The 288358-nt window shown below is 43.7% G+C and overlaps 3 protein-coding genes and 1 pseudogene across 4 annotated transcripts; 1 reads left to right on the top strand and 3 right to left on the bottom strand.

The window, feature by feature from the left end:
• Positions 1–4000: 4000 nt before the first annotated feature.
• Lmnb1 (lamin B1) lies at positions 4001–46494 on the top strand. Its single transcript, XM_032885666.1, has 11 exons — positions 4001–4697; positions 24832–24988; positions 25429–25554; positions 27006–27176; positions 28914–29039; positions 33918–34138; positions 34770–34995; positions 37068–37172; positions 41767–41886; positions 43356–43466; positions 45676–46494. The coding sequence occupies exons 1-11, from the start codon at positions 4339–4341 to the stop codon at positions 45715–45717; spliced, it is 1764 nt and encodes a 587-aa protein (XP_032741557.1). The 5' UTR covers positions 4001–4338; the 3' UTR covers positions 45718–46494.
• Positions 46495–67307: 20813 nt separating this feature from the next.
• Marchf3 (membrane associated ring-CH-type finger 3) lies at positions 67308–256206 on the bottom strand. 2 transcript variants are annotated; one of them, XM_032885970.1, is made up of 6 exons: positions 256127–256206; positions 230861–231021; positions 103631–103874; positions 99116–99320; positions 74844–75053; positions 67308–68248 (listed from the first exon to the last, which is right to left on the bottom strand). In XM_032885970.1, the coding sequence occupies exons 3-6, from the start codon at positions 103816–103818 to the stop codon at positions 68090–68092; spliced, it is 762 nt and encodes a 253-aa protein (XP_032741861.1). In that variant the 5' UTR covers positions 103819–103874; positions 230861–231021; positions 256127–256206; the 3' UTR covers positions 67308–68089. The 2 variants fall into 2 exon arrangements, with proteins under 2 accessions (XP_032741861.1, XP_032741862.1); XM_032885971.1 differs by lacking the exon at positions 256127–256206 and adding an exon at positions 241804–241955.
• LOC116884419 lies at positions 207267–208633 on the bottom strand (annotated as a pseudogene).
• C15H5orf63 (chromosome 15 C5orf63 homolog) lies at positions 245081–268073 on the bottom strand. The gene is made up of 5 exons (XM_032885973.1): positions 267965–268073; positions 267535–267635; positions 256127–256244; positions 246486–246542; positions 245081–245900 (listed from the first exon to the last, which is right to left on the bottom strand). The coding sequence occupies exons 3-5, from the start codon at positions 256235–256237 to the stop codon at positions 245721–245723; spliced, it is 348 nt and encodes a 115-aa protein (XP_032741864.1). The 5' UTR covers positions 256238–256244; positions 267535–267635; positions 267965–268073; the 3' UTR covers positions 245081–245720.
• Positions 268074–288358: the final 20285 nt, after the last annotated feature.

Raw genomic sequence — 288358 nt, 5'->3', positions numbered from 1 at the left:
ACCCCTTCATCTCAGCCCACAAGTGTGATTGAAGATCTTGAGTCTTGCAGGGTACCTGGCTTCCAACTGTCCGTTACACAGTTGGGAATTTTATTAGGTGTGGGAAGATTATAGTGGAGGAGGGAACTTGGTTCAATCAGACTCTTTCTTGAAACCTTACTTGGCCCAGTCTGGCAATCTCAGGAAGAATGATAACCTGAAGATGGGACCAGAAGACTCATGGCTACCTGACTGAAACGTCATTGTTTTATATCACCATGCCAACAATACAGGTTCTGTGCGTCCCCTCTTTAGTTTGCTTTCCTGAATTCAGTTGCAGGGACCACAAAGGATGCCACCTATCTTTTTTTCATATTGATCTGGAGCAGGAAGTCTTCAGGAGACATGAGGAGCCAAAGAGGGAAGATGTAGTAGGAAGTCTTTACATCATTCCTGTCAAATTTCATTGATATGAGAGAGAGAGAGAGAGAGAATGAATGAATGAATGAATGAATATAGGTGCTTGCATGAAGAGAGTCTGTTCTCTCCTTCCATCACCTGAGTGTTAGCAATTGGCAGTTGAAATCAGGGAACAAATGCTTTCCCTACCGAGTCATTCCACTGGCCCATCCTTGACACTGTCATACATGTACATAGTTTGGCTATTTTAATCCACATCACCCTGTCTAATCACCTCCCGCTCTTTTTTTTTCTGAACGGTTTCTTTTTCTTCTAATGAGTCTCCACCTTTTTTATTTTTGTAGCCCTGACTGTCCTGGCACGCCCTCTGTAGATCAGGCTGGCCTCACAGAGTTCTATCTGCCTGCCTCTTTCCACACCCAACCTCCCTCTTATTTTCATCTTTCTTTTCCTCTTTTTGTTTTTGTGACCCACTGAGTTTAATCAGAGTTAAACTCATGAGTATGTGTGGGTGCGGGGTGTTACTTAAGAGAGCAACTTATCAGTGCCTACATCATTGACAAAAATGACTCATTTTTCTCCAGTAACCATTAACTACCCATAGTGCTTCAGGGAGAAGAGTCTCATTTTTGTAGTGGAGGAATTAAGCTAAAAACTTGGCTACTAGTCAGCCATAGCGCAAGATAAAAAGAGTGACCTACCTAGGGTTGCTCATGAGGACGGAAAACTCTTGACTCTTTGAGCTGGGCCAGTTCCAATCAGATTAGAAGCAGCCTAATTATCTGCAAATCTTACACTTCGACAGCAATAAAAAATTATTGACACTTCCAAATCATACTCAAGGGTAGAGGTGCAGGGTGAAGAGGCAGCCCTTTTTAAGATTAAACAAAAACCTTAAAAATCGGATACATAAACATTGATTTAGAATAGTTTACAGTGATTTGAAACTATTGTATTATGATCACATTTTGTCAGGTGACTCCTCTGGGTCAGAGTGCAAATCACTTTAAAGAAAAACCCAATCAGTATGCCAGTAGTAAAATGAAACTAAATCAGACAGTGGCGGTGTACTCCTTCAATCCCAGCACTTGGGAGGCAGAGGCAGTCGATTTCTGAGTTCGAGGCCAGCTACACAGGGAAACTCAGTCTTGAAGAAAACCAAAGCAAACCAACACAAAGATGAAACTGCAGAGTCGAAGGGAAAGAGCCCACCACTCCTGTTACCACATGCGCAGGTTTCCACAAGTGGACTTGGGAAGCAATTCTGAGTAGTATATGAACTTGCAGAGGCTGTGCTGCGAGGACCGTCCTGGCCAAAGATGCTGTGTGTACTGTGCTTTTTATTCCCTAGGCTCTTTTAACACACAGCCGTCAGAATCGGAGTTGTAAGAGATCCCGGATGGTCGCTCAATCGCCCGAAACACGACTTACTCTTATCCCTTTGCAACTGGAAAAAGTCCATTCGGCAAAGTAGAGATGAAGCAACTGGCCTCCGTAGAAGATCATGTTTTCCAATTACTTTTGCTTTCATGCACTCTAACGTATGGCTTTTAGTACTTCTCAGTTGTGCCTGTGTCCTAGCTATCCTGCTTGCACACCTGCACGCCCAGCTATCTGCTAGCTGTCACTATCCTCTCCTGGGATGCAAGTAGCTTCCTCCCATTTAGTATTCCCCTCTCCCCACGACCCCTACCTCCTGGCTATCCTCATCCACTCTGGGCCCCTTCTTCCTAGATCTCTTGGGTATCCTAGATTTTCCATCCCAAATCCAAATGATAAACAGGAAGTAGGGCAAGTGCCATGTAAGTTAGGGAACTTACATATATGTAGTAGGGTGGCTGTCATTACAGCAAGACTATAGAAGAGGAAAACAAAGGCATGCATGTTGGAGCCTGGTGGGGTCTATATAAACTAACCAATAATTAAGATACATGCCCTGACGTGTGGAGTTTTATAGGAAAACCAGGAAAGTATATTTGAAACCATGGTTGTACTAGTCCATAGAAAAGTATTCTCACCACACTTAAAAACAATTTCTAGTTATGGGAAACCCTGGAGGTGAAGGGATTTCAGAAATTATTTTCATTAGGACAGGGAAGAAGGGAACACAGAGGCTGCACATCGGGTAGTTAGGTGTCGGGTAATGGAGGATGAAGCTACTTCCATCTCAGGAGAGATTGATAGCAGACAGAGCACACATTTAGCAAAACATGTGGCCAAAAATGGGGAAGGGGGCAGCTACCTAAACCCAACTAAAAAATCTTTTTCATTGCTTTTGATCGGGGTAGTTGATTACAGTTAGCAAGAGTTACTATATATCCATGATACAGTGACTTAATACATTTTATATACTTAATCACTGTACATCTTTCCCTGGAAACTAGGAATCATTCCATTTTCCCAAGAGGAAATCCTGGTATAATGTCCTCAAAATGGTAGAGCTTTCTGGGGTGGGCGGGACGCATCAGCACATAAAGGGACTTGGCATGCCTGAGTTCCAGTGGATGCCAGGACTCCACTGTGGATGGGGACTCGGAGTAGTCCTCAGGCCTCCTTTGACCTCTGAGAGCTCTCACACAAAATACAATGTATCAACCGCAAACACAAAATCTGAGTTTGAGAAACTCTATCCACAGAAAGGCACTCGCTGTTGAGAGCAGGCAGTGTACCGCTGGCTTGACTCCACCGAGGTCTGAGAACTTCAAAAAAACCAAAACCCAAAACAAACCCGAGGGGTGATATCTTTCTTACACCTGTAATCCCAATACTGTGGAGGCTGAGGGCAGATTGCCCCAAATTAAATATTAGCCGAGGTGACATATCGAAAAACCTTGTCTTAGGACCAAAATATCAAAATCAATCTAGGGGCCAATTCCTGGGGGTAACTTTTTAAAACAAGACAAAGGTTATTTCAATTTTCTCAAGTCAAGACTCTTATTATTCTAACCAACCACGACAGCTTACCCCATTATTCAAGTCAGATTAATAAGACTATTGGTGGGCTGTTTTGATTTTACAGAACTGCACACCAGCAAACAGACAAGGGACCGCCCATCAGCATTGGAAGCCAATGATTTAAAAATCAATGCTGCTTTTGAAGTCAGTTGGCTTCAACACAACTAGATGCTCCCGCGGACAGTTTTCCATCCTAGAGAAAAATAGCGGCACGATCTTGGGACCAGCAAGCAGAGCTGGGAGCTGGGAACGCAGCACCCATTTAGGTCAGGCCTCTGCATGAGGTTACACAGCCCGCGGACGCCGGTGGCCGGTCCAGTTTACTTTTGAATTTCCCTGAACCGCGGGCAGCGGGAGGCGGCGCGGACCCGCCCCGGAAGCCTGCGGTTCTTTCCCGCCATTCGCAGGCCCGGCCCTTCCAGGGGTCCCCACGGGGCTCCACGAGACCCGGCAGGCGCTGGGTTCCGGGCTAAGGAACGAGCAGTTCGGTGCACCCCTCCCCGCCACGCCCAGCTCGGAGCGCGAGGCCGACGGTTGCCCGAGGGTCAGATTTTGAATTTCTAGGCCGGGCCCCCGAGCCGCAGGGGCGCGCCGGCCGCTCGCCATTGGCCAGCGGCGGTCACGTGGGGCTCCGCCATGTTGCGGAGCGCGGCCCGTGCCACCTCCGCCCCCCGCGCCTCGCCTCCTACCCGCCTCTCGCCGCCCTCCTCCCCGGCCCGCCTGCCGCTCTGAGCAGCCCGAGAGGAAACAAAGTGCTACGAGCGGGAGACTCGCGTCCGCGACGCGCACCGGTTTCGGTCTCCAGGCTGTCCTGGCCTCTTCCCGCGCGCGTTTGCGAGTGAGCGTGTACACTCACAAAGGGCGTCTGGCGGGCGATCGCGGCCCTCCCGCTTCGCTCTTTGTGCGGTAGCCCCGCCGCCGCCATCCCAGGTACACTCGGTCCTCGCCGGCCTGTGGTTTGTACCTTAGATCCCGCCGCCCGCCATGGCGACCGCGACCCCCGTGCAGCAGCGGGCGGGCAGCCGCGCCAGCGCCCCCGCCACGCCGCTCAGCCCCACGCGCCTGTCGCGGCTGCAGGAGAAAGAGGAGCTGCGCGAGCTCAACGACCGTCTGGCGGTGTATATTGACAAGGTGCGCAGCTTGGAGACGGAGAACAGCGCGCTGCAGCTGCAGGTGACGGAGCGCGAGGAGGTGCGCGGCCGCGAGCTCACCGGGCTCAAGGCTCTCTACGAGACCGAGCTGGCCGACGCACGCCGCGCTCTAGACGACACGGCCCGCGAGCGCGCCAAGCTACAGATCGAGCTGGGCAAGTTCAAGGCCGAGCACGACCAGCTGCTGCTCAAGTGAGTACGAGTTGGACCGTCACGCCATGCTCCGGGGAGGGACCGCACAGGCCAGGTGCCTCGGCCTTCCGAACCGGACTGGGCCCCTATCTCTTGAAAGCAGAATGGAGAATCTAGTGATTTAAAACTGAACAGGGGTGCCTTGAAGAATGGTTGAGTTGTAGAGACGGTGGGGTCTTGGCGATCATTTCTAGGTGGCTGGGTCTGGGACTTGACCTCGGACCCCAGATTCCCCCGTCTTTAGGCCCCGGGTACGGGGAGCTGATGCCATTGCGCGCGCTCGAGTGCGCGCCCGTGTTTCCGGCTGGTGGGAGACAAAGCATCTGGTGGGCTTGCTGGGCCTGGGCGGCTGGGCTGGGTGGACTCATCAACCGCCAGAAGAATGAATGAGTTCTAGGCGGGCGGAGGAAGGGGAGGGACCGGCCGGGAGCGTCCGCGGCTCCCGTGGGTGGGCCTTGCTTTGGCGCGCTCAGTCTTGGCCCTGTGACATTTTGCTTGTGAACTGCGCCAGTCTTCCCCGCGCGGGAAGGGCGGGGACTGAGCTGCACGCCTCTGGCCCAGGGCTAGTTGGGTTTCCCTCTCTGGAGAGTTTCCTTTGCACTAGGATGTCCTCTGGTGGCGTCCAGGTCCTTAGATGTTCTGAGCACCAGATTCCTTAACCTGGGCTCTCATAGACCACGACTGTGGTCCTTTGAGTCGCCGATCGCCCACCCTGCAGGCAGTAGCACTTTCTTGCTCGATTTAGTCCTCCTATAAAGTAGTCCTTTAACTAGAAACCGTTCTGGAGACCCCGTACCCCTCGGCCATGGAAGGTCAAAGGGTTCTGTGTTTGAGATGTGTTGACTTGGGGAGAGCTGAGTTTTCAGACCAGGGAACAGCTTTGCTGTCCTTTTCCTTGATTTCCTGATGGGTAAAGTGTGTAACTGTTACTTGTGTGCAACAAGTATTGGTGGCAAACTTTAGAGAGTTGCTAAATTCTAGTTTGGAATCCATGGTCTTTTCCCACTGCTAGTAGATTCGGGGGGAGCTATCTGATTCAGACTGTTTGCCTCGGGTATTTTTCTGTACATCCGAACCTTCTTGTTTCCCTCTCTTCCTTTCTCTAGGGTTGTGTATACTACCATGTCAGATAATTTAAAGATCGGCAAGAATGTATGTAGTAACAATAAAACAGTATGTAGGCTGGTTTAGAATGAACATTTACTTGCCACTTGTTTTAGAGACAAGAAATCTCATTCTCTTCCCCAAGCTGTCTGCACCTTGACCTAAAGTGATGATCCTTCGGCAACCAGGATTCACTGGCTTGCCCACCCATCTTTTAAGTGTATGGGTGTTTTACCTTCATCAATGTCTGCACCACGTGCATTCCTGGTGCCCACAGCGGCCAGAAGAGGGCGTAGGCTCCTCTGGAACTAGAATTATAGACGTGAGCCACCACGTGGGTGCTGGGAATGGAACCTGGGTGCACTGGGATAGAGAGCATTCAATGCTGGGGTATTTCACTCCAGCGCTGTTTGCTTTTTGAGACAGTCTCACTGTGTAGCACTAGCTTGGCGATCTCTGTAGACCATTGCTGGTCTACACAGACCCCAAATTAGAGATCCACCTGCCTCTGCTGCCCAACTGGAATTAAGGCACGTGCTACCGTATCTCTCCTTTTCCCTGCCTTGTCCCTCTCCCTCGTCTTTGAGATGAACTGAAGCTAGTCCTTTACCCCGGTGTTGGAACTAAGGCCCAGTGTCTGTCGGTGCGTGTATAACCTTCCATTTCTGTTCTTGGATTCAGTAACACTTGGGATCATTTTTAGAAGTGATAACATCTTTATCTTCCTCTTTTTATTTTTAAAGACAGGACCTAAACTATGTAGTCCTGGATGGCCTGGGACTCCCAGATATCTGCCTGCCTTTTATCTCTTTAGTGCTGGGATTAAAGGTGCACCTTACCCTCAGGTGGTGGTGGCCGCAGAGGTGCTGGCCTTTAATTTCTGCATTTGAGAGGCAAAGGTAGGCAGATTTCTGAGTTCCAGGATAGCCTGGTCTACAGAGTGAGTTCCAGACAGCCAGAGCTACACAGAGAAGCCCTGTTAAAGTTATGCCTCACCTTTTTTTTTCCTCTTATTGCATTTCTTTAAATCTTAGGTGCCATTGCTTGTAAAACTTGGTCATTATTATGTGTATTAGTAAAAGAAAAACAAAATTTGGGCCAGCTCTTGACTTGGACCCATTGGCCACTTTAGAGATGTTAAAATGTTCCATAGGTCAAACATTGGTTGGTATGCACCAGTTACTGTTTCATTTTGAGTTCACAGATTAAATAAGTAAATAAACCAATGTCCTAGTTTTAGGGTGCAGTAGGGGAGACCATATAGCAAGCAAACAAAAACTGTCTTTTGTGTGGTCTGAGGCATTTCGATGCTGGGACTCGATAATCTTTGCAGAAGATAAACCATTGATGGTGTCTACACAGCAGCAATACTGCCACCTGGCTGACGGTAGTTGTAAATGGTATGGCTCAACCACCTCTTGGTTTAAGTAGGATTAAAAACTGAAAAAGATCATATGGGATTATTGATGTATTGTAGAGCATATGGTGACAAAACAATGAAAGGAAAGTAAAGGTGAGCAGGAAAGGAAGAGCAGTTAAGAAGTGTATCTGAAACGTGACAGTTCTAGTTTTAAGATACCAAGTATCAAACATATTTCTAGATTTGTGTTAAACAGTATATGCTTGAAGTGTCAGGATCAGGTGTTTTCCCATTTTGTTTTTGGAGACAAGGTTTCTCTGTGTAACAGTCAATGGTTGTTCTGGAACTTCATTTGTAGATCAGGCACAAGAGATCCACCTGCCTCTGCCTCCCGACGTCTGGGAGTAAAGGCATACACCACCACAATTTTCTCAAAACATGCTAATATTAATTTTTTTATTTGGATCCTGTCATGTCTTGTACAGTTTTCCTAAATTGTTCGTTTTTCTTGCTGACTAAAGAAACAATTATCTTTATATCTGCAAATCTTTCAAAGATAAATAATCATCACATCTGTTATACAACTCTGTTTTTTTTTTTTTTTTTTTTAAATACAAGATCTTACTATCTCTGCCTGCCTCCTCAGGGCTGGAATTAGAGATTACCACATCTGTTTTTAAGATGCCATGTATGCTGATATATTGGGATTTGTGTTCCAGTTTTGTCTGAATCATACATCCTCCTTTGGTTTTGTTGAGAACACTGTTGGATGACGTCTTTTAAGTAACTTAAGGTGGAGAGGACAGCAGGAAACTGTCTGGAGAGCTGAGAGTAACTGTCTCCTATTGGAGTGATAGATGGGCAAGGTTGTTTTAACAGCAGAGCGTGCCTTCTCATTCCTGTGTCTTCCAGCATTCACTGCTGTTGCGTTTTGATGCATCTTCCACAGCTTTGTTCTTAGTTTGCTTTCTGTTGCTGTGATAGGACACTGACCACAAACAGCTTGGGGAGCAGAGGGTTTATTTCACCTCCAGGTTAAACTCCGTCCTGGGGGAAGCTAGAAGGAACTCAAGCAGGAGCATGGGGGAACACTGCCAGGCGGGCGGGAATCCCTCTTCCCTGTATGTCTTTTTTTTTTTTTTTTTTCTTTTTTTTTTTGAGCTGGGGATCAACCCAGGGCCTTGGCTTCCTAGGCAAGGGCTCTACCACTGAGCTAAATCCCCAACCCCTTCCCTGTATGTCTTAAGTCTGTGTCAAGCTGACAAAGCCAGCTGGCACAGTTCTTATGGGGTTAGATACAGGTTGGTGAGCCCTTGCCCTTCAATCTCAAGTCCTTTCCACTCTAGGCTTGGTTTCCTAATGATGTAGTTGCTTTGGGAAATGTCATTATGCCTTTCCTCCACTCCATTTTTTCTGTTGTCTTTTGCTGGGCTATCATCCCCCCCCCCCCCTTTGGGGATTGGCTGCACACATCAGGTACTAAAGTTATACAGCCTTTTAGTTTTTACTTGAAAATTACCTCAAATCCTTTCCAGTTCAATAATAATCTTTTTTTTTTTTTTTTTTTTTTGAGATAGGACCTCATTATATAGCCTTGGCTGGTTTGGAATTCACTGTGCAGAACAGGCCGACTGGCCCTGAATTTATAGAGCTCTGCCTGCCTCTGCCTCTCAAATGCTAGGATCAATGGTTTTCACTGATCCTGTTTACTACTTTTGAGTTTGTGGGTAGGGATTGTGGGCGTGCATTCTCTGGCTAGTACGTGAAGGTCAGAGGACAGATCTGGGCTCAGTGTTTGCTACCTACCTTTCCACAGGTTCTGAAGATCCCCTTGGGTTGCCAGGCCTGCTAACAAGCTCCTTCATCAGAACAGCCATCTTGACAGCCCAGCAATCACTTTCCTATTTGAAATAGGTTACTACTATGTCATTGTCTGGCCTCAGACTCAGATCTTCTGGCCTGGGCCTCCCAAACACAGGAGTTAAAGGCTTGTCCCTCCCCGCCTGGTGTATACCATCTTTGTTAGTGTCTGGTGAGAGGGCTAGGAGTAGCCCATCATTTTTAAATAAGTTATTTTGAACAATGAAAGAAGTATAATTTGGAAAATGAAAAGGAAGGATTGTTTTATTGTTGGTTTGAGTCCATGTGGCTCTTGAACTTATTTAAAAACCTGTACGATTTTACTTTGAGCTGGTGTTTATGGAGTAATTACTATTTAGACAGACTTATATTAAGGAGACAGTTGTGGTATAGTTTTTTTTTTTTTTTTTTTTTTTTTAAGTCACCTTTTTTAGAGCCAGGCAGTGGTGGTTCATACTTTTTTTTTTTTTTTTTTTTTTTTTTGGTTCTTTTTTTCGGGGCTGGGGACCGAACCCAGGGCCTTGCCCTCCCTAGGCAAGCGCTCTACCGCTGAGCTAAATCCCCAACCCCTGGTGGTTCATACTTTTTAATCCTGGTACTCCACAGGCAAAGGCAGGTGAATCTCTGAGTTCGAGACCAGCCTGGTTTACAGAAAGAGTTACAGGACAGCCAGAGCTTCACAGAGAACTGTCTTTTGGTTCCCTGGTATACCTAGCCAAGGACAGAGTCCTGGTGCTGGAGGCACCTGTACTGGTTGCACTGGGGAAGCTGAGACTGAAGTGTTCAGTTTGAGGTCAGCCTGAGTTAGAGACAGGCTCAGGGTTTCTGTAAAGAAACACCGTGACCACAGCAACTCTTAAAAAGGAAGTACTTAGTGGGGCTGGCTTACAGTTTAAAGGTTTAGTCACCGTCATCTCTGTACAGGCTGCCGTCTGCTGAAGGAGCAGAGAGTCAACAGGAAGAGAGTGACACTGGGCCTGGTTGGGTTTCTGGAAGCCCAACCCCAGTGACACACTTCCTCCAACAAAGCCATCCCTACTCTATCTAAAAACACCTTCCCATTCAAACCACCACAAAGACCTTATGTCAAAAAATCTTCCAAATCAGCAAACAAGCAAGCAAGCAAACAACACCTTCTCACCAAACCAAATTCCAGAACCATTCATGGAAATCTCTTGGTCCTGCTGGAATCTGCTAACTGCTTACATGCTGTTGATGCTGGCGACCTCAGACGGGCTTCTTTTGAATTCAGTACAACTCGGACAAGTCTTTAACACATAGGCCTTTGGCTGAACCTTTCAAGACCCTTCCTTGCAATGTTTGCAAAGGAAGATAGGAAGGAAGATCCTGTAGGGATGGATGGTTTGTGTAGATGCAGCTTAATGAAAGTATGTGTCTTTCCTCTCTGAAGTCCCTGGCTTGGTGTGTTCTTTGATTTGTTTAGCTGTTACCTCTGATAAGCCTACATTAAAGGTTTGTGTCATGCACACATGATCTGAGCCTCAGCTGTTGGCCGGTGACAGAGAATAGAGGGTAGATAACTTCATTGTTTCTAGGATTCAAAGATGGCTACCTACTACTAGTTTTCTTCTTGTGTACTTGCATGACAAAGATATTTGGGGACTTAGATATTTTTAGGGTTGATGAAGGCCTCAGCAAGTAAAAGGACTTGCTGCTCAAGTCTGGTCACCCTAGTTCAGCTCTGGAACCTATGGTAGGAGAGGACCAACTCCTTGACCTGTCTTCTGGCTTCCACACAAAGGCTGGCCCATGAGCATCTGCGAGCACATTCACAATGATAAAAATAGAAATTATACAAAAACGGAAATGAGAAACAGACACTAAGTAGAAGATAAAAATCACCCACCTGCCCCCTAGAATTAAGGACTGTGAGAACCTGGTACGGTGGCCCACACACATGTTAGTGATCCTGTGCTTCAGCAGAGAGGCAGGAGGGTCACTTAAGTTCAGGGATGGCCGGCCTGGTTGCAGAGTGAGCACTTGTCCCAGGAAGACAAAACCCAGCCTGTGAGATGGCTCAGCAGGTGAAGGGGGTCATTACTCAGTCTGATTCCCCAGGGCCATGGCAGGAGAGGCCAGACTCCAGCTGTCCTCTGACTTTACCTCACTCTTCCCTCCGCCCATAAAACATGCTAAAATGGGGAAAATGTTAGTTCTGAAGAATTGTGTTTGTCATTAATAAAAAAGGAGTTTATTATATAGGCAGGTAATTTTTTGTTATATACATTTTTATTGACATTTTTAATGGTAGTAAATGTGTTCAGTGCCATGAGTTAACACATTTTACAGCAATGACAGGAACTTGTATTGGCCCTGTCAAGTGCTAGGACCCAAAGAAGAAACTTTACTGACAGAGAAGAGAGTGCCAGTTTCTCAGGCCAGAGAGTGCCATGAACATCCAGGAGCCTTCTGGCAAACAGTATCCGGTTACTAGTAAATGTTGCGTAATTTGCTAGTTAAGCATTAGCCACTGGGTAAAGGCATGGCAGTTTCTGAATGTTTGGTCCTCGCAGTGGCTAAGTTTTGGAAGCTGACTGTAGTTCTTGGGATTCTTATGCTGTTTTTGATGGTGCGAACGGGGGCAGAAGCTTCCTGTCTACACTGGAATCAAAGTCTAATCATGTCGATTGTGCTTGAGCCTCAGGCACGGGGCTTTCAGCTAACCTGCTTGCTCAGTCTTTTAAAAACGTCCTGATTGTGTTGCTTTCGCTTCATTTGGATCTGTTGATAGAGAGAGAGCCAGGGGGCTTGTGCAGTTAGATGGACCTCTGCCCTAACAGCTCGTTCTGTGGATAAAGGGCAGTCTGGAGGGCCCGAGTCTCCTGTAATGCTGACGGTCACTTCCCCTCTTTTCTGTTCTGGTTGTCAGACACTGAACTGGAAGCTTTACCGATACCATCATGTAAGCGCTGTGATAACCTGCTGACGGATGACCCAGTGAGGCTCTGGGGTCACTCAGTGAATGAATGGTGGAGATGGAGCGGTGATTGCTCTAGTCTGCTCTGCTTTCTACAGACTGTCCAGTCAGAGCAGTGCTGATGTGTATGGCTTTTCGGGTGTTCTGATAGACAGGAAGCAGTCTCACAGAGCACTGACATTGATGTTTGGACTGGAAGTCTCCACAGGACTGGTGACTTAGGGTGGTAGGTGCTGCTCTTGGCAGTGGGACCAGCTGTCGTGGTGATAGTGTTCAAGGAGGTAATTTTGGATTTTGTCAGGAGGGTGCAGTAGTTTAGAGGGTGTTTGAAATGCTGAGGGTGTCACTTGCTAATAAGTAGGTGAAGATGGGGCCGGAGAGATGGCTCAGTGGTTGTTAGGAGGGAGTTTTTGCTCTTCCAGAGGACTCAGCTCTCCTCCTAGTGCCCACTCGGTGGCTTTCAAACCTGGTAACTCATGCTACGGGGAAATCCCACACCTAGCCTTCATAGGCACCCTCACTTTCTCTCTCTCTCTCTCTCTCTCTCTCTCTCACACACACACACACACACACACACACACACATACACACACACACACACGCTTTTAAGAACAAAATAAATCTTTTAAATATCTTAAAAATTTTTATGTGCATGGGTGTTTTGCCTGCATGGCTATGTCTGCACCACATACCAGAAGAGGATGTTGGAGCCCCAGGACCTAGAGGTATAGACTATAGGAGCTGCCATGTGGGTGCTGGGGACTGAAACAGGGTCCTTTGGAAGAGCAGCCAGTGCTCTTAACCACTGAGCCATTGCTCCATTCCCAAATAAAATATATATATTTTTTCTTAAGAAATGAGTGAGAGCTGCCTTCCCACGCAGTGAGTTAATAATTTAGAAGGAATTAATACCTCCCTGAATCTTTAATACCCATGACTGAGATGTGCTTCCATTCTGTATTCAGCACACACTGGGACAGACTATGTGTTAAGTCTTTGCAGCAGGTGGTGGGGACAGAGTAGGACACTGGCCCCATTATCGTGTTGCTCCCAGTCTGGAATGGGAGCAGAAAGCCAGTGTCTAAGTATTGTGATGTCAAGGAGTGAGTGCTGGGACAGCCGCTGCTTGGTGCTCTAAAGGAGTTCACTGTCACCAAGGCTCTTTAGGAGTAAATTGGACAGACGCCCTCAGGGAGGCACTGATGTCTAAGCTAGGTATTGGCTCCCAAGGAAGAGTTTCATTTCTCAATGGAAAAAATTAATGTGCAGCTTCCCTGAGCAGCAGGAATTCATGTAACTAGGTGTGTTAGTTACTAGGGGAAGGTTGGGGTGCCCCTTAGTCTGAGGGACCTCAGGAATCTTAAAGGAGTGACACAGATCTGGCTGGGGCACAGACATAAACAGACAAGGACGGCAGCGTAGTGCATAGGCAGGTGCTCACGGGCCGAGGATTTCAGGACGGAGAAGGGAGTGGTGTGAGACCCTGAGTGAGCGTGGGCTGGGAAGGAGCCTGGGTGGCCACTCTCATGTGTAGGCCATGCCAGCCGGAGCTGACTGGTGGCCAGGAGGCTCTTTTGAAGGATCCTGCTCTGGGTAGTCATGCGTTCCTGCTGTCTGGACTTCGGGGTGGAAATGTCAGCTTGCAGTGTAGAACTCTGAGATACTGGAGACGACGCTGAAGGTGGGAAAGACTCGGTGCATATGATCTGTAGTCAGAGAAAAGGAGTTGGTTAGGTTAATAGCCTAAAAAGTATCTGTTGTCCTTAGTGCCTGAGAGATGGTTTTTAGAGTAGGGAGAGCCTGGTGTGAGGTACAGTGGAGTGAAAGGCACCAGCTGCACTGAGGCTGTGAGGAGAGGTCGAGTTTGCTGTGCTGGGCTTGAGGCAGCACTTTGCATGCAGTGGGGCGGCTGGCCAAGTGTTGTGTAGGAGTGCGTGTGTCCGTGTGTACTCATGTCTGCATGACCAAAGAAAGACTTGGGGTGGTTTGAGACACTGGCTAGGCGGTGGCTAACAAGCTGTGTGCCCCACCTCCACGGCACTGTTAGAGGTGTGTGCTGTAATCTGAACTGCACACCAGCACTCTGACCTCGCCTGTGAGCCATGTCCGGCTCTCAGGAGGCTTGCATGTGTGTTTGTGCACGGTGCTTTCAGAGGCCAGAAGACGGGATCTTCAGCTTGTAGATGGTTGTTTTAGATGGTGTTTGTGGCTGCCATGCGGTTGCTGGCACTGAGCCTGAGGCCTCTGGAGAGGCAGCAAGCACACTTGGAGTGAGTGGTCTTGAGCAAGTGTTGCCTTCTAAGAAAGGCTCTTTCTCTGGACCGACCTCCTGCAGTGTGTCTCTCCCCCAGAGTTTGAGACTTGTCTTCTCAGACACATGCCTGCCCTGATGGCTTCTAAGGTGAAAGGCTTGCTCATTTTGGGTTTCCTTTGGATTTCTTTCACCTTTGTTAGTTTCCACTCAGCTCAGTTCAATGTTGATTGACTTGGGGACCCCTTCCCTGACTTCTGTCTCAGACTTTTGTGATGTGTGCCTTGTAAACAGGCCACCTGTGACCGTCCTGGTGTGCTGAGTGCAGTTCAAGGGCTTGTGACACCTTCGTTTCCCTTCTGGGCTTTATATCCTGAGCGAATTGCATTATTGACTGGCCGCTGTGCAGTGGTGTTGAGATTTCCCAGCATCCCTTCTACAGTTTTTAGATGTTGGTAGGTCCACTTAGATCATCAGATTTAGGTATTTAAAATATTCCTTGTGCTCTGTTGCTTGCCCAAGTGACTAGTAGATAGAGAAATGATTTTATTATATATTAGTGTATAGTTGGCTCTCTACACCCATAGGATTCAACTAAAAATACACAAAATTGCATTTATACTAAACATGTAAGGACTCCTACTCTAATTCACCAAATATAGCAGAACAACTGTTTCATGGGATTTGCATTGTCTTAAGTGTTACAGCTAATCTAGAGGTGATTGAAAGTGTAGCAGAGGGTATCGGTTATATGACATGTTTATATATCACCTACATAGTATAACTTTTTAAAAAATACTTATTTTATTTATATGAGTACACTGTAGCTGTCTTCAAACACACCAGAAGAGGGCATCAGATCCCATTACAGATGGTTGTGAGCCACCATGTGGTTGCTGGGAATTGAACTCAGGACCTCTGGAAGAGCAGTTGGGGCTCTTAACCACTGAGCCATCTCACTAGCCCATAGTATAACATTTTAAATTGTATCTATAACCTAGTATTTTGTAGAAGGAAGTTGCTGGTTTTGGTTATCTGTGTAAGAGGGGTCCCAGAACCAATTCTTTATTAATACCGAGGAGAGAAATATTCTGTGGTTCACTTTCAGTCTTAGTATTTTCCTTTGATTTTTTGGGATTGGCTTGTTTCCTGCTGGACTCTGCATGTGTCGGTGGACAAGTCACTCTACCTTAGTGACCTTGCAGCTCTGAGCGCCAGCACGCTGTGCTCTCTGCGTTGTCAGTGGAGACCCTACTCCTGGGGATTGTGTTCAGAAGATTGAGATTCTTCTGGGAATTTGGTGTATTGTATGTTTTATTTGGTATATTGTGTGTTCACTAGTTTTCCTCATGAGGAACACCATGGCTGATGTCCTTTTCCCGTCACAGTATTGAAAATGGTCAGTAACACCAGAGTAAACTCATGTTATCGTGAAACTTGAGCCTATTATGAAATCAGATTATTTGGTTTTAGGAAAGCAGATGTGTTTTTTTGGGAACCTGGTTGAGTCTCCAGAGTGCAGGATTATCGATTGGCCTGAAGGTTATTTTTTAGGCACTTTAAAGTCTTAAATCCAAGTTTATTTTTTCTGCGAGTGTGGACCATGTGTAGATAATCATGGGAAGTGGATTCTGAGCTCTGATTGTGAGCGAGCCCCCAGAACTCGCTCTGCGATGTAGTGTAGTGAATAGGGCAGTGTTGTGGAGGGCAGCTGTCTCCCTGCAGCTGTTCCCAGCCTCCCTCCCGGGGATCAGGACAGGAACAGGCTGCCAGGGCAGCTTGGTTTGCTTGCTTCTCTAGGCAGGATGGCCCTGTTTCCAGCAGTTTTGTGCTGCTGGGCCTAGTGGTGCACAGCTTTAATCTCAGCATTTAGGGGCAGGAGGCGATTTCTGAGTTCAAGGCCAGCCAGGGCTATGCAGAGAAACCCTGCAAAACAACAATGAAAAGTACTTGTTTTGTGGTGACTAGGAATAATGGTTTTCTATAGAATGATTTGTATTATGGCTACCAAGTGAAAAATTAAGTGATTACCTTTTATCCCTCAGAATTGTTCTGAGTAAGAATGGTCTTATAATAATCTTATTTCTCACTTAGTTGGCGAACTTGGCCATGTTACTGAATACACAGTTTTTGACCCTGGCCACATTGATGCATGTACAGCATTTTAAAGCTTAGGCAGATTCGTGTACATTTAGTTTGTAGAAAATGCCTGCTCTTGCAAAGGTCCTGAGTTCAATTCCCAGCAACCACAAGAGCGAGTGGCTCACGACCATCAGACAGTGGAGTCTGATACCCTCTTCTGGCATGCAGATGCACATGCAGACAGAGCACTCATACATTAATTATAGTAAATCTTAAAAAAAATTAGCACTATACTTTTTTCTTAGGTGTAGCTGTTCTGCCAACCCAGGCACCTATGACTTATAGTTCTTTCATTGCTTATTCTTTTGTAGTTGTTTTTGAGATGTGGTTTATATGCAGCTGTAGCAGTACCTGGACTTGCTTTGTACAATAGGCAGACCTTTTTAACCTGTGGCAGTCTGGAGGCAGCCTGAATCCCCCCTCCCCCGGCCCCCCAACTTAAGGTCTTAAGCTGCTCTTGAACTTGCCACCCTCCTGCCTCATTCTTTTGAATATTATTAATGGTGTGTGTGTGTGTGTGTGTGTGTGTGTGTGCGCGCGTGCGCGCGCGCGCCCGCCCGCCCGCCCACCCACCCGCGCGCGCTAATTTGCATGCACGTGGAAACCAGAGGTTTCCAACATCCTAACTCAGAAGTTGTCCCTGACTGAGACAGAGTTTCACCGGGTTCTGAGGCTAGTTGATGTGTGAGCCCCAAGGATCTTGTTCCCAGTACAAGTTAGAAGTAACTAACTAGCTCCTTAATGTAATTTTTTACACATTACCTTTTCATACATAAAAAAATCAAATAACACAAAAAGTGCTTAGGAAAAGAAAAATCAAGACACTTGTAAAAGAATGATGGGCCCCAACCCAAGCCTTTTCCAGATCCTCACTAAAGGTGAGTGTCGATTCTTTGTCTACAGCTGCACTTCGTGATTAGAAATTGTTTGTTCTTTGAGGTGCTACTGGTCAAACTAGAAATTTCTCTTGGATGATCATTTCTGTCAGGTGTTCTACAGCACGAGAAAGAGTTAATAGAGAGGTAATCATTTCTAACACCCAACTAAAACTGTTCTGTAATGAGCTTCTAATTAGGTTCATTTAAGTGGGGCAGGAAGGAATTCACTACACACACACACACACACACACACACACACACACACACTCACTCACACACTCACACCTATGAATGCCACTCATTCCCCGTGCTTATTATGATTTAAGTATTTGTTCCTAGAGTTTGGCCTACTGTTTTTGTTTCATACAAACTCTTAGTTCTCCTTTTAATTGGTCTAATTTTTTCGTGTGTTTATTGTTAAGGTTGGGTATGGCTAAGTATGCTTGTGATCCCAGATTTTAGGAGACAGAGGCAGGAGAATGAATTAAAAGCCAGACACACACACACACACACACACACACACACACACACACACACACCAGCACTTATGAGGAAGGGGCAGGTGAATCTCTGGAGTTCAAGGCTAGCATGGTCTACAGAGCGAGTTCCAGGACAAACAGGGATATACAGAAAAACCCTCTCTCAAAAACAAAACAAGACATACATGCATGCATACATACATACATACATACATACAGTCAGTCAGTCAGTCAGTCAGTCAGTCAGTCAGTCAGTCAGTCAAGAAACCAAAGAGGAACATGTTTACTGACAGGATAGGCTTACTAGTTCATTTTCAGATGCTATGATTGTCTTGGATGGTTTTCTGAAGAGCTTCATGGAGATTTTCTTCCTTTTTTTTTTTTTTTTTAAATTTATTTTATTAATATGAGTACACTGTAGCTGTCTTCAGATACACCAGAAGAGGGCATCGGATTCCATTACAGATGGTTGTGAGCCACCATGTGGTTGCTGGGAATTGAACTCAGGACCTCTGGAAGAGCAGTCAGTGCTCTTAACCGCTGAGTCATTTCTTCAGCCCTATTTTCTTCTTTTTTGTGGGTGGGCACAGTTTGTTGTTCTGGCCAGCCTGGGATTCATTTGCTACTTGAATGGCTTCTGTCTCCTGGTGCTAGGATTAAAGATGTGTGCCACCATGCCCAGCTCCACTGAGCATTTATTTTGAGTAGTGCTGTAATTTTGTTTTAATAAACTGGTCTAGAGTAGACTATACCTAGGGAATGGAGGGTGTGGAGACGGTGGTGATGCACCCTGTTTCATACGCCCTGTTTCAGAGCCCAGTGCATCTGGTGCTAAATGGTGATCTGAAACCAACTTAAGGCTAAACTGCTCGTCACACGCCCTGGCACACCCACAAGTACAGAGGTCAATGTGCCTTGCTGTAGAGGTAGCATCTGTAGAGTGGCAGTTGGCTGCTCCCTTTAGAGTGGCCCTATGGTAGCATCCATGTTTTCAGTGTTAACGTTGTGGACCGGGAAGGAGGAGAGGAGCCATGAGTGAACACACAGAGCAGGGGGTTTGAAAGTACTGAGTAACTACTTGTACTTAGTTTTTAGTCTTTCAGTCCCTGGGGAGTGGGTGTGTCCCCAGGCGGTGCTAGTTGTGTTAGGAAAGGACAACTACACCCTGCCACTGTGGAATATGATGGACAATCGCCAGCTGATTATTTTTTTTATAATCATGTTAGATGTGTTTAATTGCTTAATGTTTATGGTAAAATTCAAGCTTTCTTGGAAGGATAGCTAACTTGGGGGTAGAAATTCTTTATCAGGATAGAGGGCCAACTACATTTTATAAACTGCCTACCTCTTGGATGCAGTTGGAGTTTTGGTTCTTGTGTGTAGTGTCTGAAGGGATATTTTATGACTTGTTTTCAGTAGTGTGCATATTTGTAGCATTAGATTCATGTGCTGAATTTAATTGAAAACTTGGAGTTAGAAGTAGTTGAGTTAGGCCTTTCAATAGCAAGTCTGCAGTGGAGGAAGAGTCCACGAGAAATGTTGTGTAGCGCCTTGATTGCTGCTTTTAGTAAGTAACGTTGGATTCCTGTCTCTTCTTTGACAGTATCAGATGCCACATTGCTTAAGTGATACAATGTGTTCAGAATTCCAGCCTGCACCTTCTGTACTTTGACTGCGTGCTGATAAATAACACTTGGACTGTCCTTGCCATGTTTTGTGAAAAATAAGAAAACAATTAGAAACCTGTGACAAGATTATGCTCAGATTGTTAACTTACTGACAGAGTGGCCTCCTATGCCCCTGGCATTGGCCACCAGTGTGACGTAAAACTCACTGGGTAACATTATCTGGAAATGCGTGTAATCTTAAGAATGTTTTCGTGATTCATCAACATTGGCAGGATGAGAGGGAGGAGATTTGAGAACGTGAATCTCAGAGGTGATAAAATTATTACAGCCTTTTCCTTAAGCCATTTTCTGCAGGGTGAAGGGCCAGGGCGAGGCTTTGGGGAGGTGTTGTTTTGATACTCTACTTGCACTCTGGGCTCTGCGTGACAGGCACGCACTCTTACTGAATGCCCCACAGCCAGACCATTGCCATCTTCAGGTTCGCTGTATAGAAAATTCGGGAATAATAAAAGAGGTCTTGCCCTTCTTTGGGTCTTGAATCTTTTGAGGGAGCCAAGCATCCCACATAGGGATCTGTGTCGTCAGTGTAACATCCGTGCGCTTCATGTCTGGAGGTGGCTGTGGGCTCTCCTCTCTTTCTCAGCGGCTGGCTGGAGGCATCCACATCTGTCCTGTTAATGTTGGGACTGAAGGGAGAGAGGCGAAAGATGCTTGAGTACAGAACGCTTGCTTGGAGTTGGAAGGTACTTGGGATAAAGGACAGCTCGGGAATGTGTGCCACTAGCTCCCCGTGAAGGCACCCCACAAATCCATTTCATTCTCTTGCTGACACCAGGCAGCTGCATTCGTAAGCAACGCCCACTCCACAGCATCCTCGCCTAACTTGCTGCTCACCCTTGACAACGCTCAGTTACGTTGGACATTGGCTCTAATGCTTTGATTCAGTCTGGAATCTGTGTGTCCAAATGCTAAAGGTCCTTGTCCCCAGTTGGTTTTTGGTCGATCAATAAAGATGCCAGCAGCCAATGACTGGGGCAAAGGGAGACCCTTAGAGTTACACAGGAGGGAGGAGGAGACAGGATCTCCATGGATGGATGTAGGAACTGCAGGAGCTAAAGCCAGTCAGGCGAGTGAGATTTTGGGTAAGTGCCCACTGGCCACTTCCCTGATTGGTTTAGGGTAGAAGGGGAAGGTTTAGGAGTGCCTAGCCTTTGAACCAGCCAAGGCATTTTACAAATAAGCTAATGTGTGTTTTGTGTCTCATTCATGGGTCCAACGATTTTGTGGACGGGTAGCTGGAAGTGCAACACACAGGGAGCACAAAGCAGTGTAGCAAAACCTCACTGCTACACAGTTAAATGACTGTCACCAATTTTAGGGACTGACTGAGGGAGGCCCTTTCTGTGTATAAGTCATGTAGCTATGGATATCTAAGTTAGGTGACTGCTGCAGGAGCCAGGAGCCCTCCTGAGGTGCAGTACAGTGCCTGTTGTCGTACTTTAGAGAAGGCCATGCTGGCTTGTAAGGCAGATCTTGACTGATTCTCAGAGTAAGTTTGGTCTTGTGTCTGGGCAGGGGCTGGGGAGGGTCCAACACTTCACTTTTTTTCTTAATTTTATTATATGTATATGGTGTTTGCCTGCTTGTGTGTCAGTATACCATTTTGTGCAGTGCCCTCGGAGGCCAGAAAATGGTGTTAGATCCCCTGGAACTGGAGTTACTTAATATGAGCTACCCTGTGGGCATTGGGAATAGAACCTAGGCCCTCTGGAGAAGCAGCCAGAGAGAGCTCTTAACCTGAGTCACATGAAGACAGTAAAGGGCCTTTTGGTGAGGCCTTGTACTTCTGGAATGATAAAATCGTAAGCCTCAGTTCCTGTGGAGTCACTTGGGTTTCATAGGTCTATCTGGATGTTGGGTTTTACTAATCATATTAAGCCTTCTCATAACGTATTAGCTCCAGTTCATGGTGTGTGTGTGTGTGTGTGTGTGTGTGTGTGTGTGTGTGTGTGTGTGTGTGTGTTTTGTGTGTGTGTGTACTATAGTAGTTGTGAACGGGAATAGGTTTTCAAAGTACATACTGAGGCATGCATGCATGCACACATACATACATACATACATACATACATACATACATACAATATCCAAGAAAAAAAAGAAATACTGTCTGTGTAGTCACATGTCAATGCATTGATGTGTGCATTTTTCCCTCCTAGAGTGGAGCCTGTGAAATGACTACTATTACTTTCTTTGGGGAGTTAACTTCTCCAAAGAAATAATTTTCTTTTTCTTTCTTTGTCATATAACTTTTTATTGTATTTTTTTATTTACATTTCAAATGTTATCCTCTTTCCCGGTTTCCTGTTCATAAACCCCCATCCCATCCCCCCTCCTTCTTCTATGGGGTGTTTCCCCACACAACTGCCCACCCCTCATAATTTTCTAATGTACAAATTACAAAAGTCTGTCAGTTGAGTTTCTCTGGAAAGGGCTATTTATAGGTCTTTTATACACTCTTAGTAAAAGGGCCAAGTGTTTAAAATAAGAGCTCACCGCCCCCCCCCCCCACTTGGGTGCAAACTTACAAACTTAACTTTTTGTGCAAATGTAAGCATGTTTCTAGCCGGGCAGTGTGGTGCACACCTTTAACCCCAGGACTCAAGAGGCAGAGGGAGGTGGATCTTTAATCTGAAGTCAGCCTGATGTACAGTGAGTTCCAGACAGCGGGGGAAACCCTGGCTTGTCAAACCCTCTCTTGAACCCCCATTCTCATCTGCCCAAGAAGAGCATGTTTCTAGTTTCTGATTTGCTTGCCTAGTTTGTAGATCCTGTGATTCATCCTTTCAGCCCTTGTTAGAGCACTTCTGGACAGACTATTCTTGATAGGTTACCGTGCTTTAAGAACTTGACCTTAAGAGACAGACACCATCAGCATCTCCTTCATTCTCTTTCTTTTTTTTTTTTTAAGTATTTTTTTTTTTAAGATTTATTTATTTTATGTATATGAGCACACTGTAGCTGTCTTCAGACACACCAGAAGAGGGCATCAGATCTCATTACAGATGGTTGTGAGCCACCATGTGGTTGCTGGGAATTGAACTCAGGACCTCTGGAAGAGCAGTCAGTGCTCTTAACCACTGAGCCACCTCTCCAGCCCCTTCATTCTCTTTCATGTATGTCTTGGTTTTGGTTTTGGTGAAGGAAATGACTAAGTCGTGTAAACTGCTGCACAGTGTTTCCTGTATTCCACAGTGTTTCCTGTATTCCACAGTGTTGCCTGTATTCCACAGTGTTTCCTGAATTCCACAGTGTTGCCTGTATTCCACAGTGTTGCCTGTATTCCACAGTGTTGCCTCTTACACTTAGTGTGACAAGGAGTTCTGAGCTCTGCATGTATCACTCTTGCATCAACACAATGGGTGCTGCATACATGATACCATGTAGAAAGAAAGAACATGGTCATTTTATAGCCTGCTCATGGCCCCCACAGAATCCCCACGGTGTGCTCTAATGTATACACTAGTCAATGCTGTAGTAGTTTTTGTAATGAATTTGTGTCATTAGCTTTTGTAAGTTCTGTGTATATAAAATGTATATAGATTTTTTTAAGATTTGTTTTCTATGAATGAGCATTTTGCTTACATGTATGACAGTTTACCAGTTTTATGTTTGGTGCCCCGCAGAGGTCAGAAGAGGGATTTACTGAACTGCAGTTAACAGAGTTAGGGAATTACTCTGTGGGTGTGTGGGATGCTAGGAATAAAATCTGGATCCTCTGCAAAAGCAACAAATGTTCCATTCCTGAGCCATCTCCAACTTCTAAATATGATTTTTTTTTTTTAAGTTTACGGGCTGGAAACATATCTTAGCTGGTAGAGTGCTTGGCTTGCATGTGTAAAACCTTAGGTCTGGTTCTCAGAACACAGTAAAGCTGGGTGTCCCTATGTGCCTGTAATTCTAGCACTTGGAGATGAAGGTGGGCAGATCTGACTTCAAGGTTGTCCTTGGCTACATAGCTGATTCCAGGCTGTACGAGTTACATGGAGCTTTTCTCAAAAAGAGTCATTTTTCTTTGACTCTAGGTGTGTGTGATATGTATTCAGCTTGGCCATTTTATGGTGGGATAAGATTGTGGCTCTTTCACAAGTTTCTGCATGGGATTTCTGTAGAGTCCCAGGGCTCGAAAGTTTGTTTGGCTGTGATTGACCAGGATTGGATTCTTTTTTTAAAGGAAAGGTGTGTGTCTGTGTGTGTTTATGTGAGTGTGTGCATTCCTGCCTGTTTGCCTGTCTGTCTGTGTCTGAGACTGTATGGACATGTGCACGTGTGAGTTTGTGTGTATCCGTCTGAGGATGTGTATGAGTGTGTGCATATGTGATGTAGGTGTCCACAGGGTTCAGAAGAGGGAGTCAGATCTTGGAGCAGGAGCCACGTGTGTCTGGGATTCTGATTCTAGACCTCGTAATGGAGTAGAAAATGAACTGAACCATCTTTCCAGCCCACATAGAAGACTTTTGTTTTAAGTCAGAATTTAAAACAGCAGTTTTGTCCCTTCTAGACTAGTTTTCAGCTAAAGCCTGCCATCTTGTGGCCCTAAAAATACAGGACTCAGGACAAAAGATTCTGTTGAGATTATGTCTGCTATACCACAGAGAGTAAGGAGTCCTCTCCTTAAATTACTAAATTACCATTGGGTCAATGTCCCTAACATTAGCAATACTCTAGTTTTAATTAAGAGCAAGTATTCAGAATCTTGATATTGTGAAGGCTGTCCTGTAGAGTTAATGATAAAGTTTTATTTAAATTACAGACATATCTTTTAAAATGTAATTGTCTACATATTATTCCCTGAGTTTGGTGGCACATACTTTTTATTCTCCTAGTACCTGGAGGAGTCCTAGAATCTCTGAGTTTGACACCAGCCCGATTCACAGAGAGAGTTCCAATTAGTTAGGGCTACATAGTGCTATTCCTCCACCTCTTTAAATGGATTAATTCTATATAGTAATGAATATTACTTTTCCAACATAGAAGCCCCATGTAATTAGGGAAATTTCAGCTCGCCTCATATGGTAGAAATAGGTGCTGGCAAGCTTCTTGGCACTGGTTAGCGGATGCTGATATCAAGCGATCTTATGTGAGTCAGTGCTATGCTGACATCTGTGTCTGCACCCTGCGTTTGTGTCTAGGGCTTATGGGGGCTGGGAGAAGGTGTCTGATCTCATGGAACTGAAGTCAACAGATGACCACCATGTGGGTCCTCAGTAAGAGCAGCCAGTGCTTTTAACCCTGAGCCATCTCTCTAGTCCCCAGAGCCTGGGCCTTAGCAGTTTCTTTGTCCCACAGTCATTAGTTAACCCCATGATATGGGGAAATTTCATCTGCCCAGACCCTTGATCTGATGCTCTTGGGCTCTCCTGAGGTTCAGTGTTGAAGCTGCTTGGTTTCTCCCCTAAGCGGGCAGGGTTGTGATTGTGTTCTTCTGATGTTACAGTTATGCTAAGAAGGAATCTGATCTCAGTGGAGCCCAGATCAAGCTTCGAGAGTATGAGGCCGCGCTAAACTCTAAGGATGCAGCACTGGCTACTGCCCTTGGGGACAAAAAGAGTTTAGAGGGAGACTTGGAGGATCTGAAAGACCAGATTGCCCAGGTAAGATTCTACCCTGATCTCTCTGTTTGACTAGTTGGCAGTTGTAAGTCATGAACTGTGGATTTTTTTCTTTTTTAAATTGACTAATTAACTACCCCTCACCATCTTGTCTGGGCTTTGTAGATCTCCCTGCTTTCCTGGGCACACCCTCCTGCTTTCAAAGCCTGTTTCTTTCTTACACCAGACACAAAGTGGGAGAGAGGTCATCGCACACTGGAAACATGCAAGTGGTTAGCTCAGGTGTGGTTTGGATTTTGAGACATTAAGGATTGACTTTGTCATTCACTATGTTTATTGGTGATATGTGATGCCCTGGGGTAGAACCAGCAAGTGACCAGGAAGTTAAAATGAGATAATCCTGTTAATGCAGAGGAACCCTAATGTCTTACATTATTACTAAAGCATTGCCATGTAATCTTTACCGTTCTTTTTCTTCATAGCTGGAAGCATCCCTATCTGCTGCCAAAAAGCAGTTGGCAGATGAGACTTTGCTTAAAGTGGATCTGGAGAACCGTTGTCAGAGCCTTACTGAGGACTTGGAGTTCCGTAAAAATATGTATGAAGAGGTAACTGCAGAAATAGTTTGTTTGTTGTTTTGTTTTTTGTTTTTGTTTTTCCCTCAGACAGGATTTCTCTGTGTAAGCCTGGCCGTCCTGGAACTCCCTCTGTTGACCAGGCTGGCCTCAAACTCAGATTTGCTTGCCCCTAAAGGTGTGTGCTGTGCCATCACTGCGTGGCAGAGGAAACACAGACTGGGCATGACGGCCGTATCTGGAATCCTAGCGTAGGGAAATTAGGATTTCAGGGTCATCCTTCCATGCAGTTAGTTACCTCAAAAAACCATGGGCTGCTGAGATGTCTTATCAGATAAAGGCATGTAGTGTTGAGCCCAACAATCTGAGTTTGACCCTAAGCCCACACTGTGGAAGGAAAATCTACCCCTGCAGATTGGCCTCTGACCTCTGTGGGTGTGGGTCATTTGTGTGTGACAAAGTCTCCTACACAGAAGACAAAAACAAACATAAGTATTAACTTTTTGCCATTAGGAAAGGTAGCTACATATAGAGATAGTAGGGTTTGGGGATAGAAGATGCCTTACAGATAACTGTACAAGGTAGGTTTTCCCTTTTAATGGCTAAGAGAACAATGAAGAAATATGCAGGAGAAATACAGTTAGTACTAGGCATTAGGTAGGGATACAGTATCCACCTAACCGGTGAGGTCTTGGGGTCAATCCCGGCACTGCACAGATACACAAACTCTGAGCTATAGCGCCCCCTTGTGGCTTCCTTAATTATTCACTCTCAAGAAAATAAGTTCATAGTGACAGCTAAAATGAACAATTTTTATTAGTGGCCTTATGTACCTAGCCACAAATTGTCCCAGGTTTTGTGTGTGTGTGAGCGCGCACGCATACTTGGTATTTTGAGACAGGGTTTGTCTGGGTAATAGACCTAGACTCACTGTTTACCAGGCTGTCCTTGAATTCAGCGATCCACCTGCTGCCGCTTCCCAAGTGCTGGGATTAAGGGCATGTATCACCACTGCCTGGCAGGACATTTCTTAAACAGTGAAGGATCACAAGGGTTACTGGTGTTCATTCGTCGAGAGACATTGCTATGGATAAGATCAAGGTGTCTGTAGGGATTGCCAGTGAAGCAATTTAGAGACACAGACTGTTTGGTGTTTGGTGTTTAGTGTGGGGTATTGTTTAAGCATCCACAGCTGCATGGAGCTTTAGAAAATTGTCAGGCCCTTTCTTGGTGTCAGAGAATGAAATAGCTGTACCCCTGAGAAGAGCTGGGGGTTCCTGGGACTTGAGGTCCTGTCACTATGCCATCAGTCACACTCCACATCTTCTGCTTGAAAACTAAAAGGCAGTGTAATCATGGATCTGTTCTTCGTCAGGATGGGCACAGAGGATGGCGTAGGAGCCATGAGGTGGCCCTGAGTTACTCAGGCTGCTGCTAGTGCGGCCTGTGTAAGCACCTTGGCTCACTGTTTTTCCTCCCTGCAGGAGATCAATGAGACAAGAAGGAAGCATGAGACGCGCCTGGTGGAGGTGGACTCCGGGCGTCAGATTGAGTATGAGTACAAGCTGGCTCAAGCCCTGCACGAGATGAGAGAGCAGCACGACGCGCAGGTGAGGCTGTACAAGGAAGAGCTGGAGCAGACCTACCACGCCAAGGTGAGCTTGCCATGGGCTTGTGTGCACACTCACTCAGTACCTCAGCTATACCAGACCTGAGCGCCTGTTCGTTTTGTTCTAGATTTTTCTTCTCAGCTTTACTTTAGGTGTTTTGTCTGCATGTGCATTTGCATTCCAGAAGAGGGCATGGGATTCCATGAAACTACAGTTACAGATGGTTGTGAGGGGCTGTGGGTGCTGCACAGTGAACCTGGGTCCTGGAAGAATGGCCAGTACTTTGTCATTGCTGGGCTATCTCTCCAGCCCCGGCTTCATTTTAAAAAACCAGAACAAGGGGCTAGAGAGATGATGGCTTAGCAGTTAAGAGCACTGGCTGCTCTTCTAGCTAGGGGTTATGAATTTAATTCCCAGCACCCATAACTCCCTAATTGTAGTCATGTGGGATCTAGTGGATCCCCCACCCCCGCATCCATGTGGTACACAGATATATTTGCAAGCAAAATATCCATACACATAAAATAGTGAATGAAAAAATTTTTAAAAAACTTTAGAAAGTTAAAAAAATAATTTTCTTTAGGAATAAAATAAAATGAATATTTTTATTTATTTTTTTGGTTCTTTTTTTCGGAGCTGGGGACCGAACCCAGGGCCTTGTGCTTCCTAGGCACTGAGCTAAAACCCAACCCCATGAATATTTTAAATGTAGCATTTTTAAATGCTCCTAGGAGGAGCTGAAAACAAGGTCACTCAAATGTTATCAGCCGTAAGGTTTATGCCTGTGTCAGTGGTCTCCCATGTCATAGCTGACACACGTTCCTCTCCAGGTACGTTGGGCAGCTCTCCACACACTGCTGCTGTTTTTGACTTCCCTACAGCTGGGTCGGTAGAATGTCACTCCCTGTGGGTGGCTTTTGCTTTATAGCGGGGCCAAGTGGAAAATCTAACAGTGTTCTCTTCAGAGGTGTGGAATCGTTCCACTTACATGAACAGATCTCACAGTACATCTTGGTTTTGTTTGCAGATGACTTTTCCTTACATGTTAAATGTTATCTGACTGAATAAGTTACTAGTTGGAGGCAGTGCTAGAAAACTGAAGTTATTGAAAATAGTTTCCATTGCTTGGACTTACGCTGTTCATGTGGGGTGTTAGTCATGTAATGAGGTGGCTATGGGCATTGCATACAAGAGGCCAGACCAAGAGTTCCTGCAGCCACCCACACTTGCTGGGTGCTGCCATTAAACTGTGACTGGGAAGAACTGAAATAACTCTCTCTTGTTTCTGTTTCATTTGCTCGCTCTCTGTCTGTCTGTCTGTCTGTCTGTCTGTCTCACAGACCACACACCCCATTGAGAGATGAGATGTGGGTCTTGTCTTATGAGGCCTGCTTTTGCTTCTGAAAGGGAGCATCTCTGCTTACAGAGCTGGTTTGGAATATTGAAGGCTTCCTTTGCAGATAGATCTGCAGTCAAGTTTCTATATACAGCATCTTTGTGAGTGCCACCCCAGACAGTAAATGCTTAGTGGATGAAATACTGAAAAACGAACTGAGTTAATGACCTAGATATACAGGAGTTGTTTAAGCTCCTAGTTTCAGAAGTGAGTCTGAAGAGACGGTGTGCGGTGATGCACGTCAGCAAAGCAGCCGTGCTTTCCTGTTTCGTCAGCCCTTACCAGAAGGAAGGGCTTGGGCTTGAAAGGTCTTGGGGAGTCCTGCTTCCTCATTTCTTGGTTCCAGCTGACTAGGTAAGACTGACTGTGGCTTGCTGTCCTCACAGCTTGAGAATGCCAGGCTGTCATCGGAGATGAACACTTCCACTGTCAACAGTGCCAGGGAGGAATTGATGGAGAGCCGGATGAGGATCGAGAGCCTTTCCTCTCAGCTTTCTAACCTGCAGAAAGAGGTAAGTAGGCAGGCATCTTCCTCAGAGCAGAATTGGGGTGTCACTGGAAGGCTGGCCACCTGTGTCAGTGCAGTCTAGTCTCCTTTGTCCCCCATGAGATGTATTCCCTCCTGGTTTCTCTTTTATATAGTCCTTTTCTAGATTATTTTCATCGCATAAATACCGTGTGGCTTTGTGGTGGTACACACCAGTAATCCCAGCATCTGAGAGGCAGAGATACAAAGATTGCTGCAAAGTCAGGGCCGCCAGGGCTACATAGTGAGGTGCTGCTTTAGACTCTCCCCTCCCCAAAACACCTGTGTACGTTTGTACGTCAGCAAACCAGCCATGTTTTTCCTGTTTCCCAACAGTAAGTTAGGGTTTGAGGAAGAGCCCATCAGCCTAGTCGGCTATCCCTGGTGCTGACTCTGTCCCGGTCTGTCTCGTGTCTGCAGTACAGCTCCTGCTCATTTTTTTTTTTTTTTTCCCTTTTCTTTTTTTCGGAGCTGGGGACCGAACCCAGGGCCTTGTGCTTGCTAGGCAAGCGCTCTACCACTGAGCTAAATCCCCAACCCCTCCTGCTCATTTTTTTTTGATCATACTTGGAAACCAAGAATATACTCAAATTGTGAGTGGCGAAGTGCTTTCTTCCAAATTCTCCTTGTAATTGAAATACTTAATGGTTATGCATTTCTATATTCACTAATAGTCACTGGCCTCGTTGACTTCCTGCTGTATCTCAGTGACCGTGTACCGACTGCTGCCTGCTGTGGTGGCGTGTGGAGTCGGCCTGGAGTCAAGTCGGTTCCTTCTGGATAGAGTGACGCGTGTGTGCATGGGTCCAGCATTGCCCCTGTCTTTAGTTACGCAGGAGCCTATGTTCTCCCGAGGGGAGAAAATCCTGTTCAAACTTTATTATATCATTTTATTAAGCAGGTTTTTTTCCCCGTTTCTTTTTTGTTATTTTATTTTTAGTAAGATCTTTTTAGGGACAATATCACTTATTATGGGGTTTAGAAATCAAAGCAGAAAATGAGTCACATAAACTAGTGTGATAAATCAGTTAATAGAGATTTTACATTGTTGCCTTGGGTGTTTATTACTTGTGTGATAAAACTTTAAATTATTTTAGAATTAGTTTGTTCTGCTAGTATTCTGAAGTTTCATGTAACAATAGACTATCCACTTTATTTAGACCACAGACCAAGGTGAGTTTAATTACTTGCCTAGAGGCTTCAGAGTGACAAAGGGCTTCTATCTTCCTTCCCGACACTACCTTTATATATAATCACTGAGAATCTTATATCTAATCACTGAAAATCATCTTTGGGAATTTGTTCTCTGGTGCACCATCTGTCCTAGTCCTCTTGGGCTGCTATAACAAAACGTTACAAACTACTTCCCCCAAACCTCCTCCCGCACCCCTCTCCCCTCAGCTTAGCCCATGGTTGCTCACCAAGCGCTTCACTGACTGAGCTAGAGACTGAATGGTGAGCCCCCATCTTCACATCCGTGGATGGTGCTCTTTTCTCGTCCTTGGATGGCGCTCTCTGTCTTCCTGTGGTAGGAGAGGAAATGCAGTCAACTACCCAGGGCCTGTTTCATGAAAGTACTAATTGTGATTCGGAGGGCTCAGCTGAAGGACCCTCTCTGCTGTGTTGGGGTGGGATTTTTAGCATGTGGAGCTGGAGGAACATGAACTGGTGTGCTCGCTCCTACAAACGGGCCTTTCTGTTCCTGCACTGAGTTGATGCCATCCATGCTCTCTGTGAGACAGAGCTCACTTTCCCCTGTCTTGTTTGTGTGACTGTTGCTTCTTTTGAGGCTGATCTTTGTTTTACTGCCAAGGAGGCCGAGACTTAACAGCAGTGTGGGCTGGGACTTAGAGGTCAGGTCTGGGCCCTCTGACCTCAGACACCCAGTCTTTTGTTTTTCTGCTGTTCTTTTTCTGTTCCCTTCAGATGTTTTCATCAGACTGTTGTCCTTGGGCTTTCTAGGAGACAAACACCTGCTTCTGTTAGCGTGGTCTTAATTTATTAGGGCAGAGGGAATCTTCCTCTACTCATGCCTGATAGGTTGAATGTTGAAGAATAGATAAGCACACATACGTACTTGCTTCACCCCGTTTTAGTGTAGTCCTTAAACTTGCTGGATAACCTCGGCAGGCTTAAGACTTTCCCAATCCTCCTGCCTCACACTCTCAAGTCCTGCAAGGGGTTACAGGTGTGTGCCGCTGTGTCCAACCTGACAAAAGGCCTTGGTGAATGTTTCCAGTCTTAGAGAAGAGAAGAGAAAGAGAGCGTGTGTGTACTCTTTCCCTGCTGTGTGACTGAGGGTGGTTGAGTCACAGTAGCGTCATCATGTTGGTGTTGGGCCACAAGAGCTTCCTTCTGCCAGTGTGACCTGTGCTTCTGACAGTCTTACAGAAAGACCGAAGCAGCCTTTCAAGAAATATTTTAGGAAGAGAAGTACAGAGATGCTGGAAGGATTGCTTGGGCACTAGGGATGTCTTGCCGTACTTGGGATGTGTTTGGCCCAAGTCTGCGTGCCATGCCAACAGCACCAGAGAGTCTGTGTCTAGCACCGTGTGGAGCTGTTACTGCGTCTGCATCATAATGACTCAGTATCACTGCATGAGTTAGAAGTAAAGCCCGGGGCTGGTGGGATGGCTCCACGGGGTTAAGAACACTTAGTTCTCTCTTAGAACTCACGGATGAGTCAAAAACCATCTATGACCTCAACTCCAGCGAATCTGACACTCTTCCTCTAACCTGTGAGGCTGTTAGGCACTCATGTCACTTGGTACACATACATACGTGCAGGCAAAACTCTCAGATCCATACAAATAAATAGGTCTTAAGAAATAAAGCGATCAGATGATGTTAGGCATAGAGCTGTAGTGCTGAGGCAGGACCTCGGAGGTAGCACAGTTCCATCCTTCCTTTGTGCTGGGTACTGGCTTAGGCTCTCTGGCTGTTGGGAGTGAATGCACGGCAGGTCTGGAAAGCCCATGGGTCTGACCTCATAGTCTTTACATTTCTACACAGGTACAACTGGATTCTTATGTAAAACGAACATTTTCATCTAAAATAATGAAACAACTCATAATAGCTTAAGAAGGTTTTCATTCCTGGGTTGATCTTTGTTCTTAATTCTGTATTATCAAAAGCTGTATACAATAGAGACATTTCTGGGCTGGAGAGATGGCTCAGTGGTTAAGAGACTAAATGCTCTTCCAGAGGTCCTGAGTTCAATTCCCAGCAACCACACAGTGGCTCACAACCATCTGTAATGGGATCTGATGCCCTCTTCTGGTGTGGCTGAGGATGGCTATAGTGTGCTCATATAAAAATAAATAAATAATTTTTTTAAAAAAATGGAAACATTTCCATATGTTGCCTCAGTGCTTACCTCTAAGTCTTGAGTAGTTTATGGCTTGTTGATGTATGCACACTTGTGTGTGCACATATGTGGGCATGTGTACCGAGGCACACGTTGGGGGGAGAGGATGACTTGTGTCAGGTCACTGTCTCCTCCTTCCTTGTGGCTTCTGCTGACTGCTTCGGTTGTCAGGTTTGCAGCAAGCACCATCTACCCCTGAGCCACCTCTTCAGCCAGCTCTGACTTCCCGCTTGTTCGTGGCTCATTCTGTCCTCTGCCCCCCACTGGAAGATAAGTGAAGACAGGTGTCTTAGAAAGGACATAGAAGTAAGCAGAGTGTGTCTGCAGAGTCCCGGGTGTGTGCGGCTTAGGTTTCTGAGGCTGTAGCATAGTTCTCACTATTTTATTGTGTCTGCACCAGCTGGGGTGTGAGAGGTCAGAGGACTACGTTCCCTCCTTTCACCATGTGGGTTCCAGGGATGGAACTCTGGTTGTCAGGCTTGGTGGCAAGTGGCCATCACTGAAGGAGCTAGTCACTGGCCCTGTACTGGTCTAATTTTAATTCATAGTAAAATAGGAACAAGACAGTTCTCTGCCTCACCTGGTTTGCCTGTTGGTAACTTTTTGTATTACCATGGGACATTGTTCAGACTCAGAAACAGGCAGTAGCATACTGCTGTTAACTAGACCGTAGTCTGTCTGGGATATACCCTAACCTAACCCAGTGAGCTACAAGGTTTTGAAGTGAACTTCGTGATGTGATTTTTCTCTTTGTATTCCAAATACAGCTTCTTTATTTCTGGTAATATTTTTATACATCTCTCTGTAGCACATGTGCTCTGTGTGCTAACCAAACAGGAGATGATGGGGCCATCCTAATGAGACTGGTGTATCCAACATGGCAGCCAGAAACCCCTTTCTTCTGTTTTTAGAAAGTGCCCTAGCAGCTTTTTAGAGAGCATTCTCACACACACTTTTATGCTCCCCTCGCGGAGGGATATGCTGGCATTCTGTAGTTAATTGCTACTTTTGAGAGAGAACCTTGTAGGAAAGCCAGACTTGAGGTTTCCAGAGCCGTAGAGTAAACATTTATTTGGCTAATACTGAAAACTTACGTGTACATTTTAAAGCTTTGGTGTGAGGAATATTGCTTTGTAGGCTTTTGGTACCTAAAACTTTTATTGGGGTGGGGAGGCAGTGTTTCTGTGTGTGCCAGCTCTGGCTGTCCTGTAGCTCACTTTGTAGACCAGGCTAGCCTCTAACTTACAGAGATCCGTCCGTCTCTGCCTCTTGAGTGCTGGGATCAAAAGCATACACCATTGTACCTGGCCTACCCAAAACGTTAAGAGACGCTTAATATTTTAAGGATTTTGGAATTAGTTGTTCACAGTCATGATCTTTTGGGTCAGGAGTTAGAGCTCCTGTGGGGCTTTCTAGTTTAGTAAGTGGTTTCAAATTCTGCCTTGTGCTCATGGTGAAGTAGCCCTAGAGTGTCAATGTGTTCCTCTGACTCTGAAGTCTAGAGCATGCTTGGAAAGGATTCAAGAATTGGAGGACATGCTTGCTAAAGAGAGAGACAACTCACGCCGCATGCTGTCTGACAAAGAGAGAGAGATGGCGGAAATAAGGGACCAGATGCAGCAGCAGCTGAATGATTATGAACAGCTGCTTGACGTGAAGCTGGCCCTGGACATGGAGATCAGCGCCTACAGGAAACTCTTGGAAGGGGAAGAAGAGCGGTAAGGGTCTCGGGTGTCCCCAGGCTGGACAGGCTGGCTTTTGTTTTCATGTTACCCCCTCCCCCATCTCCCCCTGTTTTATATCCAGTATTTTAGGACTGCTCTAAGTTAACCTTTCCTTGTGTCTCAGAGGTATTCGCCTCAGAATAGGACATTTATAAATGGTTCACGGTAAAGAACAACCCAGGTAGGATTTGTCTGTACAAGGAGCTCAAGCATTTGCAAGTGTGTCTGAGAAACCCTGTGCATTCTCCAACATGGAGAACTATTCCTTCAGTGCACATTTTCAAATGTTTTAAATGGAAGGAAATTACATATTAAACGCTCATCTCTATGGAAAACGAAACATTCCTTTTAAAAAGGAGGAAAGCAACTTCGAAATTTTCCTGTCATTAGTTTTAACGTCAGGTGGTAAGTAGAAATAGATCTTAATGTGTCATTACTTTAAATATCAGGTTGGCCCATTCTTGTGTTTTAGAAATGCAATGTGAATCCAAATGCTGCTTTGGATTAGGCCTTTACTGGCGTTGTGTGACAAGGTGAGGGACTCCTGGTCCCAATGGCCTGAGTGGACAAAGCCTAGGTGAGTCAGGGGTTTGTACTCCATCCTCACAGTCTTCTTTCCCCGTAGGTTAAAGCTCTCTCCAAGTCCTTCTTCCCGAGTGACCGTGTCCAGAGCCTCGTCCAGCCGCAGTGTGCGCACCACCAGAGGAAAGCGGAAGAGAGTTGATGTGGAAGAATCAGAGGCGAGCAGTAGTGTTAGCATTTCCCACTCTGCTTCAGCCACGGGGAATGTGTGCATTGAAGAGATAGATGTTGATGGGAAGTTTATTCGCTTGAAGAACACTTCTGAACAGGTAAATGAGTCGACCCATCTCCTCAGGCCTGGCTTTGCAGACTGCCTGGCTACTGTGGGTAGTAAGAGCTGTCCATCTTCTGTGTGCTTCAGTATGTCTAAAGCCTTTAGTGGCTTGAAGATTCTCTTTGTTCTTCTTTCCTGTGTTTGTTTATAGTGGTGGTAGGGATGGTGTCCACGTACTACGGATGGGTGTGGCAGCCAGAGAATCATCTTTCCTTCGACCATGTTGGAGTCAGGAATTGAGTTATCAGCCTTGGAAGCACTGTTACCCATGAACTGTCCTACCAGCCTGAGATTTCCTTTGTTAATCTTGCTTTATAAAGCTGTATATTTACCCCAGATTTGCCAGGCCATTTCATGATGGCCTTATTTGTTTCTAAAAAGGTTTTATGTGAGTACATCATTGCTGTCTTCAGGCACACCAGAAGAGGGCATTGGATCCCATTACAGATGGTTGTGAGCCACCATGTGGTTGCTGGGAATTGAACTCAGGACCTCTGGAAGATCAGGCAGGACTCTTAACCACTGAGCCATCTCTCCAGCCCTCATGATGGTTTTCTCAAAGATGAATTAAACGTTTTCCTTAGCTGGTGAAGGTGAAGTTGCAGCATCAAAAGCTTTTTGGAAAGATGGTTTCAGGCTTAGATATGTTGAACCAAAGTTCATGAATGAGCAGATGCTCATGGTCTGATTTATATAGAAATATTGACAACATGAGTCTCCATCTTGAAAGTTTGTGTGAATAGGAAGATTCACCTCAGGGATTTCTGAGGCTTAGAACTTGGACTTTGAAGAGCTCTGCAGTTCTGATGGGACTCAGGATGTAGGACGGTACTGAGAAGGCAGAGGACTGAGGCGCAGGGGAGGGAATGCCACTTCTAAGTATAAAAATGTTCCGGGTCTGGTAAGGATTGAGAGACTCCTCCTGGTGCAGTTGCCAATGAATCTCTACTCAAATCAACTCCAGTGGCGGCTTTCTCATCCCTACCCGCCCCAGTGTTCTGGGTTCCCAAATGAAAGACGCCCACACATGCAGCCTTTGTATTTTAATATGCCTTAACGGCTGGGCCACTCCAACACCTCCACGTGGCTAACACGTTCCCACCAATATTCCTGAGTTAATGCTTACTAAAAAGTCTGTGTTCCGTCTTTGTTGACCTAGACCCAGTTTGCCCTCTTGTCTGTCTGTCTGCTGATCACTTGCCCAGGAATCCTAAAAGTCCCACCTCTGTCTGCCTGTCCAGCCATTGGCCGCTGGCACCTTCATTTACCAATCAAAACCAACTGGGGGCAGGGGCCCTCAGTGTCTCCCATGTGGACATGTGGATTCTCATGTAATTTTGGGGACCAGATTAACATAAGTCAGCGTTAGGCCAAATCCACGACAACTCCCTTTCTCACCAGACTGTTAGAACTACTGTGTGTGTATATGCCTTTAAATAAGTCAGATAGCACAGGCAGTTCCAGGAGGGTCTGGGCTCTAGGGCAGGTTGGCCACAGCTTGGAAACAGAGAGGCTATTGCCCTATCCTGATGTCTCCAGATTCCAGAGGCACAACCACCAGGAGTGTGCGGCTGGCGTCTGCCTGGTGTGAAGCCCTGCTCTACTGTCTGCATGGCTCCTCACTGGGCAGGCGGGGCTGGGCCGATAGTGGTCAGCTAGGTCTGGCGAACAGCTTCTTTGGGTTTGTTTTACTCCCTCAGTAACAGCTTATTCTGGGCAAAGCTGGCACAAATGCAAGAAACAAAAATCAAATTTCTTCCTTGTCTTTGTTAGTCATGAGTGTCTATGATTTACAAACAGAAAGCCGTCAGGTCCTAGGCGTTTTGTTTGTTTTTCCATGTCTGACTTGTGTTGCAAGTCTTAAGGACCCATCTGATTGAGCAGGGAACACCCTTGGTTGTAATTTTCCTCCCTCCTTCATCTCTCTCCAGACCCTTCCTGGTGGGCGCAGACTTCATGACGTTGCGTTTTGCTGAGAGTGCATTGTGTATCCTGTGTGGGTTCAGGGATTGGATTACTTCATGTTCTGTATGTGTGAAGTAACCTTTTCTGTTGTTTTGTGACTAGGATCAACCAATGGGAGGCTGGGAGATGATCAGAAAAATTGGAGACACATCAGTCAGTTACAAATATACCTCAAGATATGTGCTGAAGGCCGGCCAGACCGTTACAGTAAGTGAACTCAGTCGTCATTTAATTTTATTTATCTTATTCACAGATAAAGCCATTGGAACAAATACCAAAACAACAGTTGAGTTGAAAGAGAAGCATTTTAGAAGTGGACTTTAAAATGCCTTTATGTTAGCAGTGCTGTTAAAGATTAAAAATTCTGCCTTAGGGCAGTGAAAAGATTCGAAGCTTGGATTATTTTGTCTGTTTCACTGGGTATAAAATAGTTTCCTGTTGACTGACACTTTCAGCTTAGTGCAGTCCAGGATTCTGCATGGCATAGAGACCTGTGGGAAGGAAGCATCTACCTAGAGCAACAGCTGCTTGAGTTACCTCAGAGAAAGAAGCTTTAATGTTTTGCTTTCTTAGCTGTTTGTACCCTTAGCTGTTTTCAGGGTTGGAGTTGCAGGCTTGGATTTCTAAAAAAGGTCGTCCTTCAGTAGTCAGATGTAGTTGGTTGTAGCCTCATGCAATGCTATACCACTTGGGAAGCTGAGGTAGAACACTGCATGTTCAAAGCTATCCTGACTTGCATTAGCTGGCGAGACATTGTCGTCTCGGGCTGAGGAGATGGGTCAGTTAAGAGCACTTGCTGCAGCTCCAGCCAGGTGAAGTCCCCACAGAGAAGGGAAGGCACTAGCTAAGGAACCTTGGCATTTGATAGCCAAGGGGAAGGAGACTCAGTTTCCTTTAATGATGTGACTCCTGATAGTCTGACCCCATTGCAGGGATGGGCTTCAGTGTCAAAAGAGGCTGGGCAACACAAGCCAGACTCGATGGGGAAAGAAGAGAAATATAATCTCCAAGTCAGATGGGAAGGGCTGGGGGGATGGCGAGGGTGGAAAGGGGAGGAGTAGGGTAGGGCGTGAATGTGTTCAGTGCATTATATGAAAATCTCAATTAATACAAATAATTGGAAGAAAACAAAAAGCCAGAAAAAAGCACATGCCTTTAACCCTAGGACTTGGGAGGCAAAGGCTGGTAGATTTCTGAGTTTATGGCCAGCCGTGTCTACAGAGCAAGTTATATATAGCCAGGACTATATATAGAAAAGCCTAGTTTTGAAAAACCAAACAAAATATCCACTTGCTGCCCTTGCAGAGGAACAGTTTTAAGTTCCAGCACCCACATTGGGTGGCTCAAAATCACCTGTGGATTCAACTCTAGGAACCTGACACCCGCTTCTGGACTCTAAGGCACCTGTAGAAATGTACAAGGAAGTCCTCTTTGGGGATAGGACCCTGTACTGTCCAGAGTAACATGCTTTCGGTGCAACGTCATGAATTTATAGGTGTCAGGTGTCGAGAGATGGTTAAATGGCATTCTTAACTCTCACTCTGACTTAGCAGTAAAAGCCTGTGTTGTCGTGCTCTAGAAGGCCACATTTTACACTGTAGTGGACTGAGTCTAGAGAAGCCTGCATCGCAGAGCAAACAGGAGCTTCCTTTGTTTTTACTTCACAAGCTAATGTGCTCACTTTGGATCTTAAAGAAGGCGTCTTCGTCCTTGGAGGAGTAGATGTGATTGCTCACTGTTTTATGGTTTCTTAAATGAAAAGCAAGTGCTGCTGGGTGTGGGGGACCCACACTTGTGTCTAGCACTTGGGAGCCTAAAGGTCATTCACAGCCACAGCCACACAGCGAGTTTGAGGCCAGCCTGGAAAACATGAGACCCTGTATCGAGAAAACATGAGACCCTGTATTGGGAAAACATGAAACTCTGTATCAGGAAAACAAAAGGTGCCCACCTATACATCACCACCCGCGGTTTGGGTTTTTTTGTTTTTTTAGATGAGGTCTCTGTGACTGGGTCTGTCCTAGAACTTACTTGCTCTCTACATAGACCAGGCTGGCTTGGAGCTCATGGAGCTCATAGAGATCTGTTTGCCTCTGCTTCCTGAATGCTGGGATTAAAGGCTGTTGCTTCCACACCGAGCTTCCTTCTCCCCTCCTCAGGTCTCCCTCCTCAGCCCAGGCTGACTTTGAAGTGATCACAACCGTGTCTTAGTCTCCCACACATTTATAATTTTGATTAGTACAAACCTTAATTTTGAAGATCAAAGGCTCAAAATGCAGGTTAGAACTTCTGTAAAGTATACAGAGCTTTGACATCTCTGAAAACAGCAGGTGTTAATTTTGTAATAATGAGTGAAAATGAGAACAAATATCCGAGTGACTCTATTCTTTAGTAATTATAGTGAGAGAAGACTGCTTAGTTCTATTATAATCTTAGGGAAGCTGCATGATGTGTTTAAAAGTTTGGTATTGGGGTTGGAGATTTAGCTCAGAGGTAGAGCGCTTGCCTAGCAAGCGCAAGGCCCTGGGTTCGGTCCCCAGCTCCGAAAAAAAGAAAAAAGAAAAAGAAAAAGTTTGATATTTTACTTCAGAGGTTCAGACTTGAATCCTCTGTCTCATGAAGTGGGGGCATTGCACCAGTCATCTGCTTTCCCTCTGGATGTGCTGCCCCAGAGATGGAGATGATCGCTCCTGTGGGTGCTTTACAGAAGAACGGGTCCCAGGAGATAACGTAGTACATTTTTTCTTTAGTAGCTTGTATTAAATGTGATCAGATTTGGAACATTGTAGTGAAGGAGATTTCCCTAGGACATTGTATAAGACTACTTCCAAGGATCAGTCTGAAGATTCAGAACAGAGATGCAAGCCCTATGTATGCCTTTAAAAATTAATTCCTATGTTTAAAAACTTACAAAGCTGTAAAGTAAACTATGCGATTGCATTTAGTCTGTTTTGTTCAAAATACTGTGTCAAAGCAGAGCATAGCGGCAGTGCCCTTTAGTCAACACTAGGGAGGCAGAGGCAGGAGGGGCTCTGAGTTTGAGGCCAGCCTCGTTCATCTACAGAGTTCCAGGGCAGCCAGGGCTATCCAGAGAAACCCTGGCTTAAGGAACAAGCAAAACCAAACGAACATCTAGATTATAAAATGATTTATTAATTTATTAATTAATATAAAAATGATTATTGGGTATGTTAATCCTTTCCTAAGTGTTTGAAGTCTGGGGTGCACAGCACATCTGTTACCTGAGAGAGAGAGCTTTCAGGCACTTCGGCCTTGCCCTGACGTTCTCTCTCACACTAACCCATCTATGTGATTCCATGTAACTAGTGAAAAGGACGGCCAGGACCTGAAGCATGCTGCTGCTCTGTGTCTGGAAGCTGCTCAGGTCCCGTTCCATTTTTCAGTCTTATCCTAGTAAATCCCACTTTCTGTCTGTAATGCTCATGGACAATCTGGAAACTTCCGTGGACCTTTCTGTCCAGAGCTAGAGAAGTAACTCAGTTTCTCTGAGGTACGCAGGTCCAGTCACCCCCCTGTGGGCTTTAGGTATTAGAACTCCTGCTGCAAGAGTGGAACCTCACAGACAGGAAAGTGACTTAAAGGGATCACGGGGACTCATAGACTTCCCCCACAAACTTTGGTTTGTCCTTGGCATTTTTGATATCAACCGAAAATTCTACAACCAGTTACACCATTGATTCTGCAACATGGCTTCTGTGCTTATTCCTACATCAGTTCCTTACTCAGCTGCTCGTTTCCTTGCTTGTAGGTTTCGGGTTGGATGTGTCTGTCTCTGAGGACAGTGAGACTACAAAAGCATAATGATTTGTTTGTCTAGGATCGATACCTCTAGGAATGAATGATGTATGTCTCTGTCCTATAAGGTGATGTGTACCTCATGCATGCACATGCCCAGAGGGGCCAACTCTAGATCCCCGAAACTGAAGTCAGGGTTGGTCAGTAAGCAACCTGATCCAGGCTCTGAGCATTGAACCTGGGTTCTCTATAAGAGCGCTGCACACTTAACCACCGAGCTCTTTCTCTCCAGCCCTCTACCTGGGTTTTCTGATTGCCAGTACTTTTTTATTCTACCTGATTCCCTCTGCCAAAAAATACATAAAAATATGGCAGAATTTCCATGCTGATCATGGAATGTATTTTTTCGTTGGCTTATTTCAATAGCAATCATATTTTACCTGGAACGTTTCCTGTATTCTTTGTGGAGCATAATGTGAGACGGGCTGGGGCACTGTGACACTATCTCTGATTGGGGATGAGCCACTCTTCCTGAATATTTCAGATAGACTATTAGTTGTTAGAAGGTTAACTTCTGTTGTTGAAATTAGAGTTCTGTGGTCTCTGTGTGTGTGCATGCATGTGCATGTGTGTGCTGGCATGTGCGCGTGTGTGCTGGCAGGGTGGCCCGTGAAGCCCATAGAACAGCTGATTCCACAGTGAGCCAGCTCCTCTGTTGGTCATCACTCCCACCTATTGTAGGCACCATCGTTGCCATATTTTTGTGGCTGAAGAGAATAAGGACATTTGTTCTGGGTCAGCTGCTTTGTGGACTAGCTAGGCCAGAGTGTGGCAGCTTTATTTCAGGGGCTCATGTGTCCATATGCCTGTCATGTGAGGAAGGTGAGTGACGACACAGTCTCTGAGACGAAACAGCCAGCTAACAGCGAAACAGCTGGGCAGGGTTCCAGGGCCCCCGATAGGAGAATTAAGTCTCATTCTGTTGCTGACCTTGAAATATGTGAGCCCTGGCTTCTGGGTGGACTGATGTCCTTTTCTCTTTCAGGTATGGGCTGCAAATGCCGGAGTCACAGCCAGTCCTCCAACTGACCTCATCTGGAAGAACCAGAACTCTTGGGGCACTGGTGAGGATGTGAAGGTTGTGTTGAAGAATTCTCAGGGAGAGGTATGACCACAGTTCACGGATGATTTCTCATCAGAAGTCCCATTGAAGTGTGAAGTCACTGACTTTAGTCAGACTAAGGCTGCCAAGTACTAGACACTGAGTGAATGGAAACACCACACGTCTGAAAAGTGTCGTCTTGTAGGGCTTTGATTTAGTCACACGGGGTCCAGTTTCCTGGGCAGGTTCTGTCTCCACTGCACTTTGGCTTTGGGACCCTGAAGGATTTCACCTCTGAATGTTCATATCAAGCAGCACCCAGTGCAGTCTGTTTACCTGGTGAATGCTTATGCTGTCAACCTAGTAAATGTTTGTCAACCTTCCTCGTTCTCTGTACTCCGGAAGCTGAGTGTACGATTGTGTGTGGCACGTGTATTTTTGCCGTGTTCACCATGCTAGTTGTAGGACTCTTGTCAAAGAATAATGGCTGTGTTGCTGTTTGCTGTAAGGAGTCAGCGTCTGTCTATAATGCTGTTGTTGGACTGTAGCAGCAAGACTTTTAATCCCCACAGTCAGGAGGCAGGATCTCTCAAGTTTGAGGCCAGCCAGGGTTAAACAGAGACGCCCCTTGATAATCAACGACAAAATCATGAATCACAGTGCTGTTGCTTTGGTCGGAACAGTTATGCTTGTGTACTGAGTGTCTGTGAAGACTGACTCAGGTCACACACAGCCATCTTAGCACCTAGGTTTGTTTACAGATTGTGTACTTGGATGTGTTTCACATTGATGGATGTGTGCATTGAGGCATTATTGTGACATTATCTTTGTGGTTTTTTGGACTTTGGTTTTAAACCAGGGACTCTGTTAAATTTCATATCACTCCTACTGAAGTAGTTCCACTGTGGAGTGACCTTTGAACCCAACAGTACTTATATCCTAGCTGCAGGTTAGCTCATGCTTAAATTTGACAGCTTTTGCCCACCTCAGCATTCTCTCCTGAAAGCTGTGGTACTTGGATGTTTTAGTAGAAATGGTGTTGCACTTTAAGAAGGACCAGACCTCTGCTTCCGTACAGTATGTCTGATTGAACTCAATGGTCTGTTCTAGGAGTTAGTGCCAGTCGATGCAGGTTCTGTTCCCTGATGGAGTGAACGGTGCTGTCTTGGCCTTGACTACCAGGTGGTCCTGCTGCTACCTGGGGCTGCAGCACCTGGGCTCCGCCTCGGTTTTATTCAGCATTTATTTAGCACCTTTTCTTTGCCAGGAGCCAAGATGTTTAAGCAGAATTCATGTTGAGTTTTATAAAAGAATTTAGTATGCCAAGTCACTTGCACAGAATTTGTGTAAGGGCACAGGGTAGAAAGCTCAGCAGGTATTTTCAGATTGGAACCAGTAGCTCCCCTGCAGGGGAAATTGAAGGTCTGCTAACTGCTGCTAATTATGCAGAACTCACTAGCTAGAGCTGCTGATGAAATGGCTTTGACAAGCCTCCTTAGCCTTCTGGTTGAAGTCTACTGTGTCGCTTTTAGGAGGTTGCTCAGAGAAGCACAGTCTTCAAAACCACCATACCTGAGGAGGAGGAGGAGGAGGAGGAGGAGCCCATTGGATTGGCCGCCGAGGAGGAACGTTTCCACCAGCAGGTATGATTGTAACTTAGAAGAACTTCCCGACAGCCTGGTGTGGGTTTCCTTCCTGTATTCAAACCCAGGCAGTGGCCATCCCCCTGCTGTGGTGCATAGCCGACTGTGCACAGGGCTGCAGACCTGGATGCAGTGGAGAATGGTAGACCCTTTACTTTTTTTCTGTCAACTTTTAGCTTTTGTCTTTTGTTCTCTGGTGTAGATAATGTGTCTACAAATGCATAGAGTAGATTGACTGCCGGAGCCTTATTGGACTCTGCAAAGTTTGCTACTAAACGAGAGCAGTAACCAAGCCACACTAAGCTTCAATACAGAACCAGATTCATTGCTGTTGCAGTAAGCTGCCATCCATTAAATAATTGCAAGAGTTTAGCTCATACCTGGGCTTTGCAACCCCAATTAAACTCCAGTTAAACCCCAAATTCTGTTTTAGCTAATTCATTTTGGAAAAAAAATATTAATTTAACTAATGAGCCCTTGGTTTATATCCTGCTATAGGACAGTGTATAAGCTGGCGTGTGAGCATTAGTCTGCCTCTTGTCTCCAAGACTCTGTATTTGTAATTTAGGTCGGGCTTGTGTCTTAGTCACTGCCATTGCTGTGCAGAGACACCATGACCAAAGCGACTCTCAGGAAAGCACGAGTAGTGCTGGAGCAGTGGCTGAGAGCCACATCCTGATCATAGGCAGAGACTGGGCCTGGCGAGGCTCTTGAAATCTCAGGACCTACTCCCAGTGATACACTTCCTCCAACAAGGACACACCTCGAGCCTTCTAATCTTTACAAATGGTGCCATTCCCTGGTGACTCTGCTCACGAGTGTATGAGGAGCATTCTTATTCAAACCACATCTTGCCCTCAGCAGACTTCATGTGTATAACCCCACTTAAGTAATCACTTGAGGTGGAATTTATTTCATCTGATACCTTGCTATTTTGCTGACATAGTTTAACAAGTATGTTATAGTCCTAACCTCATATCAATGGCTAGAAGATGACATTTAAGACAAGTGATCTGCATGAGTCCTGTCTGCTCAGACACTGGGGAAGGCTTTCTCGGCCTCTGGTGTCATTGTAAACAGCTGTGGAAAAGGCGTGTGGACAGTGGGGTGGAGGGATAGGGTATTTGGCTATTACAGAAAGAACAAATGTTTGAACTGTCAGTAGAATACACTGAAGAGTTATTTCTTAGTCTTGAGGATTCTTTGGTTTGACTGGGCTTGGCCAGGGCTGAAAGTACTCTCTTCAGTGTGGCTCTGGGGATTAGTTCAGTCCAAGCTTTACAAAGTAGCATCCAGCAAAGATGGTTAAAATGGCAGGTCCCGGGCCTCCTGAAAGCGGGCCCAGACCCCCTTCTGCTGCCTTCTCTAAAAGTAGGCCTCAGGCACTGAAGGAGAAACAGTCTCATTGGTGGAATGAGGGACTGAGTTGTGGGATGTTTTGTCAGTGTTGTGGTTCTATGGATCAGATCCTCCTGCACGCTAAGAAAGTCCCCTGCCATTGTCACGATGAAGAGCCATCAAGTACAGTGGCCGTGATCCAGTGTCCTTGGGACTGCCAATCTTCAGTTTATGTAGTTAGCAGGGAGTCACAAGTCACACAGGAGTGAGTTTTTTAGGCACTAGACACTGAGCAATGGCCCAGCTCTTTAAAGGTTTAAACCCTTTTATCTTACGTGCGCGAGTGTTTTGCCTGCACTAGAGTGCAGTACCAACCATGCAGTACCTGAGGAGGCCAGGAGGGGGTATAGGATCCCCTGGAACTACACTATAGGGAGTCAAACCCAGGTCCTCTGAGAGAGCAGCTGGTGCTCTTAGCCACGGAGCTATCTAATTTACCTCTCTAACCCCTGCTGCAGCTCTTTAAAAAACACTTGTTATAGAATTGTTGTTATTAAGATCAGATCTTGCCATGTTTGTAACTTTAGCTAGCTCGGGCCTCTATTTTAAGTGAGAAATTCTTAACTGCTTACAGGCCTAGATCAGCTTTTGCTTGTTTGTTTGTTTTCTGGGAAAAACTGTTATAGTCAGAGTAGAAACTCAGTTGTGGGGTTTGTTGAAGTGAGCCCTTAGAGAATGCTAGAAAGAAAGGCGTAAGCAGGCTCGTTTTAAGAAGGGAATGCAGCGTTTTAGTGCCTCTGTGGGGAAGGTTTGTGTTTAGAACATTGTAATTTTGTGGGTACTGACGTTTTCTTCTATTTTCCCCTCCCAGGGAACCCCAAGAGCATCCAATAAAAGCTGTGCCATTATGTGAACTTGTCACGTCACGGTCTTCCTGGAGCTAGAAGCACGGAGTCCTGTATACAGTGCAGAGCCTTCTCAGAAGCACATGATATTTTTGTATTTCCTTTATGTGAATTTTTAAGCTGCGAATCTGATGGCCTTAATTTCCTTTTTGACACTGAAAGTTTTGTAAAAGAGATCCTACCCATACATACATGTTGCAGATGTGAATTATTGACACTGAGCTAACGTACTGTTTGGAAAGGGGCCCTCAAGTTTTTGGCATTTTTTTTTTTTTCTTTTTGTATGTGTGTATGTAATTTTTTTTTTTTTTTTTAAGTTCTTTTAAGAGGGAACAGGGAGGGTAAGAAAACCACTGCGTGTCCGGGCATAATTGAAGATCGCTCTCCCTAGATGGGCGATCTGCTCTTGATCCTTCTCTGCTATATATAAAATGGTGCTGTGCGGGAGGGGGGAAAGGTGTTTTTCAATATATGAACTTTTGTATGGAATTTTTTTGTAATAAGTGATCAAGGTTACCTTTTTTTTAAATAGAAAAGAGAAGAAACGTTTTGTAGGAAGGCAGTATTGCGCCAGCCATCATGTAAGCACTCTGGATGGACGTTTCGCAGAGCCGTCGTTCGGTCAACTCCTTCTCTTAGAGTCTTGATTCCTGAGGGGAACGGGGCAGGCGGGCTAGGGTGGGGGAGACTTTCTCTTCACGTGCGCTAGTTGAGGTTTTTAAGATAGTGTAACATGCTTAAATTTCTTATCAACATTAACAAATAAAAGGCTGTTTTACTATTAATCTACTGTCCTTCTTAACCCTTTAGACTAGTAGGTCTCAGCCTGTGCGGCGTGACCCCTTGGGGGTTGATTCACCCTTTCACAGGGGTCACCTAAGACCAGAAGAAAACACAGATATTTATAGTATGATTCATAACAGTAGCAAAATAATAATTTTGAACTAGCGATAAAATGATTTATGGTTGGTGTCACCACAGCGTGAGGAACTCTATTAAAGGGCGCAGCCTTAGGAAGGTTGAGAACCGCTGCTGTAGGCAGATGTTGACAGGGCAGCTTTGATTGGCTCATGTGAGCTGTAAAACAGTGATGTTTTACAATTGGGGGGGGGGGTGGATGCCCGTTCCGATCCCCGCTGCTCTGTTGACGGTGGTAACAGAGCTCAGTACTCACTGTGTTCGGCTTATCAGGAGCGGCTTGGAAGCTGTCTTCAGGAACACAGCAGAGAAGCAGCGGTGTGGACCCGGAGTGGATTGCCTTTATACTGAAGGAGGAAATGGAGATACTTGAGAGTCGCTGAATGCTGTGATGAAGGCGCTGTGGCACGCATGTTACCCATGCCGAGCTGGTCGCTGGGGCTTCGCTGGTTGCGGATTTGAGGAGTTTCTTTCCTGCGATTGCTTTAGCAGAGTCAGTTCATCTTGTAGGAGCAGGACATTGGGAGCCTCCCCAGAATACACAGAAGACATTTCAGAGGCGAACCCACAGCCAGTGTTCGTCTCCTCTTAAGATATTCCTGCAGTAAGCCATGCACAGACTAGCAGTTTTCACTTGAAAATAACTCACAAAGCCCCAGATTACTGTGCTGCACAGATTTACAACGTGCACTGGTGCTGTCGCAGACACAAGATAAATGCCGGGTCAGATCCTGTCTACTGGGGCAGATAAAATGATAACTTCTCAACACAGATTTATCCAACAAATGCCAACAGGAAGGCGGCTGTGTGTGTCACAAGAGGGGGTTTGGGTCCTCGAAGTAAACCCGAGGTTCTTTACCACCAGATTAATTATGCTATAAAATCCAACACTTCAGGCATCAAGGGGGAATCTGGTAAGATTTACAGTAAAAATCCAGGATTCAATTAACCAAAGTAGTTCGGAGCTTCTGGCCATTTCCAGGGATTGGCTGCTGTGAGCCTGTCCTGAGGACTTCGGGCCTGAGGCCGCCCTGCTTACACCTCCCATCGGTGGAGGCCAGGCAAGGACGCACACGGACACACTTTAAAATGACCCTTGTGGTAACACGCGAGATTCATCTGCTCCCTGCCTCGTCTGCTGTCTGTTTTGACCTGCATTTTTAGCCTGACTTGGGTCTCATCTCATTTCGTGTAAGATAACTCTGCATGTTCTTGTTGGAAACCCTGTCACCTTTGTCACTGTCCTCCAGTCGAGCGTTTCCAGATGACACTGAGCCTCTCCTTTCGCGTATTTAGATTTCTCCGTGCTGGTGCTGGATTCTTAGTGAGTCCTTCACGCTTACCTCACTGGTTCTGTTCTTCCTCCCACCTTGGCATTTATCCAAGCCATCGCATTCCTGATTCATTGGCTTCATCTCTGAAGTTGCCTTTGGTTCTCTTGGAGAGGGAGGAGTGGAAGGGGGAAGGAGAGGGTGTGTAAGAAAGAGAACAACCTTGGGCATCCTTCCTCTGGAGCTTATTTTGAGACAGGATCTCTCCTTGGGACCTGACTTGACCTGGCCCGAGATTCCCCGGTATCCTCCTGCCTCCGCACCAGCACTGGGGGTCTAAGCATGCATCATCATGTCCAGTTTTGTGTGTAGGTGCTGGGGGTCGAACTTGGGTTCTTGTGCAAGGCAGGGCCTTAGTCCCCTCCTTTTTAAAAGCATTTCTCACATTATACATTTAATTCTTTCAGTCATCGATTTTATGGTTTTAGTAATTCTGCTATATTGAGTTTTGGGGTACTTATTTTTAAGTTATAGGTACATTAGTTGACTTCCTAATAGTAGATGGTTTGCCTCTTGGGTTAGGGTTGTAAACACCTCTTGGGCAGTAATGGCTGTTTTGTTAGAAATCCTAGTTTTCTCTTGATGATATTAGACCTGCACCATATTCCTGACTACACCCTAGCTGCTTCTGTTTAATCTTAGAGTGGGAGGAGGGCTTGTCCACGACAGTTTGTCATACGTCTCTGTGCATAGATACACATAAGCCTATTTTCGAGGTGTGAATATCCTAAGTCTTGTGCCCATTGACTTAGGCACCACTCTCAGGTTGAAGTCTGTTTGGACGTCTCAATGTGCGTTTTAAAGCTTAGCACCTCGCATGTGGGAACTTGTGCTTCAGAAGGCTCCGTGTGAGGGGAGTCAGTGGTCCAGTGTTAGGAGTCCCTGAAGCAAGGGTTTGATATTTTTGCAGAAAAGCCTAGAATTCTGACTGGCACTGTCCTGAAGCAACGGTATTAATGGAGGTGTGATTTATTAGAATTCTTTTGTTTGGCTGCCTTCTGAAAGGATGATCAGCCAAATTGAACGAGATAGGAAACTTTTTAGGGAAAATAGGAAAATTTAGAGAAGCCACATTCAAGTTGTCGGAGGATCAGAGTTCCACTTTAAAGTGTGTGGAAGGGACAGCAAATTGACGGGGAGTGGTTCTGGGAAGAGAAGCTGGGCTGGCTGGGAGGATCAGAGAACCGAACACAGAGGAACACAGAGGAGTCAGCGCTGCCAGTTTGCCCTGGAGACCTGCTCAGGCCCAGGGTGTGAAGTCCGCCCACTTCCGACCTCCTCACTGCCACAATGATGCTTTCTCTTTCACTTTTAGCCGCTCAGTAAATCTCGTCCTTGGCTGACTTTCCTCCAGAGACAAAGTGCACCTCCATTTCAGGAGACAGCCTGCCCAGTAGCTTAATGACTTTATACAATAAAGCACAGATTCACCCAGATTTATATGCGAGGGTTTCCTCCACCAGTCTGGCTGCTCGGCCTCCCTGCCAGCCAGCCACATTGTAGCATTCTGCTGGCTTCTCAGGCCTGCGTTGGTGAGTCCTCTGTGAGCTCAGGTTGGATCTTAAAGAGGCCCCCTCATTTGCATGCTACTTTAAACAAATCGGTTTTGCTTTCAGAGGGAGGTGCTGAGCTCCCACCCACGTGGCAGAAAGGAAAACTCATTCCCCAAAGCTGTCTGTGACTTGCACACACTTGCCTGGTGTGTGAGGGCACAAACAAACGTGATTACAGTAAGCACGCAACTTTGGAGGCACACTGGACGACTCAACTTCTTCAGCTCCTGTGGTCTCCCTGGTCCCCGGCCATCCTGCATGAGTCAGCCTTTGGGGAGCTCACTGCCCTGACAGGACAGAGGTACCCGTAACTGGTTTTTTCTCAGTCTGACTCAACCTCGACAAGTATTCCCAAAAGGTCTGGGGTTGGTTGGTTTTGTGTTTCGGGAGTTCAGGTTTCACTATGTAACCCAGGCCACTGGAAACTTATTTCCTGTCTCCCTTTCCCGGTGTGGGGGGTCACGCCATGCACTCCACACACCTCCCCCCCATCAGCTTGACTGGTGTGATTTGGCCTGAGAAATACACATGCGTCTCCACTCAGCCCCCATGCAGTCCTGTGACCCAAGTCTGGTCACAGTGTGTGGTGTACACACGACCACGCCGTTGACTTTCTAGCTTAGTGGCTGGCACTGCTCTCCAGATAACTGATTATCCAGTTCCCAAACTGGAGGCCAGCTCTGACTTCCCTCCACCTGAGCCAGGGAGCCTCCTGGCTCGCCCTGCCAGTACCAGCACCAGGTTTGTTGGTTTAGAACCTGCCCCGCCCCAGCCCCACCAGTTTCCCATTCCCTTTTTCTAGAAGCTGGGGCCAAAAATTTTCTGCCAGCTATTTTTTCATAGGACAAGTTAGACCGTTTCTCCTTAAGCTTTTGTCCTGGGGGTGGAGGGGGAGAATTGGATTTGAGCCTGGGGTTGGGGTGGAGTGATGGTCAGATAGCCACACTCCAGAACATTCATTTCTCATCCTAAAAGGAACAGGGGCCTGGGCTCCACCCTGAGAAGCTGCCATGGAGTCGACAGGAAAGGTGCCAGTGGCAGTCCTGGAAGGGGCTTTTCTGTGGAGAAGGTGGCCAAGGGCGTCAGGATGACCCTACCCCAGAAGTCCTGAGAACCCTGAGGCAGGGCTTGGGTTTGTCTTGCAGCTGGAGGTCCACTTGCAGCACAGGGTCCTGAAGCCTGGTTCTCACAAGGGGTTGGGGGGACAGAAAAGCAAGCCGGGATGCTTTTAAGGGGAAAGATTGGAGAGGGGGCACATTTGAATGCTGTCATTGTCTTACCACATGCACCTGCGCAGATGCTGTCCCTACCTCATTAGCTAGCGGGATTCCTGTTTTGTACTGCATGGACCCAAAAGGTGTCATTGTTACCTCAGCACTCACAGAGAGGATTTGGCTTGGGAACTACCAGAGAAAGCTCCGTCTTTCTGACTGGCGGGTTCTGTCCTTGACAGCTCTGCCCCTCTTGCTGCCCCAGGCTGCTGTCAGCAGACACTTTTACCCAGTTAGAGTTAACTTACTGATGAACCGTGTACCCCTCGGCAAATAGGAATTGGACTGCTTTCAATTGTCACCGAACCTCCCGGTCCGTTTTATCCAAACTTCCTCAACCCAGTGGTGAAACAATGAATGAATGCCGTGCTGTGCCATTGAGGGGCGATTTAAAGGAAGCCCTGGCAGATGGGCTGGAGAGCAGGAGAGAGGTGGATCTGTTCCTCCAGGGCTCTTGCTCAGGGCTGCCTTTGAAAAGACTTAGGTGTAAGAGTGTTTAGCCTGTACGGATGTATGTGCACGATGTGCGCCCGGTGCCTGTGGAGGTTATAACTCCTGGAACTGGAGTTAAAAAGGTGAACCTTCATGTGGGTGCTAGGAGCTGAACCTGGGTGCTCTTAACCTCTGGCAATCTCTGGAGACCCTCTGCCTTGCCTTCCACTAGTCTCTCGAGGTTGAACCTCGGCCCTGGAGGGCTGACTTTGGACAAGCTGGCTGTGTTTCAGGACACGCAGCCTTTGTTCAGGGAGGTAATTAAATGTTCTGTTAAAGTGTCCTGTGGGAGGGTGGTCAGTGTTCATAAGCTACACAGAGTTGTTGGAGCGCGCAGAAAGCAGTTGAAAGTACTCGGCCCTAATGAAGCAACGTGTCCACGGAATTGGTGAATTGTTGACAACGACCCAGAATGTGTCCTGGTTACCCATGTGGGCTGGGGGCGACAGAATAATGGGGATTATTGGAATTGGTGATTCAGCTGTGATTGGAATAGAGGTAAAAAGAGTTTTAACAACCGGATGGACCATTGTTTAGGACATGCCAAGTGTAGTCATGGTTATGTTCCAAATTTGTACTTTCCCAGACGGGCTTCCATAGACAGGATTCAGACAGAATAACACTGATGACCTTTGACCTCGCTCTCCGAATGGAAAACCCCGTATAAGAATAGCAGTTATTGACACCAGTTGGTGTAAGTCAGTAGCAAGGCATGGTCCTGAGAAACCATACATTCTTAGATCTGTTTTGTCAGGTATCTGTTTAGAGTGAAAAGTCCAGTCTAGTGTTGGTGGGAGAATTCAGTTAGATTGCGTGGAACGGCCATGGTAATATAGGAGGTCGTTAAGCGCATAGGAATTTAAAACAGAGCTTAAAATTAATTAACCAAGAGAACTGAGGTCAGGGTAAGGAGACTCGGTATAGAATGTGGTGGGATTTCTGAGTTGTAAGTGCACCTGGTGTTTCTCAGAATCAATACTTGAATTAGTCAGTGGTTCACAAGGAAAGCCATCGAGAATACCAGAAGCACCACCGGTAATAATTGAACAAGCGCTGTCAGTCATTAACCGCCATGCCCAGCCTGAGCCACCTCGCCTCATGGTGCAGGAAAAGAAACCTTTCCCTGCCCCTGACGTGTGAATACTCCAGCTTGGTTAAAGCTGCCACCCAGGCTGCAGGGGGTGCTGATCTCTCGGCAAATGGCCTTCGGGAAGGATTTGTCTAGTGCTGCTTTCATAAGTCCCCAACTCTGAGGTTAGGACTATCATGGCCTCACAGCTCAGCCCTGGGCTGGTTTTCTCTGGACTCCCCAGGTGGTCCTAGGGGTGAGATAGATTAACAACCAAACTCTCAGAGCAGTGGTTCTCGACCTGTGGGTCAAGGCCCCTTTGAGGGTTGGACGACTTTCACAGGGCTCCCCAAGACGGTTGGAAAGCAGACATTTACATTATGATTCACAACAGTAAAATTACAGTTACGAAGTAGCCATGAAAATAAAGGGTCGCACGCAGCGTTAGTGAGGTTGAGAACCACTGCTCTAGGGTTAAGATCAGACTTACAGACTAGAGAGCTTTCTTGGCAGTGGGGCCCACAGAGGTTGCAGCCTGGCATGGGGGTGAAGATTCTCTGGGGCATGGCTCCTGCTCAGTGGATGATGTGTGGACTGGAGTGTGGAGTTGCTGGGCAGCATGGAGTCTGGGGACGTAAAAGTTGGGCCGTGGGGCTGGAGAGATGGCTCAGCGGTTAGGAGCACCCGACTGCTCTTCCAGAGGTCATGAGTTCAATTCCCAGCAACCACATGGTGGCTCACAACCATCTGTAAAGAGATCCTATGCCCTCTTCTGGTGTGTCTGAAGACAGCTACAGTGTACTCATATATAATAAATAAATAAATAAATAAATAAATAAATAAATCTTTAAAAAAAAAAAAGTTGGGCTGTGTGCTTTGCCTTCAAAGAGAGACCCATGTAGGAACCTACTACAGCAACGGCCAGGTAGTATCTGCCTCTTCCTCGAATGGTTGAATATTCCAGGACGGCCAGTGACTGTCCCCTTTAGAAGCGTTGGGAAGTGCAAATGTCAGCTCCTTGTAGAGTAGCCCCTCCCCGCTCTTGTTCTTAATTATTCAGAGCGTCCTTGGTGCTGAAAAACTATTCCTTTGTTTCAAACTCCCTAGGAGAACTTGAGCGGCCCTGTTGGAATCCTCTGCCTTTCTGGTAGGAAGGGTGCATTGTGAATACTGCCAGTCTTTGCTACAGGCTGGTCACATGGGTACCCTTGCCATTGTTTTACAACTGAAGATGACAGTGACCCTGGAGGTACCCTGTGTGCTCAAGCCTCCAACAGGAAATGGAGAATTCTGGACTGCCTTTGGCTGTCATTTCTGAATTTCCCACTGAGACCCTAAGCACTAAGAATCTTTTTGCTCCTGCCAGTTGGCCAGCGTCTGAGCACTTTATGAGTGTGTGACTGCACAGTGCTAGGCGGGGGCTGTCCCCGGCCGAATGCTCAGACCTTGAACAAAGCTGGGTACCTCTCTGCTTGATCTACAGAAGTGAGCTGACGGCAGTACGCTCGTCCCGGATGAAAGCTGTGGTCTTACATCAGACTGTCACTTAAACAGATAACGCAAGGCTTTGGCTAGGAGAGAGGACTGATGTGCCGACAGACAGCTTCAGGCATGTTGGAGTCACAGCTGCCCCATGGAGGGCTCTCAGCTCACCCGGGCTGCTGAGAAGTGATGAGGTATCTTTGGCAACTGTTTTCCAAAAAAGAATGTGTTGGGAGGTTGGGAAACACTGAATTATGAAATAAAGGGAAGGAGAGCCTTTTGTCATCCTTGGCACCCAGATGATCATGAGATACAGGAATGGGATGGGCCTCCGAGGCCGGTACTGCGGGCCTCCTGCTCTGGGGCCGTTTGTTTTTCTATGTGTGTCCCCACAGGCCCCTGAGGAAAGAGCTGGCCTGGCTGAGGGACAGAATGATATCGATGACAGTGGGGAACAAGCTAAACTTGCAGGAGATTGTTGTTAGGAGATGGGACAGGCAGGGGTTGAACAAGTGTGCTGTCACATGATGACTTTCATCATATTGTCTCTGTTTTGATGAGCTACCCAGGGGCCCCAAGGTAGATGGTCCTCAGCTCTGGTCCCCAGTGTAGAGCGGGGCATGGGCTGCTTCATCTCTGACTTCTTGCTGAATGGTCTGTTCTCTGTCCTGTAGCAGGCGTGCTTCTGGTACTTTCTCTCTTGGACTGGTGTTAATGTGGCACAAAGGAGCAGTCTTTAGGGATGAGATGGGAGTGGCAGAGGAAATAAGGGGGCCTCTGCGAGGTTCACTTTGGGATCGGCCTGCCCTGGGATTCTTTCACTGTTCTGAATCTTCCCAAGGTTTCTGTTTGTCCTTGTGCATGCGTGTGTGAGAGTATATGCGTACATTCGAGTGTGGCTGAGGTATTTTCCCAGTCAGAGTAGTTTGAGTTTCCTAGGTTTTCATTCTCTGATTAATTGATTAATTAATTAATTAAATAACCTTTATGAGTCGGGGTCTCACTATGTAGCCCTGGCTATCCTAGGACTCACTATGTAGAATAGGCTGGCCTCAGACTTACAGAGACCTCCCGCCTCTGTCTCCTGAGTGCTGGGGTTAAAGGCTTGCACCACCATACCTGGATCTATTCACTTGGGCCACTGAGGGCTCTGAATAACAAAACATTGCCCTCTTTCTCTGGATGGTAGAAGTTTTTGCAACGTCCAGTGGCCTACATTGTGATGGACTCTAGATGACCCTGTTCGTGGTCTGTCTGCCGGTGGACAGGGTGAGATGGGGCTGCTGACTAGTCCAAAGGCTGTGGATGATCATAGTTGGGGACGGATTTGAGCACAATGCCTGCCCCTCCCCTACTTCCACACCGCATGCTAGTACGATAGACAGGGGATTTCTCTTTCCATGTAGCCTCAGACCACCACCTCCAACCTGAGCTGGCATGTGCCTGTGCCACTTGCTTGACGAAGGCAGTGCCAGGGCTTCTGGTGCCTTGTGTAGTCTATTTTTGGAGAGGGAGGGATGTCCCGCTTCACTACCTCTGCCTAGCAGTGGCAGCCGCATCAGATCAGGACTCTCTAAATTGAAGAAGACACAGGTTTGCCGTTTTAGCCAGATGCTCTGAGAACTGTTGGCCTTCTGCCCACAACAGAAGAAAGAGCATTGTTCCGGGGAGCAGACTCAGACTCAGGCCTCTTCTGACATCCATGCGTCTCAACGGCGACTGATTGCAGCCAGTCAGCACAGGCTGCACTTCCGCTCCACTGACACTGAAGTGTGCATAGTGCCTCGGTACAAAGGACCAGCTTTGAACCTACAGCCCACGGTTCACGCTACCATTGGTTCTTTAGCTCCCCAGCGGAAGTAGCCTATTGCCCCCGAGCCCTCCCCAACATGCCCACCACTGAGAGGCCCAGGCTGTGCTGCCAGTGCCAGGACACTGCTTGCCTCTGCGGATCTTAGGCAGCAGAGGCCCTGACTGCTAGTTTGTTTGCTTGGTTTTGTTTTTTCGAGACAAAGGTTTCTCAGTGTAGCCTTGGCTGTCCTAGAATTCACTCTGTAGACCAGGCTGGTCTTTTAACTCACAGAGATCTGCCTGCCTCTGCTTCCTAAATACCGGGATTAAAGGTGCCACCACCATCTGGCTTGCTCGTTTCATTGTTAAGATGCTGCCTGCTGCACTGAGTCCTGGGCCCTCACACCCTGCAGATGTGTCAGAAGACAAGAACCTCAAGCTGCCTTCCACAGCCTCTGTCCATCTCTCTGATCGGTGTGGGCTTTTCAGGCCTCTAGCTGCTTTTGGGCCCTGAATGAACAGTGTCTTACCTTGGGGTATCTTATGGTCCAGGCTGGGCCACCCAGCTCCTTGCAGTTGCTAGACAGGGACAGTGGAAGGAAGGTCGGCGATAGAGGAAGCCCAGTGACATTTTATATTTTAGCAGAGTTAATTGTGACATGTCATAAAGCTTGTCTGTGCCTTCTGCTTAAAGCCTATGGGGAAACGTTACACTGTGAAAACACTGCAGCTGGCCTGCCCTTGGTGGCCTCTGTGGCACCGGCAACTTGAGTCCTGCAGAGTCACCCTCACAGAAGCCTCAAATTATAAGCTGAAAACCACCACGCACAATCATCCTAAGAGCAGCAGCCTTTGAGTTCCACCAGAGTGAACACTGAATGGTTGTGGGATGCTACTGGGACCTGTCACAGCTGTCTCCTTCCTTGGGCTGTGCTGGGAGAGAGCTGTGTGGTTATTTTTTGTATGGGACAGACACACTGTTGGGCTGTCCTACCAAGTACACTTAATTACCCTTTGTACTGAATAGAATCACTCCCAAGAGCCAGGGAGCCGTGGACTCCATCCAGAATGTTAAAGACTTCACATTCCTACATTGATATGCACCAGCTGGGCGTTTGCTGTGAACTCGAGCCCAGATGTCCACTCTGAAGCTGCAGAGTGGTTGAATTGGGCCAGGATGCTAATTCCAGGGTGACTGTTCTCTTTCTCATGCCATGTCCCCCAGTTTGGCTCTAAGATGGGCCCTGTGCTGTTGTGGAAGGTATGCTAGGGCCACCCCTGGGAACCACTCTGGAAGGTCGAGAGCGTGCATGATCCTGGATCCAAGGGAAAATAAAACAAGCACCAAGGGAGACTCGAGCAGATGGGTGGATGGGGCTGAGCTAGAGGTGGTCTGGCTTGAGCTCCCCTTCCAGGGCAGTGCTTCACAAAACACAGCACCACAGAAGTCAGTGACGAGCCAGGGCTGCCTGGCAGGGGTGAGGCTGGGCTTGCTAGGTGCCTGCTGGGTGGCTGCGTACAGTGAGTGCAGGCGCATAGGCAGGGCACAGGGAATTCCTCTTTACAGGCCTTCACTCTAAAGGGAAGCTGATTACAGTCGAGGGGGTTGGGACCCATTTTGTAACGGACAGTAGATGGTCACATCTTACGTGGCCATTGAAAACTGTCTGTCTTCTGATGTGTCCCCTACTCCCTGTCACCCCCAAGAGATACAACTCCTCTTACTACCAATCCACATTGCTAGCCTGGTAGTCAAATCACCAGGGGAACTTAAGACCACAGGGAAACATGAGGCATGAAGATGGGAGAGCAGTAGGATACATGTGTGCAGACGGACATCAGAGTCTTAGATTATACATACATCATGCATACATACATACATACATACATCATTCATACATACATATACCATATATACTCAATGTATATATTTGTTTTTTGAGGCAGGGTCTCACTATGTAGCTCCTGCTGGCCTTGAACTCACTATGTAGACCAGGCTGGCCTTGAACTCATACAGATCTACCTGCCTCTGTCTCCCCAGTGCTGGGATTAAAGGCATGCACTGGCTCTTAGATTATATATATATATGTATATGTATATGTATATGTATATATATTTACTTTTTCTGTTTTTTTCTTTTTAAGACTTATTTATTTATTTATTATATATAAATACACTGTAGCTGTCAGACACACCAGAAGGGGGCATCAGATCTCATTACAGATGGCTGTGAGCCACCATGTGGTTGCTGGGAATTGAACTCAGGACCTCTGAAAGAGCAGTCAGTGCTCTTAACCACTGAGCCATCTCTCCAGCCTCTAGATTATATTTTTAAAAAGTATCTGCCAGTGTGTTGCCTACAGGAGACTAAGAAGGTTGGAAAACATCCAAGTGGACAAGCAGGATATTAATATGTTTTGGTAGGAGGAAGAATGTTTCCTGGAATCCAATCCAGGACCTCTGGAAGAACAGCCATTGCTACTTAACTGCCGAGGCTTCTCTCCAGCCCCATCAATAGACTCTTAAATACACAAAACAGCTACCAGCAAGATAAAGGAGAAATAGACAACTGTAGTTAGAAATTTATGCCCTTTTCAGAAGTAGGTCAAGCTCAAATAAGCTATAACCTACACAACAAGCTGTAATTTACGCATACATGTTACAGCTGTTTTGTGTGTGTGTATGTGTGTGTGTGTCTGTGTGTGTGTGTGTGTGTGTGTGTGTGTACAAATGCACATGCAGTAATAGATGTAGGCATGTTTGCAACAACCAACCATGTGTTAACCCAGAAAAATGTCATGGTTTTCGCTGGGTGGTGGTGGCACACACATTTGATCCCAGGACTCTCAAGGCAGAGGCAGGTGGATCTTTGTGTTTGAGGCTAGCCTGGTCTACAGAGCGAGTTCCAGGACAAAGTGGCCAGAGTGGTGCTAACTCCACACAGAGGGAGAGACTTAATAAGCAAACGGCAAGGTTGATAGTCCTGGTCTCCTCACGATACAGGGAACTATAAATAGGGAAATGGAAACAGACAGACGGACAAGGTTCAGTTTTCTGATGCTGTACGGGAATGGCAGTGTTAGTGTGAACTTTTGTGTTTTTAACAAAACTAGATATTAAAAAATTCTGTTAGGAATGGTACACATTACTGTATCTTATTAGAATGGGTTAAATAGAAAATTATACATATCTCTCAATGTTATTATATTTAATTATTTTTAATAGCTTTAAGACTATTAGAAGTAGAAAAATTCAATGAGATTACATGAGGGCTATTTATAGCAACAATAGTGGAGACCCGAGATGCATTGTGCCTCAGAGACTAGCAGATATTTTGCTGCCACAGAAATGTGGGGGCAGGACCCACCAGTATTAACCTGGGTAGGCACAGGCTAAGCAGTGGTAGTGCCTAGGATCCCCCAGGCAGGAGAACAAGCACAGGAGGGTGGTCTCTGCTAGCACTCACAGACTAGGGAGTAGGCTAACAAATTAGGACTGGAATTTTATGCAAATTCTGCTACAGAACACACACACACACACACACGAACAAGTGGGATCACTACAAAGTGTTAGGTTGTTGGTTTTCGTGAAATTTATGTATAAATTCACTCTAATTCCAGAATCTTTCATGCCAGCAAGACTGCCCTATGCCTTAGTGTCTACACTAAAGGAACTGACTTGATAATAAATGGGCCAATTTTGGGGTGGGGGTGGAGTTGAAAGGCGGCAGGGAGTGGCTGTTCCCTGTGGATATTGGGACACTGGGAAATTCCCTGAGATTGGATAGACTGCAGCCGGAAATGGTTCCCCACAGCAGACGGAATTCACACGGAACTAGATGGAATGACGTAGTTGACAGACTAGGGAATGAGCAAGGGAGAGACCGTCTAGTGGAAAGTGATAGAAAAATTAACCTCCTGTAAGGAGATCACATGGAACCCTTAAACCACAGACAGGTGGACTCTGGGGTTTTTTTTTTTTTTTTTCTTTTTTTTTTTTCTTTTTTTTTTTTTTTTCTGGAGCTGGGGACCGAACCCAGGGCCTTGCGCTTGCTAGGCAAGCGCTCTACCACTGAGCTAAATCCCCAACCGGACTCTGGGTTTTTAAAGCCTGAAGGGCGGAAGACAAATCCAAAAAGTGGGAGAAGGGAGCTTAGGAAAACACCTTTGTATTTGGAACAAGAGGACACTTTTGAAATAAGGCAACTTGTAGTTAAACACAACCGGATTTGACTGTGAAGATTAATTAAGCATTTCTGTTCCGCATGTCGCATGTCGACATTAAGAGGAGAGTAAATCAGACAGCACATCAAACAGACCGGGGGAGGGCTGTAGAGGAGAGAGTCTGCAGCAAACAATGGAGAAATGTAAATTTGACCCCAAACAAGAGGACACGTTTAGAAGATTGGTTAAAATGGATACGTAAGACATAAGTAATAGCATTGCTGTTGGAGGAATGACTCAATAGTTCAGAGAACTGGCTACTTTTCCAGAGGACCCTAGTTCAATTCCCGGCTGGCTCACTGGCCGTTCTAACTCCAGTTCCAGAAGATATGGTGCCCTCTTCTGGCCTCTGTAGGGACTGCACTCATACACAGGCAAAACTGGCAAACCCAAGCTACTTACTAGGAACTATATGTACATGTGGGAACACACATACTAAATGAGAGAAATATTTACGCTTTTAACGTAAGTCAAGGTATACATGCAAAACACTTTTCAAGGTTGACATGGACCTAAATGTATGATTAGCTTCTTTGTGCTTGATATCTAAAAAGATCTTTGCCAGACAAAAACGCCCACGCACTTTTGTGACGGAGAATATGGTGCCGGGAAAAGAGTGTCTTGGCTGACAGGACGGTTGAGTGGACAAAGGCTCTTGTACCGAGCCAGCTACTTGAGTTTGATCCCAGGGACCCCCGTGGCAGAAGAAGAGAATTGACCTCCACACATATGGTGTGGCATGTGTGTGCCCACACACATCCATCCACTCACAAAATAAATACGTGTAAGTCTTTTTAAAAACATGTAAAGGAATATCTCAGAGCAAAGCAGGACTGTCCGATCCCCGCTGTCCCGGCGACGTTGGTACAGGATTCAGCCTGCAGAGTAGCTCTAGTTGTTTGATACACTCAGTCCTTCACTTCTGGGAACGCAGACGTGGATGGACTATTTGTTTTCTTCTGAAACATAGACATAGGAATATCTAGGTTTTTTTTTTTTTCTCTATTGAATTCTCAGGGTCTATGATCAAGAATCGAAATAGTGAAAATCTGCACACAATCCACCGTCAGTGGTTTCAGCACCCAGGAGGGTCCTTTCACACATAATAGTCAATGCACATGTGTGGGTTGCTTTAAATGGGTCCCTCTGACTTAAAAAAAAATTCAAAGAAATTTACTCATAGCCTTCCGAATAGATTATCAACATTGTTCATCGACATCCAGGCTAGGTGAGTGTGGTAGCGAACACCTTTAATCTCAGTACTCGAGAGTTCAAAGCTGGCCTGGTCTACAGCTTGAGCTCCATGTCAGCCAAGGCTACAGAGTGAGACCTGTGTCTGCCTATATTAAAAAAAAAAAAAAAATCCAGTTAGGAAAACGGCTCAGGGGGCTAGCGGCTGTGAGAGTTAGGAGACAACGGGAAAGCAAAGCATCATTTACACTCCTGAAAGTCGAACCTTAGGTCTCACAAGGGCTGTAAGACAGTTTCCATGTTACAGAAAGAAAGGGTGAGGCTTAGCGAGGAGGTCCGTTCTGTTGCTTTCTGGGGAGGGGATAAAACACTGACCAAAAACAACTGGAGAAGGAAAGGGTTGATTTCATCCTATAGCTTAGAGGTAACGGTTTATTCCTGTGGGAAGTTAGAGCAGGAACTCAAGTCAGGGACCTGGAGGCGGAGACCATGGAAGCTGCGACCATGGAGGCTGCTTTTCGCTTACTTGCTTGTTCTCCATGGCTTCATGATTTGTGATTTTTATAAAACCAGGATCTTGTGCCCAGGGGTGGTATGGTGGTTTGAATAAATTTGGCCCCCATAGATTTATGTGTTTGAAATCTTGGCCCGTCGAGGGGTTACATTATTAGGAGGTGTGGCCTTGTTGAAGGAAGTGCATCACTATTGGGGCGGGCTTTGAAGAAGCTCAAGCTCCACCCAGTGTGGAACCAGACGCCCCTCCTGGCTTCCTTTGGGACAAGATGTAGCTCCTCCAGCCCCAGGTCTGCCTGTAAGCTGCCATGCTTCCTTCCCGCTGTGGTGATAATGGACGAAACCCTGAACCTTTAAGTCAGCCCCAATGAAATATTTGCCTTTATAAGACTTGCCTTGGTCATGGTGTCTCCAAAGTAAGACAGGTGGCATCCCCTATAGTGGTCCGAGACCTCCCTCATCAACCATTAGTTGAGAACACACCACAGATGTGCCGACATAATCTGATGGAGGCAATCCCTCATTTGAGGCTCCCTCTTCGCAGGTGACTCAAGTCATGTCAAGTTGACAGAAACTGAAGAGCCCGAGATCCCTTCCCCACAATGTCAGCTGCGGAACTGCACGGTCAGGATCCAACTCAGGTCATTTGATGTTAACAGCTAGCTGGTTCTTGTTCACTCTTGCTCCGTTGGGAAATGGCTTTAATCACCAGGATGACCCATAAGAGAAATCGAAAGGCAGGATGTCCCCAGGCCGACCTCTAGACATTGAGGTTGTTGCCTAGGTAATAAAAAGCTGGCGAGGAGCACACATGTCCTTGCTGAATTGTCTCAGTTTTGAGTGTTCCCCAATTTCCCATGACTCCACCATCAAAGCATCAGACTTTGAACAGCCCCATCTTCTGTTGAGTGATCCCCCGTTCTCAGCTGAGAGCAAGGTCAAGCCAGCTCCATCATGGTCCCAACTTTCACTTCCTTAAACAATCCCACACTCTCCCCAACATGGGCCCAGGTCCTGCCCTACACTGAGCTTCAGGACCACTCTAATTTCCTCATTATTAGGAACTACAGACCACGTGCTTGGTCTTCAGGTAGCTTCTAGAACTCTGGATTGAAGAGGAAAGGAAACACTGGCTGATTAATTTCTTGGCTGTTTTTCAACCTTGGATTCTTTTGGTCTCTGCCTTTCTTTAAGTGTGAGAAGCTGGGGAAGTTGTGTGGGGGCACCATGAAAAGCTGATGGGCTTCAAATCTGGACAGGGAAGTGCAATGGGTACAGAGCCGTAGCTGGTTGGAGGACGCAGTACAGAAAGGGCAAGGAGCACCTGGGAAGAAATGCGCTTCTCTTCCGTCTTTCTCTGGCGCTGCCATGCTCCCGATGACTGTCCTTGGAAATGAAGTGGTGATGTGTGCTGGAGATTGGTTCTAATGTTTTGATTCAATTAGGAATCTGCGTGTCCAAACGCTAAAGGTCCTTGTCCCCAATTGCTTTTTTTTTTTTTTAATTTATTTACATACACTGTCGCTGTCTTTGGACAGACCAGAGGGGGCCATTGGATCCCATTACAGATGGTTGTGAGCCACTATGTGGTTGCTGGAATTGAACCCAGGACCTCAGGAAGAGCAGTCTGTGCTCTTAACCTCTGAGCCATCTCTCTAGTTCCCCAATTGGTTTTTGATTGATCAATAAAGATGCCAACGGCTAATGGCTGGGCATGGGGCAGAACCCTTAAAGAGTTTCATGGACTAGGACATAGAGAGGAACAGAGGAGAACTGCTATGACTCAGGGAAGGATGGGGAGCAGGGGCTGCAGGAGAGGAAGCCAACCAGCCACGTGAGAATTCGGGTCGGCAACCATTGGCCACTTCTCTGATTGGGCCTGGGGTAGCAGAGGATGGTTTAGGAGTGCCCAGTCATTGAGTTAGTCAAGGCATTTCAAAAATAAGCTAATGCGGGTGTGCCTTTCATTCGAGAGTCCAAAGAGGTCCTGGGCAGGAGGCTGGAAGCGTGCGACCCACTGGGAGCATAAAGCAGTGTAGCAAAAACTTGCCGCTACATGGCTGTAGCTCAGATGAAGTGATAATCTTTGGCAGTGTCCTAGTAACTGGGACAAGGGGCCAGGAAAGCTGAAGATAAAAAAAAAAAAATCCAAATCATTCCTTTTAACGTTTACTGTTGGATCTTACTGTTCATCTGTCATATGCTGTAGAATTCACGTGAATGCCCCTGTACTCTCTGTTCCTTCCCAAGATGAGGACACTGGGAAACACACGCATGCACACGGGACAGGCAAGAGCATCCTGGGCTTGTTTGCTAAGTTATCTTCCGGGTATCATCAACACATGTTTATTTCTCCATGACATTCTCAAGATAAATGGCTAGGAAGAAAACACTGCCAGTCGGCTGGCTGGGATCCTTTGCTGTGCTTGGACAGAAATCGTGGGTAAGCAAATCTGACTGTTCATCTTTGACAGCTTCCCTTTGCCTCGATATCTGGCCGCAGAGTGTGATGGCAGCAGGCTGGAGGGAGCAGCAGTGAGTGGTACCTTCTAGCCTCCCAGTACTCCTGTAGATGGTGGGTTTCTAGCCTCAAAGCACTCCTGTAGACGGTGGGTTTCTAGCCTCACAGTACTCCTGTATATGGTGAGTTTCTAGCCTCACAGTACTCCTGTAGATGGTGGGTTTCTAGCCTCACAGTACTCCTGTAGACCGTGGGTGTCTCGTTCTTAGTCCTACAATGTTACTGTCTCCATGTGGGCCCAGGTAATTGGGATACACCATCCCTTGACTGTAGCTGGCAGTGAGGCTTCAAGGCAGGTCTAGGTATCAGGATCCCTCTTGGCCTGAGGTCTGAGATTCTTTGTCTTAAAGACCGAGGCAGCTTTGTGCAACCCAGGGCAACTCCAGCCTGCAGCGTCTTCTCTGATTCATTACTACTCTGTATCCTTTGTTATCTCTGCTCTCTGACCCCTCTTCCCCGCTCTCACAGGCTTCCTTCCCTATCCAGCGGGGGCTGCTTCAGCTGTCAATCAACCAGCAGCCTTGCTGCTTTCACAGCTCAACACACTGACTGCTCAGCTTGCACACGGCTAGGCTGCCTCTTGGTTACCAGCTCACCCTGCCCCATAAGAGGTAGACAAGAAAAGATCTCTTGAGAGGAGTCTTTCATTAGATTCCATGTTGCTGGATCAGGGGAGGCAGCACAGGTCTATCACCCAGACGACTGATTTAAGTGAGCCGGATGATGCTTTCACCCAATCATGGACTTTTTTTTTGACCAGTCATAGCCTGGACTCTTTAGCATCAGTTGAGGCCATGGAGATTCATGTTTGGAGCAATCACAGCTGTATCTTTAAGCACTATTCACTGTAATGCTGTCCTCTGGCCCACTTGGAAATAGTTGCAGGGTCATCTAGGGTAGCAGCTGTGATAACAGACTGGGACGGCTCTGGATGAAGCTACTCTTTTAAGGTAGAGCGATCACTTGTGACATTTGTGAAGTTGTCTCACGGTGTCTGTGCAGTGTTCAGGGCAGCTAATGATGGAATAATGGTAGTCTGACTTGATGTTCGATGGACACTCCTTTTGCTCTAGGTGACCAGGGAGAGTCTAATAGGTAATTATTGAATCGCATTGCCCTAGCCCATGCCGTCTTTGCTCATGCAGGACACCAACACAAGAAGGAACGTTGGAAACAAGAGTTTAGAGAACTTACCGTGGACACTAATGGTGATTTTTAACAAACTTCAACAATGCTAAACACTTTCCCTGCAGGTAGGGTCCCTTCATCTGTCTTCGGATGGTAGCAAGGAATGTGGAGGGACACAGGTGGTATATGTCACCGAGCCACCTTTACTCTCCCTGTCCCTGTACCTTCCTCTGCTTCATTCTTGATAGTTCAAAAAGGAGCAAAGGAAGGCTAGCAAGGCTGCTGCTGCTCCTCATGGTGGTGGCTTTGCACCAACCGGAAAGTAGCCCTCTCTTCCAGGTAGACCCTTGCTGACAGCCTCTCTACCTTGTACAGCCTCGGGCTTAAATGATTAAGAGGGAGTGGACTATTTTCCAGAAGTTTAAGAATTGGAGCGAGGTGCTGTTGCTGATGGAGGCTTAGGGGCCTCTCACTAGGACAGTGGTTCTCAACCTGTGGGTTGTGACCCATTTGGTGTTGTCAAATGACCCTTTTACATGGGTCACCTAAGGTCACTGGAAAATGCAGATATTTATATTATGATTCATAACGGCAGTAACATTACAGTTCTGAAGTAGCCACGAAAGTAATTTTGTGGTTGGGGCTCACCAGATATGAGGAAGTGTATTAAAGGGTCACAGCGTTGGGGAGGTTGAGAGCCGCTGCCCTAGGAGGTGCAGGCACTGATGCTATTCTTGGTTCTCAGATGCATCCTTCTCAACACCGACATTCAGCCTTCCAGTGGGGCCTCTGCTTTCCTTAGGGGATTCAGATTTGGAGGAAAGGGTCATGGTACAATCATGGTAGCAATGCACTGCCTCCCCGGTACAGATGCCCCAGGGAGGATCTAGGAACCGCCCTATTTTTAATAGTATTTTCATCTCGTGACACAAGGCAGCAGGAATCCTCAATAACCAATCACAGCAGAACCCTCGAAGCCACCACCTCCTTAATTCACAGAGGAGGCAGGGAAGCAGGGAACAAACCTTTCGCGAAGGTTGCAGTGCTCACTTGAGAGGTGTCACTGGATTCTCTGACAGCTCAGGGCCCAAGGCTGGTTGGGCGTCATTTATCAAGGATATTGCGGGGAAGCAATTCACAGGCTACCAGGCTGGACTCTGCTGAGGACATTTAAATGTGCAGCAGCTGCGTGCAGCCAGCGGTGTCCAGCATTTTAAAAAGGTCAATTAAGAAACAGTTGATGGTGGTGGGCTAATGACAGCCCAGAGGGGTGGGCAGGACCGTGTAAACAGTAGGGCTGAGACCTGTATTACTGGGATAGAAGTGTCGGAGAAGCGTGGTTGGGAGGAAACCTATTGTCATAAGCCATAAAGCACGCATAAGTTTAGCAGTGAAGATACAGCTGTTTCCCTTCCTGGGCAGCATGGAGAGCAGCCAGGGAGAGGAGGGTTTGGCCCACAAAGGGGACAGACAGCTGCAGCAGCTTCCACAATTTGCAGATAAAACCGTTACCCTCGTCACCTCTGCACTCCTGCTATCCCGCTCTGGAGAGATACTCAGAATGTGGGTCATGTTCCGGAGATCCATATTTTAAGCGGGGCCAGGCTTCTCACCCGGTGCACGGAGGAGTGGGTGGACAGGTGAGAGCCTGGGAGCCGCCCCAGCCTGTGCGTGTCTCAAAGACATCCGCTTCTGGCTTCACTGGACACAATGCGGGCTAGGGGTCAGACGTCTGTGCTGTGTCAGATGAAAGGGAGACTTGAAGCCCATAGACAAAGTCTATTTTGGCCTGTGACAAAACTGGCTCGTGGCCGGGAAAAGGGACTGTGTGGCACACTTTTTTTTTTTAAATCTGACAAAAGGGTCTTCTTCTACTGAGCGCTAGGCTGTGAGGACTGGCTCTATTGTCTCACCTACCTCTCAGTAGAGCAATGGAATGCTAATTGATATGCAGAACAGCTTTAGGGGTCCTAGAAGCCGGATGCTCGGTCCCTGCAGACGCGGAAAGCAGGCGTGAGCTGAGGCGAGGCAGGAGCCAAAACAGCCTTGCCTTGCCCGTTTGTAAACCCAGTTGGGAAACTATACAGGGTTTAAGAATTGAAAACGAGTATTGCATCAGTAAGGCTTGTCTTTCACACACCGGATATTTATTATTAGAAAATAGCTTCTATCAGCTGTCAGTACCAAACGAGTTCAAAGGAGGGGGCCTCTCGCCATGTCTTCCTCCTTGATATTTAAATAAACAGCTCACCGTGTGGTGTGCTGAGTTGCCACACCTTTTTTTCCCTTTTAAAAACTGAATAACTGAATGAGGTTTAGTACAAAACACCCTTCAAATGTGACTTGTTCTGCAGTAATTATGCTGTCTCCTTGAATAAGGGACATAAAAGATGAAAAAGACCACTCGGGCCCTCAAGTTAGCCACCAAAGATCCACAGTAGAAACGGGGAAATGAATAAACTAACCCAAATAAAACCCACCCAAACCAAGAAACCAGTTTGTACATTGGCTTTTCAATTTTGATTATCATCTAAATTATATATTTATATATATATATATATATTTGCGATAGTAATAAAAAAGGAAGAATTGCGTTGCATCCTCAGCAGGACAACCTTCCTCGTATGTTAAAGAGGTGTTCAGAAAGTCCTTACAGTATCTGCTAGATAGACATGTTTGGCAGCTTAGCGAGTGTCATCTGAGTGCAGCATCCATGATTTTGAAGTCAAACAGCATTGTTTCCTTCTGGCTGAGTTCCTTACTCAGGCGATGCGATGCGGTAAGATGTTCTTAGACCCAAAGACGGAGGGAAGGGCTTTGGGGTGGCTCAGCGCATGGCCCCAGTGCAGAGACTTCTAAACCCCCAACAACGAGTCCAGCATCTGACCACACAGACATCAAACAATTGTCTCCTTTGAGTTCCTCTTGACTGAGTGGAGCCCCAGCAGGGACTGCTGGTTAGAAGGGATGTTGACAGACTTTGGAATGAGGAGAATCACCCTCTGATTGGTCCGACGCCATTCATTGTACAATCGACAGTGGTACCTAAATGACACCTGTGGTGGGAGAGAAGGAGGAGAGACTCAAAGGTGGCAGAAGTAGACAGTCAATTCAAGAAACTAACTTGTCATTTAAAACAGTACTGGGGTGGGGGCACGGGGCAGGGGTCTCCAGCAAGCAACTGAGTGCTGGGTATTGGGTCCCCACTAAGACCCCAGTAGGGCTGGCATAGCGGCTTCCTGTTCTCCATTACATACTGGGAGAGCATGGCAGTAGGAAAATGGAGTTCTCTCTGAGTTGGGGTTTGGTTCCTTGAGGTGCCGGGCACCCAAAGCCTCAGTTATGAGGAAGCCTGATATGACAGTCAGGCGCAGGCCCTGTCCAGCTGTGGACCATAATGCACCTGCTCAGTTAGAGGGGAGGATGCTGGGATTTCTTCAGGCTCCACACTGAGCAGTGTAAAGGACCCCATTCACACTCAGAAATAAAGGACACCTTTGGTCCCGTGCTCTGACAGTCTGCAAAGTTGTACTCTGGCCTGATCGGTATTGAGTCCTGAGGTCAATAGTGTATTTTCTTGTCTCTGCCCATGGACTCCGAGTGACTTGGGAGCAGAGCTCATGTTGTGTTTGTCTTTGCAGGTCTAGCACTTCTCACGGTGTTAGACCCTTGGGGAACTGTTGGAATATTCCGAGTGAATGAGTGAGAAGACCTGTGCTTTCTGACCAGAGTACTGCTCAAGCCTCAGGGCCTAACTGTACCTTAGAGCGCTTGTGTTTTATCTAAGTGTCCTAGAATGAGACACGAGAACTGTTTGTTTTAGAAAAGGCTGGCAGAAACCGATGGCCTGCCCAGAAAATTCACATGGTATTTTTGAAGGTGTCTTTTTTCTTTTTTTAAACAGAGAAAAGATAAGATCTCACTATGTCACCCTGGCTGTCTAGGAACTGGCTATGTAGACCAGGCTATCCTCAAATCCAGAGATCTGCCTGCCTGTGCTCCCAAGTGCTGGCATTAAAGGTGTATGCCACCAAGTTCAGCTGAAAACATACTTGTAGAATGGGGGTGAAGGCTGGGATATGGCACAAGAAGGCAAGGCTCTTACCAGTGAAAGAAGAGAACAGAGTTCCCTAAGCTCTCCTCAGAATCCCCCCTCCTCCCAATAAATAAATGAAAAACAAAAAACAAAACAAAATTCCAAACTGGGGCAGCTTACAGTTTGGGTGCATGCAGACTCCACATTTGTGCCATTAGGAAGGTGCCCACATGCTCAGAGTGGCACATCCTGAGTCTAGGCTATTTAACAGGCTTGGCATAGGGTTTGGAGACCCAAGGAAGGGTCCAAGGATTGGGGTGATATGATTTAGGCTTAGTGTCTCTGGAAATACAGGAAAGCTTTGATAAGGAAGGCTTGTTGGCCTCTATGGCAGGACCATGGAGCCCAAGGCCACTGTTGAATTTCAGGTGAGAATGCCCAGGCTGAGGGCCAGGAGATTTGGGTATGAAAATATAAGCTTTCAACTTTCACAGGTGTACTCTCTCCAAAATGCTCTGACCATGCCGGAGTGGACCCATCTTTTTTAAAAGCTCTTGTCCATCGTGTTGCTGTTGGTGCTTCCCTGGAACCCCAGAGGCAGGTGGGAACACAAGTGGAAGATGTGGGGCACAGGCAAGCATTAAAGAAGGTCTGAGGTGGGGTTGGGGATTTAGCTCAGCGGTAGAGCGCTTGCCTAGCAAGCGCAAGGCCCTGGGTTCGGTCCCCAGCTCTGAAAAAAAGAAAAAAAAAAAAAAAAAGAAGGTCCGAGGTGTCCAGGGCCCAGCGTCTGTGCTGACAGCTGGATTGCACATCAGCCATGCGTCCTCATCGATGTGCTCGTTCAGCCACAGACGGGAGCTGGCAGTTGAGAAGCGGCTGAGGGCACAGTCAGGCAGCAGACAGGCACACAGGACTGGAGTGTTCCTCCTGAACCTGGTAGCTGGCTAAGTGTGTGAGGCCGTCATCTACAAGCTTTGGTTTCCTCGTGTGTAACCTGGGAACCCCAGGTGCTCCTAAAGCGCTTAGCTCCGTCTTGCATGTACTCAGGGCTCGGGACCTGGAATTTCCTTACAGATTGTAACTAGGAAAAGGATGATACTAGCGTTGTGACGACTTCCTAAGATGCTGGAAAAGTGAGGAAAGTGAGCTGTCTCCTTCAAGCTGGCTCTCAGTGTGACAGTGGGCAGCTCCTGGGAGCTTGTTAGAATATGAAATTCTGGCCCCAACTCAGACTTAACGAGATCCCTAGGTGATTAAGGCACGCCCAGCCTAAGCAATACTGCTCCAAGGGACACCCAGAGTCAAGGACTCAGCAGGCTTTCCTGTTCTGTGATCAGGAAATTAAAAGGGGGAAAAAAAAAAGCTCACTTGTGTAGACAAACAGATAAACAGATGAGACCATATTAATCTATTTAATTACTGTTAACTACCAAAGTCTGCAGGCAAATTCAATCAATGAGAACATCTTGAAGATCCTTCTCAGGGAAAATAAAGGAAGTTAAGCACAAGGCGGAGGAGACCACAGGCCTGCCGTGGCCCCAGGCTAATGTTTGCTCCTGTTTCCACATGTTCTCAGACACCCTCTTCCTTACAGTGCAGTATCACGGTGGAGAAAAAGCAAAGTTTAATTTAGAGAGGTGAGAAGCTAACTAGAGAGACGCTGGGATGAAAAGCAAAACACCTCACTTAGACCTTAATCTCGGGCTTTAAGGAGAGGGTAGGAAAAATGCATAGAATTATTACTTTAAAATTACTATTGCTTATGGGCTGATTTTCAAAGTTTATCTGTTTATTCGCCTAAAGGACATTAAACTCCTATGCTGGATGGGCTCTGATCAAATGAAGGCTGGAAGAAGGGGGCTTTAGCATCTCTCTCTCCTCCGGGAAGGTAGCAGAGACGTTCCAGGCCTGTGTTGATTGCACAGCTGGCTCTGGGAAATCTGCCAAAGCTCCTCTTGGGACAGTTTGGGGCGATTAAAGCACATAGACGGGAGCAGGGTTCTGGGGTGCCACTGTCCCCACAGGGAGACCAGGGTTCTGGGGTGCCACTGTCCCCACAGGGAGACCAGCTCACTTGTCAAGACTGTACAGGAAAGGATTCACTTGGAAGGGATCCTGCTTAGGTTGGAGACGCTGCCGAAAGCCTGATCAGAGCTGGGTGCTTTGGCTCACGCCCGTCATCACAGTACTCCACAGAGGCTGAGGGACGAGGAGCACCGAGAATCAAGACCAGCCCAGGTCAGGGCACATCAACAAAACCCGTCAACAAAAGACCTAGCCACGCATCTGCTAAAGAACAAAGAAAACGCAGTTGTGAGCCAGTCCCACAGTAGCATGGGCTGGCAGGATGTAGAACTGGAGGCTTCCTGTTCACATCCAGAACTTGATCTAATCATGGAACAAGTCTAACTGGGGACTTAGTTCTTCATTCAATGCGTTGGGCCTTGCAACATCAGTACTGTGGCACACGCAGAGATGTCCCATGCCACAGCACTGGACTCTTCAGCCTACACAAAGCTGCCCTCCAGATACTTAGTGTCTTCATGATATGGTGGACCTAGGTCTCAGCTGACTTCTCAGCCCCTTTGCCAGTGGCTTTCAATGCTTCCTAATGCTGTGACCCTTTAATACAGTTCCTCATGTTGTGGTGACCTCCAACCATAAAGTTATTTTCATTGTTATTGTTATGAATCATAGTGTAAATATCTGAAATGCAGGATATGTGACCCTTTTGAGGGGTCATTCAGGCCCCAAAGGGCCGAGACCCTCAGGTTGAGAACTTCTGTCCTGTATCACGAGGAGTAGAGACTGTGGAAGGCTTGGCCTTTTGGGTTCAAGAACACAGCAGACCGCCTGGTGCAGGCCTCTGAGTTCCCACTATGACAGGGCCCTTGTGGTCATGAGTTATCAAAGGCACTTTGAGGTTTGTAGTGCGAATGCTTGTCCCTTGTCACAGCACCTGGCAGAGAGGCTCTTCCAGGAACGGCCCCTCTGAGGAGCAGGCCTGGACTGATGCCGTGTTTGTTTATCGAGACATTTTCACAGCATACTCTCCTTAAACTTGACAGCCTGTTTACAATGGGCTGCTGCCGGAGGGCACTTTCCAAGTGCTGTCAGCTCCTGAATTACGGCTTTTGCCAGGCCCGCTCAGTACAGCATTTATCTGGGAAGGAATTATTCTATATGCAGTAACCTATTGCTGAGCCGACTCCACAGTGTGCTTTTTTTCACACCAGTCAAGACAGAGGAGAGTCATTCCTTCCTCTTGCTACTCTGCATTTTTCTGGAGGGCTTCGAGAAGGTGGAATTTGGAGGAACAGGGAGGACCTAGGAAGATGACCCTGGCCCTGCCCCGTGGTGGGTGCTTAGACATGTCACCAGATCTTGTGGTACTTAATCTTCATGACAACCACAACCCAGGATTAGCAATTATTTCCTCCGTTTCTCTGGGTAAGAAGGCTGAATGGGAAAGGTCAGGTGTCCTCTTTAAAGGTGGCTAGCTGTTAGGAAGCTGAATTTTATTCTAATGCAGGGGCCGCACAGTAGCCTTGTAGAAGCATTCTGAGATGCTCTACGGCATTCTAGCCAAGCCTGGTATGAGGCCTGCTTCCCGCCAGAGCCTTCCTTCCATCTGGTTGGAGGAAGAGACAAGGCCACATGCCTTTTGCTCTAAGCAGTTGTCATCATCCTCTCTGCCCAGTGCTACGCTCCCCAGCCCCTATCTTATCTGGCAAGGTCTTATATTTACAAGACCTCAGCTAGGTCTGGAGGCCTGACATGTGGGGCCCACCTTCTTCACTTTTCACCATAGATACGGTTCTATGAGAAAAAATCCCAGACCCCAAATGGTCTAGCTATGGTGTAAAACAAAATCAACCAAACCAAACCAAACCAAAACCCCCCCAAAAACCCAAACCCTCCCTGTGCTTAATTACTACTCTCCAGAGCAGTTTACTGTGTATCCTCTAATTCAGTGTCATGACACCAGGGTCATGATAGGGCTAAAGAGGGCTCAGAGAAGTGACTGACAAGGGGTGCAGACGCCAGCGTAAGATGTAGCGTGCTTAATCTGTTGTGTATGTGCAGGAGGCCAGAGGGCGGCACAGGGACTTTTAAGCTATCATAAGCATCGTTGCTTTGAGAAAGGGTCTCTTGCTGAACCAGAGGCTCATCTGCAGGCCGATGGGTCAGCGCTTTTGTGCTCTGTCACCCTGGGGTCACAGGCATGCAGAACCATGCCTCCCATCTGATATGGATGCTGGGGATTTGAATTCAGCTCCATTGTAATATATTCTCTTACACACCGAGCCGTCTCCTTAGCCCATTCCCCTGCTTCCTGTCTTATTTCTAACCATTCTCTCATCACAGTGGAAGCTTGAATCAGTTTCCTTGTTTGATTGATATTGAAGCAGGACACACTTTAAAAGTGTGGGCCATTAAAAGAGGGGACAAATAGTTTGATGTGGGGTTTCCTTAGCTGGGAATAGAGTTTCCTAATCAACCAGAAATCTCATTGAGTTCTTGGCATCAGAACACACCCAGCTTCCTGCTGCTCAACTTACATCCCTCTTCTGGAGACTGAAATGTGTCCCCTGACTGTGTGAACATCACTATGGGAGAGGAGGCCAGAGCCGGAAGAGCTTACCATGAGTAAGAGGGAAATGAACAGAGGGTCTGATGGGCTGTGGAAGGAAGAGGGGGGGAGGGGGAGCCGGGAACACTGCGAGGTGCTGACACTGTGCTAGGGGATGTGGGAAGGGTGCATTTTTGACAGGAAATACTACTGAATAACAATGGGATGTGATCAGATTATAACTGTGCCCACACTGGAGCGTCACACCAGGATGCAGGAGGCTGGGATCTGAGGAGTCTCGAAGCAGCCTCCTCTTCAGTCCTTCAGCTCCCACTGGACAGCACAAAGAGGGAGCAAATGGTGCCCTTGGGGGTTTTCCCTACGGTGCCTCACCAATCAACTTACTGCCCGAAGTCAGATGTATGAGAAAGGGGGTGCTTAACTATTCTCCCTTCTACACAGCGGGGACACTGATTGGGAAATGGCTTTTCTTCAGTGGCAGCGGAAATCTTCTCAACTAGATAAATTAGTGCTTTTATGGGCAGCAGAGTCAATATCCCAACACACGGAATAATGATCAGGCCGAGTGCAGCGCCATGTCCAGCAAAGACTTAGGCCGTGTCAGGGTGCAGGAAGGAAATAGGCAGCAGGCAGGATTCATGCAGAAGGCTGCATTGAAAGTCATTCATAACCTACCATAAGGGAGCCCAGCAAAAGCAAGAAGCAACAGGAGAGCAAGCCCCATGCCTTACACCAGTTTGAATCCCAGTCCACTGGAGAGGAACGGACAGGGCATGTGTGGTGAGGGCTGGGGACCTGGCTTTCTTCTATCTGATGTATCTTCCTTGCGGTATGTTTGTGTGGGCATTCTCCTTCATGTTCTCACCCCCGCCCCCACACCTCCAAACCACATGTGTGCCCTGCCAGCATTGGGAGGTCTGTCGCCACTTGGGCAGGTGAGAGGTGCTGCAGATGTGGGGGAGCCAGTGGTGACAGTGCTGCCAGCCTGAGCCCCCACACCACAGCCACGGGCCATACTCACTAGTGTCCAGAAGAGGTAAATCGTGAAGAGTGCCACGGTGAGAGCAATCAGTCCCACGGCTTCCAGCCGACTACTAAAGTGCAGGTGGTCCACGGCGCCCCGAAGGCACAGCCAGCCGGAGATGGTAGCCAGGGGCGTTATAAATAAGAAGCACACCATGTCTCCAAACAGAGTCCGCTTCTCATGCTGGGGGCCAGGGTTCCTAAGCCACTGCCAGAAAACAGACAGACAAACAAGTCAGGAGAGGGATGGCAGTGACGGGTGGGGACACACTATTCTCCAGCCGCCTTTGTTTCAGGATCTGGGCAAAGGTGCTTTTGACCCACCTAAGACGATAAGGAGGCACTGAAGGCTCACTCTCACGCTTCTGCCCCTTAAACAATAATGACTACACCAGTTTGCCAAGTCCTTGCTGAGGATGACCTGCTTTTTGTGAGAGGAGTTCTATGGTGGCTGTTAGGAATTGCAGTGACTCTGCGAGAGTAGATGAGCATTCCTCTGCTAGGTTCTGTAGTGAGTGGTCCGCAGATTTTCATACGTGAAGGCTTGGTCCCAGGGTGGTGAGATTAGGTACTGTGGCACTCTGGGAGGTGGTGCGGAAAAGGGAGGCAGCCACAGAGGTTACCAGAATGAGGGCCTCAAAGGGCATCGTGGAGATGTGGGTTTAGTTCCTTCGCTTAGGCTGACACATACCACTTGCTCTGACACGCTCTGACCCTACGCTGCCCTCATCAGAGGACCAAGCCATCATGGCTGCCATCCTTGGACTTGCACCTTGAGAAACATGAGCATAAATAAAACTCTTCTCTTTATCATTAACTGCTTCAGGTGGTTCCTTGGAGGGATAGGAAGCTGAGCAGTACAGAGGTGACAGCTGAGGCCTGCGACCTGTTGAGCCCCACTTCTCAGACTGACTCTGAGAATGTGTGCAGGGTGGGGTTAGCTCAGCAGGCCTGGGTGCTGAAATCCTGAAAACCCCTAAGAAAAGTGTTTGCAGGACAGGCTTTGGATTGGCTCTTAAGAAGTCTAAATACTTATAATAGTCTGATAAGCATTTTGTATGCCTAAGGCTTTAGGGCACGTAATCCGATAGTTTATACCAATAATGTGATACATATTAGTGCCTTGTTCCGAGGGTCTGTAATCTAAGTGGCCGAGGTCAGTTACACAGGTAGCCTATACCTGTGTGACTGAGCCCAGTGATTCTAAGGCTCAGGTGAGCTTCCTTGAGAGACAATAGTTTACAGATATTTACACAAATTACTGCTAAAATTAAAGCATAACTACCTGGGTAAGTTGGCTTATGTCCATTGTTCTAGTACCTGGGAAGATGAGGCAGGAGGATTATGAGCTCAAGGCTATCTTCTGCTATATATGAGACTGTAAAAAAAATTTTAGGTACATCCATATGACATCACTGGGAAAGGACATCTGGTAGTGGGGACTGTGTCCTAGGTACCTTGTCCTGTCCTGTTTTTCCTTTTAATCTGGATTCCTTTGATGTAACCTCACACCTCAAATGGACATTTTCTCAATCCTGTGAGTCCCAGTGAATCACTGAATCCAAGGACAGTCTTGGTGACAGAATGACACTGGTCCAACTCTATAAACTTAGGAATGTCCCTGGGTTGGCTTTTCAGACCTCTAATGTCCTCACTCAGGATCACCTCTGACCTGCAGAAAGCCCGGGGATGAGACTCTCTTGTTGAAAGGAGTTTGGGTTGCTGCTGTTGCACTCGGTAACTGCCTTAGATGTGCATGCCCCAGCACAGCCTGCAGTCTGCAGTGGGTTACAGTGCAATTCTGCATTTACATACAGGTGTCAGCAAACACCAGTACTGAAGCCCGGTGGCTTTTCTACAGATTAGCATGAAGCACCACCCACCAAATGAACGTTTCTAGCTCCTGTGTCTAGTACCTGTCCCGTGTAGTGACAGAAGAGGCCAACAAGCCCTGAGAGCGAGGTTCTATAGGATAGTGATGGGGTAGCTGGACTGACACTGTGGGCTCTGTCTTCCATCCTGTTCCCACCAACAAACAAGTCTCTGTCTGTCTGTCTGTCTGTCAGCACATGCCCAGTGCTGGCATTTGATGGCACCAGACAGAAGCCCCGCAGGAAGCTGAGGAGAGGCCCCAAATGGCCAGTGCAGCACTTCTTGTAACACTGTAATAGGCTGACGAACGAGGGAGCATGGGAATGACCCAAGAAGGAAGACAGGGTCATGTGAGGACAGAAGCAAACACAGGGGCCACACAGGCAGCAGGTAAGCTGGGGCTTGACTGGCAGAAACCTCCAGAATAAGTAGAAGGGGCAGAGGGGTAAGGTCCAGAGCAGTGTCTGTGGGAGGGGTCCTTCCCCATGTCTGCCTGGATCCCAGCACATCGGCTTCTAGTGATAACCCTGTGAACACTGGGCTGAGATGTGGAAAGAGTCAATCTCAGCTCAGAAGTGGGCATGAATTAATATGAGGACACAGATAAGGGGGGTCTACTTGCTTTTCGATATGAATCCCACAGCACATTATGAATATTTAACACAGACACCCAAAGGATCAAGTGCAAATCCATTAACCCTGCCATGGGCTGGCATGCCCTCTCCCCCACTTCAGAAGCTTCGGAGGGCTCTCATTAACTGACATTTTCTTGCCTAAATACTGACACAACCCCCAAGAAGTGGAGGATAGAAATAGGTCATTATTATCCCAGTTTTACAGACTCTGAAAGGTTAAACGATTTCACCATGTGACACAGAGGCCAAAGTGAGGAGACAGCGGGTCAGGCTTTCTCCACTGCTGTCCAGATATTGCTACAGTAAAATATCCGAACATTTAAATGCAAGACATTGCTCAGCTTCCTAAAACCCCGGTACTCAAGGATTAGCAGAGCAGTCCCATTAGAGTTGGGTTTTCCCTGGAAGTGGACAGGAAGTTCGTGCACTCACCCCTGCACCCGCATTTACAGGAATAGGGTCCCCAGTAAACATGCTTCACGTGTGCAGAGGTTGCTTCCTTGACCACAACTTCCCTTTCCTTCCCTAGGGAATTCTGGACATGGTTTTATTTATTTAGAGACAGGGTCTATGCATCTCTGGCTGTCTGAGAACTTGCTGTGTAGATCAGGCTGGCCTAGAACTTGCTGTGTAGATCAGGCTGGCCTCTGCCTCACAAATGCCAGGAATAAAGGGGTGAACCACTACACCTGCTGGACATATTTTATCAACACTAACATTTTATTATTTTACTTCTCTAAGTGGCCTCTGGCAATGCCTTGAGCAATGGATGCTCTAGCTGTGAAAGGAAGTAATTGTGAATCAGCATTCACTTGATACAAAGATATAAGATTTCTATTTATTTATCTAATGTATCTTTGCATGTATGACTGTAGGTGTGTATTACCATGGTGCATGAGAGGACAGCCGTGGGTTTTGGGCCTCTCTTTCACCTTGTTTGAGACAGGTTTTACACGGGTGGGTACACAGGGCTAGCTAGTCCACCAGCTTCTGGCATTTTTCTGTCTGACTCCCATCTTCCGGGAGTGCAACAGGACTGGGGGTGGGATTACAGACAGGTACAACTGTATCTGGCTTTATGAGGTTCTGGGATCCAAACTCTGGTCCTCACTTGTACACACGGCATGTGCTGTAACCATGGAACTGTCTTCCCAGTCCCATATTTATTCAGCAAAACAAACCCATGGGGGCTTGGGAAGCAGCTCCATGGCACAGTGAATGCACAACATGCACAAGGCCTGGGTTCAAGCCTCACTACCCCCTCCCTCCATAAAAGTGATAACCATGGCATCTGTGACAGCCTGTTCTCCGTGTCTCGCAGTCTAATTGTTCTCTGATCTTGTATCCCAGAGAAATGTCCAGTCCATTTTGTGTGTCTCCAATTCTACTTTATTAGCACCATTTTGGGAAGGCCCTGCTTACTGTTTGATTATAGTTTAATGAAGTATCCTTAGTTATGGGAAGTATGTGTTTTTTTTGAACCCCATGTGCCACTCGCTTCTCTGGGCAGGAAGAGTGGCAACAATCTGCTGTTGAGGAGAACATGGACAAATACCTATATAAACCATTCCAGCAGAGTTTGTAACAGAATATTTGATTGGCCTAAATTTCTAACAATATGAAATAAATTACAGAATTTACTTAAAATAGTAATATCAAGTGATGATGTAATCTTTTGTTTATGAACATGGTATACTGCTGGGTAGAAAAACTTCTGGTTACAATGTATACTCTGATCCTATGAATGTAGATACATTTATGCACACATAGAAACTCACATTTACTAACACATGGACTAGAGGGATACTTGACAAAGCAATGGTTGTTTTTGGCATAGAATTATGAGATTATGAGTGGTTTTAAGATTTTATGAAATATATTGTTTTTCTGAAATGAACACGGACCATAGAGCTATATCTACACATGCTTTGTATAGAACATTTATACATACAAACTCATATTTAAGGAGGGAGGGAAGAAAGGGAGAGGAGAGGAAAAGGGAGAGAGAGAGAGAGAGAGAGAGAGAGAGAGAGAGAGACAGAGAGAGTAAGACAGAGACAGAGAAACACAGAGACAGAGAGAGAGAGACAGACAAAGAGAGAGACAGACAGAGAAACAGAGACAGAGAAACACAGAGAGAGACACACACACACAGAGACAGACAGAGAGAGACAGAGAGAGAGAAACATAGAGAGAGACAGAGAAACAGAGACAGAAACACAGAGAGACACAGAGAGAGAAAGACAGACAGAGAGAGCGAGAGAGAGACACACACAGAGAGAGAAACAGAGAGAGACAGAGAGAGAGAGACAGAGAGAGAGAAAGAGAGAAACATAGAGAGAGAGAGAAACATAGAGAGAGACAGAGAAACAGAGGTGGAGAGGGAGTGAGACAGAGGGAAGATTGAAGTGTAGCAGACAGGGGGACGTGGGCGTCTAGCTGGTACACAGCACCACAGTAAAAGCACTTACCTTAGTAAGTGAACTAGAGCCTGTGGTATTCCCCACTTCTCAGAGACAGACATAGGGAGCAGGGAGTCTCGTAACCTACCCAAGGAGAGCTAGCAAGCAAGCGGCAGAGGTGGGATTCAAACCAGCTTCCACTTTTTGTTCCTTGTTTTCTCTACCAACACTTGTATTTTACACCACGTGGTAACTGGGTGGTGAGCACAAGTGTATGCTAGGTTGTTTTAAAACTTAGGCAAGACATGGTAAGTCATGCCAACTCTGTGGATGTGCAAAGCAGGGGTTTGGGGAGTATATTTCAAGTCGCTGAATGGTTGCCCGGGATGTTATCATGGTAATTCTACAAAATTTCCTGGGCTGCTGCTTTGATGGATGTTAATTCTTTTATCTAACCAGAATAAGGTCCAGTTTCTGGGCATTTAATCTCCACAACATTATCATGCTCATCGGCCTAATTCACAACGGGCAAAGGTTGACCTCAGTTGCAATGCCTTCGCTTTTCCAGTTCCTGTATGCCCTCTGCTTCAGTTACATTCACCCTGCACCCAGCGAGGCACTCATTCTGCAGTGGTGCCTCATCGCCTAAGTATGCAGCAAACACCAGGGAGGTGTAAGCGGCCTTGATTTTCCTGCTGGGCCTCATCTACACAAGCAGTGCCCAACAGTGTTTGCTGCACAAGGGCACACACGGTTCACATGCTGAAGCAAGGATGACGCTTGTTTCTTTAGCCCTCACTGTATGTGCCCGGCATTATCTTCTATGTGACCTAATAATCCACACAATAATTTCTGTAGAAGGTAAGCCATCCAAGAGCGGCCCTGGCTTCTGTCTCGGGTGGTCTAATGAGTGTGCTCACAACCATTCTGCCCTATCTTCATCCTTAGCAAACACTGAGGGGGGAGAACAGAAGAGGGGCTCACACTTACCAGTTCTTATCAGCATAAACAGTATCTGTTCATGGTGCTTGGCCTGGTGTGAGACACCACCATGCCACTGTGGATAGTGTTTGCAGCTAAATGGCCAGTTTAATCTTACTCTTCGGCTAACACTTGGTTGGAGGTTGGTTGCCTTTGAAGGCCAAGGTCAGTGCTGGAGGATACTAATCTGTATGGCATCTTTCAGCTGGCTGGCCCACCCCCAGGGCTGGGGCATTCATCCTGCTTTGTTTTCTCTGGTGCCATAAGAAATGAGGCACGCAGCTGGGAAGGCTCACGTCCAATCCCTGCACTGGAGAGGCAGCAGTCAGCAGGGCCTACCAGGGGAGATCCTGTCTCAAAAGGCCCAAACAAGCAAACAAGTGGACAAACCAACCCAGGAAGCAGACTAAAATCTTTGTGTCGAAATAGCCAGCAGTGAGCTGCGCTGCCTACTTTTCTGTGGGGATCTCATTTTAATCACTAACTTGTCCCTGAGTCATGATGCTGATCTATTTTTGGAATTAAGTTCAACCGACAAACAAACCGAGGAGAAACCCAACTGTGATGAGCAGAGCAGGGCCTGAGACACTGGGGAGTTAGTGCGGCATGCAACTACCAGAGAATGGTCTCACTGGCTGACTGGGATGAACCGCCGAGGTGGGTGAGCTGTGGGTTCAACCTGATTACAGTGTCACTAGTCAGGGCTGCAGCGAAACCCCATGACCAAAAGCAAGGTGGGGAGGAAAGGGTTTATCTGGCTTACATTACCACATTGCTGTTCATCACTGAAGGAAGTCAGGACAGGAACTCAGAGCAGGAACCTGGAGGCAGGAGCTGATGTGGAAGGGTACCACTCACTGGCTTGCTCAGCCCGCTTTCTTACAGAATCCAGGACCACCAGCCAGGAGCAGCATTACCCACAATGGGCTGGGCCCTCATCACTAAGTAAAGCCTTACAGCCGGGTTTTATGGAGGTATTGTCTCAATTGAGGTTCCCTTTCAGATAACTCTAGTCTGTGTGTCAAGCTGACACAAGCCCGGCCAGCACAGTCCTTCACTGGAGGGTTGGTATGAGGGGACAGTAGACTCTGCCTTGAGAGGCCAAGGTTAAGTCCCCAAGCTAGGAAGGATACTTTGTAGGTGACTTTGTACCAGAACCAGATTTTGGTGGCAAATAGTTTCCATCAATTACATTCCTCCCACAAATCTCCTTAATTGGAAGCCATCATGAGAATGAAAGAAACTTGGAGAAGGACACACACACACGTTTCAGAGCTGGAATTGAGGCAGAGAAGGCAAGGTTTCAGTGTGCACTCATTCCGGGTTCTTGTCTGAATGTGCCCAGCTCGCTTGGCCCTTAGGAGAATTACTAACTCAATTTGACCTTCTTGGGAGAGTTCTTACTTTAGAAGTGCACACGTTCTAGGCTGAACTGCCTTAATTTGTCTGTGGAACTGGAACATGGAGGGGGCAGTGTGACGAAAGGAGGTGTCAAACCCTTTGCATGTTTAAAAACTGGAGATAAGACCTGAATACCATGCTTTTCCCTTGCCCGAAGCAAAGCAGACAACACACTGCTACCAGTGTTTGAGTCCCTGAATCCCCGAGCTGTCCCTGCATGCACTTCCTGGTCAGCTGGAGCTGGGCAGAGGGAAAGTCTGACTCCAGGGAAGCTAAGGATGCTCACTGCGGATGCCCATGCAACCAGGCTGGAAGTCAGAACTTATCAGACGATTGCTCAAGCCTGGGCCTCCTTCCATAGCTCTAGCCGTACACATCCAACGGCCCACTCCACATCACCACTGAGATGACTAACAGACAACTCAAATGTCATCCGTCTAACAGAAGCAGCCCAAGCCTTTATTTCCAAATCTCTTTATCAGTAAATGACAGCTCTGCTATCGTACTCACGAACGAGCCTGTCTCCTTTCCGTGTCTTACCCTGCTCTTGGGCTCCTCCGTGCCAGCACTATCTCAAACTGACAGCTTCGGTCTGTGCACTTCATCCCACCCTCACTGCTGCCAGGTCAGCCGGGTCCCTATTATGTCTGGAGATGATACCTCCCGGTCCCTCTCTGCCACCTCACAGCCCAGTCAGAAACAGCAGTCATCGTCATCTGGAAATACCAAACACACTCTTATTCTCAACTCCCCAGCAGTTCTAATAAAATCCACCCTGCTGGGAAATACAGGGTCAGACCTCACCCCATCCCACTGTTCTGTGTCTCTCACTAGCTTCCCCTTCAGAGAACGGACTTCACCCGTGACTGAATGGTTAACTCCTCGTCACTTAACTCCTAGCTCAAAGGCCTCTGCTCGCTGAAATGCTTACAGGTCGGGGAGAGCGCTCAGTAGCAAAGCACCTGCTATGCAAGCAGGAAGACTTGATTTGGGATCCCCAGTGCCCCTGTAAAAGCTGGGCATGGTATGTGCTCCTGTCACCCTCAAGCTTGATAGGGAAGGGAAGGACAGGAGGATTCCAGGGACTTACTGGGCAGACCGTCAATCCAATCAGTGAGCTCCAGGGTGAGTGAAGAGACCCTTCTGTACAAACACAGTGGGGACAGCGGTAGGGGAAGGCACCTGGTGTTTGGTTCTGTTCCTCCCCACCCCATACATGATCACACGCACACACATCCATACCACAAACATACATCTGTGAACAGCTGGCGTATTTTCTACAGGGCACAGAATGACTGTCAGAAAGAAGCATCATTTCTTTGTTACTGATTCATTTGTTGCTATCCATTGCAGCAAAACCTCCTTGAAGACATTTATATTGTTACATAGCACAACAACATAGCACACACACACACACACACACACACACACACACACACACACACACACACACACAAAAGCCAACTGCTGACTACATTTGGTATGGCTTGGGCAGATGTGATTACTTTGTGCTGGATAACCAATTGGGGCTCATCTCTAGAAGAGGCTAATTCTCCTTCTCTTTATTTAGTTACAGTGTTATCCTAGCAATACCCTAGTAATTTTCCCTGTTTTTAAAAATTGAAAATAGATTTTCTTCATACCATATATTCTGATTAAAGTTTTATCTCCTTCAACTCCTCCCAGATCTTCTCTATCTCCCCTTCCACCCAAATCCACACCCTTTCTTTTTCTCATTAGAAAACAAACCGGCATCTAAAAACTAAACTAAAATAAAGAACAAACAAACCAGAACAGGATAAAACAAACAAATAGAAAAAAAAGAGCCAAAGAAAAACCACAGGAAATATACACACACACATACGGAAATCCCATAAAAACACAAAACTAGAAATTGTAATATATACGCAAAAGGCCTATAAGTAATATGAGGCAAAAAAAAGAGACTCAAAGTGATGAGAAAAAAAACCTTCTAAAAATACCAGAGTTTGTTTCTTCTCCCCCTCCTTCTTTTTCCTCTTTCTCCCCCTCCTCCTCCCTCTTCTTCTGCCCTCCCTTTCCCCCTCGTCCTCTTTATTTTAAGGCTGGCATGGTGGTACATGCCTTTTATCCTAGGTCTCGGAAGGCAGAAGCAGTCAGATCTCTGAGTTGGAGCCCAGCTCCTGGAGAGCGAGTGCCAGGACAGTCAAGGCTATAGGGAAAAATGCTGTTTTAGAAGCCCCTCGCCCCAAGCCAAAACGGAAAAGCTCCTTTTTAGTTTACGTGTGCGAGTCTTTGCCTGAGTGCGTGTATACAGATCATGAGCGTGCCTGGTGCGCACAGAGCCAGAGGGTGGATCCCCTGGAACTGGAGTTATGGATGGTTGTAAGCCATTGTGTGGATGCTGCAAACTGAACCCTGGGTCCTCTGAAAGAGCAGCAGGTGTCTGAACCACCGAGCCTTCTCCTGGCCCCAGGGACTTCGTTCTTGTTTATCATACATGGCTTGACCTGGAAGCAGCACTGAGACATCTTAGACAGTGAAAATGAACCAGTAAAGAGGCCGTCGGCAGCCCTGACCAGGAATGATCCTATGGTATTAGACTAATTAGACTGACTGGAAAGAAAGTATTTTGTTGTGTGCAAACACCAAATCATCAAGTTCATTGCTTTTAGTCTAGATTAAAGACAACAATATATCGAATATCTCACTTGATTTCTGAAACAGCTACTTTTGTTGCTGTTATTGTAAGATGAAAAACCTGTAGTTTCTATTTAAGCCTTTTCTAAGATGAAAATGACCATGGGATGCGCTCTTCTCGACAGGTAATGAAATAGCGCAAGAAACCCAGCAAAATTATTCAAGGTTCTTTGTACTCATTGAGTTACAATTACTCTGTCTCTCAATCTCTCTTTTGAGGAGACTACCTTGAAATAATTAAGAAGTCCACAATAGCAAATATCCATTTAAAAATGAAACAGCTCTAGTTTAACCAGAAATATGCATTGAGTGTTTCTCACGTGCCTGTGTGAGCATTTTCCTGAATGTAATGATGTTAGTTGGTGTCATTATTCCCATTCCAGATAGAAAGCTAAGCCTTGCCTGTTCAGGGTCAGATGGTGGAGGAGCCAATATGCAAAGCCTCTGGCCTCCACTCTCTTAGCACTTCTTTCTCCTTGCTTTTGCTCTCCTTGGAATCTTAATCCCTGTTTTTCACTCTTTCCTACATGGATAGCATTGAGAAAGCAGTGGAGAAGACACAGGCCTGGCAGAGGGCGGTGGGGCAGTGTTCATTTGTCTCCATGTGGGTTTCCTTGATAGCATGACCTTTATCAAGTTCCTTCACCTCTTCTGGAGCAAAACGTGGGAATCTCCCTTAGTAGGGAGTAGAAGGTTCAGCTTTTTCAGGGGTGATAAAGGAACCTCCCTACTTGACACAGAGACAATGTAGAACTTGCAGGTTCCCACTTGAACTGAAAATATCAGGCTCAACTAAAGAGCACACACATCACCCCTCAGGCTGCCCCTCTATGAGCTCTGAACTTGTGTGCATGGGAACTTACTGTACACCTTTCCATGTGTGGAATAAGCAGTTCAAATCTCACAAGGCAGAGAGTTCGAATCTCACAGTGGAATAAAGGACATCCGTCACTCCAGTGAACCCATGCTCCTCCCAGATTTGGCCACACCAGCATGTAGCAGCACAGTGTCAATGGCCCTAGTGTCACCTCCCATTTCTTCCTCTCTTCCCAGCCCCATAGCCAATCTTTGGGCAAGTCCTATCTCCTGGATTGTTCAAGTCTCTCTAATGCCAGCACTTCTTCCCCTGACCCCAGTAGGGTCTCACTGCTGACTCGAGCTGGCCTCAGCCGTGGGATTGGTTGGCCTTAGCCTCCTAAGTGCAGAGACTGATGGCATGGCGTGCCATTACGCCTGGCCTCTAATGCCAACTATTACCTTTCCCCCAGCTCCCTTTTTATTTTCTGAGCCACTCAGCAATCTTCCTTTATACTTTTCTATTCCTGTTGTCCTGGAAGCAAGTTTACACAGAGTAGTGAGACGGCACCACTTTTCTTTTCTTTTCTTTTCTTTTTTTTTTTTATTAACTTGAGTATTTCTTATATACATTTTTTTAAATTTTATTTTATTTTATTATTATTATTTTTTTTTTACCACTTTTCTTTCTAAAACTCCACACTCTTTGAAGAGTCTTGCATGACTTGGGTATTTATATGCATAGACCCAAGGGGCCAACAGTAGGTTCACAGGATCTATGGTTTTGGATCAGGGGAAAAAACTTCACCTTTGGTTTTAGAAACTTAACTGCAATTGAACCTCTTAGTGAGTCATGCAGAGAATCTCAATGTCATTAGCAGCACTTGTCACCCCCAGAGCCATGGATATTTCATATCACTTCACAATTGTTGCAGGTAGTCTGAAATATTGCTTCTTCAAAGATAATTACTTGGTCTGCCACACAATGTATTAATAAAGAAGAATTTGCCTTTCACTGCATCACTGCCTTTTAAATATTTTGATAACTCCATTTTAATGTAATCTATTTCCTTCACGTTCTTATGTAATTATTGCTATGCAGTGAAAAATGCAAGGCTCTAACAGACAGCCGAAGGGTCCACGGAGAAGTTTAAGCATCTGTAATCTAGCTCTTTGCTTCCCATTCCTGTCTTGGGTCCTCTGAGTGGTTGTTCCTTCTGCCTGGGGCTCCTTCCCCACTGCTCTCTCACGGCTGGACTGTCACTCATGGCACCTTCTTCACAGGTTACCCCAGATCTACACACACACTCCCACCTTCTGTACCATGGGCACTTGTTTTGATCCCTTGATGAATTTTCTCACCTTCAGAAATGATATTTGCGTGCTTTTACAAAAGCCTTTTTTCCTAGCCTGTAAGCCTTCTTAGAATATTGCATGTGCCTGGCCTGTCCACGTCTCTATTCCTATTTTCTAAGATTCTTAAGTTGCACTTGATAATTGTTGGCTGAAGAAATAACACAAATTCTTGCAAACCAGAGAATATCTCTGGGTAGAATTAAGATGAACAGAACTGGCGTGCGCGCGCACACACACACACAGAGGATATAGATTGGCTAACCTTGCTGAAGGTAGGTATACCCTAGCACACGGAGGGCTGGAATCTTCTCAAGGCTCTACTTGAGACAGTGCTTAAACCCACGAGCTGTGCCAATACTGATGGCTCCTAATGTTGCTTGGTAACTCTGCGTCACTTTCAAAGGCAGCCCTTCCTGCAAGAGTAGTTTGGTCGAAGTTGTACATCTCCATTTGCATCATGTGAGTGGCTCATGCTTTCAAGAGTTCAGACATGCTCTGTGTTAGGCACCTCACGGAAGAGTCTCTCACTTGCTGCCCAGCCACCCATTCTTACTGCCTCCTGGACTTTCTGCTCATCTCCCATGGGGTTTGGTGTAGATGACCAGAGCAGGTGAATATGTGGCACTCCATCACAGAGGGGAAGGCAGTATTGATTATTTTGGTGACATTACCTTATGTTCAATGACTATAGATTGCTTTGCTAATTAATGGTGCCCCAGGGAAGAGATTCGTTTTTAAGATCGGATGGTGAGCTGTGGTATGGTGTGTGTGTGTGTGTGTGTGTGTGTGTGTGTGTGTGTGTGTGTGTTTGTGTGTGTGTTATGTCATGTGTATATGGGTGACTGCAGAGGCCAGAAGAGGGTATTGGATCCATGGAACCAGAGTTATAGGTTACTCTGCAGTGTCCCACATAGGTACTGGGGACTGAACTCAGGACCTCTGTTAAGAACATCGAGTACTTTTAACCCCAGTGCCCTGAGAAGATTTTCTTAAGGGGTAAGGGTGAGAGCTCAACTATATCCTGAGTCATGACTTCGGGAACTAGTATGTGTGGGAGGGCATGGAGGGCCCTGGCTGGATGGGTAAGCTTCCCCTGGCTGTGGGAAGCATCTACTCCAGCTGGGAGACACACACATTTTGGGCTTCAGTGGTCGTGAGATATGTACCCAGAGGAGTCCTATGGCAGAGCCAAGTCAAGCATAGAAGAAACCAAATTAATCACTAACCCAGGCCCTGTGTATAGGCACAACTGCATGCTGTACTCACCAAGGCAGCAATCCACTAACTGGTGTGCTTCACATGACATACCATGGCCTGCTTGTGCGAAAGGAAACTGCTATGAAGGATTGAGAACTTCAGATATTTTCAGACTTCAGGTATTTTATTATAAGTGCTGGATTCACTTTTAGAAAAATATGTCTCTGTTCCCTTTCAGTTTTCACAACTTTCTAGATGGGGGCACTTTGACTTACGGTGAAGAGCTTGAGAAACCCATCATCCTTTTGAACTTGTATTTGAATATACACTTTTTACCAGATTCTCAAAGTATCCCAGAGACACAGGAGAGGGTGAGAAGCAGTGTTGGAGATTCTCTGCCCACATTTTCTAAGGTAGCCCCTGGTCTAGCATGATTCTAGATGATGAGTTGGAGATAGGCAGTAGGGTTTGGTTACCTGAAAAGAAGATTTCTCTTTAGCCCTTGAGCACTGCCCACCCTGTAAAAAGCTCAAAGAGCAAAGAAAGGCATAAAATGTGAGATTTTAAGAAATGATCTCTATAGGACATAAGGCAGTAGAATGAGAGAGCGAGTACACTGAGTGGATAAATGAACTTAAGGAAAGAGCTTGCTGAGGAAGGAGCTCGCTAGGATTCTAATAATATTTAAAAAGTCAATCTATAAATGACTTCCATGAAATGAGAGAAAATGAGAGCAAGGTTTCATCATCTCACCATGATAGGGAGAGTCAGACTTCATCATCTCACCATGATAGGGAGAGGGTCAGACTTCATCATCTCACCATGATAGGGTCAGACTTCAAAAGGGAAAACCACGGCCAACCGTGTACCTGTTTCCAACTGCTAAAGTAGAGGTGGCTGTACCTAGGAATAGGAGAGCTTTAAATGCTCAGAGAAGGGGCCCAGGCAACAGCACAGGAGGTAAGTGGGAGGACAACATGAACACAGCAATTAAGAAGTGAGCATTGCCCACAGCTAAGAGGTCCACAATCCTGTTCCTGTGAATTCACAGCTGGATCTTGCAAATCCTGTGCCAAGTCAAGGAGGCCAGTCTCAAAGGGCCAGTGCCATGGCCAGAGGTGCGGGAGGATGAGCTGTGTGGTGTCTCTCTGGGGAGCGGTAGCAACATTCTAATGTTGACTGTGATGGTTACTCGGCTCTGTGAAAAACACTGAATGCCACAGAGTTGGTAAGATTTAAATGTGGGATTTCATGACGTGTGAATTCTACTTCAATGTGTAAAGCTGTTAAAAAATAGAGACGGGAAAAATGCTGTGTTTAAAAACACCCGAAGCATCCTCCTACAGATTCCCTCATAGAAACCTCCATCTTGCAAGATGAGCCTCGCCGGTGTGCCCTGTTACCTTGCTGCCTTCACCTGATTGGGCCTGGGTTCAGATCAATACCAGGTATATCTTACGGCAGCTGGAAATGGCCTATGACGAACGAGTGACCTCTGGAGTTGGATGGTAAAGCCACATATTTGGGAACGCAGTGGAGCCCTCTTTACTACTGTCTCTTGGGGCATTTCTCACACCACCTCTGTGCAGACAGCAAGCCTCTGGGGGAAGTGGGCTGATTAGGAAGTGTCTGTACATCCAGTCTTACACCTTTCATGACAACCTCACTGCCAGTGTGTCCTATGAACTATTCAGCCATTTCCCTTCTGGGTCCTGCAAGATTTTGAATCTCAACACTGGTTCCACCTTCCAGTTGCTAGTACCGTCACTGAAGATAAAGCACTGACACAACACTGAGTGGAAACCATTGTTTCTCTCTCAATCTGATCTCCGTCTTCACAGGGTCTTTATAGCTTTATACGTCCTCCCAAGTGGCATAGCATAAAAGCAAGCTTAATCTTTCAGAGTTCAAAAGGGATGGGAAAAACTTAAAAACATTTCCCTGCCTTTTGTGTTGTTTGTGTTACCCACACACATCTTGCCTTGTGCTTCTTCTCACATGCTAGCCAGCAGTGCACATCTGTCCCTCTCATCAGTGATGACGGACTTGAAAAGCAAGGGTTATCCCAGAAGCTCCCAAGCTCCCCATGTTTTTATACTGAGGGGCAACTGTGCAGCAGAGAAGGCCAGTGTAGGAACGCACGCATGATGACTAACAGAAGGACGGCAAGGCCAAGGACCCAGAGACCTGGCCAGGGTCTGTTCTTATCTTTCCCCAGACCAGCTGTGTCTGTCAAGAACAGGAAGCAGAGAACTGAAGCAATTACACAAGTAATTCCAGGGGAAATTCAGTGTTGTTTTTCACAGGTTGCGAAACGAAGTTTGACAGAGTGAGTTATTCCAATGAGCATCTTTGGAGAACCTAACCTCAGCTACCATCACGGATAGGAGGGGCGAGGCTCTGTACATTGTTGAGTTTCCTGGCTTTCAAATGCCTCTCTCCTTTGGAAGTTCTCTCAGAGGAAACCAGTGACTAATGATTCAGTGAAACGGAGACTCAAATGTGGAGAAAGAGTAACCGGGTGAGAGGAGAGAGGAAGGGACAGGCAAAGCCCTTTGGAAATGAAGAATGGTTTTTCTACCTTTGCATGAGTTAGTAGAGCTAACGTCTATTTCTCTTATATATTTGGTTGTGAGCCTCGCCTTTAACGGCTGAGCCCTCTCTCCAGCCCTAACATCTATTTCAATGAGACTAGAGTGTGAGAGACAGGGTGAACTGCCACTCAGTTATCCCAGCACTCAATCTGGTACATTTGGGGATTAAACATTATTATCATTATTATTTGTGAGTTTGTGCATGTATGCCACAACAGGATGGGGAGAGAAGACAACTTTGTGGAGACAGTTCCTTCCACCTTTATGTGGGTCCTGGGATTGAATGCAGGCTCTCAGGCTTTTGTGCCATGCTGCTGGCCTAGGGATTTTCAAAAACAGACTTAGAGCACTTCTTGGTTCATGGAAAAGCAGAATAAGAAGTGAATCCCCATATACCACTGTTCCTACTCCCACTACCCACTGCACCACGGCCCCTTCATGTGTTTGAACACTTGGTGCCTGGCCAGTAGCACTGTTTTGGGAGTTTGTGGAGGGGAGGCAGGCCTTGTAGGTTATAGCCTGACCCCAGTTCCAGCTTGTGTGTTCTGATTCTTGGTCAGCCATGAGGAGAGCAAACAGTCTTACGCTCTGCCACCATGGGCAGGAGCTAGCCCTGCTAGCAGGCCTTCTCTGTCCCAGTGAACTGTGTACCTTAAGTTGTTTCTGTCACAGAAATTAGAAAAGAAACCAATGCCTGCCATCATCAACAGAATGGCACATGTGTCTATCAATCAGCCTACACTGGCATGCAACTGTTCCTCTAAGTCCATGGATGACCCCAGAGTTTGCTCTTGGTGTTTTCATTCTACACATTTGGCACATGTGTAATAACATGTTCACCATGATATTCTCATACTGAATTAGCTCTACTTCCCTAAGAAGTTTTGGAGTTCCATCTATATATTCTTCCCTCTTGACAACAAGCTCTGGATTTAATAGACAAACTCAGTATCAATAGGAAACCAGGGCTTCATTAACAATGCTCTTCATCTCTCTCTCCCTTTCCCTGCTTCCCTCCCTCCTCTTTGTCCTACCTCTGTTCCCTGTATGAGGGATGAACCTAGGGCCTCACACGCTAGGCAAGTGCTCTACCAATGACTGTATCTTCAACCCTCATTTCTGTGGAAAACCTGGTGACTGGTCAGGAAGCCGTGGACTCTGCATGTGTACATGCATGTGCTCATGAGCAAAGCAAGAATGGCCAGGCTGCTGGTATTTAGAGGTGGGGCCTTTGGGAGGTGATTGGGTCATGAGGATAGAACTCTCATCGTTGGCATAAGTGCCCTTGGAGAAGAGACCACCGAGAGTTAGACCTTTCCTGCCATTTGAAGATGTCATAAGAAGTCAACAATTTACAACATTGGAAGAGGGCCCTTGCCAGACGTGACAATCCTGGCACTCTGATCATGGATCTAACAGACTCCATAAGGGTAGGGAATAAACACCTATTGTTCATAAGTCACCTTATTTATAATATTTTGTTACAGTAGACCCAATTGGTTCAAGACACCAGATATGTAGAAACCATATGGACTTTGGTGAGGGCCAATTCTTCTGCCTCTCTAGCCCTGAGGTTAAAAGTATTTAAGATCTTGGAAGAGGATCTTCATACCTCTGAGTTGCAACTTCCTTATTTACAAAGTAGGACAAAGGTTTTGTTACTTTAGGAATATAGAAGACATTGAGGTAGGATAGCATACTATTTTCTCTTTGCCTGGGTCAATATGAGAGAAAAACTGGGGTATGAACACCTTAGAGCTAAAATGTAGGTGGATTCAAAGTAAATTAATTCAGGCCTACTCTGGAAAGTAAGGCTCTCAGCACAGTACCGCAGAGCAGAGGATTACCAGGGACTAAGTACTGAGCTCCCATCACAGATGGAACACTCTTCCCCTTTTGATGGCAAAGAGAAGTTACAGTATCTGTGTTGGCGATGCCCAGTGCTAGTAACGGCTGTCCCACAGGCAGGCCCTATCTTACTCCCAGTATTTCTCAAGGGGTTTCTTAAAGCTATGAGTTCTTTCTTCAGAATTAAAAAGCTCGTTATTGACTTAAGAGGCACCCGGGGGGATGGCAGGCGCCTCAGCAGGGCCTGCTATGCATATTCTATAACTGTTTCAGAAATCTGTGCCTCCTACAATTTATGCCTCTCCTTGGTTCTGTTCTGCCAGGTACCTTGCACAGGCAATTCCTGAGAGTTAACTGTGCCCTGTTATTTCGGCAGGATTCAGGAGGAAGATGGCTATCAGCTGCAGCGTTTGGTGACATTTTGCTGGACTTCCCTTTACAAAGCTCTCTGCCAGCAGTCCAGGGGGGCAACTTTACCTCCACCTCCCCAGTTCTCATGTATTTAATTGTCAACCCCCTAACAGCCAGTGTTTGCTGGTCATACAGGCATATTGGAAGTCAGCCATGGGAGTCCAGTCTCGTGTTGACTTCCTCGTTCTCTCTGTCCAGATGTGTTTAAAGAAAACCTGGCTGGATTTTCTGACCATGTGGGATTATGTAGGGATGGATTGGAGAATAGCACAGACCTTTTCTCTGCCGCTAAGAAGCTGCTCTGGGGAGGACGCTGCTATGTGGGCAGCGGACGCACACCTGTTTGCCAGCTCCACGTTGCCCCCATTCTGCTTTTGAAACACAGAATAGTGGAGATAAAGTCACAAGCAACAATCCTTGGTGTTTTCTGCCTCTGTAAATCTCATCCCATTGAAGTTTCCAGGTGGGATGAAGAAGGGGGAGGAACCAGGTCTTAATAAAAATGTGGATTACAAGGTTATCTTAACCCGAGTTCACTGCAAGTGTCAGAACAATTTAAAATAACAGAATCCTCTCATGTAACTCCTTTTATGCAGGGAATTGGATTTTCCCCCAAATTAATCCTTTGCCATCAGCGAAGGCGGAAAGCACGGCGCCGAGCACTTAGCTTCCCTCCATCTGGCATGGCCATGCGAGCACTTCGGCTGGCTTGCTTCTTTAATGAAGTGATTTTTAATGAAGCAAGCTGTGAATTTAATAGATACCTTAAAACAGCTTCTTTGTAGCTAAGCATTAAGTAACGAAACAACTGCCAAATTAGCCACCCAAGCCAAGAGGAAATCACAAGGCCGACTGACTGCAGGATTCAGGGCTGCTGCGGCGTGTGGCCATCTGACCTGTCGTCTGAATGGCTGGCAGAGTCGGGATGGGGCCACATGGAAGCAGAGAGTTTGATGGAAGGTCTGTTTGATGTCAAAGGTCAAGGTAATGTGTGGCTATCAACAATTATACTCAAGGACAAGCCATAGAGCTAATGCTATCCTCAAGGTCCATCTACCTTGTGGTTGTACAGCAGACTCTCCAGCCTGATTGGGAACAAGAGGGAGGAGATCACTAGGCTCATCTAAAAGCCCCACCAAAGACCAAAGCCTGTAGGAAGACATATAGACTGGTGGAAGAAATCACCCCGCTTAGTGAACAGTAGGCAGGCCAGGTGAGCCAGTGAGAGGGCTGAGCGGGTGTGAGGTAATGTGGGCTCCTTCTGAAGGCATTCAAACTCCTCAGTGAAAGATGACGCTATCAATCCACTAACGCTCAAGCAGCCCATGGCTGACTGTGCTCTACGTACCTCACTCCCTGGGCTGCACTCACAGACTAATGCAGAGAGAAGCTTGTTGGTGCTCCAAACACAAGATCCACCTCAGAATTTCCTCAAAGCAGCTTAAAACCCCTATGGTATTATTGTCAAATTACCTCCTGCCATAAGGGGTTGCTGATGGATATGCTAAAGCAAAACTCTGTTTTTAATTGGATGAATGTTCCAGACAAAAACCAGAACACTGAGTATAGTATTGCTCTACTCAAGTCTGACATATATGAATCAATGTATATAGCCACATATCTGTAAAAATTAATACAGTAATATATAAGAAATGAGCACTTATACAAGTATTAAATATTTCCCAGGGATTTATATTATTTATGCACATGGGTATTTTGCCTGCAAGTATGTCTATGTGTCACGTGAGCAGTGGCATGGAAGCCAGAAGACTTACATAATCTGAAATGAGTTAGACAGTTGTAACCGGGCACCTGAGCGCTGAGAATCGAGCCCTGGTCTTCTGGAAGAGGGCTGCTCTTAACTATTCTCCAGTCTCAGGAGTAAATCTTGAAACAGAAAGTGGCAAGGTGTAAAGCGGTTTCTCCATGAGGAGCTCTCAGCTCTCCCTGTTCTATGGGGAGCTCTCCCTGATCAGTGGGGAGCTTCCCCTACACCCTGAGTAGTTTCTTCTCCCTGCTCTGTGGGCAGCTTTTCCTGCCTTATATGTAGTTTCTCCCTGCTCCATGAGTACTTTCTCTCTTTGGGTTCCTGAAGAGTACAACTGAATCCAGGGCACATTTTAAAGCCTTATTCCTACAGTGTCTTTTTTTTTTTTTCTTATTTTTCAGAGCTGGGGACCGAACCCAGGGCCTTGCGCTTGCTAGGCAAGCGCTCTACCTCTGAGCTAAATCCCCAACCCCCCTACAGAGTCTTAAAAGAAAAAAAATCACAATTTTTTTGATAAAAATCCTTAGTCCTCATTTTCCTAGCTTCATGTAGACAGCTGATATGTGTGGAAACACTTCTCATTTTCAATTTAAGTAGACCTTTGACTCGCAGCAATAGCTTTTTACATTGTTCATACAATTCTTATCAGTTAGCCAGGTCTGTGTAAAGGAAATAGGAACATGGAAACCTAACTGTGCCCTCTCTGAGAAAAAAAAATCACATCTCTCTGATCAAGAAGGACCAGATTCAGAAAAGTCTTTTTTTTTTTTTTTTTTTTTTTAACCACATTTCCACCACTTCTTGGTATTTTACCTCAATTACTGCATTGCTGAGCTGATCTCCAGCTTCCTGAGTTTTCTGGGCAAAGGTGACTATTACACACGTATGTCCCAAGGGAGCCTGTGGCAGAATCTCCACTCTTAGGAACTGATGTTCCCGGCAGTCTGTCTGCACATAGTGATGTGGGCTTCCGTGGCAACCTGCTCAATCAGAACCACTGTCCTAACAGTGGAAGAGGAAGGAGACCGTAACCATAACTGGGACTATGGTTATATGTAGTGGGTCTTCTCACAGTTAGTGTTTATTCCCTTCATTCTAGTGTTCTTTCTAGTGGGCCATTATTCGTGGGGTGCCTCTGAGTACATTGTCATTGTCAACAGACAACGGCTTGCTGAGGGCCTGCTGGCTCTGAGCGTGTGGAGTGCATGTGTATTAGGACGGCCCCTTCTCTATGCTTCTTACAGCTTTAACGTTTTCCTTCCTTTCAAGCCACGCACAATTGGACACAGACCTCATGAGGCTGTATTAGCTGGACCACAACAGGAATTCATCCACACCGGGCTAAATGAGATGGCTGCTCTGTAGCTCTCACGGGTTGGAACTAACTCGTTTTACTGGCTTGCTTTGTAGCAGGAAAATATTTAGGACTGAACATGAGACCTGGGTAGGCAGACAACTTGGGTAAGAAGGTGAGAGATACCATGCTCCTTTGAGGTATGGTTTGTTTGCTGCGTTGGGGATCAAACCCAGGGCCTCTTGCATGGTAAGGGAGTGCTCTCTCACCGGACATTGTCTAATCCCAGATGCATTTTTAAATCACATGAGCATTTAGCTTTTAGAGACCAAAAGATGTCATGGAGAGTCCTTGCCGACCGAGAAACTGACCAAGCCACACAGATGGCCACACAGATGGTCGGTGTCAATCTTAGAGGTAGTGTCCAGTCTGGCGGTTCTAATAAAAACTCGCTATGGGTTTGGCCATTATGAGCTGCAGCTCAGCCTCTGAGAAAGCAAGCACCACAGCCTGTGTCTACACAACAGTCCCGGGCTCTGGACCTAACTCGAATGACTAATGGCTGGCTGTGGGGTACAGAAAAGGAGGTGAAAGAGGAGCTCAGGGACAGGAGTAAAGGGCATTGAAGGGCTGCAGTGAGTGGAAGATCAAAAGGGCACCCCAAAAGTGCAAATCTGAGGTGTTACAGTAATTGCAGCTAGTGTTAGCATCTCGGGGCTGACAAATAAAATTTATAAATGACTTCTAAAACTGCTTCCTCCAGCAACAAGAGCTGTTATTGTCACATTGATTTTAAAATTAAATGCTATAGAATTTTCTTGCTTTAATGAGAAGGCAGATCCAAGTGATAAACAGAGTAATGATTAAAGCAATTACGAGAATAAGAATGAGAACTAGTGCATCAGTACTCTTAATCCTTTACCCGCACAGGCAGCTTCGGCCACCATATTTAGAAGATGCATGCTCATCTCCAGATGAAATTGCAGAGTCCCATTGGCTGCCATGAATACACTGCCCTTTGGTAAGACTGGGAAAAGTCAATTAGCGATGTCACTTGTTAAAAAAAAAAAAAAATCTGCCTGCACCTGGTTCTCATTTGTTCTCCAGCTGAGAAACCAAAGACAACTTTTTATGGCTGTGGTCAAACAGCAAGTTCATTTCAGCTGGGGATGATCAAACGGTCAGCCTCCCCCAGGCCGACGAGGTTTGCCTTTCACTTTCAACTTGTTCAATCATCATTAACTCTGAAAATGGTCGCATTCCATTTGTGCAATGAGAATTTCCCCGTTGGTGACCGTCTGGGTGAGGTTTTTGTAGGTGAGGCCCTAAATCTTGTAGAGCACCTCACACATTCTCAAGGTCATTTGCCTTGTTGCCTTGTTTAATGACAGCAGTGACCATCCTGCCAGTCAGGCTGGGACTTGACACTGGCAACTTTGAAGAGCCTTCTGTAGGTGTTAGACTGAGATGGGAAAGGATCATGGCGCTTTTAAAACACTATAGTGTGAGCACATGAACACCTATCAACAGCCCTTTCTCTCCGGGATTTTTGCCAGTCTGAAGATCTCAGTAAAGACCTCTGGGAGGGATCCATTTAAAAGCCTGATTTCCTCACCCTGGGAAGCCAGCTTCCCTGGAGAGGCTGCAATGGCAAATTGGGGAGATTCCAAGACTTTCTGGAAAGGAGAAATAGACCTCTTTTTCCCTTTGTTTTTGGGCTTGGAAAATCTTCATGTTGTCTGTTTATTATTTCACTGTATCTGTCCCTCTGCAGAGGGGCTATGACATGATAGGGTCCTGAGAACCTGGTACAGGGCCAGATCCTGACAGGCAATCTACAAATAAGAACTTCTGAAAGTGACTGTCAAGTAGCAAAATGGCTACACAAAGAGGTCACTTGATGAGGCCTTCACAAATGCAGAGCCTGCTGGGGCAAGGCAAACATTGCACTGTACTGCTTGGGAATTAAGTCACAGATCAGACTAGTTCTAGTTCTAAGTTCCAGTTAACGTTTCAAGGTCAAAACTCCGAGAACATATGCACAGAGCTTTCAGTGTCTCGGCGTCGGCATCCACTACACGGCTCCCAGGAATGGCTTTTTATTTCAGGTTCGAGGTCTGCTTGCTGTTTCCCCTAGGATAGCCTTGGCTCAGTCACCTGATTCTCAGCATATCTGTAGTACAGGCTGTACTTTGGCCCCTCTCAGCACTCTCTGCCTTTAACATTGTTAAAATATTTATTGTTGCCAACAACGGTGCTTTAATTGGCTAGCAGGGTTTGGAGGTAGGAGAGGGGGCAGAAATACCCTAAATAACTATCTTCCTTCAATTACTCTAAAACCAGCCAGTCCCTGGGTTTCAGGGAAAATCCTGTGCATCTAAAAACAAAGGAGAACACCCCACTACTTGGGCAACTGAACTGAAACATCACCTTTTACAGAAAGAAATCCCAATGCAAGGCAATTCACTAAAAGGCGGCAGAAAGACCTTTGCTCATTTAAACATGTTTTCATGTTTCTTGACTCTAAGTGTTTTATACCCAGTAATTGGGTTAATCCTTACAGTCGTTTCAAGAGGTGAGATGGCTTATTGTAGTGACAGAACTTAGGAAATCTGGTGTAGTCCACTGTGCTATGCAGCTATCCTTCCTCAAGAAGACTTCTGGGATGGACAGCCCTGTACCCTTATGTGTTGTTTCAAGGTGGGTGGCTGTTATGTGGAGAGGGGCTTGATATGTATGCTCTGTCTCATAGGAATTAACGAACCGAGATCATGTCTCTAAACTTCCCCTTTCTCCTGACACTGAATTCTTCTTTCTTGTTGCCACCCTTGTGGAGGTCCTCTTCTGCTGTTGGGTCCAGAATGAGAGAGTAAGCTGTCCCTCTCGGTGTCTGCCTGCTCCCCCCATCCCCATTTCCTTCTCGTTCAAAGCTACTGCTGCGCTCCAGTGAGGCTCTACAGGATTTGGGCCTGGGCATAAAAGCAGACATCATTTGCTCATTGCATCTGAGTTTTCAAGATGTGCTCCACGTACTGACCTCCACTAACGGCCTGGGTTTGCGCTCCACTGCAAACCTGAAGTGGCAGAGTTCACAGTAGCTGGTATTTGAGGATGACAGCCAGTGCTCCAGGCAGCTCCGATGGATTGTCCCCAAGGTCCCAGTACATTCACATGGAGAGAGTAAGTCCTCTTGGCTGCTGCCCTCATGGCAGATCCTGCACATTGGCCGGTCATTGAAGGGGCTGCAAGAGAAGGAGGGGTACCTGCTGGTCACTGGTGGAAACCCACTGCCCTGAGGAAGGCCCTTGATCTGCATCATTTGGGCCCTCCGCAGTGGCAGCTGCTCAGAATACAAACTGCTTTAAGTTCTTCCCTTGACAGTTGTATGTGTGCTTGAATATATTCCTCCGGACACTGCTGGCTCATGGTGTCTTTTGGTGTGTGATATCAGAAACCAGAGTCTTTTTTTTTTTTTTTTTTTTTTTTTTTTTTTTTGTTCTTTTTTTTAAAGCTGGGGACCGAACCCAGGGCCTTGCGCTTCCTAGGCAAGCACTCTACTACTGAGCTAAATCCCCAACCCCCAGAAACCAGAGTCTTAATGACCTGACTTTTTTTTTAAATTTGCTGAATATAGGCAAATAATCCTACCATTCTTCCCCCCTCTATTTGTTGAAATACTTCTAGGTATAAACATCACCTTTTACATGGTTACCTAGTCCTTCTAGGTATAAACATCACCTTTTACATGGTTACCTAGTCCTTCTAGGTATAAACATCACCTTTTACATGGTTACCTAGTCCTTCTAGGTATAAACATCACCTTTTACATGGTTACCTAATGATGTGGTTTGAATAGGTTGGTTAGGATTTGTAATTGTTTTATTATTGCTTGTTTTGAAAAATATAATGTGTAACTTCAAAGTGATGAAAGACTTGGTATCACTGTGAGTTGATAGGTTTAAATATATGTAGATATCTTAATAATTTACAGTTTTTTTTGATGTGTATCTCTGTGTATATTTACATGCGTGTAGGCATATATATACACGCATATATGGGCACACAATTCACATGTGTGTATGCTAGGGCCCACAAGTTGAGGCTGGGTGTCATCCTAGATATTGCTTTTCATTTTACTCAGATCCAGCAAATAGATAACTGGTCTAGTCAGCCACTTTGCTCTGGAGATTCCCCTCTTCCCACCTCACAAGTACCGAGATTACAAATAAGCAGCCACATCTGCTTGGCTTTGATGTAGGTGAAGGCCCAAACGCTGGTCCTCATGCTTGTGTGAAAAGTACTTCATCTACCAAACCATCTTCATTCTTTTCTATACTCCCCAGCCCATATTTTTGTCTCGACACAGGAACAGTTCAGGCAAATTACCAATCAAACTGAATTGTGATCTGGAGAGACGGCTCCACACAGTTAATTGCACCTCTTCTTCCAGAAGATGGGGCTCATTTTCCAGAGTCCACATGGTGGCTCACAACACCGGCAACTCCAGTTCTAGGGGACCCAACATCTTTTGACCTCTACAGGCACCAGCCAGACATGTGGTGCACATACACAAACACACATGCAGACAAAACACTCACGCGCACAAAGTTAATCTACAAAAGTCAGTCATCACCATTAAGAACATATTCTTTGGACAGCCGTTTAGATTTTATTATTTAATTCTACATGTGTGAGTGTTCTGCCTGCACGTATGTCTGTGTGCCACATGCATACCTGCTGCCCACTGAAGTCAGAAGAGGGCACTGGATCCATGGAACTGGAGTTGTGGATGGTTCTAAGCCACCATGAGGTTGCTGGAAACTGAAACTGGGTTCTCTGTGAGAGCAATGAGTGTTTTCAACATTTGAGTCATCATTTCAGTCCCCAAAAGAAACTCTTTTGAAATGACATCAATTGTAGTATCTAGATAAACTGCATATTTTGAGTCAGATGAAGGTGTAGGCAAGGTCCCTGTCATTTCTCTTCAGTTCTGCAGGAGAGTGAGAACAGGGGAATAAAATGGTCACAGTCTGTGAGGCAGAGCAGACTGGGGCACAATGCTGAGGTGTGGCTGGTCCTTGGAGCTTGAGGAGGATACTCTCTGGGACGCTGAAGACACTATACTGAAGGCAAGTGGTAAAGTTGTCTAGTGAGGTGGCCTCTGTCTAGAGTTCTGCATTCAAGTGTGGAAAAGCCACTCCCTCACATTTCTTGAAGAGGACTTGGCATGGTGAGTGGCCCCCAGCTCTGCAATCTGGCTGCCTGGGCTCAAACCCAAGCTCTGGGGTTTGTGTGTAAGCTTTGAAGAAGTAACTTCATCTCCCCATACTTTAGTCTCCTGATCTCTAAAATGGGCTCAGAAGTGGAGCCTTCTGTATTGTGATTGCGAGGGTGTAAAAAAGTTGGTCTAGAGCAGAGACTTACATATAGAGGACTGGCAGACAGCCAAGCCTTGTTAATGCTAGCTACTGTCACTTGCAGAATGACTCGGGCCAAGGAAAACCAAGTAGCATAGCCCTCACCATGTACGCTTAAAGGAAACATCAAATTGAGATAGCCTCCTTTTTCAACGAGAGGGGCCAGCTCCCTCTATGAATGACATTTTAAAAGACTGTTGTCATTCTTCTGACAACCTAGTCTCTTTTCACACTCTCTGCTCTCTTTCTCCCACGTTCTCCAGAGATGATGCTAACCTGCGTCCATGCCCCATTACTTTTTAATGCTATCTTTGATCCAAATGGAGCCAACCACAGAAACACAGGCTTCTCTTGGAATGTCCCTGAGAGTAAATGAAAGCCAGAGACAGGCAGGATTGTCCTTTCTCTAGCCCAGGAGACCCTACATGCTCTGGGGAGAGGAAGGTGAGAAAAAAGGTGGCAGCTGGCTTTGTCCTTTGGCCTCCTTTGTTCATCTGGAGTCATAGGCAGGAAAAACTGTAGCCTTTGGTGTGCAGTGCTGTGTGGTCTAGGAGTAGGTGAAAGAGAGGCACACACCTCACACACACAGTCACACACAGTCAGTCACACACACACAGACACAGACACACAGTCACAGTCAGTCACTTACACACACACACACACAGTCACACACAGTCACACACACAGTCACACACACAGTCACAGTCAGTCACAGTCAGTCACTTACACACACACACACACAGTCACACAGTCACACACAGTCACACACACAGTCACAGTCAGTCACTTACACACACACACACACAGAGAGAGAGAGAGAGAGAGAGAGAGAGAGAGAGAGAGAGAGAACTCTCAGTTACATCAAATAGCCTTCCATTCTTGATCAAATAAGGTGACTGATTGAGCCTCCTAGGATGGCTGGTGTGCACAGAGGGCCAATGACATTCACCTCCTCTTTATGTTCTGAGCCCTAACCAATTGCTAGAAATTCTCCAAGAAGTGGGAAATATACATTACATACTTTCCTTGCTTTCTATGACAGGCACACATTTTAAAGATCGATTTTTATTATTTTTAACAGTGTGTGTGTGTGTGTGTGTGTGTGTGTGTGTGTGTGTGTACACGAGTACTTGCCTAAGGAGGTCAGAGGTGTCAGCCTCCCTGGAACTGGAATTATAGGAGGCTGTGAACTGCCTGGTATGGGTACCAGGAAAATATAAGATTTTTTTTCTTTCTGAAAGAAAATTGGAGACTACGTGGTACCTCCATTATCTTGGCAGCCTATAACTCCTAATATGCCACGGACAACAGCAGCATAAGAGGAGATGCCAGGGTCAAGGGGCTGGCCTGAATCAGTGGCCTCCAGGCTGTCCAGAGCCCTCCCTCTTTTCCACATAGGGAAACCAGTTGAAAGAGCAGTAGTTCCCAGGCTGGAGTGCGCATGAAGAGGCAGGGACGGGGTTGCAGAGTGTGAAGGAGGGGCTGCAGAACAGCAAAAGGAGACTCACTCAGAGATCAGCCCAGACAGCATAGCCACTGGGTAACGCTAACCGGCATGCACACTGCGATGTTACTTCACAAGGTTTAGCCACAGAACCAGGCATGGTGGCACATGCCTCTAATCCCAGTATGCAAGGGCCGGACGCAGGATCCGGCTTTCAAAGCCATTCTTTGCTGCACAGTGGGTTTGGGGCTAGCCTGGGCTACTCAAGGCCTTAGCTCTATCCCACAAATTGCTTTGACTCCGTCACCTGAAATCAGGCGACGACGTCTTCATTTTGTCCTAACAAAGGGCTAGCATTGTGAGCTGCTGGAGACCAGAGGACAAAACAAGCCACAACAGTGTCAAAATGACGAATGCAAAGCAAGCCCATGTCTTGTGGCTCTCCCCTGCCTGCTCTCTATAGTGGCTTCAGGAGGAACGTGACAACATGAATTTTAGCTTTATGCTCCTGCTGCTGTGGACACAGCAGCAACAGAACTTGGGTAGTCTTTTTAAAATTATTTTTTCCCCAACACCTCTCTTTCCTGACACAAAGACCTGAGCACTAATTACACTCCCATTAGCATTCTCCACCTGACAAACAGCTCTTTGGATCAATTGTAGATTCATTCGTTTTTAACGGTGGCACTACCTCTGGGTGGCAAGAGTCCGCACTACTGTTGACAGCAGCTGCCCGTCCTTGGCTGAAACTTGCATGACATACTGTGGCTGCCCATTCACTAGGCTGCCACAGTCCTCCACCGTCTTCACCACAGGCGCAGCTGAGCTGGTGCAGTCTGGCAAGACTTCGGGCAGGTGACTGCAGCGACTGGTTGTCATGGCAACAGACAGCAATTACTCTGTTAATGGCTTCCACACTCATAGAGGACTTCCATCTAAGAGAGATCAGAAAACAGTTAACTTGGCGGGATGGTTAATGGAAAATGGAGAATTATGGGCTACCGACATCAGCATGTCATTATTTAATATAAATATGAGGGTAGCTTAGATGTAGCATTATCATCTTGTTACTATTTAATACGAGCGTACTCACATACATTTGCACACACCCACTCACAGACACATAGGCCACGAGAGTTATGAACACCTGCTTATGAACAAGACAGCAAGTGTATGTGTATATATACACACATTCCGGAGCCCAGCTTTCTGGGAGGGAACAGAGTGATCACTCCGAAGCCCAGATCTGAAGAGGAGATAAGCAATCCTCCCGCTCTGCCCCAGAGATGCAATAAGTCTTTGTTGACATTCTCTAAAAGTTACTAGAATCGTTATTAAAACTGCTCGTAACTATTTTTTTCTTGTAAGCAATTTTTTCTCTATGCAGTTTTATTCAGAGATATTGAGATTAAAAACCAGGGAGGAAAAAGGGAAGGAAAAGCAAAGATTTTGGCTAACTTGTACATTCTGGGGCATCATTTGCCAAGTGTGGTCATTCAATCACTTTTCAAGCTCTGCCACATCTGTGTCCTGTAATAGAACACTCTACCTTGCAAGCCACAGGCTAGCTTCTCGCTAAGAAGCTCTCCCAGCTGAGCCAGTGTCCATCAGTTGTTCAGGAAGGATTAGGTGGATGGACTGTTTTCTTTTTCAAGTGGACACTGAAATACATACCACTGGCTTTTTGTTCGTGTATCACTCAACAGCCACAGGCACGTGTGTGCATCCTGAGAAAACATGCAGGGTTCCTTGCACCCGGAGGTGAGGTGACCACACCCACTGTGCCCTCTCCATCATCCCGTTCACCTCATACTCCATGTGGCCTGAGCTTAGTAGTCAGGACTGGCTCAGACCGAGCTCTTGTCCACAAGCAGCCAAGGTTATCAGAGCTCAAGTCCAGCTAATGCAAACCTTGTCTTTCCCCTCCAACTCCAAACAAGATACTTGGGATTCCTCCAGGGGTGGTTTCTTCCTGGAGATGTGTCCCTACTCATTGCATTTTACCTGATCCCTACAGGACTGGAAAACGGGATCTGTCCACTTTCAGAATGATGTGTGCATCAGGACAAGTGTTCGCAGATGTACTTGAGTGGACAGGTTCCCTCCTGACAAGCCCAGGTCTGACTCTTTGAGATAAATGGCCATGATCTCTATCCTTGCTATGGAGGTGTGTGGCTAGTTTCCTTTTTCCTTATTGCCAGAATCTTCTCAGGGTATTTGTATTTATGTGTTCCTGTCTAGCAGCCCTCTGCATTCTATAATGGGGAAATGGCCATGGATACCAATCCTTGGTCAGGGGGTGATGCAGGAACACAGGCAATGGCTGTCTATTTATGTCATCTCACAGACTTAATATTGAAAAATTTAAAAAAAATAGAGAGTTGGTATAGAACATAGTTTTATTTTTCAAAAAATAGGATTAGTTGGGTCCTGGGGGGATAGCTATGTGGATAAAGTGCTTGCTGTGGAAGAATGAAGACCAGAGTCCAGGCCCCCAGAACCCACATGCAGGCAGTCGATATGGCTACTGCCTGTAACCTAGCACTCAGAAGACAGAATCAGGGGATTACAGGAGAAAGCTAGCTAGTCAGGATGATGGGAATTGGTGAGCTCCAGGCAGAGAGAGGGAGAGAGAGGGAGAGGGAGAGGGAGAGAGAGAGAGAGAGAGAGAGAGAGAGAGAGAGAGAGAGAGAGAGAGAGAGAGACAGAGACAGAGAGACAGAGAGAGACAGAGAGAGACAGAGAGAGACAGAGAGAGACTGAGGCATCTGAGGCATCAAGTCAACTTTGGACTTGTGTGACACAATCATATGCACAATCATGTTAACATGAATACACATGTAAAAATAGGATATATTGCATATGTGGTATGTTCTAGAAAGCACAGGCAACCCCACTTCTGATCCCCCCACTCAGAACCATGAAACTCCTTTTGGGCAGATACCTTTTTGGTTTTCTTGGCAGACATAGCAGGGTGGAGATTGATTGTTGCTGAACCAGAGACTTTTTTCCTTTTAAATGGAGTTACAGTAGCTCTCAGGCCAACAAACAAAAGGATGTTAAAAGATGGTCTTCCTCTAAAACTGTGTGTAACCCCTCCTCTAGCCTACCCTCACAAAAACTCTTTGACATGATTTTAAATTCTCATAATGCCTCGCAGCCACAGAGTGCAGCTTCCTGGCACAGCTCTCTTGCTTCACAAAGCAGCCATAGATGAAGAGGCAGGGGTGTGTTGGCAGGAAAAGCAGACACAGTGACCTTCTGCCGCATGGAATCACTATGTCTGGATGCACTCTGAGAGTCTATTTTTGGCTTTTGCATAACTGCGGCCCAGAGAGTCAAGCGCTTTCTCCCTTTGCTTGCTGAACAGAAGGGGGCAGGGAAGGGTGCACAGCGGCTGGTGGGGGCCGGGGCTTTCCCTAGTTAGGTTACCCAATTCAGGCATGGTCGGTCATTCACTAGCACAAGAATGAAGTAACGACCTACATCCAGAACAAAATATTCTAGAAGCTGTTTCTCTTGGACTTATTTTTTCATCTACTATTTAGCTTTAAAGTGATATACTTCATTTCAATTCTCATAAGCAAAGGGATAACATCAGCCACTTGATTAGTGGGCTGTGAGCATTTGTGTTCAACATGAAGGGACATGCCCATCTCTGCTTTGCTTCTCCTTCAAACAAACCACCTGCTCCCTTTACCGTATCATGTCTGTAGAGCCATGTACTTCAGAAAATCTAAGCCAGTGCTTCTCAACCTTCCTAATGCTGTGACCCTTTAGCAGAGTTCCTGACATTGTGGTGATCCCAATCATCTAATTATTTTCATTGCTTCCCCATAGCTGTGATTTTGCTACTGTTATAAATCATAACGTAAATAACTACATTTTCCCAGGATTTTAGGTAACCAGAGTGACAGGATCATTCAATCCCCAAAGGAGTTGCAACCCACAGGTTGAGAACGGCTACCCTAAGCCATCAAGTGGCTTAGGAGTAAACTGAGCAGCTATTCCAATCTAGCTATCCTGGAAGAACAAACCAGCATGCCTATTCTATACTGCTGAATACCTCTGAGATTCAAAGACTGACATGCTGGCAGAGAACCCCACTAGTCCTAAAAAGACTATTCTTTGAATTGAAACTGGGGTGGGAGGGATCACTCAGAGGATGAATGTGCTTGATCACAGCGGAGATGGTTGAGTTGGTTCCAGCCCCGGATGAATGGATCCAATCAGTTACTCATGCAGAGGAGGAGAGAAGGGAGCACACTGTGCCCTGATCTTATGGAGGAAGAAGTTCAGGGGTTGTGGTGAGGCATGGGTGGGCAGAAGCAGGCCTGCAGGCTCTATGCACCAATTGGCATGCATATGTTGCACCTGGGGCAGTGACAAATGGCCCCGCACATTTCCCTGTCTGGGTTGGAACCTCTTGGGAAAACAGCAGGCGGTTGCCTTGGATGCTCTAAAGGGCTGAACTGTGGGTTTACAGTCACACTGGTCTTCCCCTGATCTTTTTGTAGCATTTCAAGTACCATTCAACTGCCTTCTCAATGGGAAAAGAAGCAGCTTCCAAGCCCATCTAGGAATTTCGCACTGCCAGGAGGAAGTTATGGATGTGCAAACTCGAAATCCCAAGCTGCGCTGGTAGGACAGTCCTTTGTCGGCTGGGGTTGACACCACGTACAATTTCACTCTCAGGTTGAGAATAAAGGATGATTTGGTACTAGGCGAACTCAGCCGCACACAGAGGGAAGAGTAGGCGTAGGTGAACAGGAGGGGGACAGTGAACACGGATCAGGAGGCTAAACAAATGAAAGCCTGATTAGAGAATTGTTAGAATAAAAAGCTCGCCTGTTAAAACTATGACCCTTGCAAAGGACAGAGTACAGGTTTTACAAAAGCAGGAGCCCCAACCAGGCTGCAGCTAATCATTGCCGGGTTTCTGGAACAGTGTGCCACTGGTAAGTGATTTCCATGGGAACATGGCTGGCACTACAAAGATGCAGACTCTGGGGTGGGGGGAGGGAGGGAAGGAAGGGAAGCACTCAAAAAGCACTTCAGGCCACCTTTACCGTCCAGCGCCTCAGCAACCGGATAGCTCCATGAGGAGCACAAAGTACAACACCCCCCTCCCCCAAACAAAAATAATCCCACCTCTGTTCTTAGAGGTACACCATTTATTGGGGTGTCCAATGTGGCATGATGTCACCTACAATGTGGTGGGCTGCACCCATGGCTTTGTGGGAAACACAGTCTGGGTAGCAGGTTGCACATACAGGAGATGTGTCATTCAACAGATAAATGATGAGGACAAGACAGTCTTTCAGACATCCCTGAGCACTTCTGATTATATGAACCTTGGGTATTTTTATTTCACGAGTTACCTTACATGGCAGTTTGTCAGTAATTGCTAAGTTTTCATTTGCTATAATATAATACTTGAGGCTGGGTTGCTTGTAAGGAAAAGAAACTTATTTAGCTCAAAGTTTCAAAGCTAAAACTCAAACAGCACGGTGCTAATGAGAAGAAGGGTCTCCCAGAATGCGTGCCATGGAGGTGGACAGGATCACAGTAGAGCTTTTCTAAGGGGAGAGAACACAGCAGGAGAGAGCAAACTTCAGATCTTTCAGATCCGTAAACACATGGGGACATGGCTCAGAAGGTCAAAGTGCTCGCTGAGCCCTCCTGGGGACCTGGTCTCAGAACCCACATAAAACCTTGATGCAGTGGTCTGCATCTATAGTCCCACTGCCCCTCTGGCAAGTGGGAGGCAGGAAGGAGACTTGCCCAGGAGCTCCAAAGCCAGTTAGCCTTGGTGTGTGTGTGTGTGTGTGTGTGTGTGTGTGTGTGTGTGTGTGTGTGTGTGTGTGTGTAGGAACACAAATAATGAGAGATTTCAAACACGGTGGAAGGAGAAATCAACTCTTCTGAAGTTGTCTGTGACTTCCATGTGCATGTTGTGGCATATATGTTCCTACACACACACACACATGCACACACACACACACATGCACAGATACACGCAGATATACACAAACACATACACACTCATATACACACATACATACACATACATACATACATACATATACATGTGCACATATACAACATAAACATGCTCACATACATATACCTAAACACATATACACACACTCACACACATGCACACACACACAGACACACACATGTACACACATACATATACACATACATAACATAAACACACATACACATACTCACGCCCCCTAGAATATAGTTCCTCATGCTTTGGTGACCCCCCGCCACAAAATTGTTTCCTTGCTACTTCATAATTGTGATTTTACTACTGCTATAAATTATAATGTAAATATCTGATGTGCAGGATATCTGATATGTGACCCCTGTGAAAGGGTTATTTGAGTCCCTTTGGAGTTCTGATCCACAGGCTGAGAACCACTGTTCTAATCCAGCTCTAGGTTCCATTTCTTAAATGTTCAACTACTCCACCATCATTGTGACACTGAGGACCAAGTTCCTAACACATGACCTTTTGGGGTACAAACTATATTCTGATAACAGCCCAAGATAAGGAGATGATTTTAGAGTTGGGATCTGGGTACTGGCTGTTCTTTCAGAGGACCCACGTTCATTTCCAAGCATCCACGTGGCAGCCTACAACCATCTATAACTCTTGTTCCAGGGGATCTGCTACCCTTGCCTGGCCTCCTTGGGAACCAGGCACCCATGTGGTACATAAACATACATGCAGGAAAAAACATCAACACACACACACACACACACACACACACACACACACACACACACACACACCTAAGTATAAAGTTAAAATATGTTAACAAAGTTGGGACATTTATGTACACATAATTTATGTTTTAAACTATGTTCATCTTAATTCCTAATTTTTTCTAGCCTGGGCTATATCTGATTTCTGTTTTTTAAAATCACCTCCCCCATGGTCTTTAACCTATTTTGTACTGTAGTTTTGCACTATACTTGAACACTGACATTGTGTTACTCCACATGTTGGACAGGGAATCTTGTCCATGTTCACAGACTTCATGTAGAGATGAAAATGTTCAATTACGTTGATGCTGTGACATTGGAGATGCCTGGGTCTATGTGTTACAGCAGCCACCTACTTTTACCTCAGCTAATCTAGCACCGGAGAACATACTAGAAAACAAAGCCTTCCTCCAGCATTCCTTTCCCGGCCCAATTGTACTAGAACTGCATTTTCAGTACAAAGTCTACTTTCGTCTCTTAGGTGCAGGCTAAGAGGCAGAAATTTGTTAGGTTAACATCTCTGAGTTTCTAATTTATACACAAGGTTTAAAAGTCTAAGAGTGTGAGTGCTGGCTAGTATTAAGTTGTGTGTGTGAACTGCCCTGGTGGTCTGCAGCAAAGGTGAGGCTTCAGTCAACCTTAATGTCTAACTGTGGAGGTCTTAAGAATTAGTAACTAAAAATAGCAGTGATCCTTGTGCAGAGTAGCTAGCAGTCAACGAGCATCAAGTCAAGTGAGATGAGCGCACCTCAAAGATCTGCTCTGTGGTCTTGTAGTCACAGTTAGCAGTAATATATTGAACACTTAAACATTTATTAGGAGACTAGAGCTCATGTAATGTTATTCAGTGAACTACCAAGATAAGAGAGGTGGGAGCTATAGGTGCCAACTTGTTCTGGAAGGGTCTTGGGTTACTTTCATAACCAGAGCTAGTCAACAGAGCAAATCCAAGAAAAAAATCACTTATTAATTCTTCTATCTAAATATACCTTTGAAAAAAAATTTGAGGGTGTGTTAGCTAGTTAGTCATAGAAGTTTCTAGTAGTATAGGGTGCAGCTATCTTGACTCTTACTTGACATTTCTCAAGGAGAAGTGTGGGGAACCGAACAGTCTGGAGCCCCAGGCCTCTTCCGGGCTACAGAGACCAGCAACTTCTCATTGTCATCCATGTCTTTGATAGTTCAGGGGGGAAAGACATCACAGAACTATGGCTATCCTCTTGCTTGCCATTCCATGTCATTAACACTGGTCCAGAACTCAGAAGCCTAATTTCAACTTCCCTTCATGATCTGCACCATAAAGGAGCTGTAAAAGATTCTCTAGTTTTCTTCAAGGGCTACCTGCCCAAGGAACATGGCCTCTCTCAATGGGTGGGCAATGCAGGGCAGTGGTTGAAATGGGCAAAGTGGCAAAACTGGTCTGTCTGCAAACTTCCATTCTGAGGTAACTTGGCTGACTGGATTCTCAGAGTAGTTCCTGAAAATAGAAAAGCTCTTTGATGGAACAGTCCCTTGGCTTCTCAGGCATGTTAAAAGCAGACAGTGCCTCGCATGGCTGATGGGCAGAGTATCTTGAATGTTCAGAGCAAATAAGAGGAGGTAGAAAATCACACAGTGACCTTCCTTTCCAATGAAAATGGAGCAAATGACTAATTTCAGAACTATTAATGAGTAAAAGCCACATATTTCTTCTGAGAACAGGACACAAAGGCTCTCCAAGGGGATTTCTGGGACACAATTACCAGCAACATTGACGTTTTTAAAAACACGCCAAGGAGGCCATTCGCTGCACACGCGGAGCCACAGAGTAACTGCTTCATTACTTAGATGGCCATGGCCAGGCTGTGCTTACAGACTCAGGCTTCCAAACTTCCTCTGGATGCTTCACCAACCTCATTAATGTAGAACACAGTATGTCATTCCATGTTTTAATAAACATGCCCATCAGGCACTGGATGAGTCTGTAGAGGGAGGCACTGGCTTACGCAATAACTGAAAGCACAAACCAAACCAAACCAAAACTAAACTAAACTAAACTAAACAAATCCCCCGCCCTTTTCTGTTGCCTCCTTAGTTCTGTCTCGTGGTCGTTGTCACTCATACAGTGCACAGTAAACAGTGCATTGCTTGTTTCGAAGCCTGATGAAGGTTTTGACTGTGGGATAATGGCACTTTCTTGAGGAATGTGTAAATATCAATGATGAGCTACAGGGAGGTAAAGCTACAGCCCAGCATAAGGGAAGCCCGCCACACTCCGAGTTCTGATAACACGTTCCTAGTGCACTGTGTTAAAGTTATATTCAGAGTTATTTATCATTTCTCGTTCATGTAATTAATTCTGATTTGTAACCACAAGAAGTATCAGAAGCATCAGACAAGCCTTATTTTTCTCATTAAAAATGACTATATTTTCTCTTCACTCAGGTAAAAACCTTCTCATTCTGCTGAAGGCAAATAAAGTACCAATTATCATATTTATACATATTTTCCCCCTGAAGAAGTACTCATGAAATTAATTCAGATTTTGGAGGCTATCCATTTTTTCCATTTAATTTTAATTAGAGAGATGAAAATGGCAATTAAAAAATCCCATAACAACTCTGTGTGTTCAAAGATACATCGGCAGCTGAATTACACTTGTAAATAACAACTGGCTCATGCACACAGAGCCCCCGCTAGGCTGAGGAGGAGGCAGGGCTCCATAGAGGAGTTCTGAGGGCAGGTCAAGAAGTTTAGAAACACCATGTTAGAAAGTAGTAAGGGGGAGGGGTGGGCAGGCAAACAGAGGGAGATGTTTATATGATGCCTCTTGGAAAGGAAATACGTAAGTATAGTATAGTCTTCAAATGACTCTCGGAGCGCCCTGTGCCAACCAAACACACTCCCTGTCCAGCATGCATGAGGACATGAAGGCAGGGGAAAGTGTGTTGGCAAGAAAAGAAACTCCCTAGTTACAAGGAGGCTAACACAATTTAAACTAGAAGTTCCTAATTTGTTGTTAGAATCATATCTGTGCGCTATCAGCATGCAAATGAATGCCTGGCATTGAGGAAGTTGATCTGGGATTGGTCCCTTTACTTGCCTTTTTATCCTCAAACCACCCAGCATTAGCTGTACAGATATGCCAGTTCTTCACTTGAGCCTCCCGTGTTCCCAGGTAGGGCCAGCTACTATAAGCCAGGGTTGTTCGTGGACTTTCCTCAAAACACCAAGTCTTTCAAATGTGGTCAATAGACATGAATCAGACTTGGTCTCCAACTCCTTCTGTATTTAGTTGTGTGTGTGTGTGTGTGTGTGTGTGTGTGTGTGTGTGTGTGTGTGTGTGTGTGTGTACACTAGTATCTGCTTTGATGGCTTTTATAAAGGTAAGTAAAAATCACAGAAATGCCTCAGGGAATTGCTTTTCTTGGCCATAGACCGTGCTCTCTGGCTCTCCTCTTCTGATTCCAAAATTCACCTGTACTCTTTTGAGGGTCTTGTTATGTTTCTTAGCCTGGTCTCAAACTCATGATCCTCCTGCCTTACTCTATCCATGTTGGGATTGTGGGCGTGTGCCATCATATCAGTTGGACTCCTCACAGCTCTTTTCTATTGGTTCCTTAAAACGGCTCCATTGGGGGTTTTTTTGTTTTTTGTTTTTTCCTTTGGTTGTTGTTTAAATAAGCTTAAGAGAAAGAAAGGAAGGAAGGAAGAAAGGAAGGAAGGAAGGAAGGCAAGCACATAATAAAGTAGCATACAGTCAAAGAAGCAGCAACCTGAGATTACCTCATGGCTTAGCCATTTCTGTTTGTATCCTGGATTCTTGTGAACCATGAAATTGGCCGATAGAGTCTTCCTTGGTTCTGGAACTTATTTCTGCCTACCTCAATGCAAAGCATTTACAAACCTGTTCACAGAACCCCAGCACTCCTCATTTTCAGTGAGCTTTTCGTTTCTCTACCCTGTACACGCACCTTTGCTGGGGCCTGCCTACCTCTCCTGGCATGCTGTGTCTCGACTTCAAAACTTACGACAGTTCCTGTGCCACAGTGCGGAGGAGCCTCTCTTATTCCCAGCCTCTGAGGTGCTGGCTAACCTGGCCCTTTCCCTGGGTGGGTCTGCATTCTCCCTGGTCCTCCTGGGAAGCCACCCACTGAGGCCTGGTAAAAGTGTTCCAGTGTTCCAGTCACCTTACAAAGAGGGCTGACACCCACAAGAAGATCCCCTAAAGTCCTTCAGTTCCACAGAGCAAAGGTCATGAGGCAAACATCAGGTCTGGCCCTTTCTCTGTATAATCAGCCCTATCAAAATCACTGACTAAGGCTTCTTAACTCAATTCAGCCTGTTTGACGGAAAGAGAAGTAACTTTATATTAATATTGAATTGCATAATTATCCCAAACAAAGCAACTTAGTAATGCACAGAGGTTCACATTTTCAAATTTGCATCCCGTTTCCTTTCAAAACAGACAGAAAAATCACATTATTGATGGCAACAGTGTGAGTGTATTTTTCTATATTCATAGCACTATTCATTTCCCTTCCTATAAGTGCTTAATAAATACTGCAGGTCTTTACTGCCTTCTAGGGAGAAAATAACAGCCAGGCCCCCACAGAGCTCATTCATTTGCTTTATGGGCAGGAAAAAAAAAATCTCTGGTGAGTCACAAATTAACACAATGTTCCTGAGGACAGTGTTTTATTCTTGAATCTCCAGTTTCACTAATAAATGTGAAAACCACATGTAGTTAGATAAGTCCCCAGAGACCGACCACTGCAGATGCTGAAGAATGCAAGTTATTCCAGCTAAGATCAGCACTAACACTGGGGACAGGTTCCCGAACTCTGCTCCAATTGCCTGGTGCAAAAAAGGAAGTGCTTGGTAGCGACTATTTCAAAAATGAAGTTTATTTACATTTATTTTTTAATAAAGGTAATTAAAAACAATAAGGACATAACTTCTCCTGATCATTAGATAATGACCTTTATCAAAGTCTTAGGTCCTAATTTGTCTATAGGCAATTATGTCCCTATTGTGTCCCCTATTGTGTCCCTCTGAAATATTTCAAGGTTTTTTTCTTTCATGAAAAACACCTAACAAATGAACATTGCAGTGAACCCACATCATTTCAATGTAAAAAATAATCAGGACTTGGGCACTCCTATTTAACCCTTTCCTCCCTCCTTCTTCCCTTTCTCGCTCCCGCCCTATTTCCTTCCCTCCCTTCCTTAAGACTTCATAGCATAGCCCAGAAGTCATGTCATCTCACTTTTATGTCTTTCATATGTTTCTAAAAATATGAGCATTTCTTTTTTTTTAAATGATTTTTCCTTTTTTTATTGGATATTTGTAAAGTTACATTTCAAATGTTATCTCCTTTCCCTGACCCACCCACCCCTCCCTGCCTCCCTGCCCTGACATTCCCATACACTAGGAGGTCCAGCCTTGGCAGGACCAAGAGCTTATCCTCCCATTGGTGCCCAACAAGGCCATCCTCTGCTACATATGCAGTTGGAGCCATGGGTCAGTCCATGTATAAAGTCTTTGAATGGTGGTTTAGTCCCTGGAAGCTCTGGTTGGTTGGCATTGCTGTTCTCATGGGGTTGGAAACCCCTTCAGCTCCTTCAATCCTTTCTCTAACTTTTCCAGTGGGGATCCCATTCTCAGTTCAATGGGTGGCTGCAATATTCGCCTCTGTATTTGTCATGCTCTGGCAGAGCCTCTCAGGAGGCAGCTATATCAGGCTTCTGTCAGCATGCACTTCTTGGCATCAGCAATGTTGCCTAGATTTTGCTGGCTGTATGTAAATGGGCTAGATTCCCAGGTTGGGCAGTCCCTGGATGGCCTTTCCTTCAGTTTCTGCTCCAAACCTTGTCTCCATATCTCCTCCTATGATTAATTTTTCCCTCCATCTTTATTAAATTGGGTATTTCTTATTTACATCTCAATTGTTATTCCCTTTCCTGGCCTCCAGGCCCACATCCCCCTAGTCCCTGACCCTCCCCCTCTATATGGGTGTTCCCCTCCCCATCCTCCCTCCATTACCACCCTCCTCCCAACAATCACGTTCACTGAGGGTTCAGTCTTGGCAGGACCAAGGGCTTCCCCTTCCACTGGTGCTCTTACTAGGCTATTCATTGCTACCTATGAGGTTGGAGCCCAGGGTCAGTCCATGTATAGTCTTTGGGTAGTGGCTTAGTCTCTGGAAGCTCTGGTTGGTTGGCACTGTTGTTCATATGGGGTCTCAAGCCCCTTCAAGCTCTTTCAGTCCTTTCTCTGAATCCTTCAACGGGGGTCCCATTCTCAGTTCAGTGGTTTGCTGCTGGCATTCGCCTATGTATTTGCTGTATTCTGGCTGTGTCTCTCAGGAGAGATCTACATCCGGTTCCTGTCAGCCTGTACTTCTTTGCTTCATCTGTCTTATCTAGTTTGGTGGCCGTATATGTATGGGCCACATGTGGGGCAGGCTCTCAGCCCAAATTAATTATACCTTAAAAACTTTATAATAAATTTGTTGTTATGAGCTGGGCAGTGATGGTACAGACCTTTAATCCTAGTACTTGGGAGGCAGAGGCAGGGGGATGTCTAAGTTTGATACCAGCCTGGTCTATGGAGTGAATTCCAAGACAGTCAGGGCTACATAGAGAAACTCTATTAAAATACAAAACCAACCAACCATCCAGCCAGCCAACCAACCAACCAACCATCCAGCCAACCCAAACCAAATAAATAAACAAACAAATAAATAAATGCACTTGCTATTATGTAACATCTTATACATTATTACATAACACATGTTATATAATAGTATCTATATCATACATGTCTCTATCTGCCATGAAGAAAAATTTCTTTAAGACAGGTTTTTGAAAATTATTCAAACAAGTTGTACAAATCACATTTGTATTTATATATGAGTCCTTCATTATGCATAGCCTGACCTTCTCTCCATGCCTTCTTCCGTCATCTTTACTTTTACAATAACACTTATTTATTTATTTGTGTGTATATGTGCATGTGTGTGTATATTTATTTGGCATGGCAAGACTGTGGAGGTCAGAGGACAACTTGGGAAAGACCGTTCTCTCTTTTCACCATGTGGGTTCTCAGGATTGAACTCATGTTGTGAAGCTTGGCAGCAAGCCCCTTCCTCCCTCGAGTCATCTCACTGGCCCTTCTTCCTTTCCTGAAGGTTTATGCGTGTCATCTTTAAAGCCCTAGCTCAGTTAACACCTTTTTTATTTCTGCTTTGTCAGGTGCTATCTAACTCGTTCCAGACCTTTTTGTTTTTCTGGAACCACGGCTCAGTGTAGTTCCAAGTTCAACTCTCAGTTGGTGAGAGCTCATGGACGGTATTGTATAGCGTGTGGTGCATCACACCAGGAAGTCAACTTTTAGTGGGTTGCAGAAAGTCCCCGGGTTTGACATTTTTAAAGATGTAATGACGCATCCACTAGTGACATGTACCTGAATTATCTCCCTTGTGGAAGACAGAAGTACTTCGTTTTCCAGTTGTACTTCCCCTTCCATTCAGGAGTTGGAATTCTTTTGCTTCATCAACCAATACAGCAGAATCATCCTGAATTCCAATTTATACAAAATAGGAAGGATTCTTGTTCAATTCTTTCCTATGTCTGTCAATCTTCAGAGTGAGAATTGGTGTCTTCCTATAGGAATTGGTGACATCCTATAATGGCTGGAGCGTTTTGTTTTGTTTATATTGTTCTTAAAGGGCTCATTTGTCTCTGGTGAAGAAAAGAATCTGATCATTATATAATAACGAGCTCTTCTGTTAGAAGATAGAAAACGTTCCTGGCTGCTGAGGCCGTGGAGAGCTCATAGGCAACACCCCGAGAGCAAACTTGAGCCTGGGGACCACAGGTAAGACAAACTTTTCTGCTACAAACAACTTGCCTGGTGATCTCGGGTCACACAGAGGCGGAGTTCCTCTGGGGCCGGACACTTCCGGTGTTTGGCCAGAGTCCCGGACCAGCGGAGGATCCCTGCCTTCAGCAGCTCTCTGCTCCCAGGCCCCCTGGAGGGGAGTTCTGGCCGCCTGGTCGGGCGGGTACTCCTGAGGCAGCAGAGCAGAGGAGACCACCAACGCTGCCCACCCCTGCCCACATCCCTGGCCCAGGAGGAAACTGTATACGGCCTCTGGGTACCCGTAGAGGAGGGCCCAGGAGCAGCAGGTCCACTGCGTCTGAGACACCGCACCTGAAGGGACCGACCGGATAAACAGTTCTCTGCACCCAAAACCCGTGGGAGGGAGAGCTAAACCTTCAGAGAGGCAGACACGCCTGCGAAACCAGAAGAGACTGCTCTCTGCACACATTACTGATTCCAGAGGAAAACACCGGAGGCCATCTGGAACCCTGGTGCACGGAGGCTCCCGGAAGGGGCGGCGCAGATCTTCCTGGCTGCTGAGGCCGTGGAGAGCTCATAGGCAACACCCCGCTGAGCAAACTTGAGCCTGGGGACCACAGGTAAGACAAACTTTTCTGCTACAAATGACTTGCCTGGTGAACTCAAGACACAGGCTCACAGGAACAGCTGAAGACCTGTAGAGAGGAAAAACTACTCGCCCGAAAGCAGAACACTCTGTCCCCATAACTGGCTGAAAGAAAACAGGAAAACAGGTCTACAGCACTCCTGAAACACAGGCTTATAAGACAGTCTAGCCACTGTCAGAAATAGCAGAACAAAGTAACACTAGAGATGATCTGATGGCGAGAGGCAAGCGCAGGAACCCAAGCAACAGAAACCAAGACTACATGGCATCATCGGAGCCCAATTCTCCCACCAAAGAAAACACGGAATATCCAAACACACCAGAAAAGCAAGATCTAGTTTCAAAATCAGATTTGATCATGATATTGGAGGACTTCAAGAAAGACATGAAGAACTCCCTTAGAGAAACACAGGAAAACATAAACAAACAAGTAGAAGCCTACAGAGAGGAATCGCAAAAATTCCTAAAAGAATTCCAGGAAAACATAAATAAACAAGTAGAAGCCCATAGAGAGGAGACGCAAAAATCCCTGAAAGAATATGAGGAAATCATAAATAAACAAGTAGAAGCCCATAGAGAGGAGTCACAAAAATCCCTGAAAGAATTCCAGGAAAACACAATCAAACAGTTGAAGGAATTAAAAATGGAAATAGAAGCAATCAAGAAAGAACACATGGAAACAACCCTGGATATAGAAAACCAAAAGAAGAGACAAGGAGCTGTAGATACAAGCATCACCAACAGAATACAAGAGATGGAAGATGACTCAACTGTCAAAGATAATGTAAAGCGGAAAAAGCTACTGGTCCAAAACATACAGGAAATCCAGGACTCAATGAGAAGATCAAACCTAAGGATAATAGGTATAGAAGAGAGGAAGACTCCCAGCTCAAAGGACCAGTAAATATCTTCAACAAAATCATAGAAGAAAACTTCCTAACCTAAAAAAGAGATACCCATAGGCATACAAGAAGCCTACAGAACTCCAAATAGATTGGACCAGAAAAGAAACACCTCCGTCACATAATAGTCAAAACACCAAACGCACAAAATAAAGAAAAGAATATTAAAAGCAGTAAGGGAAAAGGTCAAGTAACATATAAAGGCAGACCTATCAGAATCACACCAGACTTTTCGCCAGAAACTATGAAGGCCAGAAGATCCTGGACTGATGTCATACAGACCCTAAGAGAACACAAATGCCAGCCCAGGTTACTGTATCCTGCAAACTCTCAATCAACATAGATGGAGAAACCAAGATATTCCATGACAAAACCAAATTTACACAATATCTTTCTACAAATCCAGCACTACAAAGGATAATAAATGGTAAAGCCCAACATAAGGAGGCAAGCTATACCCTAGAAGAAGCAAGAAACTAATCGTCTTGGCAACAAAAAACAAAGAGAAGAAAAGCACACAAACATAACCTCACATCCAAATATGAATACAACAGAAAGCAATAATCACTATTCCTTAATATCTCTCAACATCAATGGCCTCAACTCCCCAATAAAAAGACATAGATTAACAAACTGGATACGCAACGAGGACCCTGCATTCTGCTGCCTACAGGAAACACACCTCAGAGACAAAGACAGACACTACCTCAGAGTGAAAGGCTGGAAAACAACTTTCCAAGCAAATGGTCGGAAGAAGCAAGCTGGAGTAGCCATTCTAATATCAGATAAAATCAATTTTCAACTAAAAGTCATCAAAAAAGATAAGGAAGGACACTTCATATTCATCAAAGGAAAAATCCACCAAGATGAACTCTCAATCCTAAATATCTATGCCCCAAATACAAGGGCACCTACATACGTAAAAGAAACCTTACTAAAGCTCAAAACACACATTACACCTCACACAATAATAGTAGGAGATTTCAACACCCCACTCTCATCAATGGACAGATCATGGAAACAGAAATTAAACAGAGACGTAGACAGACTAAGAGAAGTCATGAGCAAAATGGACTTAACGGATATTTATAGAACATTCTATCCTAAAGCAAAAGGATATACCTTCTTCTCAGCTCCTCATGGTACTTTCTCCAAAATTGACCATATAATTGGTCAAAAAATGGGCCTCAACAGGTACAGAAAGATAGAAATAATCCCATGCGTGCTATCAGACCACCACGGCCTAAAACTGGTCTTCAATAACAATAAGGGAAGAATGCCCACATATACGTGGAAATTGAACAATGCTCTACTCAATGATAACCTGGTCAAGGAAGAAATAAAGAAAGAAATTAAAAACTTTTTAGAATTTAATGAAAATGAAGATACAACATACCCAAACTTATGGGACACAATGAAAGCTGTGCTAAGAGGAAAACTCATAGCGCTGAGTGCCTGCAGAAAGAAACAGGAAAGAGCATAAGTCAGCAGCTTGACAGCACACCTAAAAGCTCTAGAACAAAAAGAAACAAATACACCCAGGAGGAGTAGAAGGCAGGAAATAATCAAACTCAGAGCTGAAATCAACCAAGTAGAAACAAAAGGACCATAGAAAGAATCAACAGAACCAAAAGTTGGTTCTTTGAGAAAATCAACAAGATAGATAAACCCTTAGCCAGATTAACGAGAGGACACAGAGAGTGTGTCCAAATTAACAAAATCAGAAATGAAAAGGGAGACATAACTACAGATTCGGAGGAAATTCAAAAAATCAACAGATCTTACTATAAAAGCCTATATTCAACAAAACTTGAAAATCTGCAGGAAATGGACAATTTCCTAGACAGATACCAGGTACCGAAGTTAAATCAGGAACAGATAAACCAGTTAAACAACCCCATAACTCCTAAGGAAATAGAAGAAGTCATTAAAGGTCTCCCAACCAAAAAGAGCACAGGTCCACACAGGCTTAGTGCAGAATTCTATCAGACCTTCATAGAAGACCTCATACCAATATTATCCAAACTATTCCACAAAATTGAAACAGATGGAGCACTAATAAATTCCTTCTATGAAGCCACAATTATTCTTATACCTAAACCACACAAAGACCCAACAAAGAAAGAGAACTTCAGACCAATTTCCTTATGAATATCGATGCAAAAATACTCAATAAAATTCTGGCAAACCCGAATCCAAGAGCACATCAAAACAATCATCCACCATGATCAAGTAGGCTTCATCCCAGGCATGCAGGGATGGTTTAATATATACGGAAAACCATCAACGTGATCCATTATATAAACAAACTGAAAGAACAAAACCACATGATCATTTCATTAGATGCTGAGAAAGCATTTGACAAAATTCAACACCCCTTCATGATAAAAGTCCTGGAAAGAATAGGAATTCAAGGCCCATACCTAAACATAGTAAAAGCCATATACAGCAAACCAGTGGCTAACATTAAACTAAATGGAGAGAAACTTGAAGCAATCCCACTAAAATCAGGGACTAGACAAGGCTGCCCACTCTCTCCCTACTTATTCAATATAGTTCTTGAAGTTCTAGCCAGAGCAATCAGACAACAAAAGGAGGTCAAGGGGATACAGGTCGGAAAAGAAGAAGTCAAAATATCACTATTTGCAGATGATATGATAGTATATTTAAGTGATCCCTAAAGTTCCACCAGAGAACTACTAAAGCTGATAAACAACTTCAGCAAAGTGGCTGGGTATAAAATTAACTCAAATAAATCAGTAGCCTTCCTCTACACAAAAGAGAAACAGGCCGAGAAAGAAATTAGGGAAATGACACCCTTCATAATAGATCCAAATAATATAAAGTACCTCGGTGTGACTTTAACCAAGCAAGGGAAAGATCTGTACAATAAGAACTTCAAGACTCTGAAGAAAGAAATTGAAGAAGATCTCAGAAGATGGAAAGATCTCCCATGCTCATGGATTGGCAGGATTAATATAGTAAAATGGCCATTCTACCAAAAAGCGATCTACAGATTCAATGCAATCCCCATCAAAATACCAATCCAATTCTTCAAAGAGTTAGACAGAACAATTTGGTAAATTCATCTGAATAACAAAAACCCAGGATAGCTAAAACTATCCTCAACAATAAAAAGGACTTCAGGGGAATCACTATCCCAGATCTCAAGCAGTATTACAGAGCAATAGTGATAAAAACTGCATGGTATTGGTACAGAGACAGATAGATAGACCAATGGAACAGAATTGAAGACCCAGAAATGAACCCACACACCTATGGGCACTTGATTTTTGACAAAGGAGCCAAAACCATCCAATGGAAAAAAGATAGCATTTTCAGCAAATGGTGCTGGTTCAACTGGAGGTCAACATGTAGAAGAATGCAGATCGATCCATGCTTATCACCCTGTACAAAGCTTAAGTCCAAGTGGATCAAGGACCTCCACATCAAACCAGATACACTCAAACTAATAGAAGAAAAACTAGGGAAGCATTTGGAACACATGGGCACTGGAAAAAATTTCCTGAACAAAACACCCATGGCTTATGCTCTAAGATCAAGAATCGACAAATGGGATCTCATAAAACTGCAAAGCTTCTGTAAGGCAAAGGACACTGTGGTTAGGACAAAACGGCAACCAACAGATTGGGAAAAGATCTTTACCAATCCTACAACAGATAGAGGGCTTATATCCAAAATATACAAAGAACTGAAGAAGTTAGACAGCAGGGAGACAAATAACCCTATTAAAAAATGGGGTTCAGAGCTAAACAGAGAATTCACAGCTGAGGAATGCCGAATGGCTGAGAAACACCTAAAGAAATGTTCAACATCGTTAGTCATAAGGGAAATGCAAATCAAAACAACCCTGAGATTTCACCTCACACCAGTGAGAATGGCTAAGATCAAAAACTCAGGTGACAGCAAATGCTGGCGAGGATGTGGAGAAAGGGGAACACTCCTCCATTGTTGGTGGGGTTGCAGACTGCTACAACCATTCTGGAAATCAGTCTGGAGGTTCCTCAGAAAATTGGACATTGAACTGCCTGAGGATCCAGCTATACCTCTCCTGGGCATATACCCAAAAGATGCCCCAACATATAAAAAAGACACGTGCTCCACTATGTTCATCGTAGCCTTATTTATAATAGCCAGAAGCTGGAAAGAACCCAGATGCCCTTCAACAGAGGAATGGATACAGAAAATGTGGTACATCTACACAATGGAATATTACTCAGCTATCAAAAACAATGACTTTGTGAAATTGAGGCAAATGGTTGGAACTGAAACTATCATCCTGAGTGAGCTAACCCAATCACAGAAAGACATACATGGTATGTACTCATTGATAAGTGGCTATTAGCCCAAATGCTTGAATTACCCTAGATGCCTAGAACAAATGAAACTCAAGACGGATGATCAAAATGTGAATGCAGATCGCTCCTGAGAGACACAGCCAGAATACAGCAAATACAGAGGCGATGCCAGCAGGAAACCACTGAACTGAGAACAGGACCCCTGTTGAAGGAATCAGAGAAAGAACTGGAAGAGCTTGAAGGAGCTCGAGACCCCATATGTACAGCAATGCCAACCAACCAGAGCTTCCAGGACTAAGCCACTACCCAAAGACTATACATGGACTGACCCTGGACTCTGACCCTCAAGTAGGTAGCAATGAATATCCTAGTAAGAGCACCAGGGGAGGGGGAGGCCTGGGGCCTGGCTAAGACTGAACCCCCCAGGGAACAGGAGGGTGGGGGGGAGGGGGGCAAGGGGGGGAGGGTGGGGAGGGGAACACCCAAAAGGAAGGGGAGGGGGATGTTTGCCCGGAAACCGGAAAGGGAATAACACTCAAATGTATATAAGAAATACTCAAGTTAATAAAAAAAAAAAAAAAAAAAAAGAAGATAGAAAACTAGAGGCTGGGGAGATGGCTGAGCAAGTCTGATAACCTTGAACCCATGTAAATGGCAGTGTGCCTGAATTCACAGCACCCCTACTACAAGGAGGAAGGTAGAGACAGGAGAGTCCCCCAGAAACTCTGACACCAACTACCACGGAGCATATAACATGGCTGCAAACACGTCTGCCTCAAATAGGGAGGCAGACAAGAGCTGACACCCAAGTTGCATTTTGACCTCCATCCGACTGCCAAGGCATGTGCCTGCCTTCACACACATACACACACATACACACACATACACACACACACACACACACACACACACACACACACACACGAGCAAACAGACCAATATTTAAATGAGGGGAACCAGACTTGTGACTTCAAGGATGTAAATACATTAGGCCTGGTCTTACCATGTCCTAGCACTCTGGGTTGGAGGGCTAGGCATGGTGTCCTTTACCTACTTTGGTATCCAAGGCTATTTTCTTGTGGTCAGTGCTGTCTTCTCTCATGCCTATGCCCTCTGTGTGCAGAGGCCTTCTGAGCTTACTTTTTCCTCAGGGATGGTAAAAGGTCTTTTCCTGGTCAGTGGCATGCTGGTCAGTGGCATGCTGGTCAATACACGCTGGGTAAGCTTTCTCCAGGGGAAAATCTGCACATGTATGAGAAATGTTTCTCCTTTCTTCTAGTAAGAATGGGCATGCTCAAGCACTTTGTGGGCATCCCCACAGAGGCACCCATAAGTCTTTTAAAAGAACAGTTGACAAGTGTCTCTAAGGCAGGAATCCAGGGTCTGTCTTTTCTGTTCTCTCAGAGCAGGCACATTATTTTTTCCTATTATCTCCTTGTTGTGCTGACAGGCGTCTGTCACTTGGATGTTAGGCCAGTATGATAGTGGGAAGACACTGTGCTGGCTGTCCTCACAGTTCAAGAAGCACTCATAAAAATGTGTATTTTGGGAAACCTAGACACTCAAGTGCCCACCTGCATTTCCTGTTAGTTTACTGAGCGTAGACTAGGAACACAGTGACAGGAGGAATACGAGGGGTAGAATCCGGATACTTCTGCACAGCCCTGTAGACACTATTGTGAGCACTGCTGCCCTGAAGAGGGAGATATATTAGTGGATACTTTCTAAGGAGGCAAGGTAGGATGAAGGAGTGTTTTCCTAGCTTCACTGATTTACGGAGAGCGTTGAACCAAGAGGCAGCACACATCTTGCTTCTGTAAGAGACAGCCTTGCACATGTTATGAAAAGGCTGATAACATTCAGAAGTACAAGAGAAGTGTAGACCTCAAATAAACTAACAAAAGCAGTCAGCCGCTGAGAAGCTGCTCCGTGAGTGGCTCTGGTTGGAGAGGGATGCTGTGTACCCCAGTATTTGGATCTCCATGTCCTGACTTTACTAATGTAAACCGAAGCGCATAATTCACCTGGACCTTCTATAAAGCTATGCTTATGCTAATGTTAACCACACAGTGTCGCAGAGTTAACCACAGATCTTAGGGACTATCTGAAGTAGAATCCCTTCTGTAAAATTCCAATATGGGCACATGGGAAGGTGTAGGTGTCAGTGGGTAGGTGGGTGGCATAGTCAACTTGACTAACGTGGAAACCAGAAAGCGCCAGCTGGTCCAGCAATAAGGGTTACCTACCTACACCCTTTTCTTTCATATTTGGACAGGGTTGTACTATGTAGTCCAGGATGGCTTTGAACTTGTGATCCTTCTTCCTCAGCTTCCAGAGTGCTGGGACTACAGACCTGTGCCACCACACTCAGGTACAATTTCCCATTTTGAAACAGCAGGAAAAGGTTTCCTGGTACAATGATTTGATATAGGCATCTTCAAATCAGACACTTTGCTCTTCCATTTATCGGTTATTTCTCTGCAAGCTGGGGACAAAATGGTGGCCATCATGTCTCTTTGAAGATGAAGTAGAAATAATATGTATGAAGTACCTAGCACAAAGGTTGGCACAACAGCAACACTGCTGTCTGTGACTGCTATGTAAAGGCCATCTAACCTCTAATGTATCCCGGGGATTCACTAGTCATCACTATTTCTGTTCAAGCCAACACACATGTCCTTCTAATACTGACATTCATTAATATGGGATGCAAGACAGTACAAAGTAGATGAACAGAAAAAAAGGTGATTGGGAATGAGGCAAATGGGGCTTTGGCTCTCAGGTAGTAGGGCTCAATTATTTAACTCCTTCATATAGCCAAGAAAAAGGAGAATGCCATCGACATGGCTTTGCAACTGTGGCAGAGAGTGTTTAAAGGGCTTCACTTGAGTAGGTATGGGCTGATAAACCTGCCACTAGATCCTGGGCAGGGAAGGACCAGCCAGATGGTGGCAGGAAACATCTGGGTCAGACAGATGCACACATCAAGGTGCACAGGAAATCTAGAGACCTGGGGTTCTACTGGAGTGTGAGATGTGAGAGACTATTTTCCTACAACGCGGCACAGAAGACTCTCTCCCTTTGGCTCTGTCTTGGGGAGTAAATTTGAGGTGCCAGATGGGCCACAACAGTGCTTGACACTTTCCCTTTGTCCCCAGTAAGCTTACAAAACACCTAGGTACCATTTTGACTTCAGAACGAGGTAGCTACTCTGAAGCATTCAGTGCAGATACAAAGGAGTGTGTGGCCCCATTCTTTCCAGGGGAGGATGTGTCTGCACTCTTCTGATAGCAAAGAAAAAGCCAAACTGGATTCATACCTGTACTTCGATCTACTGATCCCCACATTCCTGTAAGCCAGGCACCCTTCGCCTAGTTTACACAGTGCTCGTGCAGGTCTACGCACACGCTCACTAGGTACTAGGGAGGAATGTACGGCTTTAAGAAACAAAATAGGGGCCTTTGCAACTCTTGGATCTGGGTCATAAGAATATGTACTCTCCAAGGAGACTAGACTACACTTTATCATGGCTTTTATTAAGTTCTACTTTCAAGATGACATAAAATATATGCCCTAAGGTAACTCACGGCAGTGCATATGCATGCAAACAATCCTGGCTGATTCTCTCAGCTCTGTATGTTCATAAACCAGACTCAATTCTTAAATTCACAAACGATGATCACTGTGGCAAATCCAGGAACAGAAATTTTCTGCTGTAAACACGGTGGTCCCCTCAGTCTCTTTTTACAGCCTTTAAGTGGTTCTGATGTACAAGGAACTAAAAGCTGGGAGAATTAAAAATTACACAAATTATGAAAATGAGTTCGGAGGTGAATTACCCATCACTGTGGGGGTTTTGGAATATTTTCATTAAAAACAGTAAAAAGGCCATCTAAAGATGCTTGTATATCTACAAATGATGGTGAAGTCATTTTCTTTATTTCTTTCTAACTCCCATAAGCCTCTTTTATTAGTTGCAAGGAAAAAAAAAGCTTCAATCTGCTTTAGTAAACTGCATTATTTTTTAAACTACAGAAGCATCCGTGGTTTCCTTACATGAGCAATCTTTGTTAATGGCAAGGCAGTGATTGGGAATATGGTGCTAAAACGCAAATTTCATGGGACTCCTCAGCACATGATAGCCCGTTCCACCCCCTTTTCTGATTATATTAGGACCTACTGCTTTTTATAAGTTCTCGACTTACAATGGGTGCTTAAAGGTATTTGCTGACTCATTGAATGAACAAATGGATTCACTATCTTAATAGTGCACTTTAAAAACTGTATAGTCATATGGGCAACACAGACTTCCTACTTAGAAATATGACTTCTCTGCTGACTTTGAAGCATTCTTGTCTCCCCTTCCGCTATTTGACGGTTGTCTTTTTTATTTCTCTCTTGAACGACTTTGTATTCATTTGCTCGTTGGAAGTCAGTTATTCTTATCTGTTCATTGAAGAAAATGAGTAGGCAGGCCGTGATTTTAAACTCAACATAGTAATGGGTGGTATATCTAAAATAAAGCATTTTAAATTTGATCACCACTCACATAGTCTTCTTAGGTTGGTTTGAAAAAAACAGAATGAGTGCAGAGTCTGTGGCTGATGTCTGTCATGCCAGCATTCTGGAGCCCAAGACAGGGATATCGTGAGTTTGAAGACAACCTGAGCTACACAGTGAAATTCTGTCTCAAAAACACAACCAGCCAACCAACCAGCCACTCACTCACCAACCAAAGAACAACAGAACGTGTAGATAAATACGCAGAACACTTAGGAAGGAAGAGAATCTCCATTTCCCCCACCAATTTGCAATCTTCCATAGTATAGAAAAGGAGATTGGATTGCCATGTGTTAAATAAGACCATCTTGCCCTACACGAGGCCCAGGCCCGTGGTTTGCTGTGTGAGATGCAGTGTGGGCATTTGTTTTGTAGCTTGGAAACTCATGACTACAATCTCGCACCAGAATGGCTGGGGAGAGGTTGGATCAGTACCACAACTGGTACTTGGAAATACTATTTGTGTTTGTTTTTGAGACATGATTTCATTGTGTAGCTCTGGCTGTCCTAGAACTCGTTCTGTAGACTGGCTGGCCTTGAACTCACCTTTGTCTCCTAAGTGCTGGGATCAAAGGCGTGGATTATCACTGCCAGGTGGAAATACTACGTGTAATTGGGCTTTTCTGAGCTTGTTTTCGGATCTGGTCACTGCATACATAACAGTCTCTTTCTGTTGCATCATATAATGGCTGCAATGGAGGAAGGTTTGTCTCTGAATGATGGGCTGAGGACATGGCAACATCACAAGAGACAACAACTGTTGTAAAAACAAAAAGTCACCATTTCAAATAAATCATCTCTAACTGTAGGCAGAAAAAGACAGACAGACACAGGTGGCCCAGTGCTGTGATGCATAATTTTCCATGTTGTCTGGACAGGGCCACAAGGGCCCAAAAATTTGATTAAATATCATACTGGATAGTTTATTTGTGGATAAGTGTAATGTTTAAGGTGACAGCTCAGAGCCCTTAATGTGGGAATTTCGAGGCTAGAATAAAACACTTCCGCTGGGGCTCCCATGAGGAAGAGGAAACTCTTTCCCCAGCCTGCCTTCTAAATGGACAGAAGTCATTACCTGCCCCTGAGCACAAACGCAAACACTGGCTCTTCAGCCTGCTGGATTTCACACTAAAACTACACCACTGGCTTCTTGGGGCACCAAAGGTTCTGCTGAGCATGAATGTCAGTGCCTCTCCCACAGAGAAGTGCTTCAGAGGTTGGCATCCATAGTCTCAAGGAATCTACTTTTAGGACAAAATGTTTGAATGTTCTTCTTTAGAACTTTATTCTAAAAACATTCGGAAATGCAAACAGAGTTATACAGCGTCAGTAGGGCCTCTTTATATTCTGCAGTCCCCTTTTATTGTAGAATAATGGGACATAACTGTCCAACAGTTGGGTAAAGGTTACATAGAGCACCTCCATATCATGGATCATAAGTGGGACCATTGGCATTCCTTTATGATAAGTCTTTAACTGTACTAGGAACTAAGACATAAAACTATGTGAGAAAAAGTAGGAGATGAGGTATTTATACGTAGACTTTCAAGTCCAATTTATTAAAGATAGGAAATAGTTTATCAGTGTGTGAACACTGATTCTCTCCAGGCAGTAAGTGCTTCTGAGTGCTTTGGTTGTTTATGCTTCTTACTTTTTTTTTTAAATAAAATATATTTTATTATGTTTTAAAATATGGGTGAACAAATAACCCCTCTTTTTACAGGCCTTACAGGGGAATGACATCAAACCACTTCCTGAGAAAACAAACAATAAACACAGAAACCAAACCAGAGCCAAGCCAACTGAAATCAAAAAGGATAAGGCTCCATCACAAGCAACCCACATACCAGCCAAGGGACTTCCTTTATTCCAGAGATTTGAAAGGACACTATAAATCTCTGGGGAATAAATCCAGTGAGCTCTCTCTGTGGCTGCTCGCTCCAGAAACAGCTGGGCTAGTGGTGAGACGATGGATTGGGTATCACACAGGCCCCTGGGCTTTTTGCTGCTTTGGGACCACCAGCATGTCATTTATTGTCCCCGGGCTGCAGGCCTTTCATCGAGCACACATGAAAACGAAATCAGCCTTTGAGCTATAGCAGGCATTGTCAGAAAAAATGAAGTGGTGAACCCACAGATGCCCTCAAGTACAAGGCGCCGCAGCAGTGTTAACAAGTGGTTATCAGTGGTTAGCACCAGGTTCATATTTATGTCCTTCAGTGGTCTCCTGCTCCTTGGGGGCAGCGCAGATGCTGGTAATAGAAGGACAATACGGTCCAGACAGGATACTCTCTTTTTCCTCCCAGCACAATACAATGTGCCTAAATTAGCATTTAGTTGACTTTTTTCCCTTTTCGACTAGAAATATGCCAAATTAAATTAAAAATCCATACAGTTAACAGGAGTCATATTCTTGTGAGGGGAGACGAATCTATAAACAGCAGCTTGCTGCAATAGTCTGCCGAGCTTTTATAAGGCAGCACTTATCATTCCTCTGTGGAATTCATACATCTAAATTGCCTGGCCAGCAGATGTATATTTAAATACGTGGCCTCATGTGAATTGGTAGGCCTCTGCTTTGTAATGAGGAAACTAAAAGCAAAGGGATTTTATAATTTTCTCAGCACCCTAAATAAAGTTAGCAGAAGAGCCTGATTAATTCTATTTCTGACCTAAATTTCTATGACCAGCTACTGTTATTATTCTTCTCAGGTATGGATTAAACAACAACAGCCTTAGTATGTTTGCTTGAGTGTGGGTAAAGGTGGGATGGGGCACGAGGCCCTGCCCCCGCCAAGTGAGCGCCACAGGTGACATCTCTAGGAATGACAAGTATATCCCGTCCATGTTTCTTGGTCATACTGTGTAGGGTTGCAGACTTACGAAAAGCACATGACCTTTTGAAAAGACTTGAATTTCAAAACAGGAAGAATATCTTGGTATTTAACCCTTGGGGAAGGCGGCATGAAAGGTTGTGGGATGTCCTGACGAAAGTCTATAATGTGTCCTGTTGGTGCCTATCGCCTACATGATGGGTACTTCTGTTTCCCTCAGCATTTTGGAGGCGTATAGAGCATAATCCTATTCTGCTGATCTGGTTCTCCAGAAATCTTGTTATTTAAGCTAGAAGATCACAAGCAGAGAGGAGAAACAAATACAACCCACAAACATGAGGGACTTTCAAAGCAGACCCTGGACCCTCTCAAGGTTTCACTTTGTGAATGTAGCATCTTACATCTGTGAATCATCAAAACTCATTCGTGTTCCGTCTTGCTCAATGATTTAATTTCCCCCACAGCACTTTAGAACTGTAGGCAAGAAAGTTCTAGGAGCTGTCCTACTGAATTACAGAAATTAGAATCTGGTTTGAGGGAAATAGCTTCACGTGTGCATTACAATGAAGAAAATGTAATATTTCCCCAGTTTCTCAGGGGTCCAAACAAATAATTTCCCTTACTTCTTATGCATAGCAAAGAAACCCAAGTGATTTCCTCTAGCTATTGAAATCATGTATTTTGGTACAGGAGACGTTGAAGGCTATCTCTCATTGCGTAAAAGTGTACCAGAAACATGACAGATGGCTAGTTTTCTTCACCTTACAAAGGCTGCCAAGGTTTCTTTTTTCTGATACTGTGTAATATTTGCATTCTTACAAACTCCCGTTACTACGGATTCACCAACAAATGTAACCTAATGCTGTGTTTGACTTCATCAGGTACCGCTCAACTTAAACACTATAATTATTGCTGTGTTTTGACAATGCCATCTATTCCAATATGTCTTCTGTATGGTTACCATTGGCATATCACCTATAAAATCCCTACTTTCATACCATTCCCTTGGAATAGAAGGCATGAAGTGGCCATGGCTGACAAAAGACCCAGGAATAGTCTGGACGAGAACACACTACCTATTCCTACGTTCTCATCCCAGCCCTTTCTATAAGCATGTGCTAGGCAATCACCCTTCAGCCTGGTTCCTTTTGGAGCATGCTGTAGAATTAATAAAGGAGGGCACAGTGGTCTCTTGGAAGACACTTGTACTAGCACTTTTTGAAATAGTTGGAATTCTAACATCAGAGATTCTTCTGGACTAAGAGCGTGTGAGCCCCAAATCCGAGATGTGACCTGAAAGAAATCTAAATGCTATGGCTTCTTGTTACTATAAATTGCAACAAACACTGAATTAGTGAACACTGAACCATTGCTCCTAGGGAAATATAGGGTTAGGTTCCTGGCCAGAGAATACTCATCTACCAATCAACATAGATCTTTGTCTTGTGAATGATTGAATGCTAGTTAACATACATTGGTGACTCATTAATATTGAACACATGGTCCCAACACTAGGGGTCACGGCTGAATGAAGGTTATCTGTCGCACTTATTTTCTCCACAAAGTATGAGTTTTCCTGGACTGTGGGACACTCAACGGCACTTTAAGCTGCCCTTGGAGGCTACTTTGAAGAGTGAGATCACCAACCCAAAGCACAAAACTGTGAAAAATGTGGCATTCAGTGGACCACAAAAAGACACTTTAAAAAAGTATATTAGAGAAAATACAAGAAGGTACAGCATTCATTACCTTGCTTGACCTCAGCTGGACCATGCACATAGGGGGACTCAAGCTTTTTTCCACCCCATGTATGTCTATGAAAGACTGTGAAATTGCCTTGAATATTCACTTGGGAGTTATAAACAAATTTTAGCAAGTGAGGGTATTTGCATATAGGGAAGCCCTGAATAGTGAAGATTGAATGTATAAATTCTACCTCTTATTCATAGCATATTCTGTATTCTTTATCTTTTTCCCCTGAAATTTTCTGATTCTCTTTTTCTTTGATACCTCAATTAATCTTTCAGGTTTAAACAGTTAGAACTATTTTTATTCTACGCAGCTTCCACAACTGTGGTGCAACTGTGTCTCGGTGATTTAATTACATGAAAGTTAGGAGCTTTGATTTTCAAAAGTGAATGAATGATGGTGTTGGTGGAAAACAGAGTGACAGACAAGTTTACGAAACTATTTTCCTATTCTAGAAATTAGGCAAAGTATTGAGTCTGAATTATGTGAGTGATAGAGTTTATTTTATAAGATATTCATGTTTTAAAACTCTGCTTCATAATTTTATAGAATGACAAGACATTACTAAATATTCTTGGAGAGTTGCTAAAAGGAACACCTAAGAAAATGAAGCCTCTGTCTCCTTACCGGCTTTGTGTGCTACACAACACTCCAAGAGCTTTTTGATGCCAGGTAAGATTAGAACTTCAAGCCTAATTTTTAAAAACTTGTCTTCCCTAAACCATCCAGGAAGGTTTTGACACCATCCACGAAACAAAAAGGCATAATAAATAAAAACAAACTAACAAAAGCAGGTGAGAAAATTCACACTCGTTTAGAAACAAGCTTTCAGAATTGCACTTAGGTTTTTAATACTAAGCTACCACGCATGCTGTATGTGCTAATGGTGTCCCAAAGAGCGGAATACAAATAAGGCAGGGCTGACTGGCCCTTCCCCCAGCATAGTGCTAAAGGACGGTTCTAGTGGAGTGATTGTTTGCATTTGGCCCTAATCCTAGCAAATTGTATTCATTCATTTAGTCATTTAGTCGATGGTTCATAGGTAAGAGCACTGCTGGACTGTCTGGGGTCCCTTGTCTGTGCCAGAGTGGCTATCAGATCCTGACCCCATCACCTCCTGTTTCCATCAAGGACGGACACTTGTCCTGTAGAAGAAGGCTTGAGGGAAACGAGAAGTTTGTTCTGTAAGGGCATGCACACAGTGAGGGTGTCATAGCTATTAGCAATACAGTTTGTCTCAGTGACTCCATAAAGCCTGCACAACGTGTCATTATTCCTGGTTACACAACTGTGTTGCTCCCGTGCTTCTGAGACCCACGGTGCAGTCTTCCTGCCTAGCGCTTCATACCTAAAATTAACTTCATAACCCCATTACAGTTCTCTTAAAGACTGAACGGAAACCCTCGAGTATTTTGAGCTATTTAATCACATTGTGGTTTTAGAAAATGGTATCACAACACTGTTTCCACCACTCCCCACGTGGTTCAAGAAGCAATAAAAACCTTGAAAGCCCCAGTGTAATCACTGAGGCTTTTACTAATGACATCTTAACTCTTTAGGGGATCTGTCTTAGTTATTCCAGGCAGGACTTAGCAAACCTTTAGTAAACATTTTAGGTCTTACAGAGTGTGTGGTCCTTGTCACAGTTACTTCACTGTGCCACAGTGGCATGGAAACAGCCACAGGCATTAAACAACACAGTGCAGCTGTATTTCAATAGTATTTAATTTGGGACACTGTGATTTAAATTTCATATAAATTTTGCATGTCACAAAGTGTCAGTCTTTGTTTTAGTTTTGTAAAAAAAAAATAGAAATATAAAAACCATTATCACAGTCTGGAAAAGCTAGTCTTTGCCGAATAGGGATTTATCAACCAAAGCGAAGGGCAGTGATACAGATGTAAAACAGAGCGATAACTATATACACCCCATGGTAGGACGGTTAAAATCTCCAAGGCTTTACTGAAGGCAATATTTTTGCAAGGCACATCTTAGACCATTTAAAGCCACTGAAGATGTGGATGCTTGCAGCCAACAATCGGACTAAGCACGGGGACCCTAATGGAGGAGTCAGGGGAAGGACTGAAGGAGCTGAAGGGGTTCGCAACCTCATAGGAAGAACAATAATATCAACCAACCACACCCCCCAGAGTTCCCAAGGATTAAACCACCAACCAAAGAGTACACATTGGGGGAACCCCATGGCTCCAGTTGCATATGTAGCAGAGGATGGCCTTATCTGGCATCAGTGGGAGGCGAGGCCCTTGGTCCTGTGAAGGCTTCATGCCCCAGCATAGGGGAATACTAAGGCAGTGAGGTGGGAGTGGGTGGGTGGATGGGGGAGCACCCTCATAGAAGCAGGGGGGAGGAAGGATGGTATAGAGGTTTTGTGGAGGGGAAACCAGGAAAGAGGATAACATTTGAAATGTAAATAAATAAAATGACCAATAAAAATAAAAGCCATTGAAGAACATATGCGAAGAAGGGAAATCAGAGTTTTCAATGAGGAAAAAAAAACCCCATGATTATTGGCTCTCATTCTGACTTGGTGACTGTCTTGAAACTTCCTCAGAAGCACTTATTACATGCCCAAACTCAAATACTGAGCAGCTTTCGATCCCGGCTGGATTAACAGCAATTGGCAAGCTTTTCTTTTCCTGGGATTTGCATTAAGAAACTATGCTAAAATATAGCAATGTCTTACAGAAAACACTGGGAGAAGAGGAAGTATTAGAGGACATAAAAATAGCAGTATTCCGTATATGGTAAATAGAGCTCCAGACACCTGACTTGTTATCCCATTTAACCCTGTAATGATCCGGTGACAGGAATTTAAAAACTGTTAGCATAGTAGGACTATAGCACAGAAGGGTGAGGCCCACTGTCCATGTCCCTTAGCAGAGTCTGAGCCCAGGCATGAACCCATGCTCTCAGTGATTCATGAGCCCATCTCCCAATACCGAGGGAGGGGTCTAATCGGTAAAGCTCTGTCACTTCCTTGGCATACCTTTGCCAAACACTTTCACGGTATTCAGTCACCACACCATTCCCCTCCGCTCTCAGTCTGTAGGGATCTAGTGGTCTGTTTCCCACTCTGGACAGAAGTGTTCATCTGAAAGCCATACTGAAAGAGTGCGGCTGGAACTCAGGAGGCCTCGGTTCCTGTTTAGATGTGAGAGGGCTTAGATCACTTTAACTCTGGGAGATCTGGTTTCTTCAGGGACAAAACAACAGTTGCCCTTATAGACAAGATCAGGCAGCTGCATGAGTGGAAGTATTTTATCATCTACAAGAACGGAATAGTGGTTTGTAGTTATTTTTACTATACAAAGCCTTTACTTTTGCCTCTTCTATTCCTTCTGTATTCATTGTAAGCAAGCAATATATTTGACTATCACAAAATTTTGCACAGTTTTTCTTGGCTGCCTCTTCTTTTCCCATTTCTCCTGAGGAAACATGACCTACCCCCTTTATTCTGACTCCTATCTCTCATTAGAGACGACAAGACGGACAGACACACAATGGCATGCTGGAGCAAGCTTGTCTTATCTCCTTCAGTTCTTCCAAACTCCAATTCAGGGAAACCAGGCCTTGCTATTGATGAGGGTGAGAGTATTTATATCACAGAGATGGCAAATTAAACATATTACTCTCATTTTATCCTCCCGACCAGAAAACTACTTGCTGCATATTTAGTAGCACACATCTGGATTTAGGAGCCAAATAATAAAATATCCCAAGTGTTAGGAATGAGAGCACAAGGTGACTTGGAAGCAGGTGGGGAGCTACCAGAGCTCTGAGGGATGAGGCAGTTAGAGGTAGTCCTGAGGAAGGGGCCCTAGGCCGAGACAGAACAGAACAATAGGACCTAGCCAGACACAGGAGAGCATTCCAGGTGGAGGTAAGCAGCGGTTTACAGTAACCGAAGGCAGTTCTTTAAGGCTTTGGTGCAAAGTGCTATGGAGAAGACGAATGGGGCTAGAGAGGGGAAGGATCCAGTTCACCCTGAGGACTGTGGTTGTCTATCAGTGGGCCTTCTGCGGGTATATGAAGGTTATAAGGATGAGCTTAGAGTCAGAGAGGTGGCATTTAAACTCTGCATCTTCTAGCCTAGTGATTTCAGACATACATTTGCTTCAGGTGACAGCTGAACCTCACCTATAGAAGGGAGATAGTCACAGAACTCAGACCTGCTGGGGTGGTCCTGAAGGTGCAGGGATAGAACTCAGCACCATGTTGACTCATCAGAGTTGCTCTGGAGGCATCCAGGTATAGGCCATCTGGCCAGCGAGCACAGACACTCATTCTGTACGGCTCTGTCTACAATCTACCTAGAACACTCCACGTTACTGTTTCTCATATCTAGTGCTGCTGACTCATTTATTGAGCAATAATTTATGGAGTCTACATAAACACACACACACACACACACACACTCACACACACACACACACACACACACACACACACCAAAGCTGAATATGTGGTTCCTCAGTAAAGCACTTGTGTAGCATATGCATAAGGCTCTGGGGTTCAGTCCCTAGCACCACACAATCTCTCAAGCTGAAGGAGGCACTACAGGCCCTCAACTGCCTTGCTTTTCCTAATGTCACCCCCTGACTGAGTCAGCCTCAGACACCAGAACTATCTAAGGCAAAATACTGCCCAGTAACTTGGCAGATGAAGGGTCTGAGTATATGAAATTGCTTTCAGTTTGGTGTATCCCAGAAAGATAATTCTATATGTGAACTGACTTTAGAATAATTTATTTTCAACATATGTCAAAACATATCCAGTTTGCCCTTTGGAGCTGCAAACACTGTTTGGCATTTCTCTTTCCTTTTCAATTTTAAAAATGGAAAATGGTGGTGGGGGTCTGACCAGTGCTTGGCAGAAAAAACCAGCACCCCATGATTTAGTTTTCCGAGTCTTCCCAGGGCTCACTCCCCAGGCACATGCAATCGGCACCAGATTAGCTGCCGACATTTATTGACAAAGGAATTAATCTTCATCAATGATGTTTCTTAAAGCCCATTCTTTACAGGAAGCTGGGACCGACATCAGGCCTCCTTTAGTTATTTTCCTCTTTCTCTTCTTTTCCTCCAGATTAAAGTGGCTGAAAATAGCCTCTTAAAGCCTTGATTTAACTGAGGAAGGCACAAGAGAAAAAGCACGTGATGGCGAGGCTGGGCGGCTGGGCGAGCAGAGCATGGATATTTTCTGTGCAGCGAACTATTCTGTGAGATATGATATGGTGGATATACATCTTTACCCATCCGCCCCAGCCCATAAAATGTGCTACAGCAAGAGTGAACCCTAATATGAATGCTGGATTTCAGTGATAGGATTTGTCATGGTGGGCTCACGGATATGCATACCACTCTAGGGGGAGATGTTGCTAATAGGTGAGACCGTGTGTAGGGATGGGGAAACTTTCAAATACTCTGTGAATCAAAAGCTACTTTAGAAATAACATTTTTAGGGGCTAGCAAGATGACTCAGAAACAAAGTCCTTTGCTTCTGAACTTAATGATCTGAGTTTACTTCCAAGAGCCTGCATGGTGATGGAGGGGAGAACCAAGTTCTATAAGTTGTCATCTGATGTCCCCACATGTGCTCTGGCATGTGCATGCCCCTGCCCCCTACATAAAAAAATAAAATAATTTTAAAGTTGAAACATTAACAAAACCAAACAATATGCATTCATGGATGACTAACTCTTCGACTTCAATCCTCCTCCCCCGGGACACAGTATCATATGCCCATTGCTGGCATTCACCCAGGTCATGTGTATTATGAGATGCTTCTCACATGGGTGTGCCTGGGAGGGACAGTGTGAGGGACAACCGATCTCAACATGTCAGTTGTATATCTGGGGCATCCCAATGCTGATTGCCCATGCCCAGTTCCTGAGTTTCTCACTCAGAAAAGGAGCCAAATATACTCCCCAAATCAATACAGCACCGAGCTGGAAAATTCCTAATGCTATATCGCAGCCTTCACTTGAAGCCCCTACAACCTTGAGTGCATGGATGACAGCCAGGTTTACTGGATGTCTTTAGTGGGGCTACCCACTTCTGTACTCAGTCTGTTAAATTTCTGCTGAACATTTATTATGTGTACTAGGCTAGGGCTTGTGTAGAAAAACACAAAGGAGCAAGAATGGAAACTTTACCCCTGACTACTTCCACAGGGAGACAGTGGGAGCAATACACAGAACTAAACAGTGAATGAAGGAAAGGAAAGCTGGCAGTGCTGTCAAGTGGTGGCCCTGGAGTTTCCTTGTTACGTAAAGTTCTATGTATTGATCTTTGAGACAGCTCCTGGTCAGGGGGGGGTGGTGGTGGTGGTGGTGGTGGTGGTTTATTTCTTTTTTTTTTTTGGTTCTTTTTTTGGGAGCTGGGGACCGAACCCAGGGCCTTGTGCTTCCTAGGTAAGCGCTCTACCACTGAGCTAAATCCCCAGCCCCTGTTTTATTTCTTAAGTGCCATCAATTTTATCATGCCTGTGATACAGGCCAGAAGTGCAGAACTTGGTGGTGGCTATAGACAGATTCTGGAATGCAAGGAGATTAGAGTCCTGAGGAAAAGACACCTGGGGATGTGACCGTGCTTTGGTGCTGATGTGACGTAGTCAGGAGAACTTGACTATCCACAGCTTCTGTTCCGAATGCCTGTTCAACCGTATGGAAGTTCAGTGAGTTGTATGCACTTTGGGTCTGGTTAATTTAGGTGTGTGATGTTTTTGTTTGCAAGGATTTTTAAAATAATAAAGTTTATAAGATAAAAAAACCCCTCCATTGGGCAGGTGCAATCTGAGGACAGTGCCATGGTGAACGTGGGTTTCCTGGACAGGCAGCATTTGTCCCCAGTCCTCAGCATTTTTGAGTATGTCCTTCACAGTAAAAGGTGAACCTGTGGGCATGTGGAGAGAGTCTTTCTATTTTGAAATAAAATCTGTCAAGTTCATCAACAAAGCTTCTGATACAAGCATAGAAATTGTTTTGAATACAAGTTTAACTCTATTAAAAGGAAGTCTCAGTAGAGGAAATACCTAAAAATACATGATGTAGGAGGTAAACACAATATATGCCTTCAAATGTATATGCCGATGCCTACATGAGCATATGTTAAATGAAACAAGACACTTGCAGCTAGCGAAGAATGTGAACTCTCAAACTCATCCTTCCAGGAGGATTTCATTGTCTCACGAAACTGATTTGCCATTAACAATCACAACACACAAATCATTCAAACCAAGAAAACCACAAGGCTCCCATAATAGTTAGTGTATTTACAAGTAACATTTACAGTGCCTCTGATGGAACAGGATACATAGATGCCTTCCAGGACCGAGTGGCAGATGGCATTCCATATTGCAAGCTCTCTGAATGTAGAGAGCTACCTCAGGGAAATCCAAACTCCTTTATCATTGCATTCCTGGACCAGGGATCTAGAGTCCAAGGTGTAAAGGGAAAACACAACAAAATGAACAAACCTTGCCCCCTTTCAGGAGCCTCATCTGAGATCCAGGGGCCAGTAAGGAGGAAAGTTGCCTACAAGACCCGCTAGGGACAGACATGACATGTGCAACAGGTTGGCCTTCTCTCACTTCCCCTCTTGTTGTGGAGGGAATCACAAGGTTTCCAGTATAACTCAAGGTCAGCCATTGGTAGTGAGTTGGGACTGGGGAGGTCAAGATGCTCAGAGAGAACAGTTAGGGTTGGGTTAGTAGTCTGACAAGGAAGGGAATGGACACTGCAAAACTTCTTGTGACCTAAGGGGGAAACAGCCAATTGGCAAGATATAACAGATAGCATTAGTAATAAAGATGTATGACTTCTGTGGTCCTTCTGTCATATCTTAGAAAGGAGTCTTAAATAATTAGATAAAACCTATATATTTAAAAAAAACATACACACATATAATGAAAGATCACGGGAAGCATCCTGTCTTCTGTCTCTGCCTACCTTTCCAGGTCACTCCCTCTACTACCCAAACACACAATCTTTGTTTCCCCAGGACTTTTGATGCATTGAACTTCCCACTTTTCCCCTTCTATCCATCCCTTAGTATCGCGCATTGCCACAAAATCCAGTTTAGACAGTGTTCCATCACTGATCAACCTCTTCAATACACATAAACACTTTGTCTCGTCTCTTAGCCAAATAATGATCAAGCTCTTTGCTGGACGCTATGCCCGCTCTTTTGCTGAGGAACATTCTGGAGAAAGATACCTATCTTGAATCATCATACTTTAGATTTATAATCAAGACAACCCTAATGTCAACAAGTACTCCTCACTCTATTCATTTAAACTTTCTTTGGCAATTTCTATCCCCAATCTCAAATATCTTCTCTCTATTAGCTGACCTTGCCTCTTATTTCATGGAGACAACTGGAGAGTTCTAAACATTCACAGACTCCTATGGTCCCACTCTAATGTATGGTGCTGTCTGTACAGTGGACTTTATCTGTCGTCTGTCCTCATTTGTGCACTAAATCTTATTCCTCTATCTGCTTCCCAAGATCACTGGCAACCATCTTTCTACTCAATATCATCAATTTCTCCTTAGTTCTGGACCATTCTCAATAGCATACAAGTATGTGGCTATGTCTCCCAATTTAAAAAATATCCTTCTTTTGTGATATGTCTTCTGTAGCTAATCATCTCATTAATCAGATCCCTTGGCAGAAAATCTCGAAAACTTCCATTTTTTCCCCTCTTTTTAGCATCACCAAGATCATGGGGATGTCTAGAAGTGGGCAATGTGAAAGTGCAGTGTGACCACTTTGAGACATTGTCACCATCAAGATAATGAGTCTTTCACCATGCTACAGGCATTCTGCTGCACTCCTCTTCCTTTACACTCAACCTCATAAGCATTTCGTCACCCCATCAAAGCCACCTTGTCAAGGTCACAGGCTATTTCCTTGGTGATAATTCAACAGTCAACTCTCCGTTCTCATTTGACCTCAACCCAGCTTGTGACCTCGTTGTTTTATCCTTGTGTTTGAGGTACCCTTTCTTCCCTTGCCTTCACTTCACTCCTGAGATAATATAGCTGACTGGTTTTCCTGTCTCCTCACTCATGTTGCCTCTTGGTTTCTCCCTGTCTTGCCACTCACTTTTCAGTAGAGAACCGCAGACTTCATCCTTGGCCTTCTTTTCTTTTCTCTATGCACTCATTCCCTTATGATCCTCAACTAGTAACATGGCTAACTTGGCAGCTCATAGGCAGCTAAAGGCATATAATTTAGCTATTAGCATGATTAACCTTTGTAGTAGTGATAGAGTTTAAAATACTAGAATATACATAGTACTATTACAGAATCCGTTTTCATGGAAGGTTTTGAGTGATACTTCAACTATAGCAACTTCTTCAGAGAGAATGAAGAACTCAACTGACTGGACAGCCTCATCACTGTTATTACGCCTCTGCATCCTCGTCATTACTGTGTGCCCACTCATTTTTGTTTGTTTGTTTAATGCATTCACAGGACCCATCTCCTCCTTGTTGATACAGGGTGACATTTGACACAACTGGCCGAAGGGTGATTAGACATGTCCGATAGCAGTGCTTGTAAGCCATTGCCCAATAATGTTTCCACTCAAGGTCCTTGCACATTTTTCTCCATTGTTCAGTATTTCTTCTGTAGGCTTTTGAGTCTTGGTCAAACTGTAATCTAGGTTCTCCATTTTCTAAGAGGCATACAGAATTTACTAGACAAATAGTTGTAACAGCATGTGTTTCGAGTTTCTCCAGCAAGACTTTTTGTAGTGGGCATAGGGAAAGGAGAGAGAATCATCATGGCAAAGGGAACCTTAAGTTTCCTTAATTCTCCTTTCCAAACATACTGTAAAAACAGCATATGCTCAGGATAATGTGGAATTCTTCATTAAATGGTGGCATAGTGTCACCAGTTAATACACCATCTGAAGTCCCAGTGATACTGTGACAATTATGGTTTTGAATTCCTCTGGGAGTGCTTATAAGGAGTCCCTGCTCACGCATCATTTGACAAATGTTATCCGCAAACATTATCAACTTTATTAGCATCTTTGCTCCTCTCCTGTCCCTGAGGTTTTGTTTTCTACTGTTATGCTCTTGGTTTCCTGTGTTAGATTTCCATTACTCTGGCAAAATCCCTAGGGAAAAAAACAACTCAAAGGGAGGAAAGGCTCATGGTTTCAGAAGCTTCGGCCACGATCTCTTGACTGTTGCTACTCTGGGCCTGAGGCAGGACAGTATAGCCTGACAGGCTGGGCCATGTGGCAGAATGAAGCTGTGCGTCTCTTGGCAGCTGCAAGGAGAAAGGCAGGAAGGGGCTGTATTCCCAACATCTTCTTCAACTACCTGCCCCCAGGATAAAATTTCAATCCACCTGGCCCTACTTTTAAAGGTTTTACCCTCCTCAACAGTGCCATAAGCTGGCAAACAAATGCTCAATGTGTGAGTCACTGGGGGAAATTCAAGGTGCAAACCATAACACTACCTTTATAACATTAAACAGGATACCTATACATTTACTATGAGTCCATCATCTTAAGAAGTAACTCCTAACTGTCCCTAAGTGTGCACACTGAGGAACCTGGTGCCATTTTCCCCATTTCTCTTCCATGTTTTCAGCACCCAGATTTTCTTAGGTTTATAATTGATCTCCCTTCTTCCTTCTTCCTTCTTTCTCCTTCTCCTTCTGTTTCTTTTTGAGACAGAGTCTCCCTGCTTGTCCTAGAACTTGCTTAGTAGTCCATGTTGGCCTCAAACTCAGAGATCTGCCTGCCTCTGCTTCCTGAGTGCTAGGATCAAAGGCATGCACCAGCAGGCCTGGCTCCAGGTCTTGTATTCTTAAAGCTTATAATTTAAATAGTCTGTAATCACGATTTTCTTCTATTGACCTTCCAGAAGTAAATTCCAGGAAATAAAAACCAAGGAACAATATTTCAACATCATAATTCTAAGAATACTACTCATTCTAGAAGGAAGTAGTATGATTGGACTCTGGGAGGAGATGCTTAGTTCTTCAACCTGCTTGATGGAGAAAGTTGTGAGGCTTAAGGGCAAATCTTTAAAAAAATGTTGGTTTTAGTCAGGCATGGTGGCATATGTCTTTAATCCCAGCACTTGGGAAGTAGAGGCAGGTGGATGTCTGGGTTTGAGGTTAGTCTGGTCTACAGGGTGAGTTCCAAGACAGTGAGGGCTACATAGGAAACCCTGTCTTGAAAAACCAAAAGAAAAAAAAAAAAAAAAGAAGGGGTTAGTTTCACCACTTGTTCAAAATAATTTGCTTCAGAGTCAAACTGTTCATTAAGGAGGTTTTGTTTTTCTTGGCATTGTGTACTGCTTTTATTTTTTCTTTGTTGACAAAAGCATTTCGCTTCAATGCTAAGACCATGTAGATGTTTAATCAAATCACTGCAGGAAATCCATGCTCTTAGAGACTTCATGTTGTATCCAGGCAGTTTTCTAAACCTTCTGCCCGTCCAAAGGATGTCTTTTCACCATAGTCTTTGAGATTAGAATTAAAATTTCCTTTTCTAAAATGTATGTTCTAGGTATACAGACCCCGGGCTCCTGCCATGAGCCCTTTACCCACTGTCTCTCTCCCCAGTCCCACGATTAATACTTCCTGAATGCATTTTCTTCTTTCCTTCAAGTTCCTTGCTTCTTTTGCTAGAGATTATTTTCAGTTGTTGGAAGAAATCACTATTCCAAAGATTTCCAAATTCTTTATTCTTCCTTTTTACCTATGAATGTCCTAGTGGTATATAAATTATAAGTCCTCGAAGCACTTGACGTTTACTACTAGTTTGCTATAAAATACCAGTTTGATTCTTATTTTTTTTTTAACCTCCTCAATACTGTTAGTATCTTCTGTGTCCCCCATGCTTAAATTTTCCTGTGTAAGCTCTTGTCCTTTCTCAGCTCAGGAACATGTCCTAAAATCCCTCACTGCTCACTCCTGCTCTGTGGCTTTGTTCCCTTGTCCTGAGGCCCTGGCTAGCCAGATGCCAGACTTCTGGGACTGGGGATCGATGCCCATTAAACATTCTATTGTATAGTCTATCTTTTTGTTTTACCTTCTGGGAGGCTTAATTGACTTTGTTTTAAACCCAGAAAGTAAATTTTGAATTTCATTCATATCTTAATTTCTATTGCTTTTATTGATTACTTGTTTTTAATTTATATATTTATATCCAATTTGCCTCTTCTTGCATGGAAACAGAATATTCTTTTTATTTTAAAAGGCTAGTAAACAGAGAAAACAGGAGTCCAGGTATTTATAAATTAGGATTTTTAAGTTTTATATTTTTGTCATTTGCTTCAGCTGAATTTTGTAGTCCTTAAAAGAGACAGTGCCTTAGACACATCCTGAAGTCTCTCTGGTCCTTAGTGTCCACTCTCAGTCCCTTCCTACCCACAAGCAACCACCATTATATACTGTGCCTTTTCTAGCCCAGATTTTAATACATTGGTACATGTATAGTATCTATGAATAATATACAGTGTTCTGTTTTACAGTTGAGCAGTAATGTATATATTCCAGAATACCCTAGGTGACTCAGTGCTCTTTCTGAAATCTGTCCATGATGCTACATATACATTTATTTATTTTTAACAGATGTGTGCTTTAACAAAACTTTACATGTACTAACAATGTTCCACACACTTTTCTAGTGGCTCGGCATACTAGAGGAATAAAACCCACAATCACTTCTAATTTATTTTCTGATTCCTTCATTAAGAGGCACTAGGTTTTGGCATGGCAGGACTGCTTTTACATTTTTTTCTTTTTAGAGTATATGACTAGGAGTAAAAATGGTAAAAATATATACACATTTCCAGCTTTACCAGGCTTTTCCACCTTATACTCCACACAGCAGCAAGCTGAGAGACTTCTCTATTCTATCTACCGCGTGTATGTAGTCCATGCATCCTCCAGACTCTCACTCCTTTTCTGATGGGTGAGGATGTGCCTCTTTGTTTTGGTATGCGTGTGTTTCTCCTAAGTGTCACGAAGGTCAGCATATTTTCCTCCATTTGTCCCTTAAATCTCCTCCCCGGGTCTTTTCTGACAAACTCCTTTGCTTTGCACTATGGTAAACAATTTTTTTCCTTCATACTGATTCATAAGGATTCTCCAACTATATAGTATAGAAGCCTATGTATTTTTGTTTTATGTGCTAAAAACTATATTTTCAGTCCAAGGTTTGCCTCTTACCTTTATTTATAGAGGTTTTTGTATAAAAGAGTGTTACTTCTTAATGTAAATTTTCCTTTATGAACTATCATTTTTGTGTACTGAGAAATAATCTCTTCCCTGTAGTCATAAACATATTCTACATTTTCTTATAATTACAAAGTTTTATTTCCACATTTAGATTCATAATATATTTAAAATATAACTATTTATATAGAATGAAATTCCAGTACCCTATTCTTTTCCATAATGAAAGCTAAATCAGTTAAATAATTCTGTCAACATTTTAATGCTTTGTCTACCATAAGCTAAGTTCCTACATCCATTTTTGAGATTGTTTCTGGGCCTTTTATAATCAAAGAATTGATCTCAGATGTTTTCAAAGCAACTCTCTTCTCTTCTCCTGGCTGATCACTTCTGCAGTCTCAGGTTCTCCTCACTTTGCTGGCCATACATATTTAAGGCAAGCCTCAGTGTACATGTACCATATAATGGAGCTTCCGAGGGTTTACATTGCTGCAGCTTCACACAACAAGCTCCTCACCGTACTCTGACTAGATCTTCACCGGGACCTGACTCTTTCCACTAACATTCCCTTTCTTAAAAGTTTCTACTGTCTGTCAAATCTTCCGACTAGAAGTTGAGTCAAGTTGCCCATTTCTCCAAATCTTCATTAAATCTATTTAAAATGTTTTATTAATTTTATGTGTGAGTATTCGGCCTGAATATATATATATATATGAACCACATGTATGCTTGGTGCCTACAGAGCTCAGAAGATGAGTTACAGATGGTTGTGAATGGCCATGTCAGTGCTGGAAAATGAACAAGGGCCCTCCACAAGAGCAACAAATGCTCCTAAGTGCCCAGTCATCTTTCCAGCTCCCCAGTCTGGGTTTTATCATTTATAAAATCCCCTCAATTCAGCGGGTAAAGAATGGTGTTTTGTTATGAGAGTTTTCTGACATGAACCTTTAAACTATTCACTTCATATCAATACACACATAACACATAACAGATAAGTTTATTGTGTATTTCTTGGCCACAGTATCTAGTCTTTTCTATTATGTCTTTGTTTTCTCTTTTATTAATACTGCTTATGAATTCTATGCAGCTTTTAGCTACTTGTCAAAATGTATTCATAGCTTTCAAAAACCTTGCCTTTTGTTTTATAATTTTTTCCAGTGCCAGAGATCAACCCAGGGCCCTGTGCATGCTGGGTATGTGCTCTACCACTGAGGTACAAGCCAAGCACAGCCCTAAACTTGTTGAACTGCTAGCCGACATAGGCTTGGAACTTAGGCATATTGCCATTTCTCTTCCATTATTCCTTTATCTTCAGAAGAACAGTCATCCCAAATTGTCTATGGCTTTCATGATTTCATGAATTCTTCGATCCCTCTGTAGTTTCTTTTAGTGTGCTGTTGATGTTAGAAGCTAATTGAATTTTCTACAAACGGGTTCTCAATTGTGTCAATTTAATTAATTAATAAGTTCACTTACATCATTTTTGCCTGCAGTAGGCTCTTAGATACACTAAAGTCTGTTTCTAGATTCTGACTCATCTATCCAGTTATTCTTATAAAACAAGAGTTCTAAAGTCATAACAGCATTGGAATTCATTTAAAGATATTTTTACATTGATAAATTGTGTGTGTATGTGTATGTGTGTGTGTATGTGTGTGTGTATGTGTGTGTACATGTGTGTGTATGTGTGTATGTGTGTATACATGTGTACGTGTGTACGTGTGTGTATGTGTGTGTGTATGTGTATGTGTGTGTGTATGTGTATGTGTGTGTACATGTGTGTGTACATGTGTATGTGTGTGTGTGTGTGTGTGTGTATGTATGTGTGTCTGTGTCTGTGTGTGTTAGAAGACATCTTGTAGAAGCTGGGGTTCTGTCCTCCCACTACTCACATCCTGGGACCCAGTTCAGGTGTCAAACACCTTTACCTGCTGAGCCACCTCTGCCAGCTCTGATTCATTTTAATACTTGGAGGCAGAAGATGCCTAATTATGTCATCTATATTTTACTGATGACTGCTTTTGATTATTTTTTCTTGAACTTCTTTTGATCACCAATGTAAAATTGATGCTGTATTTCAAGTAGATAAACCTGATAATAAGGAAAATGAATTAAACTTTGAGAATATTCTGTCTTTTCATTAAGAAACATTATTGTAGATTTAAATTTTTCTTTGCTCATATGGTATTTGCTTTTTAAATTTAGACTCACCATGCAATGTCTTAAACTTGTAAAAACAGGCTTCTTCCATTGTATTTCTTAACAATGAATTGCCCATATGCAATAAAGTTACTGACCTTGGTTTACTTTAAATGTATATTAATTCATTATAGTACCTTTTTTGTTAGTTTTCATTTTTATGTAAACAGAAATGACACATGAAATACGATTATACTGTTCTTCCCTCTGCCTAATGTTTTGTTCCATGGACGAACTGAACTGTAACTTAAAAGCGGAAGATGGTCTGAGTGAAAACTGAGTAGTGTTTGCCCCCAGATTTGAGTGAGGTGCTGCAGCCCATCAGGTAGGACTGCTACACCTTGTTTCTCTGGCCCACACCGTTGACTATGCCGAGATCTTAGCTTGGTGGTCCAGCTGACTTACTGTCCTGAATTGTAAGTTATTCTAAGAGTTCAACTTTTAATTTCTAAAACCCTGCTGTACTTATATTTAAAATTCTGTCTTTCATTACCTAATTCTTTATAATCTAGACTTAAGTTCCTACTTATTCCTGATCTAAATTGTTTATTATTACATAATCATTTCTGGTTGTGAGCCTAGCCTTTAATAGCTGAGCCTTCTCTCCAGCCCTACAATCATTTTTGAATAAAAAAAAACCACATCAGAACTGGGAAGTATATAGCAGAAAGATCAATAGAACTGAAAAATATCTAGTTCAATATGACATGTCTTAAAATGTTTACTTGAATAGAAAGTCCTTGTCATATGTATGAAAAATGGACAACTATCATTTGATACTTTGAGTGCTATATAAAATTAACTTAAGACAAACAATCATTTGAAAAAGGACAAGGGGATTGGGGATTTAGCTCAGTGGTAGAGTGCTTGCCTAGTAAGCACAAGGCCCTGGGTTTAGGTCCCCAGCTCCGAAAAAAAAAAAAAAAGAAAAAAAAAAAAAAAAAAAAAGACGAGAACACGAACCTCACAGTATGGAGCCATCTCACAGTGACAGAAGACTAAGTGAAGGCGGCCACAGCAGCTACGAGCAGAACAATCAGTGGCAAAATGAAGGGGACAACATTTTAGTTTGAAGTATGAATAAGGCCAGTTAGTCCATGCTGATGGGAGCGTGACTGACAGACTACATAAGAGACAAAGAAAAACCTCTGTAGAGAAGAAACTGCAATTATTTCTGTAGAGGAAGAATATAGGTCCTTAAGTCTGTGCTGAACACAGTCCTTCTTTCCAGTCAGTGTACTAGAGGAAGGGAAGAAGAATCAGCTTACCAGGAAGGAAACTGACAAACACTGCTTTAGCCTGGTCATCAAGGTCAACATCAGCAAGTCACTTGATGGGATGTTCCTTTGATAGGATGTGGTAAAAATACTTCCATGGTCTGCCTTTCTCAACCATACACTACCGTAACATCAGATGCATTTCAATTTGTGGGTGCTATTTGCAGTTTGAATCTACTTAAAGTATCTTACACAACTCTTGTATTAAAGGCTTGGTTCGAAGCTGAAGGAAAGTCTAGGAGTTGGGTGAGAGCAGGAGGAAGTTGGTCACTGGGTGGGAGATTCCAGAAAGGAGAGTTTAAAGGGCATTTCGTATGCTGGAGCCGCAATGTTATCTCGCTTTCTAGGATTCTGGTCTGTGAAGTGAGGAACTGTCTGCCACAGCCTCCTACTGTAATGCTCTACGTCACTATGGAGGACACAACAGAGCTAGCTGTCATATACTGAAACCCCAGGAACCTAAAGTCAAAATAAATATTTCTTCTCTTTGAGTTGTTTCCTCAGGTATTTGTCCAATGATGCCAGCCTGACTAACCCACTAGATAATATACAAGTACCCGACCAATAGCAGAACTTGGGAATTGGGAAGCAGAGGCAGGCATATCTCTGTGAGTTCAAGGCCAGCCTCTACAAAGCTAGGTCCGTGACAGCCACAGCTATACAGAGGGAAGTAATGAAACCCATTTTCATACACTGTACAGTAGTAAAAGAAAGAGCATATCGTGTCATAAAGTACTCTAAATAATATAAGCTTCATGTTTTTATGTATTAGTCTAAACATTACATTTAAATATTAGAACCTTAAGAAAATTTGAGTTAAGTATATGCTTTCATTTCCAATCTCAGTTTATTAGCTTATCATATATATATATATGTATATATATATATATATATAATAGGGATGTAAGATGTTAATAGGGGAGTCAATGATAACTCCTTGTGCTATCTTCGTATGCTTTTATACATGGAAAACTTTCTAAAAAATAGTTGGCTTTAAAAGGTCATGACTTCAATGAATGATCTTAGTAATAGTTTCTGTGAATCAATCTATCTATCTATCTATCTATCTATCTATCTATCTATCTATCTATCTATCTATGTATCTTAATAATTTAATTTAGTGTAGGTAAGTGGTTTGCCTAAATGTATATCTGTGCATCACATGTGTGCATGGTGTCCACAGGAGCCAGAAGAGGGTGTTAGATGCCCTGGAACTGGAGTTAGCGATGCTTGTGAGGTGGCCTGTGGGTGTTAGGAATCCAGCACAGATCCTTTGCAAGGCCATCCAGTGCTTTAACCTCTGAGCCATCTCTACAGCTCTTCTGTGTATTTTTAAAGCCATGATTGCTGTCTCTATGGAAAACTGCTCAATAACTAACGGGCAGCTCATCATGTTTGGTATTCTGGCCAGCATCATATTCCACACTAACCACCAATGGTCCTTGTCTCCTAGGTTACTGCTTAATTAGAGCTGCCCAGAGGGCACCTGGTTATACTTGTAAGGGTTCCCCTGAAGAAAAGGTGAGAAGAAATGGACATGATTTGCTGCTGGAAGGGTAGTGGTTTGGATTCTGGTGAGTTCTGAAGTCCAGTTGTCTTATTTTCCTTGCTCATTACCCTTTAAAGTATGAGGAAACAGTGGCTCGGTCCAGCCTAGCTTTAGTCCATGTTGGAGTAGATTTGGCAAAAGCATGGATTTCTATAGCTTCCTGGGTATCCTAAGAAATATATATTTATATATTTATTTATTTTTACACTCTAGATTTTATTCCCCTCCCAGTCCATCCCTCTCCCCCCACAGTTCCACATCCCATACCTCCTCTCCACTCTCCTCTCTCGTGTCTCCACAAGGATGTTCCCACCCCACCCACCACACCAGACTTCTTGAGTCTCCAGTCTCTTGAGGGTTAGGCACATCTTCTCTGACTGAACCCAGACCCTGGAGACCTCTGCTGTACATGTGTTGGGCCCTCATCTCAGCTGATGTAGCTGCCTGGTTGGTGATCCAGTGCCTGAGATCTCGAGTGTCCAGGTTAGTATTAAGCAGTGCATTTTCATGACCTAAAGTTGATGTAAGTGACATAGCTCACCTAGAATTGTTCATCAAGTGTTTAGTCTGCACCATTTACTCTGCTGACATGTGATTTATTAATTTTGTTCTAGAGATTTGAGTCAAGCTGTACAAATCATGAATAAAGATTAGTTTAATAATCACAGTGCCTCCTGGGACAATACTTCAAGAAAAGAAAATTCAAAATTGTCTCAATGTAAAAATAATTTGACAGTTGTATCAATATTTGCATGTTGAAATGATTTTCAATACTCGATGGAGACAGTGCATACATCTTACTCTTGCTCATTTTATGCAAACCCTTAAAGTTCCCCTTTTAATTTTATATTAATGCTTATTAATATTTTCCCCATGAAAATGTTAAAAAAATAAATCTAAGATCTTTCCAATCTGCCTCCAGCCATTGAAAACAGATCTCTTGTAACTGTTTTGATGATGTAAATTCTTCAGAAAAAGAATATATTTCCAGGGCCCCAAGCCATTTACAGCAATATTATTTTGTTATTGTTTTCACGACTAAAAAATAAGATAATTATCTGCAATGTGGCAATACCACAGTTTTAATATTGAAAATTAAACCCCTTTGTGTCCACTGGCTTATTTTGCCTGTTTCCTTAACCTTTATGAAACTCTAACTTTTACATATTCATATGTACAATTTAGAAGAATGGCCAGAGAGTGAATACCCTGCTTAGAAGCTAAGCCCTCATAAGCATGAGTTAGAAATGGTAGAGGAACCTAATATCTCTATGGTTTCTGGTATTCCTATATACTGCTGTGCTTGGACTAGGCACTACCACATGTTGCAGGCAGGTCCAGCTATGACTTCATATATTCAATGACATCTCTTGTGACATTTATTTCAAATGCGTGAATCTCTTCCATACTAGATAAAGAAGAGAGAGAAACAGCAAGCAGTACTGAATAAGCAAAAGTCCTTCCTTCACAGTAAGTTCTTTCCCTTTCACTAGGGATATTTTATCAGAAAGGTTTCGAATATTCTCATTGTCCAAAATGAGGGGCGCTGATCTACACACAGGCTTGGATAGAGGTTACCAAAGCAACCGGGTGGGCAGAATTCAGTGTACCAAACCCAGAGATGGCAAAGTGCAGAGCCAGTCTTTCTTCCCGAAGTCACAAAACATTAAGCGGATTAAGGAAGGTTCAGGGTAAGGTCAGAAAAAGTGTCAACAGTTAAGTATAATTCCTCCTATAAAAATATCTATGCTAAGTGACGGACTTTGTTCATTTTGGTCCTGGGTTGTTCTCCTGTGTGACTACAGTACTGAGTTTGTTTGGTGGCTAACATTTGGGAATGAACAAACTTGATTAAAATTCAAATTATATTTCTATGATGATGTTGTCTGTACTAGCATTCTCCAGATCTAATGAAGAATTATGCCTCATCAAACATATATGGTTTGGCTTGATGCAAGAGTAGGAAGCCAAATTTATAGTCATAATAAAGTTGTCTAGGCTACATATTTTCATTCCAGAGTGCAGTAGTATTGGGTAACCTGTCCCCAGGCAATCACTGAGTCATTTACACACTCTCTGGGAGGGGTTTGCTTACATCCTATAATCACACCATTAATAGTCACTGCTAAATATAAAAACAGAGAAGAATATTATTGGTTATTTTGCAACCCTAGTGAAACCACAGCGCACCTCCGTGCCATGCTCACGGTTGAATGCTGAAGTAAACAGGATGCACAGTGTCAACCGGCAGGCACTGGAAAGACCTGAGTGTACAGTACGTTTTCTCGACCTACAAAAGTGTGGGAAGCAGTACCCTGTGGAGAAATGAGTGTATAGCATTAACCTGTGGTTTTGCAATGTGAGAATGGAGAGAAGGAAGTTTGGACATATTGCCAATATCTGGGGAACTCATGGTCACAGGAGGCACATGATATATGTGTGCTGATTGATTCTGCACTTCAATTAAAGGGCTGTGTCCCAGGGGCAAATCATCTCACTCCTGTGGTCCTTAATTTTGTTTGGAAAATAAGAGTATTAGGGGTTTTATGGCCCCTCCCTTCTAGTTTAAGTTTATGTAACAATAATCATTTGTGTTTATGCATACATATATACACACAAACCATATGCTTTTACTAAGAACAACAATAATAAAACTAATATGCACACAGGATGTTATAATTTTGTACTGGTTTCACTTTATTATTTTTTAATTTTTCTGCTTTCTGTGCATGTAATTATAGAAAAGTGATACTATGTTAGTTTCTTTTCATATTAGATTAAAGCAATAATGCCCCTAGCATTGTTTATGGCGTGTTGTGAGCATTAACTAGGTAATGTGCAGCTCAGTGCATGGCACCTAGCAAGTACACAGTAGAATTTTTCTATTCTTTTCTTATCCTGTAACTAGTGAACCAAGCATGAATAGTCCTGTGAGCATCTACTTGAAAGAGAAACCTGTTTTGAATTATTGCAATTTTTTGATAAATTACAGCAATAGAAGAAACATTTGAATTTTAGCAATATATTTTTTCAGCAAATAGAAGGGACCCAAAAATAATGTAGTTTTTCTTTAAAAGATAAACTAACATTACATTTCATAGTATAATTTACTGTGGGCTAAATTGTTTTTTATTTACTCTGGAATTTTGAGATGTGAATCCAGGATTTTCTCTGGACCTTGGTCATATTCTGGTCATTTTTTTTTTTTTTTTTATGAGAAAAAAGGAGGTTTCACAGCTTCACTAGTCTAGGGTCTTTGTGGCAGATACATCATGATTCCTCGACTATAGGAGTTTTATAGGTCTTCCATTGCTGATGGAATACAATGTTGGAACTTTTTAGAAAAGGAGTTTGGGAGTTTCTTGAGAAGCTAAGCATTTATTTAATATGAGCGGACGAGGAGTCAGAGACTGCTTCAGAGAAAGGGGACGGTTCAGTGTGAGAGTAGTCTCGATGGTTGAGACAGACAGCACCATCATAAGCCAGCCTGCATCCAAGGTCTGAGGAGGAAATGAGAGGTCTCTCTCCTGCCTCTCAAGTGCAGGACAAAAGGGGGATAACCTGGAAGAAGGCGGTGCTCACTAGAAGCAGCTAATGGGAGTATCTGACTGTCCAGAAAAGGGGGAATGGTCCAGGCCAGTGCAGGAGGAGACAGAATTTATATTCTACGACACAGCCCCACATTTCTTATCATGACCTTGCTTCAATCATATTGGAGTACATCTGTTTTAGTTTCCATTGGCTGAGCTGTAAACAATGAGGAACACTGCCAAAGGCTTTAGATCAATGAGATCATTGCCATTGTAATAATCGTATGAGGTATGGGTAATTATCACCCCTACCCTTCAGATTGTAGATGAGGAAAGTAAGGTTCAGATTGGTCAATGGAAGGAAGCTGAGATCCTCGCACTGGTCTGACCGCTTCCTCCAGCTGGAGCTACTCCTCAAAGACTGGTGTGCACTGCCCCTTTGTCATGAGTTGCCAGGATGGTGGCGTGTGCCTTTAATACCAGCACTCAGGAGGCGGGTGCAGGCGGAGCTCTGTGAATTCAAGGCCAGACTGGTTTTATGTATCGAGTGACAGGATAGCCAGGGTTACATACTGAGAACAAAACAAAACAAAACAAAACGCCCCTGAAGGGCTGACTGTCACAGAAAGGTAATATCAAAAGTTAAAAAAAAAAAAAAAAAGTAAGCCATAAAAATTGCCAAGACAGGAATGGCCAAAGACTCGCATCCCTTCATTGCCTACCTGCTGGAAAGTGACATAAATAAATGCAGCTTTAGAAACCATTAGTTTAGTCACCATTGTTTAGGAAAAATTGTGTTTAAAACTTTTCTTGAGATATTAACGGCACACCATTAATATTAATGCCTGACTGAATCTTAGGAAGGCTTATAACCCTACAGGGGCAGGTTTACATAAATACAAGGTGAAGCTTCTGAAGCGGGAGGCAAAACAGCAAGCGAGTAAGAGAAAGCACTAGAGAAGGAGGGGAAGTCAAGGTCACCAGCTTTACCTGGCACTTCCTTGCATTGCTAATGGAGTATAAAATGTTGAAACTACGTGGGGGAAAGAGTCTGGTGCTTTCTTGAGAAGCTAAGCATCTACTTAACATGAACATTGTATATTTATTAAGGAGACATCAAAGCATAGATCTATGAAAAACATTATCCGTACACTCAGAAACACGAGGTGAAGAGATAAACCATCTGTACTGTATTCACATAGCGACTGCCTTCAACCCCAAACTGGAATGACCACGAATAACATGCCAGGACACAGGTGCAACTTAAATATGCAGAAACAGAATCCAGAACACACAGCTTAAGCCTTATCCTATACAATTTATGTGACAAAACTATTGGATGATCTGCTTAGTTTGAGCATTTCACATGCATGCACTCATGATATCACGCGTGTAGCCACGGTGAGAAAAACCATGTAGTAGTTTTTCCTGGTATTGGGACAGGGGCCTGATTATAAAGGGGCACGGACACCTGGAAGGTAGGCATGTTCTATATACGAGTTGGAATGTATATATTTATAAAATGTTTAAAACATTCCATTATGTTTAAAATACTTAATTACATGTAATTTTATCCCACTACTGCTGGCTTAAAGAAACATTATGTCTCAGAAGAAAGTTCATTAAAAACCAACAATAAAACTTCTTTCTTCTCAGTTTGCTTTTTCAAAATGTTTAGTGTATCCAGTGCTTATTTCAGAAAGGAAGTTTATATCTTGTTGTTAGTCCTCAGTAGCGAGGCAGAGTTTTGTTTATAGAGAGTCAAGGAGAGGAGCTGGCGAGATGATGGCTCAGCAGTTAAGAGCATGTGTTCCTGCAGAGGACCTCAGTTTGACTCTTAGTACCGCATGATGGCTCGTCCTGCCTGTCACTCCAGTCCCAGGGAATCCAATGCCTCCTTCAGCACCAGGCACAGACAGGTGACGTGAAGAAAACACCATACACATATAATAAGATAAATCATAAAAAACCACATACACATACAATAAGATAAATCATAAAAAACCAAACATCAAGCAGAAAAAAAATGGAAGACAAAAATAAAGTTATTAAAGATTTGTAAGTAAAATCACCTCTAAGTAAGATTTCCTAGGTAGGTGAGGTTTTAAAATATGTAACATTTTAAAAATGCTATTTTCTAAAAATATTGTTTGCCTCCATTTGCTTAAGTGGCATTTTTAAAAACATAATGTATTCCTTTCGGAATGTTTCCAGGTCATTACTATGGGTAGAAAAATGACATAACTCTGTGAATGGTGCTGGCTTCCAAGTCTGTTACGGTACACAGTTTCCAGTCGAGTGGCCCCGAATAATGATGTTTCAAAACTCACGTGTTTTATCTCACTTCTTTCTGCTGTCTCTCTTGTTGAGCTGTAAGGGCTGTCTGTTTGTCCTTCTTATTTACCTTCTAGTTTCCCTAGGACAGCTGCTTTTTTCTCTTCAAACCTGCTAAGAGAATCATGGTTACAGATACCTAATACCAGTCCCTGACAACTGACTTTCAAACTTGCAATTGATGATTTCAAAAGAATAAAGTAGAAGCTGGATGTGGCAGTACATGCCAGTGACTTCGGTACTCATGCTGGGGACAGGAGGATGGGTTGGAGGCCAGGCTAAGCTGCATAGTGAATTCCAGGCCAGACGGAGCTAAATGTCAAGACCTTGTTTTCAACCACAAACACCAACGCCCCTGGAAACAAGCTGTTAGCAAACAAGATGATAGATGCCCAGCTTCTATACTTGGAAATTTTAATATCCAACTCTGTGGGCTTCCCTCACGATTTAAAAATTATAGAAATATGCATACATAAGACAGAAGTGAAGAAAATAGTATAATGAACCACCAGCTCATCACATGGCTTCAGAATATTTAAAACTTTGCCAATCCTTTGCCATCAGAGGTAGAGTGAGAAAAGCCAGGGCTTTAAATAATTCATATATAATTTATAAACCATGAAATTCACTTCCTTACAGTATAGAGTTCTGTGTTTTTAACACTTCACAATGTTGTGAAGTCATCATCTACCAATTCTAAGACACTATCACAGCTCCAAAGAAAGCCATGCATTCACCGGCAGCCGTTCGCCTCTGTGGCTTTACCTACTCTGACCATTACATGTGCATACGACTGTGGAATAGGTAGCTTCTTTTTTGTGGCTTCTTTCCCTTAGCTTAAGAGCGTCCCCACCATGCCTGGGGTGGGGAGGGGCCGATGCTGAGGTCTTTGCTCCCACTTGCTAACTATTTTGACTCTATGTGGTGTGTTGCTTTTTAATCCCTGGATCTGGGAGGCAGACACAGGAGGATTGCTGAAAGTTCAAGGCCAGTATGGTCTATACAGTGAGTTTCAGGTCAGCTAGGGCTGGATATGAAGCTCCTGTAATTTGTTTGTTCATTTTGTCTTTGTTTTTGTTCTTTTAAATCTTTGACAGTTTTTAGTTGCATTAGGTTTTCTTAGAGTTACAAATATGTGTGTGTGTGTGTGTATGTGTGTGTGTGTGTGTGTGTGTGTGTGTGTGTGTGTGTGTGTGTGTGTATGTGTTTTAAATGTTCTGGATCTTAGACTCCTTTCAGCTCTACAAATATTTTCTTCTTCCCCGCAGCTCTATTCCTATTTTTATCTTGCTTGTGTTCATTGAAACACAAAAGTTTTAGATTTAATTATTTTTTCCCATAGCTCGTGCTACGGGAGATCTGTCTAAGAAATCATTGATGGAAGATAATGAAGATTCACACCTGAATTCTTCAAGAATTTTATCCTTTTAGCTTTTACATTTACATCTGGTGCATCTAAAATTTTTAAAAAGATTCACATGTACGTCTCGGGCAGAAGAAGTGTGGGAAGGGAGTGAGTGAATTTTGACAAGAGTTTGGAAGAAGAAAAGAATGTGAACTCAGGTGCAGTTTTGTAATAGGCATGCTCAGTGATAAGAGGCCCTTCCCTCCCCGTTTGGTTTCTGTTTCTGTTTTTGTTTTCTCTCTCTTGGCAGATGGCTGAGGTATTCACAGAGGCCCACAGCTAATTCTATAATCATAATAAATATATCAATGCTGAGATCAATTCTTCACACCAATAAAATATCAAACATGGTGAAGAGAAGCTCATTACAGTTCCAAGTCTAAAAACACAGTGTTCTCTTAGGCCGGCTCAGTGTGTGATGGCCCATAGTTTTCCTGATCCATAGCTTGGGAAATTCGGAGAAGAGAGAAAGTCCACAGGTAGGGTCTGGCCAAGGGATGATAGAAGGGACAGCGATCCTTTGGTCACTGGCAGAAAGACTAAGCAGAAGCCCTAGCCATCAATTGCTGGTTGACAGTTTGTCCCAGGGATGCAGAGTTAGGATCTCAGACTGCAGTGAGGATCCAAACCGTCGTAAGAGTTTGTAGAACAGACTCTTCCAGAGATTCTACTGTGGACGGCCGAGACAGGGCCATCAATTGACATTGCCAATGGGCTTCCGGGCACTTCTGCTACTGGTGGTCATACATGAAGGAGCCCTATTTTAAATACAGGGATCCTCTCGCCCTTGTGCTCCCTGAACCTGCTTGGTAACAAATAACAGTACACTAAGAGGGTCAGAGGCTGTAAGTGTAGTTTGCTTCAAATTCCTAGTCACTGAGAGTCTCATTTCAGTGTACAGACTCCAGATTTTTGGTGATGCACGAGAGTATCTTGATTTCAAGAATATTAGTATGGATTATACAACTACTATTTTATTTTTCTGTGTTTCCATTTGATCTTGCTCAATCTGTGTGGACATTGGCTGTAGTTAAGAAGGCTATTCAGGAACATCTTTTGTTTTTGAGGTAATGTATTTGACCTGTGGCCAAATGAGATTCTGGAGAGATGTGACTTTGAAAGATAGAGCCAAAGTGATATTCTGATGGTCTGCAAAGGGATTTTATCAGTCCCAGGGTGGCTGCCAGCTGGAAAAAGTGACTTTCAAAAAAAATGTCTAGAACAATCTACATTTATTCTCCCACCTTTACTTTCTATTAACTAAAAAAGTTAGGTAAGAACTTGATTTTCTGGTCTCTGTTATTTCTAAGATTAGAGCTTAAACCTGAGAACAAAATGTTAAGTCAAGCTTCTGCCTCTTACAAACTGGCCATGGCAGAGATCAGTAAGAATCAGGGCCTTCATAGCTTACATGATGCAGACTGAGAACCAAGTTTGCTTGAGTGAAGAAAGGTAAGAAATTTATTTCATTGGTAAGTTGAGGAGTTAAAAAAAACAGGAGAAAGTCTAAGAAAAAGAATAACGGTTGAAGGTATTATTATTCCTGATTTTAATAATAATAAAAAAAACCAACAGTGTGGCACTGGCACGAAAAGAGACATCAGACGAGTGGAATGGGACAGAAAATGGCAGAATTAAACCCATACATGTATAGCATCCTGATTCTCGACAAAGAAGCCAAAAACATACACTTGCAATACCAGAACCGCTGAAATTGTTCAGGGAAAACACTTGGAGATACAGGCATTGGCACAGGGCCTTCTGAAAAGAGCACCAACAACTCGGGAAATAATATCAAACACTGACATGTGGGAACAGTCACGTGAAGAGAAAGTCCGAAAAAGGGGGAGGTGTTTGCAATGTACTTGTCAAAGGATTAATAATTAGAATATAAAAAGAATTTTAAAAAATCTAAACATCAAAGAACCACACAACCCAACCTACAAATGGCCAATGAAATGCATGAGCAATTCTCAAAATACAAGGCACAAAAGGCCAATAAACATAACAAAGACAGTTCAATATTCTTAGCCATCAGAAAAATGCATTTTAAAACGATTCTGAGATTCCATCTCACCCCAGGCAGAATGTCTTTCCTAAAGAAAAGAGATAACAGCCTATACTGAGCAGGATGTGGGAAAAAGGGAAGCCTTATGAACTGCTACTGGAATGCAAATTTCTTCAGTTACTGTGAAAATCTGTTTGGCGGTTCCTACAAAAAACCAGAACAGAACTTCCATATGACTCAGCAGTGGTACCACTGCTGTGAATGTTCCAGAAAGACCTGCACATAAGTGCAGGCCTCAGAGCCAAGTCAGGGAATTAGCCTCGTTGTCTGTCATCAGATACACAGAGGATGGGATATAAACGCAATGGGGTTTTGTTTAGTCATAAAGAACAGGGAGATGATGTTGTTGGAAAACGGATACAACCAGAGAACATTGAGACGGGTCAGATTGGGCAAAGACAAATATCAGATATTTTCTCTCATTTGTGGATCCTAGGTTCTTACATAGAAACGTAAAACCATAGGGTTAGGAAAGTGTTTGTACATATGGAAGGCGTACGGAGGAGTGGAATGTTAAAAAATACATGATGTGAAACTGCCTTTATGTAACTAAGCACGATGCACAAGGAACATACATCAATGAAAGAAGAGCAGAGAGACTATGACAGGCTGCTGTGAGAAGACACATTTAAGCTGTTAGAGTTAGCTAGACTTGAAGTCAACTAATCATGTTTGGAGGGAAGTGGATCGTTTGTTTTTAAGAAGAAAACCCAGGTCTATATAGCAAGCCTTCCTAAACTTCCCTTCCCTCAGCGTGTCTGACTAGACTCTTAAGTATGCTCTCCTTCCACTTGTAGACTCCATTCCTCTGCCTACTACATCACCCATGGGAGGGCTCCCCATCCATCACTCGGCAGCCCTTATAAATGCTCCAAGGGGGAAGGGAAGGTTTTCTTTCAAATAGGCTGTAATCCAACCCAAAGGAGAGCCAGTTATCTCATGGCCATATGGCCACCAGAGGAAAACACGTGGAGCATTTTAATCCCAGAGAGTGATATTAGTCACTGGGCTTCTCGGAAGCAGATATTGTTATTCCTCCCCCCGCTTTTCTAAATTACAAAGGCAATAACCCCTTTGCATGGAAATCACCCTAACTGGCTAGCTACTTCATTAAATTACCATATGATTCCTATTTTATGGGTAGAAAATAGTTGATCTCAGTGAACTGGCAACTTAGAAACTTAGGAGGCAAATTAGAGCAATTACTAATAAATTACACATGTGGTAACTAACAATTTGTCTATCACTGTGAACTCTGAGGGAAAACTGCCAGACTCCCTGGCTCTGCAATTTCGAACAGGTCTTTTTTCCCCCTTTCCTAAGCCAGAAGCGTTCATTATCTACACTGTTACCGTTGCTGCCTTCGAGGAGCCCAACATTTCTCATTCAACTTAGAATGCAACAGATAGGCTTGCACTCCATTTGGAAAAGAGATCTTGAATACTTAAAAAGAAAATGCTAAAAAATGTTTTTGCTGTTGTTAATACAATGCCTCTCACCCCCCTAAAAATCCCAGTAAAAAGTGAACACCCTGTCAGCTTTCCCTAAGCCAGTGTCTAGGGAAAATGGCAAAAGGTAGACACACAATATTTCTGTGTTCATAATGGCTACTGCATTTCCGGCTGGGATACTAAGATGAAATTAAAGCAAGCTCTGTGGTACAAGAAAGAGGTGTGGTTGCAGGGGAGGAGGTGGGATGAGGTCAGTTTACAAGATAGAATCTTTCTCTTCCTGTCCTGATTTAGGTGTGCCATTGCGGGATGAAAGGTGTTGACGCCATTCATTAATTGATGGCCAGGTTCTTTCATCTGCATATTCCTCCCACATGGGACTGCTTTTTCCTCTCTTCGCTCACACCCCAGCACTGTGCTGTGTGGCTGCTGTGACGAGCTCAGTGGAAGGAAACACAGGCTTTCTTATTGCATGTGTGAATTTATTAGCCTCTTCTTCAAAGGGGAATTTAAAGTATCCACCTATACTCCTATACAGAAGCCCTGCTATGGTGATGTAAACAGTCCTAGTTAAACTTATTGGATCACAAGAAGATAAGATATGGAAGAAGAAGGGGGAGGAGTTGGAAAGAGGAAAGGGTTTAGGGGGAATGGGAGGGGAGCGAGAGGATGATGGGGATGGACATGATTTAAATCATTTACATCCATGGTTGAGAATGTCACAATGCAGCTTTTGTCAAGGTTCTAGATAGGGTGTTAAGAATGCCACTCAACAGAACCTGGCAATAACAACAAAAACCTGTTTTAAAAAACAAAACAAAACAACAACAACAACAACAACAACAACCAGGCTCTCATCTGTAGCCCAGGCTAGCTCAAACTCACAGCAGTCCTCTTGTCTCAGTCTCCCAAGGGCTTGGATTCAAGTGTGAACCACACCAGGTTCCCAGTTGAGGGTTCTGACATTGATCTCAAATATCCTCAAGCAAAAAGAGAACATTATTTTTCTTTGTACTTGATGTATTGTACTTCCCCACAACCAACTGCAACTAAGCCCCCCTTTCTCTACATGACGTGATGACTTATCAGTTTAAGTGTTTTCTCTCTCTTTATACGAATCAAATACACATCCTTTTGTTCAGCCTCGCGTTTCTGCTTTTACTTAGAATTGCAGTTTCCGTGGTTCTTCCCTAGCTCTTTGGTTATTTTTGTCAGACTCTTGGTTGCAGGACCTACTTTCATGCTGTCACATTTCCCTGGAGGATCATGCGGCAGGCATCTCCCCTGAGAAGTCCTAAAGTTTGAGAGACTACAAATGTAATCAACACTGTTTTCTACTAGTTCAACCAGCATAGTTCCCAACAGAACTAATCTTCCCACGATGCCCAAATACCCATCTGAAGAACTCAAGGTGCTTTCAAAACCCAGCCTGTATAGCTCCTTGGGCTGCTGTGGGAGTTGTATCTAGCCTCTTTCTCCATGTGTGCAAGCTGGGTCACACTAGCCCAGAAAATACATTGCAAAGCAGTGTGGGCTTGTGGGGATCCAAGAAACTACCTGTGTAATCCCTGCTCTGAGGCATATATAACTTCTAAGACTGGTGTGTGTGTGTGTGTGTGTGTCTGTATTCATGCTCACCTCATACTAATTTCTTGTCTAGAGAGGTGGTAACACACAATGACAGGAGAACAGAGGTGGGCAGAGTGCCCAGGGTTACAATTCTTGATTCTCACATCCTTTTGCCTAACATGCAGCATAATGAGTATTTCTCCTCCAGGATTAGAGAGAGAGAAACGTTCCTATAGATTCCTGCTTTGAGGGATTGATTACAAAGCAGTGAATTATATGTCAGAACCCAGATAATATATCTAATGTAGTTTATCATTAAACAGACTTCCTCCATGCTGGCACAAAAGAACACTGTTTAAAAGCATTAATTCTAATCTGGGGACACAGGATGATTTAGAACAGTGTCTACTTGGTATCCATAACAATAAGAAAAGCCTTTTTACAGTGAGGAGCCCCTAAAGAGAGGCAGATGGAGAGAAACCTTCCTTTCCCTAGGAGCGTCTGATTGATAGGAAAGACGGTGCAGGAACCTGGCTGCTACTTTCTCCTGTCAAGGCTACCTCACTTGATTAAAAGGGGGAATTCTAAAGACAAGAGCATGGGAGGGAGAAGTCTCCCCAGTATGCTTGACTTCTGAGTCCATGCTTGCCAAAGAGCTTCTGCTCGCCTCCTCTGTATTTTGGCATTGATCTCTGGATAATCAGAGGCAGATGGAAAAACAAACAACCTTTGCCTAATCTCCTTGCCCTTGCATTTTGTGTGAGGCTCTCTGTTACCAGGGTAATGACTAAGAGCTGCAGCTGCAGGTTTTGAAATTAAAATCAGTGTGCTGATCAAAGGTAGGACCTTGAAGCACTGTTCTTCTGATGAACTCATCTTCAAACCTGTCTCGGAGACTCTTGGCCAAGATTTCTGATCACCACGTTATAGTTATGTAGACGGTGATTATGTAAACAATGAGAAAATGGGGCTCTTTTTGTAAGCTCAGGCTTTTTATTCTTGGGGTTTTTATAAATCCATTCATGCTTTGAGTATCACTTCATTCCAATAAATTAATTTTGCCTATGACTTAAAAGTCTCAACAGAAAGCTGTGTAAGACACACCCAGCAGCTAAAGTTATCTGGCTAATATTCATTCTTCAGTCTATTTTAAGGTAGAATTTGATTCTGCTGTTGAAAATTTCTGATTACATTTTTATGTTTTCCATGTATAAATTCAAATTATTTTTACCTTGCATAATATTTTGGTGAAACAGCCTACACTGCTCTATATACCATGGGTGCCAGATGCCCCGGAAGCTCCTCGGTTCCATCTGGAGGGACACAGAATGCTGACAAGGAAGCGGTTTCTCCAGGCCAGGCAGCAGCCGAATCTGGCTAGTGAGAAGGGCAGTGGACTTGGGTCTATTTTGGGATGTAAAACCCCAGCACTGTTCTGGCTCGACTTGTGATGGTTCAAAACTTAACTTGGATGCAACCAAAGAAACCAAGCAAATTTAAAGCCCTTTCAACTTCTCTACCTAGAAATTGCCTCATTTCCTCGCTGGCTGGTATGGACTATTCCCTCATTAGGCCTGGTGCCTTGTTTGGTTTCTCTTACCCTCTGAAGCTGCCTGTAGTCTTTCTGTCCTTGCCCGTGGCTCCACAGTGACCCTCTAAAATAGCTCCTAGATCAGACTCTGCTGTCATTTTTTTCTCCTATTCCCTCCCAGAGCACAACCAAGTAGGAGGCCGTTTCTCCTGCATTGGTGGGGCTGGAGCGCCTGTTCTTAACTCCTTTTCTCCATTTTCAAAATGCATCCCTGAGGTCAAACATTCTACAGCTCTGAGTCTATACAGTAGCATAGAGTACATTGACAGTAGTGGACTGTGAAGGTAGAAATCTCCCATGACCTGGTCACCAGTGTCTGCCTGGTTTCAATCCAGGTCCCACTCAAGCTCTCCCCAGCTCCACGGCCTCTGCTCAGGACCACCTGCTTTCTTTGCGGTCCCTCCACCAGGACATTCACGGGCCTTTGCAAACCTAAGCTCCTTTCTATTTCCGACCTTACTAGGCTCCCTACCCTCCACCTCAGCCTCGCCTGTCCGGCCCAGGGCTGCTAATTAGCCCAGTCTCCCATCCAGTTCATCTTACTTCGGCTTCCTCCTATCCGCTAGTTCTGAGCTCAGAGGCTAAAATGTTCCTTGTTCTCTAAGCCTACACCACTCTTTAGCATCTCCAGTACCATGGGAGGCCCCGCCTCCTCCCTTCTCCTGGAGTCCTGGGTACCACATCCTGCCCTGGGCAACCAGGAGAGCACACACCTCTGGCACCCTGCCCACTCCACTGGCAGGTGGCCCACATATTTACCAGGGAGTACTGCCCTGACCTGGTTTCCATCTACTGATCCCAGATTTGCTGCTGCTCCCAAGTCTGGAGGTAGTTCCTAGAAGCTTTTAGGAGACAGGAAGGACTAAGCATATGAGTGCTAATGCCTGCCCTGCCCACCCTGCTATCTCGTCCAATTGACAGGCAGGGGTAGGTTTATCGAACCTTGTCAGACTATTCTCCACCCAAGAGAGGCAGGCTGTACGTGACTGAACACATTTCTGTGCTCGGGCAACATGTTTCGGGTTTAACTAAGCAGATATAGGGTGTGATGGGGATCACACTGGGCTGGCTATGTTTTGATTAAGATAGTCTGTCGGTAACCAGTTTCTCCCATGTGCATCTGTCTTCAGAAAATGTAGTACTTCAGAAATCAGGAAGGTTTCCCAGGGCAGAAAACAAACTTATGTGAATTAAAAAACAGTCTTAATCGTCAGTCCACTTTATGCACTTAATTTCATTTCATATCTTTTTTGCTCATCTACTGGTAACTTTTATTTCCTTACCAGCCACCTAGTAACTTTCTAATCAAGTCAGGGTGTGAATGAACATTCCTATAAAAGGAACTTACAGAAAATGGAATCAGTGTCTTTTTTACACAGTAGGTTGGGAAATAAATTTCTGGAGAACAATATTGTTAAATGTTGTATTCATGACGTACAAACTTCAGTTCCAGAAATTTATCCTATGGCCATGCTCATGTAAGGGTGCAATATCTGATCACAGAATTGTTAGTGATAAGAAGACGAGACACGTGTGATGCTGCATGTATCCAGGGGAGCATTGTGAGCTATCCGAAATGAGAGAAGAATGCATGTGTCCTAAGATAAAGGAACCCTTCAGAGGATTCAGTAAGGAGCAGAGAACCTTGTGGCTAGGAGTGAGGAATGGCTGTGTTTGTATTTTAAACTTCTTTCAAACCTCCCCACAAATATGGAGAATTTTGAGCATTGAGAATGTTTCTGTGTGGTACCCTGTGTTAATGAAGTTGTCACCCTCAGAACAGAGACTCTCCTAGCTCAAGGCACTGTTAAATAATTGGTATGATGAAGAAGCAAAAGTGGGGAAGCCAGGCAACCACACACACAGACTTGGTGAACATTAGCCAGACACTGGGCAGGAGGGCAGAGATGGGAGAGGTGAGAGGCTGGCTTTTGAGAAAGCTCCTGGCAGCCAATGGGAATTCTGTTAGGGTTTCTGCTTCTGGGGTGTGTTTTTCTACTTTGTGAGCAGAACATAGCAAAATACACTTATTTGCCAATACATCTACAGCTGGGTCTGACTCGAAGGGAATGTGATAAAGTGCTCCGTTTGACCTGAAAGTTAGAGAAGGTCGTCGCCTCCATTTGAGTCACCATAGATAATCAGGTCCCATGTGGAATCCGATCTATGCATATAGAAACCCTCAGGCTGGAGAGCAGGGAGAGACTGGGGCACAGGGTGGGGGGGCGGGTGCTGGAGGAACAAACCAAGGCAGCCCATGCAAAAGCAATGGTTTGGCTTTAAAAGTGCTGGGATCTCTTTTCCTGGCTAGATGGTGACTTGGGTAAGGGTGAGATGGTCATAGTGAGAGGCAATTCCAGAACTTAATATGGTGATGATTATATATAGAATTAGTGCTTGCTCTGACAGTACTTAGTTGCCAATTATCTGTTTTACCTGAAGAAGACACAAAAAGAAAGCCATGATCTCCTTAAAATTCCCCTCCCAGTCGTTTACTCCTGTGCGCCTGACCTCTTTCCCGACATACAACTACCCCGTTGTTCCTCTGTGTGGCTTCTCTCTTTGTAACTGACCACTTCCCCATAACTTGTTTCTTCATTCTGCAAAATGAACCCAGTCCAGACCTGAATGAAGCAGGGGGTCATAGACTTTCAGGGATCCCAAACACTGGAAAGATGCAAGTGACTCTCGCTCCATTGTTAGTGAGGTGATTCTCCAGATCTCGTTGGCTCCACTTTAACGTCTAACGTAGAACTGTCTGGAGAAAGAGTCTTGCTGCAAACTGTTGTTACCTCTGTCATATTTGTTACGTATGAGCATACAGACTTCTAAAGGTCAGTGTCATACACTAACCATTCCGTAATTTAATATGATGCTCAATAGGCTGTGACTTTACCAGCTGTACAGGTAAAGACTTTACCTGTCTATTCAGGCTTCAGCAGTAGTACAGTTATCTTGAGAAGTTTTCTGGATGTAATTGATTCCACTCATTCATCTAGAATGTTCTTCTTTAGTAAGAATGAATCTTTTAAAACGTTTTAGTGTGTGTGTGTGTGTGTGTGTGTGTGTGTGTGTGTGTGTGTGTAGATATTCTGTGTGTGATGAAGCACACCCATAGAGGTTTTACAGGATAACTGTGAGGCATCAGTTCTCTCTCCCCCACCTTTGCGGGGTTCTGGGGATTGGACTCAGGCCAGCAGGCTCCCTTAGCCTGTGCTTTCTCCTGCTGAGTCATCTCACCAGCCCAGCACTTAATCTCCTTAGGGCACCATCCACATGTTGTTGTCCTTTTTGATTTCTAAGGTCTAGCACAAAGCCTGGCAAATATTTGATATTTAATAATAATAAAAGCTCACAATGAGTATTCAGAGTATACCAGACTTTGAGGTGTTTGTTAATATGATCTTTTCATGTAGATGAGGAAAATAAAGTCCCAAGTATAGATCCACACTCGAAAACTCTAAAAGCACGTTATACCCACTACTTTCTATAAATTCTGTTGAATGAATGCATGCAGAATGAGGTGATGTGTTATGATATTCACACTTCTTTCAGGTGAAGAACAGGGCTGGAGATGTGCACATAGAAATCTGGAGGATGAAGACTGGGGCACCTATGCAAATAGCCCTATTCAAAAGCAATGGTTCGGTTTCTTACAAGTTCTGGGATCTACTATGTAGGATGGAATATGTCCATCATTCAGGTGAAGAGACAGGTTCTGGACATGTAGCTCACTGAAAGCCTACACCATGCTGTGAGGTAATTTGCCATTACTGAGAAAACCAAACCAAACCAAACCAAACCAAACCAAACCAAACCAAACCAAACCAAACAAAACAAAACTCTTTAAGAAACTTGATACCGCATGGGAGAAAGGGCTGCATCAGATGCTAGGATACGTGTCTTCCATTTGTGCTTTCCTTACATGTTTCAAGTAGTCTTCATTCCTTATCAGAAAAGGAAATACAATCCTGTAAGCAAAACTCACTTCACCTGCCTCTGATGGAAAACTCTTGTGCATGAATGAGAATTTTGCTCCTCAGCAGATCTAATTGATATTTCATTGACAAACACCTGTCACCATGGTTGAATCTTCTGGGCTCCTTGTCATATCGAGGGCCACAAACTTACATGCTATAGAGCCCAGTAGACAATGGAATCGGCACACATGATCTTGGTGGGAACTACACTAGCCAGGAAGCAAAGCTTGCATTCGTACTGTAGGAAGCACCACCTACTGGCCTCATGGCCAAAGAGGCTGCTGGTCTTCTGAGTTCTGAGAGAAGCCAGAAACACAGACGGTATGTAGAAAGCTGAGTTATAGATGATCATGCTTATATAACTGTATTTAAAAACTCATTATGGCCCAATAAATAAATCATCAATGGCTAGGTGGGTCTATGGGGTTCCAGCTTGCAAACTGAGTTTCATCAGGGGACTATCTAGAGTTCCCTTTGCCTACTCTGGTAGATTAAGGGACTGGGGGAAGGGGTGAACCTAATGTTTCCCATTTTGCTGCTTGTTAGTGTGTTTGTTGAGAAAGAGGGTTGGACAACGGTCTAAAATTTATTTTAGACCGTCTGTGGGTTTGGAATACGCTGTTTATGACCCAGATCCCAAGTCAAGAGTGGCTGGTAGCTACTGTGACTATGTATTATTTTCTCCCTCACAACAGTCAAGCTTTTTGCTGAACAACAACTGACATGAACTTGCTGAACTTGCAGAAAAAACCCACAACCCGATGCATACTTTCTTACATTGCATGTGCTTCTGAGGGACAGCAACTCCCTTCGTCCAGAGTGCCCCAGTTAGATTTTTGTCAACTTGACATACACCAGGGTCATCTGGGAAGAGAGGTCTTCAATTAAGAGAATGTCTCCATTAGATGGGCCTGTAGGCAAGTCTATGGGGTATTTTCTTGATAGATGATTAATGTGGGAGGGTCCAACCCACCCTGGGCAAGTAGTCCTGGGTTGTATAAGACGGCAGGCTCAGTGAGCCGGAAAACAAGCTGGTAAGCAGTGTTCCTCCACGATCTCTGCTTCAGTTCCCTCCCTGCCTGAGCTCCTGCTTCAACTTCCTTTCGTGACTGTAGCCATAAGAAGAAATAAACCTTTTCTTCCCCAAAGTTGCTTTTGACCATGGAGTTTATCATAGCAACAGAACCCTAACTAGGCATTTCTGGACAGTCAATGTCCTGTGAGTGAAAAGCTCTTCTGAAGAATGGAACTTTCCTCAGTCAAAGGGCCCGGCATTCCCCATGTACTCCAGCAAAGCTGTAAAAAGCACCAAGCAAACTTGCGTCTCTTTGGGAGCCAGCTTTCCCGGCACAAGCATCTCAGGCTTGCTGCCTACTTTACGGACAGCATAGTCTCTAGTTTTGATGGAGGAGGTCACATAAACGCAGCAAGAGAAGACTTGGGACACCTGTAAAATTAGTTCCTGCTGTAGCTTTAAGAACCATATTTGGACATAGCTTTCCAGAGCCTCACTTTCTTTAAATACACCCGTGGAAAGGAACAATGTGGAATATTAATGGACTCTGCGAGGCTTGGGGGAATAACAGTTTCTCTTGAAACCTGAGGTGTTACATGCAGTGTTAGCGGAAGACAGCTTTTTGTTTCTGCTGGCACAAACTTTCCCTCCCACCACACAGAGCTGGCAGAGGACTTTCTAAGCTTTACTTTCTTTAAGCAATAAAGGGAAAAAGTACCCATCATATATCTGAGCTAACATTACCACAGCCTTGAATTGCTAGACACATCAAAGATTATGATTAGAGTGACTGTGTCACCACAGGTTGCCAGGCTCGGGCCTTCTCATTTTATGAGGACCATGCTTGTTGCTTGACCACTCTTGGTTCACTGCCACAGCATTCAAAAGCCCTGCACTGTAGCACTCTCAGGTTTGTCAGGAACCGTCCAAGACTGTTTCTAGAAAGCTAGACACCTACTTCGATTGCCACGCCTTCCTTCCTTCCTGTCACGTGGTAGACAGCATCATTCTAAGTTTCAGGATACCTCAGACTCTTCTATCCCATTCCGATGAGGCCTGAGGACAGCCAAGTGATCATAGAACCTGGTTTGACTGTCCCTACATTTACACTTTTTAGGTGGAGGAAAATCGTAGACGTAGCTCAAATTCATATATTAATGTAAGCCCCTCTTTCCTCACCAAAAAACCACATTCCACCTCACCTTTTCTGTTCTACCCTTTCAACTCCTGGATATAAAGAACTTATACTTTAAATAGTGGGCAACTGAAAGATGCTTCAGTGGACCAAACAATGCAACTAACAAAGTTACTTTCAAAAACTTACTACAAACAAACGAGGACAACTTAACTATTCCTTAAGTTGTTCCCTACCTCCTAACTCAAAGTTAGGGCTATTGCATCTCTGAATGTCTCCTTTTTTTTTTTTTTTTTTTTTTCAGGAGCTGAGGACCGAACCCAGGGCCTTGCACTTGCTAGGCAAGCGCTCTACCACTGAGCTAACTCCCCAACCCCACGTCTCCTCTTTATAAGGAAGTCTACCAACATATATACTGAGGGAGCTAAAGCTTGCGTGTAATCGGCACAGCATATTTTGGGGCTTATTTTCAGATAAGTAAAGAGCTGCAGTTTGGACGAGATACAGTCATGTGCTTTTGCTTTAAGAATTGAGAGATGCTTTCTGAGCTACACGACTCGCTTCAGCTGGGTTGTGGTGCACTCATAGAGTTATGCAGCTATCACAGTAATCAGTTTGGAACACATCACTCTGAAAAGAAACCCCATGTTCCTCAACTGCCCTCTTTCCTCTCTTGTTCTGCAGCCGTGGCATCCCGTGAATGTCTTTACAAACTTGCCTGTTCAGGACCTTGTGTATAACCGGCAGGAACGATATGTGGTCTTCTGGTAATGTTTTCTTTTTTTCAGTTCCCATTAAGTTTCAAGACTCAGCCACACTCGCACATTTAAGTGTGACAGACACACAAGGGCACTGTCTGAATGTTCCACAAGGACTTGCACACCATGCACATCCTATTTGCTTTTGTGCCTTCGTTGGACAGTGTGCACCAGACCTTGGTGCACTCGGTGTTTCTGAAAATGTCACACGCCAGTAGCCATCTCCCCGTTCTATTCTACTGCACCCCAAGCCCATGCATACAAAGTAGCCTCACATTTCCCTCTGTACCCCAGATATTCCTCACGATTTACTCATTTTGGCTAACAATAAGACCATCTGCCTGAAGTAACTTTTTTAAAGAAAAAAAAAACAACTTTTTTTTTTAATTTCCTCCAAGCCTGATCCATCCGATACTGTGCTAGAATAGTTCTTTACCCTGCTTTTTCATCACCTCTCACCTGCCTGCTTACTGTGTACCCCAGGCTCAGTGACACCCATTGGCTAGTCCCCCCAAAGGCCCATTTCTGACCCTGCTCAGTCTCCTCTGTCCTGGCTGAGACCTACGCCAGGTGAATACAGCAGATTCTATTTTGAAGGCAAGAATGGGGAGGGAAAAGGGGGCAGCTCATGGTTTTCATCAATTTACACTAGCACCCGAGGTGACCAATGGTGAATCGGACACCCGCCAGAGCTGAAGACAAGGCAGACCTGCTTGAGCTCCTCCTTGGGCAGTCTGGGCCCCACCCGCACAGGTTCTGACAATGACTTTTAGAATATCTCACCTATATGATCCTAAGGTGCAGCCTTCAGAGCTCCTGAACATGGCAGTGTGGTACACAGGACAAGTGAGGGTTGAATAGAGGTTGGAGGGGGTGCTGGAGGCACATTAGCTCGTCACCCTCTGTGGTGGTTTGAATGAGAATGGTCCCCATAGGCTCCTAAGTTTAAATGTTTGGTTCCCAGTTGGTACACTGTTTAGGAAGGATTAAGAAGCATGGCCTTGTTAGGTCTTGTTTTGAAGTTTCAAAAGCCCATGCCAGGCCCAGTATCTATCTGTCTGTCTGCCTGTTGCCTCTGGATTAGGATGTAAAACAATTAGCACCTGTCTTCTTCCCACCATGATGATCATGGACTAACCTTAAACTCTAGGCAAATCCTTAATGAAATGCTTCTTCTATAAGCTGCATTGGTCATCGACCTCTCTCCACAGCAGTAGAACATTTAACTAAGATACCTCTATTTCCTGTCATAGAAAGGTACTTTGGGAGGGGGAAGGGTGGTCACAGTGGCAGAACCTTGTTCTGGATTTTCTTTGTCACACTGCTGATATGGCTGAGGTGGCAATCATGAACTGTTGCCCCTCTTCCATAAGAGCCACATGAAGATGACTCTTTGGATGGATGAGAAGAGGCTTGTGTGTTTGAGTGTACTGGGCCCCAGCAGCTAAACCTGTCCCAGGCACAACCACCAGTTTCTTGGATGGTAAGCAGATTAAGTAAGGCCTGAGCACAGTGAGGTGTCTGTCATCTGTCTCCTCCTTCACTATGCACCCACACCCCCTCTGGGGAAGCTCTGGTTGAGGAGGCACTGGAGGGAATCGTGTAGATGCATGCCATGCACACCACCCTGGCACCGCCTAGGACTGTAATGGGAGTCACTATGGCTTCACAAAGAATGGTGTTTGTTTTTTAGTTAATGAAAACATGGATCGATTCTGAAAAGTCAGCTTTAGAAGGAGTGGGGGATAGAGGAGGAGGAATAGAATGGGCAAGAGACCTGGCTATGGTATCCTGCCTCTCCTAGTTAGCTGGCTACCTATGACTGGACTTTGCTGCTGTCTGAGTCTACAGGCTGGTCACTTCCTCAGCACAGGATCATGTGTCAGGAGCAGCAAAAGAGCCCCTCAGAACTCGGGCTTACAGGGCTCAGACTCCCTCCTTTGAGTGTCAGAAAAGGCAATAGGAAGTGTCAGCAGCAGGCTCAGGATGCAGACCTGTGCGGAGCTAACTTTGGCCTGGAATGGCAGTTTATGTAGGGTTTCAAATCCATTCTCACTGCTGCTTGTGATTTATGATGGTGAGGCTCGGAAGGAAGGAAGCAAGATCCCCAACTTACTTTCCAATTGGGTCACTTTCTGTTCTGGTACTCTCCTTGGGAGGCAAAGCAAAGGAAGCACAGGGTCCTCTTAGAAGAGGCCCACAGTAAACATTCAAACCAAGTCAGAGTCAACCACAATCCTTTATCTTTTTCCTATTTTCAGCTCTCTTAGTCTTCTCATATTTAATCAGTATTGTCTACCATTTATCTAATTCTAACATTGGGAAGTTAGCTAGAATATGTAAAAACAACTATAAAAGAACTAAGTAGGAGAAAAATTTAGTTAGGTTGTAGCAGGAGAAAACTCGCTTGTGGTCTCCGGCTAACTAGGAAGGGAAGGGCAGAGTTAGTATCTAAGGCTGATAGAGGGTCTTGAGATCAGTGCAGGGACAGGGGATGGGGTTGCAAGAACAATGGACAGGGGCATACTTCTCCTCTTTTGAGGTCCACTATTTTCTGAGAAAGCAAGGTACTGATCTACAGGTAGCTCTGGGATGGAGGAGGCAGGGAGTGTGTGGGGAAGGAAGGTTTAGAAAAATCCCTGTTGATATTCTATATTCGGAAAAGAAACTTGGGGTAGTAGTGTGCTGTGGGAATAAATGTCTTCTACAGGGACATGGGAAGGAGTAAAAGCAATCAATCAAGTCAGGTCTAGCTGAGGCAGAGTACCCTGAAAAAGGAGGGTAGGAGGCCCAGCCCTAAGGGCCAGGCAATGAGAAGTGCACAGAGGAACCACAAGGCAGTACATTGCAACTCCAGGGCCTACAGGGTCAATGCCAATGCCCTGTCAAGGATCAAGTAGAAACCAAAGGAGCTGGCTAGCCAGGGCTCCCAGGGTGGGACCTCTGGGAAGCAGTCATGTTTCAACATTCTTGGGTCATGGATTTCCTTTAGGAGATGAGAACCGTAGAGCCACTTGAGGAAAATGTACTAATGTCCAAATAATTCTCCCGTTCACTTCTGGGGATCACAGGTGACCAAAGCCAATGCACAGACCCCAGGTTATAAATCTCAGGTCCAGAGGGTGCTGCTGTGCCCAGAAAGAAGAGGAATGACGACAGGAAATACCTGGCCAATTGTTTCATCCTTTAACCCTCTGGCAAACTCTATGGGATAATATAAAACCTGGCCTGAATAATACATAATTGGCCTAAAAGGTTAGCTGGATCCTTAAGCTGACAGCGTGGGACTGAGTCCAGGGGAATGGTGGGGGCTTGAAGGACAGTAGGGACATCTCAGAAACAGCCCAGAATGAAAAGGAGAATAAAGAAAGATGAGAAAACCAGAGGTAAGGAGTGAGATCAGCAAATAGATCACCCTCTATGTAGTGCCAACACTGATAGAGAAGGTCAATGAACAATGGATAGAGTTAGGATGAAAGTTTGCTTTAGCAGCCTCCTCTTAGCATTTCAAACCCATATCTTACAATAGACTAAGACACATAGCATTTCTAAAGTGAAGATAAAGAAAACACACACACACACACACACACACACATAGAGTGAGAGTCTGTATTTGTACTAAAATGATGCCCATCCCCTTTTTTGAACTGAGGCATGATCTAGATGTTTACCTTTATATGAGATATGTACTTTTCATCTAGACATTTACTAAAACCATAATGTGATTCTGAAAAGATGTATTTTGGGAGGTAAGGGTATAGAAGATTACAGATCCATGCACTATTATTGAATTATATAATGGGTTTAATTTGATATTTTTATATTAAATACTAGAGCTATCTTTTTTAGATGAATTTTCAGGGGCAAGTGGGGAGGCTTTGGATCTGAAAATACACTGTGATTTTTTATTCTTAAACATATTTTTGCATGGAAAGAGACTGACCTTGGAAGGATTTTTCATGCTTGACTCACTTTGGTCCCTGGGTATGCAACAGTAGGGTAGATTGATTGTCCAAGGAAATTTAGCTTCTTACAAAAGGAAGTTTAAATCATTAGCAGAACATGCCCTGCATGAGTCCACAGCAAGCATTTCTAGTAGTACGAGCATTTATAGAAATATGCTCATTGTCAAATGTTCCCCAAGGATGTGTAGAGTGTACTGTAACCCAAGCAAAATAAAAAACACAGGATTGGGGCCCAAAGGCCTGCAGTGTGTAACAAGCTTGAAACTAAGGTATATGGCCATAGGCAAATTTCAGAGAGAGCCCAAGTGTCCAAGATAAGATTAAGTATGTCTGCCACCACAATATCTCAGAAACAGCATCAGCTGTGAGCAGGAAACAGTATCAGAAATTAAACACTTGGAATCTCAAAAGCACCACGTGAAAACATACAATTATTACATAAAGCTTTATATAGTTTTAGCAAACTTTAATTTTTTGAGTACCTACTGTGGATAAACCATTTCTCTAGACATTGTGAATTCCAGGAAGTTGTGTGGAAAAACCCGAAATAAGTTCACTGCAAATGGACTCCTAGGACGCATATTGCTCAGTCTGTAAACCCTAAGACTTGAGCTGAATCATGGGTGTCTTTCTTTGTTTCTTCTTCTGTTTGTGTTTTAAACAGCAAAAGGACTCGTGGCCTGTGCCTGTATCTGGAAGAGATATTTGTGGGGCTGAGGATACAGCTCAGTAGAATACCTGCCTACCATGCACAAGGACATGGGACAGGGTTGGAGGGAAGACTTCTATACAGGGATTATTACACGGACGTTGATGTCTAGTAGAGGATGGTGGGATGGGAGTACAGCTTACACCCTAATCCTAATAAAATGACATTAGGGCTGTGGGGATGGCTTAGTTTATAAAGCGCTTGCTGTGAAAGCCTAAGAACCTGGGTTCAGATCCCCAGAACCCATATAAAAGTCTGGGAACAACGCTGAACTCCTCTAACCCCAGCCCTGGGGATGTGGAGACAGGAGACTGCATGGGGGTTTACTAACCATCTAGTCTAACCAATCTGTGAGTTCTAGGTTCAATGACAGACCTTGTCTCAAATAATAAGGTGAAAGTGTGAACACTGACCTCTGTCCTCCATGTTCATGTGTACCCACACATGTGCATGCATCTGTACACAGACCACACACACACACACACACACACACACACACACACACACACTGTCTTAGGGTTATTATTGCTAATACCAACACCAAAGCAACTTGTGGAGGAAAGGGTTTATGTGGCATGCACTTCCATGTTCATCACTGAAAGAAATCAGGACAGGAACCTAAACGGGGCAGGAACTTGGAGGCAGGAGCTGATACAGAGATCATGGAGGGGTTATGACGTCTGGCTTGCACAACCTGTTTTCTTATAGAACCCAGTTTCATCAAATGGGCTGGGCTCCCATCAATCAATAATTAAGAAAATGCCCTACATGCTCGCCCAGTCTTATGGAGGCATTTTCTTAATTGCAGTTTCTGCCTCTCAGATGACTTTAGCTTCTGTAGCATTGATACAAAACTAACATTCTCTGTCTCTCTGTCTCTCTGTCTCTGTCTCTGTCTCTGTCTCTCTCTCTCCCATGCATGCACATATATTTTTTTGAGACAGGGGTTATCTGTGTAGCCCTGGCTATCCTTGAACTCATTCTGTAGATCAGGCTGTCCGCCTGCCTCTGCCTACCGAGTGCTGGGATCAAAAATATGCCGCCACATTAAACAGGGGAAAACATCACATTTAAAGAAGCTAGAGTGGAAGGAATGTCAGGAAAAGAAGTTCAAGTTTTGAGAAGTCAGGAAGACTTCCCAATAGAGACCGGCAGAGGACAGCACATGATGTATCAAATTGGCTGGACCATGGCACCCGGCTGTCCCATCCAATACTACTCTAGATGTCATTGTAATGTGATTAACACTTGGGAGCAGATTATCCCTCATAATCTAGATGGGCCTCAAGCAATCAGCTGATGGTTTTAAAGCAAACACTGAGGTTTCCTGATGAAATAATTTTGCCTCAAGACTGTAGCACAGAGAATAGGAAGTTATTAATCAATGGACAGAAATTTTAGTTAAATAAGATAAATATGCCTTAGAGATTTACATTGCAGTGTTGTGTGTATAGCCAACAGCAATGCCTGGTATACTTATCAACTTGTCCAGAGCTAATATACAGTTACCACCACTACTACAATAGTGAGAGTGAAGGGGAAACTTAGCGTCGACAGTCTTGAGTTTTCGGCTTGCTGTGCCCTATAGATCTGCGTCTCAAGACTGCACGATTAAATTCTTACTTGAGTCTGTTTACCCCGTGAATTTTGGGCTTCCCAGCTCACACAACTGATGAGCCCAAACCAAACCAAACCAACCAATCAGCTCCTTCCCCTCTCCTCTCCTTCTGAGCTCTATCAGTCTTTTGTTTTCACGTTCTCTCTCTGGAGAAAACTGACTGAGACAGACAAACAATGTAAAAGCCTAGAATATACAGGAGAGAAATGGGAAACGGAGAGTGTAGGCGTGGCTGCCGAACCACGTGTCCCGACACTCCATGCACTCTGCGCAGCTGCAGTGGAGACTGGGATTATGAATTGGGGTAGAAAAGAGAAGAGGGAACCAACGTCTGCACAAAGCCTACTGGGCCTTGGACATTTCTCACTGTCTGCCCTCTCATGTGTTTTGGCCCACATACAAGGATTGTATTTGAGGGAAAAAAATAAGAGAATTATATTTCTAAAAAAACTTTAAAAAATGTCTAGAAGGTATTACATTAATATTAAGGGAAGTTGAATGAGGAATGCACAGAAATTCTAAATTGTTTTTGTGACTTGTCTCTAAGTCCCAAATTAGACCAAAGCACAAAGATTAATTAAAGGGCCAGAACACGTGTAAACACGCTTACCCCCAATATCTAGACCTTCTAAAATCCAGCCTACTCTCAGTTGATCCTAGAGCAGAATGAACAAGATCAAAGTTCACCACAGACTTCCTAGTCATGGGCAACAAAAACAGGAAATCACATCTACATACAAACTAGCACGGGGAAGCCCACAGCATCTATAAAGAAAAATAAGACCAAACCCTTTGTTATTAAATATGAATAGACATCCAAAGATCGCCACTCTTATTTAAAAGCAAAACAGAAGCATCAAAAAGAAAAACCAAGTAAGGCATGAAGCAGGATACCGGAAAACATAAGAATCTGAAAAAACTCACGCTCCATTTCAAGAGTGCAGATTCATGCTTCATCCAACAGAATGGAGAGTCATGATAGACCACATAAGTGGACAGGGCAGGAGGCTAAGGCTTAAAACTCTTTATCAAGGCATAAAATGACCAATTGAATAAAAAATAAATGCCAACTAGGAGGGGCAAAACATAATGTAAGGAGACAAATCGCAAGCTGGCTGTCGGTTGTTATCATTGGCCAAATTATTACTACTAAGCTACATCAGACTGTATTATCAGAGACAAACGTCCTGGGCAAGGGGCCATAGCTCATCTGTGGAGGTGAGAAGACACCTGGTAGGAGTTAGTACTCTCTTTCATCTGGGGATTGAGGTCATGTGGCTGGCAGGCACTCTTACCCACAAGCTGTCTCACGACACCCTCGAAGGGAGATCTTGTTTTTTAATTTAACATTGTTTTAACCAAGTAACACAGCTGTTTGAAACAGAACACTCTAAGGCAGTTCAGTAGAGCAGCGAAGGGATTACTCCATGATTAATTTACACGAGCCCATAGTGTGAACTTGAATCCCACCGGTTTGGCAGCACACTGAACAATGATGGAAGCCCGAGACCTCTCTTCAGCAGTGAGAAGCCCTGACTGTTTTCTCTTTGAGTAACAGCACTAGGAAAAATGGTACCAGCGGGACTCTGAAAGTGATGAGCTATAGGGAATCTCAGAGAATGGCCACCAATGGGCCAGCTATGCAACAAAGAACTTGAAACCTGGGGGCCACGCAAGTTTGCAAGCTCTTCTCTTTGGCGTGACACAGCACATCCTTCCGGGTATGTGGCTTCCATCCTGTTCAGAGCTCTCCAGAGTGTTAGTGGGGCTTTTTTTTTTTTTTAACAAATGCAAAAAGCTTTAAAATACCTTTGTTATTAAAGCCTTACAATTTGTGAGATGACACCAAAGATAAGATGCAAATGATATATGAGCCAGGATGCCACACAGATTAACAACATGAGCGCTTAATTCCCAGAATGCCCAGATGCTGTTTGTGTTGAAGACAAGGACTCAAATATAGTTAGGAGCTCAGACAGAGTTTACATCAGGGATTTACATGTGTCTGAAGTCCAAGGGCTTCGAGTGGGCTGGCCAGGATTTAGTTAACTGCACTCCATATTCACTATCCAGAGGTCTCAGGTGCCCAGATAGAAGCAATGAAGAGTAAAAGATAGCCCAAGTTTTATACCAAAATACAGGCTATGACTCAGAAATATGATTTTTAAACTGATTTTTAAAAGAAGACAATTTGAGGGAGAGAGAAAAAAAATCAAGCTCGAAACACAGCAACACTTATTTTGGCAAGATAGCAACCAAAATCTAAAGTAGAAGCTATATTCAAACGGTAAAGGCATTGCAGAACAAACTACAACACTGTAGGGGAACACACCAAGCACAAGGTACTCAAATCATAATTGAAAGGCCTCCTGGTTAGGTGTCTGTCAGCTTGACATAAGCTAGGCTCATATGAAGAGAGGAACCTCAATTGAGAAAACACTGCCATCAGATTGCCTGCAGGCAAGTCTGTAGGGAATTTTCGTGATTAATTATTGATGTGGGAGGGCCTGACCCACTGGAGTCAGTGCCACCTCTGGTCCTGGATGGTATAAGAAAGCAGGCTGAACAAGCTATGGGGAGGAAGTCAGCAAGCAGAGAGCCTCCCTGATACCTGCTTCAGTTCCTGCTTCCATGTTATGGCCCTGCATAGCTTCCCTCAGGGATGGACCAGGATCAGGAGCTGTAAGGTAAAACGAACCCTTTCCTCCCCAAGTTGCTTTGGTCATGGTTTTTATCACAGCAATGGAAAGAAAACTGAGAAATGGAGTAATCTGAAAAACTATGCTCAGTTTTAGCTAGAGATTTTTCCTGTTTCCCCCAAGTAAAATCATAATTTACTATTTAATCCCAACTTAGCTCTTCTCTCAATGGAAAGGAACGACTACATACACATTAAACCCTGCCTTGTTAATGTAGTCATTTCCTTGATCATTCAGCCTGCATTACACAGGACTCCAAGGACTATAATCTGGGGTGAGTGGATACAGGCTGAAAAATTACAACCACAAGTTTCAAACCTTGACCTTAAAATCATAGGACAGCCAGGTCCTGTGATCATCTCACTAGGATGTCACACTACCATTTGAACATGCAGCTACCTTAGTGTGTCGAGAATTACCTTTTGCCAGTTTGAAGGGACTGGAGATCAATTTTTAAAAGCCCTGTATTTCTGAAAGTGGGATATGATCACAACCGTTTGTTTACTTTCTGCTGTAGTTTCAGCACCAGTCTATGAGTCTCGATGACTTTATCGAGCTAAATGAATGTGCGATGCCCTAAAAGTAGAAAATTAGTTCATCATACACCATTCATGGCCCGAAGTCTGAAGAGCACTCTAAATCAAGTCTTTATTATTATAACCGTATACACGGGATCCAAAGTCATCAAAAGTTAGTTGCCTTTTTTCTCCTGATGATGGCACGGTTCTCATTACAGAATGAGTGCCAGGGCACTGAAAGCTATCTGTGTAAACGAGGACACGAACTTCATCTCTAAGCCTCCCTCTGGCTGAGAAGGCAGAGAGATGTGTGGAGTGAGTCTTCCTATCATCCAGCAAACCATACATCGTAACACATTTCGAAGAAGGGACCGTTTCATTGGTACTATCAGTATTAGTATTTTAATTATAATCCTTCAGGCTCATCAGTGATTAAGCATCACTTCCTAGGACCACCCCTTGGTGTCTTCTGCAGTCAAATCCACTTGTGTTTACTAAAATGAAGTGGTACCTGGGCTTCTTTAACCTTTCTGTCCCTGTATGCACGATCACTGCATTCCTCCCTTGGCAAGTGAACTCCTCTGTGAATTTTCCATATGCCTCCCAATAAGGCTCAAAGGAATTTCCATTCTTTTGTTCTTTTCTGGAATGACCTCTAGGCTCTGCCAACTGGTTCTTCTTGAGGCCTTGTGGAAAATAAAAACTTGGGCAACTCACTAGGTCTACAAACAGAAGCAGCCTGAAAACAATTTACTAGACAATAAAAGGGGAAAGTATTGGGTAGGCTTAGTTAATACCAGGTGAAGAGTTCCAAAGCTGCTGGGCATTTGGTAAAATCAAAACCTGTGATTGTTTCTTCCAACTTCCTTAGCACTCACATCCTGAGAGCCCAGCTCTAAAACATTCTCCTGTAGTGAGATCAAGAGCTGAGAACAAAACAGGTCTCTTCCTCTCACTTCTTGGTCTTTACCACCCTGTCCAAGATGACACCCATAAAGTAAGAACCTTAAATTAGCCCGGAGCACAAGAACCCACCAGTGATGTCTGAGTCTCTCCCCCCATGGCAGCTCTGGGAGTGGGCAGGGAAGAAGACACATTGCACTGTGGCTCATAGGCAGGTGTTTGAGTGTGCATTTCCCTGAGGCAAAAATCCCACTGAAAATAAGAATTTTCCAGTTGTTGTCTTCACTCCCTTCTATTTGGCTAAAGCACAGTTATGAGAAAACTATAAAAAGTCCCAGAGTTCTGTGGCCTAGGTTGCACATTTTCCTTAGTCAGGTTTCTTCACTGTTTTGCTATTAGCACCATGGTTTAGTTAACTGCTTTTGAGGTTACAACCAAGATCTCCAAGTCAGGGTGCTGATTTGGTTACTGTAGAACTCTGAAAGTTACCAAGAGACACAGAGGATCCACAAGCCTTTATCTTCTTTTCTTCTTGTTTTTGACAGCCATCTGACTAGATTGATTAAGTCACCACAACCCACAACAAACCACAGGAAGATGAGATCTTCCACTCAGATAGTTTTTTGAGCTGACTTCTTTGTTCAGTATAGCAGATGCTGACTACAATAAAAGCGAGACAGCACACAGACGTAGCCTTCTTGGGTTAAGATCTCAGTTCCTAGATCAGGTATAGAAGCCAAAGTGCCAAGAGCAGGTGTAGAAGACATGCCCAGACCCCTCTATTTTAACTACTTTGTTAGTGTTGTCAACTTGACACACCTGGGAAGAGGGAACCTCAGTCAAGGAACTGCCTCCGTCAGATTGGCCTATAAGTATGCGGGACACGTTTCGTTGTTGTTGTTGTTGTTGTTGTTATTTTACATTAGTCATAGATGTGGGAAGCTCAACCCAGGGAACAAGCCAGTAAGCAGTACTCCTCCATAGCTTCTGTGTCAGTTTTTGCCTACAGTTTCCTGTCTTGGCTTCCCTCAGTGACTGATTGTGGTGAGGAACTATGAACCAAATAAATTCTTTCCTCCCTGAGTTGGTTTTGCTTACTGTTTTGTCACTGTAACCAAGAACACAAACTAGAAAAACCAATAAGGACAGCACATTGAACACAGAAGAGAAGGTGTCTTACAAGCAAAGCATCCCAGTGCGCAGAATTTGAAAATCTTCCGACAAGGAGGTAAAAGACTGCATTCCCAGGGAAAGGAGAATTTGAATGTATCCTGGAAATATCACCCTGTTAAAAAATGTCCATCTTCAAGTTTCCAATACAGAACATCTTCAGAGGCAATCAACACTACAACTTTGGTGATTTCCCTGAAGGGCGTAGGAAATCTTGATGAGACCCAGTAGATTTTCCTAGTTCATCTGAAAAGCGTTTCCAATCTCCCCTGAATGTTAGGGCACAGGCTCACCAGACGCTCAAACACTCTTTAAACATTTCTAGGGAAGCAAAGAAGTTCTGTGTGTAAATGAAAGGCGTAAACCGTTGGGATGGGGTCTATCACCCTCTTCCACATCCTACTTCCCCTCCAGGTTCCTGCAGCTGATGCAACACAACCCAAGATTAAAGGTTTTTAATCTAACACGGGATCCCACTGACATGGTCTAAAGTAGCATAGGTGGTCACATCTTAATTATGGGCCTTCTGATTTTCACCAATATTGTAGAAATTGAAAATAGTTCGGGAGGTTGGAAGAGTCAGAAGTTTCTCCTCACCCTACTCCAGTTTTTATTAATACTCCTGCTCAGACTCCCCAGGATTGACTTAGGTGTGTGATCCCATACCCCTCTCCACCCTTTTTAATTAGCCAATTAGACTTGAATTAGCCAACACACGTAATCACAGCTATTGAGAGCACTGAGACAGGGGGACTGTGCATTTGAGGCTAGCCATGACAACTTAGACCCTGTCTCAAAATAAAGATTCAAGAAAGAGCTGGGAGGGAAGCTCACTGGTAAAACTTTGCATCTAATCCCCGCTACTGAAGATAAGCAAGTTGATATTCATCTGCTAGACTGCTCAGTCCATTTCTTGGTATCTTGATAAAATAAATGCCAACATATGTACACACACACACACACACACACACACACACACACACACACACACACACATACACGGCTTGCAGGGCTGGGTGTGTAACTCAGATACAGAGGCCATGTCTTGAATTCATGAAGCTCTGGGTTCCATTCCCAGCATAAACTGAGTGTGATGGTGAACACCTGAAATGCTAGCATTAGGAGGTGGAGGTGGGGAGATGGGATGTTAAATGTCACCCTTAGCTACATGGTTGAGATAGAGGTCAGACTGAACTTTGTGACATCCTGTCTCGACAAAGCAAAAGAACACAAAGTTATGTGAATCTTTACTGTGGCTTTATTAATAGTGATCCAGATCCGGAGACAATCCAGCTTCCTATAGCTGGTCATCAGATAAAGAGTAAATAGATCCACAGTGGAATACCACATAGACATAGAAAAGGAAGTACCTATTGTTATACATGACAACATGGGCACCCTTCAGATGAAGAGGCTTTGGGATAGAAGCCAGACTCAAACCAGGATACATATGACCCCAAGATTACGACTCCCTGGAAAAGGGAGAACACCAGAGTTAGAAAACATGTCAGATAGCCGCAGATGAAGCTCTGTGCTAGAATGTTTGCTCACCATGTGGAAGACCTTGGATTTGAGCTGTAGTCCAGCAAATCACCACCGCCGCCACCACCACTGCCACCATCAAACAAATGTAAGAACTAGGTCAGAGGTTGGTAGCGCAGGAGGAGTGGACTCCAAAGGGCAGGGATAAACTATGGATTATGTTGGTAGCTACACGACTACATGTATTTGTCAAAGTACATAGTATACACTAAAAAGGTTGCATTTTACAACAGGTAAGTTATATCTCAATAAACCAAAATGAAACCTCTGTGTAAAGTATTCTGTGTGAGAGTCACAGACGTCAAAACAAGTTAACTTCCCACTTTCATCCAGATCTGCAGCCCCTGTCTTGAGAGCTGGAGGTGGTAGCATCTCGGAGCCAGGCACCTCTGTCCTTCTCTGATGATATTCACTTAGTGCACTAATGTGCAAATAGCTTGTGTCAGTGGTTCCGGAGGGTATTAGGTCTGTTCTTCAGGGGCTTAGGGTTTTCTGAAGCTGAGGGGCTGTTTATTTGCAGGACGCTGCGTATGCTCCTAGTTCCATTGTATAGAGTCTGCCTGGCTAGAGATGCTTTTATAATCGTGAGAGTCAAGGCCTTATTTCACACTGAGACTCTGAGTGCACTGTGTGTGCTTTCCATGATGAAGCAAATTAATCTTTATTATTTTGTCTGGATATAACACAGCGAAGAGGGAGCCTTCTAATTTTGTGACAATTCTCATAGAATATTTCTACAGAATTAATATTTTAACAGAAAAATATGCCAAAACCAACATATACTGTCTCAACGGCTATGATTTGAATCTAAGTTTTATTTTTCCCCATCCTTCCCCTAACAAATATATCAGTCAAGCATAAAGGAGAGATACCTGTACAGAAATAAATGCTAAGGGCTGTCAACATGAACAAGTCAAAGGCTTCGCCTTCAGCAGCTACCATGGCTACCCAGACCCTGCCAATGGACACACACAGTGTGATGGGTTAGAAGAAGGGCCCATGTGTACACTGTCAGGACAGCCAGGGGAGGGGGCTAGAGCAGACTCAGAAGGCCCAATTCACACTGGGTCCTTCAAGAACAGCTAAGGTGTGAGACCGGACATTTTCCTTTGCATACCTCCGGTTCACATTTGTCCAGGAATTCATTATCTGTTATGTTGGAGGAACCTGGAAATCATGGGTATTTAAAAAATGTCCCCCAAATTCAATGTCTTTGGGCCTCAAGCCTCTGCATTTCTCCCTAAGTCTCAAAGACTCTACAATTAATGGGGAAGAGAAGCCCTAGACATGGGATGATAAACAATTGTAAATTTTGCAGCATGGTCAAAATGCTGGCATAACAGAACCGATAATCTGATTTGGCAATTAAGAAATCATTATGCAGCTTTAATAGAGAAGCTTTTAGTGGACCATAGGCAAGGGGTCCTGATGACTCATTCTTGCTACAGCTTTAGTTTCCAATCCACCCACACTTTTCATTAGGGCGTTCCAGCAGCGGGCTCAGGTGGGACTGTACTGCTTGAGGCCAAGCCTAGGGATGTGCAGAGCTGATCTTGAGAAAAACAGAGAAGGGAGGAGAGGACACATTTGGTGGCACACTTTGAGAGAGATTGGGTCACTTGCTCTTACCAGGGACCATGCATCCAGGATCTTCAATATCCTGGTGGAAAGACGTCAACGAAAAGCGCTGATATGAAATACAGGAGGACCTTTGCTGAAGCATTACCACTGCTAACCAAAAACTGGATGTTACCTACATGTTCAGCAGAGAGCTCCTAAAATCAATAATTGATTATTTATACATAGTGAATTCAACAGAACCCGTAAGAGAAAAACAGAGTGGGAAGAGAGAAAAAGGTGTCCAGTATAAATTAGTTTAAAACCAGAGTTCGGAAGAATGTGATTAACAGGCCCCCACTGCATCTGCATACACACTTAGAGACAAGCACGTGCAAATGCTAATATTGGTTGCTGGCTATAGGTGGGAAGGAAAGAGAAGGAGAGGAAGGAGAGAAAAGTCTACTACTTGATTCATATCCTTCTCTAACTGTTTATTACTAAAAGCAATCTGAGAGCATTCACTGTCATCTGTTAATGGCATGTGGCTAACTGAAACAACAGGAGCTAGTACTTCAGACCTAACCTCCCAACCTAACACTGCAGCGGCTTCTCAATGACTTCTCACTTCATTGAGCATCCTGGAGACGACTGGCTTGCAGAACATTATCTCCCTTGAGCATGATCTGACCCAGTTGTTTTCTTGACTTTTAGAACAAACATCTTCTGCATCACCTACTATGAGCTTCCCATTCCAGTCCAGACAAATAGCACAGCCCTCTTTCTGCATATTCATGTATCTGCAGAACCACACCTTCATCCAGGATGCTCTGCAAGCATCTGAAGTTAATGGGATACACTGTGATCTTCCGCTGTTTCTCACAGCAATAGCACACAAAGGTGGAGTCTCACAGAGAACAGACTGGTGCCTGCTTGAGTTTGCTTTTAAAATTACACTTTATAATGAAGAATGTTAATGAGTACTTTCTGGGGCTAGCCTGAACCACCATCTGAAAACCAGAGGTGAGAGTGCTAATAGGTGAGGAAAGTCAGACTTCACTTTAGCTCAGGGCTGGGGCGATGCCTCAGAGAGAAGGAGTGCTTCCTCCCCCAAAATGAGGATCTGTAGTCACATAAAAGCTGTGCATGGCTCTGCAGGACTGTAACCTCCGTGCTGAAGCAAGGGCTGCACAGACAGCATGATTGGTGAGGTCTGATGGCCAGCCAGCCAAGCTGTAAAACATGATGTTTCCAGGTTCAGCGAGAGACTCTATCTTAAGGAATAAGGTATAGTGATGATGGAGGATACCCATCTTCCTCCTCTGGCCTCTCCATGTACGTTTATGGGCATGTACACACACACACACACACACACACACACACACACACACACACACACTAAACAAGAAGCTTAGTTTAATAGTGATTACTGCTATGTTACAGCCCAATCCTTGAGCAACTAACACTAAAGTGTGGTGAGAAGTTTAGATGCAGAAAGGCAACAGACATGGTATGAATGTACAATACAGCTAGTCAGTCAGAGAGAACATGCCTTGTAGCATGGAGGACAGGTTCAGAATGCCAAAGCAGAAGAAACACAAGTAGACGGCAGAATAAGACAGGAAGAATACACAGTTAGCTTTTCATGTGGTAAGAAAGGGAAGGCAGAAAGGTAAGGATTCAGTCCAGAGGGGCTGGAATGCTGCCCAAGGAGACTGGATGCCCTCTGTACTCCGGGACTACATCAAGATTTCTTGGCACAGGCATGGACGGAAACCACTGAACCAGAAAGGAATTTTGGTGCTAGAGAACTGGTTGGTTCACTGTTAAACAGTGTGATGAACTAATATCAGGCTAGTGACAGTGAGAGACATAGGATGTGTGAGCAACTGCCCAGAGTCAAGGAAATATGTATACCTAAGACAGAGGTTAAATTAATAAAGGCAGATGAAGCAGCCCAGAAGATTACATGTTTAACAGATGGATATGAATCTGTCATTTATTTATCTTTTAGACAGGGTTTTTCTTTTTCCTTTTTCCTCTTTCCTCTGAAAGAGAAGGGGAAGGCCCCCTTGGGAACCACGCCCCTCTAGGGCATCTAGTCCCGGAAGGAATAAGCTCATTCTCTCCCGATGAGGCCCAATCAGACAGTCCAATTAGGGGAAGGGGATCCAACAGCAGGCAACAGAGTGAGATACAGCTCCCATTCCAATTGTTAGGAGACCCACATGAAGACCAAGTTTCACATTCTCTACACATGTGTAGAGGGCCCAGGCCCTGTATGATCTTTGGTGGTTGGTGGTTTAGTCTCTGTGAGCCCCGGTGAGCTCAGGTTAGTTGACTTTGTAGGTCTTGTGGTAGACAGGGTTTTTCATGTATCTCAGGCTAACCTGGACTTCTCAATCCTTTAGCTGCAGCCTCCTGAAGCTGTGTTTATAGGTAGGTGCCACTGTACCTGGCTTTTGATTTTTCTCATCCCTGAGTTTGGGGAATAAGATGTATGTCCTTTCCAGTGATTTGACCAAGAGTCAGTGAATCTGCTTGACATGATCCTTGAGAAAGAGTCTGGATTCTTCTACCTCACTCCTGAGGATCTGAATCCAAACACATAGATGTAAGGCCTTTCTCAATTCTGTTTTGGAATCAGTACCAGAAATAAGGGGATGGGGGATGGAATCCCCAAATCCTTTTGAAATTGACAAATCCCAATTCCTTTCAGTCATAAACATATATGGCTTTGGAACAAAGACTTTAAAGATGGAAATAATGCGAGTCAAGTTATGATGAAATAGTTTTAATGAAAAACGCTGATTAAGGAAGTTCTCTTAACCACTGATCATCTCTCCAGCCCTTTGTTCCTGTTTCTAATAGGAATGCTGTAACTAACCTGTAGCAGGCTATCTTCTAAACCCGCTTTACCTCAAATTGGCTGGATACTTTCTTTCTTTCATCCTCTCTCTCTCTCTCTCTCTCTCTCTCTCTCTCTCTCTCTCCCTCCCTCCCTCCCTCCCTCTCTCTCCTTCCTTCCTTCCTTCTTTCCTTCCTTCCTTCTTTCCTTCCTTCCTTCTTTCCTTCCTTCCTTCAAGCTCCATCTCTCCTCTCATTCTCTCTTGAGAACTTATGTTAGGCTAGCCATAATGTTTTTTGTCCACTTGATACATCAGTCTGATGACACTGATAGGGTGGACTTGACTCTTGGGGAATTAACCAGACTCTAAGTATCACAATCACTGAGAAGCACAGCCGGTTGTTTTGGAAAATGATCATAAAGATAGTCTGCTGAAATCCAACATTTAAATGACAGAAGTCTCTTATTTCCCTGTACCACCCTCCCTCCCTGTCAATCTTCAGGCTGTGTCACAACAAACTGAGACACACGGAGATTCGTGGAGACAGACAAGCCCCCAAGTCTGTGGAGGTTACTTGAGGAAGCTCTAAGGCATAGATTACAATGAAAAGACGACTGGCGAGATGGCTCTGGGAATAAAAGCTTGCTGCACCGAGTTTGATGACTCTGGTTTGATCCCCAGACTTCATGGTAGGAGAGAATGGACTCCTAAAGTTGTCCTTTGACCTCTACATGTCTGTGCACACACACACACACACACACACACACACACACACACACACACACACAGAGAGAGAGAGAGAGAGAGAGAGAGAGAGAGAGAGAGAGAGAGAGAGCAAACAGTAAAGGAGTGAAGACCTGACAGAGAACTGGAGAGTCAGCACATGCCACACACATCAGGACTAGAACATACATGCCAAAGCCCCAGAGGTCCCTGGCAGTTCCTCCTCATCAGCCCTCAGGAGACACCGCATACTGTACTTTCCACATAATTGCTTTTCAGGTCCGCCTCCCACACAATCCTTCAGTGAATACCTAAGTCAGCAAAACAACAGGAATTTTTATATTGATCCTGAAATACTGGCAAGTCTGAAAGCTCTGGGTCTCAGCTGGGGCAAAAACAAAATATTGCCAACTGCATAGGGACTTCTTATTTAATAAGACGGTGTGGGCAACGTCCTCTTTTCCCCCTTTCCAGATGGCAGGCCTCTGTTTCCTTATACATGCCCACTTGTATGCAATTATGCCCTAACCAGCTTTCAGTGAATCCATTAGGACCATCCAGCCCAGCACAACTTCCTGAGCGCCCTGCCCCTTGGAGACATGGAATCTGTGTAAGAGCTAAGTCCTTCATCTCGTGCTTCCGAGTTTCGAACGTTATCCTTGTTCCCCAAGCCTACTCTCTCCCTGACATTTTGGTTTGATCCACACTGATCTGCTCCCAGTCAGCAATTCACCTCTATGACAGTATTACTGTCCCATCAGTCACCTCGGTGATGTCTCTCAAGCTAACTAGTCTTTGATATTCTGCCTGGTACCTGGCCACTTTGAGGTAGCCTCAAGGAAAAGTATAGTTTCAAAAGAAGTTATGTGTTTCCGTATGGTATGTATGGTATAACATCTCCATTCATCAAATATACTGGGCCTCTATGATTATAAGCCTTAATGCTGAAGTTATAACGAATGGGGCATTGTCCCTTTGGCCTTCTCCCTAGAGCAGGTAGGATCTGCCTGTCCCATCAAAGCCAAATTACGGTAACAAAGCAAAATAGCAACAATACCTTAAAGTCAGGCTAAAGCTCAGTTTTCTGAGGGCTGCTACACATCTTTTAATATTCATGATCTTAAGCGAAATTCTCACTAGTGAGTTCAGAGAGACCTTTAATATCATTTAAGCAACCTTGATTGTGCTATTTCTGTTCCCCTTTAGCATAACTCCTTCATCAATCTTCCTTCAACAAGGAAACGTGTCTCCTAGGCTTCCCCACCCTCAAATGCCTGCTCTCATCCACTGCTTCTCACTGAGAGGAGAAACAACTTTAGGGCCTGAAGTGGAATGACAGATCAGATCTAATCCACAGAGTCCGTTGGTCTGGGTGACTAAGTAATTCAGTCATTGAGTTAGAGGTCAACTGAGCCAAAGGCTCTCAGATCTCTCCATAATTCTAAATGCTCAGATAAATGTAATGGGCCCAGATCTCACACAGAAAGGAAGAGCAGGAAGGATGAAGGAGAAGCAGATGCTTCTGAGCCCATTCACTTGACAGGATCACCGAGGCAGAGACCTTTGGAATCCCTTCACTAACAGGGCAGAACACAGGCATTTATAACCATCTATGAGTAAACGAGGTACTGTACTGACTCATGTCCACAAGTTGACCTCTTAAAAAGCCCTATGGTGTTTCTAATTCTATCTCATTTAAAAATAAAGTCAACCCTCTTATAAAAATGCTAATGATACATGTTCATAATTGAAAATATTAAAACAAGAAAGTACTAGTTATCCAAAAAAAAAAAAAAATCCCTACTGACCTAACTAGAGGCCTTTTGATATTGAGAAGGAAAGTAGAAATTTTGGCAATTCAGTGTTATTCATAATGGGTTAGAAAGATGATGCTCCTTCCTGTTCAGATATTCTAAAGTCTTCAGACATAAATCATATATACACCCGAACTTTACAGCTGTGCATAAAGCACTACAACTTAATATGGCTTGAATTACACTCACAAAACCTGTCTCTCCTACCATACCACCATCTGACTAGTTGCTCAGGCCTAAAACTTGGGGGTCATCTTTCTTTCTATTCTTCCCACCACATCTCCAACTTATTACTCAGTCTCGTCTGTTCTGCTACACTGAAGTAATTGTTCTTCATCCCTGCTGCTAGTACCTTGCCCAAACCAGCCTCTAGTCTTACCTGAACTCGAGTTTTAACCGTGTTGGCTGCTTTGCTTCCATTTCTCGTCACTGTATGATCTATTAGTGCCCAGGAAAATACAAATAGATCCTGGTGGATTTGGTCCCAGCAATATGGCACTAAGTATGTATATATGGGGATGAGGGACATTTGGGTGTATTAGACTGAGAGCTCTCACACCCCCACTGCACTCTGGAAAAGCAAGAATGACTCCTTTTATATGGGACTCAAGGAAAACAGCTGTAATCATTTGGATGTATGCCACTTCGAACACTCCAAAAAGCACACTGCACATAGTGACACATTCCTAAGGATTTAGAGTGGGAAACGGGAAGACTGAGGAGGAGCTGGACGGACTTTTGGAAGAATGACATGGCTCATAAGGATTTAAAGAATGACGCTGGGAAACTACGCCAGCTACCAGGAAGATGTTAACTCTGTGGCGAGTGATGAAACTGGTTAAGAATTCCAGCCATACCACGTGGTCTTTAGGGGAAAAGATCTTGCATTATCTCAGCCCTAATGACACTTGTCTGCTGATTACCAAAAGACTCAGCAATAGCGACGAGAGTTATATTTAAATGCTTGTTTTCAAGTTCCTTCCTCACCACTTAAGCCTGGCCTCCATACAACTGGCATGGTTTATGTCCATGAAAAGCAGACCTACCTATCTCTGCTCTTGGTGGTTCTCTCGTTGAAAGAAGTATGATGATCCTTACATTCACACAGGCAAAGAAACTCATGTGCAAAAGAGAGGGGCATAGAGAAGGGCAGTGGTTTCACTAGCTCCAAACTGCAGCCAGTTGTTACTGTGGTTGGTCAGGGTTTGTGGTCTGCAGTGAATGTAAAGATGATTAGTTATTCCACATTCCACTACTGCACGGGCTTGGAGAGGGAACTGTGGAGAAACCATTTTCCAAGCCCAGACAACTTTGCCTCAGGTGAAACAGCATCATTCAGTTGTTCAGCGATGGCTGGGACCATCTCCCTGGGCACGCATGCTTCACCTACCCAGAATCCCATGGCTACTTACACCTCCCCATCCATTTCCCCCCAGGCTGGGTGAGCTTTTTTCTAAAATCCAGTTTGTAAATCAGTCATAATCAGGAGCGTAGGACGAAATTAACTTCCACCAGTCCCATGTTTGGCTGTTGCTACAATGGAGTGTGCTGGAAGAAACTCTGCCTGGAGGGAGCAATCAATAATCAGAGTAGAGAAGAGAACAGAACAATGAGTGCAAGTCTCTCAGGGTGGAGTAACTGGGGAGTAGAGCTCCCATCTTGTTTAGCTCTTTAGCCTTGGAACCTAGCAGGTGCCTTATGCTCACAAAACGCTGGTTGAATTGAAGGGACAGTTGGAATAAAAGGAAAAAAAATCAGTCCCTGAGAGGAAAGGTTGGTGACTGGGGTGGGAATCTAGAAAAATAAATAGTTGGGGCAACCGGAGACATAAACAAATCGTAGTAGCAGAGGAGTGGAGGGCAAATATGACAACTATTTACAAACAATGGATGGAGAATTGAATGTCAAAGGAAGATCCAACAAAAACATTACATTTGTACACATTTTCACTAACATAACATGTATACATTTACACACACACACACACACACACACACACACACACGCATATAAACACAGTAAATACTACTGGGAAGTTAGCATTTGTTGCCAAGATGAAGGGGCAGAGTGCTCTTGGAGTTGCTCATGCTAGCTTTAGCCCTTGCTCACAGGAAGCTGGCTTGCAGCTATTAAGGGTCAACAACAATTGGAGGGGGCACTCATGGCGGGGAACAGGGGGGAGGCATGGCCACCAGTAAGGCCCTCAATTCTAGTCTCTTTGTTCCACAGACATGTCACGGGCACTCTCTTTTTACTTAAGCTGTGGGAGATCCCTTCTGGTTCAACTTCCTAATATAAGCTCAAATCTACCTGAGGACCCACCTTATTTTTTATCATCTATATATAGCATTGTGTATCTGCTCTCTATAAATAGGTTGCCAAGCTGCACTGTGCCTTTTGCAAACATTAAAGCAGAAACAGTCCTAACACAGATCAATAATGTTTGCCCATTTCCCCATGCTGCTCTGCTTATTTTTAGCCCCTATGCAGAGCCCAACATTTATAGGAAAAACTTCAAATACTTCATATCACCTTCAGGAGTACTACCAACTGATGACCAGGGCAGCAAGAAAAAACTTAATTTACCTTAATCTTGTCATGTCTTTAAAAAATAGTAATAAATTCGGACTCCGTAGGCATTTGTTCTACTATTTTATCACATGGATTTAGGCCTTTGGGGAAGAAGACTGTGGAGCTTATAAAATTCTATACTTATTTTAGGGCTCCTTGTGTTCCTCCATCTGCCAATTTATCTGAGGTTCGGTTCTTTATCCACAGGCTCATAATGCAAAGAGGAAGCTCTGAGTTGCTCGGAAATAGGAAGGAGTGTGACCCTCAGCTTTACCTTTCTTTACTAGAGCATCATTTAATGCATAGATGAATCACCGCTGCAGAACCCCAGTGAGAAGGGCCACAAGGCTCGACAATAGACAAAGTGTATTAGAAATAGCATTGAACACCCAAGCGAGTAATTGGGTTCTGACTTTCTCTCGGGGTACTCTTTATCATCTCTGTGTTTCCTATGGAGTTTCCAGCATAAAACTCACATACAGTTGTTGTGAGCAGATGCTGGTCAAGACAAAAACAAGTTTCTTGTTAACACAAATAGTTATCAGTGAATACTTGAGTCCCCAGTAGACTTGTGAGTGTTAGGGTCTTAGAGAGTTCCATTTTATATGTGCATCTTTAGGAAACAGACCAAAGCCTGCAATGGCACACACACTTGATTGAGAGATTAGTTTATGCCAGTCTGTGATGCTATGCAAGTTACATAAGTCTTTAGGACATTTGTGTCCTATTTATGTCACTCCCTGACCCTATGTAAGTCACTTAAGTCCTTAGGGCATCCCTGTCCTCATGTGGGAGTATTAAGTGGCGTCCACAGCAACAGCCATTAGTGGGCACGTGAACATCCTGAAATTATGGGGAAATTTTTATTTCCCAGGATCTGAATGTAATTTTTATGAGAAGAGAGTGTGCATCTTCTGTGTTCTAAAGTAGACTATGACTCTTCCCTATCCCTACAGGTTTAAGAACCTTTAGCCTAAGGCAGCGGTTTGGAAAATGATTGGATCGTGAATTTCAACACTGAGAACCTTTAGAATATGTGTGGTGTGTCTATATACAGATATGTAGATAAACATTGTACTTCACATCAGAATCACAAAGCATGAAGAGAGTGCAAAATAAACAAAGGTCAACCAATGTCTAGTTTAACTCGAGGACAATGTCATGAAAGGGAGCCCAAGCCCTACACTGCCTGGAACCAGAGACTCATAAGCCAGAGACCTTTGATGGGCGCCTTGTCCTGTCACCATCAGAGTCCTCCTCTGGCAGCAAATGAAAGTGGGTTCAGAGACCCATAGCCAGACACTGATCAGAGGGAGGGGGGGAGGAGGGGGTTGGAGGGGGAAGGGAAGGGGGGGTTGGAGGGGGAAGGGAGGGAGGAAGGAGAGAGGTGTATTCTAATCTGAGGTCTCCCTTGGGTCCTTTCCCTTGGAGACTGGGAAACCCTGTGGAAGTGCGGGAGGAAAGACTTTAGGAGTTAGACGGGACATAGAAAACCAGGAGAACTTGACCCACCAAATCAACTAAGGGTTCACATGGGCTTACAGGGACTGAAATGGCAAGCACAGGGCCTGCATGGGTCTGCGCCAGGTCCTGTGTGTGGTAAGCTGTTAGCTTAGTGTTCGTGAGAGACTCTTCTGAATCTTTGTGTGCTCTCGGGACTCTTCCTATTAGTTTGCCTTGTCCAGCCTTGATATAAGGGCTTTCACCTTATTCTATTATATCTTGTTTTGTCCTGTTTGGTTGTCATGCCTTGGAGACCTGCTCTTTTCTGAAGATGGGACGAAGTGGGAATGGATCTGGGAAAGAGGGGAGGTAGGGGGTGCTAGAAGGAGTGGAAACTTTGTGTGGAATGTATTTTATGAGAGATGAATCTATTTTCAATAAAAAGGAAAAAGAAACACTTATTTTAATATAGCTGAACATAAAACCTTTTATCATCTTAAATGGTCATTTTTCCAAGAGGAATATGACTGAATATGCTTTGATACCTTTGAAAATCTATATCTAATTATTCATGATACATTAATTTGGAGATGTAGCTCGAAGTTCATTTTTTATTATAATATGTGGACTTTAGTGCTTTTCATAGTTTTAATCAATAAAATCACACATACAATAAACACTTCCAGCCACTGTTTCTATAATATTCTGTGTAGAATGGTATTTATTCTCTTGGTTAGTCTTAGAACACACCTTTATCTCCAAAGGCCATATTTGCTGCTGTGCCCCACCCCATTGCTCTGCTAGGTAGCGAAGTAGTAAAGAAGCACATTATCACAAAAATGCAGGACGCTTTCTATTTCATAAGAAGAAAAATAAATAAATATAACTTATCTGTAGGCTTCACCACTCTTAAAGATGTTTCAAGAAGACAGTCAGCAAATCTCCCTGAGGTACAAGAGATTTTCACAAACTTTCAACATTGTATGGCTTCTCCTACACAATAGATGAAGGTTTTTGTAAAACTAACCTTATTAGTAGTATCTGGTGACATACTGTGTACTAGTAGTGTCTGGTGACATACTGTGTACTACTAGTGTCTGGTGACATACTGTGTACTACTAGTGTCTGGTGACATACTGTGTACATCTGCTCTCAACACTGGGCTACACTAGCTGCCCATAGTGACTGCACAGGAATGAGCCAATCTTTCGTCTCTTCACCCTGGGATCTTTCTCACAAAAGCATCTGCTTTAGAGGAAACACCACCTACTTGCTTTTCATAAAACATGGTTCATTGACTGTGAGGGATTCTTCAGTGGTGGCTTACCAACAGAAGCTCTTAGCACACTTCATCTATGAAACAAGAAACTAACTGGAGCAGAAAGTCAGACAGCACACTTTCCACATGTCCTTGCCCAGGTCATCTGTCCTACAGAATTTCTTCCTGTAGCATCTTCTCTAATTCTCTAATTCTTTCAATATCATTTTCTGATAAAGAAACTCATCTTAGATAATATTTTTTTTCAACAGCTTACTTTATCTTATGTTAGGACAAATCTAGGAGGCAAGAAGTGTGTCTAAAAGATACGTAGTTTTTCTACTTTTTAATATAAAAGAAATACCAGGAGATGAGTCAACCACATCATCTAGTTTAATGAAAGTTTATTAAAATTCACTGTGATGAGTGAAAGATCTGTATAACAAGAACTTCAAGTCTCAGATGCCCTTCAATAGAGGAATGGATACAGAAAATGTGGTACATCTAGTCAATGGAGTACTATTCAGCTATCAAAAACAATGGCATCATGAAATTCATAGGCAAATGGATAGAACTAGAAAATATCATCCTGAGAGACATAACCCAATCACAAAAAAACACACATGGTATGCACTTACTGATAAGTGGATATTAGCCCCAAATCTTGAATTACCCAAGATACAATCCACAGATCACATGAAGCTCAAGAAGAAGGGCAACCAAAGTGCAGATGCATCAGTCCTTCTTAAAAGGGGGAACAAATATTCATAGGAGGGGATATGGAAAAAAAGTTTGGATCAGAGGTTGAAGGAATGGCCATTCAGAGCCTGCTCCATCTGGGTATCCAGCCAATATATATACAGCCACCAAACCTAGACAATATTGATGAAGCCAAGAAGTATATGCTGACAGGAGCCTGATATAGCTGTCTCCTGAGAGGCTCAGCCAGAGTATGATAACAGAGGCAAATGCTCGCAACAAACCATTGAACTGAGAACGGGATCCCTGTTGGAGGAATTAGAGATAGGATTGAAGGAATTGAAGGGGCTTGTAACCCCATAAGAACAACAATACCAACCAAACAGAGCTCTCAGGGACTAAACCACTACCCAAAGACTACACATGGACAGACCCATGGCTCCAGCTGCATATGTAGTAGAGGATGGCTTTGTTGGACACCAATGGGAGGAGAAATCCTTGGTCCTGCCAAGGCTGGACCCCCCCAGTGTAGGGGAATGTTAGGGTGATGAGGCGGGAAAGGGAGGTGGTTGGGGAGGGGGAACACCATTATAGAAGAAGGGAAGGGGGATGGGATAGGGGGTTTATGGACGGGAAACTGGAAAAGGGAATAACATTTAAAATGTAAATAAAATATATCCAATAAAAAGTGACCTGGCTTTGGTTGTTATTTTTGACATAATAAAGCGACTTTATGTATTCTGCTGCTTTCTGTGTTGTGGAGTTGGAAATATGTAACATTTCTACAAGCTGACCTAGTTGGACTGTATAAATCCGGCACATCATCCTGGGAAGCCAGTGAAGGACTAGACCTCAAACTCCGTATGTGCAGCGAAAGTCTCACCACAAACCCTCCCGTTCACTTAACACGTTCTGGGGAAGGGCAAATGTCATCCATCTACTACTTTAATTTTTATTGTTTTGGGGGACTAAAAATGAACCGAGCATCTATGAGATAGCTCAGTTGATAAAGCTGTCCACAACCTTTTAAAAAAGGTTTTTATAAGGAAGCTTGGTGACTTGAGTTTGATCCCCAGAATGCACATGGTAGAAAGAAAGAGAGAATTAACTCCTACAGGTAATCCTCTGACTTTTATACATACACCATGACACACACACACACACACACACACACACACACACACACACATACACACACACACACACACACACACGACTTAGAATGTAAAAATAAATGAATGAATGACACTGATTAAAATTTCAGTATTTTGTTGTTGTTGTTGTTATGTCTTCATTGGTTAATCTTGTAATTTATGCTCTAAAAACTTGAACTTGGGCTATCCCTGTTATCCATCCCACAAGTTACAGGAAGCAATGGGCCCTGTGCTTTAAAGGTACTGACTCTCAATTCCCATCTGCTGAAGAGCCCCTTTATTATGTCTAAGGTCACATTGATGAAGTTTCCCTTCAGTGGGCCCTGAGTGAATAACCAAGGAGGGTTACTTGGTGAGTGAGTGTCTCCTGTGGTTACTGAGAAGAGTGAGTCCACTCTGGGAGTTGGGCGAATCTACTCTGTGTTAGAAGTAATGCTGCGATGTCAAGAAGCCGATCTCAAAGCAAAATTATTCGACACAGACAAATGGCCTTCAGAAGCTTTGACAGCTGCAAGTGGAGGGATGTGATGGGGTCATGCCTTTCAGTAGTCATTCTCCTGGACAGCTCTACTTTGTGTGGGAAGAAGAAACAAATTGCATTTTATTATGTGGGGAATAAAAGATTTCTAAATTTAGTCTTTATCACCTGGATTCTTTGCTTTGAACAGGGTTTTCCATATGTGCCAGCCTAAGGGCTGCTCCTCAGAACTCCAGGGTGCTCTACCATAGGCAGCAGTGACAAAGTCATGTGCCAGATAGAAGCTGGAGAACCTGGTCTGATGACCAAAGCTGTATTAAGAAAGGACAGTCAAACAGTGAAAAGAAATTATTTCTAGGCAGGGGTATGTGGTTATCCATATATAACATTTCCCAAAGTACATATACAATAACTTAGTAGGTTTTTAAAATAAAGAACAATAGGACCAAATGATGACCTCCAGAATCTTTCTGGTCACATTTTCCCCATCAAAACCCCTCTTTTTTTTTTTTTTTTAAGAGAACCCATAGAGATACCAAAGTCTCTTATTCCTTCCAGAGGCTAACTGCTCTCCTAACTAGAAAGTTTCACAAAAGCTAAGGATAATTCATTCGTAGGAAGTTTCCTATGTCTATGTCTGTGGAACAGGTACTACCGCTAACTTTCCAGGATTTCTTTGGAAGAAGTTTTGTTAGCAGGAAGAAAACCTATCAAATCTACGTTGTTTTCTGTTACAGATCCCACCAATATTGCCTATCCAAAAGACTAAGATAAATCATTAAAGAGCGCATCTCACTTAGAGCTGTAAGAACCTTTCTCTTAGGCCTCTAGGAAAGTGATAGGGTGGCTCTTACAATGTTGTTTTTTTTTTTTTTTTTTTTTTTGTGCTACTCATACCAACGTTGGCTTATAAGCACTGGTGTTATATTTCATACATGAAGGGACAGAAGTAACTAATTATGTGAATCCTCACCGGGTTCTGGTTACATGTTTGCATATTGAATTTCCCCTCTTTATTTTCCTACGAAACTAATCCCTCCACACCCCACTGACTCCAGTCACCCGACTCAGCTGAAGAGTAGTCTTGCTTCTTCTTGCATTCAAGTATGAAACATACCGGCTATTCTTTTGGGATCAGACACATTTACCTGAGTTCTTCAATGCTACACAGGTTTAATAGTAAGACAAAATGCTAATTTAAGCAACCTGCTAGTAACCTGGTGAACACTGACTTCCCGATTAAAAGGTCCTAACCAGATACAGATTTTACAACCTCCTAAATTACAGGAAGGAAGTCAGTCAATGGGCTTGAGACATGAATAAAGACACGATCTTTACACCAGAACATGTCCATAGAAATGATCTAGGTTTTTGTTCCTTTTCCCAGAAAGGAAACACAAGGCTCTGGAAGGAGTCTGTTGGTCTTCTGCATCACCTCCAGTCAGAGGCAGAACTAGAGTCAGAGGCAGGATTTTGACTGGGATCTAAGCAGACTAGGAAACCTGGCCATCTGGTCATTCACATTGACTTTAGAAAGAAATGTCATAGTAGAAACTAGAAACAGGTAACTCATTTTATAAGATGGTAGGCAGTTGCACAAAACATATACAGGTTTAAAGATGTATTATTCAAACATTCCTGAAAATAGAAAGAACAGCCAAAAATCTAAGCTTCCATTTGAAAGCAAAACTGTCTTTCAGACACTCCCATATCCTTTCTAGGATGTTTCCACAAACCTGTCACATCACATTCTCCAACCCAGGTCTAGACAAGGAGTTGACCCTCTAACTCATAACCAGCTCACACTGTGATGGCTGAAAACAGGCATGTAAAGGGGGAAAAGGGCCAACTGTCACCTCAGTGGTCATACTTCCTGATTTTCTTCAATCAAAATCAACCAGACTTTTTTTTACTGCCAACAGGGAAAAACTTTCAGAATTTTGCTTCTTGGGGGTTGTATTTCCAACTCGTTCCCCAGAATACTCTCCCTGGATCAGGCATGAAGATCTAGGTTGTGTGTTTAAGTTGAAGAAGGAACATAGACTAAAAATAATGTCTATACTTTTCTCACTTATGAATATTATTCAGCCTCAAGAAAGAGAGTCTGGTGTATAGTATATAATAGCATGCACAGGCACTGAGACCATTATACCAAGTGACGTAACTCGGACACACAAAAAGACAAAAACTGCATGGTCCCATTTCAAATGAGATGGAGACAAAAATAGGGAATGCTGTTTTTCAGGGTGTTGGAAGGAAAGAATAGGCAGTTACTGTTAATATGAGTATATATTTCCTTCCAGGGCCTTATGGAACAAAAACCTAGATCATTTCTATGTTCTGGTGTTGCGCTCATGTGATTCTATTCATGTACAAGACAAAGTGGGTTCTGGAGGTAGATGGTGTTAACAGGTGCACGTTATAAAGGTATTTAGTACCAACTGAACTGCACAGCTTAAAGGTTAATATGGTAAATAAATTTAAAAAGTACTTATTCTGTTCAGATTTCCTTCTACTTTCTCTGCCCTCTTCAAAGTTATAACCTACACAAAATACTCCCAGTACAAAATAGAGTGTTTTAATCTGCATTAATAACCTTTGAAAACACAAGCCTAGGGAGGCCTCAGAGATTCGCGCGATAAAACTCTCCACTCAAAGTACAGTGAGTCTGTAAGCCAGGCGGTATTTGTGAAGGACTCTAGGCTGGAAGTGAATGGATACGGCTCTAATGACAGATTCAGATTCAATCATCACGGCATGCCCCTATCTACTCATCCAGACAACCACAGGCTCTCTGGGCACGCACTCAACTGCTTAATGCAGCACGAGGGAGTGGCGATGCTCAGAATCCAAGGCTCCATTTTGGTTTGCGCACCCCCCTCCCAATGTAGTATTGTTTCTCATCAAAACAAAGGCTACTACTCCCCCCCATTCCCCCCTGCATTTTTAAATGAGAATATTCAAGTGTCTTGGCAAAGCTCAGGTATCTCTGGTGGTGAAAATTTCCACTTTAAGTATCAAATATTCCTTATATTGCCCTGAAAGACAAGGGAATGGTGGCTGGCTTTACTAACGGCACCCCTTCTCAGATATGCTTATGCTATCACACTTTCAAATATGAAGACAAAGGAGACTTGGAAGAGAACTAGTGAGAGCTGTTCATAATCTATTATTCCTTGTTAACATTTTCAAACATCAAGTGAACCCATCCATGTAAGTGTACACAGCTGATTATGCTTTCTGTGTACACTGATAGAATGTAATGACTGCCATTTTAATTGACATTCTGAAGTCTGTCACTGTGCAAACCTAAGCCGCTCAATTATTGCCCAACTGGAGAAATGCAATATCCAGAAACGAATGAGAATGAGGCACCAGAGGCTCAAGGGTAGAGGCTACCCTTGCTAATACTTTCAAACTGGGCTAAAGTTAGTTGTGTCCTGTTGAGCCCGTCTCCTGCTTTGGATGGCCAATGCAAGCGCAGTGAGACATACTGCTTGGGTCTCTAATCTTAGCTGTGACATTTCCTGTCTCATGTTTTACCATCAATAGTGACCTACTTGTTAGACTATGTGGTTTTCCAACCGAAGCTTTTGATGCTCGCACATGGGAAACACAATTATTTTTATATTTAGCACAAAATGTAGCCATGAAACATTTAAAATCATTTCCAGCTTAAGCTATCTGCACTAATCCTGTTTTGCAGTAATTTTTTCCTCTGTCATTTAGAAATACAGTCGTTATGGTCTACTAAAAACAAGGCATTTATCCTTTGTTTTCCAATCAAGCTGTGAAGATGTTAAGGTATATTAGCATTTAATACATAGAAAACTAATGAAGAGTCAAAGAATCATGTCCTAGTTACTCAAGGGGGGAACTGGTAACACATGTCTTGTTGAAAGCGAAAGGAAACCATGCCGCCTGTGCTATGTAGAGCTAAGAGACCTAGGGAAGGGAAGCTACCTCACTAAAATCAATAAAAAGAGGGACAAAAGTCTCACATTAGAAACATACAGAGAGCGCCCCAGGTTTCATAAAGGAAAACTTAGCAAAGCCTAAAATCTCACCGAGTAACAATGCACTAGAAGGCACAATTCCCAGGGAAGAAAGTCTGTCCACACAGTGAACTATGCCTAGAGGAAACTCAATAATAATGTTGTTCTACTAGGCAAAGTAATACTGCTGTCCATAGCTTTCGAATTTGAGAAGAAAGTCATCATTTCAAATTTACATGTGTCTGGAGCACTGCAAACACTGCTCAGAAAATGACCAAAGGCCCCACAGTCTGACAAAGAACACTTCCTTGCTCCATGTCACTTGTGAATAAGTAAGTCCCCAACATGCAACCAATCTCCAAATGGATGCTGGGAGTTTGCAGTGCGCAGACTTAAGTGAATCTCTAAAGCTATGGCTACCACACCAGCTCCAAGGCAGCTGCTTTTGTGACCCATAAAGGACCTTTCAAATCAGTGTTCACACATGGCAAAGCACATGTTCCACTTTGCCTCTGCCAAAGAAGCCTCAGTGGCACCCTGCAAAGTACTTGGGAAGTACTCCAGCAATGTGTGTTCCCATTATGAATTCTTTCTCATCGCTACTGCTTTTGCTATACATTTTCCATAAGCCCATGCTGCTTCTCACCTACACAGCCTTGACAGGAGAGAAAAAGGAGAGAAAGGAAAAGAAAGGCTTCAGTTGATCCATAAAAGGGCCCATCTATTATACATGGAAACCACCTCGTCAAAAGCAGGCCCCCAAGAGCCATAGACCATATGTCTATAAATCTTAAATAATAATGATACTTAAATAAAAATGATACATTAACCCAGCCCTTTAATTCTTGGTCTCATTTTCACCACATCCCAATGTACACTCACAGAATTGTATTTCCAACTTTACTCGGGTTATAAAGTGAGAATACAGCAAGGAGAAAGGGGTCTCCCCCAACAGCCCCAGGAAGAAGGTAAGATGTGAACCTGGAGACAGCCTCCTTTATTTCTTCTGACTTGTTTCTGAGACTTCACAGAAAAACAACCTACAAGAACCTAACTAAAGAGGGTTCTCAAACACAGATGCGTTTTACTCACCATAAAATTGAAATCTGTTTTTTGGAAATCAGACTCCGGAAGGTTTGCCAGAAGTGTTTTTCATAGTAAGTGACTAGCAGTGGGTTTTCTGGATAAGGGAGCATCAGGTGACAAAAAGCCTAGGTGGACTGACTACCCATACTACGGGCCAGGATACCTTAATTCGTGAGGTCCCCTGGAAAAGGGCCTAGGGAAAATGAACAGGGACGAAGGGAATGCAAAGTTTTTGTTCAACGTAAATAATTTAATTACATGCCAACATCGCACTGCCTCAGAACATAATGCCCTACAATGAAATTAGCATGAAACAACTCATAGAACAGCAATAAAATAAAAACTGTACACATTTACAAAAGCAATCACTTTAATGAAGAAGGAGAGGCCAGAGCAAAAGGACTTTGGAAGAAAAGGCTGCTTCATGTATTCCAGTTGCTTATGAATTAACATGTACAGTAAAGCTATTTTTCAATTTGCACCTCCATAATTACTTTGGAACAATTAAGAACACAGTTCCGAGAAAGGAGTCATTTTAAGTACATATATGAGTAGAAAATTATGTGTATGCCGAGAAATCAATTTTAAGTGAATTTACCATTCTAAATGCAACTGTAATTCTCCCACTTTAAAATTCAGTCTTATAAGGAATCTCATTTTTTAACAGTTTATACCAAATTAAAAGTATTGGTGTCAATAAGCTATTCTAAATAAGAAATTCAGAATTTATTACTCACATGCTCCTAGTATAAGGCTCTATTAAAACCCACATATACATAAAAGTGTATTTTTTCAAAGAACTTTAATATTTTTTTTTGCCCTTGAACAGAATAAAAAGTAGATTTTATTAGTTTTCAAATTTTCCAAGAAAAACTTCTGAGCTTGACATCTTCGTGCTCAGATGACAACTGGCATCTTACCTTAGGGAGGGAGAGAGAGGCTGGCTCTGGATTACTGGACATCCACATGGTAAGCACTCATTCTCTCATTAACTTACTTGTTTGCCCATTCATTTTAAAATTCAGGTAGAAGACAACAGATCAAGAACTAGGTAACAAAGTGCATTATCTGAGACTGGAGCAAGTAGCATGAAGAAAGCAGAAGTGGGGAGGGAACAGTCAGGGCCCAGGAGGACTTCTAAACAGATAGATAGGCCAGCCCTTGGATATCGTTAGAAAGAGGAGATATTTGAAAGCCTGGGTAGAACAGATGTAGCCATAGGAACAGAGGCTGTGTCACCCAAGCAGAAGGTACCACAAATGCAAAGGGTCACAGGTGGGGCAGAGACCGGCTTATAACACGAACAATAAGAAAGGCATATGGTTAGAAAATTGAGCAAGGGCCACAGGGTAAATAATGAGGTCACAGTGACAGGCAGGGTCCAATCGCTTAATGCTCTGCTGGCCATGATAGTCCTAGGACTGTCTTCCAAGAAAATGGGCAGTCATGTTGAGTAGGAAGGGAACTCATGTCTGAATCCTAGCTTAGCCTCTTATTAGTTGGATGATCTCAGCATTGCTAACCTCTTGGATGCACAATTCTTATGTTTAAAAGCATAATAAGAAATCATGACCAGTTATAATCACCCATAATTATCAGTCTTGTTAGCAGAATGATATATAAAGTTAATAAAATTGTTTACATTCATATAAACTTACACTATAAAATATACTAGATAGATTTATTGAGAAATAAATTATTATAATCATTTTTTTACTAAGCTTAGAACATATACTTCTTGAGTACAAGAAGACATAAATTAGTATATTCAAACTCATTAGGGTTTATTGTGGCTGTAATCAGAATAATCACTGATCTTGGCTTACTTCTCTGTCCTTAATTAGTTTGTATTGTCCACTTTTTGTTTCTACCCATCAGTGGTACCTACCATCTACACAGCAGCCATCCTAAGGGATTTCTCAGCTATTTTTGAAGGGGTAGCATGCAGCAGATAGTTAAATATGCCTCTAGTGTCTATTCTGTACTCCGACTCTCTTTCTTGTTAACAGAATGTTAATTTTGCTCATCTCTCCCCTTCTTGGGCATTGATCCATGGCCAGTGACTGACTGAGAGATGGGCATATGAGCCACTTCTGATTGGCGTGTGAGGACCCAAGTGGAAGACTTCTTTTTATACATGTCTGAAGGAAACTTTGAAATGGTGGGTGTGGCTCCAGTTTTCTGTGCTCTTGACATTGTCCTGTTTGCAAGTACCATCTGAAGTGCTATAAGTGAGGCATAAATACAAAAAGAGAGGAGTGGTCTGTGACAACAAAGGTAGGTACTTAGTCATTCTTTCTCTATGTCCTGCGTTTTACTTGAGACTTACATTTCTTTACTACACATGCTGGTGTGAATTGGATGCAGAAGAAAAAGAGCTTGCCCATTTCTTTTTCTCTGAGAAGCTTCCACGCTAGAAGCAGGAGGCCTATCCTAGTTCAGTGACGTTTAAGGATTTGGGGATATAGGATCATACAGCATTTGACTCTGCATCCCTGGAGTAGCCAGATAGGCACACACATGGGGAGCCAGTACCAAATGCTGTCTCCATGGCTTTCCCTGTTTCAGAATTTCTGCTTTTATCTCTTACCTGTCTGCAACAGTTGTTCTCCAGATGCCTAAACAGAGCATAGTTTTCATGGATCTTCTTGTTCTGTAAGGTTGGCAACTAAGGTTTTATCCCAGTACAAGATTTTCAACAGAGACCACACAAGGGAGTCACAGATCCCAGCACAAGCCAGATGTTAAGGAGCAAAACAGCTTCATGTTCTACTTAGACCAGAGGACTAACTGGAAAACAGCAGCAGTAACAGCAGCAGCAGCAACAACCCCCAAACACTCCAGAGAAGGTTAGGGTTTTGAGTTTGAAGTCAGATTTACCTGAAAAGGAAAACATCTTGACCATTGCTGCTTTTGGTTTTTTATTTCTTTGTGCAAGATTTTGTTAAATGTCCTTACAGGGCAAGGATAACATCCAGAAGCAGTTGCCAAGACCCTATATGCTATAGGCAATGGCTGGGGCATGACAGACGGCTGTGGTTTCCCACCCTGCTGTTCGGAGATGGGGGTGGTGGGCAGAATTTCATCATTCAGCTCCATAGTGCTCACTGGGTCAAGCAGAGGCCTCTGCCGCTTGGGTCCCAGGGCAACATGAGCTTCACTTTGATGCTCAGCATACCCTGTCTGAGGAGCACATGACACACAGAAGTGTCAACATAGTAGTTAACATCAGCTCGTTTACAATCTTCATGGACTTGACTATCCTCGCAGCTTCCCGGTCACCACCACCTCACAGCCCTTGGCCCCTCTCTCCATAATGAACCACAGCCCACTGCAGCAGGCCCTCACAGAGCAAGCCTTCCTAGGAGTTTGCAGCCTGCAGACTCTGCCTGGGCAAAGACACGTAGACCCCTCGTGGCCACCTTTTCTGCACAAAGCTCTAGATTGCCCTCAGGGAAGCAGAACCTCTTCTGTACTCCTGCAATCGACTCTGATCCCATGACCCTTCTCACCAAGAACATCCTGTGTTCTGGTAGCTGAGATATCAATTTCTGTCCTGGTTAGTGTAACCCAGACTTCAACTCCAGAGTGGCCATCTGCAGCCAGCTCCTGAGTGAGAAACTCATTCAGTTCAGCTTTGAAGACGCCCTCAGCAACAGACTTCCTGTTCTTGGAAATCTGCATGGCCATCGTGCTAATGTGTGCGACCAAAAGGAAGGGCAAGTGCTTGCTGTTTTTAAGACTTGTATCCCTCCAACATTTATACATTGCAATCTATTCAGGACAGTAGCAGAAAATGGGGCTTATTGGAACCAATTAGGACTATGGCTTCAGGAATGGCATTAGTGCCCTTAAAGAAGATGATGGAGACTAATGAGCTCTGTCTGTCATGATTTTACAGTGAAAGGCCCTCATCTACAAGAAGGAAGCATCACCAGATGGCTAGGATCTTGCTCTTGGACGTCCCCAGCTCTAGACTGTGAGCAATCCATTTCAGTTGCTTATAAATCATCCAATCTCAGGTATTTTGTTATGGTAGCCCCCAAAATTAAGATATCGTCAAAGAACATTGTTTACTTTTCCCAGCGATGGGAAGTTCTCTTGTTTTTATTCTTTTTGTAAAGTGAAATAAGTAATAGGGCTTGGGAATATACTCATTTGCAAAGTAAAGCGTAAGCTAGAGGAGCTGGAACAGGTTACTGTGGGGAGATGATGACTAGGACTGGGGATACATTACGAGATGGTATAACATCCAATGATTCACAATACGCAAAGCCCGAATGGCGTAAGCCCAAATTAACCATTTCAGCCTACTGTATACTTTCCTACAGGAAAATTGCAGAATTATAAATTTAGGGCATAATGGTAAGCACAAATGTAATGAATACAGATTTTATAATTGCATGCAGTATTTAAGAAACACTAGTTGGAAAATGGGGTAAGCATTACAACTGGGAATAAGGGTGGAACAGTAAATGGTGGTGAAAGGGGCACTGATAGAACCCCACCTAATGCTTTCATTATTAACGCATAGCAAAGGGGGAAATTCACGCAATATGGCAATGGTATCTAAATGTGTAGATGTGGTCAGAGCAAGGAAGCTGTAGAAAAACAGATGCTCAGGTTAGGAACAATACAACCTAATTAGGCAGATCAGGGAGAGCACACGAGACATCAGAGAGAACAGTGAAGTGAGACAAGTAAGGAAAATTGAAAGTTACTGTCAATATTTTTAAGAGAAATAAAACAAGCCAGCAGATAAAGGGGAATTCCACCACCGCATGCGGGCAAGAACAGCAAAAACAGGTTCTGTGAAGCTAATTACTCTTGTGCTGTCTAAGGTTCTCAGAACATCTAATGTCTCCTCAGAAAAGCACATGGAATGCTCACAGAAAGTCCTTTGAGAATGGTAGAATTGTCGTTACTTACAGGGAAGCGATTAATGGTAACACTGACCATGAAAGAGCTCTATCAGTAAGTGTTCTACCTGAAAATAGGGGAAAATAATACAGAGGAAAGAAAATACTGGAGGGAGGGGACGGATTATGGAGAAAGGTTGAAATTAGGGGAAACTAAAGGTTAAGGGGTAACATCTTTCTGACCATGGGCATCTGTTTGTGAGGCATGCACACAAAGTATGAGAGGAATAAGTTTCTTTAAAAAGTATAATATTTTAAACTTATGTTTCGAGGCCATCATACATATATACAATGTATTTTGATCATATTCACCCTACTTTCCCTCCCAACTCTTTCCACATCTCCACCACCACCACTACACCCACCACCACATACCCCACAACCACCACACACACTACAACTATCTACCCCCCATTACACACACCACTACCACTACCGACCCCACAAACACTATACACACCACTATCTACCCCACAAACACTATACACGCCACTACCGACCCCACAAACACTATACACACCTCACCACCACTCAACCCCTGACAACTTCAAGGAAAGGAAGAAATCTATTAAGGATCAGGGGAAAGATGGGCTGAAGTACAAGGCACAGCACCGCCGGAAAGATGCTCTACAAAGACAACACCATTGGGAGGATGCTCGTTTGTTGCAGGCAAGAGGGTGAACTTATTTGTACCACAGATGTTGGACTCTGCACTTTATTGGAGCTCCTCTGATGTCTTTCAGGCATCTAGAGCCAAAGGATAAAAGGTAGGCCCTCCTGTACACAGAGAGAAATGATCTTGGTTTACAGGATCTAAAACCAGTGTCTGAGCTCATGTTGCTCATCCCAGTGGCCCTGAGCATCTAAATGCCTTCGGATTTAAACTGTTCAACTTTCTAATGTCTTCTTGGAAGATACAAGAATAAAGCACATATATTAAGTGATACTCAATTTCCCAGATAAGACAGATAATCCCGGTTCTTGATCTCCTGAATCCTCTAAGGTCCCATAAGATCTAACATGAAAAAGCTATTTTAATGGCTTTATTTCAGACAGTTATGCTTAATTCAATTGAACTATAAGCTCTTGAATGCATGGTCTACACATGACTTCAGAAAAGGTACTCCGTACACTAACTTAAGTAACTTACCTAAGCCACTAAACGGCTACAGCTATGTTGAGGGTGCTTCCTCAAGGAAAAGGGATTTACAAATGAAAACTATTATAAAACCTAGTCTCTAAGCTCAAAATATACCTCAATTGTTATTTTTAAAAGCTTCCCCATCACAGTGAATGTGGTTGACAGCGGCTACTCAGCTCATCAAGATCTTGCTTTTCAAAAGGCCCCCAAATCTCCCCATCAACGCTACCTAGACACTCACACTGGACAGTGAAAGGACCTAAGGTTCCAGTGGCATCAGAAGATATGAGGCAGCCCCAAATGAGAAAGGAAAGCTGCCTTTCAGGATAGAACAAGGGGCACAAGAACAAGAATGGTCATGGGGTATGGCAGAGGGAGGGAGGGAGGAGGGGAGGAGGGAGGAGGGAGAGAGAGAGAGAGAGAGAGAGAGAGAGAGAGAGAGAGAGAGAGAGAGAGAGAACAAGAACTAGAGGCATCCTTCATGAAGTTATAAGAGGCAGGTAGTGAGAGGAGGAAGTAAGGCAGGAATGAAGGAAAGGGACTTTAAAGGCGGGGCAGGATTGGATGAGCATTCTATGAACGGCCAAGACTGGTCCTACAATTCTGTTCCTGCCACTGTTGTACTTTAGGCTGGATGTTTTTGATGCAAACCCTTTGGAGCCCCAACAATGTCCACTTGTAGTTCTCTGTAGCACGTAGTGCACATAGACACGATTTCTTGCCAAGCTTTCTTGAGAGTTTATAAGATGGCAAGCAGTTCCCTGCCTTTAAGAGGTTCTAGACGGGAGAGGAGAGTGTAGGAGACAAGATAAGATGAGATCATTAGTCCACATGGGGGCATGTATAGAAAAGTTTCCCAAAAGTGTTAACATGTGAAATGAATTTTGAGCTAGCTAAGACAAGAGCTAATAGTCAACTGTAATTCTTTTTAATAAGTAGTGTTTGCTCATGACAGGTACTTAATTAGTATTTGTTAATTAAGTTTAGCTTATTTTGATTTCTAGGCTGGGAGCTAGTTCTTATCATATTTGTTTTTATGTCAACTAAAAAGATAAATCTATCTACATTAAAAAGCAAGAACAGAATCTTTAAAAAATAATGTATCTTGGGGGCTGGAGAAATGGATCAGTGGTTAAGAGTGCTTCGTCCTCTTATAGAGGACCCAGATTCAATTCCTAGCAACCACATCAGATGGTTCACAACTGTTTGTACCTCCAGTTCCTGGGGAACTAATGTCTTCTTCTGAACTCTGTGGGCACCAGGCATGTACAGACATACATGTAGGCAGAACATTCATACACATGGAATAAAATCATAAAAAAAATTGAATCTTGGAACCAGACGTGGTGGAGCATTGCCTGTAATCCTCGTATTCAGGATGCAGAGTCAGTCAGATCTCTGTGAGTTTGAGGCCAACCTGGTCTATACAGTCAGTTCCAGACCAGACAGGGCTCCACAGTGAGACCTTATCTCAAAAGAAAATATTGGGCTATACACTCACAATTTTCCATCTTCTTGTTCTATTTACTTCATTGCAAAAGTTTTAAGAACCTTCAAAAAAAGCACATTTTGCTCACTTGAAATATGTGTGTGTTTTAGCATAAAATATACTTGGCAGGTCCTAATATAATTGGATGGCTACGCCTTGCAAAAACTTGATTTCTTTTTAATCAAATTTTTAGAACCATACTGAGTTTCTTGCCAGGGCTGCAATAGTGAGCAATAAATACATCATTAGATCAATGGTGGTCTGATGATGGATTGCTCGAAAGATATTTCCAGCCAAGAAGAATAAGATCAGACATCTTATTGTGCAAAGATTAATAAAATATTGTTTAAAGCGCAGATACCAAGTTAAATATAACAGGGAAGGAAACATTGCAAAACAGAATGGAACAGTCAGGGGTTTATGATGTAGAGATATTGATCATGGATTTTCCTAAGTACTTGAGACCAGCCACACTATTATATATGCCTCTGATTAGACCTGGAGATGAGAAGGAAAAAGTTATAAAAAAAAAGAAACTAACCAGGGGAAGGCCTGCTGCTATAATAAATTATTAAAAGCAAACAGGGTGAGTGGGTTGTAAAGACAATATAAAACAGAATCAATGCCCGCAAGAAACCCCAAACCATCCACGCTTCTATAAATTTCTTACCACTCTGTGTGCATTCCACTGGAGGTATTTCTTTCCCACACCTCCCCCATCCCGCCCCCCACCCACCCCCACCCCCCGCCCCTGACCCTTCACTCTAGCTCAGCATTTGTTTTTTCTTGTGTAACCCAGGCCTGCTGTCTGCAGTCATGTTTTCAGCTTGTATTAGCAGTGTCTGTGTGGCCACAGATGACTGCATCTGTCACTTCATTCATCTGGATCTTAAATATAACACTGACACTGGGAGCTGGGGACACCGAGGATGGTGCATACATCACCATTACTTCAATATCCTCCTTCCCCCACTTTCTTTTTCCTTATTGTTAAATGCACAAAGCTGACGATGCGTTGAAGGTTCTCTAGCTCAGTAACTGAGTACCACCAGACTCGCAAAGGGGCGTTGCAAATGGTTGAAATGTATGTATTAGGAGATGTTAGAACGGATTGACTTGAAAAGTGAGCCTTTACAAAAATGATTTCACTGTGGGAATAAGGGTGAAGAAAAAAAGGGTCAAACACTTGAAAAGAATTTGTCAAGTGAAAGTTAGATGCCAAAAGTATGCCATGGTTTTTTTTTCTTTCTTTTTCTTTTTAAAGAATTGTTGCATAGAAGCTCGTAATGACCTATGGCCCAATTTCAAGAAAGGCTGCATTCATTCTACTGTAGTTGCTTGCTTTCTCTCTTCTCTTCTCTTCTCTTCTCTTCTCTTCTCTTCTCTTCTCTTCTCTTCTCTTCTCTTCTCTCTCTTCTCCCCCCCCCCCCCAGCCCTTGTCTGTCTGTCTGCCTAAAGTGGGAATAAGTCAGTGCTGTTGTCTGGGGCTGTGATACACCTCAGGTTTTACAGCCACTCTAAATCCGTCAACTCATGCAGAAGCTGGGAAAATGGAGTGTAAGTAATATTTTTGTTAGTGTAGAAACAGTAGTACTAGTATAACGTGACCACGGACAAAAACGGCACGAGGATAAAATGTGGGTCCGAAGAATTCCTCATGTAGGCTTTGTCCCCAATGGTGGTCTTTGACCTTTAGCAAACTGTTTGCCTCTCCATGTCAAGGTTGGTTGATTAAGCTCAGCGTCACCCAAACATTCATCATATACGTTGGTTAACTTTATAAGGAAAGCTTATAAAGTCAAACCCAATATAAGGAAAAATGGAAAGAAAATGGTTTCAGAGAAAATGTTATGACAACCTAAAAAAAGGCAGGTAGCTCATACTATAAGGCCAACATCTTACTTATTGGTATTGCCTTTAAACATGAGAGACAGAACCCAAGTATTATGCTTTTGTGGCTGCTGTTTGCTCATCTGGAATTAAGTGGGGGAAAAAAAACATTGTCCTCCAAAGACTGTTAAGTGACCTATCAAATGCCAAGTATTCCTCTAAACAGAAATTGCTCCATAAAGGTCTCTGTGATGATCCAATGATCTGGAACGATATAAGTTCAATGTCTCAACCTATCTAAATCCTTTTGTCATCAAGGAAGTAAATATTTGTGACATTTTCTGACCTCTGAGATTTTTTTTAACCTTAATGTTAGGGAGGACAACTTCTGATATAGATCCATTCTCTTTCAAACCTTACCTAAGTGTCTAATGTGTTCACAGACTGCGCATGTCAGGATCAAGAAGGTAAGTAAAAAAAAAAAAAAAAACAAACCTAATTGTTAATAATTTATAAATAAAAACTAACACTGATTTCAGTGAGAATACAGGTAAACAGTATATTTTCAACCCATTTCTGTGGGACAGCTTAAAGTAAATCTAAATTAACGTTCAGAGTGTATCATAGTGGGTGGGGCTCATGGCTGGTCAGCCAAGTAGCTACAGTTTCCCAAGGAAACCCTGGATTCTGGTTAAGTCTGTGCTAGCCCTGATTATGTACATACTTCTGTCCTAGCACCAAGAGATAAAAGGTCTTTCTTTTCATCTTTCACGGAGAAATGAGGAACTACGTGTATTAGGGCTGGCCAAATCAGTCCAGAACATCCCAGCATCACGGGGACAGAAACAGGCAGCAGAGAACCAAGACTGAGGAGAGGTATTAAATTATCTTGCTTCTCCAGACAGACTTCTTTAAAATTGGGGCCAATTCAGAATAGGAATGACTGAAGATTACAGGCACAGTGCAAAAGAGGCCCGTTGTTGAGAGAGTTAATAAACTATCAAATTTATAAGGCCAGTAAATACCACCTGGAAATTTCTGGATAATCAATTGTCATCTCAACTCACAGATCGTGTTATTTTATATCCTAAACACCATTCCAGTACTTCCTGATGTTCAAGTTGTCCTTTGTGTCAGAACTTGTCTTGAGTGCTTGAAAATGCAGATTCCTAAGCTATCCTGGGTCCCAGAACTGAATTGAAGGACAAGGACTGAATCCCCATGGGGCTACTCAGTTTATTTGAATGATTCATGTAAGCCAGGAGGATCTGTAATCTTCCTTCTGTGCCCTTCATAAATTTAGATATATATATTAGGGATTTACACATTTCCTCCAAATGTTTATGTAACATAAAAATGAAAATACTTATGATGGGTTCTTAAAACCACCCCAGTTTATAATGAACACCACTATTAAACTGTAATTAAGAACATAGAATTATTGTGGAAAAGATCAACTGTGCTTCTTGAAGGTGTTGTCCTTATTGTCATTAAAAGTAACTATACTATTAAAGGAATTTATAGCTTTTTAAAGCATCAGTCACTTGCCAGCAGGAACTTAACAAGCTGTTATAATAATACTCCTCCCATACCTTTTTAGTCATCAGAAATTTTACGATAAAGCCTTTTTATTATTTTAAAACTACACATTGTGAGCCATTGTTACTAGTGATTAGGCCAAATATGAACTTATTCCAGGGTATAAATTCCTAAAGGCGTGCTTCATTAGGATTACTAACGCAATCTTAACTTCAGCCTTGGCAATAAAGTTCTATTTACTTCTATTAAACTGTGTGTGCTCAAAACTATTTTTAGTGCATTCTCTGAAGAAAAAAAAAAAACAACCCACCAGTTTGTGAGATATACATGTTACTGCAAAGATGCAAATCAGCCTTGCTGTAGATGTAACTAACAATCACTAAAAAACACTCTCAGGGGATTGTGTTTTTTCTTCTATAATTGCCCCTCCTCAAATTATGGGTACAATTATATCAGAAAATACACTCCCCCTTCTAAGAGGCACCATTCCCTGCATCTCCCTCATTAAAACTGTAAGTTCTGGCCAAATAATAGATGAAAATAGAAGTCAAGTGAAAGGCTTTGTTTGTAGCGGGTTGTTTTCCTAAGGGTTGCCCCCTACCCACTATCCACCCCAGTGTTCTGGCTGAAGTGTACATGCAATGTTTTAACAGATGGGCTGGCTGGCGGCAGCGGCTGGGCTGTAAAACAGGAACGCAGAATCTGTACTGAGTGGTATTGAACTGAGTGCTCGTAAAGTTCACGGACATATACTGACCCAGACAGACCAGACATGCTTACACATACAGGATTAGATACCTTATAGCTAAGAGGGTTCATCTCTACAATCCAGAGGAAGTTCAAGGCTGAGTTAATCCTCTATATATTTCTACCTCATGCCCCTATCAGTCCCGCACATAGACACACACCCTCAGATATATTCGCTTGTACATCCGCAGCTACTATAAAAAAAAAATCAACGTTTTATATATTTTGAAAGACAGAACTATTCCCAACAGCAGAGCTAACTCTCCATAGTCTTCTTAATAGGCTCTCACTCATATCAAATAAGAATGGCAAGACAATATTGCACTGAATTCTATTTAGTCCATACAGAATATAAGCTGCATGCAACTGCACTCAGAAAAATCAAGCGGCATTTATTACGAGAGGAAAGAGGAAAGGGGGGGGGATGTAACCCACGCTTAGCCACAAAGTGTCAGGTCTAACCTTGAATCCTCAGTTGTCAGTTCTTGCTACAACTTCATCACTTAAAAAACACGCAGGTGCTTTAAGGAACACCACCAAACCAGGCTGAGAACACCCAGCTTGGTGTTGGCCTCTAGGCTCCCTGCTGGTCCTAACCAAGTTCCTCAGACACACCTGGTGGCAGATGCGGAGGTCTGAGCAACCCAGGAAGAGGGGCGCACATTCAAAGGCTGACAGGAAGCAATTACTTCCCAAAGTTTAGCGTTCAGCACCGCTGTCATTTTCGTCGGATCAGCAAGAGTACGGAAGAGGCCTGCTACTGTCCCCAGCGGGTCCCTCCAGTTCTCAGTCGGAACGCGACCAGCGCTTGCTGCGCACGCCGGCTCGGGCGCCGGTTAATGTTTAGGAACCACTCGCAGCCATCTAGGAACTGCTGTGCGCGCAACGAGGTGTCCCCGCGCGCCGTGTCGCCGCCGCAGAGGGGCAGGGGCGCGTCTGGGACTTAAGGGTGGCAACCACCAACGCCAAGTCGGTTCCGACGCATAGTCACGTTCTGGGCCGAGTTGGGATGCTTTGAAAATCAGAAGTTCGGGAGCCCGGACGCTGACAGAGAGTAAGTGTCCCCTGCCTTGCCTTGCCCTCCCACAGCCGCCACGCTCCCACCCACCAGCACCAAGGCGGTCTTCTGCTCTCTGGCAACACGGCGCAGGGGAGCCGCTTTCACGGCGCGGCCACTCACCCTCCTGGCCCAGTAAAGACGCCAAATCCACGCCCCTGCTGCAGATCCTCAGTCCCAAGTTGCCCGGAACCGCCGGCTGCTCTTGCCCCGCCGGACCAGGGCGCATTGGCTTTACTGGGCACCTGACGGGGATCGCCGCAAGCTCGGCGGTCGCCTGGCTCAGCAGTCGCCCAGAGCGTGCTGACAATATACGGACCCGCTCAGCGAATGAGGCGGAACACCGCGCAGAGCTGACTAGGCTCCGAAGGGGGCGGAGCCCTGGGGCGGGGCCAGTCTTGAGCCAGCCCCTATAAGGCGGGGCGTCTACTAGTGTTTGACTGGCGGAGGCCATAGCCAATAGTCAGGGCACCAGGATCCTTGGAGGCTGTGGGAGGTGCATAGCGCGTCGTCCTGCCCCCGACTCGGTGTCCAATCGCTTGCGGGTGAGCGTTGGCCCGGAGACGCTCTAGCTGCCCGCAAGTTGGCAGTTGTGAAGTGCGGTGGCGGCGGTGGCGGCGGCAGCGGCGGCGGCGGCGTCTGGCGGCTCCTGCGTGGTCTGATGCAGTGGGACCCGAACGCCCCGGGAACGAGGCTGCGACCAGGAAAGGCTCTTGCTGACAGACCGTAGGAGTTCCCAGAGCCGTCGCGAGTGGGCACGCTGTGGAGAGCAACACTCGTACCTGATACCAATAGGAGGCGAGGAACTTGGTCCCAAAGGCGCCCCAGCCACCGGAGGATTCTGAGTACTCACACAGTCTGCGTCTCAAGGGTCCAACTACACTGGAAACGGTTCTAAGCTCGATTTGGCGGTTGTCTCCGAAACAAGAACTCTGGCTCAGCCAACCTCCGGGAAAGTACAAAGCAGGACTCTCCTTTTCCTTCCACAAGGCTAGGGACCTTTAGCAAAAGCCTTCTCATGCCCAAAGGCGCCCCATGCACTTCCCATCCGCCACAATGGGTTCTGTGGCTGTCTGCTTGGTCCTCCAGGAATATCGAGAAGCCAAAACTATCCGTCTTCTTGGACAGAAAACCGCAGAGCAGGCCAGATCCGTCGGACTCTCCATTTCCCTCTCTCCCCTTTGGAAAACCTTGATTAGGAAGAAGGCATGCTCATAGCTGGTAGTTAGGAGTGCATTGGGAGCCTTTAGGCCACTGTTGGCTTTCCCCTGCTTCATTCAGTCTTGCCAGAATAGTCTTTTTAGTCAGGTTTTAAGACTACACCACACACACACACACACACACACACACACACACACACACACACACACTCACACACACGTGTGCGTGCGTCCGCGCAGAGTTGAAAGGAACAGCGTCAAAAGAGTATTGCTGTCTGTCTAAGGCTTAGAATATGAGCATGTCCTAGACTGTCTTCTTAGGGTAGGCAGATCCAATCTGTGCCTGGACCTGTACTTGTTGCGCATCCAACTTGTATTAACAGGAATGCACAACAGTATAGGAAAGGGGCCAAACTTCCTGATGGTCTGCCACTCACATGTCCCCCACCTCCACACTCTTGCTTCCAATCTAGGCACTTCAGATCACTGTCTCAGCTCTGAGAAACTCTAAGGAACTACGTAGTCTTTCAGTACAGATGACTATTCATGTGTGAGAGAGCCGCAGGTATAATTTCAATGGCCATCTGGCTTCCACAACTTCCTCCTTTATAGCTCATGTCAGAGGAGAAGCCTCTGATGAGGTCACCAGGGAGAAGGAAGGTAAAAGGCCAGCTTTCATCTGGCAAGGAATGAAACAGCACCAGTAGCTGAGAAAGCTGCAACTCTTAGGTGAGCTCTGGCATGGGTTTGGTTTAACTCTGTGGAAAGAGGTCCATAGGCCTCTTGTTGTCAGAAGGGGGAAAATGGGACCCGTATAGCCCTTAACAAGCTGTAAAAATTAGTAATGTCAAATCTGCACATTAAGTTCTGTCTTGCTTACTGAACCAAAAGACTGGTACAGATAAGAAAGATTCAATTCCAACAATCACTCGAAGCTGTGGAGTGACTAGGCTTTGCCTACAAAAATTTAGAGGTAGATAAAGCGAAGAGAACATATGAATCTCTGTTCATGCTGGGATGAGGAATTGGGGTGAGGACAGGTCTGGAGGAATCAGAGAAGGTCCCGAAGACTACTCCTGGTTCTAGTGGTATGTCAGTCAGATTTCCTCCCTGTGACAAAATACCCAAGGAAGTGTTGTCCTGGCTTACAGTTAGAGTTCATGGTCTCTTGACCTCTTCGGGCCGATGGCAGCATGGTGCTTCATGGTGGAAGCCCTAGGTAGAACACCACTGCACACTTCAATGGTAACCAAGTATAGGGGGCCTGGCAGAGAAGGGAGACGGATGGGAGCACTGCAGTGTCCTTTCAGTGGGCCCTACTTCCTAAAGGGTTCGAAACCTCCTGATAGTGCCACAGGCTGGGAACCAACCCTCCAACCTGTGTGTCTTGGATCCAAACTACAGTAAGCAGGAGAATTTCAATCTCTCTTTTAAGCCCATGCTCTTCTGTTTGCTTTCACGACTCTCTGGAAGCCCCTTCGCTGAGGGCTGTCAGGAAACATCATCTTTGACTGGGATAATCAGGACGTGTCCATGGAAGAAGAGTATTTCTTTGGACTTTTTCCATTCACACTTATGATGTAACTAGAGAAGTTGGCTATCAGTGCTCATCATGATCACACCCTGGGAGGGTTTGTCACAGGTGCTAATTGTTATTTTAAAACCATCTTTTGGCTGGTTGGCTGGCTCAGACAGTAAAGAGTATTTTGCTACTAAGCCTGAATACCTGAGATCTATCCCTGGGCCCCCCGTAGGAGAATAGAACTGACTCCCCTCAAATTGACTTCTTACCTCCACATGTGTACCATGGTGCGTGTGTGAGAGTGCACACGTGCACACGCACACACACGGTTGTAGTATTAAAAAATTAAAAATCATTTTAGTAGAGCCAGTACAGCACTTGTGATATATGGGTTTGCTTTGAGCACTAGGAAAAATTTAAGTCACTTTGGTAGTAGGAGCCAACCACTGGCTGATGATTCCACACAGTAGTTGCTGAGGGGGAAATGAAAGAAATTTCCTCCACTAAATAAGAAATAGATAGGTTTTAGTTTTCCATTTCTCTCTTCCTTAGATAGATTTATCCATCCATGGTTCTTAGATTAACTGTACATCTCAGTTTCTCTTTAAGAACAAATGATGTCTTGGCTAGGGTTTCTATTACTGTGACGTAAAGCAACTCAGGAGGGAAAGGTCGATTTCATCTTAGAGTTGATAGGTCATCATCCACAGAGTCAGAGCAGGGGCCCATGCAGGAGCCACACAGGAATGCTGGGTACTGGCCTGCTTTGCTCATGGCTTGCTCAGCTTGTTCTCTTAAACCATCCAGGCCCACAGGTCCGCTTGTGGCACCACCCACACTGGGCTGAGCCCTGCGACATGAATCACTAAGAAAATACCTCTCAGACTTGCCCATAGATGATCCTGTCTAGGTATTTTCTCAGTTAAGACTTCTTCTCAAATGGCCCTCGTTTGTGTCAAGTCGACATTAAGGACGAGCCAGCACAGACGGCCCCATTTACACTATTTTCACACCATCTTTTTGAAAAACATTTTTATTATGAGATTAAAATGTATACATTTCTTCTTTTTCCTTCCTCCCTCTAAACCTTCCTGTTATATTGCTCCCTGTTCTTTTTCAAGCTCATGGCCTCTTTTTTTCATTAATTGTTATCACATGCTATATATATAAATACATATATATTCTTAAATATAATCTGTTGACTCTATATAATGTTACTTGTATTTTTTACAGCTGACCATTTGACACTGGACAACCAGCTGGTTCCACACCATCTTTTTACTTTCATTGTATTGTACTTTTATTTTATTTTTATTGTGTGCAGTTTCTACAAGAGCCTATCACTTGGACATAAGACTGAACATTCCTTTAGTTGCTAGCTCCCATCATAATCTATCGAGTTTGTGTTATCCTGATATTCTAAGAGTGGAAACAAGATCTCTTCCTGTACCAGGAACTTAGGCAAACACTGACTACAGGAAACAGAAAGAAAACCCCCGAGCCTGGGTGTGAAAGTCGTTTGTTTACTTCCAGCCTATTTATTACAATTTCTTCCACTGAAAGGGGTGAGAAGTTTGTGGAATGGCTTAAGGATGAAAAAGGTGGTATAGCTGGGTTGGAGGGGAGACCTACTTTTAGCGTTTTGCGAATTCTTCACACTGATTCTGAGATGTGCCACTTTGCAATCTTACAATCAGTGAATGAAGGTTCAACCTTCCCCACATCCTGCCCAGCATTTGTTATCACTCCTTTCGTTGGTTTTCACTGTTCTGACTGGGGTGAGATGAGATCTCAAAGTAGTTTTAATTTTCATTTTTTCTAATTGCTAAGGGTGTTGAACACTTAAAAAAGATATTTCTCAGCCATTTATATTTCCTCTTTGGAGAATCTAGATCTGCAGCCAGTTTTAACTTGGGTTGTTGGATTTCTGGATTAAAGTTCTTTATATATCATGAACAGCGATAGTCTACTTTATATATCATGAACAGCGATAGTCTACTTTATATATCATGAACAGCGATAGTCTACTTTATATATCATGAACAGCGATAGTCTACTAGAGAAGTAGTTGCGAAGGTTCTCTCCAACTCTGTAGGCGTCCTCTTCCCTTGATTGTTTCTTTTGTTGTACAGAAGAACTGTTGGTTCTGTGTCTGCTTTGTCTGTTGTTGGTCTTAATTCCTAGGAGATACTATCCTGTTCTCAAAGTCCTTTTCTACACCTGTATCTTGTAGGACATTATGTTTTCTTCTAGAAGTTTCAGCCTTTCATGTTTCCCACTGTCATCTTTGATCAATTTTGTAGTTGATTTTGATCCAGGCAAGGTAACAATACAAGTCTAATTTTCTTCTTCCATATGTGGACTTCCAGTTTCCCCTGCACCGTTTGTTGAATTTGCTGCCTTTTTTCCCAGTGTGCATTTTTGACATCTTTATCAAATATCAGATGGCACTAGTTATGTGCACTCGTGTTCGGATCTTGTCTTTTGTTCCATTGGTCTACATGTCTGTCTTTGTACCAAGTAACATGCTGGTTTTTATTACTATGGCTCTGTAATATTGCTTGTCATCCCTCCAGCATAGTTCTTTTTTTCTCAAAATTGCTTTGGCTATCTGGGGTCTATGTTTTCATATAAATTTTAGGAAATTTTCTATTTCTGTGAAGAACGTTGTGGGGATTTTGGTTGGGATTGCATTGAGTCTGTAGATTGCTTCTGGTAAGATGTTTGTTCTTACAATATTACTTCTGGCAAACTATGAACACGGGATGTCTTTCTATCTTTAGTGTCTTCCACAACCTCTTTCTTCAGAAACTTAAAGGACTTGATATTATCCTCCAGAGATAACTGCTTCTGCCATACTCAGTGCCACTCTAGTCACAATAGCTATGAAAATGGAAACAACCCGAATGTCCTTCAACTGATGAATAGATAAGGGAAATGATACATCTTCACAGTGAAAATCTATTCAGATATAAACAAAAATATAGAATTTGAAGGTGAGTGGATAAGTGGATGGAATTAGAGAAAATCTTTTACTGACTGAGGTAACCCAGACTCAGAAAGACAAAGGCTACATGTTCTAACTTGCCAAGGCCAGGTCCATATTTAGATACAGAGATACAGGGGTAGAGATAGGGGTAGAGATACAGCACCTGGGGTAAAAATGCTCCCAGGAGCCATAGGCTATCTAACAAAAACTAATTAGACATAAAGCCCACTCTTCAGGAGGGGATTCATGTCTGGAGCTGTAAACCTATCCACCTACCTGTGGCTGGTTACTGTCACTAACCCTAAAAGGAACTGACTATGATTTCCCAAGCCAATACAATTTCTAACTGTATTCTAAATACTTATCCTTATACCCACAGATAAGTATACCTCTTAGCCCTAATCAGAACTTTTGTTAGTGGGTGAAACTATTACAAACATCCACAATTGGCCAAAATTCAGAAAAACACTGATCATTGGATGCTCATCCCCAATTGATATATCCACATCACACATCCCACAGCCAAGGCTTGGGGAGCACTATAGAAGAGGGGGCAGAGAAATTGGAAGAGTTACATTGTCTACTGTGAGATGGTAACTTTTATATATGACAGAGGGCTATACCCGTAAAATCTCAACAATATGGCTGTCTAAACATGATCTGAACAATAACAATACCAGTCAACATACAGTACGGAGGGAGGAATCTCATAAGGTCCTACCTCTAGATGGAGAATTACAGGCAATTAGTGGCTGCTGGCAGAGGGAGGGTCAGTCTTCTTCAGGGATAACCTCTTTATAGGTTATCCAAGCGTAAGCAGTCAGCCATAAACATACATACACATATGAGCAACACTAAACAGACTCAAAGGCGTGCGTACAAACACAGACACAGACGACACAGACACAGACACAGACACAGACACACACACACACACACACACACACACACACACACACACACACAAACACACAAAGACAGGCAAGGGGAGGGCCCAGAAGGGGCTGGCAGAGGGGTGGAAATGATTTAAATATAGAGGCTCATGTATCCATTTCTAAAAAAAAAAAAAAATCTCATATTTTAAAAAGAATGGGAAAAAATCAGAACCATGATGCAGGTTTTTTCCTTTGTGGATGTTAAGCAAATTTGTTTTCAGGGACCACCATCCCTCTCTGAGAAGCTATATACTTTAGAGCTTTTCAATAGGCTGTGACCAGTAAGAGGCACAAGTTCCGATCTGAACAGCTGTCATGGCGAGTGCTTCTGGCAGTCACTTAACCTCTGTTTACCCTTTCTTCTTTGACTGTGAAAACAGCTGGCAGAGTTGTCTTACTGTGTTTAGCTGCTCAAGGGGGACCCCAGGACAATGGTTACTATGCACTGCAAATGCTTCGCATTTATAATAGTAGACCACAAGGGGAAGAATGTGAAGTTGAAATGGAGAAATAGTATGCTCTGGACAATTTCCTACATATGCAATTTCTATCTATTTAGATCCCACTGGACTCTTGTCCTATAAATGGAAATAAGAGGAAAGGACCTTTACCATCTCTCTTTGACTGCCAAGCATTTAAAAAGATATTAAAGAGAATACAACCAACTGTGTTGGTTAGTTTTTTTCTTTTGTCAACACAAGCTAGAGTCATCTGAGAAGAGGAGACCTCAATTGAGAAACTGCTTTCATTAGATTGACCTGTGGCAATGTCTTGATTGATAATTGGTGTGGAAGGGCTCAGACCACAGTGGGCAGTGCCATGCCTTGACAGGTGGTTCTGGGGTGTGTAAGAGCACAAACTGAACAAGCCATGGGAAGCGTATCAGTAGGCAGTGTTCATCTGTGGTCTCTGCTTCAGGTCCTGCCTGGCCTCCACTCAGTGGACTCTGACTTAAGATATGTCCGCCAAATAAATTCTTTCCTCCACAGGTTGCTTTAAGTCATAGCTCTTTTGTTTGTTTGTTTGTTTGTTTGTGTTTTGAGGCAGGGTTTCTCTGTGTAGTCCTAGTTGTCCTGGAACTTCCCCTGTAGATCAGATTGGCCTCAAACTCTGAGATCTATCTCCTAGGTGCTAGAACTAAAGCATGCATCACCACTGCTATGCCCTTGTATTTATAACTGCAAGAGAAAAGCAAACTAAAGCACATATTACAGGGACTGGGTGGAGGGCTCACCAGGTAAAAGTCCTTGATGCATAGCCTAGTGGCTTGAGCTTGATTCTCAGAGAAGAAGGAGAGGACCTACTGCACAAAAAAGTTGGCACATGTAAAATGGCCATTCTCTCTCTCTCTCTCTCTCTCTCTCTCTCTCTCTCTCTCTCTCTCTCTCTCTCTCTCTCATTGGAAAACGTGCCTAACTAAAGACATGTTTCCCTTTCTTCCATCCCCACCATCTCTTTCAGCATAGATTTATTTTGAAAATTGTCTACATTTTTAAAGGATCGCCCAAAAGATCTTGCACAGAAATGCAAAACTTTCTAAATTCCTGCCAGAAGCTACAGACTCTAAGAGCAGCTTTGCCTGGGACTCATTCTGAAGCCTTGAGCACGTCATTAACTTCATTAACAGTTTCCTGTGTATGACAATGCAGCAGTATTTCTGACCCATTTCACACAAATGAGAGGGATAACTAATGATAAAGGAGTCTGAAATATTAATTTCTGCACAGACTACAAAATATCATGGAGGTGTTTTTGGCCAGAGGAAGTATGGTGTCAGTTTGGACACATCAACTAGGAGAGGATTTCGTAAGAGATATTGATGGCACAGCATCTTCAGTCAGTGTCAGCATCCACAAAGCAATGCACTCGGCTTCTGCTTGCATGTCAAAGCAACTTCTCCATTTGAGGGTTAGATTGGTACAGGTCCAACCATGATAAAATGTGCTAACAGAAATGGGTAGGGAAGAGCAGTTTTTGTTCCACAGAAACTTGGGATTTCAACATACATTCTCAGAAGAAAAACTGTGCTCAATTTCTTAAAACTTTATACCAGTAAGGATGAGCCGGATGAGACACTCTAATGACCTTGAGAAATGATGGCCCAGTGAAAAACTACAGAAGCTGGCAAGGAATTGACCAAGAGAAATTCAAAACAAGCACATACTCCTGGTTTTAGAACTTCGTAATGAAGCTGGACATAGTGAGGCCCGCTTTTAATCCCAGCACTGGAGTGACGGAAACAGATGGATCTAGAATTTGAAGCCAGCCTTGTCTACATAGTGAGTTCCAGTTCAGTTGGAGCGACATGGTGAGATCCAGTCCCAAAACAACAAAACAAGACGCCCTTACGATGAACAATCATGAGGGTTTAGGCAGCCACTGAGAAAGGGAAGGTCACATGTTGGGCAGGGGTGGGGAACTAACTCCACTGTGGAGCTCTCGAGCAGTAGAAGCAATGGGATCTCCATGTGCACACACAGAAACTCACTGTTGGGAATTGACTCAGTTATGGAGGCCAAGAACTCCTACAATCTGTTGTTTGTCAGAAAATCAGTGATTTAATGTTTCTCCTTCCCTAGAGACCTAAAAAATCAGGTGAGCTGGAGTCACAAAGCCACATCTAAACTCAGGAAATGTGTAGTGCTCCAGCTCAAGCAGGCAGGAAGAAAAATGAAATTTTTTGTGCCCTTAAACCTGCACAGAGTGGAAGATGCTCATGTTAGAGAGGGCGGTCTATTGAGTCTACCTATTCCAAAGCTACCCTTATCCAGAAACCACTTTATTTCAGCTTACAGTTTTTGGCCGTCATGTAGGAAAATCAGGGCAGGACCTTCAGGGAGGTATCTGAAGTCAGGAACTCTCACTGGCTTGTTCTTGCAGCTTGCTTATCAGGACCTCTTGCCCAGGGGTAGCACTATCCATAGGTGGGCTTTGCCTTCTACATCAATCACTAATCAGGAAAATGCCCTACTAATGCCTTGCTTATAGGCAATTGGATGGAAGCATTTTCTCTCCTGAGGTTCCTCACCCCAGATAACTAACTGTAGCTTGTGTCAGACTACTCAGGACAGCACCATGGAAAGATCAAGAAATAATGTTTAATCAGGATATACTGTGCCTTGGTGAAACTGACACATAAAATTAACTATCACAGGTAGAGTTAGAACAGGAAGAGTTTCAGGCTATGTGAAGAAGTCCTCCTCTTTGGAAATCCAGTTGCTGAGACTGGGAGTTTTGGGGTGATGGGGTTTGCCCCATTAGCCACTTATGAAGCTTGAGCGAGAGCTAGCACAAGACCAGGCTTTTGGAAGTCCCTCTAGTAACAATACTTACTAAGCCTTATTGAATACAGTGTCTACCTTAATCCTTTAACATGTAAGGACTCCCCTTGCTCAGAATTTCTAAGTCTAGGAATAATGTAGGCTGTGTACTCGAAGGCCCAAAGTTCCTCATAGGTGCTGGAGGTAATACAGGGAAATGTATTTTGCCATTGGAAACTACTTGAACACATTAAGGAAGAAAATACATCTTAAACTCGTACTGCTTCGCTTTCACGTGAAAGACTTGACCCATATCTTTCCTGATTTCTAGCACATCACATTGCAATGAGTGACTGGTAACACTCAAATCAAAACGAAGATAGAGAAGACCACAGGAAACAAACAGAGCTTTAAATCCAAGCCATTTCCAGGTCTCACTGTAAAGCTCCTAGAATATTTAGGCTTCCTAGAAATTGATGTTCATCACCCAGATTTTAGACTTAATGGGAGCTAGTTCCCTAGAGGCAAAAGTATTAGAATAATAACTGGCCAGTCAAGGACTGAAAAAATGGATTTTCCCTTAGAAAGGAATTTTATCAGTAGTTACTATGAATACCCCAAATTGTGACAGATTTGCATGTAAGTGTGCCAAAGAAAAGTAGCTCTGATCTATAATACACAAAATTTTTTATTACCCAGGAGAATCTAGGTACTAATGTGAGTGGTATTACATCTGTGAAATCCTGAAACCCACAAAGGATTTGAAGCTATAAAGCCAAATAAAACATAATACAGAAGGAAATGATTTTGATTATGTAACATTTATATATAGCATCTCATTTTACAATTTTAAATTGCTTTTCAGTCATTGGTTTATTCTCCCTGCACACCTGGGGAGTATGCCTGTGCTGTTATCCTCTGTTCATAGCAGAGGCATCTGAGGCTGAGAGAGACAAGGGGTTTGGTCCAAAAGCACAATAGGGACTCTGTACAAAATTGTTCATTCAATCAGATGCCTATTCAATACTACTTTTGGCAAAGCACCAACATCTGTGCGGTGGCAGTGCACAATCATAGGTACCTTATGTGTGGCCACTCTCTTGCAGGAACTTGTGTTCTGCTGGACCAGGAATTGATCTGTCAATCAAAGGTGCCCCAGTGAGAAAGGACCAAAATATAGAGGAGGAGGAAGTGAGAGTATGCTAAGGTTCCTGGAGACAGTGGGATTCGAACCCACTGAAGGTTGGGTCAGTTTTGACTAATGGGGCTGTGGGTTGTGGGAACGGCAGAGACCTGAAGGTGGGGAAATAATTTAACACAGTATTGGAGAATGTCCAACTATAGCAGAATAGTTATTGGGAAAGGACCAGAGGGTAGAAAGGAACAGGCTTTCCAAGTAATTTAAATGGCCATATAAAGCATAGGAATTTCAAGCCTATGGGTGGGCTTCAGGGGCTGGCCTAGACATCTCTGATTTCTCTTATTTGTTCATTATTCCAACCGTGGTTATATGCTGGCATTTTTCTGCATATTAGCTTTCCAAACTTCCCATCAATCTAAAAAAGTATATGTATTCTCTCTCTCTCTCTCTCTCTCTCTCTCTCTCTGTCTCTCTCTCTCTGTGTGTGTGTGTGTGTGTGTGTGTGCATGCATGCATGCATATGTGTTTCCAGGTGCCTACAGAGAGCACTGGGTCCTCTGGAGCAGGGTTTACAGGTTTCGTGAGAGTCCTCCATGAGATCGCCTAATAACTATGAGACATGGAACTCAAAAGCGGGACCGCTGACCTCCCACTTGGGAAGGACAGGTGCAGATGATTCTGGAGTGTGTGGGCACTTAGGATACCCAAAGAATAGCACAGTCTCTTTCCTAGCTGAGTATTTTTCCCAGAAATAAAATAATGCTTTAACATTCTGGGTGTTTTATGTCTACATCTAGCTGGAGGGTAAAAAGAAAGCATTTTCCTCCCCACCTCCACTCTACAATTACAATGGCCTTCTTCTTGTGGATACTGCATACATTCCAATCTTAGCCTAGTCTTTCTGCTACTTCAGAATCTTTCTCAAAACACTGGTCATTTCACTCACTAGTCCCTGTTCTTAGCATTGTCCATTCATTTTACCTCTGTCTAGCTCTGTTTAAATCTCTACCCCTTAAATCTCTCCTCCTCTCCCCTCTCTCCACCCCAGATCTCGAGATCTAGGGTGTTCTTCAGCATTTTTACAGTTTAATAATTCAAATTAAACAATAGGAATATCATCATTCACCCACAAATATTTTTGAATGAAAATTTTGTTGATTTAAATCTTCGTGCAAGGAAGAGAAACTCCAGAGAGGTTATTTAGATAACATAAAATTTAAAGCACAAAAAAATTTATGTGTGTCAAATAGTATGCTTTTCACTGATCTGACTTAGGGAAAGAGTTAAAAAAGAAAGTTCTTACCAATAACCAGTAAGAAAAGCCTCTAACAAATAGGCACCATAAATGCTGGGCCAGACAATTAGCAAACTGTCTGAACAGGGCCCTCTCCTTGCCTTTTTATCCTCTAGTGATGTGTCTGGTTCAGCTCAGATCATATGACCCAAGTCTTCACGAATAGTTAAGAGGTTTTCTGTGTTTCTTTTAAAGAAGTTGAAAGAGAAAGCAAAGTTAATGTACAAAGATGATTAAATTTCATCTGAGATTTTACGTTTTCCCCTTAAGAGATGTGGAGAGCATGCATTAGGCCATAAACTTGTGCCTGAATGCTGTCCAGTCTTAAAAGTGCCATGACCCTGTCTTCCAATTTCAAGAAGAGCAGTGGGGTAGGACACTGGTGGCCTACGTGTCACCAAGGAAGGTGACGGAATGAATACATATGCCTAGGCTTGTAGGTCTGCAGAGCAGAGAACACTTACTTTGAGATATTGGAAAAACAGAAATTTGAGAGACTCAGAGGGAATCATATAACCTATTCTAATCATTTGCATCTCTTTACAAAGGGAAAAATCTACAATACACACTTCAGGGGATTTTCCATATTAGTTGAAGAAAGTGTTAAAGATACTTAAGTGAATCCCATTGAAGGCATTGATTAGCATTAATAGCTTCTGACTATTGCAATGAAGTCTATGTGGCTATTTCTTCTCCTAAAATGTTCAACAAAAAGTACTGAGATCGTGAGGTAGAAACATAATTTATTTTAGAACAGTAGTTGCACATATTCTCCCTAACCAACCAAGGCTCACTGCACCAAAGCTCTTTCTCCCCTGGAGTCTTTGAGTGCTGACCAGAGTCTAAAAGCTGTCACAGGGTGAAAAATAAAAAGGGGTACATTTCAACTTGCCTGTTGCCAAAGGTTAGTCCAAGAGTCCCTATAAAATTAGCACATCAGCTAACCAAATCCTGGGGGTCTCTGTGGGAGGCTGGTGTTCTTGTGAGTGAATCACTGAATTACAGAAACTCCAGGTAACCTCCACAGCGAAGGCTGGCGGTGTTGCCCACAGATATTAGAATCTTTTATAAATCTTCAAATTAGCCAAAGAAACAGTTCTCAGAAATCCAACCTAAATTCCCGAGGAGGTATGAGTGAGATCCAGATCAAGTGGCCCAGAAAGGGCCTCCTCACATTCACTAGAGTGGAGAGTCACAGAAAGCATGGAGTTGTGGACTAAATCATTATAAAGTGGACCTGGCCCTTTAAACTTTGACCTTTTCAAAGCAATATGTAGAAATATTTTAAAATCCAGGCTTGTTTTCTGTCTCCTTTTTTCCAAGAAGCCGAACACACACAAATGAGCTATTAGTTGAGGGCCAACATATTTATAAAACCTACCTAGATCCCAGGTTACAGAGTCCTATCTCCTCATTCTTACCCAGCTTCGTCATGAAATAGAGGTGAAGGTCTCGCTGACCACATATTCTTTCTGCCACATGGGAGACATGAGGTTAAACGTTGCTGTGCAGAAGAGATCAGTGAAGTAGAATACAACTCCCAGCTTACATCCACAAGGATAAGTGATTTCAGCTGAATGACCTGTGAGCATGCATAAATAATATCTAAGAACAGTCTTTTTTTTCCAATGAGAGCATTTATAGGCATAATCTCTAGTTGCTTCTTAGGTTGATAAGAGACAATTAGCAAACATTACAGGGCTTCTTTTTGTAGTTTTTTTTTTTTTACTGGATTGTCTCCCTGTGACCATGGTTTGTGTCTCCTTGTTTTGGTAGTGAGAAGGAATATGTTGATGTTGGGGAAGGATTTTTCAAATGATGGTAAAGGTCACAGGGAGGCCTGCTTAAGTGTTTCTTTTGGTATTTGTCTTAAAAGGCTGTGACTAGGACTTCACACCTGTCTAATAAGCATGCCTGGAACATTTTTGTGTTTGGTGACTGCTTTATAGGCCTTCATTAGTCTCCACAGTACCCCTTGAGGGTGGGTCAAGTATCACCACCTACAGTTTACATATGAGGAAATTTAAGACACAAAAGGATTATGTGATTTGTACAGGGTTACCCAGCATGTGACTCTAGCTAATAAAAGATGACTGCAAACTCTTTCCAAATAAAAAGAGCTTACAAATATGAAGTAGCTTTGGTGGCAGCATAATCTCGGGAAGAGTTCTGACTGGAACTGGGGCTGGCACTCCATAGCATGAAGTTTCCCAGCTGCAGGCAAGTTCTGAAATAGTCATTCTCAAACCAGAAATGTCCGTTCATTTATTTTTATGAGCATATGAATACCCCACCCTTACTCAGCCTCTAGACTCATAAATGATGGGTGGGAGCTAGATTATCTGTCCCTTGAAAAAGCTCTTGGTTGGGAGTTGGAGGGAGAGGTCTGATGCTCCGCCAGAATCAACAACCACTACTCCAGAATCCAATCACAAGCTAAGTACAACCACAAAACACCATGGTTCCATTTAGGGAAGGATGCCTGGGGTCTTCCAGGCCTCTGACCAACCAGATCATGATTATTTTCAGCAAGAGAACCACATGCATGAAGTAACTTTGACACCCATACATTGTCCCAGGAAGTCATGTAGAGATTAAAGTTTATTTGAGAACCATCAGTCTTTGAGATTATAATTTACTGATACACTCCAGTTATTATTTGGTTCATTTTAATGTTCACCCTAAGTACTTTGTGTTTCTTCTTCCCAATCCACATAGGGAGAACCAATAATACTTGCTCATACATCCTCCTGTCAAACATTTATCACATGCTTGCTATGTGGAGATTATAGAGTGAAAAATAATTATAGGTAAAACCAAATTAAAAAAAAAAAAAACAAACTAAGACAAAATGCCCTAGAATAGTAGGTCACACATACTTACTAAATGATAATAAAAAGTAAAAATAAAGTGTTAAGTAGACACTCTTCATAACTTCTTAAATGCCCATAATCTAGAAATGCATAAATAAATACAATAAAGTAAGGCTGACATGTCTAGCATGTGTACGGTTTGATACCAAACACAAACTATCACCCCCAAAAGCCATGATATGGTGGGATGGAATATGCATACACACTATAACAGAGATGGGCCTGGAAGACATTATGCTAAGTAAAAACTGCCATGCTGAGTGAAATAAAAGAGTCAAAGGGTGCATGTTTTATCATTCCATTTATATGGAATGCCCAGAATACGCAAATGTATGGTGGTGCCAGACTGGAAAAAGGAAGGAGGAATGTGGGCTGGCACCTAATGGACATGGGTTTCTTTGAGAGGTGGTGAAAAATGTTCAAGTCTGTTGATTATACTACAAGCTAGTCAATTTTTAAATTTAAATGGAAGAATCATGTAGTTTTGTAATATGTTTTAATGAAGGAGGGAGAGACGGAAAGAGAGAAACAGACAGAGACAAACCCTGAAGGAAGGGGTGATTACTACGGACTAGAAGAAAGTAGAAAATGTTGTGAAGGAAGTAGCATTTGAGCTGAGTCAACAGGTGACCTTGTAAGTCAGTCGTGCTCAAAGACACAAAAGTGGGGGGTGGTGTTTTCATGCAAGGGCAACTTGCATGAAATACAAATTACCTGGAATAGTGTTTAAGGCACATGAATGGGATAGGTGGTGGGTCTGGATGTCACCCTGAACCCCAGAATTTGGTTTTCTCTTCTTTCATTGGAGATGGTGGGGTGAGAGAGCAGTAAGGAAGAAAGGTTACTGAAATGTGTGAGTGAGAGGTGGGATGTAGGCCGGAGATAAATGTAAGAAGATGGTTAAGTAGAATTATAAAACTCACTGACACTGGGGTTGGGGGAGAAGCAGGTGAGAGGACTGGAGTTATTTAGAATCATAGTATTCAAAATGTTTTGTTCAAATGACACCCAACAACTCTAGCTGTTGAACACCTTGCTGACAAACGTTTGGTTGCAGAAACCCCAACATTTTTAAACTAAGGAATGTGCATTATGCATCAAGGGTGGACAGAGAAAGAAAATAGTATCCTACCATTCTGTGAGCCCTTTGAAAACAGACCTTCCCTTGTTGATGAACTGGTCTTTTACGGCCTGTCCTAAATGACTAAGTATTTACCACTTACTCAGATAGCTTCCCTAGAAACACTTCCTTTGGTGTGAGCAACTTGGATTTACTGCCCTGGCAACACCTCCCATCCACCACCCACACTGCAACTTGGCCCAGTCCTTGTCAACAGGTGTTCGTGAACTTCATTTTGTTTTGTTTCTAATAAAGGCGCAGACTCTGAAAAGCATAGGCTAATGTATCACACGTCTGAACTCTCAGTGGGGAAGATCTGAAATGGAGAAGTCTCAAGGACAAGGGGGACAAGCACTGCTGTTTCAGTCATGTAAGGCCTCACCCGTGCTTTCCTCTAGGAGGAGAGGCAGCCAGCTCTGAGCTTCTAGTGACTGCCGGCATGCCTTCTGGGGATCTATCTGGTGAGGTTCCCTCTGTAGGCTTTGGAAAGTGTTGCAGTGGCACAGCCTGCTGTTTGTAGAATTTGAGAACAGTGTCCCCAAAGACGCCCTACAAGGAGTTTACCGAGCAGGCTGCACCATTTAGAACAGCACGCAGGGAGATGTGCCTACCTGAGCCCGTCAGGGAACAATGATTGCAAGTCATTTTCAAATGACAGTTGTTAGCAGAGCTAATGACAACAGTCTCAGGTGAGAATAGAAGCAGTCACCTTTGAGAGCTGGCATCGCAGGTTCAGATAGGGGAGTCTCAAGGAAGCAACAGGCTTCTTCCTACCAACTACTGCTGTGGAAACGGCAGGGATAAGGACCAGAAGGGTCAGATAAAGGTTTAAATAACATGGCTCTTATATTATAACATGGCTATGTGGAATTAGTTAGTTAAATGGCTGCCACTGGTTATGTGGGGAGTAATTAAATAAATAAATAATAGGACTGTCCTGTAATTTGTTATATAACTAGTTTCGGCAAGAGGTCACTTTTGTATGATTTTCACACAAACGTCCTTAGTACTAAGGTCACATTGACCATCTTTTAAAATTTCTTAGCTCTTTGAGACACTCAGTCTTTGTCTCCTCCTAGTCCAGGGTCAGTTTCGTCAGGGGGATAACCATGCTTCACCTTCCATTGCCTCTGAATAGTTCTGTGGTTTGCTCATATGTAAAAGGTTTGGCCTCTAGATTATGGTACACTGCGGACTGGTGGAACTTTACAGGGGTGGGGCCCAGTGGGAGGGAGGTAAGTCATTGGGGGTGTATTCTTGGGAAGGATGGCTATGCACATCTTACTACCATCTAGTACTTTGCTGTGGCCCAAATGCAGCCGAGCTGACTAACAGTGTATTAAAACCTCCAAAATTATGAGCCAAGATCAGCCTTTCCTCTTTTAAGTGTATTATCTCTGTCTGGCTATTACATCGGCAGGAAGCTGACCACCACACTCACGGAAGTGCCTCTTCCCAGTTTATCAGCCTTGGCTGATCTGGAATTTAAGAGGTCCTCCTGCCTCTGCATCCTGAGTGCTGGGTTTAAAAGCTTGGACCACCACAGGGCCAGAACACCATTTTTTTTTTTTTTGTAACTTTGTTTCCATTGTGAGGTGTGGAATCAGGTGAGCCTGAGGAATCAGAGAGGCCAGGGCACTGTGTCGAAGGCTGACTGTGAATTGTTCTCACAGGCGTTGTGTTTGAACACTTGGTCCTGACATTGGTGCTATTCTGGGAGGTTGTAGAAACTTCAGGGAGGTGGAGCCTAGCTAGTTCTTAGGTGTTAGTCTACCCTCGCTTGTCTTCTGCTTCCTGGTCTACCAAAATGTAAGACGCCTACCACACATTCAAGCCCGATGTGGATGGAGCCCCTCATTCATGATTTCCTCACCATTTACTACATCCTTCTGAGCTGCTCTCCTCAGCTATTTGGACACTGACGGAAAGAGTAACTAATACCTCTGTAATCATCCTGTCTCCAAGTTTTGTGTCTCTCATTAGGAGGATCTCTCTGTTCTGTGGGCCACCTGACTTGGCCAACCGAAAGCATCCATCCCCTGTCAATCCAGGATGTCAGAGGATACTCCCTGAACAGAATTCAAAAAGCCAGTGACAAGCCTATGTTGACCATGTCTACTGAGGTCTACAACCATGTTCTTAGTTCTGATGAAAATCAGTGGGCTTCTAACTGAGCAAGGCATGTTCTCTGATATGATAATGCTGTGTTAGTGATTAAAAAGAGGATCACATTGTGGGTTTGGTAAGGAAAAAAAAAAAGACTTATTTCCAAGGTTTAAAGGTTTATCTTTTGCAGAGAGAAAAAGAAAAGATATCAATGAAAAATGATCATGCCTTGTGAACAGAAGGAACCAGTCCTGGTTTCAAAATAATGATGAAGATTTAGGATTGCAAATCCTTGGTTTAAAGATGATGATTTGATAGTAGCATGCCAGTGGGACGATCAGACCCTTAACTGCTCCCTTATGGTGAGGCAATGTCTCTATTCAAATGAACATCTTGTATTGAGTGTTTAAAGCTCCCTTCTTTTCTCCTCCCCATTATTTAGGCTTTTTTCCCCCTCAATTGTTCAGCATAACTAGAGTCTTAAGCAGGGAATTGCACATAATTATAGGTTCTGCACCAGTGGCAAAGTGATGTTTCTTCTTAAGTATTCAAAATCGTCAACTTTACTCTTCTTCCCTCCATTGGACAATTGAGTTTAAATGGCAAGAGTGTCCTCTTGCTACCTTTGAAAGCATCATTTGGCCTCACTCTGTGCAGATTACAAACATATCAAAAACTATACAATATACTCTCCATGTAGAAACAGAAGATACCCCTATACACAAATGGGGTAAAAGAAGGAATATCTGAGCTCGGTTTTGTCTGCTAGTAAGGCAAGGAGCTTTAAGAGCTGAAAGTCCCTGAGTCCACTGGACAGGTTGTGGCCTGCAAGTTCCAGCAGAGAGGCTATCCTGTGCTGTCAGGTGAGAACTCTGCAGCACCAGCCATGGCCCTCTCCACCTCTTCTCTATTACTGCCTTTGAGAAATCTGACACTGCTAAACTCCTAACTTGAAGATGCTTCACAGAGCAGGATCCTTGCCAAATTCAGGGCTCTTGCTAGTTTGCAAGGCAAGAGATGCCGCGTAGAATAAACGACTACAAGCCAGTAGTCACAATGGGAATAAATCCTCCAATTTGTAGTCTCTGAATGTCTTAATTTCTTGAACCTTTAGAGTGAGACTGGCTTTAAGAATAAATTTACAAAGTAATATTGGATGAGCTATAGTTAGACCTCAGCTCCTCTGGCGGTTCTTTCTCACTCCCACCCCAACTCTGTGTCTGTCAGCATCTATTTGCTCTTCATGGTATTAAACTCATGACAAAGAACACAGAGCAATGCTTTACTTACTAGGCCAAGGAGTAAGCTGTTCTGTGTAAGGGTTTCCCAACCAACAGTTAGCTTAGTGCTTTATGTATTTGAACACTTTTGACTCCTTGTTTTCATTTATTCTCTCTGCATGTGCGCACATATGTGCCATGCCTATGGAAGTCAGAAGACAACTTGTGGGGGTTGGTTCTCTCCTTCTACCCTGTGGGTTCTAGGAATTAACTCAGGTGATCAGGCTTGGTGGCAAGCATGTTTACCCACCAAGCCATCTTGCCACCCATTAAGTCCCCCCACCCCCATATTTATTTCATGTGGTGTGTGTGTGTGTGTGTGTGTGTGTGTGTGTGTGTGTGTGTGAACAGAGAGGACTTTTGGGAGTTCTCTCCTAATATATGAGTCCCAGATACTGAATTCAGGCCACTGGGCTTGACAGCAAGTGCCTTTATTTACTGGCACTAAACTCATCTCACTGGTCCCTTTAGCATTTTTTTTTTTCTCAGAGCTGAGGACTGAACCCAGGGCCTTGCGCTTGCTAGGCAAGAGCTCTACCACTGAGCTAAACCCCCAACCCTTCCTTTAGCATTTTTGAGGAAGTTTTAAAAAATAAAATTTTTTTCTCTTGCCTCAGTGGCCAGTGTATGGGATGACTTTGTGGTGGCAATTCAGGATGGCTGGGACCTTTTGAATAACACAGTCCTGCAGTGCTGTCAGAGTTCTGGAGGGGATTTACAACATGTTGGTGGATGTAAGTAGCTTAACTTGGTCATAGATTCAACTTGCCTTTAGCTTAGTATCATCTGTACATCCTGTGGTTAGAGAATCATTCAAGGGTCTCTGTTATCAGTCTACCCTGTTCTAAGGACAGAAAGTGTTCCATCACTAAGACCTCATACAAAGCATTTCAATGTAAAAAGGGTATGTTCCTGACTCTCATGAGGTACCCTGGCTGGACTTGTTTCTATTCTATTGACAGGCATTGTGTTTCAGTGTTGCTATTCCCCAGCTGTTGTACGCCTCTAATATCTCTTCTCTTCCTGAAGGTTTACGTTTCAGGTTTCCCAACTCAGAATGTAAGCTATAGTAGTTATATTCTTTCAACCAGAGGGATGTTAAAATGCAAAGTATCAGTGCCTAAACCAGAATGACCAAAGGCCAGTTTTTGTGGGCTCTGCTCCAAGGTCAATGTCATTCTGTATTCATAAACAGCATATCTGTGGCATGTACATAGGGTCATAGTATAAAGTATCCTGGTTTCCATGGTAAATAAGCACAATGTGTGTGACAGAGGGCTAATATCCAAAATTTACGAAGAACTCAAGAAATTAAATACCGACAACCCAAATAATCCAATTTAAAAATGGGGCAGAGAGCTAAAAAGAATTCTCAACAAGGAATCTCGAATAGCTGAGACGAATTTAAAGAAATGTTCAAAGTCCTTAGTCATCAGGGAAATGCAAATCAAAACAACTCTGGGATTCTATCTTACACCCATCAGAATGGCTAATACCAAACATTCAAGTGATAGAACATGCTGGGGAGGATGTGGAGCGAGGGGAACACTTCTTCATTGCTGGTGGGAGTGCAAACTTATACAACCACTTTGGAAATCAATTTGGCAGTTTCTCAGAAAACTGGGATTAAGAGTTCTACCTCAACACCCAGCTATGCCACTCCTGGGCATAGACCCAAAAGATGCTCCACATCCTACAAAGACACTTGCTCAACTATGTTCATAGCAGCTTTACTTGTAATAGCCAGAAACTGGAAACAACCTAAATGTCCCTCAACTGATAAAGAAAATGTATTCCATCTACATAATGGACTACTATTCAGCTATGAAAAACAAAGATACCATGAATTTTGCAAGCAAATAGATCTTGAGAATATCAAACTATGTGAAGTAACAAAGTCCCAAAAGGACATACACAGTATACATTCACTTATAAGTGGATATTAGCCATAAAATACAGTATACCCATGCTACAGACCCAAGGAGGCAGGATAGGAAGGAGGGCACAAGCAAGGATGATTGAGCTGCACTTGGAAGGAGGAATGGAATGGTTGTGGAAGGTAGAAGGAGGGAACTGGGTGGGAGAGGGGATCAGGGGGGAAGTTGGGGGTTTGTGGTGGGGTACAGAGAGGGGCAGAGGGTGGCTAGATGGCCATGAGAATGAATGGAAATCTGCAACCAGTGGGGGGGTTGGGAGGTCTCCAGGAAGAGACAGAGACCTAGGATAGGGGAGGTTCCCAAGAATTAATGGGGTGTCCTTAGCTGTGACTCACAGCATTGGGGATATGGAACCTGGGGAGGCTACCTCCTGTGGCCAGGCAGGAACCTCAGTGGAGAGACAGAGGCACAAACCCACCCACAAAACTTGTGAGCCAAAACTTACCCTGTCTATAAGAAATGTAGGGACTAGGGATGGAGCAGAGACTGAGGAACAGCCAATCAACAAGCAGCCCAACTTGAGATCCATCCCATGGGGAAGCACCAATCCCTGACACTATTAAAAAAATACTGTTATACTTGCAGACTGGAGTCTAGCATGGCTGTCCTCTGAGAGGCCCCACCCACTAACTGATTCAAAACAGTAGACGGAGCTTGGGAACTCTAATGGAAGAAAAAGAGAAAGGATTGAAGCCTCTAAGGAGATAGGAACTCTACAGGAAGACCAACAGAGTCAACTAACTAATCGCCCTTGGAGCTGAACCACCAACCAAAGAACATACACGGGCTTAGGCCTCCCTACAATTATGTAACAGATGTGCAACTTGGTTTTCACGTGGGTCCTGACCAGCTGGAGTGGGGGCCATCCCAAAAGCTGCTGCCTGTATGTGGGATACGTTCTTCTAGCGGGGCTTCTTGTCTGGCCTCAGTGGGAGATGAAGTGCCTAGTGTTGCAGAGACTTGAAGTGCCAGGATGGGGAGAGGGAGGAGATAACCAGGGCACCCCACCCACTCAGAGAAGGGAAGGGGTTGGGAGATGGGGGAAGAACTGTGGGAGGGGGAAGTGATCAGGATATAAAATGAATAAGGAAAAGAAATGGGTACTTTCTAAATCACTGACTCATTTTACTGTAATTCCTTCCAGTCTACTTCTGTTCTTCCAATGTCAACAACTGCATCTACTTCCTATTGCTATGGTAACAATTGAGAACAATTTTGGTGGTTGAAAAGAACACAAATGTATTAGTAATTTTTCTCTTCCTCTGACTAAATACTATGACCATAAGCAACCTACAGAAGTTTCTTTCGGGTTATGGTCCCAGAGGGAGTGCCCATTATTGTGAGGAAAACATGACCAGTAGAGTAGGCAAGTAGAGTAGGAAGCTGAGAGACCACACCTCAAAAACACAGGAAGCAGGAAAAGTGGAAGTACAAAGCAGAGCAAGGCTGTAACCCCCTCAACCAGCCCAGTGGTGGACTTCCTCCCAGGCCACACCTAAAGGCTGTTACCTCCCAAACATCGCCCCTAACACATGAGCCTGAGGACAACGTTTTTCATTCAAACCACGTCAGGAATCTCGAAGTCAAAAATAACTAGCAGTGGACTTGAGGTGTCAGCAGCGCTGTTCACTCTGAAGGTTCTAGATCAGTGGTTCTCAACCTTTAATACAGTTCATGTGGTGACCCACAACCATAAAACTGTTTTGTTTCTACTTCCATAATATTTTTGCTACAGTTAAGAATCATAAACATGTTTTCAGATGGTCTTAGGCAACCCCTTGAAGGGGTCATGATACACAGGCTGAGAACCATGCTCTAGGGAGCTGTTGTTGACCTTTTGCTTTTTCTAGTGTCTGAAAACCACTAAGATTTCTAAGTTTGTGACTTCTTTCTTCTATCAGGCTACCTGACCTCTTGCTTCCATTGCCACATGCCTCCTTTCTTTTCTGCAGTCAAACCTCCTGTCTCCCTCTTAGACAGACATGAGATTAGATGTGGATAATAGAATTTCTCCATGTTGAGATGCACCACACTTTCAAGTTTTATAAGCAACATCCCTAAGTCTGGGAACAAGGACCCAAGTATCTTGGGGAATATTCAGTTTATGGCAGAGCCAATTCCCTTGTTTTAACTCTGAAGTCTCTTCAGTCCCTGTCCTAATTCTCTTGACATTTCAAACTATGGTACTGTAGAAAGCTCCTCTTCTAAGGAGACAGTTGGATTCCCATTGATGTAGTGCTTTTCCTTCTTGAATGAAAGCCCCTGGGAGAAGGATCTCTGGCTATCAGGTTTGGTGTGCTAGCCCCAGTGCTTGGAACAGTGCTGGTGTTATCAAATCACAGCTATCACATAACAGAAAGTGGATCTGCTCCTATCTTTCCCAGTTCTGTCATCTCTCATCCCAACCCTGGCACTTCCTCTATTTCTGTGTGCAAAGATGGGTATACTCCAGGTACATGCTCCTAATATGCCAAGTGGATGAAATTCTTACCATACTCCGTGGCTCTTAAGTCGCACCCCAAACCTAGACCCATGGTTTGGACTGTAGATTTTAATCTATTCCTGAATGCCCCACACTATGGCAGATTAACCGTGTTTCATGTTCTCTAGCACAAACACAACCAAAGCCTAACGTTGTTACCCACCCTCTGTCTCAGGGAATAAGTACCTGGCTTTATTCAACAACCAAAGCAAAGACACTGGCCATCCACTGAGCCCTCCCAAACCTCTATCACTGCCTTCCTAAAAATCCAATCAGCCATGAATTCTGTCAACCTGCCTTAAATTCTTGAAAAGTTTTCTGCTGAATATTCTGGTTCAAGTCTTCTCTATTTCTCTAAAGTGGGATATAAACGAACTTACCACACTGACTCTCTTGACTTTGATGAACATACCAAAATGACACACTTAAATGTTTTTGCATGAATACCAGTTACTGGTCACTATTTCCTGCCCTGCTTCCATTTTCTGATGCATGAACAGGGACTATGATCGTGGTCTGCATGCTACATGATCTTGGTTACCACACCAACTGGGCCAGGGACTTACCTCTGTCCCAAATGTGGCTTCTCTCAGTTTTAGTTAACCACCTTACAAACCAGGTGGCTGGTTGTAAAATATGAAGAAAATTTCTCAAAGTTGAGAAGATAAGCGGAGTTGGCCATAAGCTGCTCAGAGCTTTGTAATGTTGAATGGACATCTCAGAAGGGATTATGGGTATGGGCATGCTGCAGCTTCGTGAAAAGGATGTATGAGCAGAGGAGCCTGGAGAGAATGAAAGAAAAGGACGCCTGGGCACTGTGCCAGGGCAGTAACCGTTTCCCATGGTTCATAACAGCATGTTGAATTGTGATTTCTGTTGTAGATGCCCATGAAGTTGTTACATTATTAAACCCAAACCAACCCCAAACCCTCCTTTGAGTGAATCTAGTTTTCTCAAATGTGTCCAAGCTGTGTTTCCTTAAGTCCTTAGCACCTTACAGTGAGGGACTGCATGACTGAGAGCAGCAGCAGAAGGATCCTTCTGATCCTTCTTAAAGGATTAGTTAAAGGGAAAGAAAAAGGGAATCTGCATCACTTGGAGGGTAGACATTGAGCCTATGCTATAATCTTTACATAAGTGCACACCGGTCCACAGATAGTATGTCAGACAAGTACCTGTTGCTACAAATATCACAGGAAAATGCCCGTAGGGACACTCTGATACTCGTCAACAGTGCATAATCAAATTGTTATTTAGATACCTCATTTCAAGGCATCTACCTTTCTTTCTCTTACCACCTACTGGGACCAGAGGAATATCAGGAATCTTTAACACATAAACCACCTCTCTCTCAAATGGAAGGTAAACTTGTTGAAATTTATAAGTAAAAAAAATAAAAACATTAGGCCTATGTAATCCATGCTCAGGATATCAGCTATAATGAGATTGTATGTACTATTATATATAATGTACATGTAGTTAAAACACATATAATTAACTTTATACTGAAGGTACCATACACCAGCTTTCTTTCATGCTTGGCTCCCATTTGGTCAGACACACAAATACACACACACACACACACACACACACACACACACACATACTTCTCTGGACAAACAGCATTGTAACTTCCTTTATGACAGCAAATACGCTTGCTGATCCATCTCTTAAATGACTACCAAGAACATAATTAGACTACTATGTTCTTACTCAGTACTTATATCCAGCTTTCTGATCTTCTCACAGCCCTCTTTTGCTACCTGGTGACTCCACACTTTTAACTTTGGTGGGAACTAAGTGGGAGCCCACCTTTCTTACCTTGTTTTTTTCAAACCCACTCAGTATCTTCTCCTCAGTCTCCCACATTCCTTGATATGACCTAGCAGTTTATGGACTTAGCATTATTTTTTTTTTATTGTTTTAGTGAATACCTTAGTTTGATGTAGGCTTTGATTTGTTTTAAACCTACTTTAATAAGGGAACTTAAATGCTTTAAACTTCCTTTTAGTCCATCACCCACCGGAGGTAGTGAAAAGGAAAGATTAATAGGGCAATGGAGGATGTGGATTTGTTTAGAAATAGTTCTTTGGAGAGAATCCAATGTGTGTTGTCTGGATATCAGCAGTTCACACAAATCAGTAGTGCCAGCTTGACCCGCTTGCAAGCACCATCCATGAATCGGCAGCAGCAGTTAGATCCAGAAGAAACCACGAGGCTCTGCCAATCAGCCACAGTTGGTGGGAGTGACAAGAAGCAGACAGAAAACCACCTACAGAAGTTGGTGACTTTGGTGGCATTTTTTTCTATGAAGTCATGACAAACAATGACTAGCAAAGAGTGGCAAGGTGGGCCAATGCCACACAGCAGCAGCTTAAAAACAAAACTGTCCTTTTCCCCTTATATCAGCTCCTGTGACCTGTTTGGGTATCATGAGCCACTAGATCTGCTAAGTGCTCAGTGTAAGTTAGTCTTAGAATTACAGAATATTGTAGCTCAATATAAGTGATTATACAGCAAACAGAAAGCAAAATATGAGGCACTATTTTACCTTAGTCTCTGAACTTTCTAGATACTATGACAACATGGTAATACTAAGCATAATATTACTTCAGAGGAGCCAAATCCCGGCTTGGACTCTGCTCAGAGACTCACTAAGCTGAGGCTGAGGTGCTCTAGGGCAGCAGCTCTCACCCAGGACTAGGGATTCTTTGAGATCACTGATTATGGGCAGAACTTACCTCCTTGAAGTTATGACTAATGTCTCCATGTTCCTGTTGGCTGTTGTCTCAAGAACTATTTACTTCCTAGAGACTTCCCCAGTTTCTTGCTATGTGGTCTCAGACAGGCAGTTCACGAGGGGTGGGGGGCGGATTTTCTTGCTTTCAGGGCTAGCTAGGGATGACCTCTTTGACTTCTGTAGAGCTTTTCAGTGGCCTTCCTAACTGGAGTAGGAACACCTAACGTAGTCCCCTCCCTTTGCCAAATACTATAACATAGCTACACCAAATCATTTCTACTCACATCACAGGGGCAGAATTATACAAGGGTGAGGATCCTGGCATCATTCTAGAAGTCTGTCTACCACAGGGCTCAACAAGTATATGAATGCTGTGCTTGCATGCAAGGATGTGCACCATGTATGTGTCTATTGGATCTCCTGGAACTGGGATTTTGGCGTTTTGTGAGCCAACATGTGGGGCCTGGGACATGAACGAGTTCTCTTAACCACTGAGCTATCTCTCTAACCACTATAGGACTTTTTTTAAAAAGTATTATTTATTTCATGTATGAGTACTCTGTCGCTGTCTTCAGACACACCACAAAAGGGCATCAGATCCCATTACAGATGGTTGTGAGCCACCATGTGGTGGGTGGAAACTGAACTCAGGACCCTAGAAAGAGCAGCCAGTGCTCTTAGCTGCTTAGCCATCCCTCCAGCCCTAGGTTTTTTTTTTTTTTTTTTTTTTTTGTTACTGTGGAGGGCTTACTTTGTGCTGAACCCACCGTAGCTGGAGTTGCTGTATTTGAACCACTACATTAGTCCAGAGAACACTAGAAATGTCAAGATTCTGGCCCAGTGGCTGAGTGGCTGGGTGCCCATGGACTAAGTTCCTCAGGTATAATGTAAGGACAATGTCTAAGGTCAGTGAGCTACAATATTCTATAATTAAAAGCTAACTCACACTGAGCACTTACAGATCTAGTGTCTCATAACAACTAAACAGTTCACAGAACTTCACAGGGATGATTTAAGGGAAAAGGCAGTTTTTTAAGTGAATCCATTCTGATGTTTGCTGAATCTGACAAAATATAAATCAGAATACAAAACCACACATTTAATACTTTGTATAAAATGATACTTTTTGCTTAGATATGTTCAGTTATGATTAAAATAAATTTTTCTAAGATTCAAAAATTTGACAGTTACTATTTACAATTAGTTGAGTTAACTGATGATAACTCAATGCTGTCCTCAACATTAAAAATCAATCCCATGATGACGTGCAGCTGAGTCTGCTTACACCGTCTGTAGGTTTAAGTCTCCTTTGTCTTTCTGAAGTGAAGCCTTTTTGGCTAGGACAATTATTCTATTCTACTTAACAAAAGTGAACGCTAATTTTAAACAGGTATTATTAAATTCCACTGAAATAGGCTGCATGCAGATGTGTTCATTAAAACATCCCTTTCTCAACTATGCACAGCTATTAACAATTCACATTCCACTTTAATGGTGTAAGAGCATTTACTCCATAACGTTAGGTTCCAGGGCTGCTTGGCAGCCTGACTGCAGAGCCTGCTTCCTATCAGGGTACTGTCCAGTGCAGGAGAGGTACATCCACGGTCGCAAAGGGGAAAGATAGACTCAACAAATAGACTTCTTCATTCCTACAGCTTCCCTCGCTCTACAATGTGTTCTCTTAGTTCACAGGATGCCTGTAAGTAAACGTCTCATCCGAGGACTTGCATCAATCAGAAGACATCAGTTTGTCTCCGGCACCTGCTGCTCAAGTTTCAGAAGCTGTGTTTCAAGCTTTGAGGTATTTACTCGGTGCTTCATCAGAAACTGGCCATTCAAATGGAAGACGGGGATGTCAAATTTATACCTTTCATACCAAGTAGAATTTTCTGGAAGTGTGATGTCCACCTCCTGTAAAATAAACTAAAACATGGATAGGTTAAAGCACTCCACTTCACGGACGTGGAGCTATGCTACAACTGCAGCGATATGCTGACCCCAACTGTTTGTTGGAGCCCACAGTGATTCAATGGCCTAAATTTACAAAGCCCGATTGGTTTCATTACACTGGACTCTACATTCTGGTTTTCATAGTTACACCTGCTCCATTCAGCAGCAGGGCTCTGCTCTGTTCCCGATGAAATAATGTGTCCCAGCTGGGACACTGCCTAGAAATCAAGACATAAGCGTCTAAGTGTAAGAATAGTCAAGCTACTATGGTTTGCTAAAGGAAAACACATCATGGGAGTTACAGAATAAGATAAAAGCAATGGGCCCAAAGTGAAAAGTTAGCAGGAACATCCTACCCGATAGTTCACTCTGAATCAGAGCAAGAACCAGTGAGAAAGGAGTCGAGCACTAATGAGCTCGTGGAAATTAGTACTAAGCTCTCTGAGGAATAGAGACAAACGCTAACTGAAAACCACTAAATCTTTTCTTAAAGAAAGGATCCAGGCAGACAGTTTATACAGGAAGCCGTATCTATCCCATCTGTAACGTGGAAATTACCCTGTTTTTATACGGCTGGAGCACTTCTTTAGCTTCATCACACAGTGGGCATGGGTCCTACAGGAAAAACAAAAGATGTCAAACCCAAAGGCAGGACTTTAGTATAACATCCCTCCTCCCCCATGCCAAAGGAAAGAAACCAGACACACATCAGAAGCCTGTTACACTTACTTTTAAAGGATAGTTTTCTATTAGATTAATTATAACCACAGAGTCTCATAAACAGCTACTATTCCATGATGGTTGGCTCTCTGCATTTTCAGCTGTTGCTTTTACTGTTTGATATCTGTGTGTGTACCTACTGGCATGTGCTTATGTGTGCATACTGCATGCTCCTTGTTTTTCACTCTCCTATCTACCTAGCTCTGCCTTTTCCTAAGTAAGGAGCACTTGGTGGCCTCATACCATTGACCTAAATGGTTTAAGTCTTTTCTGACCAGAGAGTACTGAACTTCATCAGCCTGTTTTTCCTACTTAGTCCACAGGAATAATTCTATCGGAGAACAGTGAAATAGTGACTGTTCTAGCCATAGAAAGAGAGAGGGAATTTTTTTTCTTCAATTCAGATGAGTGACTGTAGTACTTCACTGTGTTTTCTCTGTTTTAGTATTGCAGGTATCCACAGTGGACTAATGTTCTACCTGAGGCATAGGCCTCTCTGCTGTTTGTACTCTTCAACTGCCTTGTGGGAAAGGTGGGGGAGAACACAGATTGGCAGTTATTAAAGGTCTCTTAGTCACTGTGCCTGAGAGTCTAGCCACAGGTTCTCTCCTATGAGCTGAAAATAGATTCAACATTGCTGCTGCTCAGGTAAAAACTGCTTTTTAATATATTAGAAAGAGATAAGCTATCATGTAAAAAGACAGGCCTTTTCTTCAGCTTAACTCAGAGCATGTTGTGAAATAAAGACTTGGATACTTCTAGATCTTTTTGGCTAGATTCAGCTCATAAATTGCTATTAGTATCAACAATAAACAGACTATGGGTAGTTTGTTACTGTAGGGCTAAATTTTCATGCTAAAATTTTCGGAGAGTGTCAAAAGGTCAAGCTTTAAAGGAAAACCAAGCAGGACTGTACTAAGGGAAGGCACTTCTTTATAGTTTGTTTTTATGGCAGAGGCTAGAAGGGTGTTTTGATCTTAAGAATCAGGTTTGTGGCCCGGTCGCTGCCACCGCGGAGAGCCCGTGGGCAGAATCCCGCGAGCGAACTCGAGCCTCGGGGCCACAGGTAAGACTAACTTATCTGCTGCAAGTGACTTGCCTGGTGGAATCGGGACAACAGAGGCAGAATCCCTCTAGGACCAGGCACGTCCTGTGTTTACCGGAAGTCCCACACCCACGGATCCCGGCCCACAGCAGCTCTCTGCTCCCAGAACCCGTGGGAGAGATACCTTACCGCCTGGTCAGGTGGGCACTCCTGAGGCTGCAGAGCGGAAGAGACCACCAACACTGCCCACCCCTGCCCACATCCCTGACCCAAGAGGAAACTGTACAAGGCCTCTGGGTTCCTGTGGGGAGGGGCCCAGGAGCAGCAGGAGCCCTGCCTGAGACACCATGGATCCTGAAGGAAACAGACCGGGTAAACAGTTCTCTGCACCCAAATCCGTGGGGGAGAGCTAAACCTTCAGAGAGGCAGACACGCCTCTGAAACCAGAAGAGACTGTCTACACACATTGCTGATTCCAGAGGAAAACACGGAGGCCATCTGGAACCCTGGTGCACGGAGGCTCCCGGAAGAGGCGGCACAGATCTTCCCGGTCGCTGCCACCTTTATGAGAGAGCCCGTGGGCAGAACCCAGCGAGCGAACTCGAGCCTCGGGGCCACTGGTAAGACTAACTTATCTGCTGCAAGTGACTTGCCTGGTGAACTCAAGGCACAGGTCCACAGGAACAGCTGAAGACCTGTAGAAAGGAAAAACTACACGCCCAAAGCAGAACACTCTGTCCCATAACTGACTGAAAGAGAGAAAAACAGGTCTACAGCACTCCTGACACACAGGCCTATAGGACAGTTTAGCCACTGTCAGAAATAGCAGAACAAAGTAACACTAGAGATAATTTGATGGCGAGAGGCAAAGCGCAGGAACCCAAGCAACAGAAACCAAGACTACATGGCACCATCGAGCCCAATTCTCCCATCAAAACAAACATGGAATATCCAAACACACCAGAAAAGCAAGATCTAGATTCAAAATCATATTTGATCATGATGCTGGAGAACTTCAAGAAAGACATGATGAACTCCCTTAGAGAACAAGTAGAAGCCTACAGAGAGGAATCGCAAAAAATGCATGAAAGAATTCCAGGAAAACATAAATAAACAAGTAGAAGCCCATACAGAGGAGACACAAAAATCCCTGAAAGAATTAAAGGAAAACACAATCAAACAGTGGAAGGAATTAAAAATGGAAATAGAAGCAATCAAGAAAGAACACATGGAAACAACCCTGGATATAGAAAACCAAAAGAAGAGACAAGGAGCTGTAGATACAAGCTTTACCAACAGAATACAAGAGATGGAAGAGAGAATCTCAGGAGCAGAAGATTCCATAGAAATCATTGACTCAACTGTCAAAGATAATGTAAAGCGGAAAAAGCTACTGGTCCAAAACATACAGGAAATCCAGGACTCAATGAGAAGATCAAACCTAAGGATAATAGGTATAGAAGAGAGTGAAGACTCCCAGCTCAAAGGACCAGTACATATCTTCAACAAAATCATAGAAGAAAACTTCCCTAACCTAAAAAAAGAGATACCCATAGGCATACAAGAAGCCTACAGAACTCCAAATAGATTGGACCAGAAAAGAAACACCTCCCGTCACATAATAGTCAAAACACCAAACGCACAAAATAAGGAAAGAATATTAAAAGCAGTAAGGAAAAGGTCAAGTAACATATAAAGGCAGACCTATCAGAATCACACCAGACTTTTCGCCAGAAACTATGAAGGCCAGAAGATCCTGGACTGATGTCATACAGACCCTAAGAGAACACAAATGCCAGCCCAGGCTACTGTATCCTGCAAAACTCTCAATTAACATAGATGGAGAAACCAAGATATTCCATGACAAAACCAAATTTACACAATATCTTTCTACAAATCCAGCACTACAAAGGATAATAAATGGTAAAGCCCAACATAAGGAGGCAAGCTATACCCAAGAAGAGGCAAGAAAATAATCGTCTTGGCAACAAAACAAAGAGAAGAAAAGCACACAAACATAACACATCCACGTATGAATATAACAGGAAGCAATAATCACTATTCCTTAATATCTCTCAACATCAATGGCCTCAACTCCCCAATAAAAAGACATAGATTAACAAACTGGATACGCAACGAGGACCCTGCATTCTGCTGCCTACAGGAAACACACCTCAGAGACAAAGACAGACACTACCTCAGAGTGAAAGGCTGGAAAACAACTTTCCAGGCAAATGGTCGGAAGAAGCAAGCTGGAGTAGCCATTCTAATATCAAATAAAGTCAATTTTCAACTAAAAGTCATCAAAAAAGATAAGGAAGGACACTTTATATTTATCAAAGGAAAAATCCACCAAGATGAACTCTCAATCCTAAATATCTATGCCCCAAATACAAGGGCACCTACATACGTAAAAGAAACCTTACTAAAGCTCAAAACACACATTGCACCTCACACAATAATAGTAGGAGACTTCAACACCCCACTCTCATCAATGGACAGATCATGGAAACAGAAATTAAACAGAGACGTAGACAGACTAAGAGAAGTCATGAGCCAAATGGACTTAACGGATATTTATAGAACGTTCTACCCTAATGCAAAAGGATATACCTTCTTCTCAGCTCCTCATGGTACTTTCTCCAAAATTGACCATATAATTGGTCAAAAAAAGGGCCTCAACAGGTACAGAAAGATAGAAATAATCCCATGTGCTATCGGACCACCACGGCCTAAAGCTGGTCTTCAATAACAATAAGGGAAGAATGCCCACATATCACGTGAAATTGAACAATGCTCTACTCAATGATAACCTGGTCAAGGAAGAAATAAAGAAAAGAAATTAAAACTTTTTAGAATTTAATGAAAATGAAGGTACAACATACCCAAACTTATGGGACACGATGAAAGCTGTGCTAAGAGGAAAACTCATAGCGCTGAGTGCCTGCAGAAAGAAACAGGAAAGAGCATATGTCAGCAGCTTGACAGCACACCTAAAAGCTCTAGAACAAAAAGAAGCAAATACACCCAGGAGGAGTAGAAGGCAGGAAATAATCAAACTCAGAGCCGAAATCAACCAAGTAGAAACAAAAAGGACCATAGAAAGAATCAACAGAACCAAAAGTTGGTTCTTTGAGAAAATCAACAAGATAGATAAACCCTTAGCCAGACTAACGAGAGGACACAGAGAGTGTGTCCAAATCAACAAAATCAGAAATGAAAAGGGAGACATAACTACAGATTCAGAGGAAATTCAAAATATCATCAGATCTTACTATAAAGGCCTATACTCAACAAAACTTGAAAATCTGCAGGAAATGGACAATTTCCTAGACAGATACCAGGTACCGAAGTTAAATCAGGAACAGATAAACCAGTTAAACAACCCCATAACTCCTAAGGAAATAGAAGCAGTCATTAAAGGTCTCCCAACCAAAAAGAGCCCAGGTCCAGACGGGTTTAGTGCAGAATTCTATCAGACCTTCATAGAAGACCTCATACCAATATTATCCAAACTATTCCACAAAATTGAAACAGATAGAGCACTACCGAATTCCTTCTATGAAGCCACAATTACTCTTATACCTAAACCACACAAAGACCCAACAAAGAAAGAGAACTTCAGACCAATTTCCCTTATGAACATTGACGCAAAAATACTCAACAAAATTCTGGCAAACCAATCCAAGAGCACATCAAAACAATCATCCACCATGATCAAGTAGGCTTCATCCCAGGCATGCAGGGATGGTTTAATATCTGGAAAACCATCAACGTGATCCATTATATAAACAAACTGAAAGAACAAAACCACATGATCATTTCATTAGATGCTGAGAAAGCATTTGACAAAATTCAACACCCCTTCATGATAAAAGTCCTGGAAAGAATAGGAATCCAAGGCCCATACCTAAACATAGTAAAAGCCATATACAGCAAACCAGTGGCTAACATTAAACTAAATGGAGAGAAACTTGAAGCAATCCCACTAAAATCAGGGACTAGACAAGGCTGCCCACTCTCTCCCTACTTATTCAATATAGTTCTTGAAGTTCTAGCCAGAGCAATCAGACAACAAAAAGGAGGTCAAGGGATACAGATCGGAAAAGAAGAAGTCAAAATATCACTATTTGCAGATGATATGATAGTATATTTAAGTGATCCCAAAAGTTCCACCAGAGAACTACTAAAGCTGATAAACAACTTCAGCAAAGTGGCTGGGTATAAAGTTAACTCAAATAAATCAGTAGCCTTCCTCTACACAAAAGAGAAACAAGCCGAGAAAGAAATTAGGGAAACGACACCCTTCATAATAGACCCAAATAATATAAAAAGTACCTCGTGACTTTAACCAAGCAAGTAAAAGATTTGTACAACAAGAACTTCAAGACTCTGAAGAAAGAAATTGAAGAAGACCTCAGAAGATGGAAAGATCTCCCATGCTCATGGATTGGCAGGATTAATATAGTAAAAATGGCCATTCTGCCAAAAGCGATCTACAGATTCAATGCAATCCCCATCAAAATACCAATCCAATTCTTCAAAGAGTTAGACAGAACAATTTGCAAATTCATCTGGAATAACAAAAAACCCAGGATAGCTAAAACTATGCTCAACAATAAAAGGACTTCTGGGGGAATCACTATCCCTGAACTCAAGCAGTATTACAGAGCAATTGTGATAAAAACTGCATGGTATTGGTACAGAGACAGACAGATAGACCAATGGAATAGAATTGAAGACCCAGAAATGAACCCACACACCTATGGTCACTTGATTTTTGACAAAGGAGCCAAATCCACTCAATGGAAAAAAGATAGCATTTTCAGCAAATGGTGCTGGTTCAACTGGAGGTCAACATGTAGAAGAATGCAGATCGATCCATGCTTATCACCCTGTACAAAGCTTAAGTCCAAGTGGATCAAGGACCTCCACATCAAACCAGACACACTCAAACTAATAGAAGAAAAACTAGGGAAGCATCTGGAACACATGGGCACTGGAAAAAATTTCCTGAACAAAACACCAATGGCTTATGCTCTAAGATCAAGAATCGACAAATGGGATCTCATAAAACTACAAAGCTTCTGTAAGGCAAAGGACACTGTGGTCAGGACAAAAACGGCAACCAACAGATTGGGAAAAGATCTTTACCAATCCTACAACAGATAGAGGCCTTATATCCAAAATATACAAAGAACTCAAAAAGTTAGACCCAAGAGGGAGACAAATAACCCTATTAAAAAATGGGGTTCAGAGCTAAACAAAGAATTCACAGCTGAGGAATGCCGAATGGCTGAGAAACACCTAAAGAAATGTTCAACATCTTTAGTCATCAGGGAAATGCAAATCAAAACAACCCTGAGATTTCACCTCACACCAGTGAGAATGGCTAAGATCAAAAACTCAGGTGACAGCAAATGCTGGCGAGGATGCGGAGAAAGAGGAACACTCCTCCATTGTTGGTGGGGTTGCAGACTGGTACAACCATTCTGGAAATCAGTCTGGAGGTTTCTCAGAAAATTGGACATTGAACTGCCTGAGGATCCAGCTATACCTCTCTTGGGCATATACCCAAAAGATGCCCCAACATATAAAAAAGACACGTGCTCCACTATGTTCATCGCAGCCTTATTTATAATAGCCAGAAGCTGGAAAGAACCCAGATGCCCTTCAACAGAGGAATGGATACAGAAAATGTGGTACATCTACACAATGGAATATTACTCAGCTATCAAAAACAACGACTTTATGAAATTCGTAGGCAAATGGTTGGAACTGGAAAATATCATTCTGAGTGAGCTAACCCAATCACAGAAAGACATACATGGTATGCACTCACTGATAAGTGGCTATTAGCCCAAATGCTTGAATTACCCTAGTGGCCTAGAACAAATGAAACTCAAGACGGATGATCAAAATGTGAAGGCTTCACTCCTTCTTTAAAAGGGGAACAAGAATACCCTTGGCAGGGAAGAGAGAGGCAAAGATTAAAACAGAGACTGAAGGAACACCCATTCAGAGCCTGCCCCACATGTGGCCCATACATATAGAGCCACCCAATTAGACAAGATGGATGAAGCAAAGAAGTGCAGACCGACAGGAGCCGGATGTAGATCGAACCTGAGAGACACAGCCAGAATACAGCAAATACAGAGGCGAATGCCAGCAGCAAACCACTGAACTGAGAACGGGACCCCCGTTGAAGGAATCAGAGAATGAACTGGAAGAGCTTGAAGGGGCTTGAGACTCCATATGTACAACAATGCCAAGCAACCAGAGCTTCCAGGGACTAAGCCACTACCTAAAGATTATACATGGACTGACCCTGGACTCTGACCTCATAGGTAGCAATGAATATCCTAGTAAGAGCACCAGTGGAAGGAGAAGCCCTGGGTCCTGCTAAGACTGAACCCCCCAGTGAACTAGACTGTTGGGGGGGAGGCGGCAATGGGGGAGGGGGGGGGAACACCCCATAAGGAAGGGGGGAGGGAAGGGATGTTTGCCAAATGTACATAAGAAATACTCAAGTTAATAAAAAAAAAAAAAAAAAAAAAAAAAAAAAAAAGAATCAGGTTTGTGGAAGTTTGTACAAATTAATAATGCAAATATGTCAGTGTGTGTCTTTGAAGAGACTCATCACACTTTGGAAGGGATAAGTAAGGTCAGGATGCCTTTCCGAGGACCCTCTGTGGCACTTCTTATTCACTGTGTCCTTGGACTGTGCACTAACACACACCTTCCCTTTCTTGTAACGAGAATGCCATAGTTCCATTCCATAGGAACTACTCTGGACATGTGGTTAATTCCATCTGTAAGCAAGAAAGGTGGGGCACTTGACGCAGGTCAAACCATCAGGGCATCCTATCTCTTTTGCCTATTATTGGCTCAGGGGTGTGCCAATCAAGAAGAGCCAATATGAAGATGGATTTAATCCAGAAGATACAATGCTGAAGCTACTAATAACCTCCTTTTCTGAATCAAGCACCCCTTGGAACCAAAGACCAAAACTACACAGAAAATCTCTTGCTTTAAACTCAGTCTGAAAAGTGCACTCCACTACTTGTCATAGAAAAAAGACAAATTCTTGACTTTTCTACTTCTTTCTTTGGATGCCTGTTACTCATATCTTACTATATACTTGGCAGGGTTAGAGATACATACTAAGAATGAATGGGAGATTGGATTTTGTTTGCTTGATTATTTTCTGGAAATGTTCTTGGCTATTTCATCTACTCTTGGAACCAAAAAAGTGGATGGCAGTCACAGGACAAGTAAGTTCAGCTAACTTCATGGGGCTGTTATCTCAGATAATGGAACATTTTTGGTTCTATAATTTCCAATAGTACAATGTATATTGATGATATAAAAAGAAATTTAGATGAAAACATTATTATTTCTCAACAAGAAGTTCCTTTTTTAAAAATTAGTTTAACTTCACACTTGGAGCTGTGGCCTTCAGATAAGGTCTTGCTATGTAGCCCTGGCTGGCTTGATACTGGCTATGTGGCCTAGACTGGTATTGAACATGTAACAATCCTCCTGCCTCACTCTGACTGCTGGAGGACACAGGTGTCCATCACAACTGGCAGGATTTAAATGACTAATGACTAAAATCTAAAAAATTTTCAAAAAAGACTTTTTGTTTGAATTGCTGTGTTAAAAAAGTAACTTCTGTTTCTTGTTCCTTCTTCATGTTCTTCTTCATGTTCCTTTTTGATTATAAATATCACAAATTGATGTTAATTAGCAAAAACAGATATTACTGATGCTTGTATTCCAAAATTACAGGTGAGAACTCTTAAAAAACTTAAACCCAGCCTGGAAAGAGATGGTTCAGTGATTAAAGCACTTGCAGTGCAAGCCTGGGGATTGGGGTTCAGGTCCTTAGGATCCCTGTAAATGCTTGTGGTTGTGGTGGCTTGCGAGAAGTCCAGGGCTTGTAAGGCAGAGTCAACTGAGAGACCTTGCTTCAGTGAATAAGGTGGAGAAATACTGAGGGAAGATTCCTGATAACAACCTCAGGTGCGTGCGCACACGCGCACGCGTGCACACACACAGCTTAACAGTAGTGCCAGGGATAAGAAAACAAGTACAATCAGTCTTCATTATTCACTCTTATTTGGACTTTGCTTATGTGATAGTTTGCAACCCCCTCCCCCCAAACAATACTGGAACCATTTTTACAGACAGACATGAACATGCTATGCACAAAGCTACAAAAAGTTTGAGTTGCAAGTTGACCTTACATTTCTAAAGTAAGGACCGATGAGGAAATGCTTGCCCCCTTGTTTAAGCGCCCATAGTATAAACATAAGTTAGTATTCTCATAAATACTTCCATGGGTGCTGCTTCTCATGGATATACACAACCTTCTCTCCCAACAATGACAATATTTTATTTTTAAGTTGTAATTTTGCTTTTCTATCAGTACCTTTGTGAATAAGGTCAGCACAGGCAGAGCCGTGTTAGAGGCAGAGAGATTTCTCAAGAGTCCAAAGGAGGATTTGGCAATCTGCAGGCTATTTCCTTGAAACCAGAGCATTTTAATTCTGCCAAAAGAAAAATAAGCCAATAAACTTAATGCACCATTGGCTCTGCTCTTTAGAATACAAGCAGTAACTTGCAAGCTTGTGATTGAATCTGAAAGTTTCAGAATTGTATCTCGGAGTCCAGAAGTTTCAGATAGGCCCAGATGTTTGGCACGTGTCCATAATAAATTCACTGTACTCCAAGCAAAACAGAATTTAGAATTAAGAAGCAAAACAAAACAAAAAAACCCCAACAACAATAAAAAAAAAAAAAACAAACCCTATTAGACTTGTACCTAATCACTTGGTTTCTGGAAGCAAATTTCATGAGTTTGTTAATTTGAATATGACATTTACTTCCAGCTGCAGATGGTAGCATCCTGATGACTCCTTCTTATCAGTGGAGGGGTCCTGCGATGGCTTAGTCCAAGGACGGTTGGTTCACTCTTACGGCAAGCACCCAGCCCACCCAGCCCTTCCATGGTAAAAGAAGTAGCAAGTAAATGGTGCACCCGAAAGAGCAAGCCACCTCCAAGGAGATCTCCATCCTACACTGAGAGAGAGAGAGAGAGAGAGAGAGAGAGAGAGAGAGAGAGAGGAGAGAGAGAGAGAAAGAGAGAGAAGAAAGGAAGAAAGGAAAGAGGGGGAGGGAGGGAGGGAAGGAGGGAGGGAGGGGCACAGAGCTGCAGGTAGAGAAACTAAGAGAGAATTGGTCTGAGTTAACTTGTCAGGAAAAAAGTCTGCTGACACCTTAAGAAGTGTTTTAAAGGAGAGTGCCATGATTTTCAAAAGCTTCATACACAAACACACTGGTGTTTTTATTGTAGAGATTCCAGAAGAACAGTTTAATAGCGGCATGTCAAACATTGGGCTTTGAAGCTCCCTCATTCTGCTACTTTGACACCCTATTATTCCTAGTTATTCCACAGCTTCGGCTTCGGAGCTCAATCTATAAATGTTACAATTTCGCTTCTAAAACACACATGTATAGCTCTATCTTTCCCACTTACCACTATTTCCAAGATGAACTTCCCTGGGATCATATTTCTTAATTTCACTTTACCTCTCCAACTCTAGCTTGTGACAAGTGACAAGTGACAGCTGTGACAACTCTCTGTCTAATCCTTGAACACCCAGAGCTCTTTCCCACCAGTAGCACGGCACTTGCTCTCTTTCTCCATAGGAAGTATACATAGTTTCTCCTTATTTTGCTCTAGGACTCAAATCACCTCCTTGAAAAGTCTACTGATCACCTCACCAATGCTGGCCAGCCTATAACTCCCCATCCTCACATTCGTAATATTTTTGTGAATCAACCTAATGCATAATTTTATTATATGTGTTTCCATTTTAGGATGTCCCTTACTACTTACAATTTATGTCCTTTCTACTACAGTAGAGCTCTATAAGAACAGGTATTGGTCACACCGGTATTCCTCAGTTAACACAATCAATGTGCACATAATAGGTACTTAAATATTTGCTTGAGGGCTGAAATACTAGAGTGAGTTTTTCCCTCCTACTGTAATCTCTCCTCTGCTCAATTACGCAGTGTGGACAGAAGTCATTCTTTAGGCTTCCCTCTAAACTAAAGGTTACTGCTCTTCAGGGTGCCTATTGACTCCGGACTGAAGCACTGCAGTTGGTACTGCCACCACTTCAAATCTCCTGTGCCCTACTTCACAGAGCAGAGGATGACTTTATTACGTTCAACTCTCCCTGGCTACTAGGCCTCTCAGTGCAAATTAGCCTTAAACTTATTTCAGAACAAACGATAGGGCTTTAGAAAAGACTACCAACCCATATCAGACTACAATAAAGACCACAGGACAAAAAGCTCAGCCACTGGTCCATGAAAGCAATGCTCTTTCCTTTACTCATGAGCCCCTACCCTTCCACTTCTACCCAGATTTCCCTGCTAACTAACAGACCTGCAGGAATCTGCTATTTAGAATCACTTTGGAGAGTGAATGTAAGCAATGCCACTATGTTCTACGAGACTCTCAACTAAGTGTTAAGTCTTAGCATCCACATTTTCTATGAATTCGGTGAATGTAGTTGAAAATACAGCTTTGACTACACAGGACATAAATCAGGGAGGAACTGCATGTTAAAGGTAAAGATTTGATCTATTAGCCCATTTCTAAGCACAGGCAATTGACCTGGTATTTAATGGGTAGGTAGACATTTCTGAATCATTAGATTTGGAAGGACTCTGTGGTACCAGTGGCACTTTCTTGTAGAATAACACGGTATTAAAGAAATTGTACTATATGGAGGAGCTGTAAATGAAAAGAAAGTGGCTTTATAAATGGTGGAGATATGTCCTTGGATGGAAAGTGCGGCCTTCTATGGCAGTGCACCAAGACTGTAGCCTGCTTTGTGAACTGCAGCTACTTGCTTTTGGTGGAGGGAAAGAAGATTTATTGATGTTTGGCTGGCAAGGAAAGGAAAACTTATTACTAGCTGACTTGAGACAGAGGTGTTAAGGCTTTAAAAAAAATTCACATCCACAATGGAAACCAGCTTTAGTATTTCCAAAATGACAAAACACAGCATGTGGTCTTGGCTGCAGCCAAGACAAATAAAGCCTGTCATAGTAAACAGAGCTGCCTGCATTCCAGATTGGGGGGATATTGTTCGATAACCAGAGAGGCAGGCGGGGTCTTCAGAGATGCTGCAGCCACTCAGCTTACCACTACCGCTGTTCTCGCCTCTCCACTGCTACTTTCTCACGCACTTTTAATGACTTAAACCTGGCATGTTTATTTCCCGAGCAAGGCATCAAGGCTGTGCAGTTTTATGACCTGCATATTTTTAGTGGCCTATGGTGTATGCATTTTTACTATATTGTTCAATTAACTTATTTCTTTCATAGTAGTGTATTATAAATTTATATTAGAGTCTGATGTAAAGAAAAGGCTCCTTATTCTTTACTTAGATATTAAACCTAAAATTTCTTAATTCTTGAAGTTCACTTATGGCTGTAAAAATTAAATGAAAAAATGATACACTCCAATGGGAACACTTTAAAGCTCTTCTGAGATCATTTTACTAACTCTGTAAACCCCAATGCCATTGCTGTCAAAGTCACATTCACCAAATTATGCCTTCTTGAAGTAAAATCTTTATATGGGCTACTCTATCAATGTGACATTTTCATTAGTTCGATTATTTTTGAACCATATCTTAGTACTATAAAAAAAATTCTGAACAGTGGCCTCTGCCTATTAGCTCCTAATTGTGAGTTGACAAAACTTCCTCCCCAATTCTCTGTACTGAAACTGAACCTAGAGACTCACAAATGCTGGGCAAAAGCTAATTTAAGAGTTTCACTAAATAGTTCGGGCTGGCCGTCCACTCACTCTGTAGTCCACGCTGGCCTTGGACCTGCACTCCTCCTGTCCTGGCCTTCTGAGCAGCTGAGATTAAAAACTTGTATGGTTAGCCCTTACTGACAGCATTGTTTTAAAATTATGTCACATTAGTCATGAAATAAGTGTTCCTATTGTACAGACAGACAGTTTTATCCTTTGTATTTTGTTATGTGTCTCTGTGACAGGAACACAAAGAACTGAGCTCATAATATCAAAGAAGCACAATTGGGTCACCTTTGTCACAGACTGGAAGAAAGTAAAAAAAAAAAAAAAAAGCATAAAACTGGATTTAGAATGTGCTTAGAGAAAATTCTGAAGCCTAACAATAAAGATGGTGACTCCTGCTGTTTCAAGTCCAGTGCTACTCAGAGGCTCAGATCCCCTAAAAGAGAAAGGGAAACTGGCCTTGCAACACTACTGAGGCAGACTTCATTGGTCTTCATGGCAGAATCAAATACAACAAGGGGGAGGACTGATCGAACCAATTCAGCCTTCCTTGAAGCAAGAGAGAGAAGAAACTTAACCTTCTAGCATTTTCCCGAGAAGCACTGAAGGGCACACCATGAAAGCACCTGATTATAGTACAGGAAGATGCTATGGTTGTTTGAGCCTTTATTAAGGATTATTCATTTCAGCATGACGAACGGCCCAGGCTATGGCTGCACATCACTTAGGTAGGGCTCCTGGATCTTTCAAACACAGTATGTATCTGATTAGGGAAACAACATTGTTCTCGCTTGGGTAGAGAAACTGACCTTCACTGACCAGAATTTTATTCATACAAAGAGTCCTCGGGCACACCAAAGCTCCAAGCTCACATAATCATTCATCAGCAAGCTGCAGTGTTAGTTCATGTGCAAAATCAAGAACTCTATATAAGCCTAGGTACCGCCTTGGTTATTAACAGATAATGTTGGCGCTTCTGCACAAGACTATAATGTAAATTTAATGCTGAGCTGACATTAACCAAATACTATTATCATATCTCTTGCTGAACCTATGTTCTATAAAGAGAGCTAGCTCAAGGCTTCCGTTTACTCATTTGTGCCATGTGAGAAGTTAAATGCTCCACTTCACATGCATTACCATCTAGGTATAGCATTTCTATTTTTACCCAAATGAAAAGAAACACACACCTCTTTTTGGGAACAAGCCCCCCATTTCAGGATACTGAAAGTTATGTAATCAGATGAGGTTGCTGAGGTGATGACTCAGGTCACTGGGTTCTACCTGACCTTGGGACATAGGGATAAATGATGCCCCCTGGCACTCCTCTTTGAGTTTGCAACCTGCTGTATGTGAACCGCACTCCCTTCTGAATAAATCGGAATCTAACTTAATCTTGGGTATAAGAACAGGAGAGCTATGGCAGGGCACTTGTGCAGCTGAAGTGACAAGGAATGGCACCACTGTATGGACAGGGACAAAACCTAAACTTCTCAGTAAGCAGGTACTCAGAGGCATCGATTCCGAGGGGTGCAGGAAGTGAGGCCTCAATCTACTATGAAGGTGGACTCTCAGGTGCTGTTCCAGTGCTTCAGCCCCACAGCCTGGGGACAGGCAGGATGCTAAGGCAAGGATCCTGCCACCTACTCGTGGGCCGCTGTACACAACACACTGCTCAGTTTCACTCTAACTATGCGGTTTCCGGTGAGTTTGGGGCTTCATCTTTGATATGATTGTGCCATGTGAACAATACACATTCACTCAAGGCTTCCTTGGCTCCCCTCAGACCATGGAAGAGAGATCCAGATAGCTCTGTTTCGAGTCCTTTGGTACCACGTTCAGTTGCATTTCCACCATAATCAGTCTGCAAGAACATTTTGAAAATGTTCTTTGACTGTTTGAAGTTCAGAACTTGTCTATACAGTAAGTTGCAACTTTATTAAAATAATAATTTACATACCTACGTCCCTTCTAATTCTCAGTAAAATGAAGCCATTATATTTTCCTTCATCTATCCTGGTGGTTGGTTTATTTCTTTCCAAATAAAGCTCACATCAACTTCATACACGATATACAAGCATAAAGAATTCTAGATGGAGTTTATGGATTCAGAAGGGTGATTATTAATTGAGGTAAAAGTTATATCATGCTTTATAGTATTAGCAAACTAATGACCATTTACTCATTAGTTCCACAGTGATGAGGAAATAAACAGTTCAAAGCAAGTAAGAGATGATCCTCATTGATGAAGAGCTAAAAGTATGATCAGAATATTAACATGCACAGACAGGTAAACAAGGGAGACAGGAGGTATAACAACAGGGGCATAGCAAATGCTTCAAGAGAAAGGGAAGGATGAGTACCGTGGGCTAAAGTGGGCTAAAGTGGGGAATAGTGTCACAAAAGGATTTTAAATCACTTAGTGTTTATGGACATGTAAACAAAATAGGAAGCACTCCAAAGTTTGGGTTGAATACTTGACACAAATTTTGGGGAAAATGTAAATTGAGCAAAGAGATGAAGACTAGTGGAAATAAGCGGGGAAGTTCCACGATGGGACTTCAGAGAACTTTTAATAGTTGTCAAGCCAAGCGTGATTTGTCATGTACATCTTCGAAACCACTGATAGGTTTGAATGATTTATTTCCAATATTTTGGAAGATTAACTTGTTAGTAGTTAGAGCATCATTGAGACTCAAGTGGGCAGTGACATATATAGGTTTGGTACTCATGTGAATAGCCAGAGCTAGTGATAAAAATTAGTTTTTGTTGGTGTAAAGATTGTATCTGCAGCTATGTAACTAGAGATGATCTCAGGACAGAAAAGGAGGGCTCAACATAGATCTTTGCAGCAATGCAACTTGTAGTGATTGGGTAGAGAGAAACCAGGACAAGCAGCACAACCACAGGAAAGAGGAAAGCCAGAAAGTACGTCACCACAGAGGTGGGGGTGGGTGGGGGTGGTAGTGGAGGGGGTTCCAGAATGAGGGAGCAGTCCACCACCCAGCAGTGATGTGGGCTTGTCTAGAATGGGACAGTGGAACACCACACAAACCGGAAGCTATGTGTCTAACGCTGCTCCAGAGGCACTAACCCTATAACTAATGTGCTACTGAACCACAAGCATGACTGGCTGCTGCCTAACTGAACAAGTTAAACGATATTTTGGGTCTGGACAGAGATAGCTGATGGGAGGAAAAGAGTGGAGATTAAAGTTGACTATCTTAAAGTGACTACTTAAAGGGGACAGTACATTTAAAAAGCTGTATAAGTCAAAACAATATAGAATCAAAGCTTAATTATTGGTTATGAAATAATTCTAAGAGGCATTTTATAAATAATGACTTTTTTCCCTGAAACTTTGTTTTTATTGCCCCAGCAGAAAACTTAACATCCTTATCAACAGGTGTTTCAGAAGTGAGAAACTGCAGGACTGAAAAAATACTTCAGATACAGCTGACCATTTTTCAGACTGTGAACACTACTTATGAGACTGGACAGCAAACACCCTGACATGAGGTCATGGCTTAACTCACTCAGAAACTTTCAGAAAATTACAAGCCAGGACACCCAATCTGAGCTTTTCAAAAATAATTTTTTTATTTACAGGTTTTAAACAAAGGACAATCCCCTTCTAGTGGCCCTTTCTCTGCTGTTCTCATTTTATGGGTAGAAAAAGTAGTCGTTACTATAATGTTAATGATTTCCTCAAGCTGTGTCTATCAGAACAGAAGCCCACTAAGGAAAGTGTTAAGTTGACATTATTAATCACCTTATCAAGTAGATCTGAATAAATTTGCTGGAGAGATCAAAATACTTTTAAATAAACACAGTTCACACTCAAACTTATCAATCAGGGAAATTAAGCATAAGCAGGGTAATTGCTCATTTACAGCTATGACTCTGTCTTCATATAGAGTTTACATAAGGATGCTGTATTTGAGGTCAATGCTAGCAGCAAACCACTGAAGTGAGAACAGGACCCCTTGGGGTAGAGGAAGGACTGAAAGAGTTGAAGGAGTTTGCAACCCCATAAGAACAACAATGCCAACCAACCAGAGCTTCCAGGGACTAAACCACTACCCAAAGACTATACATGGACTGACCCAGGGCTTCAACCTCATAGGTAGCAAAGAATAGCCTTGTTGGGGCACCAGTGGAAGGAGAAGCCCCTTGGTCCTGCCAAGGTTGGACCCCCAAGTGCAGGGAATATGGGGGTGGCAGTGTAAGGGGGATGTGTGGGGGGAATACTCATATGAGGGAGGGGGGGTGGGAGTGGGAGGGGGAGGGGGAGGGGAGGGATGGGGGCTTATGGACAGGAAACCGGGAAGGGGAATAACATTTGAAATGTAAGTAAAGAAATATATCTAATAATTTTTTTTAAAAAAAGGAATGCTGTGTTTGAATTCCCTGGATTATTTTTTTAACTTTAATATTCATTCATTCATTCATTCATTCATTCATTCACTCATTCATTCATTTATTGGTGAGGATTTCACAAAGATAGATCCCAAAGAGAAATACAACTGCCACTAACATGTTCTAAGGCACAGGAAAACTCATCTCTTTGAGCCTTAGTTTTGCCAACTGTGAAATGGAAATTCTACTACTTGTCTTGACCTCTCATTTTCCAGAGACTCAAGAGAAGCATGTTCACAGGTTTTAGGTCTCAAACGTCCTTGTGATCCAAGAAAGAGCAATCCCACCGTGAAGCAAGCAGGGGACTGGCCCATGCCTGCACAGGGCTTTGAACAAATTCCTATCTTTGGAAGCTGACAATCTGCTGCCCTTTGGAGAGGACCAGAATTCCTTGTGAATCCATGCATGGTGTAACTACACTTGCTTACTGTCAATCATTTCCTCTCTTTACTCACAACTCGGAAGCAGTGGTTTCTGAAACCACCGCACTGGGAAGTGGGAGCTGACCCCAGAGTGGTCTGGCATTCAGCTGGGAACTGTTTAATCACAGGAGTTAAACGTACTGTTAGACATACTTAAAATGTTATGTTAAATGACATATCCTATTCATCTCGGCAGTCTTCCCCTCATGCAGAAGCACCGCTGCCTTTGCCTTGACCTGTGGTAAGTGCGGGCAAGTGTTTTAGAATCTTTAGAACTTACCAGTTACTCCTTCCAGATCATTACTTCAGAGGAGTCTACTTCAGAATGGGACTGGTGCATGTGACAGTGTCAAGAAAAGGTTTCTAAGAAAACATCTAGCTAAAAAAACAAAACCAGTGCTAATCAAGAAAAGTCATGCACTCCACAGAATGTACCCCATAGTGTCTAGGAGTAGTCCAGAGGGAATTCTGGACCAATTATCACAATGGGGTCTGCACGTGCTGACTTCCTCCTTCTAGTCTTCATCCCAAAGATGCTGACCCAGCAACTGGCCTAGAGCCAGAGCAGCACAGTCCAATTCAGAGTGTGCAACAATGTTCAGTTCAGTTATGACATAATGGCTGCAAACCCATTTCTGAAAGCACAAAAACCTAAATAATGTGGTTAGCTTATATTAGACAGAAGGGTTTAACAGAGTTTAAAAACCAATTTGAAAATTCCATCCTCCCATAAAGATAACATTAAGACTGAGGGCAAAACCATCCAGTTCAAGGAATGGGAACAAAGTGCATAAAGAATTATGCAGACTCTTTCTGACATTTATCCTCCTTACCCAACATGACCTTGTTCCTCTGATATTTAATACTGACTCAGAAAGAAGACAGTTTCATTAAAACATTTTAATCACATTACGCTAACATAGTAATATCAGTTTCATTGCTAAAAACAAGTTTGCAATTCAAAATGTCTTCCATTTATCACTAATATTCTATTCATTTCCAATTTATCTGACCACACAAGACCTGCAAGGTATTTTGTTGCAAATCCAATAATTCATTAGTCTTTCACTATCGCTAAGTCATAAGCCTGCCTGTACAACAAAGAGTCTAATTTGAACACTGAGCACTGTCCACTTTAGGCCCTGGCAGTTCTAAGCTGTGGAAGATTCTACACTCTTCTGAGTCTTCTTCTGTTCTTCCACAACTACTAGTAGAATATTTTGATACCTTGGAACTGAAAAGGGACCTTAGATATGGAAACCATGCTTAATTCTTTTGTACAATATTTTGTTTATTCCTATTTTTTCCTTAAACAAGGGCATATGCTTATATGTTTTGTTTCAGGCTATTTTAAGGTCCATAAGAAAAAAGGAGTAAGTTTCAGACAGAAAATTCCTAGTATAAAAAAAGTTCTAATCTTTAAGTCTAACAAGATTCCCATTAGTTTCTATTTTAACATGAAGACCTTTCTCCATGTGTATATTTCAGATGGCCTCAGCTGACTTTCTATAAAGTAATATAATAGTTTCTTTCTCCTAGCTTAGCAAAAACATATATAAGAGGAAAAAAATAAAATAACTCAATGTCATGTCCTTCTCTCCTGACTGAACTAAAATCCATTTTCCTATTATTTTGTTATTTATATGAGAAAGTACTGGAACAATCAGAGGAAGTTTATATTTATAGCTGTAACACTCTGGCTTTAGATGCAGTCAAGTTCACAGACTGCAGCAGTAGTAGCCCTTCACTCTGTGTGTGTGTGTGTGTGTGTGTGTGTGTGTGTGTGTGTGTGTGTAATACAATAATACAATAAATGTAATTTATATATAAGCTCTGAACGTTGAACTCCATCACAATGTTGTAAAAGAAAGAAAAGAAAAAACAAACACAAAAAACTGTGAATTTTCTTTTCTTTCTTTCTTTTTTTTTTTTTTTTTTTAGCAATTTAGTTTAGATCAGTAACATGACAGGTCCTTGAGACAGGATCTTGACATAGGATCAAACCAAGATGCTGGTGGCCTGGTAAGTTAGTAATCAGGTTACCTTTGTAACTAATTCTTCAAATATTTGTGGAACAGATATTTGGGTGAAGGGCTGAGCACGGTAAGTCTGGAAGGAGAGTAGACATAAGGAGCTGCCGGGCCCAGCAGCCTGCGTATCCCACTCAGCAAATGCTCTACACTTCCCAGGTAGATCTGCTTAGGGGGCAGTTTGGCGACACTCTGTGGATGTCCAACTAAACCCTTCCCTGGTTCAAGCTGCTAATGAACACATTACTTCTAACCACACTCCCTGGAAGGTGACTTTTGTTTTTATTCTTTTCTCTCTGCTGCTTTCCCAGAGATGTTTTCATGTTCTCTACAGGTGCAGACTTCCCCTGAGGGACACTGCCTTTTCGTGTCCATGGCATGAACTGAGTGTATACAGTGTGTCAGGTACTAGAAACATAAAAGTGATTATGACACTGTCCCTGCCCTTAGGGAACTTGGGGCAGAGGGAAGATTCACAACACAATGGCATAGTGAGGAAGACTGAGAAGTAAAGTAGCCATTACTGCTGATGCTATGATGTTATGTGCTGGATACGTTGAGCAGGTTCAAGTGTCAGAAGCTCCACCTCCAATACGGCAATGCTGAGGTAACAGAACCTTTAAGAAGTAGAGCCTAGAAGATATCTGATCATGGGAAACTATGGCAAATAAAAGGGAAGGGGAGTTAATATTGCTTCTTTCTGAACATGGTAGGTTCCCTTCCTAGTTTCCTAGTGTGATGGCCATAGGCAGGGGACCCTTGCCAAGACTTTTGCATCCATGTATTGACATTTTGCAGCGTCTAGAATCATGAGCTGAAGACTGATACTTTCTAAATACAGCAGATATTTTAAATTCTGCTTACATCTCTGGGAAGTTAGCTCTTGAATAAGAAATAGAATGAAAAGAGAGTCCAGTCTTTGTGCTTCCTGATCCCAGTGCCTACCAGCACAGGAATAGGGTTCGGGAGGTACAATCATATGCCTATGGGAATTAGCCACAGATTTTCACTTTACATATTTTCCCCGAATAACTTTTTTCCTGGAACTTGCTAGCTATACAAAGGGAAGAGATAATAGAAGCTCATTCAGTCCTGCTACTTGTAGAGCCACACGTACCTGATCCAGAGGGTATCCCCCTTCGAAATAATTGCGAACAGGAATAAAATTTCATCCAGGAACTATTCCATCTGGCTTTTGGTTTCCTCTGATGTATATCCCTTGAATAAAACAGTGCAAAAAAACCCCTAGATTTTCAATAAGAAACATAAAACTCCTCACCACTTCACACCACATCACCTCAATGTCTTACTGTGTTTGAAATCCCAAGTACAAGCACTTGTAACTAAATATATTGGTCAGCTAGAATATATACAAGATATGAAATACAAAAACTTTAATTAAAACAAACTTATTTGAAGGGATCTCTCCACAGTGCCTCTGGGTACAGTGTTCCTGTGAGTACAATACAGCCAACCAATTGGAACAAAATAGAAACACAGCCCAATAAATTCTCCAAGTTGGAAAAATATTCATTTGTATTACTTACCTGCCAATAGTCTGTCTAAATAAAACTACAGAGCTGCATATTCCTCTAGCAAGAGACAAACATTATTGATCCTTTTCTGGCAGGTAGCGTCAAGTGGTCCAGAGCAAACAGAATATTTGGGGGCCTGTTTAAAGTAACCCAGAGATTTTAATTTCACAACTGGGCCTTTCTGGTCCCAGGCAATTCTTCAGTAAAGCAGGACCCAGGATTAGGTTTCAACATCTCGAATAGAACCATGATTAGTTCTGCTTTATCCCAGAGAAACAATAACTCAGCATTTTCCAAGACAGACTTGTTTCCATGCCTCTGCTGCTGCTGGTTGTTTGTTGAAACAAGGTCTTACTGTCTTGAGGGCTGGTCCAGACTTGAGATCTGTCAGCCTAAACCACAGGGTTGGGACTAGAGGCAAGTACCACCACCTTGCTGTTTCTCTTGCATTTTATTCTCTGCTTTTTACCCATGATACACCTCATGCATATACTTCTAAATATTTATAGAGTACATCATGTGCATTTTAAAGCTATTCCACAAAATATTAATAAATGAGATGGCTGTGGCCTCTAAGAGCCATCTCAATTCCTTCAGTGTCCAACCAAGACAGCTGGAGGGAGTGACTGGTTAACCAATGTTACAGGAGCCCATCTTAGGTTGAGCAATGTGGAATATAACATAGTCTAAGCTGCATCGATATTTAAGAAACTGAGAATCTTTGGGTCACGCTAGACCACACAGAGTTTTGGTTTTTTTTAAAGAGCACTAAAAGAGTTTTATATAAACACGATTAATAAGAATAAGGGTAAAGATAGGAAAAAATCCACTTAAAGAGAGCCTTAGACACAATTGGATACATATTCACATTAGTGGCAACTCTCAGAGGCTTTTCTACTTTTGGTCTTACTAAAAATTGTATAAGTTGGTGTTTGTCAGGGGTGAGTGACATGGCTAAGTACTTGTTGGGAACTGTGAAGTCTGATTTATTCTTTTATTGTCCACATGCCCAGAGGGCCGCTTCTACCCAATAAAGCAAAGATGGGGTCCAGACAGCGGGGTCCAGAGGGACTCAGCACTCACAATGTTCCCTTATGCACTTTTCAACCTTTTCACCCCAATTAAAGGTCAACATGGCTGCTCAAAACCACTTATTTAAAAAGGCAGTCAACTCAGCAGGCTGTCAAGTGTGATATTGCCACTTCATAGAATTCAATTAAACCCGGGACCAGGGCATCTGTGAATCACTGGAAGAAGCATGAGTTAAGACATTTTCTGCTTTCTTCGAGAAGCTGTATTTTTCCCTTCTGTCATTTATTCAGCTCCCAGAGCGCCACCACAGGCGCGCGTTTACAATCTCCCCCCAGTGGCTCAGGGATTTATAGCTCCCGGCTTAATTAAATCCCCGCTAACTGCAATGGAAGTCTGCATCGGCGCCGCACTGCGGAGGGCTCGCGGCCTTTTCCGGCGGGCACAAGCTAACACCCGGGCACTTGGAGTGCTCACCGTAGCGCCGGCGCCATTACCCACCTCAGCTTCAGGCAGTCAAGCCGCCGCTTCCGCCCACCGCACTTCCGCTGCGCGCCGCACTTCCGGCCCGCGGGCGCCGCCCTGCCTCCTGGGCTCCTTCCTCCTGTGTCGTCCTCTCTCTCGTGGGCTTGTTGCTCCTGAGTCATAGTACATGAAGAGAAAGCCCAGTTAAAATGTATTGAAAAGAAAGAAAAGAGGAAACGAAAAAGGAAGGGAGGGAAGGAGGGAAGGAGGGAAGAAATAGAGAAGAAGCTCTGTGTGTTTAGGAAACAGCATTTTAACCATTCCTGATATGTGTTCATTCATTTATTAAGGTAGCCATTTACTGACTTCCTCCTCCTTTGGGTTGGAGCTGAACTGGGTTATAAGGAACAGGATGAGCAAAACTGGGGAGCTGTACCTCCTCTCACTTTACAACCATATAATCTTGTAGGTAAGACAGACCTGGAGGAAATTATCCATTAAATAGTTTATGCATTTATTAAGGTTAAGCGTTTTCAAGGGAAGGAATATGACGTGTGAAAAGATAGGCGTATGAGCTAGTTAGAGAAGTAGTTTTTGTGATGGCATCTGACAGAAGTAACATTTCCTGGGCCACGCATAGCAGAGTGACTAGTATGCCTAAAATTTGAAGGTAATGAGGGAAGAGGTTTGAAAAGAGGCAGAAGAGTGTAAGCCTGAGCAAGGCCAGGTAGCCAGAGCAGGCTTGTGCTAGGGGCCCCTGGAATGTTTTCTGATTGACTATGTTCCTCTTCAGAAAGGGGAGCTGGAATAATAGTTTTTGTTTTCTAAGATCTCTCAGCTTTGGGAAGATAGTGGCTTAGTATAGGTGGAGCCGTCAGAAACATCAGGGAGTGACTACGTAGTATAGGCTACAGGTGTGGTGGAATTGTAAGTAGTAAGAAAATGATGGGTAATCAGTATAATAATACTCTAATATTTATTGATGACTCACCCAAAGCTTGGTGCTCATTAACATATTTAAGCCTGTGAACAGTCTTATTAAGTACCATTTTACAGATGATGAAATGGAGGCTTAATAACTTGCCTGTATCCTCACAGATAGAAAATAGCATATTGGAATTTCATTTCTGCTGCCAGTACCTGTGGGCTCATCGCTGAAATAAAAGCACTTTGTATTCAGTACTTAAAAGAAAAAAGATAAAACAGGTTAGTAGTGGACCCCTTAAACAAAACCATCTTGATTATATGATATTGGTAGAGGACACAGTTTGTAAGTGGAATTTTCCGGTTCATACTTTATCACTTCAGCATTTGTCGACAGCCAAAAGAGGATTTGGGACCTTTAAAAAGACCTATGATTATTTTTTTGTCGATATGCTCTGATAAGTCCTAATCTTTCTGAGCAGGAAAATGCCACTCTATCACAGTTACAAGTAGAGTATTTCTTAAGAACTAATGTGTCTAGCTGTAAGTATCTTGGTAGAGCATGGGTATTGTACATTTCTCAGAGCGACAGAAACTCCAGGTCAGCTTCCAAGTTTCATGTTTATTTGCTGGAAAATGGAGCTTTGTATAGTCAGTTGGATGTGTGAAATGTGATTTTACAAATTAAGGATGAATGCTTTATCTCGAAGGTCATAATGATAGCTTTGTAGCACTGGTTCCAGGTAAATTTCCCCACAGAGTCAAAGTTCATTTCCAGAGCTTGTGTTTAATTAGTAAGATCTTTTTGGTTTGTTATCCAGTTTTTAAGTTGTAGAACAGGACTTGGAATGTATAAACAGTTCCATTTAAGAATGGTAGTTCCCGGAAATGACTGTGAATTCCCAAGGATTCAGCTATCAGAGCCCGGTCACCTTGGGAATGTCTATATGCAGGCCTTTATCCTAGTTGAATAGTTTGGCTTCTAGGTCCACATTTCCCATCTGTCTCTTTGTGCCAAGCATAGGACCTTTGTTTGAGAAGATTTCTGGAGTTGGAACAGGAAAAAATGATCTCAAAAGAAAAATTGGCCACAGTAAAATTATAAACATTTATTCAAGGGTCACAAAGTAGAGCATTGTGTGAGTGTCAATGGTGTGATTTAGCATTCACTGAAAACAAGTCTTTGTTGAGACAGTCTGAATACATGAGAGCTACTACAATGCCACAAGCACTTAGACACTGTAGTGGAGTTGTTGGTAGCTGAACAATTTCAAAAACACATTTCTGAATTTATTTTTATAGAAAAAATATTAAATAGGAGGTATTTCACAGCTTTTAGCATGTTTCAGATGACGTGAGGGTAAGACTGAAGATCTTTAGGTAGCATTGGGTGTGTATATTTTGTTTACTCGCAGTGTTCTTTTTGTAGGCCTTTGACCTATATATTGTCCTCTGTTGGCTCTAGTTCTAGTGTTCGTCCTGAGAACTGAAGTGGCCATCTGTGTCCTAACAACTTTGGAACCTGAGTTTTGTGCTTAGACCTCAAGACTGTTAACCCAGTGGTTATGTCTGAGGCAGCACTGCAACTCCAGAAAAAGCCTGCTTTGAAAGGGCTGGCCTGCAACTCCTTAGATAACTCCAGTACTTTAGATGACACGGTATCAGTTCTTCCAGAGATGGCTTGGAGTCAGCCCCTTCTATTTAAGGCCTCAGAGGGGCTAGACGTGTGGGTGTGGGAGGCAGTAGATTCATTCTTTCCCCTTGACTTTGCCTCTGAGAAAAGCAGAAGTAAAGAAACGACTGTTGGTACAATAGTGCTTCCTTCAGAATGCTTTAAGAAAGCAATATCTTGGCAGGGAGCAATCATCAGGCCTGCCCTATTTTACAGTAACCTGGGTTTGTGCTGCCACTCAAAACCAACATGGAACCTGGACTTTGACTAGGAGGGACTATCGGTAATTGCCACCGTTGGGTGACACAGTGGTAGAAATATTCAGAGACCTGGGAGGAGTTCCCTGGTGTTTTTCTGGTTTTTATGACGACCCTGTTTGTTTATCTCATCCGTCACTCTTTCTAGGTACTTCCAACCGCAGGAAATGATCTGAAAGGGCCAGATATTAGGTTATGTTTAAGGTCGTGGAAAAAAAAAAAACAACAGTGGCAACCTCCCAAAGAAAAGATGTGCTTCTGAGCGTGGGATGTGTTGGGTCACTGGGTCATTGCTGACTACCTCCAGGCCAATCATTGTAGGAGGAAACAGAATTATAAGCCTGTTCCACCAGGAAAGAATGGACCTCAGAAACCTGATTTCTATATCTCCTTTGACATTTTCAAAAACTCTGCTCTTGTGCCAGACATTTAGAGGAGAGTGAAAAAAATTTCAGAGGGGAAAAGTGCTTGTTTGTTTTAAGCTTTGCTCAAGTAATCCACTTATGCCGTTTACATTAGTTAAACAACCTTTCCATGTAAACACTATTAATTATGTAGTATAAGAGTCAAATAAAAATGCTAAAATATAAAACTAATTGTAGAATAAATTAGTGTAGCTTGAGTGCCCATACATTATAGAGAAAATGCGGAGTTTTACAGGGCGGGTGTGTGATTTCTCTATTGTTTAAGCTATAGGATGGAACCAACAGAAGTGACATTTCACAGATGGATACCAAAGCTGTTAAAGTTTAAACCCTTACTGGCAGTGAAATTACAGTTTTCACAGGGGCCTTGACTCCAGCTTCTCTCTTTATCCATCTTTAAAAGACGGTGAGATGAGATGAGGTTTGAGTGTTCCATGGGTCTCCCCAGAAGATCTGTTAGAACCAGACCAGAGTTGTCAACTCCAGGATCAGTAGCCTCCAACCTCCTTTTGAGTATAATAACAAGGGGATGGCTTGTGTCTGTGCTGAAGGAAATGAACTGATGTGCTGCCTGCTAGCCACAAAGAAAAAGGCTCAGGGACTGAAGCTGCTGAAAGAATGGGGTCTCATAGACATTGTGGTGACACCAGTGTAGCAGTGTAGACTCATATCACCATTTGTTAATTAACTGCTTACAATTCAATTCCCCATAACAGGATGGATGAATATATATCTATATCTATATCTATATCTATATCTATATCTATATCTATATCTATATCTATCCCACTTTACAGATAAGGCTTAGAGAAGGTCACAAATGGCATGGAGTTGGAAAGCATTTCTTCCCACCTGTATTTTCTGCCACCTCATTCATGTTTTTAAATGTGGATGCAAAGAACTATGGCTTATTTCAAAACAGTATTTTAGAATATTTGAACACTTTTAGATCATTTCCTTAGGGAGAGTTTATTTTACCTTGGGAGGCAGGAAATGGTTTTGAGACGGGAAACGTTTTTCATTTTTATGGTAAGCCCGTCTGTTAAAATCACTAAAGCCGGATCATGTAAGAGTCCAGGGTTCTCACAGCATGAAGAGGATACAGAGCTTCCCCTGGCTCTCCGATGCATACCCACACCATCAGGGAGGCCTGTTCAGACAGACAGGGCAACTAGCCAACAGGAAGAACTTCTCTTCAGACACACTCTGCCATGTTATTCTCAAGTATGTCTAACAGCTTCCTGCTTAGAAGAATTTTGAAGTACATTTTTTTTTCCAAATGATGAAAATTTGACCCTCCTTCAGAGAGATAATAAAAAAAATTAGCCATACCATCTGCTATGTATGTTCAGCATAAATTAAAGAGAAATTGTCTTTATTTATTCAGAGTAATGCTTCCAGCGTTAAGCACTGAAACTACAGTACTAAAATAAACATTCATGTCTCCGATAGTGGAACTCACAGTCCAACAAGGGAGATCGATGGTAGCCCAATGGCCGTGTTAATAAGTATTTCCTACTAGGCTTGGTGGAACACCTCACTGGTGATCTCAGCACTTAGGAGGCTGAGACAGGAGAATGAAGAGGTAGATGCCAGCCTGTGCCACAAACAAAGAGACCCTATCTCAAAACAAAACAAAACAAAATAATATTTATTGTAACTATCTCCTTCTTCAAGGAGGGTAATGTTTGTAACTAACACCCTAAAGAGAGAGTGGAGATGATATATACTGTATTTATACACATTTTGCTTTTTACTTAAAACACATACACATCTAGTTGCCAAATTTGGTCCAGCTAAGATGCCTTGTTTGAGGACTGGTGTAGTAACCTATGTGTTACTTTATCTTTCTTGTAAAAAGCCCACTCAAAATTATATATTATGTACAATTTTCAGTTTCAGCTACTTTAAAAATGAAAGATATGAAGACGCTGTGAAGTAAATTTTTAATTGCATTCATTTAGATTTTATTATCCACACAATCCTTTACACTTCTCTCGCTTAGAACTAATTTAAGAACGATCCCCACCCACTTCCCGGACTTTGCGTGTCTTTCTAAAGCATTTAACTTAGCTTTCATGGAAACAACAACTCTCCTTTTATGCTCATATTCAAACAGTTGTGTGATACTTAATTAAACTATATAATTATAGTAATCAAGTACAACTGTCATAAACAGGTTTGAGAACAAAAACAAGCCACTCTGAGTACGGAACTCAGCTGGTGCGAGTGGGGTAGCGGGGATCCCAGGCAGGCGGAACCCACAAGTGAGCATCTATCTCACTCTGGACAGCCAGTCAATACAACCTACTAAGGGATTTGAAAACATCAGATAAGTCCCAGAGGAGCTCAATTAAAAGAGCTTCTATTATAATTAAAAACTAATAAATATTTCAAGGAAAAGCAATAGGTGCCGTAAAGGTCGGGAGATGCCTCTTGCCTTGGGAAGTCAGGAAAGGCCTCAGAGAACCTCACACTTGAGCTGAGAGGGGAGCCTTTTAGATTCATCTCAGAGAGGGGCTGGGGCAGGAGTAAGGAGGGGGAGCGCAGCACCAGCATGGCAGCTGTTTGAGAACTGGGTATGTGTAGGAAATGAGGAACTGAAAGGAACCAGTGGTTGTGTGGAGACCAGGCAGAGGGCTGGTACAGGGCAAGGGAAGACAGACCACTTCTTGACAGCTCTTACTCCAGTTGTTCTCCACCTTCCTAATGCTGCAACCTTTTAACACAGTTCTTCATGTTGTGGTGGCCCCCAATCATAAAGCTGTTTTCACCGCTTCCTCATAACTGTAATTCTGCTACTGTTGTGAATCGTGATGTAGGATGGTCTTAGAGCCCTTCAATTCCCCAAAGGGGTCACAATCCACAGGTTGAGAAACACTGCCTTAGGCTTTGAAGAGCATGGTTGTCTTTACCCTATCCACAGTGAGAAGTTGCCAGTGCAGGTGAAGTAAAGGACTGTTGATTTTATAAAGAACAACATCTGATTTATAGAATCTAGATCTTCAAGTCTGATGATTAGGGAACTTCTCAATGTAAATGCATCCTGGTCTCTCTCTCTCTCTCTCTCTCTCTCTCTCTCTCTCTCTCTCTCTCTCACACACACACACACACACACACACACACACACACACACACACACACACACACACACACACACACATCTTAATGTCTTAACTTCTGGCTCCAGGATTTCTCTTGGGGAGGTAGATGTGCTTATTGAAGAAACTGCATCCACCAGCAGCTTGTGGGTCAAAGATGAGCATCTAAGGGCAAATATCAGGACAGTAAAAGGGATGCTAAATATGTCTGCTGAGAAAAACAAGAGAGAGGGAGAGAGAATTTATTTCCTAGGGCTTCTACAACCAAGTCCCACAAAGCGAACAGCTTAAAGCAACAGCTATTTATCAAGTTCTCTCGTTTCGGAGGTTAGAAGTTGGAAACCAAGGTGTCAGCAGCGCCGAGCACCCTGTGTGAGGTTCTTTCCTTGCATTCTTTTAAGGCTAGTGGCCAGCAAGCCTGCCATTCCTGCTTTGCAGTGTCGTCCATGCAGCCCTGCCTCTATTGTTATCTATCTCTCTGTACCTTGATATCTATGTCTCATAAAGGATATCGTTGTATCGGATTAGCCTCTGCCTCAATACCTTTACCTTAGCTTGCTTACGTTTGTAAACATTTGATTTCCCATTTATAGATATTGGGGTTTGGGGCTTTAAGGTTAAACCCCAGAACCTATAACAGAATCCAAAAAAGGTCGGGGAGGGGGAGGTAGGAAGGGTCTGAAAAACCATGTGAGGTCAGGTGTTTTGGGTGCTTTTAAGAAGAAGTTGCTAGTGGTGGGGTGGATGAAATCACAGATAAGGAGTTTCAAAGTACTTTTCTTACAGAATAAGATAACAAAAATGCCTCTCTACAGTACTCATGGTGGTGATTTACTCTGTCAGCTGTAGATGTGCTATTTTTTATTTATTTATTTATTTTTTGCACAGTAGAGACGAGAAGGCAAGTAACAAATAGACTCATGGAGAAGTTCTTGGTCCCAATGTTGGAGCTGCTGGCATGAAGACTGAGATCACAGTGCAGTTCAATACAGACAGGGAATTTGGGGGAAAGAGCACTGGATTTCTGAACCACCCCTCTGCACCTTTAGATGGTCATGTATGTTAGCTTCTGCTGTCCCTGGGCTGGGGTTTTGGCAGCCTTCTTTGGTTGGACTTGGACTACAACGTACAATATAATTATGAAAAAAAAACCTTTCCTGTCACTTGGCTCTCTCAGCCTTTTTAGGGTGCAGTACAGGGTTTTAGCTATGTTAGGAACCCCTGTGAGCTACTTTAAAACACAACAAAACCTTTCATACTCTGTTTCTCTTGCCCCAATGTTTTCTAAACCTAAAAATGGCAAGATCACAGCCTGAACGGAGAGGGAATGATCTTGGAAGTTCTGTGTTCATTCTTGTCACTGTCTCTACTCCACAGAAAACCTTCACGTTTTGTCTCTGGGTTGGAAACCGAGGCACCGAAGCCCTTTCATTCCCTTCACTCAGGTGGGTCCCCAACTCCCAGTGAAGGAAATGATTTTCTGTAGTGAGTCCAGATGCGTGCGTTCAGTTTTATGGCTATTAGCTACCAAGTCTGAATTGTACGAAATTAAATCTGTCCTAAAGGCCTGAAGGGAAGCCAATCTTAATAATGGTTTAATGTCCTCAGAGTGAAATAGCCTGAAGTGGGGGAGGACCCACCATCTCTGTGAACACAACCCCACACTACAGCATTTCTGCTCATTTCCGTGGCTCATTTACATTGGTATTTAACCCAAATGTGATTTTAAAGCACACATCAGCCTTCTTAAAAACCCAAGTAACTGGCAAATGGTTAGACTAATTAATAAAGCAGTTTTTAAAATTCCTGTAAGCAGCTCAAGGAAAATAAGGAACTATTCAGTGGGCAGAGGCGTTGTTAGTGGTTAATACCTCTTTCACCGCATGTGGTAGGTGCTTCATGAGCATTGAGCTTGGTTAGGCAAAATAAAACCAAACCAAACCAAACCAAACAAAAAGAGCAGCTGTCAAGAGGTTGAGATCCTATGAACCAGTAAGACCATGATTGTATATTTAGGCAAGAGACCTCTTGGGTATTTCCTGACTCGGGGAGTTTTCAGTGCACTGCTCATTGGACTGTTTAGAGAATGCTCTTCCCTGGTCTCCTCATCCCAGGCATCATCTCCTGGCTAACCCTACCTTCTGACTGTGGGGAAGGACTAGTTCTTTTGATGAAACTTGTGTTCCTTTCAAGCCTTTGAAAACCAATGGATTTCCTTAGAAAGTCCTTTCTGGACATCACCTGCAGCCTGGAAAGCTGTTCTAGAAAATGTTCTAGTGTCGGTGCCAAAGGTCCCCAGGGAATGGCTTCTGAGACTCCCTTTGGCTCAGTCCTATATCATGGGTTCAGGCTCCATACTTCTGTATCTGGTTCTTTCTTTTAATAAAAACATGGCCATTGTTGTGGTTAAAAATAAAAAATGGCGGAGATGGTTCCCAGGCATACCTTGGCGGTTGCACTCTCTCACTAGTTCTGGCTCCTGTGGGCCATTGGAACTAGCACTAATTATCTGAGTGGCTCCATGCTGCCCCTATCTACTTTCTGACCTGTTGTCCATGAGCCATTCCAACACAGCACCCTGTCAGGCCTCCCCACCCTCACTCACAGCTCTCTTGGCTGGTTTGCACCATGCCAGGCATATACATCCCAATTCCATGGAGGGGCTGGTGCATCTGGCCATCATGCATTCTCTTGAAGTCAATTAAGTCGCCACATGAAAGAACACATCACACAATCCTCTGATCCAGTTGATAAGATATAATTTGCCCATTTAGACAACACATAATCCTGTACACATGCATCCCTTAAGAACACTGTCATAACAACCTGTAATATGTGCAGAAAGGAATCTTAGCATCCGCCGCCATGTTCTCTTAGCTCCCTCTTCCCTCCAGCCTCCTCTGTCTCTCTAAAACTTTTCACCCGCCCATCCATCCTTCTCGTTCAAAGACAGGCTTCGTTCTATCCTGTACCTGCCTTTACCTGCATAATGACATCAACCTACAGGGCATTTATTTATATCTTATGTGTATGTGTTTGTCTGCACAGATGTATGTATGCCACATGTGTTCTTACTGCCCGTAAAGGCTGGAAGAGGGTATTGGATTCCTTGGGACTAAAGTTTACAGGTGGTTGAGAGCCACTGCATGGGAGCTGGGAATTAAAAACCGCTCCTCTTCAGGGCTATCAACCACTCTCGGCAACTCACTCCTCTCTTCAGAGACCTGCAGAGAGCTCTTTACCATCATGTCTGCTTTGCCCTTATTGGTTCTTTCAACCCCCTTCTAAGAGAGGTATCCAGTCAACGTCAAAGGTGTTAGGCTTCTATGACATACCTGCCTGGGTCATATTCCAAGCCAAAGGCCACCTCATATTTCTATTCAAACTCTTAAAAGCTACCATACATTCAAATGATTAGAACGCCAAGAAAAACTGTCTCAGCTTAGACAGTTGATTTTTGGCTTTGTTTTTCTCTGTGTAACCCTGGCTGTTCTGGAACTTACTCTGTAGACCAGGCTGTCCTTGAAGTCATAGAGATCCCTCTGTCTTTGCTTCCCAAGTGCTGGCATTAAAAGTGTGTGCCACTGCAACTGGGCATTCTTGAGTTTTAAATATTTCCTTCCTTCCTCCCTCCCTCCCTCCCTCCCTCCCTTACTTTCTTCCTTCCTTCCTCCCTTCCCCCATTTTTCTTTCTTTCTTCCTTTTTATTGTAAAAATTTAAAAGCTTCTTTATAAACGCAAGAGTGGCAACAACTTTCTGGAAAAAAGCAGGAAAGATAAATGATAACAATATGGCGGCAGATATGTATGGGAGAAAGAACTGGGGGTCAGCTATTCCCATTCATCAACAGGAGGAAATGGCTTACGATTGGTAGAATAAAGGGAATTTAAGAAACGACTCATCATAAGTACAAAGAAACTTGGGCATTGTTTCCCTGGATTGCTGGTGATAACTTAATTATAGTGTGGTTATATTTCTTATTTTGTAACTTAATTAGTTAAGGTGTTTCTGTGCCATTTTTCTCTCTTCCTGAGCATATCTCTGTCTGTATGTGTGCATTTTCATCTGAATATTCATGTGTGTGTGTGCACAATGTGTGTCTGAGCAAAGGAACAAAAAAGACAAGAGTAGAGGCGTGTGTTAAGCTTCATTAAGCTGAGAAAAACTGAAAACCAAGAGTTGCTCTCTCTGGTACAGCTTGTCTGCTATGCTCAGGTGGACGGTCACCTTGAAGATTCCTACTTACAGGCTTTTATTTTGCTTTTTCTTCACAACAGTCCCAGTTCACAGTTATTTGTAGCTTCTTGGTGTATGTAGCACTCTCTCCCTTTTGATCACCATTGACTCTAACTCAGGCAGATGATGGCGAAATTTAAACCAGTGGAATAGTTCACGTGTGCTCTATCCTTTATTGTCGCTCACACGTTGTCTGCTTGTATATTGTCTCTCATCACTTACATGACGTCATCTTCCCTCCTTGGCTGGGGGAGGGGAGGGGCTCTCAAGTTACTTCGTTATCTGATATTTGTGGATAATCTACAGGCCACACGGTCTCCACCTTCTGGGTTCTGCAGTTCAGTGGTGACCTTCAGTAGCTGGCAAGCTGCTAAGTAGGGCAGGGGAGGCCATTATAGAAAGGAAACAACACATGGCTTCCAAGAAAACTGCATGAAATGTTATCTATTGTGACTAGATGGATTACATATTCATGAACACTGAGAAACGAAGACTATTTCCCTTGCCAACCACTCACCTTGGCTGAGCGCAACGTCTGGCAAACAATGCAAAACTATGGCTCTCTTCTCTGTTTACCTGGCCAGTAAGCATGCTGCATGATTAGAGATTTCTGTAACATATTGTGGGAGGAAAGCTGGGAAGAGGCATTCCCAAAGAAAAAGGAATTCCATCATCATTGCTCTCCTATTTTACATCAGTGGCTGTTTATTGACTAGCCACTGCTCTCAAATTATCCCAACAAAGTTGTAGTATTTTTTGTATTATTGGGAAAGGAATTTACTGGCTGCAAAGGAAGTTTCCACACAAATACTGTGAGGATCTTCCTCCACTCCTTTAAGTAGACTGTTTAGCTGTTTTGTGTACAACTACATACAAGTTTTGATGGTTCTATTTTTTGTTAATTCCCATTAGCAGAGAATTATGGAAACTCTCCCTATTTTATCAATGGGAAAACTGAAGACAGAGGTGCTAAGTGATTTCCCAGGGGACATTATTACTGGCAGAACCAGGGAGAACATTGCTGCATTGCTCTCTCTTAGCTCTTGGTTCATATTTATTCCACCAGAACACCACACTCATATGGATTTAATTTTAGTTTTACTATGTCAGGACCAATAATGACCAAAAATAATTGGACTTTTAAAATGGGGGAATCGGGCTCTCTATCCTTCCTGTCTTTAGCTTAGCCCCTTTCTCTATCCCAGGTGTTCTTCATCTTAATACTTTTTGGTGATCAAGTGAGTATAATGGCTCATTACAACCACAACCCATACAATGTTCCTGGGCTCCTCTACTACATATGCTGGTATGAGACTCCTTTGCAGCTAGGTTTCTGGATGTGACTTTGGGCTTTTTTTTTTTTAAAGATTTATTTATTTTATGTATATGAGTACACTGTAGCTGTTTTCAGACACACCAGAAGAGGGAACCAGGTCCCATTACAGATGGTTACGAGCCATTATGTAGTTGCTGGGAATTGAACTCAGGACCTCTGGAAGAGCAGTCAGTGCTCTTAACTGCTGAGTCATCTCTTCAGCCCCGACTTTGGGCTCTTTTAAGCAGCTACATTCCCTCAAGACAAATTCAGACCTGAGTTAAATAGTGAGAACAATCATAGTCTGTTAGCTTTTATTCCTATTTCCTACTCCTAAGTGAGGAAGTCATGTGGACTAACTGGTACTACCCATGAAGAATTGCAAATAAAGCAGATTCCTGGAACCAGTGGATGCACTGGCAAACATCTTGAGTTTCAGGACTCCTAAAGATGCCAGAGAAGGCAGCTGCCATTGGGGTTATTGTACTCGAGTATTGTTCAGGACTCATTTCTTCAGAGTCCTACAGAAACTGTCTCTTCTGATCTTAAGATTTCATTAACATTTAATTCACTAAATCTCTTTCCACTGAAATTTGCTAGAGTGGTTTCTCAGAGCTGTCACAGGGTCATAACTGATCACCCATCAGCCCTCTGCACCTCGAGTCGTCAATCTGTGATCTAACACACACTTGAACTTTTAAATGCCCCCCCCCGTCTCCCACACCCAGACTACACGGTTATTCATCTTAGTCCTACTTTGATTGGGTTATGCCTAGCACGTTTCCTTTGAAAAAGTGAGAATGACTAAATGCATAGGAGCAGACACCCTGTGATGCTTTTATCATGTGAGAATGAAAAACTTGGTAAAAATGTACATATGCCATTAACATATTTTATATAAAAACTGTGGAAATGGCACGCACTTTTTAGCCTGATATTAATCATTACTTCTTACTTAAACAGTCAAATGGGATTTGCTGCTTGGCAGTTAAGTATTTGCTGTCCCTGGAAGACTAGAAATGCACGTTGATGAATGTGAGCCTCTTCTCCTGCCTCCTGCCTCTCACTCACTCATTTCTTCTTGAGCAAATTCTGAACAGGTGCTACTAGATGCCTCATTAACTGCACAGAGCCGTAGAAACCATGGGTAAGACGATTCCTTGCCAGAAAGTAAGCTTTTCGTTCCTTAAACACTGCATTGGACCAAAGTCATTGTGATTCATTCTGTGTTGCCACCAGCGACAGATACTGGCTTAAGATGCCAAGAGCTTGAATTGATGTTCTGTCTTACCTTTTTGTTCTGTTCCTCCTTTCTTGCTATTCAGTGTGCTTGCTGTCATTTTTCTGTTTATTTATATGTTTTGTTTTCCCATTAATATTTATTAAGTACCTACAGGTTGCACTGTAAATCTTGCATATTCTCTCTCTCTCTCCTTTAAAGGACTTATTTACAACTCATTTACTTCTTTAATTGATTAATTTTTTTGTAAAAAAAATAATTTGAGGCTGGGTCTCAGCTGTAGTTCAGGTTAGTGCTAAGCTCTCTGTGTACCTTAGGCTGGACTTGAACTTTTGTGATCCTCCCAAGCCCTCCCCAGTCCCTGAGTCCTGGAATTACAAGTATGAGTCACCACACCCAGCTCATTCTCTAAAGTATCACTAAAACGTTCTGAGATCTGGAGTCACTAAGATACCCGTCCTATTAGGGGGTTTGAGGGGATAGAAAAGTGTGTCCCTGGAGGTCATGCAGCAGGCCATGGAGGAGTATTGCTTTGCTGAAATCAGTTGTTGTTGTTTGGACACAGTTGTTGTCCAAATACCCTGTTTTCTACCGTAACAATAGGGATTGAGACAATAAGAAGCTATTGTGAGCCAAGGTATTACGTACGTGTTGCCAACAGAAGGAGTGTCTTGGAGAGAGGTGGAAAATCCTTCAACTTAATAATGAAAGATATTTCTGTATAAAACACCCACACAGAGAGTGCAGGCAAACCTCATCTGGTGATGACAAATCTCTTTGGAATTAACAAAGCCACTGCAGCCATCAGGAGAGGTGACGCCTACAGCTCTCTGACCTGACCTGATGGCATCTATAGGCATGATATTGGACAATGTGTCTAAGTAGGAACAGCCACTAGAAGGGGCTAGAATAGACAAATATTGTAGGAATAAAATAAAATGGGTATTGATTTAAGGGATTAGGGAGGAGAGAAGCATGGAGAGGCCATGGAGGAGTGTTGCTCTGGCTTGCTCTTCCTTTCTTGCTTAGCTCTGCTTTCTCATCGAACACAGGTTCATCAGCTCAGGGGTGACCCAACTCACAATGGGTGAGGCTCCATCATCAATTACTAATTAAGAAAATGCCCTAGATGCTTGCCTGCCTTATAACCTGATCTCATAAAGGCATTTTTCAATTGAGGTTCCTTCATCTCAGATGACTTTAGTCTGTGTAAAGTTGACATATCCAGGACAGGGGGAGAATGGGAGATAGGATCATGGTGGCTTGGTTTCTCTGTGTACCAGAGAGCAAAATATTGCAGAACTGATAGAACTACACAGAAGGACATATTTTCTGACAGTCAGAGCTTGTCTAATAATGAGGTGAATTACGCTGGAAGGTCAGTAGCTCTTTGTCGCCAGAGATACTCAAAGAAGATGGTCACCTGTCAAAAGTATGATCCAGGAGCCTTCCATATGGAGAATGTAGCTATCAAGTTGTCAGGCTAATGCTAGGTGGAGTAGCAGGCTGCACCCAAGAAATCTGTGGTAGAATCCAGAGAAGCCTTTTCAGTACAGTTCTGGACCAGAGCAGCAGCTTCCATAGAAGAAGGTGCATTTGTATTTATCTAAAGAGAAAGAAAAATTACTAGTTTTTAATATTAGTAAACCATATAGCCTGGGACATGCTAGCAAGGGCTAGCATCCTCTAACACCAAAGGCTGTTCTAGTTATCTTCATTTGTTCATTCATATCACTATGTTTCCATGTATTGTAGTCATTTTGGGCATTGTAATGAAAGTTATGGACTATACCATCTTAGATAGCAGAATTACAAATAGAATCTCTCTGATGATTTTAATGCAGGGGATAACTGTTTCATAACTTATTGTGTCACAAAGAGGTTTGTGGATCATATTGGGGTAAGTTAACATTGTCCAATTGTGCTTTTAATTGTTTTTGACAAGAGACATACACGACTATGCTGTTCTTCCGTGATGATGCTGTTAGTGGTGGGCATCAAAGCTGCACACTTAACAGGATCCACTTTTGTGTATGAGCCAGGCAGGTTCTACTCTAACTGAACTCACCAACTGCTCATCGCACAGGCTTAAGAAAGCAGAAAAAGACACTAACTCACTCCATGGATAGATGAGGAACTAGAAACCCAGAAGAAGGAAGAGACTTCACCACAACCACAAAAGGAGCTAAGAAAAGAAGGGAAGGCTGCAATGAAGGCATTTAATTAGTCAATTAAACTGGCATTGCCTTTTTAAGAGGAGAAATCATTTAAAGATTTTTTTGTGTTTGTGGCAGAGAACATATTTTGATCATAATGACCAAATAATGTTTCAATCATTCATGTTATTTTTGCTGCCAAGGCTGTCTGGATATAATCTTTAAGCATCATGATGGTGTAAACCTACAAAATAGAGTAATCGAATTTCAAAACTGGTTTAAAATTAGTTTCCATGTATTTCAAAGAACTCATTTAGTAAATAAATAAAAATGCAGCAAGTTCTAAGTTGTTGGGGGGAAATACTAGGAAAGGGAAAAAAAATGAAGCTCATGAAGCTGGTCAGTGAATTTTGACAAAAACCTTTCAAAATTGGCAGGTGGCATGTAGAAGCTCCATGTTGTATGAAGGCAGCCAACACTGCTCCTTCCTTTCCTCTAGTATTGGGATGGATACATGTTTTTGAAGAATCTTTCTCAAAAATAAAAACCATGAAATATGCACTGGACTTTAAAATCCCTGTATCCCCAAAATACCAAGAAAGAGTCTTAAAAAAAAAATAAGGATACAGTCTATTGCATTCTTCTTAGTTCCGCAATGTTATCACTGGTATTATTCTTTTAGGGAGACTATATCTTCTTTGTTCCTCATAGCACGATAAAGTAAAAATCATCTTAAAATATTTACTTCTATGTCATCTGTACAGTCTTTGTCCTTTGAATGTGTTATAGTGATTGTGACATGTCGGTTCAGTAGTGTATATATATAGCTCGCAACTGATCACATAAAAGCAACAGAGCCCCTTTTCAAATACCTTACTGATATAAAGACTCGGTCAGATGCATTTGGAGTTTATCAGCTGTTGGTTTTTAAGTTTCTCCCCATCCCTGAAGTTTCCAGTATTTGATTTAAAGAGAAATAACAGGACCAGTAGGTGAGAAAATACAGATTGTTAACAGAAGATATTCTAGCAAAGGCAAGGGGTATCCCATCATCCAACTTGTTTCCCAAACTCACATTAAGCGTGTGCACAACACGCACCCACACCCAGCAAACACTCAAAACAACATTGCTAAAGACCCACACTTCTAAGGGAGCCACCTTGATTTAAGACTTGGAGCTATGCGTGTTTGGACATCTAATGCACTGTTGGTGCTCAATAAATAACAAATTGTGATATTAATAATTAAGAATTGATGGTGCTGCTCCTATGAAACGATTTTCCGAAGAATTATTCCCCCTTCACTCATAAAGAAAAATGAGAGGAAGAGACAGAGCAACAGCTTTTAAGGAAATTTAGTTCGAGCTATTTTGTGTGTGTTAGGTGCTCTCGCTCTTCCTCTCTAGCAAATTCAATGAATCCCTGAGTAAGACAAGACCTCGAACCAACTGAAGCAGCTTCCCCTTCCCCGCCCCCATCAATTCTTTTGTATTTCTATCCTTAGGTGGGAACGTCTAGGCTGTTGAAATTATATGATTTTAAAGTTCTTGACAAACATTAATTAACTGAGGGTTGGTCTTTGTTTGAAGAGAGTTAAGTCTACTCGTGAATGTGTCTCCTATCATCCGCTCTTCGTCTTTGACTGTATTATTATCTGAAAGGTGTAGTATTTGATTTGCTCATGGGTTTAAGTTAGTAGCGTTTTTGAAATAGGTGGGAACCGTGGAGAGGTATATACTGCAACCCTAATAAGAAGCACCATTATAAGAGGATCTATGCCTATGTTCATGTATGTTACCGGTATCTACACAAACACACATTTATGTCCCTCTTTTAGTTGTTACCATGTTCTTTTTTTGTTTTGAAAGCCATTCATTTTCACAGTTTTGATCAGCCACACTGAACCAGATTTCATTCCTGCTGAGCTAGGGGGATTGTTGAGATTGGCTTTTTAATAGCAGAAAACCCCAAAAAAACACTTCAGAAAAGTGAATTAATCCTCCTGCAGAAACAAGTGTAATTAATCGAGAGAGAAAACTGGTCTTGCATGTCAACAGAGTCCAGGGAGCTGACTGAGTGTTTATTGATTCATTACCCACTGTGAACCCCCTCCTTTTACCCACACTCCCAAAGAAGGTAGGTAACTGTGGGGACAGCAGCAATACCTGATGTATGAGCCTGGAGACCAGGTGGATCCCAAACTGTTAGAGATGCTGGCCTCATGTTTGGCATAGGCCATGCATACTGTTAACTAGAAACACTTTGAACAATCTCTTAAATAATTAGCCAGGGCAGGTATATGCCTATGCAGGAATGGAGTGCAGATTTTTCTGTTGCTTAGAGAGATTTTCTATAGTAACAAAAGAACACATGTAAATTGATCCACAGCTGCAGTCCTGTGCAGACGTATGCTTATTATGTGTTTTAAAGCAGGCTTCTCAGCAAAGCAGTCACCTAGACCCTTCTATACATGTCAGTAACCTATAAATACCCACGGTTGTCACTCAGCCTCCTGTCTTTGCACAGATCATCAGCTTTTAGAGACAGTGTTATATGGTGCCAATAATAGACTTGCATGCCAAACAGAACGTGTGTGGTCCCCCACAGGTTCAGGTATTTAAGCACTTCCTTCCCAGTCGACGGTGCAGTTCAGAGAGGTTAAAGAGCTGTTAGGAGGTAGAGCCCGACTGAAGGAAGCATGCTGCTGGGGATGGGCTTTGAAAGTTGATTGCCTTGCCTACTTCTAATTTACTCCCTTTGCTTTGTGTCTGTGGTTGAAGTTGTCATCTTGTAGCTTTCCTGCTTCGGCTACCTGGTGCCATGCCTCCTCTGCCACTATGGGACCTCTTTATTCCCAAACTTGTGTCTGCTCAAGGTCTTCCAGCACAGCAACAGAAAGGCAACCAATCCAGATGTCAACTGGAATCCTTCCCTAGTGATTTATTGTACACAGGAGACTGTGAGATCCTTACCATTAACATGGGAATCACAGTTCCAGCTGCTGGTGAATTGTGGTAAGTCAATATTCATGTATTAAGTCCCCAACATCGGGCTGGGGAGGTGGCTCATGGGTAAAGGCACTTGCTGTATAAGCCTGGTGAGCTGAGCTAGATCCCCCAGAATTGACATAAAAGTGAATTACAGTGGCGTCCATCTGTAATCCCAGCACTGCTATGTTGTGATATGACTTGGAGACTGGAAGATCAGCTAGAAGCTCATGGGCCAGCATGGAGTGTGCTGTGGTATAGCAACGTAAAGAACAGAGGATCCTGCCCCAAAACAAAGTAGAAGAGAATGGACTTCAGAGAAGTTGTTTTGTTCATGCATGCTTCCACATTTATCTCTCCCCCAATAAACAAACAAGGCCTTAGTGCCTCAGAATGTGACTGTATTTGAAGATAGGACTTTTAAAGAGGTGACTATCTATGTATGCATGTGTATATATTGATATGTATGTATATATATTTATATTTATATATAAAACTCATATATAAAGTTATATATAAAGTTTATATTTATATAAACTTCAAACAAGGCTACCAGGAAGCCTTTATTCCAATCTGACTGGTGTCCTATAAGAGCAAGC

The sequence above is a fragment of the Rattus rattus genome, chromosome 15, assembly GCF_011064425.1.
Source record: "Rattus rattus isolate New Zealand chromosome 15, Rrattus_CSIRO_v1, whole genome shotgun sequence".
In the NCBI taxonomy this organism is placed as follows: domain Eukaryota; kingdom Metazoa; phylum Chordata; class Mammalia; order Rodentia; family Muridae; genus Rattus; species Rattus rattus.
Note: the sequence above shows the minus strand (reverse complement) of the source record. Positions and strands in the feature narration are given on the sequence as shown.

Excerpts from the sequence above, each read along its gene's own strand:
- Lmnb1 (XM_032885666.1), top strand. The coding sequence starts at position 4,339 with ATGGCGACCGCGACCCCCGTGCAGCAGCGGGCGGGCAGCCGCGCCAGC. Across the intron at positions 24,989-25,428 it reads TGAAAGACCAGATTGCCCAG|CTGGAAGCATCCCTATCTGC; the intron begins GTAAGATTCTAC and ends TTTTCTTCATAG. Across the intron at positions 43,467-45,675 it reads AGGAACGTTTCCACCAGCAG|GGAACCCCAAGAGCATCCAA; the intron begins GTATGATTGTAA and ends TTCCCCTCCCAG.
- Marchf3 (XM_032885970.1), bottom strand. The coding sequence starts at position 103,818 with ATGACAACCAGTCGCTGCAGTCACCTGCCCGAAGTCTTGCCAGACTGC. Across the intron at positions 99,321-103,630 it reads CGGACTCTTGCCACCCAGAG|CCCCTTCAATGACCGGCCAA; the intron begins GTAGTGCCACCG and ends CTTCTCTTGCAG. Across the intron at positions 68,249-74,843 it reads TTTACCTCTTCTGGACACTA|GTGTCATTTAGGTACCACTG; the intron begins GTGAGTATGGCC and ends CTCCCACCACAG.
- C15H5orf63 (XM_032885973.1), bottom strand. The coding sequence starts at position 256,237 with ATGCTCTGGTTTCAAGGAAATAGCCTGCAGATTGCCAAATCCTCCTTT. Across the intron at positions 246,543-256,126 it reads TGCTGACCTTATTCACAAAG|GACCCATGCCCACTGTGTGA; the intron begins GTACTGATAGAA and ends TTTTTCCTGTAG. Across the intron at positions 245,901-246,485 it reads TCCAGCCGTATAAAAACAGG|TTTATTTTACAGGAGGTGGA; the intron begins GTAATTTCCACG and ends TCCATGTTTTAG.